Raw genomic sequence first — 244,746 nt, 5'->3', positions numbered from 1 at the left:
CAGCTTGCAGGAATCTTAGTTCCCCACCCAGGGATTGAACCTAGGCTACCGCAGTGAGAGTGCCAAGTCCTAACCACTGGACCATCAGGGAATTCCTGCTCCTTGTACTACTTTTGCAAGCCATTAGGTTTGATTATGCTAAAATTTAAAGGTACCAAAAAAATAACTATTAGGGATAATAGAGGCAGGGATATTGATGCCAAAATCTTGGCTCTCTCTGTTTTTTTTTTAATATTTTAATTTATTTATTAGCTGTGTCGGGTCTTAGTTGCAGCACTCCGAGTATTTCATTGCAGTGCAAGGGCTTGTCTCTAGTTGTGGCGCTCGGGCTCCAGAGAACGCGGGCTCAGTAGTTGCGGCGCTCTGGCTTAGTTGCCCCAAGTCATGTGGGATCTTAGTTCCCTGACCAGAAACCGAACCTGTGTCCCCTGCATTGGAAGGCAGATTCTTAACCCCTGGACCACCAGGGAAGTCCCCAAAATCTTGGCTGTTTGTGCACTGATGCCAAAAAGAAATATGGAGACAGAGTTTTGGAGGAACAAGAAAAAAGTAGCTTTATTCTTTGCCAGACAGAGAGAACACAGCAGGCTTCTGCCTCAAGAACTGTGCCCCTCTCCCTGGGGAATAGAGAGAGGCTTATAACCCAGGGCTTGTGGTCTGGGGTAGGTGATAAGGCTCAAAGTAATGAAGTCTTGCTTTTTTTTTCTTTTCTTCTGTAAATTCATGGCCAAAGCTGGCATCAGGTGGCTCAGCAATGGGGTCTGGTGTCCCTGAGGTTATCGGACTGTGACCTTTTTTCTGAAATGACGAGTGCTACAAGGGAGTGTAGGGGGAGAACATGCCAGGTATAGAGTGTAATTCATATGGAGTCAGAGAGTAATTAGCTTTGTGAAGGACAAGTCTAGCTACAAGTGTTTGTTAGTAGTAACAGCTAAAGAATAACCAAGATTGCTTAACTCTTTCAGGCCTGTTTATGCTGTTTCCAAGCCTGTTTATTGTTTCCTTATTTTCCTTGTTTATCAGAAAAGTCTCATTTCTATTTTTGCTGCAACAATATAAGAAAAAGTTTCATACCAGTTCTAAGGTCAGTAGGATAGATTCCTAACCAGAGGCAGGAAAATGAGTTAGGTAATAATACTTCTTCGCATTTGGATGATGCTTCTTTTCCAAATTATGTCATAACTATTGTCTTATTTGATCTTTGCAATAACCCTGTGGGGTTGGAAGAGCAGATATTTTTATTCTCATTGGACAAATGAAAAAACTGAGTTATTTAAGGGACTCACCTAATATCCCACACAAGCTTAGTAGCAGAGTTAAAGATTAGAAATTCTCTCCAGGGACTTCCCTGGTGGTCCGCTGGTTAAGACTCTGTGCTTCCAGTGCAGGGCACACGGGTTTGATCCCTGGTCAGGGAACTAGATCCCGCATGCCGCAACTAAAGACTCGGCACAGCCAAATAAATAAGTAAATAAATAAATATTTTTTAAAAAGAAAGAAAGAAAGAAATTCTCTGCAGATCCTTCTGTGCTAGTTGTAAGAAGGTGGTTAAGATTGGTTGAAGTCAGACAGACCTGCACAAAAATCTTGGCTACAACTCACCTAGCTGTTTTACTCAGTGTAGGTAAGTTATGCAGTAGTGACAAATAAACCCCTGAAACGTCAGCAGCTTAGCACAACCAAGGTTTATTTGTTATTGCAATTACAGTGTAATGTACACCAGTCCGCTCCCTTGAGACACTCTCCTCCAAGCAGTTACTCAGGGGTCTGGGCTCTGTCCTTGAGAGGGAGGAGGGGGGCGGTGAGTCCTTGGCTTCTAGCTGTGCAAATAAGAAAGAGAGAATGAAAGTCTGGGTGGACTGTTTTAAACCTGGAAATGGAGTATATCACATCTACACTCTGTTGACCAGAACTCAATCACATGGTCCCATCTAAATACGTAGAGATCTGGAAAATGCAGTCTTTCTGTGTGGTCAAAAGGAAAATAAAACAGGTCAGTGAACATCCAGCTCTGGCTCTGCCATACTAACTATTTCAACTTGAGCAGTTTATTTAAAATCCTCGGTTTTCTCATTCATCAAATGGAGACAATAATACCACACAGGGCTGTTGTAGTAATTGAAGCACATAATGTACATGATGTGTAGCAAAGTGCCTGGCACGTAGTAAACCGTAAACGCTTATTCTTAATGTCAGTTAACTTCCCATGTCTCTTATGGCACTAGTTCTATCAGTTCCCTGGCTAGTGGTGGGGACTATTCATTCCAAACCTTTCCATGTGCTGCCCATTTGTTCATTGCTCTCTGCCCACAATGTAATGTAGATTTGTTTCATCAGAAAGAAAGATCAAGGTCTTGGAGCAGGGCCCAGGTGGCAGCATGTAACGTGAAGAGCAATGGGTTACAAAGTGTCATTTTGCAAAATATACCTCAGTGCAGAGGTATATTGAGGTATATATATATATTGAGATATATATATATATACATATTGAGGCAGTGAAGGCACCCCTGAGCCCCCTGGGGTTGCAGAGATGGCCCCTCTCATAACAACAGGTGTTGGCACACTTACAACAAAGCTGGCTAAGAGGTCTATTCTCTACTCCGGAATTTAGAGGAAGATGAAGGAGTGGTGTCCAGGGGAGGTCAGATGTAACAGCTGTCCAGAGCTCACAACTTTCCCCATACTCTAGGCCACAGTACTTTGAGGTGGCCCAACTAAGGCCTGTCCAAAGAGGCCCAGCGGGGGACATCCTGGGCCTCCTGGTGACCTGAAAGACAGAACAGTGCGAGCTATGAACAGGAGTAGGGTGGACTCCTCCAAAGAGGCATGCATGATCATTTGTTTTCTGCTCGATAGAAACATCCCTTTCAGTCTGGAAGTGGACACCTGCTGCCAGAATTTGGGACCTGCCGCTTGCATAGACCTTACTCCACTTCCTACATACAATCAAACCATGATTTGTCCCACCAGCACAGAGGGTGGTTTAATCTTCCAGTTTGTGGCCAGAGTTGAGAAGTTTAGCAAATTTGGTAAGCAATGTAATTCATGATGGTGTAGCAAAATTATTCTTCTTTTAGATTAGTAGATGTCCAAATTCTCTTGGTTTTTACAAACTAGCAGATTTGGAACGCAGTAAAGTTAAAACTCAAGACTCCAGATCAAAGAAAAAAATTTTTGTGTTTATTTATTTATTGGCTGCATTGAGTCTTAGCTGTGGCACATGGGCACTTCGTTGCAGTGTGCAGGCTTCTCTCTAGTTGTAGCACAAAGGCTCAGTTGTGGCGCACAGACTTAGTTGCCCCAAGGCATGTGGTATCTTAGTTCCCTGAACAGAGATTGAACCTGTGTCCCCTGTATTGCAAGGAAGATTTTAAACCTCTGGGCCACCAGGGAAGTTCCTCCAGTTCAAAATTTGAATCCACTTGAAACAGATTGCAACTTTTACTGAAGCCTTCCCTCAAACTTGCAACTTTTGCTCATTCTTGTGAGATGCCCTCCCAGCATTTCTGGTGGTGATTTGTAGACCTTGGACTTCTATGTGGCTCAGGTCATCATGAGTGGGTTCAGAGCTCCTCTCTTCTCCATGCAAGACCAAAGTCCAATCAGCCTTCCCTCTGCCCAGGATCAATGTTAGACTCTGCTTAATTGTGCTATTTGCTGACTAACTCCCGGACTCTGGACCTTACCTGTCTCATCTTACAGTCCCGTTCCATTTCCCTGTTACATTAGTCATTTCTGTGACTTGAATCCTTTCTGCTGGTACCTGCCAGATCCTGGGAAGTCCTGTTTTCTTACCACTTATCATCACTGGCCCAGGAATTTCTGTAATGGGGGTTCTTAGGAGAGACAGTCTCTTTGGAAGGTGGTTAGGCATGTCTCCCTTCTTGTTCAATTCCAGGGGCATCCCTTACTCTACATTTTATATAAATGATACCCCTTGGAGGTATGAAACTCGGGGACTCTGATTTTTGGAAATTGTTATGAAGTTGCATTTCCCTAGCACTCTTTCTAGTTAAATTGTGTGTTTATTTGGAGAGGTTGATGGGTCGAGAGGCTAAAGTTCTCCCCAAGTCGCCTCTTGTTGCTGCCACTACCACCCATGATTGGACAGGAAAATAAATGTGGGAAGAAAATTTGAAATCAAAGGTTGTGGAAGTTTGCAGTTACCATCAGCACCTTCAGAAGGGTCAAGAAGTGAGACTAAATGAAAACTAGAAAAGGTAAGAAGGGAATTCCCTAGCAGTCCAGTGGTTAGGACTTGGAGCTCTCACTGACTAGGGCCCAAGTTCAATCCCTGGTCGGGGAACTGAGAACCCGCAAGCCACTTGGCACGGTCAAAAAACAAAAAAAACAGGGCTTCCCTGGTGGCGCAGTGATTGGGAGTCCGCCTGCCAATGCAGGGGACACGGGTTCGAGCCCTGGCCCTGGCAGATCCCACATGCTGTGGAGCAACTGAGCCCGTGCGCCACAACTGCTGAAGCCCGCGTGCCGTGCTCCGCAATAAGAGAAGCCACTGCAATGAGAAGCCCGCGCGCCGCAACGAATACCGAACGCAGCCAAAAATAAAAATTAAAAATTAAAAAAAAAGAAAAAGGTAAGAAGAAAAGAATTTTCCAGAAGCAAACCTAACTCTAATGGCTCTTAATCCCTCTCTATTGGTTAGGATGATGGCTCATGAAACCCTGTTGGTTAAAAGGCTTTTCTGGAAGAAGGTGTCATGGGGCCATAAGTTAGGTGACACAGCTGAACTTCTAAATTCCCCAACTTCCAGTTACTGAACCCTGAGGGAATTGCTTCCCTTTCCCAGGGAGTCTCCTGGTCTGGAGAAGAGGACTCAGCCCACCTCACAAGTTGTTGTGAAGCTCAAGGCTGAGGTAAAATAATGATGTGGGAGTGTAGTGAGGGGTTTGGTCTCAGTTTACCTAAAAGCTTCTAGGCTTCTTGGAATTTCCTATAGAAATTTTAAGGAACCTGAAGATCGTTTCAAATGCAACTTGCTTTTGTAAACTCCCCTTCTTCTTCCCAGATATATCTGTGTCCAGAGTGGCCTTCAAGTCCCCTTTTATAATGCTAATGACCCTGGGGAAAAAACACCACTGACACATTTCCAGGTAACACTTTAATTGTCCATAAATGCTTCAGCCCAGTGGGGGAATGAGATGAGGGATGGTTCCCTGTGAAGGAAGGGAGGACCAACTGGAGGTTCAGAGATCTGATAGCAGATGAGGTACAAAGCAAAAGTAGTTTGTTCCCAATTTTGCAGAGGGAAAAACCAGGCAGAGCAGGACGATCTTTCAACAGTTTCGTTATATGTGACAATAACTATCCAAAGGGGTGGAATCATTTGTTTTTCTCTCTGCGATATGTCTGTATTTGTAAATGTGTATGTATAAATTATATTTAATCCAGTCCCTTAACTGACACACCACAAATGGCTAGATTGGAGCTGGAATCTGAGGTTTGCCTGGGGGGTTTTAGTGCTTTGTCAGCCCCTAGTTCACCCATGAGAAATACTGAATAAAATACGAAAGGACAAGGAAAATATTGAACGTTCTCAGGAGAAAAGCTCAGAATGTCCTTTTCTACTGGGGAGGAAGCTTGGACATTTTTTAAAATTTATTTATTTATTATTTATTTTTGGCTGTGTTGGGTCTTCCTTGCTGCACGCGGGCTTTCTCTAGTTGCAACAAGCGGGGGCTACTCTTTGTTGCGGTGTGCGGGCTTCTCATTGCGGTGGCTTCTCTTGTTGCGGAGCACAGGCTCTAGGCATGAGGGCTCCAGTGGTTGTGGCATGCAGCCTCAGTAGTTGTGGCACATAGGCTTAGTTGCTCCACTGCATGTGGGATCTTCCCGGACCAGGGCTTGAACCGTGACCCCTGAATTGGCAGGTGGATTCTTAGCCACTGTGCCACCAGGGAAGTCCCCAATGACACTTTTTTTTTTTTCGGTACGTGGGCCTCTCACTGTTGTGGCCTCTCCCACTGCGGAGCACAGGCTCTGGATGCCCAGGCTCAGTGGCCATGGCTCACGGGCCCAGTCGCTCCACGGCATGTGGGATCTTACCACACTGGGGCACGAACCCGCGTCCCCTGCATCGGCAGGCGGACTCTCAACCACTGCGCCACCAGGGAAGCCCCCCCATGACACTTTTTAATCAAACTTAAAAAATTTAAACTATAACTGTATATAAAAAAAAGTGTGAAAATCTTAAGCTTGATGGCCTGCCTATACCCCAGTGTAACTCCAGATCAAGTTATATACAGGATATTTCCAGCACCCTAGAAGGCTTTCTCATGCTTCCACCTACAGTCAATAGCCATTGTCCCTTCCTCTCCATCTTCCCAGATAATCAACGTTCCAACTTCTATCAGCAGAGATTAGTTTTGCCAATCTTATACGTGGAATCATACACAACATGCTTTCCCGCATTATGTCTGTGCAATTAATCCATGTTGTTTCATATAGCAGGAGTTCATATCTGTATTCAGTATTCCACTGTGTGGATAGATCACAATTTATCCTTCCTACTGTTTGTTGGCATTGGAGTGTTTCCAGTTTTTGGCAATTATGAATAGCACTTCTCTGGACATCCTTATATACTTCTGTTGGTGGACATAAGCACTCAGTTCTCTTAGGTATACACCTAGGAAAGAAGTTGTTGGATCAGAGGGTAGGCATGGATTTGGCTTTACTAGAGCTGATAAGTTTTCCAAAGTAGCTGTACCATTTATTCCCACCAGAAATGTATGAATGTTCTACTTGCTCCATGATCTTGCCCACATTTGATAATGTGATTCTTTAAAAACTTTTGCCATTCTAATGAATATACACCTTGTTTGTGAATTTTAATTTGCAAAAAGCATCTTAAAAGGTACATAGGTTTATTGGAAATTTTGGATATGTCCTGTGAAGTGCTTGTTCAAGTCTCTTGCCCAATTAACTATTGGGGTGTCTGTCTTTTACTTAGTTATTTGTAGAAGGGTTCTTAAAATACATTTTGGATTTGAGTCCTTTATTGGATGCATGTATTGTGAATATATTCTGCCAGTCTATGGCTTACTTTTTCACTCTCTTAATGGTGTCTTTTGGTGAACTGCATTTCTTTTTTTTTTAATTTTATTTAATTTTTACACAGCATGTTCTTATTAGTTATCTATTTTACGCATATTAGTGTATATATGTCAATCCAAATCTCCTAATTCATCACGCCACCACCACCACCCCACCGCCACTCTCTCCGCTTGGTGTCCATATGTTTGTTCTCTACACCTGTGTCTCTATCTCTGTTTCTGCCCTGCAAACCGGTTCATCTGTACCATTTTTCTAGATTCCACATACATGCGTTAATATACGGTATTTGTTTTTCTCTTTCTGACTTACTTCACTCTGTATGACAGTCTCTAGATCCATCCACATCTCAACAAATGACCCAATTTCGTTCCTTTTTATGGCTGAGTAATATTCCGTTGCATATATGTACCACATTTTCTTTATCCATTTGTCTGTTGAGAGGCATTTAGGTTGCTTCCATGACCTGGCTATTGTAAATAGTGCTGCAATGAACACTGGCGTGTGTCTTTTTGAATTATGGTTTTCTCTGGGTATATGCCCAGTAGTGGGATTGCTGCATCATATGGTAATTCTATTTTTAGTTTTTTAAGGAACCTCCATACTGATCTCCATAGTGGCTGTATCAATTTACATTCCCATGAACAGTGCAAGAGGGTTCCCTTTCTCCACACCCTCTCCAGCATTTGTTGTTTGTAGATTTTCTGATGATGCCCATTCTAACCGGTGTGAGGTGATACCTCGTAGTTTTGATTTGCATTTCTCTAATAATTAGTGATGTTGAGCAGCTTTTCATGTGCTTCTTGGCCATCTGTATGTCTTCTTTGGAGAAATGTCTATTTAGGTCTTCTGCCCATTTTTTTTTTCTGCCCATTTCTGGATTGGGTTGTTTGTTTTTTTAATATTGAGGCTGCATGAGCTGTTTATATATTTTGGAGATTAATCCTTTGTCCGTTGATTCATTTGCAAATATTTTCTCCCATTCTGAGGGTTGTCTTTTCATCTTGTTTGTAGTTTCCTTTGCTGTGCAAAAGCTTTTAAGTTTCATTATGTCCCATTTGTTTATTTTTGCTTTTATTTCCATTACTCTAGGAGGTGGATCAAAAAAGCTCTTGCTGTGATTTATGTCAAAGAGTGTTCTTCCTATGTTCTCCTCTAAGAGTTTTATAGTGTCTGGTCTCACATTTAGGTCTCTAATCCATTTTGAGTTTATTTTTGTGTATGGTGTTAGGGAGTGTTCTAATTTCATTCTTTTACATGTAGTTGTCCAGTTTTCCCAGCACCACTTATTGAAGGGACTGTCTTTTCTTCATTGTATATCCTCTCCTCCTTTGTCATAGATTAGTTGACCATAGGTGTGTGGGTTTACCTCTGGGTTTTCTATCCAGTTCCATTTATCTATATTTCTGTTTTTCTGCCAGTACCATATTGTCTTGATTACTGTAGCTTTGTAGTATAGTCTGAAGTCAGGGAGTCTGATTCCTCCAGCTCCGTTTTTTTCCCTCAAGACTGCTTTGGCTATTCAGGGTCTTTTGTGTCTCTATACAAATTTTAAGATTTTTTTGTTCTAGTTCTGTAAAAAATGCCACTGGTAATTTGATAGGTATTGCACTGAATCTGTAGATTGCTTTGGGTAGTATAGTCATCTTCACAATATTGATTCTTCCGATCCAAGAACATGGTATATCTCACCAACTGTTTGTGTCATCTTTGATTACTTTCATCAGTGTCTTATAGTTTTCTGCATACAGGTCTTTTGTCTCCTTAGGTAGGTTTATTCCTAGGTATTTTATTCTTTTTGTTGCAATGGTGAATGGGATTGTTTCCTTAATTTCTCTTTCTGATCTTTCATTGTTAGTGTCTAGGAATGCAAGCTATTTCTGTGCATTGATTTTGTATCCTGCAGCTTTACCAAATTCATTGATTAGTTCTAGTAGCTTTCTGGTGGCATCTTTAGGATTCTCTATGTATAGCAACATGTCATCTGCAAACAGTGACAGTTTTACTTCTTCTTTTCCAATTTGTATTCCTTTTATTTCTTTTACTTCTCTGATTGCCGTGGCTAGGACTTCCAAAACTATGTTGAATAATAGTGGTGAGAGTGGACATCCTTGTCTTGTTCTTGATCTTAGAGGAAATGCTTTCAGTTTTTCACCATTGAGAATGAAGTTTGCTGTGGGTTTGTTGTATATGGCCTTTATTATGTTGAGGTAGGTTCCCTCTTTGCCCATTTTCTGGAGAGTTTTTATAATAAATGGGTGTTGAATTTTGTCAAAAGCTTTTTCTGCATCTATTGAGATGATCATATGGTTTTTCTTCTTCAAGTTGTTAATATGGTGTATCACATTGATTGATTTGCATATACTGAAGAATCCTTGCATCCTTGGGATAAATCCCACTTGATCATGGGGTATGATCCTTTTAACGTGTTGTTGGATTCTGTTTGCTAGTATTTTATTGAGGATTTTTGCATCTATATTCATCAGTGATATTGGTCTGTAATTTTCTTTTTTTGTAGTATCTTTGTCTGCTTTTGGTATCAGGGTGATGGTGGCCTCATAGAATGAGTTTGGGAGCATTCCTTCCTCTGCAATTTTTTGGAAGAGTCTGAGAAGGATAGGTGTTAGCTCTTCTCTAAATGTTTGATAGAATTCACCTGTGGAGCCATCTGGTCCTGGACTTTTGTTTGCTGGGAGATTTTTAATCACAGTTTCAATTTTATTACTTGTGATTGGTCTGTTCATGTTTTCTATTTCTTCCTGGTTCAGTCTTGGAAGGTTATATCTTTCTAAGAATTTGTCCGTTTCTTCTAGGTTGTCCATTTTATTGCCATAGAGTTGCTTGTAGTAGTCTCTTAGGATGCTTTGTATTTCTGCAGTGTCCATGGTAACTTCTCCTTTTTCATTTCTAATTTTATTGATTTGATTCCTCTCCCACTTTTTCTTAATGAGTTTGGCTAAAGGTTTATCAATTTTGTTTATCTTCTCAAAGAACAAGCTTTTAGTTTTATTGATCTTTGCTATTGTTTTCTTTGTTTCTGTTTCAGTTATTTCTGCTCTAATCTTTATGATTTCTTTCCTTTTGCTAACTTTGGGTTTTGTTTGTTCTTCTTTTTCTAGTTCCCTTAGGTGTAAGGTTAGATTGTTTATTTGAGATTTTTCCTGTTTCTTGAAGTAGGCTTGTATTGCTATAAACTTCCCTCTTAGAACTTCTTTTGCATCCCATAGTTTTTGGATCATCATGTTCTCATTGCCATTTGTCTCTAGGTATTCTTTGATTTCCTGTTTGGTTTCTTCATTGATCTCTTGGTCATTTAGTAACATATTCTTTAGCCTCCATGTGTTTGTGTTTTTTAGGGTTTTTTCCCCTGTAATTGATTGCTCATTTCATAGCGTTGTAGTCAGAAAAGATGCTTGATATGATTTCAGTTTTCTCAAATTTACCAAGGCTTAATTTGTGACGCAAGGTGTGATCTATCCTGGAGAATGTTCCATGAGCACTTGAGAAGAAAGTGTAATCTGCTGTTTTTGGATGTAATGTCCTATAAATACCAATTAAATCTATCTGGTCTATTGTGTCATTTAAAGATTCTGTTTCCTTATTTATTTTCGTTTTGGATGATCTGTCCTTTGGTGTAAATGAGGTGTTAAAGTCCCCCACTAGTATTGTGTTACTGTCGATTTCCTCTTTTATAGCTGTTAGCAGTGGCCTTATGTATTGAGGTGCTCCTATTTTGGGTGCATATATATTTATAATCGTTATATCTTCTTCTTGGATTGATGCCTTGATCATTATGTAGTGTCCTTCCTTGTGTCTTGTAACATTCTTTATTTTAAAGTCTATTTTATCTGATATGAGTATTGCTACTCCAGCTTTCTTTTGATTTCCATTTGCATGGAATATCTTTTTCCATCCCCTCACTTTCAGTCTGTATGTGTCCCTAGGTCTGAAGTGGGTCTTGTTTTTGTATCTATTCAGCGAGACTGTGTCTTTTGGTTGAAGCATTTAATCCATTCATGTTTAAGTTAATTCTTTATATGTATGTTCCTATTTCCATTTTCTTAATTGTTTTGGATTTGTTTTTGTAGGTCCTTTTCTTCTCTTGTGTTTCCCACTTAGAGAAGTTCCTTTGGCATTTGTTGTAGGGCTGGTTTGGTGGTGGTGAATTCTCTTAGCTTTTGCTTGTCTGTAAAGCTTTGTATTTCTCCATCGAATCTGAATGAGATCCTTGCCAGGTAGTGTAATCTTCATTATAGGTTCTTCCCTTTCATCACTTTAAATATATTGTTCCACACCCTTCTGGCTTGTAGAGTTTCTGCTGAGAAATCGGCTGTTAACCTTATGCGAGTTCCCTTGTATGTTATTTGTCATTTTTCCCTTGTTGCTTTCACTAATTTTTCTTTGTCTTTAATTTTTGCCAATTTGATTACTATGTGTCTCAGTGGGTTTCCCATTGGGTTTACCCTGTATGGGACTCTCTGTGCTTCCTGGACTTGGGTGGCTATTTCTTTTCCCATGTTAAGGAAGTTTTCGACTATAATCTCTTCAAATATTTTCTCGGGTCCTTTCTCTTTCTCTTCTCCTTCTGGGACCCCTATAATGTGAATGTTATTGTGTTTAATGTTGTCCCAAACATGAAAACAGCATGTGTTTAATGCTGTCTTCCTTTCATTTCATTCTTTTTTCTTTATTCTGTTCCACAGCAGTGAATTCCACCATTCTGTGTTCCAGGTCAGTTATCCGTTCTTCTGCCTCAGTTATTCTGCTATTGATTCCTTCTAGTGTATTTTTCACTTCAGTTATTGTATTGTTCATCTGTTTGTTTGTTCTTTAATTCTTCTAGGTCTTTGTTAAACATTTCTTGCATCTTCTTGATCTTTGCCTCCATTCTTTTTCCGAGGTCCTGGATCTTCTTCCCTATCATTATTCTGAATTGTTTTTCTGGAAGGTTGCTTATCTCCACTTCATTTAGTTGTTTTTCTGGGGTTTTATCTTGTTCCTTCATCTGGTACAAAGTCCTCTGCCTTTTCATTTTGTCTATCTTTCTGTGAATGTGGTTTTCCTTCCACAGGCTGCAGAATTGTAGTTCTTCTTGCTTCTGTCTGCCCTCTGGTTGGTGAACTGCATTTCTTAATTTTAATGTAGTCCAATTTATCAGTTGTTTATTTTATGCTTGATACTTTTTAGTGTCCTATGTAAGAAATTTTTGCCTACTCTCACTTTTTAAAAAACAGGAAATTATTCTTCAAAAGTCCATTGTAAAAAAATGAGTACATATAGATTATCTAAAAGGAGGAAAATAAGGAATTCCCTGGCCGCCCAGTGGTTAGGACTCTGTGCTTTCACTGCCCTGGGCCCAAGTTCAGTCCCTGGTTGAGGAACTAAGATCCTGCAAGCCGAGTGGCACTGTCAAAAACAAATAAATAGGGCTTCCCTGGTGGCGCAGTGGTTAAGAATCCACCTGCCAATGCAGGGGACACAGGTTCGAGCCCTGGTCCGGGAAGATCCCGCTTGCCGCAGAGCAACTAAGCCCTTGTGCCACAACTACTGAGCTTGCACTCTAGAGCCTGTGAGCCACAACTACTAAGCCCCCATGCTACAACTACTGAAGCTCACGTGCCTAGAGCCCATGCTCTACAACAAGAGAAGCCATTGCTGTGAGAAGCCCGCACTGCAAGAAAGAGTAGCCCCTACTCGCCGTAACTACAGAAAGCCTCACGCAGCAACGAAGACCCAATGCAGCCAAAAATAAATAATAAATTAATTTTAAAAATAAAAATAAAAATAAATAAATAAATAAAATAAAAGGAGAAAAATGATCACTTATGATGCTCCCATCCTGAGATATAACCTCTATTAACATTTTGGTACCTATTTTAGCACTTATAAATGTTTACATATATAGTTTTTTTCAAAAAAGTGGGATGATACTGTACTCATTTTTTAGTTAGACTTTTTAAACTTATATTTTATATAAATATCAATTTCTTTTGAATGAGACTCATTTGAGAAATCTACCATAGTGTTAGAATTTTAGGCTCAGGTGTGCTCCTAGCTCCAGGCCATAGCAAAGTCACTCCCAGTCTCTCCACCCTGGAATTCTGAATGTCTGAGGATTCACCCATAACAGAGATGGTTGCTATGTGTCTTTTCCTTCTCTAGTGTTTTGACTGACTCACTTGTCATCCAAATGACCTCTTAGGCCAGAGTAAACAAAAACCCTTGGGGAACTGTGTGGTAAGGTAATCATGTCCTTGAAGCAGAATGAGTGTAGTGGCTAGACATCACAGCTTTGCTTAAAATCATCTGTAGTTGTGTGACCCTAAGGGACTTCCCTGGAGCTAAGAAATGAAACTTCGCTTTTTATCAGAAGAAAGATGGTTTAAAGAGTTAAGGACTGGGCCTCCCTGGTGGCGCAGTGGTTGAGAGTCCGCCTGCCGATGCAGGGGATACGGGTTCGTGCCCCGGTCTGGGAGGATCCCATATGCCGCGGAGCGGCTGGGCCCGTGAGCCATGGCCGCTGGGCCTGCGCATCCGGAGCCTGTGCTCCGCAACGGGAGAGGCCACAACAGTGAGAGGCCCGCATACCGCAAAAAGAAAAAAAAAAAAAAAAAAAAAAGAGTTAAGGACTCTCAGGGGAAAGTCACTGCTATTTTTAACTCTCAAAAAGTCGGGAGGATGAACTGAAAATTTTAAAAAGGCACCATAGGAGGTAAAAGCAAAAAGCATTGCAAAGATCTTTTACTAAGACAGTAGAGCAGAGGAAATACTATCAGTTGAGTTACTTTCAGAAATATCTTCTTGAATTGCTGGGTGACAGTTAAAGGTCTGATTTGGAAAGTAAGGGTCAGAAATCTGAATTTTGGTTAGCTCTTATGTGTTTGCCACATCACTGTGGACCCATCATCTCTCTGAGCCTGTCTCCAGGAAATGATAGTATCTCATAAGCTTGTTGAGATGATTAGGAGAGATAAGTGGCCTGCAGCAAGTAAAGACTTTGGCCAGTATTAGCACGTGGTAAGCACTCAGTTTTTTCCTTTTGTAATTAAAAAAATCGAGATAAAATTCACATTCCATAAAGTTCACCATTTGAAAGTGTAAGGTTTTTCATGTATTCACAAGATTGTGCAACCATTGGCACTATCTAATTCCAGAACTTTTTCATCACTCCCAAAGGAACCCTGTACATATTAGCACTCACTCTCTATTACCCCTTTCTCCTAACCCATCGCAATTACTAATCTATTTGTTTTTTATTTTTTATTTTTGGCCACGTCACACGGCATGTGGGATCTTAGTTCCCCGACCAGGGATTGAACCCATGCCCCCTGGAGTCTTAACCACTGGACTGCCAGGGAATTCCCTAATCTACTTTAAGTCCTTATGGATTTGCCTATCCTGGACATTCCATATAAATGAAATCTGCAATGTGTGATCTTTTGTGACTGGGTTCTTTCATTCAGTAATATCAAATACTTGATATTATTGTTATTGTCATTATTCCTATGACTCAAATAGCATGAGAATCAAATGACGTAATGGATATGGAAACTTTTAGTGAAGAAGAAATTGCTCTGGAAACACAAAGACGGATTTATCCATTGGGGTATTCACTCTTCTGTGGGAATGGTGAGGTGCCCATAGGAACTTGCTAGAAGGAAAATAAAATTGTAGAATTCAGAAACATGATAGGACTGAAAACATCCTCTATTATTAAAAAATAAATTATCCATTCAAAAAATGTTCAGCAGACTTTTCTCCTAAAGCTTTTTGCTTGCTTGGGTAAGCAAAGCCTCCTACCGGTAGCCCAAGTCATCAGTTTCCCCAATCCTTTGAGCCAAGCTATGCCTGAATGTAGAACACGGAGGCAGGGCTTGGGAGGATCTTAAGAGGCAGCTGTCAGCCATCGCTCACAAGCCCAGCTATTACAATGGCCTTTGACCCACCCAAAAGGATTGGTGGAGGCCACCAACAGATTTGGAGGCAGATATTCTGTTTGATTTCTATCTAGTCTTAACATCGCTCTTGTGTAGTACGGGAGAAGCTTGGAGTCATTTTTTATTTCATTTGTGTGGATTATGACTCATTCAGGAATTTGCCCGTTCAAATGGTCCTGCTGAAATGCAGATAATTTAGCAACAATCAAAACTCTTGGGATTATTAGCTCAGACTCTAAATGACTCTTCACTCCTAGAACTAATTATTCTTCTTTGCATTGCCTTCCAGAAAATTTCTTGAAGACTTGAGGCCTCAGAAGAGTCTTTTCAGAGTTTACTATTTAATTTATCCTCCTCATTCCAAGTGACAGCTAACTTGGCCTAGTGTTACCACTGTGTGGTGATGGTGGATGGTCTCTAGGTCTGGGCAGGGCTCTCTGGATTTTGCCACGTGGTCTGGTGGGAAATTTAAGCATTTCCTCCCAATAGCAAAAGAAGCTTAGGAAAGAGCGTTGAACTGCTTTTTTTCACTGACCTCTGTGATGCTAGAGGATTTACCTTCCTGCTTGGTCCTGTCTCCCTTTTACTTAAAAAGAAGTTTGACATGTTTCAACAGGCAGCAGGGAGACTTCCCTGGTGGTACAGTGGTTAAGAATCCACCTGCCAATGCAGGGGAGACGGGTTCGATCCCTGGTCCAGGAAGATCCCACATGCCGCAGAGCAACTAAGCCCGTGCGCCACAACTACTGAGCCTGCGCTCTAGAGCCCGCGAGCCACAACTGCTGAGCCTGCGTGCCACAACTACTGAAGCCTGTGTGCCTAGAGCCCGTGCTCTGCAACAAGACAAGCCACCACAATGAGAAGCCCGCGCACCGCAACAAAATGTAGCCCCCGCTCACTGCAACTAGAGAAAGCCTGTGCTCAGCAACGAAGACCCAACGCAGCCAAGAAAGAGAAAAAAAAAGAGGCAGTAGGGTTTGGTTGTTAAGAGATGAGACTTGGAAACCAGACTGCCTTCAAATCCCAGGATCACCATATTGTCATCAAATATGTGGCGTTGGGCAAGTTTCTAATCTCTGTAAATTAGTTTTCTCAGTTGTAAAATGGGGGTAATCATTGTAATTACCTTATAGGGTTGTTGAAATGATTAAGTTAGTTAATACAGGTAAAGAACCTAATAGTACAAATGACATAGTAAGCACTATGTAAATGTTTTCCACTTATATACATATATGTATAAAGAATAATATAACAGGATTTCCCTGGTGGTGCAGTGGGTGGGAATCCGCCTGCCAATGCCGGGGACATGGGTTTGAGCCCCTATCTGGGAAGACTCCACATGCCGCGGAGCAACTAAGCCCGTGCACCACAACTACTGATCCTACGCTCTAGAGCCCACGAGCCACAACTACTGAGCCCACATGCCACAACTACTGAAGCCCGCATGCCTAGAGCCTGTGCTCTGCAACAAGAGAAGCCACTGCAATGAGAAGCCCGCGCACCGCAATGAACAGTGTGCCCCACTTGCCACAACTAGAGATAGCCCGTGCGCAGCAATGAAGACCCAATGCAGCCAAAAATAAAATAAATAAATAAATGTATGTTTTTTAAAAAGTTAAAAAAAGAATATAACAAACATCCAAGTCCTTACACACATCCTAACACTATGCCATATTTGTTTTTTATATTTTTAAAGAAGTCAAATATTACAGAAACAATTACACACACACACCCAGATATCCCTCCCTTATTATATTCCCTTCTTTTTCTTTCTTGAGATAACCATTATCCTGAATTTACTATTTATTATTTTTAAAGTTGATATATATAAATTCATAGAAAGGATATCCTATTGTTTCACATGTTTGTAAACCTTATAAAAATGGTATCATATTGTATGAATCTTTCTGCCTCTACTTTTTCCATTCAGCCTCGTGGTTTTGAGATTTACCCATGTTGCTTCATATGGATAGTTCAGTCAGTTTAATTGCTGTAGGTGTTTGACTTCATGACTATATCACAATTGATCTATCCATTTTCCTGTTAATGGACACTGAGATTGCTTCCAAGTTTTTGCTCTCAGAAGCATTGTTGCAATCAACATTCTTGTGTCTCCTTGCCACACATGTGAGAATTTTCTAGGGCACATACCTAGAAATGAACTTGCTGGAATGTAGGGAAAACCACCTCTTCAACTTCCCTAGACATAGCAAGTCGTGGCTATGCCAAGTGGTTGTCCCAAATTTCACTTTTCTGGGAGAGAATGAGAAGTCCTCTGCTTCCACACCCTCAGCAATACTCACGAAGCTTGTCAGTTTCTTCATCCATAAGAGAGAAAACCATATCTATGATAATGCATCCAAAAGGTCTTCTATAGGGAATTCCCTGGCCATCCAGTGTTTAGGACTCTGTACTTTCACTGCCATGGTCCCAGGTTCAATCCCTGGTTGGGGAACTAAGATCCAGCAAGCTGTGCAGTAAAACAAAACAAAAAACAAACAAAAAAACCAAAACGTCTTCTATAAATGAAGAAATATCTTGTGAGATGTTATTGCTAACCCACTACGTGTTGGCCACCATGCCAAGTGCTTTATTTACCTCGTCTTATTTAGGTCTCCTACTTACTATAGGAGGGAGATGCTAGTGTACAAGATTTAGAAGGAGTAATTAATTTGAATTTGTCTGATGTCTCATATCTGGTAGGTGACAGGCTGGGATTTGAACTCAAGTCTGTCAGACTTCAGGGCGCCTATGATTGCCCCAATGCTGAGCTGCATGCATAATCTTTAGGAATAACATTAAATCAACTTTTGGTTGTGGTGTTGAGTTTCTGGTAGAATACCTTCTTTTTTTTTTTTTTAAGCATTTATTTATTTATTTTGGCTGCTCTGGCTCTTAGTTGTGGCATGCATGCAGGATCTAGCTCCCAGACCAGGGATCAAACCTGGGCCCCCTGCATTGGGAGCACAGAGTCTTAACCCCTGGACTACCAGGAAAGTCCCTAGAATGCCTTCTGAGGGTGAACAATCTGGAGATATAATATGTCTGGATACTGGGGTTTTTTTGTTTGTTTGTTTAATTTTAAGTGGTATATATTATGAATCATAGAAGATTTTCATGTAAATTTTTTGTTTTTTGGCTGCGCCATGCAGCATGTGGGATCTTAGTTCCCCAACCAGGGGTTGAACCCTCACCTCCTGCACTGGAAGCACGGAGTGTTAACCACTGGACCACCAGGGAAGTCCCTCATGTAAAATTTTAATGTATAAAATCATGTAAAGTTTTCATGTAAATTGAGAGGAAAAATGTCACCCACATTCCAATGATTAAACTTTATATACTATTGTCACTGTTACCCCTGTAATTGTTTCCGAGTATTTTGTTTTAAGGAGAGTTTGTAGTCACCTTAGAGCTTGAAGTCATGGCAACACCACAGATGAGAATTTACCCATAATGAGCCATGTCTAAATGCCAGACATTTATGCTAAGTGCTGTACATATGTTAATTCCTGTCTTTTTTTTTCAATAGAAATGCAATTTGAATGTCATAAAATTCACCCTTTTAAAGTGTACAACTATTTCTTTTTAGATGAGGAATTAAGAATTGAAATATCTTTTTGTGTCTATAAAGATCACAAAGGCCCAATGCCAGTTTCGTGTCTGGTACTATGTTAACAGTAGGAGTGGGTAGGCAGGTATAACTAAAACAATTTGGCTGTTTAGTTGATAATATTGAATCTCCATTTATCACATGGCACTGTTATAACTTAATTAACAATCTCATGTTAGACATTTAGATGGTTTCAATTTTTCATTATTATGAACAATGGCAAAATAAACATTTTTATAACATAGTTCTTGGCTTACTCATTATTTCCTTTAGATACATGACTAGAAGTGGAAAATATGAATCAAATCATTTAGAAGGATTTTTTTACACATTGCTGACAGTTCCAGAAAGGTTATATGGATTTACATTCTCAACCATCCAGTGTTTTTGTTTGTTCGTTGGTTTCTTCACCAGTTCATAATTGCTTTTCTTGAGACAGACGTAATTCAAATATACCAGTGAAAATATAGAGTTAATTTGTTAACTTATAATCAAGTTAAACTATTGAGCAAACCATTAACAAACAACTCACTGTGTTTAAAGTAATGGTCTTCAATCTTTAGTGCATAAGAATCACCTGGGGATTCCTGGGCTCCATCCCAGACACAGTGACTTAAATTCCAGAGGTCTGGAGCCCAGGAACCAGCACTGTTAACAAGAGCACCCTTCCTTCAAGTGCCTCTGATGTAGGTACTCTAGGTAATTAGACTCAAAGACTGGTTTGGGACTTCCCTGGTGATCTAGCGGTTAAGAATTTGCCTTCCAATGCAGGGGGTGCAGGTTTGATCCCTTTTCAGGGAGCTAAGATCCCACTATGCCTTGTGACCAAAAAACCAAAACACAAAACAGAAGCAATGTTGTAACAAATTCAATAAAGACTTTTAAAATGGTCCACATCAAAAAAACAAAAAAAAAACACACTGGTTTAAGAATACACACAGGTGTAAGTTGAGAGTTTGCTGATTATGGACCTTATTACCTTTTGGTCGTGGGAAGTCTGGTAAGAAATGGAAAATTCACCCGCTCTCTCTTATCTTGGCCGCATTCATATCATTCTCTCAGCTTCTCTCTCTCTCTCTCTCTCTCTCTCTCACACACACACACACACACACACACACACATTTCTGTAGACAAAACAAACAGTTTGGTTTTGGAGATGCCTTTATTGCAGGCTGCCATGATCAGTTACAGACAAATATTTGATTTATAGAGATTCTTCCTTCTTTAGGGCTTTCAGTTTTGTTTTGTGTTGTTCTCTTTTGCAAGCAACCACCTCTGACTTTCCTAATCAGCTGAGCATCTGAAAGTCACTTGTCTGAAGAAACTGAGATGGTCTTTAAAGTGGTCTCGGAGGTTCTGTGATGGGAGGAGGTAGACCGAAGGCGAATGAGGCAGTTGAATTTTATTGGACCTCTGAGGCAGAGGGGGCCCTGGAATTGTTATCACCTGGAGTCCTTCTCAACCCTTCTAAATTTGAACTAGGTTTTCCAGCATTTACCTTTCCAGGAATTGCTCCCCTATGCCTAGCTTCAGGAAACAGCTTTTACTTTTCCCCTTGAAAGTCTATTTTTGACACAAAGTCTTCTTTCTCATGGAACCATTCAGCTTTTACACGTGTGGTGGCATGGTGAGGGCTTCAGACATGTGGTCCTCACAGGCAGGTCTGCCTTTGAGAAACGTGTGCAGAGGGGAGGACCTCACTGAGCACTTTCCAATAGTATAGCCTAGTTTGCCTGTTGAACTTCATATGAGCGGTATTATGCAGTCCGTATTCCTTTGTGTCTGGCTTCTTTTGCTCAATATATTATTTTTAAGACTCGTCCATGTTGTTGTATGTATCAATACTTCCTTCCTTTTGGTTGCTGAGTAGTATTCCATTGAATGGCTGCATCACAATTTGTTTACTCAGTTTCCTGTTGATGAACATTTAGGTTGTTTTTATTTGAATACTACAAATAAAGCTGCTATGAACATTCATGTACAAGTATTTGTATGGATGTATGTGTTCATTTCTTCTGGGTAAGTCACACAGGAGTGGAATGGTTAGTTTTATGGCAAGTATATGCTTAACTTTTTAAGAAATGGGGCAGTTAAAAAAAAAACTCTTTTTTAGTTGTCAAGTCCATATCTTATGTCAGTAATTCCAGCTTCCTGTTTCTGTGGTCTAGTTGGAAAGAATACTGTTTTGAGAGTCAGAAGTCTGGGGCTTGGCCTGAGCAGCATAGTTCTGGTCTTGGATATTGAAAAAAGGGGTCATTTAGCTTCTCAGAGCTTCAGTTCCCTAATCTTTAAGTTGGGGTTAATAATTTTTCTTTCTTTTTGTTTTTTTTGGCCTCACGGTGTAGCTTGTGGGAGTTTAGTTCTCTGACCAGGGATAGAACCCGGGCCCACGGCAATGAGAGCACAGAGTCCTAATTCCGTGGGAGCCAGGGAATTTCCAATAATTTCTATAACAATAAAAAATTGGGCCGGGCGCGGTGGCGCGCGCCTGTAGTCCCAGCTACTCCGGAGGCTGAGGCAGGAGGATCACTTGAGCCCAGGAGTTCTGGGCTGTAGTACGCTATGCCCATCGGGTGTCCGCACAGCGGGGGACCACCAGGTTGCCTAAGGAGGGGTGAACCGGCCCAGGTCGGAAATGGAGCAGGTCAAATGTCCCGTGCTGATCAGTAGTGGGATGGCACCTGTGAATTGCCACTGCACTCCAGCCTGGGCAACATAGCGAGACTCCGTCTCTAAAAAAAAAAGAAAAAAAAATTGGAAGTAGTCTCAGAGTCCATTAACTGGAGACTGGTCAAGTAAAATACATTCCTAAATTAGAAAACTATGTAGCCAGGGGGCTGGGGGAGGGATGGACTGGAGTTTGGGATTAGCAGATGCAAACTGGTCTATATAGAATGGATAAACAACAAAGTCCTACTGTATAGCACAGGGAACTACATTCAATATCCTATGATAAACCACAATGGAAAAGAATATTAAAAAAGAATGTATATATGTGTGAGTCACTTTGCTGCACAGCAGTAATTAATGCAACATTGTAATTCAACTATACTTTAATAAAAAATAAATTAAGAAAAGAATACTATGTAGCCCTTAAAAATGATGATGTAGGGCTTCCCTGGTGGTGCAGTGGTTGAGAGTCCGCCTGCCGATGCAGGGGACACGGGTTCATGCCCCGGTCCTGGAAGATCCCACATGCTGCAAAGCGGCTGGGCCCGTGAGCCATGGCCGCTGAGCCTGCACGTCCGGAGCCTGTGCTCTGCAGCAGGAGAGGCCACAACAGTGAGAGGCCCACGTACCGCAAAAAAAAAAAAATGATGATGTAAAATTATATTAATTGATGTGGAAAGCTCTTTTCAACATACTCTGAATGAAAAAAAGCAGGTTACAGAAGCAGGTACAGTATGATACCCCTTAGGCGAATTATACAAATGTAGAGATATATGAAATGCATATTTACTAAAATATTAATAGTGATTATCTATGGGTAGTGGGACTTAGGGTGTATTTTTTACTTCTTTATAATTTTCTATATTGCTTAATTTTACTTGCAACAAGCATGTATGAGTCCTTGCAAAATAATAAAGCTATTAAAAATATAAACTAATACATTGTGTTTTTCCTGAGAATAAGATGAAAGAAAGGATGGATATGTTGAAAAACTATAAGGTGTTATTACATAAATGTAAGATATTAGTATTAATATTAGTATTTATCAAATTATCAAAGTAAGAGAAGTAAGAGGAAGCAATGACAGTTCCATAGAAACACAATCAAGTTGAACATGGGGAAGAGGTAAACTCCTTAGAACTGAAAGAAATCTGGAGTAATGAGGAGGGCACAGGTTTCTTTCTGAGCTTTGGGCTTAAATCCTGGCTTTCTCAATATCTGTGTCTCCTTGGACACATTATTTAAACCCTCACTCTCCATTTCCTTATCTTCAAAATGGCAGTAATAATAATATTGATCTCATGTTGTTGTGAGGACTAAATGTGTCAAAGTTTTTAACAGTGATGGACATTTGGCACATTGTAAGGGTTCATTATATATTTGTTCCCCTTTTCCTCCTTTTCCTTCTTACCTCTACTTAGGATGCAGACAGCAAGATGCTTTACACATTGTGACCCAGTTGGAGAAAGACTGAAAAGAGTGATTATAATGAATAAGAGGATTTGTGAGTGTTTTTTTCTACATGAGGGAGAGGTAAGGAGTTGGTGTGTTCTTAGAAGATATTTTGGCTCAGGTAAACTAAAGGGACTAAGAAAAGAAGAAGAAAAAAAGAAGAAAAGAATGGACTATTTCTGGATGTATCTAGGTCAAGGGACCGAGGGACATGAGATAAAGACAGGTTTTCTTTTCCATTGTCCCATTCACCACAGTAGGAAAAAAGAGACCCAGGGCATCAGATGCTCTGTCCAGAAGAAAAAATAGTACAATAGTACAACAGGTTGGTGCCTTCGGTTTTTGTATTTCTTGAGTAGAATAATGGGGTAGAGGAACTGGAAAAACCCCAAAGATGAGGGATCTGGTCCTTTCCCATCATGCTCTGGATGGATGTTGAAAGTAGAGGTACTCCTCACTGCAGGAGGCTGCTCTTCAACCGTACCCATTCATTTCCCAGAGAGAATGCTCCCTCCAGTACACACAGAAATGCAAATCAAAACTGCAGTGAGGTATCACTCCACACCCATTAGATGGCTACTATCAAAAAACAGAAAATAGGGACTTCCCTGGCCTTCCAGGGTTTAAGACTCCATGCTCCCAATGCAGGGGCATGGGTTTGATCCCTGGTTGGGGAACCAAGATCCCGCATGGTGCATGGCACGGCCAAAAAAAACCCCCAAAACAAAACAAACAAACAAAAAACCAGAAAATAAACAGTGTTAGCAAGAATGTGGAGAAATTGGAACACCTGTGCACAGTTGGTGGAATTGAAATAGTTCAAGTACTATGGAAAAGAGTATGGAGCATCTTTAAAATGTTAAAAATAGAACTACCATATGATCCAGAAATCTCACTTCTGGGTATATACCCAAAAGAACTGAAAGGAGGGTCTCGAAGAGATATTTGCACATTCATGTTCACTGCAGCACTATTCACAGTAGCCAAGAGGTAGAAGCAACCCAAATGTCCATCAATGGATGAATGGATAAGTAAAAAGTGATATATACATAAAATGAAATATCATTCAGCCTTACAAAGGAAGGAAAGCCTGACATGCGCTACAGCATGAGTGAAACTTGAGGACATTATACTAAGTGAAATAAGCCAATCACAAATACTGTATGATTACTACAGGACTCACATTCATAGAAAGAGAAAGGAGAACGATGGTTGCCAGGAACTGGGTGGGGAGGGTAAAGCGGAATGGTTGTTTAATAGGTACAGAGTTGCAGTTTTGCAAGATGAAACAGCTCTGGAGATTGGTTGCACAATAATGTGGAAATGCTTAGCTACTGAACTGTACACTTAAAAATGATTAAGATGGTAAATTTTGTTATGTCTTTTATTAATTACACATATTAATTAAAACAACAAATGCCTAAGTGACTTTGTTATAATGTGTCCCTTCACCAGCCTGTTCCTCAAACCATGTGGAGAATCACCCATGGCCTGGGGAAGGTAGGCTTGAAGTCATCTCTGAGCATCCCAGCCCACCCGCCACTCCTCCCTCCTCCCAAGTCCTACCACGTCTTTGTCTACTGCTCATTTGGCACTTGAACATATGCTGCTTTGCACTGTTGGCTATTTTTATGTAGTTATTTACAGAAATGTATGTCTTTGTCTCTCCCATTGTCCTGTAATACCTTAACATGTAACATTTACAATCACTTATGCCCATCTCATTTAAACTTCCAATCTTAGGAAATAAGCACAACATGGAAGTTTTGGCTTGTGGTTAGGTTTATGTAATTGTACCTGTAGGTTCAATTCCAAGTATTTTTTTCTTTCTTATGTTTGATTTATTCTTTACTCCACTTTGGTGATTTTTTACAGCGGTCTCTATACAGAGATGAAGAAACTGAGGTCTAAAAGTAAGTATCGATAGTTTGTCTACATTCACACAGCACAAGGATGAAGGTTCTCTTTCTGAGCTAATGTCCCTAACTCAGCCTTGCTCATAGTAAGCCAGCAGGCATTTACTCGCTCAACTGAATAGGTCATTTGACTGTTATCTGCTTCTTAGGTTTTGTAGCTTACAAGGTTTAAGGCAGCTGACATGGGGAGTGAGAATGTGAAGAAGTAAAATAAACTCATATTGGGGCTTCCCTGGTGGCGCAGTGGTTAAGAATCCTCCTACCAATGCAGGGGACACGGGTTCGACCCTTGTCTGGGAAGATTCCACCTGCCGCCGAGCAACTAAGCCCGTATACCACAACTACCGAGCCTGCGCTCTAGAGCCCGTGATTCACAACTACTGAGCCCGTGTGCCACTACTGAAGCCCGTGCACCTAGAGCACGTGCTCTGCAACAAGCCACCATAATGAGAAGCCTGGGCACTGCAACAAAGAGTAGCCCCTGCTCGCTGCTACTAGAGAAAGCCCGTGTGCAGCAATGAAGATCCAAAGCAGCCAAAAATAAATAAATAAAACACATAAATTAAAAACTCATATTGAACTATATTAGTGAAAAAAAACAAAGTAAGGATTTTGCCCATCCCTGCCCACATTTTCTTTTTTTTTTTTTTTGGAACAGTTTTGCTACTGGTGGACATTGGTGCTATTCCCAGCTTTTTAACTTTTCATTATTATACATATTACAATACTTCTATGAAAAGCTTATTTATAAACCTGGGATTTTGGGGCTAGAGTATATGAATATATTAAAGGTTCTTCATACCAATTCATCTAAATTCACATCTACTCACCTTTAGGAAAAATTATATCAATTTACATTCCCAGAAGCAGTGGTGTTTGAGACTACCTGTTTCCCCACACTCTTGCCAACAAAAGCTGTTATACATTTTTCAAAGCTTTGCCACTCTGATTAGGTAAACATCATACTTTATGGTTGTTTTAATCCATTTCTTTATCTGTGAGTGGCATATATCTTTCAATATGTTTAATGGCTATTCGTATTTCTTCTTTTGTGAATTATGTCCTCATTTTTCTTTTTCTTTTCTTTTTTCCTATAGGGGTTTCCATTATATTTAAGAGTTGGATGTCCATTTCTATCTAGAAATCAAATAATCACTTTATTTTCTTCTTTTTTTTTAAACGCCTTGATTCTTTCTTTGACTTCATCCAGGAGATAATGTATTTTTTAAATTTACTATTATTATTATAATTTTTTATTTTGGTTGCAATGGGTCTTGGTTGTGGCACGTGAACTCTTAGTTGCGGCATGCACGTGGGATCTACTTTCCTGACCAAGGATCAAACCCAGGCCCCCTGCATTGGTAGCGCAGAGTCTTATCCACGCGCTACCAGGGAAGTCCTGATAATGTATTTTGAATGGAGCCTGGAGAATCCCATGGAATCTAGGGAAGCTGAACAACCAGGACTCAGGATGACAGGAACTTCTTTCTCCCACGCCTTCAGGTGTCTTGTCTTTGCTTCTGCCTTATGGCTCTCTTACTGCAGGTGGGCATTATCTCTTTTTCATGGGTGCCCCACAAAGATCATCTCATTTCGTGTATTTCTGTCATTCACTTTTAAGTAAACAGCCTAGGCCTTGTCCACTGAAAAAAAATGCACAACGTGAGAGTTGTGAATTAAGTTTTATTTGGGGCAAGATGAAGACAATAGCCCGAGAGACAGCATTTCGGACAGCTCTGAGAAACTGCTCCAAAGAGGTAGGCGGAAGGTCAGTGTTATATATGATTTTAGTGAAGGGGGCGTGTGCAAACTCAAGCACACATTTTGGCAGAGGCTTGCTGCTAGTCACGAGGAGCAGATGTCACTGTTAATGATCTTAGTGCTTTTCTAGATACTAGGAGATGCAAGAATTGGGCTCATAAAATCTCCTGAAAATATCTATCTGAAGATCTGTTCTGCCAGTTTTTTCCAGAGCACAGAGTGCCTCATTCCTGATCTCCACCCTGAACTCCTTTCAGGGGTTGTTGTAGGTCAGCAGCTGCAGTGGCTCATGATTTAATCCTTGTAGAGGTAGATGGCAAGTGCTAATTTGTAGTTGGCAGCCAATTCCACCAACCCATTGAGTTCCAATTCCAAATTCCTGAGAGAGAGAATCTGATTGGCTTATCCTGGGTCAGGTGTCTCCCTCTTGTCCAATCAATGAAGGCTAAGGGACATGGTTATGTGGGTCAGAGATGGCTGCTGAGGGCCAACTAGAGGGTTGTTAAAGGTCTGAAGAGAAAGGAGGTCATCATAGTTTGGATGAATACCCAAAAGTTTTCTACTACAAGTTGCTATTGTCATATAATGTATCCTAACATCAATTTGGACTCTGTTTATTCTCTGAATCAGTTATGCTGTGGCATAATCTTCGTACTAGCTGGCCTTGGCAAGTCTGAATCTTAAGGACTTGGAGATATGGAGGCAATCTAGGCTGCTCTGGTGAAATGAATCACTTTTCTCCTAGACTTTCAACTTGTGAATGACAGAATGCCTTAAATTCCTTAAGGAACCCTGAAATTGACCTGGTCTAGGGATCTGGGATTAGTCCAAATTTTTTACATAAGATCACCAGCTCAAGAAATTTGGAAAGAAGGTGGCAGGTCTTGGGCATATTCCAGGCAGTAGTATATTCGAGCATATTGCCTGACATGAGATGGTGCCTAGAAGCCCTTTTGGAATAGTGCTTGTCAGCTTTCCTTCCTTAGGGTGGTGCTCAGCAACTTGTCCTTTTGCCTCTCAACCAGTCCTTCTCCAGGCCCTGTCCCAACAAAACAAAACAAAGCTGCAGAGCCATCAGGGCAGGACCACAGGTGTTGCTATATAACCCTTCAGACTCAAGTGGAGATTCACATTTCTGAGACTCTCCTGACTGGGTATCACCTCGGTTTCCTCCATTTCATATCCCACCCCCACAAAAGAATTTTTCCATGGGGGAGTGGGGGTGGGCTGGTTCTTCATCTCTAATTGCCAGCCATCTTGGTCAGTGTATACAGTGGTTAGGGATGGGACAGTTTTTGTTTTTTTGGCTGCACTGTGCAACTTGCAGGATCCTAGTTCCCTCACCAGAGACCGAACCCATGTCCCCTGCAATGGAAGTGCAAAGTCCTAACCACTGGACCTCCAGGGAAGTCCCAAGGGATGGGACAGTTTTTTATTGGGCATGACTGTCCCAAGAATTGTAGATGATTAGCATTTCTGGTCCTCAGGGAATTAGTGGCCAGGAATTAATACCACCCCCAATCTCATGAGAATCAAAAATGTCCCCAGAAAGTTTCAGAATTCATTTGAGGAGTAGTTATACTCCTTTGAGATAACTCCCATCATGAACTGACATTCTGAGCCATTTGGGTCTCTTCTTTGCAAGAATCTTTTTGTATTATGTGGGCTGTTTAGGTGAGAGCTAAGACCCTAGTACTGCATGGGGTTGGCCAAGAGCTTTTAATTTCCTTTGGGTCAGCATTCTAATAGAATCATCAGATTCCAATAACATTTTTTTCTTTTAGACCCTTGGTCAACACAACTTTAATCCATGAATGTTGCAAGTTAAAACACTTCCAGAAAGTGTATAGTCTAGCATCAAATCAGATCTTGGATCTGCATTTCAAATTATTTTGTATGTAAGGCCACATTGAACTCAAAGTATAAAGGGAATTGTAGCAGGATATAGTGGATAGAGCACTAGACTGGGAGTTTCTGTGATTACTAGCTGTGTGATTTTGGGTTAATCAATTCTCCTCTCTTGGTTTCAATTCCTTCATCTGTAAAACGAGGAGGTTAGATTAGACAGTCTCAGTTCCTTTCAGCTCTAATGTTGGGATTTTTATAATCTTTCTGTGTTTCCATTCCATCATCCAAAAGATTGGGACAGTATGTGCTCACCTCTGAGGGAGACTAAATTTTTCTTAATAGTAGTGAAATATTCCAACATTATGGCCATCCAAAAATTAGGCCCTGGCAATGATCTAAGCTTCCACAGAGATCTTAGAGATCCAAGAACAGTTTCTTATAAAATGTTTATAACTAGTGTCTAATATGAGTTCGTAAGTATGCTGTTAAAGGTGTCTGTTTCCCATAAAATACTCCTGTTGGAGGAAAAAATTTATTGGAGAGAGAAAGGATGGTCCCTTATTAAGAAAAGAGAAAGGGCACATATTTCATATTTTAACAGAGGACCAGTAAGGGAAGTGAAGTAGAAGAGGGACCAGGTGAAGAAGTAATCCCTGCCTACTTGTGTCACTGTCTAACCCCACAGTCATCTCAAGTTTATGGCCAGAATACTAGTTACCATTTCTTAAGTACTTCTTATGGAGTAGGCAGGGTACTGAGCTTACATATTGTTACCTCATTTAATCCTCACAACAATCCTATCTGGGCAAGCACTATGATTACCAATAACTGGCAGAATGAGAATTTGAATCTCCAATATGTGTGACCCCAGAACCTAGGCTTTTAAAGCCATTGTTTTAGTCTTATTTAGTAGTGGGACAGAAGGAGGTAGAATGTTTTCCCTTTCCAAAATCTCATGGCACCCCGGATACTACTGGTCACTTATTCCAGTTGTCTGCTTGTTGAAATTGTTATGGAAAACATACTCCATTAGGAATGAAAGATGGGTTCTAGTTTTGCTGCTCTGTATTTTTGGACAAGGCAAACAAACTTTCTGGATCTCACTTTCCTTATTTGTAAGACAGACAAAGAGCCACTTGAAGGCAGGAGAACGTTTCTTTTTCGTCTTTTCCCCGTGTGGATGTGTTAGGCAAATCGTGGTGAAAGAAGGAATGGAGGTAGACAAGATGGTCCCTATGCGTCCTTTCTCATTCTTTGATCTTGAAAAGGGGCCCTGACCAGTTAGGTGTACTATATGTACCGTAACATTTTAAAAACTTAACAAGGCAATGTCAAATTCTCGGGACTTAACCTTTATTTTGAGAGGGTTGGTCTTGACGGAGTGGGTGTAAGATTATATGCGGTGTTCGTCTGGACCTGTGATTGACGTTTGTATCGAGGCCTCCCTTACTTTCCGGAAACTGGAGACTACCGTTGCATAACAGAAACAGCACGGGTAAACTGGAGTAATCATCACCGAGGGTGGTCGGGAGCCTAGGATTTTAGGGCATTATCCCTCTGGGAAAGCAGCTCTAGAAACTTATGCAAACAAGTCCTTCCAGAGCGAGGGGCAAAGCCCTGGCTGGGAGGACTGGGTCTTGTGTGCCATCTGGTACTTGACCTTGCCCTGGCTTCTGTTCTTCCCCGACTTCTGTTTCCTCACCTCCCAAACGCTGCCGTTGTACAAGAAGATCCCGGAGCTTTTCCCCGCCAACCCCGGGCTTTAACTCCTCCCCCTCAGCGTGGGGGCGGGGCGAGGAAAAGGTCAGGCCAGGAGTCACCTCCCCGCGCCGCCCGGCCGTCCCCTTCCTCCTTCCCACTGCCCGCCCCCTCGCTCCACCTTGGTGAGGTCACGCGGGGGACGTCACGGGGTTCTGACGCCACGGAGGGGCGGGACTCCGGGAGAGGAAGGGGCGGGGCTAGGCGGGCGACGCTTGCGCAGTGGGCGCGGCGCGGGAGGAGGCGGAGGCGGCATAGAAGCGAGAGGCGGCGGCGGCGGCGGCGGAGGCGGCGGCACTGGGGGGGGTGGGAGGGGGGGGAGCGCGAGAGTGAGTGAGTGGCTGAGTGAGTTTACCCCTATGAGGCGGTGAGAGGCCCGGGGCCTACCTCAGAGGAGCGGGGTCGCGGCGCCAGCTAGCAGCGGGCCCCCTCCCGGTCCCCGGGCCCGGCGGCGCGGCGGCGGCTCAGTTGTGAGGAGGCGGGGAAGCGAGTGTCCGGCCCCAGCCATGGAGGGCATGGACGTGGACCTGGACCCCGAGCTGATGCAGAAGTTCAGCTGCCTGGGCACCACCGACAAGGACGTGCTCATCTCCGAGTTCCAGCGGTTGCTCGGCTTCCAGCTCAACCCGGCCGGCTGCGCCTTCTTCCTGGACATGACCAACTGGTGAGCTGGCCCCGCCGCGCCAGCCCTGGCAGCGGCCTCGGGGCCCCGAGGGGAAGGGAAGGGACACCCAAGCTCGGCGGCCGGGCGGGACGGTCGGGCACTGAGGGGTGCCCGCTTTCTGGGGCGGGGAGGGGTTGTGGGGAACCCTAGGGGCCTGGAAGAAATTTGGGGGCCGAGCAGGGCTGGAGGGGGATGTATGAGGAGAGTTGGGGTCCGTGGAGGGCAGGAGAGGCGGAAGGGAGATGGGCGGGGGTTACTCCTGAGGTTCTGCGGAGTATTGGCGGCCGAGGAACGCGGGAAGAGGGGGAAAGACTTGAGGATCGAGGCGCGGGGTCGACCTGTGAGGAAGAGCGCTGTGGTGTTGGCTAAGAGTAAAAAGCACAGAAAATCTGAATTTGGGGAGTGGGCAAAAGCTTGGGGTATGGAGTTAGGGGCTGAGGATGACAGGGATGAGGGGAAACTGAGAGAGAGAATTAGGTACTATGCAAGAACCTGGCGCGCGGGTGAGACTTGGGAGTTAAGAGCTGAGAAGAACAGATTGTGTGTGTGTGTGTGTGTGTGTGTGTCTGTGTCTGTGTCTGTGTCTGTCCATGTCCATTCGAGGACAGATAAAGAAAAGGGAAAAACTTTATGGAGGAGGACAAGTGAGTACGGTAAGAAAGATGACTTTCCCAAGAGCTGTGCCGGGGAGCGGTGGGATCTACTAGTGGGATCCGCTAATGGAGGACTGGGAGTGCTAGACCTGGGGCACGGTGTGGGAAAAACCTTAGGAAAAGTGAAGGAGAGAGATTATATTGGGGGAGGGAACTTTCTGAGGGGATTGGAGCCCTGGGCTCCAGAATGCGGGAATGGAGAGGGGCTTATCCAGAGGGGCTTACCGGAAAGAAAGCTGGTTGGTAGATGTTTGGGAAAATGGAGAACTTGACTTAGGCTGGGAACCAAGTATTTTTGACTTGGAGTTTCCTTGTAGAAGACTGAATTGGGACAGAAGACCATGACAACTTAGACTAAAGGAGTATTTCTTGGCTTTGGGTGGAGCACTTGCTATTTTTGATAAGCAAGGCTTCCCTTTGTTCTTTGAGGGGTTGTTGAGTTCACTCAGGGTGAGTGATTAAGTGGAGACCATTAGACTTCCTTTGAAAGGATTTCAGGTGAAACAACTCATCTTTCTTTGGTCGGAAAGCCATGAGATGATTGCCCTTTGCTCCCTGTGTTGGGCATGTGGAATCTTGTTTCTCTTGGCATCACTTATACAACCAGCCTCCCCTTTATTCCCTGTCCACTGGATACCTCAAGCAATGCCAGAAAAAGAGGCTGTCAGCCTAGTCTTTATCCCGTTACTCATCGAGCCCTATCCTGAATGATGCCCATCTTATTAATGGGAGCCTTATAGCTGTGGTGACGTGTGAATTTTTTTCTGTGCAGCATCATTGGCAGGTCCTGTTGTTTATCTTTAAAGTTGATTGTTATAGTAAGAGTGGGATTGAGTTTCTAGATGTTTAGAAAACTCTTTGAATGCAGGAGATAGTCTTTATAATTAAAGAAGCATTTGTGATCCCCACTTTTATCTTTTATGTCCGGGATGATCTCAGACAAGGACTACAGCCTGCAGTAGTTTTCTGAACACCAGTCTATGTGTTTAATAGAGAGTGACAGGGGTTATTGAAAACACCAAGAAGAGGTATTACACTGGTGAGATTTAGAAGTAAAGCTATATCTTGAGGAGGGTTGTACCCTTGCCTGCCTGCTTCCTACTCCCAGCTCCTTTTCTTCATTGTTTACACTAGTTCAGCGTAAGAGACTTGGCATATAGTTGCTGCCAGTTTGGTAGGGAAGGATCATTATTTCTCCCCACCCTCTTGTGAGTTGTATCATTTAAATCCTGCCCTACTAAGTTTTTAGTTTTTTAGAGTCAGTATTTATTAGTACAATTATTAATGGCTACAGAAACAATGTAATGAATTTTATATGCTTGAGGTGTGTGTGTGTTTAACATCTAAGATTGTTTGTTTTTAAGTGTTGTGAAAGGTGAGGCCCAGTGTGGATGAGAAAAAAAAATAATTATGGTTGTATTATAAAAATTTTATTTGAATTTTATGTAAAAATTATTAAGCTCAATGACACTGAGTAGCATGTGTTCTGATGAGATGTTATCTCTGTATAAAACAAGGTGATATCAGCATTCCTGAACAAAGGAGTGAGCCATTAAAAAAGCCATTCTGGTTTTAAAACAGAAGTCAGTAGCTTCTTAGGAATCCAGGCAATTAAGTGATAACTCAGCTTTAAGTACGTTACCTTATTTTTTGACTGTAGAAGTCATGTTCTTTCTTTTCTTTGATTATAAAATGAAAAATTTGTGAACTGAAGGAAGTAAGGCTTGTTATGCTTTTCTTTCTAATGAAAGCAGTTAGTTTCATAATCCAATATTGTGTTTTGATTCCTATGTTGACCTGGCAAAATTTGTCTTTGTTTTAAACAAATACTCATCATAATTAATAAAATCTAGTTAAAATACATACATGAATGCATACCTGGTCAAAATATTTGTGTGTTAAATAAATATCTAAAGTCTAGAAATGTATTTTTTAACATGTTTATTGGAATATAATTGCTTTACAGTCGTGTGTTAGTTTCTGCTTTATAACAAGGTGAATCAGCTATACATATACATATATCCCCATATCTCTTCCCTCTTGGGTCTCCCTCCCACCCTCACTATCCCACCCCTCTAGGTGGTCACAAAGCACTGAGCTGATCTCCCTGTGCTATGCGGCTGCTTCCCACTAGCTATCTACTTTACATAGAAATGTATTGTTTTTAAGTGTCATTTAATGTCTCACTTCGGAAACTGTCGAGATAGTCCCGGTAGAGGTTGCCAAAATTTCTCTCAAGTTGCTGTGGTTAACCTGTTGAATTTGAGATGATTAACCCTCCTGTGACTTTGTAAGTGCCTGCTTTGGGTTGTAATAAATAACCACCATTCTAGTGATTGTTAAAAAATAATGTGGTAAAATAAAAATGATTATTTTAAAATGAAGGCCACGAGTCTTCTAAAATGAAACCCTACTTGGAAAGGTTTATTTTCAAAAGTAAGAATTTATTTTTGTTGTTGGTAACAACTTTTTAAGAAGCTGTTGAAAATTGGCTAAATTGAGTGTTTTGGCCTTATAAGTTACCTACCGTGTAAACATAGCTTTTTTTTTTTTTAGTCTTAGGTTGGATATGCATTATATAGATATTTCTATTTAATTTAGAACCCAGTATTATTTCAGTTTTGTACTGTTTATACCTGAGCTGGCAGGTATGCTGCTGGAGATTGGTGGAACTGACTCTTAACAAAAGTAGTTAATTTTTAGTTCCTAAGTAAGTACATAAAGCGCATAAATGGTGTGGTGAAGGAACCCAATATCTGAAGCTAAACTGAAATGACTCGTAGATTAGAATAACTTTCTATAGGTGGAATGTCTTGCAAAGACACTTTTGGGCTGTGAGTATAGAACTTGGAATTCTAAAACTGGAAGCTGGCTTAAGATTCTCTAGTTCATTCCAGTTTTTCCTGCAAAATTGCATATAACCCTTCCAAGATAGCTTATTCTTGCATCCCTGAGGGCAGAGATTTGCATGATACCTTATGGTAGTGTTTAATTACCTTTCTAGTTAGAATTATGTCAAAACTGAATCTTTCTTACTGTAATTAAGCTTTTTTCATTTGCTTGTGTCCTCCTTGGAGATGAAGAAGAATAAACACTTTCCTTAAGAGATCAGAAAGCTTCTATTAATACAAATTACTAGAAAATTTCAACCATTTGTCATTTTAACACATTCCGTTTAATGGTTTCTCACTCTTCAATGTAGTCTGATAGATTTATATATATTTTTAAGTGGAAACCAACAGAATTGAGAGGAGAGCTTAATAGTGGTGAAATATACATAACGTAAAATTTAACATTTTTAGTCAATTTTAAATGTACAGTTCAGTGTTACATGAGATTTTAAATTCAGTTGTGGCCCTCAAAGTCATTTGTCTCTGTTATGTTTTCAAAGTGAGTTATTCTTTAGTGTTTGTGACAAGAAGCAAATAACACTTGTAGATTTTTTAGAGAATGTTAACGTAGGAGTTATTTCTCATTATAGGGATAAGTAAATTATCTTTGACCAGCATATAGACAATGTTGGTTGTTTCTGTCCCTCCTATTCATTAAGCTAGTGCTTCACAGTTTTGGTGCAAAACTGAAAAAGTTTTGCAACATCCTAGGTTGCCTTCAGGTATCTTCAGGAAGCAGCGTGTATTTTTTGGAACACTACACACGCCCATCATGGATACAACAGATGTTTTCTAGAAAAATAACTCAGGAAAAACATTTTTGTAAAATAATGTCCTATTGACTTTCTCAGTATTGTCAGAAGCACCCTTCTGGATAAAATGAAGGTATAACCACTATGCAATGAAGTGAAATCAGAATCTCGATGTAAAAATTCATTGTACATCCTATCTGATCTCACAATGCCTCCCCTGCCTGATCTTAATCCATTTCTCAGTCACCTGCATGCTAAATGAGTTTCTGATCCACTCTCTAGTTTATATGTATGCATCTAGGAAAAGTCTCTTTATGACAGATAAAACATGATATTAATAATGGTCTCCTTTAAAAATGTGTGCCAAGCAGCAGCTTTAGGAAGAGAATAGGAGGGGTCGCGTAACAATGACAGAGTGTTGTGCACGCTATTGCATTTTTAAGAAGGTTGGGAGTTCTTGGTTTGGACCTTCTTCTTTCCCACTTTTTGGCCTTTTTTGAGTGGCACAGACAGGTTGGGACTCTGAGTATAATATAAAATAGTTTACAAATAGAGCATCAAGACTCATTTTAGTTTTAAAAGGAACATGGTAAAAAGTACATTGTTGTTCTGCAGGAGGTCTTTTTACTGTTCAAGTGCTGTGGGACTTGCATTTCTGATTATATATCAAGTCAGAACTAATCTCCATTATCGCCAGGGTGGGTGGAGGTGTTTCTTTACCATCTCTTGTCTTCCGACTCCCCCACCCCAATTTGTCTAGCACATAACAGCAAAAACTCAACCAAACAGTATTTATTTATTTATTGGTCACAAGGCTTACAGGATCTTACTTAGTTCCCCACCAGGGATTGAATCTGGGCCCCGGCCTTGAAAGCACCGAGTCCTAACCACTGGACCACCGGGGAATTCCCTCAACCAGACAGTATTTAAAGAAACGTATTTTGGATAGACCCCTGGCAGATAGTGTAATACAAAAGCAGAAGACAGCCTCTATCATAATTTGCTCTCTAACAGGAAAAGAACATGCCTGAAACTATGAGAGAAAAAGTTTGGGGATAAATAAGGAAGCAGCATTCATATGTTAATGCTGAATTAACTGAGTAAAATTTCAGAACAGGTAAGAATGGACTGAATCAAAGAGAACCAGTGATTCCCAAATATTGAGTGCTTGCTATGGGTAGGTTGCTTTCTTAGAAGGTTTGAAATGGTTGGGATTTGAATTGATGGAAAAGTTGTGTAATGTTAGGTGGAGGATATTTCCTGAGTGAAACCAGGAAGGAGCAGTTGGAGCAGAGCTGTCTGGAAGATTGGCTTGACAAGAATGTGGTTAATGGGATCAGAAGTGACGAGAGATGGAGCTTATTTGTATCTTTGCTTTGGAATATTGTTGGTTTTTCAAAAATTGGGGTGAAATTGACATAAAATTGAACCACAGTAAAGTTAACAATTCAGTGGTATTTAGTGTGTTCACAGTGTTGTGCAACCACACCTCTGTCTAGCTAAAACATTTTCTTCACTGCAAAAGGAAACCCAACACCCATCAAGCAGTTGCTCCCCATTCCCTTCTCCCCCCAGCCCCTGGCAACCACCAGTATGAATTCTTTCTCTATGGATGTATCTATCCTGGATATTTCATATAAATGGAATCATAAATATATTTCCTTTTGTGTGTGGCTTCTTTCAAGCTTCATCATGTTGTGTATAGCATGTATCAGTACTTCATTCCTCTTAATGGCTGTTTAATATTCCAGTGTATGTGTATACCACAGTTTGTCCATTCATCCATTGGTGGACATTTGAGCCATTTCTACCTTTTGGCTATTGTGAATAGCGCTGCTGTGAACATGCGTTTAGGTATACTTGTTTGAGTACCTGTTTTCATTTCTTTGGATATATATGTAGGAGTTGAATTGCTGGGTCATATGGTAATTCTATATTTAACTTTTTGAGGAGCCACCAAACTATTTTCCACAGTGGCTGAGTCATTTACATTCCCCTAGCAATGTTTGAGGGTCTGTACCAATTTTCCTACAAACTTGACAACACTTATTTTCCTTTTTTAAATTATAGTGAGTCTGCAGTGGTACCTCATTGTGAGATTGATTTGCATTTCTCTGATTACTAATCGTGTTGAATGTCTTTTCATATGCTTGTTGGCCATTTGTATATCTTTTTTGGAGAAATGTCTATGAAAGTCCTTTGCTGGTTTTTTAACTGGACTGTTCGTCTTTTTGTTGTTCAGTTATAAGGGTTCTTTATATATTTTGGATACTAGACCGTTATCATATATTTGATTTGCAAATATTTTCTCCAATTCTGTGGATTGTGTTTTTGAATAATTTAAAAAAATCTATTTATTTATTTATTTTTGGTTGCATTGGGTCTTCGTTGCTGTGTGTGGGCTTTCTCTAGTTGTGATGAGCAGGGGCTACTCTTCGTTGCGGTGCATGGGCTTCTCATTGCTGTGTCTTCACGTGTTGCAGAGCACGGGCTCTAGGCACGTGGGCTTCGGTAGTTGTGGCGCACGGGCTTCAGTAGTTATGGCGCACGGGCTTAGTTGCTCTGTGGCATGTGGGATCTTCCCGGACCAGGGCTCGAACCCATGTCCTCTGCATTGGCAGGCGGATTCTTAACCACTGTGCCACCAGGGAAGTCCCCTATGGATTGTTTCTAAAATTTTCTTGTTAATGTTCTTTGATGCATAAATGTTTTTAATTTCGGTGAGGTCCAATTTATTTAATTTTTTGTTGTTGCTTGTGCTTTTGGTGTTATAGGTAATAATTTATGCCAATCCAAGATCATGAAGATTTACCTTTGTTTTCTTCTAAGAGTTTTATGGTTTCAGTTCTTATATTTAGGTCACTGATCCATTTTGAGTTAACTTTTGCATATGGTTTAGGTGGGAGTCCATCTTCATTCTGTAGAGTTTAATTTTGATCATATTATATGCTCTGGAATTGGTTTCTCAGACTCTCCATTAAATATATCCTTTACTTGTATTAAATATGTACTGTACTTGCTTTGGCCACCACTGAAAATTGGGCCAGAAAAGTGTGCAAGGTTTTCTGATGGGAGAAAAAACTTATGCATGTTCTATGGGCACCAAAAACTAAATGTATGTTCAAAAGGTCAATCCTCCCCACCCCCAATCCTTCAGCTTTTCTTTCTGACTTTTTCCTGTTTCATTAATAGCTATAGTGGTCTTCCAGACATAAGGCTTGAACTGTGTTATTTCCAGTGCCCTCTCTTTCCTGGATACCCCAGATCATTTGCCAAACCCAGCTCATTTCCACTCTGCAGTGCACCTCCCAACTGTCTCTTTTTTCCATTCTCCTTGCCATCACCTTAGCTTATATAGATTATGTTACCACTTTAACAGGGTAACATAGGAATAGTCTCCAAATTGGTTTTCTGCACCAGGTTCTCCTCCTTCCAGTCCATTTTGCGGACATACCCCTACCAGGTCAGTCTTTCTGAATCACAGCTTTGATCAGGGCCCTTCTTTTCTCAGAAACCTTTGTGCCTTGTAGACCAGGTAAAGAGCAGAGAGCTTTAGCTTGACATTCAGGACCTTCCATAGATTGATCCAGCATATCTTTTGTGATGGGTATCCTGCTCCTCTCTGCCCCGTTCAAGCTGGCCGCTGCTCATTTCCCACACATACTTTTGCTTTCCCAATTCTTTTTTTTTTTTGCAGTATGCGGGCCTCTCACTGTTGTGGCCTCTCCCGTTGCAGAGCACAGGCTCCGGACGCGCAGGCTCAGTGGTCGTGGCTCACGGGCCCAGCCACTCCGCGGCATGTGGGGTCTTCCCGCACCGGGGCACAAACCTGTGTCCCCCGCATTGGCAGGCGGACTCAACCACTGCGTCACCAGGGAAGCCCTGCTTTCCCAATTTTTAACTTTTTTCTTCTACCTAGAATACTGTTATTTCCTTTCTTTATACCTCATGAAATCCTTTTTTTTTTTTTTTTTTTTGAAATTGGGACACGAATTCTTGGTAGTGCTGTCTTCTCTGAACTGCACTCTTGCCTTTTTAATAACGGTTATCATGTATGATGCACAGCCTGGAGAGGAAAATGTCCCCTAACAGCCTTTGTTTCTTCCTAAGCATCTGATGCAACACTTTGTATGTAGTAGGTGCTCAATAAATATTTGTTGAAGTAGTACCTGAAGATAGGTGGGAATAAAGATTTTGTTTTTATGGAAGTCTTGAAGTCTAGTGCTGTTAGAAGAAACAAGTTCTATAAACTAGGCTTCTTTTCAGGCTCTTTTGTTTGTAGGTTTAATTTGGGCATACATGACATGAAAGCAAATTAAAATTTAAGTGACAACAAGAATATTGTTTCTGGAAGCAATCTGAGCCCTCGGCAGGTTGGCCCCACCTTGTTATATACCTACCTTTCCAGGCATGTCTCCTTATACTAAATATTTTTTGTAATCAGTTTATGAGAGAATGTATTAATCAAAGTTAGGTAACAGTTATTTAGATATGAATGGAGAAGAATATTTTTTAAAATCTCTGAAGTTCTCCTGCATCTTTGCCAGTATTTTTTATTGAGGAAGAACTGTAAAAAGCAGCATAAGCACATAGTAAGTTCAAATAGTTTAGAAGGGTCTAAGCAGGAATTGCAAACTAAAATGCTTATAGATGCCAGGTGGGGGATATGAACAGTTGAAGTATGTGTGAGCTAGAAGGCACTTGCCTTTTTATAAAGAGGATGTCTGATACTTGCCTTAAGTCAAATATTGCCACGCTGGAATGGGGGCCCAGCGTCCTTAGATTTTTCCATTTTTTCAAGAGAAGCCAGAAATTCAGATTTTTATGGGAAATTTCCTGATTTTCAAACGTTGGCAACTATTTTAAATACTTTTAAAACATTGTGTGGGCCAAATAAACTACATCTGTAGGTGGGATGTGGTCCTTGGGCCGCTAATTTGCAACCTGTGGATGAATAGTGAAAAGCAAAAATCCCCTCTCCTTTCTAGATATAGCCACTACTATTTCTTCTGTACCTTTTAGAAAATGTTCATGTCTATAGACTTTTGTACATATACACAGGTAATTTTTTTGCATGTGTGTATATGTATATGTGTATATAAAAAATTAAATGTATATAAAAACTTTTAATAGCAGTGGTATTGCTATTTGAATAATTATTCTTCCTATCCAGACTAGTGGGTACCATATCTCTTGCACCTTCTTTGCTTCAGTGAGCAGTGAATTAGCTGTCAAGGTACTTGGATAGGATGATCAAATAGATAGGCTTTATTAATTGACAATGCAGTGGTGAAACTAATATATTGTAAATCAACTGTACTTCAATTAAAAAACACAATAAAAACCAACGAAAAGCAACGAAAAACCCGTGCAGTGGTGGATTTGGTCTCTTCAAATATAGTAAAATTTCTTCACTGTATTAACAGACTCTCATCTAGTGATTACATATACTTATTAAACCTTTGTTTTGCTGTGTTAAGAGCAAAATGTGTTAAGTAAACTATCTAGCAGTGAGCTCATCTGAATTTACTTATGAGGTACTGTCAGAGAACACATTTCATAATTTGAACTTTTTAGGGACCCAAAACACAAAACTGAAACTCACTTTAACTCTTTATTAAACCACCTTGTACAGATAACACTAATACATTTTTCACTCTATGGAAGGGTAATTGATTTTGTAAGTGATTTTCTAATGATTTGCCAAAGTTAATGTATGTCTTGGGAGGGGTAGCAGTTTATTCCAAATATGGAACTCAGCCTCATTGAATTTACTAGGTACTGCGTTTGAAAAGACTCACTTTTAAAAATGAATGGTTACGTTTTCTTAAAATGTTTGAGCCTCGGGTCTGTACAGTGTTTCCAGGAGTTTGAACTTGAATTATTGTGCTTGAGGTCAGTGATTCATAGCCTATTATGTAGCAACAGCTTACTAATGATTGATTGAATGATACACGATGTGCTTCTAAAATGCTTTGTGGTCAGCATTTATCTTCTAAAGTAAATTTCGCCTTTTAATTAAAAAATATTTTGATAACAGGCTTTGAGTAGTGGAAATCATTAGCCAAGGGATGGGGTTTGCATACACCTGTAACTGGGAACTACTGCCTTTAAAATATTTTTAAATTAAAAAATGGTAACAATTGTATTATGACATAGATCTTACTGCATATAAGCTAGAAAATACCAAAAAGAAAAAAGAAAAAAATAAGCCATACTCATGGGACCCAGAAATAAGCAATTTTAAACCTTTTGATCTGTATCCTTTTAATACTATTGTGTGTGTGTACCTGTGTTTGCTTTACAAAAGTGGAGTATTTACTATATTCTGGGTATTGTTTTAAGTGATTAAGTTTAATATATAATGTTCATAATAATTCTGGGAAATAAATACTGTTATCTTCATTTTACAGAAAAGGATTAGAGACTCAGTGAGGTTAAATAACTTACCTAAAGTTATGTGGGTAATACATGGTAGAAATAGGATTCAAGTATAAGCAGCTTGGGACCACAGTCTGTGCTCCTGATTGTTGTGTTTTACACGCTGTATGGGTTTCTAGGACTGCCATAACAAACTACCACAAGCTGGGTGGCTTAAAACAAATTTATTCTCTTACAGTTCTGGAGGTTGGAAGTCTGAATTCAGGGCCTGGGCAGGGCTATGCTCCCTCTGAAGATTCTTAGGGAAGAATTCTTCCTTACCTCTTCTTAGCTTCTGATAGCTCCTGGCATTTCTTGGTATTCCTTGGCTTGTAGATGCATCACTCCAGTTTGTCTCAGAAGTCACATGACCTTCTTCCGTGTGTGTGTGTGTGTGTGTGTGTGTGTGTGTGTGTGTGTGTGTGTTGGGGGGGTAGGGGGTGGGGGGGGTATGTGTCTCCTTAGAAGGAAACCAGCCAGTTGGATTTAGGACCCAACCTAATCTAGTAAGACCACATCTTAACTGATTATGTCTGCACAGACTCTGTTTCCAAATAAGATCATGGTTCTGAGGTTCTGGGAGGACATGAATTCAGGGGGATACCCTTCAACCAATATACACACTATTTGTAGTCTGTTTTCATTTAAAAATATGACCATTTCTCCATTCTTTTTTTTTTTAAGATTTATTTATTTACTTATTTTTGGCTGTGTCGGGTCTTAGTTTCGGCACGTGGGGTCTTCATTGAGGCATGCGGGATCTTTCATAGCGGTGCACGGGCTTCTCGCTAGTTGTGGCGGCATGTTTTCTCTCTCTATTTGTGGCCCGCAGGCTCCAGGGCGCGTGGGCTCTATAGTTGTGGCACGTGGGTTCCAGAGCATGTGGGCTCTGTAGTTTGTGGCACGCAGGCTCTCTAGTTGAGGCACATGAGTTCAGTAGTTGTGACACGTGGGCTTAGTTGTCCTGCAGCATGTGGGATCTTAGTTCCCTGACCAGGGATTAAACCCGCGTCCCCTGCATTGTAAGGCAGATTCTTTACCACTGGACAACCAGGGAAGTCCCCATTTCTCCATTCTTAATAAATATGATTCTGTACTTTTATTTTAAAGGCTTCACAATATTCCTTTACATGGATATAGAAATGTTCCCCGCCTCAATGCTTTAAAACAGACTTTGCGGGCTTCCCTGGTGGCGCAGTGGTTGAGAGTCCACTGCCGATGCAGGGGACACGGGTTCGTGCTCCGGTCCAGGAAGATCCCACATGCCGCGAAGCGGCTGGGCTCGTGAGCCATGGCCGCTGATCCTGCGCGTCTGGAGCCTGTGCTCTGCAATGGGAGAGGCCACAACAGTGAGAGGGCCGCGTACCGCAAAAAAAAAACAAAAAAAAAACTTTGATATGTTGTTGAGTATGGACTTTAGGCCAAGCCATTTCAGGTCAGTCATCCACCTCAGTTGTCAAGATTTTTTTAACTAGGAGAGCAGGATATGTAGGTGCACCATCTCACGTATAGAGGTCTTATCCCCTTCTTACTTTAAAACACACACACAAATGGAATCACACTATACATATTGTTCGTAGGTTAGCTTGTTTAACTTTACAATGTAGACATTATTTTTCTTTTTTTTTTTAATGGATACATGGTATTCCATTGTGGCTGACACATTTTGTTTAACCACTTCCTTACTGATGGACAGTTAGTTTCTAGGTATTTGCTTTTATAAAGCTGCTCTGGTATAGGTATCTTTATACAGACTTGTGGATACAGTCCTAGAAGTGGGATTGCTGGGGCTAGGTGTATGGCCAGTATAAATTTTGATAGGTAGTATCAAATTCACTTCAAATGTATTGTACCAATTTTCATTTTTACTGTCAGTATACAAGAGTGCTTGTTTTGCCACCCTCTTAGCCATGGAAGAATGGTCTTTACATTGTTGCTGGTCTGATAGGTCAAATATATATTCATTTTAATTTGTATTGCTTTAATTATGAGTGAGGTAGGACATCTTTCCTTATCCTTAATGGCCATTTGTATCCCCCCTCCCCCCATCTTTGTTGAGGCCATTTATATTTTTCTGTGACATTTTTGTGTGTTTTTCTCTCTACCTCTATTGGATTGTTCTTTTTTTCATTGATTTATGTGAACTCTTTGCATATTAAGGAAAATAGCTTATTAAATACTTACCTTTCCTCCAGTTTGTCTTTTAACATGGTTTATGATTTTTGTTTTAACTGTGTAGCAGTTTTTTGGTGAATTTTTGTGAAGTTGAATCCAGCAGTCTTTTCCATTTTGATTTCTGCTTTTGGTTTCATGCTTAGAATTCCTTCCCCCACCTAATCGTTATATAATTATTCACCTTTGTTTTCTTTATGATTGCATAATTTACATATAAATTTTTTATACAGATGAAACTTATTTGGCAGTGTGCTGGGGTTTATATCCAACATGTTCTTCAGACGATTAGTCAGTTTTCCCATTTATTGTGAAATTCACATTTCCCCCCAACGATTTGAAATGCTATCTTTATCATATATCAAATGCTTATGTATATATTTGGGCTTGGTTTTGAGATTCCTCCTCTGTTGTACTGGTGTGTATGTCCGGTTTTCTAAGGTTGAATAAGAATTTTAATGTTCACTTAAAAAATATTTTTAAAGGGAAGTACATTATTTTCTTCTTCTTCTTTTTTTTTTTTTTTTTGCTGTATGCTGGCCTCTCACTGCTGTGGCCTCTCCCGCTGCGGAGCACAGGTCCTGGACGCGCAGGCCCAGCGGCCACGGCTCACAGGCCCAGCCGCTCTGCGGCATGTGGGATCTTCCCAGACCGGGGCACGAACCCGTTTCCCCTGCATTGGCAGGGGGACTCTCAACCACTGCGCCACCAGGGAAGCCCCATTTTCTTCTTATAATTTTCATTTTATCTGCATTATAAAGGCACATAGTTTAAAGGGTAAGGTAGTTCTACAGGCTTGTTAAAAGGAACCAGGGATTCTAGAGTCCTTTTTTCATACTCATTTCCAAAGGCAGTCTTTTTAAATTCTTTCAGCTGATTTTTTGGGTTTTTACCTCCATTGATTTTTTTTTTTTTTCTGTTTTGACCATTATCTGTTGACTTCCCACAGGGAGATGAGGATGTTATTCTGTGAGAGCCAATGTGGTGGTAAAGAGCAAAGTTCAAAGCTTCTGCTATTTACTATCTGTTTGACCTTCGGCAAGTTATTTTACTCTCTCTGTGTCTTGGTTCCTTATATATAAGGACAATATCAGTTTTTACCTGAGGATTGGATAAATTAATATGTGTAAAGATTTAGAGCTGTACCCAGCACATGGTAATTTTCAGTTACACTCACCCTCTCTCTAATGCTCCCATTTTAATTATTTGTGACTTGGTTAAATCAGTTTTCAGTGTTTATGTTGTTTTAACTATTTAAATCCTTATAGACACTTGAGCCATTAATGTACTGGGATTCATTTTCCTTTTCTGCACAATCTTTTGCTGTCCTAGGGTGAATCATTGTCTTGATTTTTGGGTTTGCTCAGTTTCTTAGATAGTTTTAAAATGCTTTATTTATTAAGTTTCAGGTATACAGCATTATAGTTCAACATCTGTAGACAACATCTGTATACAGGATATACAGAAAATTCTGTTTTTTCTGTATAGGGATCAGATTTTTAAAAATTATTTATTTATTTATTTATTTATTTACTTACTTATTTATTTATTTATTTATTGTTGGGTCTTCGTTGCGTTGCGCGGGCTTCTCATTGCTGTGGCTTCTCTTGTGGAGCACGGGCTGTAGGTGCACGGGCTCAGTAGTTGTGGCATGCAGGCTCAGTAGCTGTGCTCACAGGCTCTAGAGCGTAGGGTCAGTAGTTGTGGCACGCGGGCTTAGTTGCTCCGTGGCAGGTAGGATCTTCCCGGACCAGGGCTCCAACCCGTGTCCCCTGCATTGGCAGGCAGATTCTTAACCACTGCTCCACCAGGGAAGTCTGGGATCAGATTTTTTTTTTTTTTTTTTTTTTTTTTTTTTGCGGTACGCGGGCCTCTCACTGCTGTGGCCTCCACCGTTGCGGAGCACAGGCTCCGGACGCGCAGGCCCAGCGGCCATGGCTCACGGGCCCAGCCGCTCTGCAGCATGTGGGATCTTCCTGGACCGGGGCACAAACGTGTGTCCCCTGCATCGGCAGGCGGACTCTCAACCACTGCGCCACCAGGGAAGCCCCTGGGATCAGATTTTTTAAACTACGTTATCGTCAAACTCCTTACTATCTATGAATCTCTTCTCAGTAGGTTTAGACACTTCAGGTGTTCTATTGGTTTTATCTTTGTGAAGAAGCCTTCCACAGTGTTTGACCCACTATGACTGGACTGGTAGAACTCTAGGTCTGCTGCACAGCTCCCCTGGTACCCCGGGGATTTCTTTCATACTTTCCCCACTTTGTTGGAACCCCTGTTTCCTGGACCCCATTTTTTTAAACTTCCTAAGAGTGCAGAGGAGATAAAATTTGAGACTGTCGTATTCTGAAACTGTATTTTACTCTGATATTTAGTTGATAATCCCAGGTTTGGTTAGGTAGCAATTTGAAGATTGGAAGTATTTTTCTCAGAATTTTGAAGGCACTGTTCCTTTGTTTTGTGTTTTTCAGTGGAAATGTTGAAATGTGATGCTGTTCTGATTCTTTGTTCTTTGAATGAATTCTGTTTTTTCCCTTTCTGGAAGCTTTTGGTAACTTTGCTGTGTCCCCAGTGTCCTGAAATTTGACAGTGATGCATTTCAGCCTGTGTTCTCATACATTGTGCTTAGCCTTGGGGAGCCCTTTTAGTCTGGAAACTGTCCTCTGTTCTTGGAATGTTTCTTTTTTTTTTCTTCCAGTTTTATTGAGATACTACACCACTGTATAACTTTAAGGTGTACAGCATAATGATTTGACTTACATATCTCATGAAATGATTATCACAGTAAGTTTAGTAAACATCCATCATGTCATAGAGATACAAAATTAAAGAAATAGAAAAGAATTTTTTCTTGTGAGCGAGCTCTTAGAATTTAGTCTCTTACTAACCTTCATATATAACATATAGCAATGATAATTATATTTATCATGTTGTACATTACATCCCTAGTGCTTATTTATCTTATATCTGGGATTTTGTACCTTTTGACTGCCTTCCTGCAGTTCCCCCCCTCCACCTCTGGTAACCACAAATCTGATCTCTTTTTCAATGAGTTTGTTTATTTTTGAAGTATAATTGACCTACAATAACACTATGTTAGTTCCTGTTACACAATATAGTGATTTGGTATTTTTATATACTTCAAAATGATCACCACAATAAGTCTGATAAGTCTAGTTATGATATGTCACCATAGAAAGATATTACATAGTTATTGATTATGTTCTCACACTGTACATTTCATAACTGTGGCTCATTTTTTTGCAGCTGGAAGTTTGTTCCTCTTATCTCCCTCACCTATTTCTTTCCTCCCCCTACCCCTCCCCCACCGCCCCTTGCCACCACCTGTTTGTTCTCTCTGTCGTACTGTACCTCTGTTTCTCTTTTGTCATGTTTGTTCGTTTTGTTTTTTTTAGGTCTTAGAAATTTTCTTGAATTAATTCTTTGATTTTCTCCTCTTCATTTTCTCTGTTCTCTTTTCTTAGATCTCCTATTTTTCAGACACTGGATTTTCTGTTCTGGTCCTCTGTCTTATCTTTTTTTACCCTCTTTTAATCTTTTGACAAAATTTTTGCTCTCTTTTCTGAGATCTCTGTGTTTTTTCTTCAGGTTGCCTTTTCTGTTTGCTTGCTTTAGTTTTTTTCTATCATATTAGATACTTTACCTTATGTACTTGCTGTCTATTAGCTATCTACTCGTATTTAAGAGTAAGACAGAAAAAGTGGTTTAAAAGTTGTGGGCCTGACTGTAGGGTTTGTTAAATGAGGGCTTAACAGCTCCACCCATTTCCTCCAGGGTGGGGCAGTCACCAGCTATGCAGTGTTTAGACTATATTGAGGATCTGAGGCCTGATGCATAGTTTAGGCAAATGCATAACTTCTGTTTTTATCCATGTCTTTACCTTCACTTGTAGGGTACCTGGTGCTCTTAATTTCTGAATCTTTTGGGGAATCCTCACTTTAAGTTGGATTGCTTCTCTACTTGTCCCCACTGCTGGCCGAGGAGGAGTCATCTTTCTCAGGTTGGCTAAGTCATTTACCACTTGTCTCTCTGCTTTCTAGCCGCCCAAATATTGCCTCCTCACTTGTTCATTTGGTCCTTGTGAATTTCTGACTTTTTCCCGCATTTTTCTTCATTCAGGCTGCTATAACAAAAATATCATAGATTGTGTGGCTTGATAAACAACAGAGATTTATTTCTCACATATCTGGAGGCTGGGAAGTCCAAGGTCAGGGTGCCAGCAGATTAAATGTCTGGTGAGGGTCCGATTCCTGGTTTACAGATGACTGACTTTTCACTGTAACCCCATGTGGTGGAAGGGGCAAGGGGGCTCTCTGGGATGGCTTTTATAAGGACACTAATTCCATTCGTGAGGGCTTTACCCTTGTGACCTAATTACCTCTGAAAGGCTCCACCTCCTCATACCATAAGGTTGGGAGTTAGGGTTTCACAATGAATTTTGGGGGGACACAAATGTACATTCAATATGTAGCACTATACCTATATTTTAGGAGGGTTTTGAGAGAGAGCTGAGGCTAGTGTGTGAAATTTTTTTTTAATTAGTTAATTAATTTAGTTTTGGCTGCATTGGGTCTTTGTTGCTGTGTGCGGGCTTTCTCTAGTTGTGGCGAGCACGGGCTACTCTTCATTGCAATGTGCAGGCTTCTTATTGCGGTGGCTTCTCTTGTTGCGCAGCACGGGCTCTAGGCGCGTGGGCTTCAGTAGTAGTTGTGGCTCATGGGCTCTAGAGCGAAGCTTCAGTAGTTGTGGCACACGGGCTTAGTTGCTCTGAGGCATGTGGGATCTTCCCGGACCAGGGCTCGAACCCGTGTCCCCTGCATTGGTAGGCGGATTCTTAACCACTGAGCCACAGGGAAGTCCCTGAAATTTTTAATTGGAAGCTGAAAGGAAGTATTGGATTTGCATCTAAAATTTTTTATTCTGCCTTTTTACTCTTAGGATTTATGTGATTGTTTGGATATGATGTAAAATTTTAGTATACCAATTGAATAATTGATCAAGTTGTGATGATGTTGTATTTAGATAGCTTTCCTTCACCAAAATGGATCTGCATTTACCTGAAGGATAAAAAACAAACTACAGGGGCCTCCCTGGTGGCGCAGTGGTTGAGAGTCCGCCTGCCGATGCAGGGGATACGGGTTCGTGCCCCGGTCCGGGAGGATCCCATATGCCGCGGAGCGGCTGGGCCCGTGGGCCGTGGCCGCTGGGCCTGCGCATCCGGAGCCTGTGCTCCGCAACAGGAGAGGCCACAACAGTGAGAGGCCCGCATACCGCAAAAAAAAAAAAAAAAACCACAAACTACAAATACTTATCTCTGGCTATGAGATAATGAAGTTTTTTATTTTCTTTTTTATACTTTCTTTTTCACTTTAATTCTCACATTTTCTATAATGAATATGTATTACTTGTGTAATTAGGAAAAAATAATACCTAAGTAGAGAAAACATTGTTAATCACATCCTTAGATAAAAATTTGCCCTAGGTTCCAATATGTTCTTCTTTTATTTAATCCTAAATCTATCAGAGTTGTGCTCTGTCCTTTACTTCTTTTAGGTAATCTACAGTTAGAAACACTAATTTTGGGGTGAGTGTATGTGCTTTGCAGATTTCATTCTGATCTGTCCCCCAACTTTTTATTTTGAAGACTTTCAAAAGTATAGAAGAGTTGAAAGATTAGCACAATGAATACCTGTATAGTTGCCATTTTACCGTATCTGCTTTATTTTTTAAGTACCTTTATTGAAGTATAATCTACATATAATAAATTAACCCATTTAAAATAGATAATTGAATGATTTTTAGTAAGTTTACAGAACTGAGCAACCATCACTACAATCCAGTTGTATAATATTTTCATCATTTCAAGAAGACTTTGCCTGCCTATTTATAGTTAATCACCATTCCTACTTCCAGCCTCAGGCAAACACTAATTTTTTTTCTGTCTCTAAATAATTGCCTTTTCTTTTACTTTTTATATCGATGGAATTGTATAATAAGGAGTCTTTTTAAAAAATTATTTATTTATTTAGGCTGCACCGGGTTTTAGTCATGGCACGCGGACTTTTAGTTGCAGCGTGTTTTAGTTGTGGCACGCAGACTCTTAGTTGCAGCATGTGGACTCTTAGTTGTGGCATGCAAACTCGTAGTTGCAGCATGCATGTGGGATCTAGTTCCCGGACCAGGGATTGAACCCGGGCCCCCTGCATTGGGAGCGTGGACTCTTAACCCACTGGACCACAAGGAAAGTCCCATAAGTGGTCTTTTGTATCTGGCTTCTTTCAGTTAGTGTTTTGTTTATGAGGTTTATCCATGTTTTAGCGTGTATCAGTATTTTTGTTGCTGAGTAATTTTCCGTTGCATGGATATACCACATTTTGTTTATCCGTTTACCAGTTGATGGACATTTGGATTTTTTTCTACTCGGCTATTATGAATAAAACTGCTATGAACATTCATTTGCAAGACTTTGGATGTGTGTTTTAATTTCTTCTGGGTAGATACCTAGGAATTGATTGCTATTTTGTATTGTAAAATTATGTCTTCTTAGGAAACTGCCAAACTCTTTTCCAAAGTAACTACCATTTTACATTCCCACCAGCAATGTGTGAAAGTTCTCTCTCTGGATTTGATTTTATTTTTCTGCCCTGAACCATTTGAGATAAATTGCAGACATCATGACATTCCACCTCTTAGTCCTTCAGCAGATACCTTCTAAGAACAAGGGCGTCATCCTACATATGTGCAATGTCATTGTCACTCCCAAGGAGTTTAGCCTGGAAATAATAGTGTTATCCAATATACAGTTCATATCTAGATTTTCCTATTTGTTCCCCAGATGCCCTTTATAACTTTAAAAAAAAAAAATCCAGAGTCTTCTCAAGCATCTCATGCTATATTAGGTTGTCATGTCTTTAATCTAGAACAGTCCCTCACCTTTGCCATTTGCTTGTTTTATGACATTGACATTTTTTAAAAGTCCAGGCCAGTTGTCCTCTGGAGTGTCCCATATTGTTGATTAGTCTGTTTCTTCACGGTTAAATTCAGGTTAAACGTTTTGTTGTTGTTAGAAATGTGTGTCTTCTGTTGCATCACATCAGGAGGCATCTGCTTTTGTCCCATTATTATGCTAAACTTGAGTATTTAGTTAAGACAGTGTCCACCTGTTATTCTCCTTTGTAATTAGTAAGTAATCTGTGATAGACTGTGAGAATATCCTTTTCCCCAGCAATCTTTCTCCTGTTTTAGTATCCACTGATGATCCTTGCTTGAGTTGTTTATTGCCTAATGGTTGCAAAAAGATAATTTTCTAATTCTGTTGTTCTTTCTGTGTTTATTAGTTAGCAGTCTTTTGTAAAGATATTGCTAATTTTTAAATGGAACTTGTCAGAGTCATGAAGGATTTTATGGAGAATGAAGCAGATTTTGGTTGCTTGTCTTAATAGTGTTGAGCTAAGCATATTTACCTTACCCTTAGCCACAGAGGATCCAAAGAAACGGTACTGGAGAGAGAGAGAGATCTCCTTGACGTTTGCGAAGCTTGAAATACATAAACTTTTTGACTGTGTTTACATTATTTGGGGATGTTTGCTGCTTTTCTCTCTTTGAGAGACCACTCTTTTTAAGGAATAAGAAAAAGATACAGAAATGGTTTTTCTTAAGCTTTTATTAGTTTTTCTTTGTAAACCAAATTAGTTTTTTTTTCCCCCATGTTTGTTTGGATGGACGTGATTTTTTTTTGATAGTAATTTAACTGGTGGTAATTATGCAGTATCATGCAAAGTAGCTATTTTTAAAAATCCTTTTCTTCTGTAATGTAAAAGAAATGCCATAGTTGGATGAGCTGTCCAAACCTGACTGCTTCTCATGTGCAGTTGGTTGCCCAGACATGAAAACATTAACAGAGTATGTGAGACTGTCTGCAAGTGTCATAGGACTCTTACAGGAAATATTCTTTACACGTTTTCTTCCTTGTTTGTTCTCAGGGATTAGTTACTACTAAAAATGGCATCTGACATCTTTTATACTGTCATTAGTTTGTAAAAGAAAAGGGGGGCTGGTCCTCTCAGGTTTATGAGCTGTGATAAAATCTGCCTTTATCCTAGTCTTTTTTCAAGTTCTATCCAATTTAATTTAGTCTTCCAGCTGTATGTAGCTTTTTAAGGTACCTATCTCACATGTACTAGAGAACAGCCAAATATAGCCACAGAGTATTTGGAGATGGGTTGGCTGCAGAATGAGCAGAGTAGGCATTAAGGCCATGTGACATTATTTGGTGGTGATGATAACGTTGCTTTGGCTTTGTTCATCATATTGCATAGAACTTGGCCAAGTTTTATTTACCTTTTTGTTTTTAGAGGACAGAATAAGATTCATAACATAGGGTCTTAGACACGTACCCTGGTATGCATTTTTGGAGGTGAAGTATGCTGAGGCTTACTGTTGTGTTCTCCAAAGGTGGTGTGATCAGCATGGTTCTTTAGGGGTGATGAAACTGAAGAGGCTTTGAAGCTGGCCCCTGTAGCACACCATCAGGAAATCTCTAGGCAAGACATATAAGACAGGTGTGGAGCATTTTAATCAAAAGTATATGTAAAAGGTGTGTGATTTCTTTTCGAAGCCCCTGCATTTTTTTCTCTGTATGCAGAAACAACAGCTAGATTTGAGAGTGGAACGCTGGCTTACAATTTAGCTTTTTGGCACTTTTCCCTTTTTTAAAAATAAAAAAAAAGTTCCTAGTATTTTTTAGAAAACAGATCTCTGACTAGGGTGTAGGATAAGACGCATTTTAACCATTGCTGGCTTATTCTAAGTTCCTTGTGAGGTAAACACACTTTTGAAAACCATACTTAATTATAGATTTACTTGATCATTTCGTAACTGCTACTTTAAATTATGTCCCAACGAAAGTTTCATGAACAACAGTAAACCACAAATGTTTTGTTTATGAACTTAGTTTTGTTTGAATCACGTTTTCTGTTTGTCATTCTGGGACTTTTTGGGTATTTTACATTTTCATGGCTACTCTGCGCATTTCTACTCTGTTCTAGTATCTTCAAAAATTTCAGTTAGCACTGAACCTAGTGATTATTTACCTTTTTAGGAAGTATCCATGGCAGTTACATGGCGGGGGTGGGGGTGGGGTGGCGGGAGGCAAGAAGAATAGGTGTTAACTTCTAAGTGTGCATCTTTAATGGATAATTGAGTTCTTGAGAGCCGAGTTATGATGAAGGAAATGACTCAGCAGAAAATAGCACCTTTTTATTTGTAACCTTTTAGTTTTTTATATTCATAGTTTTTTTGTATGATGAATGAACATTTTCAAACATATAGTAAAGTAGAAAGAATAAAATAATGAATAGCCATTGTATTTATTTTTTGCTGTTGTTAATAAATTACCACAAACTTAGTGGTTTATAAAAACACCAGTTTATGATTTTACAGTTACGGAGTTCAGAAATCCAAAATGAGTCTCACTGGGCTAAAATAAAGGTGTATCAGGGCTGTGTTCTTGCTGGAGAGTTCGTTTCTTTGCCTTTTCCCACTTCCAGGGGCCACATACCATACCTTGGCTTATGGCCTCTTTTCTCCATCTTCAAAGCCAGCATGTCGTGTGGGTCCTTCTCACACTGCTCTCTCCGTGATTCTGTCTTCCAATTCCCTCTTTCACACTTAAGGAAGTGATTACATTGAGTTCCCCTGGATAATCCAGGATAATGTTGCTATGTCCAGGTCACCTGATTAACATCCTTAATTCCCCTGTGCCATTAACATAACATATATACACATTGTGGGGATGATGAAAATGTTCTGAAACATGGTGATTGTGTTACAATTCAGTAACTTTACTAAAAATCATTGAATTGTGCAATTGAAATGGGTGAGTTTTATGCTGCGGAAGTCATACTTCAGTAGAGTTGTTTTTTTTTAACCTTTACATGCTCTCCTTTGCTTTTAGGAGTTAAGTCCAAATTCCTTATTGAAGCATATTGGTCTCATCCTAATTAAAATTTTTAAAAATTGTGGTTAAATACACATAACATAGAATTTATCATCTTAACCATTTTTAAATGTACAGTTCAGTAGTGTTAAGCATGTTGTGCACTTAATCTCCAGAACTTTTTCATCTTGCAAAACTGAAACTCTCTACCCATAAACAGTAACTCCTCATTTCCCCCTTAGCCCCTGTCAGTCATCATTCTACTTTCTGTTTCTATGAATTACTACTCTAGATACCTCATATAAGTGAATACAGTGTCTTTTTTGTGACAGCTTATTTCTCTTAGCATAATGTTCTCAAGGTTTATCCACGTTCCAGCATGTGACAGTTTTTCCTTTCTAAGTTTGAGTAATATTTCACTGTATGTGTATTTTAATCCATTTCATCCGTTGATAGACATGTGCTTTCATCTTTTGGCTATTGTGAATAATGCTGCTATGAACATGGATGTGCACATTTCTTTTTGTGTCTCTGCTTTCTGTTCTTTTGGATATATACCCAAAAGTAGATTGCTGGGTCTGAGTTAAGTTTTAATTTACCTTTCCAGTTCCTCTTCTGTCTCTTGTGACAGACTTTGCACCAGACTTGCAGACTCTATCTCTGGACCACACTCTACAATTTTGAATTAATCTGGGATTATTATGTAACAAACTTACTTCCAACTAGATAATGCTAAAGGGGTGGGGGTATTTTAAGGATGTTTCTATGTTACAGAGAACCCAAAGGCAGGAATAAGTTCGGGCTTCCAGGAACAACTGGAACCAGGGACTAAAAAGCCCTTCAGATTCCTTTCTATGTTTGTTGTATCTAGGTGTTTGCAGTGGTCTCCTATCTCTGCTGAAGAGAACCGTGACTGTCAAAAGCCCCCAAATGTGTAGTTTATAGCCCAGATACTATGAGAAAAACTCTTTCTAAATTTCAGTTCCAAATTTCTGAGTGCCCCCACCCCCACGTCAACTCTGGAATGACCTCACTCTGTATTAAGGAGTTCTACGAGCAAGTGGGGGCATTGCCAACAAGTAACAACTACAAATGCTCTCATCCCCCATCTCCCGTGGGAGATGACCCCTAGTCAGGTCCAGCTATCATAATTATGACTTTTGTCCCAGGTGCCCTATCCCACCAACTGAAAGTCTTTGGGTGATAGCTGTGCTTTCCCTAATTTGGTCTTGATTGGTCCAGGTATACATTTGCATGATCCCGTACTCTATAGGCTAAATGATACATTTTTTTGTTGTTGGCATTCCTCTGCCCTCTGTTATATTGATATATAGGCATACATTGGAGATACAGCTGGTTTGGTTCCAGACCACCGTAATAAACTGAATATTGCCATAAAGCGAGTCACACGAATTTTTTGGTTTCCCGGTGCATGTAAAAGTTATGTTTAGACTATACTGTAGTCTGTCAAGTGTGCAATAGCATTATGTCTAAGAAAACAGTGTATATATCTTAATTAAAAAATCCTTTATTGGCAAAAACCGCTAACCATCATCTGAGCCTTTAGCAAGTTGTAGTCTTTTTTTTGCTGGTGGAGGGTCTTGCCTCCATGTTGATGGCTACAGACTGATCAGCTTGGGAGTTGCTGAAGGCTGGGGCAGCTTAAAGTAAGAGAACAATGAAGTTTGCTGCATTGACTGACTCTTCCTTTTGCGAGCAGTTTCTCTGTAGCATGCAATGCTGTTTGATAGCATTTTTCCCACAGTAGAACTTCTTTCAAAATTGGGAGTCAGACCTTTCAAACCCTGCCATTGCTTTATCAACTAAGTTTACGTAATATTCTAAGTCCTTTGTTGTTATTTCAACAATCTTCACAGCATCTTCACCAGGAGTAGATACCATCTCAAGGAGCCACTTTCTTTGCTGGTCGTAAAAAGTAAACTCCTCATCAGTTAAAGTTTTATCCTGAGATTGCAGCCATTCAGTCACATCTTCAGGCTCCGCTTCTAGTCCTCCCGCTACATCCACCACATCTGCAGTTACTTCCTCCGCTGGAGTTTCGAACCCCTCCAAAGTCATCCACGAGAGTTGCAGTCAGCTTCTTCCAAACTCCTCTTAATGCTGGTATTTTGACCTCCTCCCATGAATCACAAATGTTCTTCATGGCATCTAGAGTGGTGAATCCTTTCCAGAAGGACTTACCTTGCCCAGATGCATCAGAGGATTCACTATAGCCTCACAAAATGTATTTCTTAAAGAACAAGACTTGAAAGTAGAAATGACTCTTTGATCTATGGCTACAGAACGGATGTTGTGTTGGCAGACATGAAAATCTCTTTGTATATCTCCATCAGAGCTCTTGGGTGACCGGGAGCACCGTCGATGAGTAGTAACATTTTGAAAGGAATCTTTTTTTCTGAGCAGTAAGTCTCAGCAGTGGGCTTGAAATGGTCAGTGAACCATGTTGCAAACAGATGTACAGTCATCCAGGCTTTGTTGTTTCATTTACAGAGCACAGGCAGAGCAGATTGAGCATAATTTTTAAGGGCCCTAGAGTTTTCAGAATGGTAAATGATCACTGGCTTCAACGTAAAGCCACCAGCTGCATTAGCCCCTAACAAGAAAGCCTGTCCTTTGAAGCCAGGCACTGACTTCTCCTCCTTAGCTATGAAAGTCCTAGATGGCATCTTCTCCCCATATAAGGCTGTCTTGTCTACATTGAAAATCTCTTGTTTAGTGTAGCCCACCTTCATGAATTATCTTAGCTGGATCTTCTGGATAACTTGCTGCAGCTTCTACATCAGCACTTGCTCCTTCACCTTGCACTTTTATGTTATGGAGAGGGCTTCTTTCCTTAAACTGCGAGAACCAACCTCTGCTAGCTTTAAACTTTTCTTCTGCAGCTTCTTCACCTCTCTCAGCCTTCACAGAGTTGAAGAGAGTCAGGGCCTTGCTCCGGATTAGGCTTTGGCTTAAGGGAATGTTGTGGCTGATTTGATCTTCTATCCAGACCACTCAAACTTTCTCCATATCAGCAATAAGGCTGTTTCACTTATCTTATGATTCGTGTGTTCATTGGAGTAGCACTTTTCATTTCCTTGAAGAACTTTTCCTTTGCTTTCACAACTTAGCTGTTTGGTACAAGCGACCTAGCTTCTGGCCTATCTTGTTTTTTGACATGTCTTTCTCACTAAGCTTAATCATTTCTAGTTTTTAAAGTGAGAGATGTGTGACTCTTCCTTTCACTTGAACACTTAGAGGCCACTGTAGGGTTACCAACCGACCTAATTTCAATACTGTTGTGTCTCGGGGAATAGGGAGGTCCAAGGAGAGGAAACGAGACGGAGGAATGGCTAATTGGTGGAATGGTCAGAACACACACATTTACCAATTAAGTTCACAGTCTTATGTGGGCACTGTTTGTGGCACCCCAAAACAATTACAATAGAAACATCACAGATTGCTGATCACAGGTCACCATAACAAGTATAATAATAATGAAAAATTTGAAATATTGTGAGATTTACCAAAATGTGACACAGAGACACAAAGTGAGCAAATGCTGTTGGAAAAATGCACTGATAGACTTGCCTGCAGCAGGATTGCCACAGACTTTGAATTTGTAAAAAAGCAATTATCTGTAAAGCACAATAAAGCCAAGTCCATTAAAACAAGGTATGCATGTAGTCCCAGTATAAAATTGTGAGGGGAAAATGCGATGAAAGGAAAAATATAGTTGATCTTTTAACAACTCGGGGTTAAGGGTGCAAACCCTCCATGCAGTGGAAAATCTGTGTATAATTTATAATTTGGCCCTCCATATCAGCAGTTCCCAATCCGTGGATTCGACCAATCTTGGATTGTGTAGTACTGTAGTATTTACCACTGAAAAAAATCTGAGTATAGTGGACCCGCCCAATTTACCTCATGTTGGTCAAGGGCAGCTGTACTATATTTTGGTCAGTAGCATATTCCAGTCAACAAATATATATTAAGCACCTTCTATATGCCAGGCACTGTTCTCAGCCTGGGGGATAGAAGCAGAAAGAATTACGAGTGTACACTGTCTTCTGTAGGGCAGGAGCAGAAAAATACAGTCAGCAAGTCTCCTGGTCACCTGTTAACTCATTTCATCAGCGGAGAACTGAAGGCCTTGGCCTAGCTTCCCCCAGAAAGATTTCCTGTGTCTGATATTCTTCATGACCATCCTTGAGAGGAGCCCAGGAGATGTAGGGGCAGGGTGGGAGAGTTCCTTTATAAGGACCATGCTGCTTTAGCTTTCCCTTCCAATACGATGGTACTTTTGGGACCTAGGGCTTGACCAGGGGTATAATAATTATAGGCTCCCAATGATAGAATTCCTTTAAAGCTTAAGTTCATTGCTTATCCACTTCATATTTGGACATTCCCTTTGATAAATAACCAACTCCAATAATATTATAATTAGATTTTAGTCTCCAAGATTGCTGAAGAGGATTGCTAGGACTGGGGTTAGGTCCCTTAGCTCTGCTTATCATTCCAGGTTAAAGGTCTCTACTCAGGGCATGGATGGGTAATTCTGGATTTAGAGTTTTCTCAAATATTCTGTGGAATGTCACCCTCTAAACTTCCCCTCTCCCAGCTATGTTTCTTTTAGATATGCTTTATAATGAAGGGGGGAGGAGATGGCAGTTTGGGAGATCCTGGGAGAAGTGTTTGAAAGGGGCTATCTACATTGTATTCATCAGTGTCTCACAGTTTAAGTGATGCAGAGAGTTCAGGTGCTGAAATTCAGCAAGTCTCTTAATTATCTAACCATGAGAGGTTTCAGATCTCTGGCTTTAGGCAGAAAGTTATATTCTTATCTTGTATGTCGTATCTTCTTTCTGGAAAGCTAGATTGGGTTGGGTTGTGTTTTGCAGATTGGATTGTCTTGAAAAACTTTACTGAAGTTTGCAGAGTGTTCTGTGGGCAATTTCCTTTTATGGTCCAAGCTCCAAAAGCTCCATCTAGCTTTGGAGTGCATATGGAGTGTAACCAGTTGCTTTGCTACATATAAGGACTGCTACCTTGCTAAGCTCAGGTGGAGGGGAGCCCATTTCCTCCAGCTCACCTTGACTTTTTGTTTGTTTGTTTGTTTTTTAAAATATTTATTTACTTACTTATTTTTGGCTGCGTTGGGTCTTCCTTGCTGCTTGCGGGCTTTCTCTAGTTCCGGCGAGTGGGGGCTACTCTTCGTTGCTGTGTGCGGACTTCTCATTGTGGTGGCTTCTCTTGTTGCAGAGCATGGGTTCTAGGCGCTCGGGATTCAGTAGTTGTGGCTCGCAGGCTCTAGAGCGCAGGCTCAGTAGTTGTGGCGCACGGGCTTAGTTGCTCTGCGGCATGTGGGATCTTCCCGGACCAGGGCTCAAACCCGTGTCCCTTGCATTGGCAGGCAGATTCTTAACCACTGCTCCACCAGGGAAGTCCCCTTGACTTTGTTATGCGTTGTGGATTTTTAACTTTAGCAATACTTTAGTCTTGTATCAGTTAGGACTGTACTGGAGGTGAACACCACCCTGTCTTAAACTAGCTTGAATAAAAATGAGAATTAATAAGGATACAGGAATATCTTAGAACTTAAGTTAACAATTCATTTGGGCTTCAGAAACAGCCAGAACCAGGGACCTGAATGTTGTCAGGCCTGTCTTTTTCTGGCTGTTGGTGAGTTTGTGGTGTTCTTGTGATTCTCATACGTCTGTGTGCCTTTGCATATAATCTCCCTCTATCTGAAATGCCCCTTCACCCCCTTCTCTAGGTGGTTAACCAGTTCATTAGGGTACAGTTTTGATGTTACCTGGTTGATGAAGCTTTCCCTGAATTCCTAAGTTTGAGTAAGGTATTTTCTTTTCTATACTTTTGTAGTCCTTGGTTATATTTCTTCCCTGAAATTTACCTCATTGAATTGTGGTTACTTGTTTCTAAATCTTTCTTTAATAGACTTTGTGTTCCTTGGTAGCAAAGACTTTGTCTTATTTATCTTTACGTTTCTATTACCTAGAGCATGAATGAGTGAAAACTTAAAGAAAAGAAATATAAAAGCTGTAAATATTATATACTTACTGATTGGCAGATAGGGAAAACGTTTTTGTGCTGATAATTTAGTTTGATTCTGAGCATAAATGTTGTTGGTTCTTTCAGTCCTAGAAACTGTGTTTGGGAATAAGAAATATATTTTTTAGGGTGATCAGAGCATAAGCATACCATACTTGAGAGTTATGGTGAGGTACAGTGCATGTCTCAATTTGTTCTCCCACTCAGTTTCCCATGTCTGAGCTTTGCCGTTTATTGCACTTGCCATGGAAGTGTCCCCAAAGGCTAGCTAGGATCACCCATGGGGCAGAATCCTACTCATACCCAAGAGTCTGTCCAACTTCTTTTTCTCTTAAAAATGTTTCATCTTCTTTAACACATGGTGCTGGTACAACTGGATAACCACGGGCAAAAGAATGAAGTCAGACCCCCTACCTCACTCTTTATACAAAAATTAACTGAAAATCAGTGACCTAAATAAAAGTAAAACAATAAAACTATTAGAAGAAACATAGGGATAAACCTTCATGATCTTGGATTGGGATACTGATTCTTAGATTTGATGTCAGAGTCAAAGCAACAACAAAAAAAACTAGATAAATTAGACTGCAACAAAATTAAAAACTTGTTATGCATCAAAAGACATTATCAAGGAAGTGAAAAGACAGTCCACATAATGAGAGAAAATATTTGTAAATCATATATCTGATAAGGGTCTAGTATCCAGAATATATAAAGAACTCTTACAGCTGCACAATAGGAAGACAAGCAACTCAGTCACAAAAATGAACAAAGGATTTGAATAGACGTATCTCCAAAGAGGATATACATATAGCCAAGTACATGAAAAGTTGTTTAAGATCATTAGTCATTAAGGAAATAGAAATCAAAACCACAGTCAGATATCACTTCACACCCACTAGGATGGCTATAATAAAAAAAAGAAAAGAAGTGTTGGTGAGGATGTCGAGAAATAGGAACACTTTACTTGTACATTGTTGGTAGAAATGTAAAATGGTTCAGCTGATGTGGAAAACAGTTTGTGGTTTTTCGAAAAGTTAGACATGGAATTACATGTGACCCAGAAGTTCTACTCCTAGGTATATATCTAAAGAAATGAACACATATGCCCACACAGACACTTGTATATGAATGTTTATAGCAGTATTACTCAGTAGTCAACAGGTAGAAACAATCCAAATGCCCATCAGCAGATGAATGGATAGTCAAAATGTGGTATGTACATATACTGGAATATTATTTAGCCATATAAAGGTATGAAATACTGACTGATCAGCATGCTACCATTTGGGATAAATCTCAAAAATATTCTGCTAAGTGGAAGAAACCAGACACAGAGGTTGCATATGGTGTCATTCCTTTTATATAAATTATCCAAAATAGACAAATTCATAGAGACAGAAAACAGATTTATAGTTGCCAGGGGATGGGGGGGAAGGAATAATGAGGAATGATTACTTAATGGATATGTGGTGTTCTTTTTTTTTTTTTTTTGCGGTACGCGGGCCTTTCACTACTGCGGCCTCTCCCGCTGCGGAGCACAGGCCCCGGACACGCAGGCTCAGCGGCCATGGCTCACGGGCCCAGCCGCTCCGCAGCACGTGGGATCCCCCCAGACCGGGGAACGAACCCGTGTGCCCTGCATCGGCAGGCGGACTCCCAACCACTGCGCCACGAGGGAAGCCCGATATGTAGTGTTCTTTTTTTTTTTTTTTTTTTTGGTGGTACGCGGGCCTCTCACTGTTGTGGCCTCTCCCAATGCGGAGCACAGGCTCCGGAAGCGCAGGCTCAGCGGCCATGGCTCATGGGCCTAGCCGCTCTGCGGCATGTGGGATCCTCCCGGACCGGGGCACGAACCCGTGTCCCCTGCATCGGCAGGCGGACTCCCAACCACTGCGCCACCAGGGAAGCCCATATGGTGTTCTTAATGGGTATGAGATGATTTAAAAGTTTTGAAAGTAGAGGTGGTGGTTGCACAACATTGTGAATGCAGTAAACACCATTGAATTGTATACTTTAAAGTATGTAGTTAATTGTATGTTATGTGACTTTCACCTCAGTTTTTTTAAAAGAGGAAAAATAGTTTGATTTTGACACAACCAAAGGCACTCAGAAATTAAACTCTATAATGCCAGTGTCAAATTGGTGTAGGCTCAAAATCTGCCCCTTCCCCTGCCCTTTTTTTTTTTTTCTTTTTTTTCTTGCGGTACGCGGGCCTCTCACTGCTGTGGCCTCTCCCATTGCGGAGCACAGGGTCCGGACGCGCAGGCTCAGCGGCCATGGCTCACGGGCCCAGCCACTCCGCGGCATGTGGGATCTTCCCGGACCGGGGCACGAACCTGTGCCCCCTGCATCGGCAGGCGGACTCTCAACCACTGCGCCACCAGGGAAGCCCCCCCTGCCCACTTTTTAAACAATGAGCCAATTGTATTTTCTCAGATGACAGCGATACCCAACGTAAGATGGCTCTGGGGTTGCCTAATTTAGTGGTTCAACTATATCATCAAGGACACAGCAATTTTATTTCTCTTTCTGATCTGTCATTGTCAGCATGTCAGCCTCATCCTCATTAGGTCTCCTGAGGTTCCCAATAGATTCCTTAATGTTCCCTAGATGGCTGAAGTAATTCTTTGCACCTAATTTTTTTTTTGTATCTTCCAGTGGTGGGAAAAAAGATACTTTTCTTTCTTCTGTTTTTGTTTTCATTTACCTTTTTTATAAACTATTCAAACCTACAGAAAATTTTAAAAGAATCAGACTATATACCCTTATACTTGCCACCTAATTCAACAACAGTGGTTAACATTTTTCCCATAATTTGTTTTCTCTATATAAAAATTTTTTGAATCATTTGAAAGTTATAGACATCACAACCCTTCATCCTTAAATATTTCAGCATGCTTCTAAAAAAAAAAGGACATTCCGGGCTTCCCTGGTGGCGCAGTGGTTGAGAGTCCGCCTGCCGATGCAGGGGACACGGGTTCGTGCCCCGGTCCGGGAGGATCCCACATGCTGCGGAGCGGCTGGGCCCGTGAGCCCTGGCCTCTGAGCCTGCGCGTCCGGAGCCTGTGCTCCACAACGGGAGAGGCCACAGCAGTGAGAGGCCCGCGTACCGAAAAAAAAAGGACATTCCTTTACATAACTACATAGTAAGACACTAAGATAATTTACAAAAATTCTTTAGTACTAAAAAAATATCCAGTACATATTGTAAGTTTGCTCAGTTGTTCCCAAATGTATCATTTATAACCTTTTTTTTTAATATATAGAATCAGAATCCATTCAAGGACCTCAGGAATCATATATTGCATTTGGTTGTTATGTCTCTTTGAATTTTTTTGTGTTTGGGGGTTGCTTAACAAGGCTTGAGGGATCTTAGTTCCCTGACCAGGGATTGAACCCGGGCCACAGCAGTGAAAGCACCTAACCCCTGGACCCTCTCTTTAAATCTAGAACAGTGCCACCACCTTGGGTTTTCATGGCAGAATGCTAGTTTTTTACTTTCTCTTTGGAAAAGGTATAACTGCTGATGTTAGTTAGAGGGACCAGTTCTAAAAAGTATTAAAATTACTGTATCAGTAAATAGCCAGGAAAAGAAGAGGAAGAAACAATCTTGGACTTGCTAGGGCTCTGAGAAGTGGGTAAATACTGGTGTGAACTCTGTTGCTCCTCTTAATGAAATCTTTCACAAGTTCTTTCTTTCTTCTTACTGTGTTCATGTATTAAGTAATATCATCTATTAGTTAATTTTTAGGTTTGAAAGTATTTTAAGTCTTCTTTAGCCCAACTTCTGTTCCCTACCTGCGTTCATGTTTGTTTTAATGAAATTCTCAGTTTCTTCTCAGGCCTTAAAATTCACAAATATCACAAGTACACGTTTTTTGGCCTCTTTTTTTGGTCTTCCGTGTTACATGCCTGCTGATGTTGGAAAGCCCGGGTGGAAGTTGGAAAGCCCGGCTAAGAACTGACGTCTGTTTTGCTGATCCTTTTTCTAATCAGGTATTTTCAGTCATTCAAAGATAGTGAGGTCTTTCTGATTCCCGATGAGCTTGTACCTTAGGAGCAGTATCATTGGTGCTCCACAGGTGAGGGAAACTTCTTGAAGTTCGGGATAGGTACTGCTTGAAGCCTGAAGATGCTACTGTTCATACTTAACTAGATTGATTCATTATTCTGATTTCCCATTTTAATTTATGTCCAAATTAGATGGATAGTTTTTTTTTTCTTATAAACAATTTGGATCCTTTTGAGTTTTTTACTTGTTCAGAGAGTGGAAAGAGAAGGTGTCTAATTTTATTTTGCTGAGAATCTGAGCTAATACTTAGACCTCCGGCATTCCCTCTTTATTCTGATTTCCTAGTTTTCTTAACTGTTTTCTTCTACCCCCGTATTTTTGGGATTATGTTCCTGACTGTATATTCAGTATATAGATGATTTTTCTTCATAAGACTGTCAATCTGACTTATGTTTGTGTAAATAGTACAAAAATAAATGTTTTGTGTTTGTGAATATATACAAGATTAGGCATTTGACCACTTTCAGGAATTCAGTTTAATGAGAAGTTACAATTAATTCATTTATAGAATTCATGATATGTTCTTAAGAAAATCAGATGTTCAGAGCATTAGTAGAAAACTGGAAAATTTTGGGTAAGGTAAAAGCTTTATGCCTTTGAGTAGATGTGGTTCTGAGTTGTACTAATAATTGACTGTCTAGCCTGGGGCAAGTTATTTACCTGTCAGTGCATCTGTGGCCTCATCTATAAAATGAAGGTTGGACAATATTGCTTCTTAGTTATAAAACTGCATTTCATCAGGAAACACATGTCAGCATCACCAGATTCTTCTACTCCAAATCAGGTTAACCTGATTATCAGTGCAGTTGAAACTGTATTGTACACCAAGCCCTTTTTTTTTTTTTTTACCCCAAGATAGAAAAGCTGCCTTGGACTGATAAGCCTCAGTGTGAGAGGTAGTTGCAGTTACGCTTCTTTGAGTGTCCCTGGTTTGTTGCAGTCTGCTAGGCTTTGTAATGGAGAGGGCCCTTTTCTGTTTTGCTGTCTGTTCTATCCCTAGACCCAGGCCGAGTGCCTAGCACATGGATTCATTAATTAAATATTTGTTGAATGAATGACTGCCAACCTAGGTCACTGGCATTTACACACATTGCCTCATGCAGTCTTCACAGCCAACTTTATAACACCCAACTTTGTAATAAAAAATATAAGCAACCTTACAATAAAAAAACTCAGTTTTGCACATGAGTAAACTGACACAGATGCTTAACCACTTGTTCAAAGCCCCACAGCCAGGGGTTAGGAGCTGCCTCCAAACAAAGCCATTTAAAATTTTACCATTTTATAATCAAATGGGACCTAATCAAAAACTTAAAAGCTTTTGCACAGCAAGAAAACCATAAGCAAAATGAAAAGACAGCCTATGGACTGGGAGAAAATATTTGCAAACAATGCAACTGACAGGGGCTTAATTTCCAAAATATACTAACAGCTCATACAACTCAATGACAAAGAAACAAACAACCCAATGAAAAAATGGGCAGATGACCTAAATAGACATTTCTTCAAAGAAGACATACAGATGGCACATGAAAAGATGCTCAATATCGCTAATTATTAGAGAAATGAAAATCAAAACTGCAATGAGTTATCACCTCACACTGGTCAGAATGGCCATCATTAAAAAGTCTACAAATAACAAATGCTGGATAGGGAGGGTGTGGAGAAAAGGGAACCCTCCTACACTGTTGGTGGGAATGTAAATTGGTGCAGCCACTATGGAAAACAGTTTGGAGGTTCCTTAAAAAACTAAAAATAGAGTTGCCATATGATCTAGCAATTCCACTTCTAATTTGAAAAGGTACATGCACCCCCATGTTCGTAGCAGCACTATTCACAATAGCCAAGACGTGGAAGTAACCTAAATGTCCATCGACAGATGAATGGATAACGAAGACGTGGTAAATATATACAATGGAATACTACTCAGCCATAAAAGAGTGAAATAATGCCATTTGCAGCAACATGCATGGACTTAGAGATTATCATACTAAGTGAATGAAGTAAGTCAGGAAGGCAAATACCATGTGGTATCACCGATATGTGGAATCTAACATATGATCCAAATGAATTTATTTACAAAACAGAAACAGACTCACAGACATAGAAAACAAACTTATGGTTACCAAAGGGGAAAGGGGGTGGGGGAGGGATAAATTAAGAGTTTGGGATTAGCAGATACAAACCACCTGATAAACAGCAAGGTCCTACTGTATAGCACAGGGAACTATATTCAGTATCCCATAATAAACCATAATGGAAAAGAATATGATAAATAATATATATATATCTGAATCACTTTGCTGTACATCAGAAACTAACATAACATTGTAAATCAACTATACGTCAGTAAAAAATAAAGTAAAATAAAATTTTATCATTTTAACCATTTTTAAGTGCACAGTTCTATGGCATAAAGTATATTCACAATGTTATATAACCATCACTATCATCCATCTTTGCCTGTGCCCTTTTTCCCCCTATTAACACTGCCTCCCTTTGTTCTTTAGGGCACTTTTAACTATTTAAAATCAGAGTAAAAACTTTTCTTGAGCAAAAACACTGAAGGAACGTGGAAGTTTAAACTTCCAGGCTGGGCTGAATACTGAGTCAATGTCCTCCCTTTCCCATCTCCTCAGCCAGCTCTGTTTCATGTAGAGTTTTTTATTGGCTAATAATAGTTGGGTATGTTGTTTGGAACAGGAATACATGCTATCATGTCTGCCTGTTCTCACACTGAATAGGAGCTGTTTAGTCTCTTCCTGCGGTTCCTTGGCCCTGGGAGGCAGTGATCTAAATGGTCCAAGTGCTGAGGGGCTGTGTACCTGCCTGGTGGGTTAGAGCACCACCGGGGTAATGTCTTCTCTCCGCCTTGTACTTGGGAAATGATTGTGCTTTGTCATCCTTCACTTCTTCTTGCTGCCAGGAGTCCAGCTCACTACTTTCAGTTTCACTTTGGGCTTTAAAAGTATTCCTTAATCTTTCTCTGGTTGAATTTTCTGTATAATACAGGTACAAGTAAGCAGTTTTGTTGGCTTCGCTGTGGGATGAGTTGGAATGTGTGAAAGGAGATTTGGGAGGGGGATGGATCTGCCTAAGTAGGGTAGCTGGACTTTTCCACTTGCTACTGTTTCTCCTGTGCTGGTCTCGAAGTCCTGTTTGATATCAGGCAGAGCCAAGTGGCGAAATATGACACAGGCTGAGGATGAGCATTGGCAATTGTCCTGAGTGCACAAATAGTCTCTTCCCTCCCAAGCATATTTTACAGCCAAGTGAACAGAAGACAATTCAGGCTGTTTGCCTGAGACCTTTGGCAGAAAAATTATCTTTATAAAAAAGTGGCCACTTGGTTTTTATAAAAAGTTTCAGAAGAACAAAATGCAACCTAGGCTTATTTCTCTCTCCCTTGTTTTATCTCTGATCCCTAAGTGTAAGGCTGATTTGAGATGTACTCCTAAGTCTGCTTGCGGGTGGTAGGGTCTGGGCATCCCCAAGTTCGACCAGTCACATATTCTTCACTTGAGATCAGTGTCAGCTAGATAAGGAAGTTGCCGGAAAAACTGAAGTCTAAGCCTTCCTATTGAATGGTCAAGTAAACAGGCACAGTTTGGACCCTGGCCCAGCTCTGCTCCATGTAAAGTAAATTTTATCTAGCACACACATGACGGGCCAGCAGTTGGTGGTGGTGTAATTCCAGTCATGACTCACTAATACTGCAGGCCGCCATTGCATGAGGCTTGACCTGAGGTAGCTGCTCTAAATATAGCCTTCCTTTCTGGCAGCTGCAAACACCTGGAAGAGCAGGCAGGCCCCCAGCAGAAAAGTATTTGCTGTTAATAGCATGTCTGTTGAACAGTTGTGTACTGTCAGAGCTTATGTCGTGCTATGTTTATACATAATTAAAAACAACCCACTGGATCCATTGGCTTATGGTTGGGTTATGTTTAGAAAAATGCTATTTATGTTGTTATTCTGTGGGGACTGGGGATGATGTCACTAGTTTGAGGAAGACCATAAGAGAAATGGTTAATGTAATTACCGACAATTTCTTTGATCTTTAATGAACACAGCTAACTTAAACCCCTTAGCGGCCTTTGGTCTCTGGCACTGAAGAACCAAGCTGTCAGTCGTGTGATTCTGTTCAGTTAGGGACTCTGGTTTGTGTGCTTGGTAGTTCCTTCTGACTTAAGGGGGTTTATAAGTAATTGAAAAGAACACCAGGGACTTCCCTGGTGGTCCAGTGGTAAAGAATTAACTTTACAATGCAGGGGACGTGGCTTCGATCCCTGATCAGGGAGCTAAGATCCGACATGCTGCGGGGCAACTAAGCCCGTGCGCCACAACTACGGCACTTGCACGCCTCAACTAGGGCCCACATGCTCTGGAACCCGCGCACCACAACTACAGAGCCCATGTGCCCTGGAGCCTGCGCACCACAACTAGAGAAGAGAAAACCCACATGCCACAACTAGAGAGAAGCCAGCGCACCACAACAAAGAGCCCACGCGCCACAGCGAAAGATCCCACGTGCCTCAGCGAAGATCCTGTGTACTGCAACTAAGACCTGATGCGCCAAAAATAAATAAATAAATAAATCTTAAAAAACAAAATAAAGAACACCACTATTTACAAAATGGTGTTAAGACCTCACCAAGATCTTATTTTTTACCTATCAGATCGACAAAATTCCAAAATGTTGGAGAAACACTGTTGATGAGCAAGTGGGGAAATAGACACTCTCATACTTTCTTGGTGGGAGCATTCATTAAGTATGTAACTTTTTTATTGAGGGACGTTTAGATATATTGATTAGAGCCACAAATATATGCCCTTTGACCCAACGGTATCACTTGTAGGACTTTATCCTACAGATGCACTTGTATGTTAAACTATGTGTGCTTAAGCTTATATATGGAAGAATTAAAGATTGGAAGCAAACTCAAAAGTGGATTGGTTACCTAAATAATGATATATCTATACAGTGGATACAGCCGTAAAAAACAATGAGGATATTCATTGTGTACTGACTTAGAAATGTCTTCATGATACAGTGTTAAGGGAATAAAGCAAAGGGCAGTGTGTAATATGTTACCAGTTGTGTAAGAAGGGGGGAAATAAGAATGTATATCATTTGCTTGTATGTGCATAAGGAAGTTCTGGAAGAGTATTTAAGAAAGTAATATGAATAAATGATTACCCGTGTGTGTGTATGTGTGTGTGTGTGTAGGAAGGAAGAGAAAAGATGGGTATTTTTCATTGTATGAAACTTTGAATCATGTGCATGTATTGCTTTTTAAAAAAAATAAATAATTAGGTTTTTTTTTTTTTAATGGAGCTTCTTTGGATTTTAGTCACAGATGCAGAGGAGCTCTCTTTTAATTGACTTCCTTACTCATACTTGCTGTCCTTGTGGGTAAGAGGGGGATTTCCTCACATTGTTGCTGATGGTGCTAATGATGTTTGTTACTTGCTATGTGGGTACCTTGGGAAGAAAGTGATGCACAAGTTTTTGGTCCTGGCGTTTTTCCTGTTGTTCCTCAGCCAGAATCAATGACTCTGAAGATTAACATACCAGGAGCCATCTATATACTGTCTATATATGGGTTCTATAGGTTCCTTTTGTTTGACAATTAGGATAATATGCTCTGGAGAGGACTGAAGTCTTTTGCCTTTTCTCTTTATTTGTAGGAACCTACAAGCAGCAATTGGCGCCTATTATGACTTTGAGAGCCCAAACATCAGTGTGCCCTCTATGTCCTTTGTTGAAGATGTCACCATAGGAGAAGGGGAGTCGATACCTCCTGATACTCAATTTATAAAAACATGGCGAATCCAAAATTCTGGTAAATGTATAAAAAGCAATCTTCCTTGCCCAGTTTTCTTTTTCTTAGTAGTTAAAAGAAATAAGGAAGTGTTTTAGCTTAAATTATGTGATTGTGTAACTCTGAGCTTTTCCTTATACATGATGTAGAATTTTCTTGTACTGGTATGATGACCCAAACACCAATAAAATACTCCCTAGATTAGGAAGAATTTAGGTCTTGATGACATTTAAACACAATTCAATATTCTTTTTTTTTTTTTTTTTTCTGTGGTACTTGGGCCTCTCACTGTTGTGGCCTCTCCTGTTGCAGAGCACAGGCTCCGGATGCACAGGCTCAGCGGCCATGGCTCACGGGCCCAGCCGCTGTGCGGCATGTGGGATCTTCCCGGACCGGGGCACAAACCCTTGTTCCTTACATCGGCAAGCGGACTCTCAACCACTGCGCCACCAGGGAAACCCCCCTCAATATTCTTTTGATACCAGGAACTAGGCCTGTGTGTGGTGGTGGTATTGTCTCCACCTGTACAGTTCTACTCCATCATTTTATTTCTGCTCTAATTAATCTTGCAGTTATTTCCAGCAAGCTAGAGGAGGTGCATCCTTGAATGGAACAAGGTAGAGTTGTGAGCATCTGCTCTTTTGAAAGCTCATTTCTTTGCAACGACAAGGATGATTGTATCTGAAATTTTCATTGAGCTATCTATTTGAGATGTTAATATCACTTTGAAAAATTGGGTAAGAAGTGTAGGGATTTGCTCAGAATAGAAAAGATGGAAAGATTGAGAAATTGCTTTTTTTAAAAAACATTGTTTTTTTTTGTTTGTTTTTGTTTGTTTTTTTTTTTTTTTTTTCAGTATGTGGGCCTCTCACTGTTGTGGCCTCTCCCATTGCGGAGCACAGGCTCCGGACGCGCAGGCTCAGCGGCCATGGCTCACGGGCCCAGCCGCTCCGCAGCATGTGGGATCCTCCCAGACCGGGGCACGAACCCGTGTCCCCTGCATTGGCAGGCGGACTCTCAACCACTGCGCCACCAGGGAAGCCCAAAAAACATTGTTTTGATATACTGCTGACTTAACATAAGTTGACCGTAGTTCTTTGAAAATAGTATCTGAATATGTATCTAGTAACTGTTTATTATCACCTTTTACTTGTTAAATTCTTTTCTAATGACTTTTTAAATTTTAGTGAGTTTAGTATTTCTTGTCTCATCCAGTAACAATTTATGCTGACTAGGTGAGGATGTTTTAACTTCCTTATTAATGAGGATTTACAAAAGAAATTCTAAGAGATGGAAAACTAGACAAAAGGAATATTTAGCTAAAAGTTTGTTGGTGTCGGGGAACCGTGTCTAGTAAGGTAATCTGATGTGAAATGATATAAAACTCTGGGGACTCAAACCTATGAAAGTGACCTTTTATTGGACCCTGTTTACTTTTCAGTTCTTTATACTTCAGTTCTTTTATGATGGGGAGAGACTGGCCAAGCTAGCCTTTTATATAATAATTGATGGACCAAATTATTATTCTTAGTTTTTCTGGCTAATTTGGAAGTAACTTTACCTTGGATGAAGGTTTGGTGTGTCACTGAGCAAAAGCACATAATCTGGATTGACCCAGTGTTGTAGATGACTGGGGACATCAGTGGCTTTGTAAAGTTTCATTAGCTTCTTTTCTCTTTTGGTTATAACAGTGTGGTGCATTGTTAGTTTGAGAGGCACATAGTAATACAGGAAAACAGCCATTTTTCTATTTTTCTTGAAATTCTTGTTCCAAGTTTGATTATCTTTACGTTGTCTAATTTCTTTCTCACCTTTCTTAGTGTTGTCTGCTTTTAAAGATATTAAAACAATCTCTTTAGGTCAGCTTTTATTCATCATATTCCTTATGTGAATTACTAAAATCTGTGTTACTGGTCAAAAATGCTTCTGAAACCTAGCCATGAATTTTTAAAATGAGTAACGTTTGTTTAGAAAGTATAGCTTATTAAAAGTTTTGTTTATTTAAAAGAATTAATCCAAGACCTTGTTTACTTAATGGTGAAAACACTGGAAATGGTCTGGCTTTCCATGGGTTCTTTATAGTGTTTTTAAATATTGAAAGTTGTTAGAGTACTGTTGAAATGTTTTAAATACCATCTTGCTGCAAAATAACCATTTTATATTTCAGAAAGCCTCTTGAAATATCTACCCACTCACTAGACAGTTCCTTGGGTTAATGGGAGATTGTAAGGGTTTGATATAAAATGGCGAGAATGTCAAATCAGAACCCCAAAGAGCCTGCCTTTCACCTTGACTTGGAGAAAATTTGTTTTAGTGGGGCTAGCTCTTTTTCCTCCTGCTTTTGCGTAGTAACTCCAGTTTAAAACAGTCTCTGGGTCTGCAGCCTTTCTTCCTGTAAAAGGACATTTTTGTTCCTGTACACCTCTTGAAAAACTGGGCAACAGTTGCTAGAGATTTTACCTTTCAAGGTACTTGGAACAGGTGGGTTTTTTATTCTTCTGGAAATCATTCCATCAGTTGTAAAATAGTTTTGTGTCTGTAAACTAAACGCTTTCCATTTGATTAAGAAGAAACTGGCCTCACATAATTAAGTGACAGGTATATGTTATTAAAGAGAGAGATAAGGAAAGCATGCACAGGCACTGGTTCTTTGGCGTCATCCTAATCTGGCCTGGGTTTTTTCTGGAAATAGAGTGGTAACACAAAGAAGTAGGGTAGGCTGGGACTTCCCTGGCAGTCCAGTGGTTAAGGCTCTGCGCTCCCAATGCAGGGGGCACGGGTTCAATCCCTGGTTGGGGAACTAAGATCCTGCATGCCGCATGGCGTGGCCAAAAAAAAAAGAAGTAGGGTAGGGCTTAGCTGTTTCTCCTCAGGCTCTCTTACTCTCATTCATAACCTTCCCTAAGAGATAAGTGCTCACTGAAAGAGTTTCATAAATAATTTTTCACGGTGCTTCTCTACTGTCATGTTTCAGGCATACCAGGAATTCAAATTTACAACAGATGAGATTGATAGGAACTGCATATAGCTGTCCCAGCACCTTCCCCAAAGAAGATAAATGTCACACATTGTTTAAAATTAAACACCTAATATTGTTTAAGTCCTGATATTCAGATCATAGAAAAACTGAAGTGAGGCATTTAATGACATAGATGCAGAATCCCAGGATCCAAACTTTTGGTACTGTGTAAGTTTTAGAAGTTTGGGAAACATGACCAGGAAACTTTACAGTTGGAGTTTAAAATGAAAATTTGAAACTGTCCCTCTGAAGATGAAAGGAGACAATTCTCTTTACCAGCACTTACAGCTTCTCAGTTATTACAGCCATGCTCTGCTGTCCAGCTGTGGTGAGTGTTAAACTAAGCATATTATAACTCTGGTGTTTCTCTGACGTTAATGAAGTAGTTATGATTGTTATATGAGAGTGTGACTTCAGAGTCTTCTTTATTTTCTAAACTACATAGAAGTGAATATGAAACAACAGTTGAGGGAAAAAAAGAAACTTGAGAAAGAACAACTGTTCCCTCCATTTTTCTTTTGACTCCTTAAAATAGTTAAGTTTCTTAAGTTCCAGTCACTCTATCAGGTACAGGAAGAAAATGGCAACAAGATCAGTGAAGGTCCCTGTTTGCATGTAGCTTAATTTGAAATGCAGTCTCTAAAGCTACAGGGGTTAAAAAAAGAGGGAGGGGGTCTTCACTGAGGTTTGTCTTCTGTCTTGCTCTTTTGATGTTCCTTGTCTCCAAACTATTTCTATAATCACTTATACCTAGTAAGTCTCAGGCTTTCTGGAACTGATGGACTTTTATTTTGTTTTTGCCATGCTCTCTATCATCTCAGAATTGCCACATGACAGGTTTCTTGTTTTGTTTTGACTTTTTATGTTTTTTAATAAAATTATATTCCATGATAACTGGAGAATCACAGCCTTAGTCATATGTGTGCTTGCAATACTTAACTTGGAAAGTCATAAAACACAGATTAGTCTTTCTTTTCTTATATATGTCTACCCCCCCCCACATTAAGCCAGTTGTAACAGACTTAATTTGAAGTGCTATTGTGTTATACTTCTCAAATCCAGATTTTTCCGGTATGCTTAGCCTGGTAGGCCAAGTAGCTCATCAGTATTTCCCTTCCTTCTGTATCAAGAGCCAGTATCAGTGACCTTTTCAGAACTCCCTGACCTGACAGTTGGGGGCTGTAAGAACTATATGTCATAATAAACTGTTGGTAACTCTCAGAAGGCAGATGATTGGTTCTTCATTTTATAGCAGATTAACACTTTAGAGTTGATGGTGTATAACTCTTCTAGTTTTTTCAAGAGGCTCTCCAAGTACCACATCAATAGGGTCTGACGTACTAAAAAGATCAGGACCATAGCCTCATAATTGTTAATCATTTAACATTTTACCAACTAACTCAGTATCCTGGGAATACAGCAGTACTCCCTCTTTTGCACAGATGAGAGATCCAACTGTCTCAGCTGCTTGTGCTTGTCTGCCTAGGACAGCCAAGTATTTTCCACACCCAGACAGTCTTGGTTTCCCTTGTTTTCTTTAAAGTTCGAAAACAGACACATTCTTGGATTTTCATATAAACATTGTTTTGTTATAGATGTGTGTGTCTGTGTGTGTGTGTGCATGTGTATGTGTGTCTTTTAAAGAATAATTGTGAATTCAGCCCTATAATAGTAGTTTAATTTTCCTCTTGGATCTTGGTCTTTGAAGAGACTGACATTTTCCAAGGTACTTCACGTCAACTGCTACTATTCTTGACTAAGACAAATATGCTTTTGCCAGGCCACAGACTGCAGAAATGAAAAAAAAAGAATTTTCATGTATTGCCAGTGTATCATCCACAACCTTTTCCACAGCAGCAGTTGCCCTTTATAGTGTTAACTTAAGAGGGCACTTTGCTGGCAGAACTTTTTTTAAAGAGGGTCTGACAGACATGGCGACCACTCCTCCATCTGCTACCCCTAAAAATCCAAGAGCCACAGCAGGTGCCATTCATTATGGGGCTGAGATCTCAGCAGTAGAGCATTGGTTGCTTTTCTCTCCAGTTCTCTTTTTCAGTAGTAAACCATCAAGTATATCAAAACCGGCCTGGCACTTCACGAACAAGGTACTGAGGAATCCTAGAGTGCTGTTAGGAGATGAGTTTCAAGCATGCTGAAAGTCCTTCCATGTCCAGCTTTTTATGGTGATTTGCTTTTATAATGAATGTATGTATCTCAATAAAAAGATATATAGAGCTTTCTGTATATAGTAAAAAGGAGTCTGTTGGAGAGACTTCACAGGAAAGATCACATCTAGTCACTGTGTGGCTACCTATGACTGGTCAGAAGTCAATATATTGATTTCTCATTTGAGTTAGTTTACGTGAAAATAGGTGTAGAGGAGTGGGAACCAAATAAGACTGTTGCCACTTCCAAAGGAGGGAAAGACATTCCTGCCAAAGCCATTTCTCTGTCTTGCCATTCCTATTCTTTCTACAAGCACCTCTTGCTGGTGTCATCACCCCTGAGACAACGGGTCATTGTACTGTTATCAGGGCCCACTGTTCATATTTTCCCCACTACTGTTTGAACCTGAAAATGAAACTTTCACTTGACTCCTTTGTCTTATTTTCAGTCTTTTGACCCTCAATCTTTTCATTGTTAGGGACTCCAGAAGAAAAGTCATACATCAGGGAAAAAGCAGTTCTAAAATGAAAATTATACAGAAACGATTCCTCTTTCCTCAATGGAAAGTTTCATCCTCTTTCCTCGATGGAAAAACTGGGGACAGTCAGACATATTTTTACTTTGAATGTCAGTTTAAAAGGTCAAGTGCAAATGGGCACGTGTTCTTAGTAGAGAAAGCAGTCTTCCAAAGATGTGGGCCTGAGCTTCATTTCCATGGCTCTTTTCCAACATCATTCTTAGGTTCTACAGATTCAGTGTGATGTGTGGCCTTCCCTGCATCACCCAAAACACATTTTCTTGAGGAACTGCCTTGCTTTTGCTGTGTGTGCTTTCTCTTAGGGATAGACTGCTGGTCAGAGGTTGCTGACTCTGATTCTTTCTGACCAGTGAGGTGTTATATAGCTCAAAAATATGTGGATGTTTACATATGTGTGAGAGACAAAGAGACCTCTTCTACAGTTTTGTAATGAACTGCACTCAGCATAGGACCATTGATTGCCTAACATTTTTTTCTTTTGCTTGAACTCAGGGGCAGAGGCCTGGCCTCCAGGGGTTTGTCTTAAATATGTCGGGGGAGACCAATTTGGACATGTGAACATGGTGATGGTGAGATCGCTAGAGCCCCAAGAGATTGCAGATGTCAGCGTCCAGATGTGCAGCCCCAGCAGAGCAGGAATGTATCAGGGACAGTGGCGGATGTGCACTGCTACAGGACTCTACTATGGAGGTGAGTATGTCCCTGTGCAGCCCAGGGTGAAGGAATTAAGGTAACATCTTACAGCATCCCCAGTTGCTCACAGAGCTTGTCAAATTATGTAGCAGGGTGTGCTCCCTTCTAAACAGCGACCCCATGCGGGTAAATGACTTGAATTTAATGACTAATTGGTTCAGTCTAGTGGTCTCCTTTTATACTAGGAATTTAGTTAAAGTTTAGTGAAGTGTAATGAGATATATATTGCATTCTAAACAATGATTTAGTAGTGCTGCTATTTTTATTATATAATCTAGTAGGTGCTGTAAGAATACTGAAGGCAGTCCTTGTTCTCCCAGTCTCTAGACAGAAGTTATATAAAAAAAGATAATGCACAAAATGTGCATACTTCTCTCCACCTGATGACCTGTCAAGATGCTAGTACCTCTCACTCCTTCTTTTTACTGCCATACTTTTTGGACAGAGTGATTTACACTCATTGTCTCTTCTTCCCATTTACTTTTATTTTTCAAACCAGTCAGTCCTTTACCCACTCCAGTGATGTTTATCAGCAACTACCGAGTTTCCAAATCCAGTAGCCACTTTCCAGTCTTCATACTAACTGACCCTGTATCATTTGGCACCAAACTCTAAATGTTTTTTGAAGTGTATACCTTCTTAGACTCACATGGTACCTCTCTTGTTTCTTCTCTGAATGTTCTTTGTCTAGTCTCATTTTTGCCCTGGGACTACAGACATACCTTGATTTATTGATGTTCACTTTATTGTGCTTTACAGATAATTTTGTTTTTTACAAATTGAAGATTCGTGACAACCTTTCATTGAGCAGGTCTGCTGGCACCGTTTTTCCAACAGCATTTGCTGTGTCACATTTTGGTAATTCTCACAATATTTCAGACTTTTTCATTATTATTATATTTTTTATGGTGACCTGTGATCAGCAATCTATGATGTTTCTATTGTAATTGTTTTGGGGTGCCACGAACAGTGCCCACGTAAGACTGTGAACTTAATTGGTAAATGTGTGTGTTCTGACCATTCCACCAATTAGCCATTCCTCCGTCTCGTTTCCTCTCCTTGGACCTCCCTATTCCCCGAGACACAACAGTATTGAAATTAGGTCGGTTGGTAACCCTACAGTGGCCTCTAAGTGTTCAAGTGAAAGGAAGAGTCACACATCTCTCACTTTAAAAACTAGAAATGATTAAGCTTAGTGAGAAAGACATGTCAAAAAACAAGATAGGCCAGAAGCTAGGTTGCTTGTACCAAACAGCTAAGTTGTGAAAGCAAAGGAAAAGTTCTTCAAGGAAATGAAAAGTGCTACTCCAATGAACACACGAATCATAAGATAAGTGAAACAGCCTTATTGCTGATATGGAGAAAGTTTGAGTGGTCTGGATAGAAGATCAAATCAGCCACAACATTCCCTTAAGCCAAAGCCTAATCCGGAGCAAGGCCCTGACTCTCTTCAACTCTGTGAAGGCTGAGAGAGGTGAAGAAGCTGCAGAAGAAAAGTTTAAAGCTAGCAGAGGTTGGTTCTCGCAGTTTAAGGAAAGAAGCCCTCTCCATAACATAAAAGTGCAAGGTGAAGGAGCAAGTGCTGATGTAGAAGCTGCAGCAAGTTATCCAGAAGATCCAGCTAAGATAATTCATGAAGGTGGGCTACACTAAACAAGAGATTTTCAATGTAGACAAGACAGCCTTATATGGGGAGAAGATGCCATCTAGGACTTTCATAGCTAAGGAGGAGAAGTCAGTGCCCGGCTTCAAAGGACAGGCTTTCTTGTTAGGGGCTAATGCAGCTGGTGGCTTTACGTTGAAGCCAGTGATCATTTACCATTCTGAAAACTCTAGGGCCCTTAAAAATTATGCTCAATCTGCTCTGCCTGTGCTCTGTAAATGAAACAACAAAGCCTGGATGACTGTACATCTGTTTGCAACATGGTTCACTGACCATTTCAAGCCCACTGCTGAGACTTACTGCTCAGAAAAAAAGATTCCTTTCAAAATGTTACTACTCATCGACGGTGCTCCCGGTCACCCAAGAGCTCTGATGGAGATATACAAAGAGATTTTCATGTCTGCCAACACAACATCCGTTCTGTAGCCATAGATCAAAGAGTCATTTCTACTTTCAAGTCTTGTTCTTTAAGAAATACATTTTGTGAGGCTATAGTGAATCCTCTGATGCATCTGGGCAAAGTAAGTCCTTCTGGAAAGGATTCACCACTCTAGATGCCATGAAGAACATTTGTGATTCATGGGAGGAGGTCAAAATACCAGCATTAAGAGGAGTTTGGAAGAAGCTGACTGCAACCCTCGTGGATGACTTTGGAGGGGTTCGAGACTCCAGCGGAGGAAGTAACTGCAGATGTGGTGGATGTAGCGGGAGGACTAGAAGCGGAGCCTGAAGATGTGACTGAATGGCTGCAATCTCAGGATAAAACTTTAACCGATGAGGAGTTAACTTTTTACGACCAGCAAAGAAAGTGGCTCCTTGAGATGGTATCTACTCCTGGTGAAGATGCTGTGAAGATTGTTGAAATAACAACAAAGGACTTAGAATATTACATAAACTTAGTTGATAAAGCAATGGCAGGGTTTGAAAGGTCTGACTCCCAATTTTGAAAGAAGTTCTACTGTGGGAAAAATGCTATCAAACAGCATTGCATGCTACAGAGAAATTGCTCGTAAAAGGAAGAGTCAGTCAATGCAGCAAACTTCATTGTTCTCTTACTTTAAGCTGCCCCAGCCTTCTGCAACTCCCAAGCTGATCAGTCTGTAGCCATCAACATGGAGGCAAGAACTTCCACCAGCAAAAAAAGATTACAACTTGCTAAAGGCTCAGATGATGGTTAGTGGGTTTTGCCAATAAAGGATTTTTAAATTAAGATATGTACATCGTTTTCTTAGACATAATGCTATTGCACACTTAGTACAGTGTACAGTAAACATAATGCACTGGGAAACCAAAAAATTCGTGTGACTCATGGCAGTATTCACTGTATTGCAATTGATCTGGAACCGAAGCAGCTATATCTCCAAGGTATGCCTGTCCTAGATTGTGAACTGGGCCCTGTTCATGCTCTGTGACCTCATCCACCCACCTGGCTTCATCTGTCATCAGTACGGCATACATGGTGGTACTCGAAGTCATATTTGTGGTGCAGACTTTTTGGAGTTTCAAACCTGTATTTAAGTGCTCGTGGACAGAACTCCTGGATATTCTGTAGAGTTTTGAATTTTAGTATCTCCTAGGCAAAACTTATATTCTTGTAATTGTCATCCCACTGAGATGATCAGGCCAGAAGGTAGAGTCATCTTTTGTTCTGTCTTATCATCCTTAATCACAGACCAATTCCTATTCTTTTCTCTATATCCTATGTCCTAGAGATCCAGAGAAAAATAAATAAAAAAGAGTTCCTGTCCTCAGGGAGCTCTTAACTGGACTCGTGGCCAGTGGGACCTTTGGAGTTATTTCAAGGAGTCCTGGAATTAATTTTCTCATATATGTTTTTGCAGCCAGTGGAAACTTGAAGCATTTCGCTGACTAAAAAAATTAGAATGTTAGTGTTATCCTTTGTAACATCATTCTTTGCCAAAAACCTTTGTGCCTCCTGTAATGGAGCCAAACTCCTTGGCACAGGGCTTAAAGCTCCTCATGGGGCTTCCCTGGTGGCGCAGTGGTTGAGAGTCCACCTGCCGATGCACGGGACATGGGTTCGTGCCCTGGTCTGGGAGGATCCCACATGCCGTGGAGCGGCTGGACCCGTGAGCCATGGCCACTGAGCCTGCGCGTCTGGTCCCTGTGGTCAGCAACAGGAGAGGCCACAACAGTGAGAGGCCTGCGTACTGCAAAAAAAAAAAAAAAAAAAAAAGCTGCTCATGATCTGGTCTGGCCTCATTTTCACTTTCATCCTTAGTCACCTCTTTACTCCCCACAGCCAGTCCCCAAAGACACCACATGATTTCACTTCTTCATGCCCTTGCTCATGTTGTTCCCATTGCCTGAAATACCTTTTTCTTTACAACAAACCCCTGCTCATCCTCAGCACCCTGGTGAAGTCACCTTTCCTCCTTCCCTCCTCCCCACTTCTTACTCTCCCCTCTACCCCAAGGAAATACCTACTTCCCTTTCACTTATGCACATGCTTGTTATTATAGTTAACACATTGTGTTTTAGGTGTTTGTTTACTTATCCTTTTCTCCTACTAGACAGCGAACTATTTGTTGAATAAAGCATCAACATCATGTAACAATCATCTATCAGAATGCAGAGATTATTTCTCCCCTCTTCTCAGGCCACCTCTCCTGAGAATCTTCTTACTTGCAAAGTTGGAAATAGTTTCTCCCATTGCTGAGCTCCATTTCATAATCTCTTTCCCTCTCCTTTGCCTCTCTTTGGCACTTTACCTCTTTCTGCCCAGTTAATTTGATGAATGTCTAATATTGCTTTTAAAACTTAAGGTGATACATGTCTCATTTATCTTTGTAACTCTTGAAAAAGCTGAGCCAAGTGCAGAGTGCAGAGTGGCTACTCAAATTTTTAAATGCATGTCAGTGTTTTTAAAGGAGGAGGAAGACAACATACATGACTTTAAAAAAAATTTCTTTGATGTGAAGATACTGCTTCATAGTGTTCTCCCATGCTTGAGAGCTCTAGTCTTATTTTGTGCGTGTGTGTTTTAGTGTTAAATTAAAAATAATTATCACTATATGTGACATTAAAATTTATACTTGTAACATCCCTCTCAAATTCTATAAGTAGGTAGAATATAAATATACTAGCTCTGAAGGCAGTAAAAACTTCAAAGCCTTTCTTGGTCATATAGTCTGTGAGTTGTTTTTCAGGACTTTGAAATCTAATACCTACAAGGGATCTTAATAGTTCATCTGATTCCATGGTTTTCAAGCATTTTTCTTAATCAGTGGAACCCTTTTCTTGATAAAAGTATATGTGAATGCCTCCTCCAAAAAAGAGAAAAGATAAAACTGAAACTGGCTTTGTTGAATTGGGAGCCTCCTTGGCCTGTGTTTACCTGCTTTCTGTCTGAGGTGACCTCCAGGGCTGTGTAGAATATAGTTTGCAAACCCTTCATCTACTCTAATAAAGAATTTAATTCCATTTACAAGCTACCGTATTCCATTGAATTCAGTTTAATATTGATTATAAAACATGTCATGATAGCAGAACTGTTAAATGACTGGCAGAAAGTGAAATATACATAATATACATAAAACCACAGCTGTGAACATGTGAAAAAAATAAGCTGCTATGTTAACCTTGGCATGAATGGCTCTTTCAGTTTTTCTGGTCACTCTTAGCTTGCTAGTGCATTGAGTATAGTGTAGTGGTAGGCATTGATGCCTTATCTTTATGGGGTTTTTTTTAAAAGGTTTTTTTTTTTGATGTGGACCTTTTTTTTTTTAAGTCTTTATTGAATCTGTTACAGTATTGCTTCTGTTTTATGTCTTGGTTTTTTGGCCGAGAGGCATATGGGATCTTAGCTCCCTGATCAGGGATTGAACCTGCATCCCCTGCATTGGAAGGCGACGTCTTAACCACTGGACTGCCAGGGAAGTCCCTCATCTTTCTGTTTTAACAACAAAGCTTGTTTTGTTTGTTTGTTTGTTTTGGGTTTTGGTTGGGTTGTCTCTTCTTTAGTCTTCAATGGTCTTTTCTAGAAAGAATCCATTCTCCTTAGTTTTATAATAATACTTATGTTGTTTGAGCTCATTTCTCTTCCTAAAAGGAATTTTTGCCATATTTAATAATTTACAAAGTGGGTCTCCTTCCCTCATTTTAGATTGGTTGTACTCTTTCAGTCTCTTCAACAGGAGTGTGCTATTGGCATGTTATGTGGACAGTTCTTCTTTATGTGGGGCATATTTATAAGACCCATGGCCCTCTCACTAAATACCATGTTCATCTTTAGAGCCAACCCTCCTCTTCCACCACACACATTTCTAACTCCCTTGGTTGAGTACCAGTAAGTATTTGATTCTTGGCAGAGTTATTTTCAAGCCCAAACATTTTATTTTATCTTCTTTCTACAGACTTTTGCTTCTTAGATAAAAACAACCTGTTATCTAGTGCCTACTTTATGTCAGGCATTGAACTGGGCTTTTTCATATAAATTATAAGGGAAGTATTAGCTGTACTTTATGGGTGGGGAAACTGAAGATCAGAGATAATGACTTGTCAAGTTTCAGTGAAAGTTATAAATTATAAATTAGCTATAAATTATAGTTATAAATTAACAAAAGTAGTTTTATGATCCTTGCCATTGGACACTACTATATTGGGTTCACAGGGAAACTTTGGCTCCAGGTTGTTGGTACTTGGCAGAGTTTAGGGAGACTGCGGTATATGGTCCACAAGTCTTCTCCATTTCTGGAGTGTGTGGGAATGAGGGTCAGGCTGAGATTGGCAAGGTGACTCTTAGGTAATTGAGTAAATATCGGTGCTCCCCAAGGAATTCCTGCTTTCCAGGAGATATACAGTTCATGTAGGGCACTTGACCCTTGGAAAGGAGTAAGCAGCATGAGTGCTTGTCACCATTTTAGCCTTGGTACAAACATGCCTCCCCTCTTCCTAGTAGAGTACCGTCTTTCAGAGTTCCACAGGAGACAGACTTCCCTAGCGGTCCAGTGGTTAAGACTCCATGCTCCCAAATGCAAGGGGTGCTGGTTCAGTCCCTGGTTGGGGAACTGAGGTCCCACATGCCGCACCACACAGCCAAAATAAAACCCACCAAAAAAAAACACACCAAAAAACCCAAAGTTCCACAGGAGAGCTGTACCCCTGCGCTTGATGGATCCTTCTAAAGCACAGGGGTTCTAGTTGTGAAGTAGGCACTGAGGTCACGTGATACTCTGGTTATCATATGCTGATGAGGGTTTCTTCCACTTGAAATAGCTCTTCTTGTTAAATGGCTTCACGTGGTTCCTTAGGGACAATTCACATGTAGATTAAATACTTATATTCATTTAGTTTTCTCAGAGGTTAGAAATGGAACTTCCCTTATTAAGCTCCCAAATCATAATATATAATATAGTCCCACAGGTTAGGAAACTTAATGGGTGCTCTATGTAAACCACACAGTTTATTTCTTTAAACCTTTGTAAGTTCTTCTTTCAGCTTCTCCAGTCTATGGAATGTCCACCTTAACCAGGTAGTGCGGGGCTGCTCCTCCTCATTCTTTTTTTTTTTTTTTTGTGGTACGCGGGCCTCTCACTGTTGTGGCCTCTCCTGTAGGGGAGCACAGGCTCCGGATGCGCAGGCTCAGCGGCCATGGCTCACGGGCCTAGCCGCTCCGCGGCATGTGGGATCTTCCCAGACCGGGGCACGAACCCGTGTCCCCTGCATCGGCAGGTGGACTCTCACCCACTGCACCACCAGGGAAGCCCTGCTCCTCCTCATTCTTCTCCAACGTTTTAACTGATGATGTTGTAAAAGAAGCTCTGGTTTCATAGATGTCCTCTAGACTCTACACAGGTGTCTTCTGTTTAGATGCTGTTCTACTTGGCATTTCTACCAGCTCTTTTGCCCTTTTGCCTATTGACCCCACCTTTAAATGTCTCTCTTTTATGTTGCACTCAAAAAACCTGCTTCATTTGCTTCTAGAAGATCCTCAATAAGATACTCTCTGAAAAAGGAAGGGAGGGAGGGAGGAAGGAAGGAAGGAAAACCACCAGCAGCATCAGCCGCAAGCAGGCTCTTGCCAGATTAGAGCTCCTGGAGCAGTCAGCCAACATGGTGCCATTCTAGCCCCCTAGACATGTGTATCATCTAGCAACAGCCTGTGGAACAAAAACCACATTCACAGAAAAATAGACAAGATGAAAAGGCAGAGGGCTATGTACCAGATGAAGTAACAAGATAAAACCCCAGAAAAACAACTAAATGAGGTGGAGATAGGCAACCTTCCAGAAAAAGAATTCAGAATAATGATAGTGAAGATGATCCAGGACCTTGGAAAAAGAATGGAGGCAAAGATCGAGAAGATGCAAGAAATGTTTAGCAACGACCTAGAAGAATTAAAGAACAAATAAACAGAAATGAACAATACAATAACTGAAATGAAAACTACACTAGTAGGAATCAATAGCAGAATAACTGAGGCAGAAGAACAGATAAATGACCTGGAAGGCAAAATGGTGGAATTCACTGCTGCAGAACAGAATAAAGAAAAAAGAATGAAAAGAAATGAAGACAGCCTAAGAGACCTCTGGGACAACATTAAACGCAACAACATTCACATTATACGGGTCCCAGAATGAGAAGAGAGAAAGACCTGAGAAAATATTTGAAGAGATTATAGTTGAAAACTTCCCTAACGTGGGAAAGAAAATAGCCACCCAAGTCCAGGAAGCACAGAAAGTCCCATACAGGATAAACCCAAGGGGAATCATGCCAAGACACATAGTAATCAAATTGGCAAAAATTAAAGACAAAGAAAAATTATTGAAAGCAGTAAGGGAAAAATGACTAACATACAAGGGAACTCCCATGAGGAAAACAGCTGATTTCTTAGCAGAAACTCTACAAGCCAGAAGGGAGTGGCAGGACATATTTAAAGTGATGAAAGGGAAGAAACTACAACCAAGATTACTCTACCTGGCAAGGATCTCATTCAGATTTGACGGAGAAGTCAGAAGCCTTACAGACAAGCAAAAGCTAAGAGAATTCACCACCACCAAACCAGTTCTACAACAAATGCTAAAGAAACTTCTCTAAGTGGGAAACACAAGAAAAGAAAAGGACCTACAAAAACAAACCCAAAACAATTAAGAAAATGGGAATAGGAACATACATATCGATAATTACCTTAAACGTGAATGGATTAATGCTCCAACCAAAAGACACAGGCTCGCTGAATGGATACAAAAAGAAGACCCATATATGTGCTGTCTACGAGAGACCCACTTCAGACCTAGGGACACATACAGACTGAAAGTGAGGGAATGGAAAAAGATGTTCCATGCAAATGGAAATCAAAAGAAAGCTGGAGTAGCAATACTCATATCAGGTAAAATAGACTTTAAAATAAAGAATGTTACAAGAGACAAGGAAGGACACTACATAATGATCAAGGCATCAATCCAAGAAGAAGATATAACAATTATATATGCACCCAACATAGGAGCACCTCAATACATAAGGCAACTGCTAACAGCTATAAAATAAGAAATGGACCGTAACACAATAATAGTGGGAGACTAACATCTCACATACACCATTGCACAGATCATCCAAACAGAAAATTAATAAGAAAACACAAGCTTTAAATGACACAGTAGACCAGATAGATTTAATTGATATTTATAGAACATTCCATCCAAAAACAGCAGATTACACTTTCTTCTCAAGTGCGCATGGAACATTCTCCAGGATAGATCACATCTTGGGTCACAGATCAAGCCTCAGTAAATTTAAGAAAATTGAAATCATAACAAACATGTTTTCTGACCACAATGCTATGAGATTAGAAATCAGTTACAGGGGAAAAAATGTAAAAAACACAAACACATGGAGGCTAAACAGTAAGTTACTAAATACCCAAGAGATCACTGAAGAAATCAAAGAGGAAATCAAAAAATACCTAGAGACAAACGACAATGAAAACACAACAATCCAAAACCTATGGGATGCAGCAAAAGCAGTTCTAAGAGGGAAGTTTATAGCAATACAAGCCTACCTGAAGAAACAAGAAAAATCTCAAACAATCTCACCTTACACCTAAAGGAACTAGAGAAAGAAAAACAAAACCCAAACTTAGCAGAAGGAAAGAAACCATACAGATCACAGCAGAAATAACTGAAATAGAAACAAAACAGTAGCAAAGATCAATAAAACTCAAAGCTGGTTCTTTGAGAAGATAAAGTTGATAATCCATTAGCCAGACTCATCAAGAAAAAGAGGGAGAGGACTCAAATCAATAAAATTAGAAATGAAAAAGGAGAAGTTACAACAGACACCACAGAAATACAAAGCATCCTAAGAGACAACTACAACAACTCTATGGCAATAAAATGGACAACCTGGAAGAAATGGACAAATTGTTAGAAAGATATAACCTTCCAAGACTGAACCAGGAAGAAATAGAAAATATGAACAGACCAGTCACAAGTAATGAAATTAAAACTGTGATTAAAAATCTTCCAACAAACAAAAGTCCAGGACCAGATGGCTTCACAGGTGAATTCTGTCAAATATTTAGAGGAGAGCTAACACCCATCCTTCCTCAAACGCTTCCAAAACGTTGCAGAGGAAGGAACACTCCCAAACTCATTCTATGAGGCCACCATCACCCTGATACCAAAACCAGACAAAGATACTACAAAAAAAGAAAATTACAGACCAATATCACTGATGAATATAGATGCAAAAATCCTCAACAAAATACTAGCAAACAGAATCCAACAACACATTAAAAGGATCATACCCCATGATCAAGTGGGATTTATCCCAGGGATGCAAGGATTCTTCAATATACACAAATCAATCAATGTGATACACCATATTAACAAACTGAAGAAGAAAAACCATATGATCATCTCAATAGATGCAGAAAAAGCTTTTGACAAAGTTCAACATCCATTTATTATAAAAACTCTCCAGAAAGTGGGCATAGAGGGAACCTACCTCAACATGATAAAGGCCATATACGACAAACCCACAGCGAACATCATTCTCAATGGTGAAAAACTGAAAGCATTTCCTCTAAGATCAGGAACGAGACAAGGATGTCCACTCTTACCGCTATTATTCAACATACTTTTCGAAGTCCTAGCCTCGGCAATCAGAGAAGAAAAAGAAATAAAAGGAATACAAATTGGAAAAGAAGAAGTAAAACTGTCACTGTTTGCAGATGACATGATACTATACATAGAGAATCCTAAAGATGCCACCAGAAAACTGCTAGAGCTAATCAATGAATTTGGTAAAGTAGCAGGATACAAAATTAATGCACAGAAACCTCTTGCATTCCTATACACTAGTGATGAAATATCTGAAAGAGAAATTAAGGAAACACTCTCATTTACCATTGCAACAAAAAGAATAAAATACCTAGGAATTGGGCTTCCCCGGTGGCGCAGTGGTTGAGAGTCCACCTGCCGATGCGGGGAGCACGGGTTCGTGCCCCGGTCCGGGAGGATCCCACATGCCGCGGAGCGGCTGGGCCCGTGAGCCATGGCTGCTGAGCCTGCGCGTCCGAAGCCTGTGCTCCGCAACGGGAGAGGCCACAACAGTGAGAGGCCCGCATACCGGAAAAAAAAAAAAAAAAAAAACCTAGGAATTAACCTACCTAAGGAGACAGAAGACCTGTATGCAGAAAACTATAAGACCCTGATGAAAGAAATTAAAGATGATACCAACAGATGGAGAGATATACCATGTTCTTGGATTGTAAGGATCAATGTTGTAAAAATGACTAAACTACCCAAAGCAATCTACACATTCAATGCAATCCCTGTCGAATTACCAATGGCATTTTTTACAGAACTAGAACAAAAAAATCTTAAAATTTGTGTGAAGACACAAAAGACCCCGAATAGCCAAAGCAATCTTGAGGGGAAAAAACGGAGCTGGAGGAATCAGACTCCCTGACTTCAGACTGTTCTACAAAGCTACAGTAATCAAGACAGTATGGTACTGGCACAGAAATATAGATTAATGGAACAGGATAGAAAGCCCAGAGATAAACCCACACACCTATGGTCAAGCAATCTATGACAAAGGAGGCAAGGATATACAATGGAGAAAAGACAGTCTCTTCAGTAAGCGGTGCTGGGGAAACTGAACAGCTACATATAAAATGAAGTTAGAACACTCCTTAACACCATACACAAAAGTAAACTCAAAATGGATTAGAGACCTAAATGTAAGACCTGACACTATAAAACTCTTAGAGGAAAACATAGGAAAAACACTCTGTGACATAAATCACAGCAAGATCTTTTTTGATCCACCTTCTAGGTTAATGGAAATAAAAACAAAAATAAACAAATGGAACCTAATGAAACTTAAAAGCATTTGCAAAGCAGAGGAAGCTACAAACAAGATGAAAAGACAACCCTGAGAATGGGAGAAAATATTTGCAAACGAATCAATGGACAAAGGATTAATCTCCAAAATATATAAACAGCTCGTGCAGCTCAATGTTAAAAAAACAAACCAGCGAATCCAAAAATGGGCAGAAGGGCTTCCCTGGTGGCGCAGTGGTTGAGAATCTGCCTGCCAATGCAGGGACATGGGTTTGAGCCCTGGTCTGGGAAGATCCCACATGCCCCGGAGCAACTAGGCCCGTGAGCCACAACTACTGAGCCTGCACTTCTGGAGCCTGTGCTCCACAACAAGAGAGGCCGCGACAGTGAGAGGCCCGTGCACCGCAATGAAGAGTGGCCCCCACTTGCTGCAACTAGAGAAAGCCCACGCACAGAAACGAAGACCCAACACAGCCCAAAATAAAGAATTAATTAATTAATTAATTAATTAATTTTTAAAAAGGGCAGAAGACCTAAATAGACATTTCTCCAAGAAGACATATAGATAGCCAAGAAGCACATGAAAAGCTGCTCAACATCACTAATTATTAGAGAAATGCAAATCAAAACTGCAGTGAAGTATCACCTCACACCAGTTAGAATAGGCATCATCAGAAAATCTACAAACAACAAATGCTGGAGAGGGAGTGGAGTAAAGGGAACCCTCTCGCACTGTTGGTGGGAATGTAAATTGATACAGCCACTATGGAGAACAGTATGGAGGTTTCTTAAAAAACTAAAACTAGAATTACCATATGACTCAGCAGTCCCACTACTGGGCATATACCCAGAGAAAACCATAATTCAAAAAGACACATATACCCCAATATTCATTGCAGCACTGTTTACAATAGCCAGGTAATGGAACCAACCTAAATGCCCCTCAACAGACAAATGGATAAAGAGGGTATAGTACATACATACAATGGAGTATTGCTTAGCCATAAAAGGGAACGAACTTGGGTCATTTGTAGAGATGTGGATGAATCTAGAGACTGTCATACAGAGTGAAGTCAGAAAAACAAATACCGTATATTAACGCATGTATGTGGTACCTAGAAAAATGGTACAGATGAACCGGTTTACCGGGCAGAAATTGAGACACATATGTAGAGAACAAACATATGGGCACCAAGGGGGGGAAAGTGGTGGTGGGGGTGGGATGAATTCGGAGATTGGGATTGATATGTATACACTGATATGTATAAAATGGATAACTAATAAGAACCTGCTGTGTAAAATGAAAATTAAAAAAAATTCTTAATCTCTTTAAAAAAAGAAAACCGATACTCTCTGTTTCAGTTCTGATCTCTACATTCCTCCAGTATCAGAAATAGGAGTACCCCTTGAAAATAACAGATTTCTTTTTTGGTGAAAGAAATGCTATCCTAAGCTGATTGTGATATGTATGGGAAGTGTTTTTAGAAGGGACATTTCAATATGTAAATGAGGTCCAAAATCCTTAAATATGTTTACATTACAAGGTGTACATTAAGTTTAAAAGGCGATGGGCTATTTTGGCTTCAGAGAAGGAAGCCTGCAGGTTTGTACAGTCTAGTTGGTTGTACTGACACCAAGTGGTCATTTGTTTGGTGGTTGTGTCCAGGTAGTTCCTCAGGAGTCACAGGCAGTGTGAAGTGGCTCTACTGTTCAGATTAATCTCTAAAATGCAGTCATGTGGTCCTGAACCTCTATGAAGTGTGGAAATCAAGAGATCAGGTGAAACAGTGATAGATCTTCAAAGTGTAGTAAATAAAATATTTGTATGTCTAGGTACGAAGCATCAAATGTTTTAACTACTTGGAAATTGTAATGTGAGTAGTTTTAATGTGAACTGTTTGTGCTAACACTGTTTCCTTTATAATTAGTTGTATTATTTCTCAGTAGACCAAATATATAAGGGTTTGGTAGAAGTGCAAAAATATAATTTCAAAGCAACATCTTTTTTCTTATGGTAGCCAGAGCCATTTTGATAACGGAGATGTCTTTGATCTGGAATATTAGGTTCCAAGGATTCTGAATTTAAGGATCGACAGTTCCTTAAAAATTTTTAACCAAATTTAATTCTTTATTAACATCCATATACTTATTGTTAAACAGAAAATAAATTGTAAAACCACTGACCATTTAAAAAGTAAATATTTAGGCATAATTGCTTTTTAAAAAATATAATTCTTTGAGGCAACTGCTCAGAGCTCTTGGGGGAGGTGCGGAGCAAGGGCTGGCGGGCAGCTTGCGGGGTTGGGAGCGTGAGCAGGAGTGGCTGAGGAGCCGGCAGCAGCCACACGGCGGGCTTGGACCAATGCGGCTGAAGCTCCCGCAAACTTGGGCGCGCTCTCGCGCTGCTGCGCCAGCGGCCTGAGCGATGAAGATAGTGGTCCCCTGGACGCGGTTCTACTCCAACAGCTTCTGCCTGTGCTGCCATGTCTGCACCGGCACCATCCTGCTTGGCGTCTGGTACCTGATCATCAATGCCGTGGTACTGCTGCTTCTGTTGAGCGCCCTGGCTGATCCAGATCAGTATCACTTTTCAAGTTTTGAACTCGGAGGTGACTTTGAGTTCATGGATGATGCCAGCATGTGCATTGCTATTGCAGTTTCTCTTCTCATGATCCTGATCTGTGCAGTGGCTACTTATGGAGCATACAAGCAACACGCGGCCTGGATCATCCCTTTCTTCTGTTACCAGATCTTTGATTTTGCCCTGAACACCTTGGTTGCAGTCACGGTGCTTGTTTATCCAAACTCCATCCAGGAATACATACGACAGCTGCCTCCTGATTTTCCTTACAAAGATGATATCATGTCAGTGAATCCTACCTTGTTTGGTCTTTACTATTATTCTGTTTATCAGCATTATCTTTACTTTTAAGGGTTACTTGATTAGCTGTGTTTGGAACTGCTACCGATTCATCAGCGGCAGGAACTCCTCCGATGTCCTGGCCTCTGTTACCAGCTATGACACTACGGTGCTGTGCACCCCCGTATGATGATGCCACTGTGAATGGTGCCGCCAAGGAGCCGCCACCACCTTACGTGTCTGCCGAAGCCTGGAAGTAGGGTGTAGCTGAGAGTGACAGCTTGACTTTCATACATCAGGGCAGTAGGTCTTTAATTGTACTTCTGAGATGAGCTTCTGAGCTTATTTGTTGCTGAAATGCTACAGTTTAAAATTTTAGATGTTAAGTTGAAACTGTAGTTTGAAATCTATACTTTAGCTAGAGCACCGTGATAGAGTAACTGTAGAATTCTTTCTGTAGGGGGTGCGGTGGGCTCCCCTAGTCTTCGCTCAGCATTGAAACTACCCAACAATCCGGATGAACCTTTTGTCTGAGGAGGCTGTTGTACGTGCTGAGCCCCAGAGTTGAAGAATTTATGACACTTTTCTCTCCGTTCCCTCCTTTCTCTTTTGAACACGTAAAATAAAATCAAAATTATATGATGCTTAGACCATTCCAGTTTGTAGAACAAACCTTAGGAGAAGAGGAATGTTAATCGTGTAAGGAGTCCATATATACATATACATAAAACAAGAATTTCCTTAGATCCTTTATGATTTAAATTCAGTGACAATTTGAGTTTGCTGGTCAAGGATTTTGTCCATGGGCCAAATTGAAACCCTTTGTCGATTCCTGGCAGTGAGGACAGTCAGTTGCCACCCCGGTGGCTGCTCTTGTACACCCATGTCTGGGGTCACGGCGTGGCGTGTTAGAGGGGAACTGGTTGGTACTGTGTGGTATCAGGTTCTCCCTTTCTCCCAGTTTCCCATCCCTGCTCAGAGCCCCCTTTCACTAAGTGTTCTGCCCTAGCCTGACTCAGGGAGGACATCCATCAGCCTTTGTCAAGTGGAATTGCTGAAATGTATTTACCCAACAATCTGAAAAAAGGTTTTCTTCTCTCCCTGCAAGGCACATCCTACTACTTTGAACTTCTGAGTATGTCTCATCATCTTTTAAAATGAGTGTAAAACAGTCTTCAGAAAAATCGGACGTGGTCGGGATGCTTTCCTTGTAAAATGCCCTTATCTTGACTACCTGAATTTCAAGGGACTTTTATATATTCATATGTTCAGAAGTCACACCTCTCCTGTTTGTTCATTATTGAATGTGCTGTAAATGAAGTCATTTGGAGTTAAAGTGAGATTTGCCCACATCCAAGAAAAAAATAGATATATATAATTCTTATGTGTGTGTGTGCATTGGTAAGGGCTATAGCTTAGGTAGAATCTAGTTAAAAAGTGTTTCGTTATGTAGAGAGTATATCCCTATCATAGTAAAACATAAACACATAAAACTTCCTGTACTGCTTTGATTTTTTTTAACATCTTTATTGGAGTATAATTGCTTTACAATGGTGTGTTAGTTTCTTCTTTATAGCAAAGTGAATCAGTTATACATATGTTCCCATATCTCTTCCCTCTTGCGTCTCCCTCCCTCCCACCCTCCCTATCCCACCCCTCTAGGTGGTCACAAAGCGCTGAGCTGATCTCCCTGTGCTATACAGCTGCTTCCCACTAGCTATCTATTTTACGTTTAGTGGTGTATATACGTCCATGCCACTCTCTCAGTTTATCACAGCTTACCCTTCCCCCTCCCCATATCCTCAAGTCCATTCTCCAGTAGGTCTGTGACTTTATTGCCGTCTTACCCCTAGGTTCTTCATGACATTATTTTTCTTAAATTCCATATATATGTGTTAGCATACAGTATTTGTCTTTTTCTTTCTGACTTACTTCACTCTGTATGACAGACTCTAGGTCCATCCACCTCACTACAGATAACTCAATTTCGTTTCTTTTTATGGCTAAGTAATACTCCATTGTATATATGTGCCACATCTTCTTTATCCATTCATCCGATGATGGACACTTAGGTTGCTTCCATCTCCTGGCTATTGTAAATAGAGCTACAATGAACATCTTGGTACATGACTCTTTTTGAATTACGGTTTTCTCTGGGTATATGCCCAGTAGTGGGATTGCTGGGTCATATGGTAGTTCTATTTGTAGTTTTTTAAGGAACCTCCATACTCTTGTCCATAGTGGCTGTACCAATTCACATTCCCACCAGCAGTGCAAGAGTGTTCCCTTTTCTCCACACCCTCTCCAGCATTTATTGTTTCTAGATTTTTTGATGATGGCCATTCTGACCGTTGTAGTTTTGATTTGCATTTCTCTAATGATTAATGATGTTGAGCATTCTTTCATGTGTTTGTTGGCAATCTGTATATCTTCTTTGGAGAAATGTCTATTTAGGTCTTCTGCCCATTTTTGGATTGGGTTGTTTGTTTTTTTTTATATTGAGCTGCATGAGCTGCTTGTATATTTTGAAGATTAACCCTCTGTGAGTTGCTTCGTTTACAAATATTTTCTCCCATTCTGAGGGTTGTCATTTCGTCTTGTTTATGGTTTCCTTTGCTGTGCAAAAGCTTTTAAGTTTCATTAGGTCCCATTTGTTTATTTTTGTTTTTATTTCCATTTCTCTAAGAGGTGGGTCAGAAAGGATCTTGCTGTGATTTATGTTGTAGAGTGTTCTGCCTCTGTTTTCCTCTAATAGTTTGATAGTTTCTGGCCTTACATTTAGGTCTTTAATCCATTTTGAGCTTATTTTGTGTATGGTGTTAGGGAGTGTTCTAATCTCATACTTTTACATGTCCCTGTCCAGTTTTCCCAGCACCACTTATTATAATAATAATTATTTTTTTTTTGCGGTACACGGGCCTCTCACTGTTGTGGCCTCTCCCGTTGCGGAGCCCAGGCTCCGGACGCGCAGGCTGAGCGGCCATGGCTCACGGGCCCAGCCGCTCTGCGGCATGTGGGATCTTCGTGGACCGGGGCACGAACCCGTGTCCCCTGCATCGGCAGGCGGACTCTCAACCACTGCGCCACCAGGGAAGCCCCCAGCACCACTCATTGAAGAGGCTGTCCTTTCTCCACTGTACATTCTTGCCTCCTTTATCAAAGATAAGGTGACCATATGTGCGTGGGTTTATCTCTGGTCTTTCTATCCTGTTCCATTGATCTATATTTCTGTTTTTGTGCCAGTACCATACTGTCTTGATTACTGTAGCTTTGTAGTATAGTCTGAAGTCAGGGAGCCTGATTCCTCCAGCTCCATTTTTCGTTCTCAAGATTGCTTTGGCTCTTTGGGGCCTTTTGTGTTTCCATACAAATTGTGAAATTTTTTGTTCTAGTTCTTTGAAAGATGCCATTGGTAGTTTGATAGGGATTGCATTGAATCTGTAGATTGCTTTGGGTAATAGAGTCATTTTCACAATATTGATTCTTCCAATCCAGGAACATGATATATCTCTCCATCTATTTGTATCATCTTTAATTTCTTTCATCAGTGTCTTATAATTTTCTACATACAGGTCTTTTGTCTCCTTAGGTAGCTGTATTCCTAGATATTTTATTCTTTTTGTTGCAGTGGTAAATGGGAGTGTTTTCTTGATGTCACTTTCAGATTTTTCATCCTTAGTGTATAGGAATGCCAGAGATTTCTGTGCATTAATTTTGTATCCTGCTGCTTTACCAAATTCATTGATTAGCTCTAGTGGTTTTCTGGTAGCATCTTTAGGATTCTCTATGTATAGTATCATGTCATCTGTAAACAGTGACAGCTTTAGTTCTTCTTTTCTGATTTGGATTCCTTTTATTTCCTTTCTTCTGATTGCTGTGGCTAAAACTTCCAAAACTATGTTGAATAAGAGTGGTGAGAGTGGGCAACCTTGTCTTGTTCCTGATCTTATGGAACTGAAATGGTTTCAGTTTTTCACCATTGAGCACAACGTTGGCTGTGGCTTTGTCATATATGGCCTTTATTATGTTGAGGAAAGTTCCCCCATGCCTACTTTCTGCAGGGTTTTTATCATAAATGGGTGTTGAATTTTGTCGAAAGCTTTCTCTGCATCTATTGAGATGATCATATGGTTTTTCTCCTTCAGTTTGTTAATATGGTGTATCACGTTGATTGATTTGCGTATATTGAAGAATCCTTGCATTCCTGGAATAAACCTCACTTGATCATGGTGTGTGATCCTTTTAATGTGCTGTTGGATTCTGTTTGCTAGTATTTTGTTGAGGATTTTTGCATGTATGTTCATCAGTGATATTGGCCTGTAGTTTTCTTTCTTTGTGACATCCTTGTCTGGTTTTGGCATCAGGGTGATGGTGGCCTCGTAGAATGAGTTTGAGAGTGTTCCTCCCTCTGCTGTATTTTGGAAGAGTTTTGAGAAGGATAGGTGTTAGCTCTTCTCTAAATGTTTGATAGAATTTGCCTGTGAAGCCATCTGGTCCTGGGCTTTTGTTTGTTGGAAGATTTTTAATCACAGTTTCAATTTCAGTGCTTGTGATTGGTCTGTTCATATTTTCTATTTCTTCCTGATTCAGTCTTGGCAGGTTGTGCATTTCTAAGAATTTGTCCATTTCTTCCAGGTTGTCCATTTTATTGGCATAGAGTTGCTTATAGTAATCTCTCATGATCCTTTGTATTTCTGCAGTGTCAGTTGTTACTTCTCCTTTTTCATTTCTAATTCTGTTGATTTGAGTCTTCTCCCTTTTTTTCTTGATAAGTCTGGCTAATGGTTTATCAATTTTATCTTCTCAAAGAACCAGCTTTTAGTTTTATTGATCTTTGCTATCCTTTCCTTCATTTCTTTTTCATTTATTTCTGATCTGATCTTTATGATTTCTTTCCTTCTGCTAACTTTGGGGGTTTTTTTGTTTTTCTTTCTCTGATTGCTTTAGGTGCAGGGTCAGGTTGTTTACTCGAGATGTTTCCTGTTTCTTAAGGTGGGATTGTATTGCTATAAACTTCCCTCTTAGTACTGCTTTTGCTGCATCCCATAGGTTTTGGGCCGTCGTGTCTCCACTGTCATTTGTTTCTAGATATTTTTTGATTTCCTCTTTGATTTCTTCAGTGATCACTTCGTTATTAAGTAGTGTATTGTTTAGCCTCCATGTGTTTGTACTTTTTACAGATCTTTTCCTGTAATTGATATCTAGTCTCATAGCATTGTGGTTGGAAAAGATACTTGATACGATTTCAATTATCTTAAATTTACCAAGGCTTGATTTGTGACCCAAGATATGATCTATCCTGGAGAATGTTCCATGGGCACTTGAGAACAATGTGTATTCTGTTGTTTTTGGATGGAATGTCCTATAAATATCAATTAAGTCCATCTTGTTCAATGTATCATTTGAAGCTTGTGTTTCCTTATTTATTTTCATTTTGGATGATCTGTCCATTGGTGAAAGTGGGGTGTTAAAGTCCCCTGCTATGAATGTGTTACTGTCGATTTCCCCTTTTATGGCTGTTAGTATTTGCCTTATGTATTGAGGCGCTCCTGTGTTGGGTGCATAAATATTTACAGTTGTAATATCTTCTTCTTGGATCGATCCCTTGATCATTATGTAGTGTCCTTCTTTGTCTCTCATAATAGTCTTTATTTTAAAGTCTATGTTTTCTGATATGAGAATTGCTATTCCAGCTTTCTTTTGGTTTCCATTTGCATGGAATATCTTTTTCCATCCCCTCACATTCAGTCTGTATGTGTCCCTAGGTCTGAAGTGGGTCTCTTGTGGACAGCATATATATGGGTCTTGTTTTTGTATCCATTCAACCAGTCTCTGTCTTTTGATGGGAGCATTTAATCCATTTACATTTAAGTTAATTATCGATATGTATGTTCCTATTCCCATTTTCTTAATTGTTTTGGGTTTGTTATTGTAGGTCTTTTCCTTCTCTTATGTTTCTTGCCTAGAGAAGTTCCTTCAGCATTTGTTGTAAAGCTGGTTTGGTGGTGCTGAACTCTCTCAGCTTTTCCTTGTCTGTAAATGTTTTAATTTCTCCATCAGATCTGAATGAGATCCTTGCTGGGTAGAGTAATCTTGGTTGTACGTTTTTCTCCTTCATCACTTTAAATATGTCCTGCCACTCCCTTCTGGCTTGCAGAGTTTCTGCTGAAAGATCAGCTGTTAACCTGATGGGGATTCCCTTGTGTGTTATTTGTTGTTTTTCCCTTGCTGCTCTTAATATGTTTTCTTTGTACTTAATTTTTGATAGTTTGATTAATATGTGTCTTGGCGTGTTTCTCCTTGGATTTATCCTGTATGGGACTCTCTGTTCTTCCTGGACTTGATTAACTATTTCCTTTCCCATATTAGGGAAGTTTTCAACTCTAATCTCTTCAAATATTTTCTCAGTCCCTTTCTTTTTCTCTTCTTTTTCTGGGACCCCTATAATTCGAATGTTGGTGTGTTTAGTGTTGTCCCAGATGTCTCTGAGAGTGTCCTCAGTTCTTTTCATTCTTTTTTCTTTATTCTCCTCTGCAGCAGTTATTTCCACTATTTTATCTTCCAGGTCACTTATCCGTTCTTCTGCCTCAGTTATTCTGCTATTGATCCCTTCTAGAGTATTTTTAATTTCATCTATTGTGTTGTTCATTGTTGCTTGTTTCCTCTTTAGTTCTTCTAGGTCCTTGTTAACTGTTTCTTGCATTTTGTCTATTCTATTTCCAAGATTTTGGATCATCTTTACTATCATTATTCTGAATTCTTTTTCAGGTAGACTGCCTGGTTCTCTTTATTTGTTAAGTCTGGTGGGTTTTTATCTTGCTCCTTCATCTGCTGTGTGTTTTTCTGTCTTCTCATTTTGCTTATCTTACTGTGTTTGGGGTCTCCTTTTTGCAGGCTGCATGTTTGTAGTTTCCGTTGTTTTTGGTGTCTGTCCCCAGTGGCTAAAGTTGGTTCAGTGTGTTGTGTAGGCTTCCTAGTGGAGGGGACTAGTGCCTGTGTTCTGGTGGATGAGGCTGGATCTTGTCTTTCTGGTGGGCAGGTCCACGTCTTCTGGTGGTGTGTTTTGGGGTGTCTGTGGCCTTATGATTTTAGGCAGCCTCTCTGCTAATGGGTGGCGTTGTGTTCCTGTCTTGCTAGTTGTTTGGCATAGGGTGTCCAGCACTGTAGCTTGCTGGTCGTTGAGTGAAGCTGGGTGTTGGTGTTGAGATGGAGATCTCTGGGAGATTTTCGCCATTTGGTATTACGTGGAGCTGGGAGGTCTCTTGTGGACCAGTGTCCTGAAGTTGGCTCTCCCACCTCAGAGGCAGAGCACTGACTCCTGGCTGCAGCACCAAGAGCCTTTCATCCACACGGCTCAGAATAAAAGGGAGAAAAAGTAGAAAGAAAGAAAGAGAGGGAGGGAGGAAGGAAAGAAGGAAGGAAGGAAGGGGATAAAATAAAACTAAGTTAAAATAAAGTTATTAAAATAAAAATTATTAAGAAAAAAAATTTTTTATAAAAACAAAAACGGACGGACAGAACCCTAGGACAAATGGTGAAAGCAAAGCTATACACAGAAAATCTCACAGAAGCATACACATACACACTCACAAAAAGAGGAAAAGGGGAAAAAATAATATATCTTGCTCTCAAAGTCCACCTCCTCAGTTTGGGATGATTCGTTGTCTTTTCAGGTATTCCACCGATGCAGGGTACATCAAGTTGATTGTGGAGATTTAATCCGCTGCTCCTGAGGCTGCTGGGAGAAATTTCCCTTTCTCTGCTTTGTTCGCACAGCTCCCGGGGTTCAGCTTTGGATTTGGCCCCGCCTCTGCATGTAGGTCGCCGGAGGGCGTCTGTTCTTCGCTCAGACAGGACGGGGTTAAAGGAGCAGCTGATTAGGGGGCTCTGGCTCACTCAAGCCAGTGGGGAGGGAGGGGCACAGATGCAGGGCGAGCCTGCAGCGGCAGAGGCCAGCGTGACGTTGCATCAGCCTGAGGCATGCCGTGCGTTCTCCCAGGGAAGCCGTCCCTGGATCACAGGACGCTGGCAGTGGCGGGCTGCACAGGCTCCCGGGAGGGGAGGTGTGGATAGTGACCTGTGCTCCCACACAGGCTTCTTGGTGACGGCATCATTGGCCTTAGCGTCTCATGCCCGTCTCTAGGGTCCGTGCTGATAGCCGTGGCTCGCGCCCGCCCATCTCTGAAGCTCCTTTAAGCAGCGCTCTTAATCCCCTCTCCTCGCGCACCAGGAAACAAAGAGGGAAGAAAAAGTCTCTTGCCTCTTCGGCAGGTCCAGACTTTTTCCCAGACTCCTTCCCGGCTAGCCGTGGTGCACTAACCCCTTCAGGCTGTGTTCACGCAGCCAACCCCAGTCCTCTCCCTGCATCCCACCGAAGACCGAGCCTCAGCTCCCAGCCCCGCCCGCCCCAGCGGGTGAGCAGACAAGCGTCTCGGGCTGGTGAGTGCTGGTCGGCACCAATACCCTGTGCAGGAATCTCTCTGCTTTGCCCTCCGCACCCCTATTGCTGTGCTCTCCTTCGTGGTTCCGAAGCTCCCACAGTCTCTGCCCGCAAAGGGCTTCCTAGTGTGTGGAAACCTTTCCTCCTTCACAGCTCCCTCCCACTGGTGTAGGTCCCATCCCTATTCTTTTGTCTCTATTTATTCTTTTTTCTTTTGCCCTACCCAGGTACTTGGGGAGTTTCTTGCCTTTTGGGAGGTCTGAGGTCTTCTGCCAGCGTTCAGTGGGTGTTCTGTAGGCGTTGTTCCACGTGTAGGTGTATTTCTGATGTATCTGTGGGGAGGAAGGTGATCTCCGCGTCTTACTCTTCCGCCATCTTGCCCCTCCTCACTTATGTGACAATAATTTTACTGTGCATCATTGGATTAATGACTTTTCTTGTGAGGAGAAGGGAAGAGCATTATCATATTAAATGAACATATTTGATCATATGATGCATTTTGATTTCAGAAATATTAAAAATGAGGTGAAAAGTAAGACTTACAGTGGAGGAGATATGTCCATTTCCCCGTCAGAAAAAATGTTTACATATATGCTGAAATTGTTTCAGATGAGTAATTCTTAAGGTTTTACTGAATTGTTATGTGATGGGAATTTTTAATAAGTGCTGTTGTGTACTCTTGCCACTGAAAGAGACCACAACATGTCTCTTATAAAATCAGGAAGCAAGCATAATTGCTTTCTATTCAAATCATGGTAAATATCTAAGTAATCAGTACAGCAGTCCCCCCCTTGTCCTTGGGGGAACATTTCAAGACCCCCAGTGGATGCCTGAAACCACGGATAGTGATGAACCCCATATATACTGTGGTTTTTCCTGCACATACATACCTATGATAAAGTTTAATTTATAAATTAGACACAATAAGAGATTAACAATAACTAATAATAAAATAGAGCAGTTATAACAATATGCTGTAATAAGAGTTATGTGAATGTGGTCTCTCCCTCCCTCTCTCCTTCTGTCTCTCTCTCTCAAAATATTTTATTGTTTATATTCACCCTTCTTGTGATGACGTGAGATGATAAAATACCTACAAGGAAGATCATTTGCTCTGGGTGATCCTGGATCATCAAGCCATGACAATGTGAATGGTTGGATATCAGGAGCAGATGATGTCGATGGTTGGGGGTTCTGGGTGGGATGGAGTGGGAAGGCATGAGATTTCATCACACCACTTAGAATGGTGTGCAGCTTAAAACTTATGAATTGTGTATTTCTGGAATTTTCCATTTAGTATTTTCAGATTGAGGTTGGCCTTGGGTAACTGAAACCACAGAAAACAAAACTGTGGGTGTGGGGGCTATATAACTACTGAAAAATATGTGGTTTTTTTTTTTTTAACAGAATGGTGATTAGTGTCTAAAGTAATTGAAGTATAGGGCTTTTAAGCTTTATCTGGTATCTTAAGTTTTATGATGCACTTTATATTCTTTAATTATTGCTCGAAATGTAGCTGTTATTTTATTTTTTAAAACCTCCTATTAGGGGCTTCCCTGGTGGCGCAGTGGTTGAGAATCTGCCTGCCAATGCAGGGGACACGGGTTCGAGCCCTGGTCTGGGAAGATCCCGCGTGCCGCAGAGCAACTAGGCCCGTGAGCCACAATTACTGAACCTGCGCATCTGGAGCCTGTGCTCCGCAACAAGAGAGGCCGTGATAGTGAGAGGCCCGCGCACTGCGATGAAGAGTGGCCCCCACTTGCCGCACCTAGAGAAAGCCCTCACACAGAAACGAAGACCCAACACAGCCATAAATAAATAAATAAATAAATAAATAAATAAATAAAAATTTTAAAAAAACACAAAAACCTCCTATTAGTCTTGCAGTTAACTGTAGGAATTTTTGAAGAGGGTATCTTTTTACTGAAAAGCAAATTCCATTCTCTTCCTGTAATGATGCTTTGACATTAGCCGCACAGTGCTCTAATGAGTTTTTCCTTGGAATGGCAAAGATATTTATCACTTAGAAATTAGTTCATTCTGTAATCTTTGTCTTGAAAAAAAAATCCCTTTTTAAAAAACCCTCTTGGGCTTCCCTGGTGGCGCAGTGGTTGAGAGTCCGCCTGCCGATGCAGGGGATACGGGTTCGTGCCCCGGTCTGGGAGGATCCCATATGCCGCGGAGCGGCTGGGCCCGTGAGCCGTGGCCGCTGGGCCTGCGCGTCCGGAGCCTGTGCTCCGCAAGGGGAGAGGCCACAACAGTGAGAGGCCCGCATACCACAAAAAGAAAAAAAAAAAAAAAAAAAAAAAAAAAAACCCTCTTAATTTTTGTCCTTTTAACTTTAAAGAGCTTATGGTTTCCTTTCTTTACAAAGAGAACGTCAATGTCAGACATTTGGCTCCAGGTAGGAATGCTTTGAGCCTCTGGATTTTACTTGGTTGTGATCAGTGTCCTTCCAGTTTCCTCTTATGACTTCTAAGAGTTTTGCTTGTACTTTGTTTTGAGATGGTCTTGAAAGTAATTGAATTCTACAGTGAGTCAGGCTTTGGCTTAGTAGCCACTTCAAAGTCATTTTTTCCTTTTTTAGTTTTACAATTGTCTTTTGTATTTAGAAATCAGAAGTGAATAGGAAAGCAGACCTTATCTGACCTAAGTCTTACTAAGACTTTAAAGAACATTTAATAATACATTTTATTTAACTTGGTATAGCCCAAATAGTATCATTTCAACGTGTGCCTGTAGTTCCACTTCAAGCACTCAGTAGCTACATGTGGCTAGTGGCCTGCAGCTCTGTAAACTCTGGTATGTTGTACCAATTTTTTTTGTTTTCTGTAACAAATTGTGTAGAATTAGTGGCCATCCTCTAAAGAATTTGCTACTGAAACCTTCTGGGCCTGGAGAGTTCTTTTTTTTTTTTTTTTTTGGCGGTACGCGGGCCTCTCGCTGCCGTGGCCTCTCCCACTGCGGAGCACAGGCTCCGGACCATGGCCCACGGGCCCAGCTGCTCTGCGGCATGTGGGATCCTCCCAGACTGGGGCACGAACCCATGTCCCCTGCATCAGCAGGCGGACTCTCAACCACTGCGCCACCAGGGAAGCCCTTTCTTTTTTTTAATTATTTATTTTTGGCTGCATTGGGTCTTCCTTGCTGCACGTGAGCTTTCTCTAGTTGCAGCGAGCGGGGGCTACTCTTCGTTGCAGTGCGTGGGCTTCTCATTGTGGTGGCTTCTCTTGTTGCGGAGCATGGGCTCTTGGTGCACGGGCTCAGTAGTTGTGGCTTGTGGGCTCAAGAGCCCAGGCTCTGTAGTTGTGGTGCACAGGTTAGTTGCTCTGCGGCATGTGGGATCTTCCCGGACCAGGGCTCGAACCCATGTCCCCTGCATTGGCAGGCGGATTCTTCACCACTGAAGCCCTTCAGTTTATTTTTATAGTTATAGATTTGTTCAGGTTATGTTTCATCTTGGGTGACTTCGCGTACTTTCAAGGAATTGATCCTTTTCATTAAATCATTGAATTTATGTGTGTAGAATTGTTTGTACTATCCTTTATTATCGTTCTAATGCTTTCTGTGTCTGTAGTGATAACCCTCTCTTATTCTTGATATTCTGTGTCTCCTTTCTTTTTTTGTTTAATAATCTTGATAGATTTCTTAATTTTAAGAAAACCAGCTTTTGGTTTCATTGATTTTCCTCTGTTTTTCTGTTTTCAGTTACATGGATTTTTGCTTTTTATTCATTATTATTTTTTTATTTTATTTTATTTTCTATTTTTTTGGCTGTGTTGGGTCTTCATTGCTGTGTGCGGGCTTTCTCTAGTTGCGGCGAGCGTGGCAACTCTTTGTTGCGGTGCGTGGGCTTCTCATTGTGGTGGCTTCTCTTGTTGCAGAGCACGGGCTCTAGAGCACAGTCTCAGTAGTTGTGGCGCACAGGCTTAGTTGCTCTGCGGCGTGTGGGATCTTCCCAGACCATGGCTCGAACCCGTGTCGCTGAATTGGCAGGCGGATTCTTAACCACTGCACCACCAGGGAAGTCCCTGGATTTCTGCTCTTAATTTTATTATTTCCCTCCTTCTGCTTGACTTGAGTTTATTTTTTTCTTTTTCTAGTGTCTTAAGATGGAAGCTTGGGGTCATTGATTTGAGACCTTTCTTTTATAATATAGGTATTTAATATTATTCTCTTAGTCTGTTTGGGCTGCCGTAATAAACTACTATAGACTGGGTGGCTTGTAAACAACAGAAATTTATTTCTTACATTTCTGGAGGCTGGGAAGTCTGAAATAGAGATGCTGGCAGATTCAGTGTCTATTGAGGGCTAGTCTCCTACTTCATAAGGTGGCCTTCTTGCTGTATCCTTTCTGGGATGTTTTTTAATAAGGATGCTAATGCCATTCATGAGGGCTCTACCCTCAGGACCTAATCATCTCTCAGAGGCCCAACTTCAAAATACACTCACATTGGGGATTAAGTTTCAAAATAAAAATTTGGTGGGGGGGGATACAAATGTTTAGTCTATAACAACTGTAAATTTCCCTCAGAATGCTGCTTTTAGCTGCCTACCATAAATTTTGAAATACTGTATTTTCATTTTCATTCAGTTCAAAGTATTTCCTAATTTCCCTTGAGACTTCCTCTTTGACGCATGGATTATATTGAAGTATGTAGTTCAGTTTCCAAATGTTTGGTAATTTTTCTGTTATCTCGTTTGATCATTTCTAGTTTAATTGTATTATGTTAAGAGAGCATACTTTGTATGATTTCAGTTCTTTTAAATTTGTTAAGGTGTTTATGACCCAGGAGATACACCCAAGAGATATTGTCTATCTTGGTGAGTATTTCATGTGTACCTCGAAAGGATGTGTATTTTGCTGTTGTTGGGTGGAGTGTTGTATAAATGTCAGATGTAGTTGGTTGATGCTGTTGTTCAATTTCTCTATATCTTTATAGATTTTTATTGGAGGGATCAACTGGTTCTATCCACTACTGAGAAAAGAGTGCTGAAGTCTCCAACTTCAGTCTTGGACTTGTCTGTTTCTCCTTTCAGTTCTGTCAGTTTTGGGTTCATGTATTTTGAAGCTTTGTCGTTAAGTGCATACACATTTAGGATTATGTCTTCAAGGTGCGTGACCCATTTATTATTATGTAATGTCCCTCATTGTCGCTGGTAATTTTCTTCACTCTGAAGTCTGATATTATTATAGCCACTCTGGCTTTCTTTGATTAGTGTTTGCATGCTGTATCTTTTCCTAGCCTTTTACTTTCAGCCTACCTATATTATTATATTTGGAGCTTCTTATAGACAGCATATAGTTAGGCTGGTTTTTTTTCCTTTCTGACAATCTCTTCTAATTGGTGTGTTTAGACTATTCACATTTACTATAGGTATTGATATATTTGAATTTAGTTCAACCATTTTATTATTTGAGGACTTTTAAATCAATTACATCACTAAACATATTTGTGATTAAGTTCTTTAAAAAATGTATTTGTCCTGATAATAAAAGAAATACATGACTTAGAAGATACAGAAAATATAAAGAAAAAAACATTTATTCTGAAATACAGATATAGACACTGTTAGTGTATGTATCCAAATATTAAAAGCATAAAAAATTTTGTTTTTCAAATTTGGTATTGTGCTACATATAATTGTGTAACCTAGTTTTTTCCTACTCACTAATATTTTAGAAACTTCCCCCTACTATTAACCAAAATGTTGTAGATTGTTCTTTCTTTTTCAGTTGAGATAAAGTTCACATAACAAGTTAACCACTTAAAGTGTACAATTCACTGGCATTTAGTACATTCACAGAATTGTGCAGCCATCATCTGTTTAGTTCCAACACATTTTTATTACCCCAAAAGGAAACTCCATACCCATTAAGCAGTCACTCCTCATTCATAGAGCCCCTGGTGACCACTAATGTACTTTTAGTCTCTATGGATTGATAATTCTTTTTGCTGTGTTGGGGCAAAGTATATAAATAGTGATCAAAAAATAAAATATATTAGACAGCCATCTCAAAAACAGAATCTGGGCTGCTTACTAAGAATGAACAAACCATAATTTACTTGGCTCACTTACAGTTAAATTCTTAAATATTCTTCTTTATTAAAGAAGGACAGTAGAGTAGCAGCGTGAACCTTGAAGTCATACCATCTGGGTTTGATTTCTACTTCAGCAGTGCAGTAGCAGTGTGACCTTTAGGAAATTATTTTATCTTTCAATGACTCAGTTTCTTCACCTATAAAATAAGGAAAACAGTCCTCACCTCATAGGGTTTTGAGGGAATTTGAGGAGTTAATGCATGTAAAAGCTTTTAGAACAGCACCTGGCCTGGTAAGCAATGAATAGGTGTTAGATGCTGCAGCTGCTACTGCTTCTTCTTCTTGTTGTTTTTCTTTTTATATATAAATTGATTTATTTTTGGCTGCGTTGGGTCTTCATTGCTGCACACGGGCTTTCTCTAGTTGCCATGAGCAGGGGCTACTATTCGTTGTGGTGTGTGGCTTCTCATTGCCGTGGCTTCTCTTGTTGCGGAGCATGGGCTCTAGGCGCGTGGGCATCAGTAGTTGTGGCATGTGGGTTCAGTAGTTGTGGCTCGCAGACTCAGTATTTGTGGCACACAGGCTTAGTTGCTCCACGGCATGTGGGAACTTTCTGGGCCAGGGCTTGAACCCACGTCCCCTGCATTGGCAGGTGGATTCTCAACCACTGCGCCACCAGGGAAGCCCCTTCTTCTTGCTATTAAAAGATATGACTATATTGTGAAACCTTACATGGTAATCCTTCCTCAACTGTTAACTTGTCTTATAAGAACTCTCTTAGTAAAGATTCCTTAAGGTTTTTCCATGTCAGATATTTCAGTGATCTCTTGACCTGGTGGCATCTTCAGGGTGGAGTCAAAGATTCCAGGTCATAAAACAAGAAAGATGTTAAACATGTGGATACCCAAGGCAGAAGAATATGCAGCTTAATGTGCACTGAAAATTATGCAGAGAATTAAAATTTACCAGAGCAGAAACCACCAGTGGAAACCTGTGGGAACCAGTACTGGGGTAGAAAAACCAGAACTGTCATTGACAAATTGCTGGAGGTTCAGTGTGGACAAGCCTGAGAGATGAAGACTCTAGGAGTGTCCCCACACTTTCGTGAGTTTTACCTCAAGAATCTCTACCAGGCTTTCCCAGTGAATATTGGAGGAAAAAAAAATCCCCTAATTCTTCTAGCAGGGAAGGGGGAAAGTAACTGTTTTAAAATTACCCAGAATATTGTCTGGGTAATATTTCCTGCCCTCAGGAGAAATTATTTTGCCAGGGCCTTACCTGCTGTGGGTTTATCAGAGCCTAACTGACCTAGAGGAAGGGAAATGCCCAACTCCAGTCCCCTTAGAAACTTTCAAAACTAAAAAGCAAAGAGAAAAAAGACTGGGAAAAGAAATGAAAAAGACTACCCAAGAACTGTGGGACAACTACAAAAGATGTAACATATGCATAATTGGAATATTAGAAGGAGAAGAAAGAAAGGAACAGAAGAAATATTTAAAGTAATAATGACTGAAAGTGTTCCTAAATTAACATCAGACACCAAACCACAGATCTAGGAAGCTAAGAGAACACCAAGGAAAATAAATGCCCAAAAAACTACACATAGGTAAATCATATTCGTAATGCAGAAAATCAACAATAAAGAAAAAATCTTGAAAGAAGCCAGAGGAGAAAATCTGTTTACTGATAGAGAAACAAAAATAAAAGTTATATATGACTTCTCCTCAGCAATCATGTAAGGAAGCAGAGAGTGAAGTGAAATATTTAAAATAGGGGGAAAAAAAAACCTCCCAGCCTAGGATTTGGTACTTTGCAAAGTTATCCTTCAAAAGTTGAGGAGAAATAATTTCTCAGACAAACCAAAATTAAGGGAATTTGTTGCCAGTAGTCTCCCCTTGCACAAAATGTGAAAGAAAGTTCTTCAGAGAGAAGGAAAACTGTAGGTCACAAACTCAGATCTATACAAAGAAAACACATTGGAGAATGAGTAAGTAAAGGTAGGATTTAAAGTCTTTTAAAAGTTTCTTATTCTTGTTTAAAAAGACTATTTATTTATTTAACATGGCTGCGCTGGGTCTTAGTTGCGGCACATGGGATCTTCGTTGCCGCATGCAAGATTTTCATTGCGTCATGTGGGATCTTTAGTTGCGTCGTGCAGGATCTAGTTCCCTGACCAGGGATGGAACCCGGGCCCCCTGCACTGGGAGTGTGGAGTCTTAACCACTGGACCACCAGGGAAGTCCCTATTTTTCTTATTCTTAATTGATCTAATATAACAATTTGTTCAAAATAATAACAGCAACAGTGTAATCAATTATGTATGCTTGTGTTCAATTATATGTGTTTGTGTGCATCTGTGTGTATACATACATATATATACGTATGTGTGTGTGTGTGTATATATATATATATGAATACGTGAAATGAATGACAGCAGTGATACAAGGGACAGGAGGGAGAGATTAGGAGTATTTTGCTATTATATGATACCTGCACTATCCATGAAGTGGGTAGTGTCATTTATGATTTCACTTGGATTAGTTGTAAATGTACATTGCAAACTGACAACCTCATTAAAAGAAAAAAACCTAATTGTTATGCTAAGAAAGGAGAGAAAATGGAATCATGTAAAATGCTCAATTAAAACCTAAAAGGCAGAAAAAGAGTAGAAGAGAAAAATCAGAACAAAGAACAAGAGCAACAAATAGAAAACAGTAACAAATATGGTAGATATTAATCCCGCTATATCAATAACCACTTTTAAACCTCAGTAGTCTAAATGTACAAATGAAAGAGATTGTCAGAATGGATCACAAAACAAGACCCAACTCTACATTGTTTTCAAGAAAATTCTAATATAAATGTACATATACATTAAGAATAAAGGGATGGAGAAAGATGTACTGTGCTAACACTAATCCAAAGAAAGCAGAAGTAGCTATATTCAGTCAGAGCAGACTTCAGACCAAAGAAAATTATCAGGGATAAAGAGGGATAGTATATAATGATAAAGGGGTTAGTACTCCAGGAAGACATAAGAATTCTTAATGTATATGTGCCTAACGACAGGATATCAAACTCTGTGAGGCAAAACTGATAGAACTGAAAGGAGAAATAGACGAAGTCTCCACTATTTTAGTTGGAGACTTCAATACTTTGTTATCAGAAATGGACAGACTCAGCAGGCAGAAAACCATAAGGACATAGTTGAGCTCAACAGCACCATCATTATGCTGGATATAATTGACATCTGCAGACTACTTCATCCAACAGCAGCAGAATACACATTCTTCTGAAGCTCACATGAAACTTTTCACCAAGGTAAACCAGATTCTGGGCCATAAAACACCTTAACAAACTTAAAAGAAGAGAAGTTATAGAATGTATCCTCTCACACCGCAATGGAATTAAACTAGAAAGCAACAACAGAAAGATAGTGGAAGAATCCCCACACTTCTGAATAACATATGGATCAAAGAAGAAATCTCGAGAAATCTAAAAATACTTTGAACTAAATGAAAATGAGAATAACACCTATCAGAATTGTGAAATGCAGCTAAAGCAGTTCTCAGAGGGGAATTTATAGCATTGAATACATATGTTAGAAAAAAAGACAAACCTAAAATCTATAAGCTTCCACTTTTGGAAACTAGAAAAATAAGAGCAAATTAAATCAGAAGAAAAATATAGATTAGAGCAGAAGGCAGTGAAATTGCAAATAGAAAACCAATAGAGAAAATCAATAAAACCTAAAACTGGTGTTTTGAAAAGATTGATTTAAGTCAGTAACCTCTGGCCAGGCTAAGAAAAAAAGGGATAAGATACAAATTACTAAAATCAGAAATGAAAGAGAGAACATCACTACAGATCCCATGCACATTCAATGGATAATAAAGGAATATTATGAGCAAGTCATGTTGGTAACAAACAGATGTAATGACCATAAATTTGATAACTTAGATGTAACGGACCGATTTCTTGAAAAGTGCAATCTGCCAGAGCTCACCCAAGAAGAAATAAACAATCTGTATAGGCCATATCTATTGAAGAAATTAAACCAACAATTAATAACCTTACAAAACAGAAAGTGCCAGGCTCAGATGAGTTCACTGGTGAATTCTACCGGACATTTAAGGAAGAAATTTTACCACTACTCTGGAATCTCTTCCAGAAGAGTGAAGCAGAAAGAATACTTTCTGACTCATTCTATGAGGCCAGCATTACCCTAATGCCAAAACCAGACAGACAGTACAAGGAAAGAAAATCATAGACCATTATCTCTCATGAACACAGATGCAAAAATCATCAACAAAATATTAGTAAATCAAATCCAACAATGTGTAAGAAGAATAACATATGCTATGACCAAATGAGATTTATCCCAGACATGCAAGGCTGGTTCAACATTCAAAAGTCAATTAATATAACCCATTATATCAACAGGCTAAGAAGAAAAGTCACATGTTCATATCAATAGATACAGAAAAACCATTTGTTAAAATCCAACACCTATTTGTGATTAAACTCTCAGGAAACTAGGAAGAAAGGAGGGGATCTGTCTCTACTTGATAAAGACTATTTACAAAAAATCTTCAGCCAATATCATACTTAATGATGAGAAATTAGAAGTTTTCAGCTCAGATCAGAAGTGAGGCAAAGGAAAGTCCACTGCTTTTCAACATCGTACTGGAAGTCCTAGCTAGTGCAATAAGACAATTAAAGGAAATAAAAAATATTCAGATTGGGAAGGAGGAAGTAAAACCGTCTTTTTTTTGCAGATGGCAAAATTGGAAAGAATCAACAATAAAATATCCTGGAACTAATAAGCAACAAGGTTGCAGGATACAAGATTGATTTACAAAAATTAAACGCTTTCCTATAAACCAGCATGAACACGTTGAATTTGAAATTAAAAACATTACCATTTATGTTTTTATCCCCCCAAAATAAAGTACTTAAATGTAAAGCTATCCAAGTGTGAACAAGATCTCTATGAGGAAAACAACAAAATTCTGATGAAAAGAATCTGAGAAGAACTAAGTAAGTGAAGAGATATTTCATGTTCATGGATAGGAAGACTCAGTATTTTCAAGATATTAGTTCTTCCCAGCTTGATGTGCAGATTGAACACAGTCCCAATCAAAATCCCAGCAAGTTATTTTGTGGAAATCAACAAACTGATTCTAAGTTATATACAGAAAGGCAAAAGACCCAGAGTAGCCAATTCAGCAATGGAGAAGAACAAAATTGGAGAATGGACACTCTCTGACTTCAAGACTTCCTGTAAAGTAACCAAGATATTGTGGTAGTGGTGAAAGAATAAACAGATAGATAATTGGAACAGAAGAGAGAACCCAGAAATGGACTGACACAAATATAGTCAATTGATCTTTGACAAAGGAGCAAAGACAATACACTGGAGAAAAGGTATTCTTTTCAACAAATGGTGCCAGATCAAGTAGACATCTACATGTAAAAAAATGAATCTACACACAGGTCTTACGTCCTTCACAAATATTAACTCAAAATGGATTATAAATCTAAACAAAATTCAAAACTGTAAAACTCCTAGAAGATAACATAGGCAGAAACCTAGATGATCTTGGGTATGGCAATAACTTTTTTTGGTTATGCCTCACAGCTCATCAAACCAGAGCCCTCGACAATGAAAGCATGGAGTCCTAACCATCGGATTGCCAGGGAATTTCCCATGACTTTTTTTTTTTAATTGAAGTATAGTTGATTTACAATATTGTGTTTCAGGTGTGCAGCAGAGTGAATTGATTATAGACAATGACTTTTTAAATGTAACACCAAAGGGGCATGATCTAAAGAAAGAATTGATAAGCTGGAGTTCATTAAAATTAAAAACTTATGTTCTGTGAAAGTTATTGTCAAGAGAACGAGAAGACTGGCCACAGACTGGGAGAAAACATTTGTAAAAGACACATCTGATAAAGGACTATTATCCAAAATATACAGAAAGCTCTTAAAACTCAATAAAAAACAAACAACTCAAAAAACAAGCAAAAAAGAGTTGAACTGACATCTCACCGAAGAAGATATACAGGTGCAAATAAGCATATAAAAAGATGTTCAACATTATGTCATTAGAGAGTTGCAAATTAAAATAAGTTACCACTACCTACCTGTTAGAATGGCTAAAATCTGGAACACTGACAATGCCAAATGCTGACAAGAATGTGGAGCAACAGAAACTCTCATTTATTGCTGGTGAGAATGCAAAGTGGTACAGTCACTTTGTTAGGCAGTTTGGCAGTTTCTTACAAAACTAAAATATTCTTACCATATTTATAGCAGTTATATTCATAACTGCCAAAACTTGGAAGCAATCAAAACATCCTTCAGTAGGTGAATGGATAAATAAACTTTGGTACATCTAGACAGGGGAATACTATCCAGCACAAAAAAGAAATGAGCTTTCACTTCATGAAAAGATACAGAACACCCTTAAGTGCGTATTTCTATGTGAAAGAAACCAATCTGAAAAGGCTACATACTGTATGATTCCAACTATATAATATTTTAGAAAATGCAAAACTGTGGAAACAGTGGTTACCAGGGGCTAGGGGAGGGAAGGATGAATAGGCAGAGCACAGAGGATTTTTAGGGCAGTGAAACTATTCTGTGATACTATAGTGATGGAAACATGTCATTATACATTTATTAAAACCCATAGAATGTGCAACACAAGAGTGAACTCTGACGTAAACTATGGACTTTGGATGATAATGATGTGTCTGTGTAGATTCATCAGTTGTAACAAATACAGCACTTTTATGTGGGATATTGATAGTAAAGGAGATTCTATGTATGTGGAGACAGAGAGTATATTCTCAGTTTTGCTGTGAACCTACATCTTCTTCTAAAAATAAAGTCTTAAAAATAATGAAGTCTATTAAAACTTATTTTCAATAATAAAAAATAGTAAACATTAGGAAATAATAACTTTCTAGGTCAAATGGTGTCTGAAGGGGCTTTCCCAGATACGCAGTATTTTAACTAAAAAGATTCAGATTGGTGACAGGGTATCACATTTCCAGATTGCAGTAAATAAGCATAAACTCTGGTTGAGCATGACTAATGCAGTTTAGCATGAGTTGAGGGTTCTGTTTGCAAAAGAGTGGGAGGTAGATTGAAGGTGATGGTACTCTGAAGAATATTTACACCCACAGGTCATCTGGAAGAGAGATGAGCAGCAGAATGTCATGGCCCAGACTAAAAGGCCCAATGCACTGTACCTCTGCTGTGAGAGGGTGGCGAGGGTGGCTCCCTTTGTAGGACTGGGAAGTCCCAATGGCCATGAGTGAGTCCCAAGACCCCCTGTGTGTGGATGCTGCTACTGTGTGTGGAACCAATAGTCATTGGTTCCTTCAAAGCTCTGTGCCCAGATTCAAGCCAGGGAAATTTTTGGCCTGTTAATAAGGGCCTGCAGTGGAAATGAAGAGGAAGGTATACTTAGGAAGATTGGGTAGGACCAAAGAGATGAAGAAAGTGAAAAATGAGAAAAATGAAAGGAGAATGAAGACGTTCTGCTTTGTCTCTGTCTGACTCTGACTTGTCAGTGAATGTGACGTCTGTAATGTAGTTCTCTTTGGAGAGAATGTTGAGGGGGAGGGGTATCTATTTTCTTTGTTGCTAGTTCTCACATTGTTCCAGCTAGGATGATGATGTTGACTGGGAGCAGTTTCCCTGAAGCCAGAAACAAAGCCCATCCTCTTTTAGGAGGAGGGGGAAGGGAGAGTTGATGTAGTACATTATCAGAGGTCTCACCAAGGATAACTAATTACCATCAGTAATGCTGTTCTACCCTTTTTGTCCATGATTATGTCAAAGATAGCGTTTGAGTTTCTTAAAAAAGACAGATGGGGCTATGTCTTGTTATTATGCTTTTTAGTATTCAAAACATACATAGTACCTCTGCAGAAAGATATCAGAGTCCTAAGTTAAACCTTACTTTAAAGCACATGTACCAAGAAGAACAGACCTTTTTCTCTCTTTTTTTAATGGAACTACTTAAGGTTGAATTAAGTAAATCAGTTGCTAGTCTAAAATTTGACTTTCTGGTTCTTGAACTAAATACTTGGAAGTACTTCTTCTGTTCAAATATTCTATTTTAAATTACCCTTTGGTAAAAATACTACAGATAAGAAGCAAGCACCAAGTGTGTCACAATCAGATTGGTTGAGAAATGCAGCAGAAGTAGTGAAGGAATGAGAATTCGAGCCATTTTTCTCCCTATTTGCATGTAAAATGGACAATATTTAAATGTTAAGCCCTTTTATCCAATGTTACATTTAAGTGCTTTTCAAAGTTAATGCAAAATGATTGTTAAAATGCCAGGTTTTTTTGTTTGTTTGTTTTTTGGGTTTTTTTGCGGTACGCGGGCCTCTCACTGTTGTGGCCTCTGCCGTTGTGGAACACAGGCTCGGGACACGCAGGCCCAGTGGCCATGGCTCACGGGCCCAGCTGCTCCGCGGCACGCGGGATCCTCCCGGACCAGGGCACGAACCTGTGTCCCCTGCACCGGCAGGCGGACTCCCAACCACTGCGCCACCAGGGAGACCCTAAAATGCCAGTTTTAATCTGTATATTTTTTGCCAGTTACATACGTTTGGCTCTTAATGTGCTATAGTTTTGATTCCCTGTGTTACCCTTAAAACATAATTATACTTTGAGATTTAAATTAGCAATTTAAGTTGCTTAAACATACTTTCATGCTATATTTTCTGCAATTGTGCTATCATCCACTCAGTTATACTTTATTAGTAGGCTATAAAATTTCAAATTATTAAGATGTTAATATTTCCATCTTTTCTGCCAGGAATATTTGTCTCCGTAAGTACTCTCTCTTTCCTGGTTGGCGGAACACTCAAAACTGACCAGGGGTGGGGGGAAAGTGCTGCCTGATGTTATAGATAAGTACTAGTCCAGGAGTTAATAGATCTGACCTCTGGTTTTGATTCTGACACATAATATATTAGTGATTGACCTTGAGCAACTAATTTAAAGTTACTGGGCCTCAGGGTTTTGTTTGTTTGAATTGTGGTGAAATACACATAACAATTTACCATCTTAACCATTTTTAAGTATACAGGTCAGTGGCATTAAGCTCATTCACGTTTGTTATACAGCCATCATCACCATCTATCTCCAGAACTCTTGCAAAACTGAAACTCTGTACCTATTAAATAATAACTCGTCTTCTCCCTGTCCCTCCAGGCCCTGACAGCCACCATTCTACTTCCTGTCTCTGAATTTGACTATCTGGGTACCTCATATAAGTGGTATCACACAGTTTTTGCCCTTTTGTGACTGGCTTTTATTTCAGTTCATGTTAAAAGTTCATCCAAGTTGTAACATGGTTGAGAATTTTCCAACTTTACAAGGCTGAATAATCCATTGTATGTATATCCCACAGTTTTAAAATCATTTATCTATCAATGTACACTTCGATTGCTTCTACCTTTTGGTATTACGAATAATGCTGTTATGAAAACGGGTATACAAATATCTCTTTGAAACTCTGCTTTTAGTTCTTTTGGGTATATACCTAGAAATGGGATTGCTGGACCATATGGCAACTCTATTTTTAATTTTTTAAGGAAATGCCATACTGGTTTCCATAGTGGCTGTACCATTTTACCTTCCCACCAGTGTGCAAGTGTTCCAGTTTCTCCACATCCTTGCCTAGACTTGTTAGTTTCTGTTTTTTTGACAGTAGCCATCCTAATGAGTGTGAGGTAGTATCTCATTATGGTTTTGATTTGTAGTTCCCTAATGATGAATGATATCGAGCATCTTTACCTGTGCTTTTAGGTCCTTCAGTTTATTCACGTCCTTTGCCCATTTTTCACTCCAGCGTGAATACTTTTATATAACGGAAGGAAAATAAGCCACATATCTTGAAGATGAATCCGTTGAGAAGATAATAGTAAATTTTTAAAAGGAGATTTCTATAGTCAGTTGACTATGCCATTCACATTAAAACTCTCACAATTGTAAAGGGTTTTTGTTTTTGTTTTTGTTTTTGTTTTAATGTACAAAGAGCTAGCATTCTTTCTGTGGTAAGGTAGATGTCCTGGATGACCCATTCAAGAAGTTGGCTTAGTCCAACTTAATGAAGCCTATATCCTTCGTGTACTGTTGGAAACACTGGTGGTACATATTGAGGCTGTACTTTTGGATCAGACTGTGCAGGTTTGAGCAGATGCAGCAAGAGCAAGAACCCTGGCCTGATTTTCTTGGATGGTTTCATTAGAGCTGCTGGTGACCCATCTTGCTTTCTCGTATGCAGCGAGGCAAAAGGCCCTTTGCCCATTTTAAAATCAGGTTATTAGTTTTATTTTGTAGGAGTTTTTATATATTTTGGATATTTGCCCATTATCAGATATTGATTTGTAAATATTTTCTCCATTTGGTGTTTGCCTTTGCACTCTGTTGATTGTGTCCTTTGATGCACAAAAGTTTTAATTTTGATGTAGTCCAGTTTATCTTTTTTCTTTGGTTGCCTGTGCTTTTGGAGTCAAATCCAAGAAATCACTTCCAAATCCAGTGTCATGAAGTTTTCCTTCTGTTTTCTCTCAGAGGTTTAGTTTGTACGTTTAGATCTTTGATCCATTTTGAGTTAATTTTTGTATATGGTGTAAGGTAAGGATCCAAATTCATTTTTTTGCATGTGGATATCCAGTTTTCTCAACACCATTTGTTGAAAAGACTTCCCTTCCCCATTGAATGCTCTTAGTATTCTTGTCAAAAATCATTTGACCATAAATGTGAGTGAATTTATTTTTGAGCTCTCCATTCTATTCCATGGTCTATATGTCTGTCTTTCTGCCAGTACCACACTATTTTGATTACTGTAGTTTTGTAGTAAGTTTTGAAATCAAGAAGTGTGAGACCTCTAACTTTGTACTTCTTTTTCAAAATTATTTGGCTCTTAGTGATGCTGAGATCAATCAAAGGGTTCAAGTGGTGACAGCCTGATCCCTCCAAAGGTCCTCCCCATCAACCAACCTTTTGTCTAATGGTTTTGTTCATTGTTTATTGCTTGAATCATTTCAATTAGGGATTACAAAGTGGCAATTTTTTCCCACATATACTAGCTAGAGTAGTTTTGGGCGGAGGAAACATTTATTTATCAACAATGACTTATTTTCCTGCAATTCAGTTTTACAAATAAGGCTAGATTAAATGCTTAATTCTTTACCTTTAATTGCCAGTTCTTTAGAGTAAGGGTTTGGTGCTTTATTTACTTTCAGTGAAACTAGTGAATGAAGAGGAGGATTAAAGATTATATTCCCTGTTTATAGGTATCATAAACTCTTAGATTTTATATAGGAAACCTGTTTTACTGTTATTGGTAGAGTCCTCCAGTGACAGTTAGACATAGGCAATCGTCAGACATTACTGTTAGCATTGAATCTAACTTCCAACAGTGCAACACAGTAAACATTTTTTTTAATGTCACACTGCTAAGTACTTCTGCATAAATAATTTCCTTTCTTTTTTTAAAAAATAATTTTCTATTGAGCACCTATCCTGTGCCAATCACCATCCTAGGAAAATTATTTTTAATCTCCAATTCTTACTCTTGTCCCCCTTTGACCTAGTGTGTTGGGTTTTTTTTTTTTTCTTGAATATGTAGAAATTTCTATTATCCTAAGTCTCAATTTAGGAATGATATATTTAGAAAGGTCTCCCTCCCGTTCTGTTCCCTTCAGATAGTCCCTTCTTCCTCCTATAGGTGCTCATTTTTATTTATTCATTTATAGATTATCCATTCAGTGTTGCCTTTTGTTTTGTTTTGCAGACACCAGCAAATGTATATAAATGTGTCCTTTTTCTTACAAAGAAGTGTCATAACTATAGATATTGATCTGCATCTTACTTTTTTTCACTTCATAATTATATTCTAGAGATCACTGTAGAAACATTCATTCCTTTTTATGGCTGTGGCATATCCCCTCAGGTAGATATGTCTTCATTTTTCTAGCTTAGTCCCCACTGATGGACATTTGAGTTATTTTAAACTTCTTCCAATATAAAATAAAAAATTTTAAAAAATCCTTTGGAGATGTAATATTGGCACACATTATTGTTTTACATGCCTTGAAACAACTATAGAGTGGATTGATTTAAAAAATTCTTGCTTTTACATATAATGTAATATTATTAATTTTCCTCCTCCAGCTTCTTCCCCATTTCTCTGCTCTCTTTCATAGCAGAAGTCCTTCGAACATTTAGTATCAGTAATGGCTATCTCCACCTCCTGTTTCCTAGTCTCACGAATTTTTTCCGCTCAGGCTTCTGTCCCTACCATACCACTAAAACTGCTGCTCTTTTCAAAATCACCAGTGACCTGCATGATACTACATCCAGTGCTTTGTTCTCAGTTTTCAACTTACTTGATTTATTAGCTGCATTGGACCCACTTAATAACTCTGTTTTCCTTGAAACACTTTTGTCATTAGGCTTCTAGAATACTATATACTCCTAGTTTTTCTTTATTCTTGGGGCTGCTCCTTCTTTCTTTTTTTAACCTCCTTATCCTTGAATTCACTCCTCTTTCCTTATGTTATCAGCTGGTGGGGAGGGCAGTTGTACAGGAAGGGAAGACTGGTAGGAAGGGGTGGAGTCTCTGCTTCTAGGAGTTGAGGCTGGGAGGGGGAAGAGAGGAAGGCGTCTGGGTTCAGAGATCACCTGAAACAAGGCTTCAGTCTGAAAAAGCCAGATAGACATATGTGGTGAGGGAAGGCACTCCAGGTGACCTGTGGGATGCCGTGCGGTAAGAGGGAGGAGGGAAGCAGCTTCTGTAAGGTTGGGTTCCTGCTGAACGATTCTGAGGAGGCTCTAGGGAAGTGGGATCAATTTTGGATTGGCTGCTGTTTCTGAGGCAGGACTAGAAGTGAGGATTAATTAGGGCTTGGGTGCTGTCGTGGGTGGCAGTTGGGTATCCTTAGTAATAGATGGCTGTAACAAAGCTGGTCTGGGGACATCGTTGGTAAGAAAGCAGTAGCCACTCAGAGAGGGTCATTATAGCATTTTACAGCTGCTGTATGACCTTGGGAGAAATAGTGTTTCCTATTATCTTTGTACCTGCCTTTATCTGTGTCTGTCCTCCCAGCCCGATTAATGGCAATTTTGGTTTTTTTCCCCATTCTGAGCTGATTTCATCTTTTGTCTCAGACATGTTTTCACTTTGTTTCATGGCACTGATTTTACTGGGTTTGGGAAGTAGGGATCCTTATTTCCTCAGACCTGAAGTAAATAACTAAGTGATTCAATGATCACGATTACCTGCCCCCCCACCCCCGCCACACACACAAGGCAAAAGCTCATGGGTTTTTTTTTTTTTTTTTTTTTTTGTCTTGTCTGCATTGGGTCTTCACTGTGGTGCAGGTGCTTCTCTTGTTGCAGAGCACGGGCTCTCGCTGCGCGGGCTCAGTAGTTATGACTCGCGGGCTCTAGAGCGCAGGCTCAGTAGTTTTGGTGCAAGGGCTTAGTTGCTCCGTGGCATGTGGGATCTTCCTGGACCAGGGCTTGAACCCGTGTCCCCTGCATTGGCAGGCGGATTCTTAGCCACTGTGCCACCAGGGAAGTCCCTCATGATTATTAAATAGGGCATGATTTGAAAAAATTGTGAAGAGTAGTAGTCTCTTTTTTGTTGCCATTTCTGCTTTTCTTTCTGAGCCCCTCTTCCTATTATGGGCACTGGGGACTCCTCACTGTCTTGTCTCATCCAGGCTTCCAGTGCTCTTTCCTGGGCTTCTCTTTATCTTCTCCCCTTTGTGAACATGTGCCCGTTGGTTGATCTGATAATGGAGTTAATGTAGCTTAATATGTTCCTTTAGGGGGCATTTGCATTTTAAAATGAAATTCCTGAGAATAATATGAAACTAAGGAATAAGTCTTTAATGCACACTGAGGCAAGATGGGGTGGGGAGTGAGAATGGGTAGGGAAGCAGAGCTGAGTAGAGGCAGCCCTTCAACAGTCACTCTGCTGTAGATGGGGCCTGGGCCCCAGAAATCAGGAGTTGTCCTCTGAGGAGCTAATGAACTGGAGTCTGGCTGTCCCATCTTCCCCCATAGATGCTGAGGTAGGTGTTGTGTTCATAGATAGTGAAAGTATCTGAGTACCTGGGCAGGTGTCATGAGAGCCAGGCATGTGTTGAGTAAACAGTGTAGAAAAACAGACTGGAAGTTGAGACTGGGAAGAGACAGACACAAAATGAGATACTCATAATGTTGACCTTTGCACTACTTACTGTTGGGGCATGTTTCAGGCCACTAGTTTACCAGTGCTCAGACTCCCTCCTTTCAAGCCTCTCTCACTGAAGCCAGGCAGCACATATCCAGCCTTCCTACTCTAGAAATGAAATGTGAGCCCGTAGCTTGTAGCCCAGCAGCTGACCAGAGCCTGTTTACCTCTACAGACCCAAGTTGTTTCTTAATTCTCAGGGGAAATGTGGGGTTCCTGTTGTGCTATGAAGATGAGCTTTAGGAAGGATTTGAATTTGCAACCTCCAAATCTGGAAGTGGCCTCCCTGGTAATCTTGTAGGTACATGCAGGCTAAAGCTAGCCTGTGTCTCCTGGTGCTCTTACAGCTCTTAGGGACGAGCCCAAGGTAGTTGCTCTAGACATCAGAAGCCTATAAGATTTCAGTCCTAACCACAGTTGGAATTACTTTGAGGTGTCCTTGTAAACTGGATTTTTGAAGGTGGTGCTTTCCCAAGTCCCCTACCTTTCCCCTTCAGAAACCCAGACCAAGTGGAACCTATTAATGTGGCAGTTTATTGCTTGCTTTTTGTGGCTTCCATTTGCATCTTCTGTAGGCCAGAGGCAGGCTCTGGAACTAGTCAGGCAGCTTCAGCCGAACATCCACATCAAGATGGTTCGTTTGTGCAGCCTGTTTGAAGACTGTTAATGTCCTTACTGCACTGCTGAGAAGGGGTTGCACTGGAAGGGCAAGATCTCCCTGCAGATGGGAATGACTTGTGTGTCCAGTTGATGTGGTCTTTTTGAGACCTCTGAAGAATTGAGCGTGTGACAGCCCCTCCTGCCCGCCCTGCTACAACCTTGTTCTACCCCCTGCTAGATCAAAGAACTCTCCTTTATAGTCACTTCACTACAGAGAGAATTGTTTGTGTTGGCTCCGTTACAACTTTACCTCTTAGTGTTTGAAAGTACACTTTTTTAATGCTATACTAATTTCTTTTAGTAAACTTTACTTTGGAACAATTTTAGATTTACAGTAAAGTTTCAGAGGTGATACAAAGTTCCCATATACCCAGTTTCCCCCATTGTTAGCATCTTACATAATCATGGCACACTTGCTAGAATGAAGACAACAACATTTGTACATTACTATGAACTCAACTGCAAACTTTATTTAGATTTCATCAGTTTTTCCACTCAGGACTCTTCTGTTCCAGAAACCAGTCTAGGGTCCCGTATTGCACTTAGTTGTCATGTCTCCCAGTCTCCTCTGGTCTGTAACAATTTCTCAGTCTTTTCTGTGTTTTTCATGACCCCTGATAGTTTTGAGGAATACTGGCAAGTATCCTTTATATAAAGTATCCTTTATAACAGCGGACCTCAACCTTTTTGGCACCAGGGACCAGTTTTGTGGAAGACAATTTTTCCACGGATGGGGGTGGCTGTGGTTTTGGGATGATTCAAGCACATTACATTTATTGTGCACTTTATTTCTGTTATTATTACATTGTAATATGTAATGAAATAATTATACAACTCGCCATAATGCAGAATCAGTGGGAGCCCTGAGCTCGTTTTCACTTGCCACTCACTGATAGGGTTTTGATATGAGTCTGCAAGCAGTTATTTATTATGGTCTCTGTGCAGTCCAACCTCTCTGCTAATGATAATCTGTATTTGCAGCCGCTCCCCAGCACTAGCATCACCGCCTCAGCTCCACCTCAGATCATCAGGCATTAGATTCTCACAAGGAGCGCGCAACCTAGATCCCTCGCATGTGCAGTTCACAGTAAGGTTCGCGCCCCTCTGAGAATCTAATGCCGCCACTGATCTGACAGGAGGCGGAGCTCAGGCTGTAATGCGAGCGATGGGGAGCGGCTGTAAATACAGATGAAGCTTCGCTTGCTCACCTGCCATTCACCTCCTGCTGTGCAGCCCAGTTCCTAATAGGCCATGGACAGGTACCGGTGTGTGGCCTGGGGGTTGGGGACCCCTGCTTTATAATGTCCCCCAATCTGAGCTTATCTGTTGTTTTCCACATGGTTAGACTGATATTATGGGTTTGGGGAAGAATACTGTGAAGGTGAAGTGCCCTGTGGGGGTGGAGGGTACTTGATATTTGCATAACATCGCTGGTGATATTAACCTTGGTCACTAGGTTGAATAGTTTGCCAGTTTCTCCACTGTAAAGTTACTCCTTTTCTCTTTCCCTACTCTATCACTAAGATAGAGTGGGTTGGAGGGTGTATAGAATTTTGTTATTTTTTTTAATATTTATTTATTTATGCCCTGCCGGGTCTTGCAACATGCGACCTCTTTTTAGTTGCAGCATGCAAAACTCTTAGTCTCGGCATGCATGTGGGATCTAGTTGCCCGACCAGGGATTGAACCCGGGCCCCCTGCATTGGGAGTGCAGAGTGTTACCCACTGAACCACCAGGGAAGTCCCTGGGGGGTGTATAGAATTAAGCTCCACCTCTTGGAAGGGAGAGTATCTTTATATATTATTTGGAATTCTTTGTAAGGAAGTTTGTCACTTCTTCTTCATTTATTTATATAACTATGGACTCATAGTTAATAAATATACTCATGTATATTTATTTTATAGTTGGAGTTACAGTCCAGTGCTACATTATTTATTTTGTTGCCCAGATTGTTCCAGCTCCAGAGGGAGCTCTTTCAGGTGGCTCCTGTATCCCTGTAACCTGCCCCTATCCTTTTGTGTTTTGACCACTTCCTTACTTTCTGGTACAACAAGATGTTCCAGGCTTTTCTTATATTTTCCACGCCCAGCCCTAGAATCAGCCATTTCTCCAAGAAGCCCTTGTTCTTTTTATTGGAGAGTAGTATTTAGAAACTACTGAGCACTAGGTATGTTCATTGCTATGGGGGTATCATTACTTCTAGGCCGTCTTAGCAGATAGAGCTAGATAGTATGTGTATACATACCAACCTTTGTATACAGACATATCTATAATTGTTTCTGTGTTTCGTTTATATTGATGTCTCTGGCTTCAATCCAGTACCACAGGGTTTATTTTAGAATTCCTTCTTTGCTTGCTTTCCTGTAATATCCTTCTTTGATAACGAAAAACCTTGCTCCCACCATCCATTTACTTATTTGTTCAACCCAGTATACCTGTACCCTTACTGTACATATATTGTAAGCTATATTCCCACAAGAAACAAATTTACCAGTTCTAATATTGTACTGTTTTTAACAATTCTATTTTAGTGGACAAATCATAGGTGCTTGTTTACATTTATTATGATGTGATTTGACCCATGATGCTAGCTTTTAGATATATGCAAATGTTTTTAATATTCTTACCATAATCTGAGATGTCTTTGTATGTCAGCATGATTGATTAAGATTATGGACTTGGGCTCGAAGTAAAATATTTTGCTTTTATTCTACACTTCTCATAGTCTAAACTTAAGAAATAAAAGGTTATGTTCTCTCTTCAGTAATTTATTACACATTTCTACAAAAGGAAATGTATACTTATTATTAATAAGGTTTGTACTTATTATTAAAGGTTTCATCATATGTAAAAAGGACAAGTTGAATGAAATAATATTTACAGTATCTTCTAGCTCCAAAGTTCTGGCTCAGGTGCTTTTAAAAAATTACTTTAAGGCAAGACATTCTAAAATTGGTTTCTCGGTTGGCTTACTAAGCCCTGATTGTGTAGGCTTGGCACTTGGTTTTACTTTCTTGGCTACTTTTCTAGGACACCATTCTTGTTTCATATGTCTGTCAGTAAATATACTAAAATGGGACTGACTTAACTATAGGTTTCGTTCCCTGGGCACTTGGCTTCCCAAATTCCTGTTGGGAAGAAACAAGTGTGGGTTTTAAAAGCTATACTAAGATCTGGAAGTTCTTGGTCATCATCATGGCCAACTTCTAACTTGAAGTCTGATCTTAGGCCCATCAATTCTACCTCCAGACCTCAGATCCTTCATCTAGAAAGTGAAGCAGTTACGTTAGATGACCCCTGAGATTCCTTACAGCTGTGATTTTATCATCAGCAATAGTGAAATATCTGGCTGGCAGTTTTAATCTTAGTAATTAAGGTGTTCTGACAAGAATTGGAAATGGTCAACCTCTGAAATAAACTTATTGGGCTCATCTTCATCCTTTTTATTGTTTGATTAAAAGAAACCCACACACACTATGTGTGGGATGATCATGTTCCGAAATGTGAGGTCTATAGGTAGTACCTGGAGGGCTCAGATAGTACCATGTAGAAGGCATGGTGTACTATTCATAATGACCCATCATGATAGTAACTTTGGAGGATCAGAACTGGAATTTTAACTATTGGTGTTTATAAATCAGTGACTTCTTTTTTTTTTTTTTTTTCTGTGGTACGCGGGCCTCTCACTGTTGTGGCCTCTCCCATTGCGGAGCACAGGATCCGGACGCGCAGGCTCAGTGGCCATGGCTCACGGGCCCAGCCGCTCCACAGCATGTGGGATCTTCCCGGACCGGGGCACGAACCCGTGTCCCCTGCATCGGCAGGCGGACTCTCAACCACTGCGCCACCAGGGAAGCCCAATCAGTGACTTCTTAAGTGACATTCCTTTTACAGCTACTATGTAGCATCTGTGAACAGTACAGAAAAATAGCCAAGGTGAAGAGGGTGTGGTGGCTTTAAGTATGATAAGGCCCAGTGAGTTATATTAAAGAAGCTTTAGTTCTCAAAGCCAGGGGGGAAATGTCATTAGTCTCGTACTGCTAACAGCCTTCAGAATAGTCTGTCCTTTCTCATAAGCATTTAGTTTCCTGAGCTAAGAGAACAAAGACTGTTACCTATAGCTGAGTATGCTAAACATACCATGTACTTACAAAAGGATTTTGGAAAACAGATGGGTGGAAGACAAAAGTAGGAATTAATGTACTGAAAGACAAGACATATCCGCTTGGAAGAAAAGAATAGTAGAGTGAAAGAATGTTGCCTTTGGTTAGAAAGCCTAGAATAAGAGAGCACAGAATGAATCTCCCTCAGGCTGCCTGCCATTGAATTGTTTTTTTTTTTCTTTTTTTTTTGCGGTATGTGGGCCTCTCACTGCTGTGGCCTCTCCCGTTGCGGAGCACAGGCTCCGGACGCGCAGGCCCAGCGGCCATGGCTCACGGGCCCAGCCGCTCCGCGGCATATGGGATCCTCCCAGACCGGGGCACGAACCCGTATCCCCTGCATCGGCAGGCGGACTCTCAACCACTGCGCCACCAGGGAGGCCCATTGAATTGTTTTTTAAGGCCCATATCATATTGGTTTATGAGATTGAGCAAGTCTTCAATGAAAGTCATCTGACCCACCATTACTGGCACTGTTACAGATTTCTAAGTGAAATGGTACTCTGCCTGTCTTTGTTTACAGTGTTAAATCAGCAGGTTGAACTTTCTTTTTTTTTCCTAATAAATTTTTTAATTTTTATTTATTTTTGGCTGCGTTGGGTTGCTGTGCGTGGACTTTCTCTAGTTGGGGCGAGCAGGGCTCCTCTTTGTTGCAGTGCGCGGGCTTCTCACTGCGGTGGCTTCTCTTGTTGTGGAGCATGGACTCTAGGTGCGCGGGCTTCAGTAGTTGTGGCCCACAGGCTGTAGAGCGCAGGCTCAGTAGTTGTGGCACACAGGGTTAGTTGCTCCATGGCATGTAGTATCTTCCTGGACCAGGGCTTGAACCCGTGTCCCCTGCCTTGGCAGGCGGATTCTTAACCACTGCACCACCAGGGAAGCCCAGGTTGAACTTTTATGATACTAGTTTACGTACTTTTATGATACTAGTTTGCTTTAATGGTAAGTGTGTCTGGGATGGATGCCCATTCCTGTGATCCATACTAGTGCTGCTAGTGGCTTTCTTCCTCTTCACAGGAGGTAAAAAGAGTTGCTCATTATAGAAGTGAACAGTAGATGTCACTGCATCTCTACTTACTAAGGTTTTGGCTCATAGCTGTTTGGATACAACCAAGTTCTTAATACTTCCAAATCACTAACCTTAAATCGAGTATTTATGGCTATCTGACACTTAAGATCCCCTTCCTCAGCTGTAGAACCCAGATTGAAAATTGAGAACAAACACAGCCCAAGAGAGTTTTCCTTAGTTTCCTTCAACTTCCTTTTTAGTGTATTTGTATTTTAGTGTATTTGTTCTAGGCTTACATATTATACAGTAGTCCCCCACTTATCTGTGGGGCATATGCTCTGACACCCCTAGTATGGAAGTTGAAACCACAGACAGTACTGAACTCTATATATACTGTGTTTTTTCCTATACATACCTACCTATGATAAAGCCTAATTTACAAATTAGGCACAGTAAGAGATTAACAACAATAACTAATAATTCAGTTGAACAGTTATAATAATATACTGTAATCAAAGTTATGAGAATGTGGTCTCTCTCAAAATATCTTATTGTCCAAATTTAATGCCTTTTCCATCTTAACTAAGCACTTATCACTCACTGTGGCTCTCACTTTTGCAGTTTGAAGTGCGACAGCAAAACTGGCTCAAGTTTCCTTTTTCCTTCTTCACAACTTGATGGATAGAAGATTTGTTACCATAGGTTTTAGCAGCCTTATTTAGCGTATGATTTTTTTCTTTCCTTATTCAGTTGAGAACTTTCACCTTTTCACTTGAAGCACTTTACGGCTTCTCTTTGGCGTATCTGAAGTACTCTTGCGCTTTGGGGCCATTGTTAAGTACCATAAGGGTTACTTGAATACAAGCAGTGCTGTACCCGATTGTGATTGTCGATCTGATAACCTAGATAGCTACTAAGTGACTAACGAGCAGATAGCGTATATAGCATGGATACGATGGACAAAGGGATGATTCACATCCAGATAGGATGGAGCAGGATAGTGAGAGATTTCATCACACTACTCAGAACAGTGCGCAATGTAGAACTTATGAATTGTTTACTTCTGGCACTTTCCATTTAATATTTTTGGACCACCATTGACATGGGTAACAGAAACCATGAAAAGTGAATCATGGGTAAAGGGGACTATTGTATTTCCATGTAGCTAACTGATGAAGTTTTATCTGCCTTTTCCTATCAACCTTATACCACTTATTTAGGAGCCTGAACAATTTTTCATATTTGTTTTCAACAAGGTTCACACTTAAAAGCTTCTTGGCCTTTCTATAGCTTGCTTTTTGAAAACCTTCCATCAGGAAAGTAGATGCCACTGTTCTCTGAATTGAGGTGCTGAACATCAAATTGAAGTGCCGCTTACTTTATTCATTTCTTTTTGAACCCGTGGCTTTGACAGTTGAGGAAATAAAGAACTGAATTATGACCAAAAGTCCTATGGTGCATCTTTTAAAACAAATCTCTTATGGTTTCAATGTAGATGGTAGGGTTTCCCTATCTGACAGAAAGGCAAAGTTGGTATTAAATTGGATTATTTTATCAATAGAAAGTCTCAGGCATACTAAATTTTGGTATCTTTTGAACACATAGATGGTGAAAATAGCCAGGGTGATATCTGTTCTAATATGTCAGGATTAGTGCTGGCTTACACCTGTGTCCTGGTGTAATAACTCCCTCTTTACTCTCAGTTGTCCTAGTTTGGGCAGGCACTCTAAATTGCCCCAAAGTGTGGGGGGCGGTTGATAAGTTGCAGTTTTAGTAATTATAAGCATTTTTTTTGACTCGAGTTATGCCTGCCCTGAGTTTTCTGAGTTAACCATGTACAAAATAAAGCAAAAACCACAAAGAGCTTGTAATTCTGGAAAAATAGCTTTTGGGTTTCTATATATTGATCATTGTTCTCTGGAGTAATGATTTCCAAAATATGGTTATGCATCAAAATTAACTAGTAACCTTTTTACAGATAGTTTCATGGGTCTCACCATAGACCTCTGCTGAATTTGTACCAGAGTATGAATTTGACGTTACCAAAAATGTAGAACTGCATGCAATGCAAATGTACTGGATAACTTTGTCAGTAAGCTTCTAAACTAGCATGCAGAGGAACATTTCTTATGGTTTGGGTGGTGTTTGGGGTTCTCTGTGGTGGCTGCTTTGAGCCTTGAGGGTATGCCTGGCATTGACATGAATTGCCTTTTTGTTTCAGATGTCATCTGGGTCATTCTCAGTGTGGAGGTGGGTGGACTTTTAGGAGTAACGCAGCAGCTGTCATCTTTTGAAACGGAGTTCAACACACAGCCACATCGCAAGGTAGAAGGAAACTTCAACCCGTTTGCCTCTCCCCAAAAGAACCGACAATCAGATGAAAACAACTTAAAAGACCCTGGGGGTTCCGAGTTCGACTCGATCAGCAAAAACACATGGGCTCCTGCTCCTGACCAAACCGAGCAAGATGAGAATAGACTCTCACAGAACTCTGTAAATCTGTCCCCCAGCAGTCACGCAAACAACTTATCAGTAGTGACTTACAGTAAGGTAGGTGCCCTCGGAGAAGAGGAGAAGGGGTAGGTGGTGGGCCTTGGGATTTGTGATACTCCTTCATGGCAAACCTAGAAGCCTAGAATGTTCTTTAAGACTGCTTAGCTCTCCTGCCAATGCAACAGCACAAAGACCTACCCCTTCTCCCCTCCCCCTCCCCCATCTCCACGTCCTGTGGGTGTTACTCCATCCACATTTATAACTTACTGCTGTCTCTCTGCTCTGGTTTGGGTGCTGAAAGAACAGAGTTCTTTACCTTTAGCATTAAAAAAAAAAAAAAAAAAAAAAAAAAGTCAAAATATCACCAGCCATTCTTCCAGTGTAAATGTATACCAAGTGTAGAGCAACAGCACACCTTTGGAATTTGTTCCTACTGTGTTTTTTTGGTTTTGGGTGGGGTGTTTTTCCTGAGGAAATAGACAAACTCAATTATTTATCCTAATGTTGTTGTATCCTATCCAAATGTTGTTGGGCTTCCACTTTATTTACCTAGTTTGCATGTCTTCTTGTTGATGTCTTTTCAGCCTCTTATGGCCCATCTACATCCTCACCTACAACCCAGAGTGGCCCAAGTGATATTTTGACTTTTCATATGTGAGGAATAAGTGAGAGAATTGTTTGTTGAGTTAATCATGATTTTAAATATTCTGATTGTTCTAAGACAGTCTTCTAGGTTTTTGATTTCTTGATCTGTTTCGCTATGCTTGCTGATTAAACAGCACCTTCCATACTCCGCCAAGGTGACTATGGTTCCTGGTTGTTGGTTTTGGTAGGTTGAATAAAGCCCTGATGCTAAGCACTAACCGGTGTAGGTGATTTGTGTGGCAGGGCCTGTGAACATTCCTGTTCATTCTTCTCTGATTAATAATGTGGTGTATTAGGCCCAGCCTCCCACCTATATAATCGTATAACTGTTAAGTCTTTCCTTGCTTCGTGTTGGCATTCACCCTCAAATTTTTAAAAATAATGTTTATTTGAGGGACAACTCGCTCTGTGTAAGAATGGCATTTTTCTGACCAGTGTTTTATATGTGGTCTTTATATGTGGTGGGGGTTGTCGGAATGGATTACCTACTAGCCTTAATTGAGGTCCTGCCATGCTGCTCTTTTTTGGAAGGGCTGGGCTATGGTGAGGCTATTGAGATATTTCTTGAAGTTGATGAACTCATGGTATGTTGCATAATTTTTTTCATGAACTCTATAGAATCATTTAGAAATAGCATTTGCAAGAACCACAGAGAAAAGGTTCTCACTGGAGACAATATACAAGACTGTTGCCTGTAATGCGTTGATAATGTGGCACTTGGACCCCAAAGAGAAATCGGAGCCTCCTTTTCTTCTTAAGTTAAGCAGTCCTCTTAAAGCAAGTCCTCTGAAAGCACTTCTGGCTAAAGTTGAGTCAGCTCCACCTCTTAGGGCTCCTTAGAAATGGGGTAGGGTATAGACAGTTATCAGTAAGAATTTGTTAACACATTTCTGCACTGATGTACAGAGCAGTGTAGATTATTGAGTAAGGAAACTTGAAGAATAAAAGAAGTTATCCCTACCAACCAGCAGCTCACAGTACAGTAGGGGAGATGAAACACGCATACAATTCAGTCAAGGTGAAGTATGAATTTGGTCAGTAGAGCACAGCACAGTCAAAATGTATAATTTGTGTGCATGGCTGGGGGTTAGAGTTACGGAAGACAGAGATGAAGTAGAGGTGGAGTTGATGGAAAGGGCTTTTCAAAGAATGGACAGATTTGGAAAGACAGGAAGGATGATGGTAGGAGAACAGTTGAAGTGCTGAGGGCAGAATACTGAGTAAGTGATGTGTGGTCAGGAGATACGGGTGATGGACAGTGGGAGATACATTCAGTTGGTTGCAGTGTGTTCCTCTGGATGAAGTAATTTGATGAAAAAATTTGGGTGAAATAGTTACAAATGGCTTCAAAAAGAATTGGAACTATACTTAAATGAATACCTTAAAGCAGAGATAATTCATGATTCTAAGCATTTGTGTTTGGCTTGAGAATATAGATTTATTTATTTTTAAAGGCAAGAATACTTGAGGTTCTGAAGGGCTATAAGTGGCGAGATCAGGTATATACTAGAGTTATTTTTTAACCGTTCCTATGTGCCAGGTAAGTGCCAAGTACTTTACATGTATCGTCTTCATATTTTGATAAGAAAATAAAAGCTCAGAGGGGCTAAGGAACTTACCTCAGTATTACACAGCTAGCAAGAGACAGAGCTGGGATTCACATCCAGGCACCACGTTACTAAAGGTATTAGTAGGTGAACCTGGGCTTTCCTTAGATCTTCCTGTTGGGATGGAGGCTGTGTTGAGTGAAAGCATTAACTGAGTTGATGCCTAGTGTCATCAAGGTGTGAAAGAAGCAGAGTTGAAATAAGATAAGTGGCTCTAATGTAAACTGAGGATTGCCTGTGGCATCTTTTTTTTTTTTAAGAGTTCCCCTGTTTGTTGAGTCTTTAAAGTAGTGATTTCTTTTTCTGGTTGATAAAAATAAAAACTTCTTAAACTCTCAGGGTGTACCAACCATGTGGGGTTACTAATAAATAGCCCTTTTTATTTATGAGTGAGTGGAAAGGATGAGAGCCCCCCAGAGTGCTAGAGTTGGGGCAAGTGTGTTCAGTTCACACCAGGTGCCATCTTTATTGGATGGGTTGGAGGAGTACCTGATGCCCTGGTATCAGGGATCACTGAGTTGGCAATAGATTTGATTTACTCTAAAGAAATTCCCTGCCTGCCCTGAAGGCTGGGAAAGAACATGACATTCTTGGAAGCCCATGACCACAGTTTTCGTAGGCAGATACAGTTTCCTGCTGCCTCCATAGTTACAGTTTAACTTGCTAAGGTTGGTAGGATGAAATGAAAAGATTGCTTCATGCACCTTATGTGAGGGCTGGGCAAATGTCAACATAATGGCCCATCTGTCAGTGCCAGGAACTGGACACCCCTGGAGCCCTTCCCCAGCTACCCTTGAATAACCCATAAGCTCTCCGGACCCAGTGCTCTGTCACAGGCAGGGGTGGTGGGGGGAGAATGGGGGAGCTCTGGGTGGGAACGCCTGTCCTAGCTCCATCCCACAACATCCAGAGGGCCTGGGCCCTCCCTGTGTGAGAGCTGTCAGAGGGAGTCAGAAAGGTGAGCAAGTATATGTTGACCTGCTCCAAGGATTCATAAATCTGACTCCATGCTTTTGTTAAAGATTGGCTGGCCTCATTGTCAGCTCAGTTGTGGCTGACCTGTCCCCGGTGAACAATCAGACCAAGTATTGGTGAAGGTTAGGTGCTGTTTTAATGAACGCTTTTTATGTGATTAGCCCAAGAGCCTCTGAGGACAAACAGTCACAGTAGGGTAGGTGTTCACTCTATGGACTAAAGGCTAGTCTTGCCATGAATTCTAACTGTGACTCATCTCTGGAGGCTGGGACAGCTTCTGTTTGGACAGTGGTACAGTAGCAAAAAACAATCCGTAGAGGTGTGGAAGGAGAAAATAAGTCATATTGAAATTAGGTACTTCTTTTTCCTACTTGCCAGTAATTTTCAAAATTTCTCAGTGTTTTCTAAGAAGGCCTTACAGAGGAATAAGACACCAACCAAATGGTCTTATTCAGGACAGCTGGGAATAAGAGTGTGACACCAGGGTGTTCTTCAGGACAACCCAAATGCTTTGCTTCCTTTCTCTAAAGAGTAATGATTTACACTGGGGGAGCTGAAAAGAATCCCAAATTCATTTATTTTGTTACTTGGACTATGTGTCTTATTTTGTGTTTGCTCTTATTTTTTTAAAAAAATGTTTGGAGCTGGTGTTTGTCATATACGCCTCCTTTAAACAGATTACAGCCTGAGCCACTGTTATTACTTCCGCCAAATGCTGTTTCAGAAGAAGAAACGTGTTATTATCTTTGGGAGAGGTTCCTCATGCTTGTCAAGCGTTAGCCACTGCCGAGTGCCATCTGCCCTGCCCGCCCACATTTGCACCTGCTCCTCCTCCTCTCTCTCTCTGACAGTCACCCTTTAGTGTGTTTTGGATCTGGAGCTAGAGAAGTTAGCCTGCTTTTATTATATCAGAAATCAACTCTCTTCTAACCTGCTGCTGTCTGTGTTGACTAAGGCACGGAAGAGTTAATTTCTCTCTGTTTAGGTGAGGGTTTAGAAATGTAGTAGAGGTTACAGGGAGAGGTTTGGAAAAGGCAAATATTTTGCTCTATGGGCCTGAGGATGTAATGGCTTGTGGATCTTATTATCTACTTTGAAGTAGCCAATCAGTTTAACATAATAATAAGGGATGAGTTTAATAAGGATGAGCTCAACATCTGCTCAGTTCAGAGCATGCTGAATTTGACCCAAAAGCAGGTGGTTGGTGTCCTTAGCTGAGCTAATGGCAATAGAGGGCAGTATAACCTTCCCACTGCCATGAAACCTGAGTCTTCGTTCTCAGGTGCAGACCCTTTCCCTGAAAGGTTTAAAGATGACTCAAAGAGAAGCTGGAAGGAAAACTCGTGTCACTTGATATTCTATCCAACTTGTGTTCTCCTCTGGCAAGGGACAGGTAGCAAATGCACATTACTCCCAGGTGGGGGCCATGGGAGTGCAGTAATCAGAGCTGTAAAGCTACCGTTCATTAAGCACTTACTCTGTGCTAAGGATTTTTTAAATTTAATTTTTATTGTTAAAATTATCAATGTACATAATTTAAGGAGTCAAGTAGATCTACAAAGTTTATTACAAAAAACGCTAGTCACCTCCCTGCCTCCCAGCCCCCAGTATTTGTTGCCCAGAGGCAGAGGCAGCAGTTTGACATGCATTACTTCATTTAGTCCACACAACAGGACCATGATACAGGCACTGTCATTATCCCTATTTACAGCTGCTGAGACTTGAGGTACACAGGTTCCATGACCTGCCCAAGGTCATGCAGCTAGAAAGTGGTAAAACGAGGATATGAACAAAACCAGTTGGTTTTGACTCCTGAGCCTGCTCTCTTACGATCCACTACATTGCTTCCTAGTTACAAATAGTGTTCAGGTACATATTTTTATCAGCTGAGCTGACAGCTGTGGGCTAGGGAGAGCATGCATGCTTTCTGTAGTACACTGCTACATTTCAAATGAGGATCAAGCCAATTATTGGCCAGCTATTACGTGACTTCTCTACTGCTAAACCCCTTCTCTCCACAAGCTGTTATCTATGGAAGATACAGAAATCAGCCTTTCTCTCCAGCCTCTATGAAGGGAAAAGATTCCCGAGAACCTCCATGGTCACTTGGGTTTAGATTTTTGGTGACATTGAAATTTCCATTAACTCAGTTTTGTGACAGCACCTATACCTCTTGAAGTCCCCTGTCTATTCCTGATTGTGGTCAAAACATACAGTCTCTGGAGTTTTTCAGTTTTCTGTAATGAATTTAACATCTCCCTTTGAACATACTTAGTATTTTGAAACTAGAACATACTTAGGGGCGATCTAACTCCCTTTAAAGCCAGAATTTCTGCAAAGGCCATCTGGAGAAAGAATATTTTACAGTCAGTACAAGTCCTGAGGTGGAAGTTCACCTGGTTTGCTCAAGACCACAGAGTGGGTAGGAACAAGGTAGAGGGAAATGAAGTCAGGGGATGAGTCTTCTTTTGCTGCAGGGGGCAGTGGGGTATGGATCTTATGCATTGTAAGATGTTCAGCAGCATCCCTGGCCTTTACCCACTGGATACCAGTAGTACCTCCCTAGCCCCAAGTGTAAGAGCCAAAAACACCTCCAGACATTGCCAAATGCCCCCTGGGGCAGGGGCAAAACTTCCCTGCTTGGAAACCACTGGTATAGATGGAGAAGAGGTCCAAGGACTGAGTTTAATGCTATCTGTCTAACATGTAAAACTGCTGTTACTCAAAGCACCTCTACTGCATTTATTCTTATTCTTAATTCACGACACTCTTGTGACTTTTGTAGTTAGTTATACTCTTCATTTGACAAAACAATAAGGAAGTTGTAAGTGACTTGCTCACGTTCACACAGCAAATTGGGGGTGGGCCATGGGCTGGAACCCAGGGAACCCAGTTGGAGTCTAGTGTTCTTCTACAACACACTATGCTGAGGCTTGCTGGCAGAGCCAAGTTTGTTTGCTGTTCTCTGAAGGTAGTTTATACACTTAGTGTCAGGTTGTAGAGACCTTCTTGTTCATCTTCAGGAGCTACAAAAGAATTTGTGACCAAGAAGGAAGCAGTGCCCGGCAACTGAGGAACCTGCCCCTGTTCTCTGGCAAATTAGCACATTCTGTTCAGAAGGGGTTTGCCAGGAGACTCTGGTTTAATGATATTAAGATGTCTCTTTTTTGAAAACCCTGAGGAACCAGCAAAGTCCTCCCAGCCTTGTTGGTGTTTGCATTGGCATGGGTCATGTGTGCATTTTAAAAATAAATTAAGCAAACACTGTGTGTGAGCCTTAGAAAATGTCTTTTGTTGTTTGTAACATTACTATCTGACTGAGAATAAAAAGTATCTCCAGGAACTCTCTCTTTTGTACCTCAACAGCTTCACAGTGGAACGTTCAGCTCCATCTTCTTTGCTTTGGGACTCTGAGCATTGTTATAGGCTGAGCTGATGCTGGGCAGTCTTGTAGCTAAAACAGAGCTAGTGTTCCCAAGATAGCATATTTTACTTCAGTTGTAAGGACGTATTCTTTTCCCTGTACTCTGAATTTAGCATTTTAATTTCTGATGAAAATTCTCAAAGTGGGACTGGTGAAATTCAAGCAGATAAGTATAATTCAAAAGTATGAGATTACATAGCCTTATCCACCAGAGGGCAGACAGCAGAAGCAAGAAGAACTACTAATCCTGCAGCCTGTGGAACAAAAACCACATTCACAGGAAGATAGACAAGATGAAAAGGCAGAGGGCTATGTACCAGATGAGGGAACAAGATAAAACCCCAGAAAAACAACTAAACGTAGTAGAGATAGGCAACCTTCCAGAAAAATAATTCAAAATAATGATAGTGAAGATGATCCAGGACCTCAGAAAAACAATGGAGGCAAAGAACGAGAAGATGCAAGAAGTGTTTAACAAAGACCTAGAAGAATTAAAGAACAAACAGAGATGGACAATATAGTAACTGAAATGAAAACTACACTAGAAGGAATCAATAGCAGAATAACGGAGGCAGAAGAACGGATAACTGACCTGGAAGACAGAATGGTGGAATTCACTGCTGCAGAACAGAATAAAGAAAAAAGAATGAAAAGAAATGGAGACAGCCTAAGAGACCTCTGGGACAACATTAAATGCAACAACATTCGCACTATAGGAGTCCCAGAGGAGAAGAGAGAGAGAGAAAGGACCCGAGAAAATATTTGAAGAGACTGTAGTCAAAAACTTCCCTAACATGGGAAAGAAAATAGCCACCTAAGTCCAGGAAACGCAGCTAGTCCCATACAGGATAAACCCAAGGAGAAACATGCTGAGACACATAGTAATCAAATTGGCAAAATTAAAGACAAAGAAAAATTATTGAAAGCAGTATAGGAAAAACGACAAATAACATACAAGGGAACTCCCATAAGGTTAACAGCTGATTTCTCAGCAGAAACTCTACAAGCCAGAAGGGAGTGGCATGATATACTTAAACTGATGAAAGGGAAGAAACTACAACTAATTTTACTCTACCTGGCAAGGATCTCATTCAGATTCGATTGAGAAATCAAAAGCTTTACAGACAAGTGAAAGCTAAGAGAATTCAGCTCCACAACAAATGCTAAAGGAACTTCTCTAAGTGGGAAACACAAGAGAAGAAAAGGACGTACAAAACAGTTAAGAAAATGGTCATAGGAACATACATATTGACAATTACCTTAAACATGAATGGATTAAATGCTCCAACCAAAAGACACAGGCTCGCTGAATGGATACAAAAACAAGACCCATATATATGCTGTCTAGAAGAGACCCACTTCAGACCTAGGGACACATACAGACTGAAAGTGAGGGGATGGAAAAAGATGTTCCATGCAAATGGAAATCAAAAGAAAGCTGGAGTAGCAATACTCATATCAGGTAAAATAGACTTTAAAATAAAGAATGTTACAAGAGACAAGGAAGGACACTACATAATGATCAAGGGATCAATCCAAGAAGAAGATATAACAATTATAAATATATATGCACCCAACATAGGAGCACCTCAATACATAAGGCAACTGCTAACAGCGGTAAAAAAGGAAATCCAAAGTAACACAGTAATAGTGGGGGACTTCTAACACTTCACTTACACAAAATGACAGATCAACCAAAATGAAAATAAATAAGGAAACAGAATCTTTAAATGACACAATAGACCAGATAGATTTAATTGATATTTATAGAACATTCCATCCAAAAACAGCAGATTACACTTTCTTCTCAAGAGAGCACGGAACATTCTCCAGGATAGATCACATCTTGGGTCACAAATCAAGCCTCAGTAAATTTAAGAAAATTGAAATCATATCAAGCATCTTTTCTGACCACAATGCTATGAGATTAGAAGTCAATTACAGGGAAAAAATGTAAAAAACACAAACACATGGAGGCTAAACAATACATTACTAAATAACCAAGAGATCACTGAAGAAATCAAAGAGGAAATCAAAAAATACCTAGAGACAAAGGACAATGAAAACACAACAATCCAAAACCTATGGGATGCAGCAAAAGCAGTTCTAAGAGGGAAGTGTATAGCTATACAAGCCTACCTGAAGACAAGAAAAATCTCAAATAAATAATCCAACCTTACACCTAAGGAAACTAGAGAAAGAAGAACAAACAAAACCCAAAGTTAGCAGAAGGAAAGAAATCATAAAGATCAGAGCAGAAATAAATGAAATAGAAACAAAGAAAACAATAGCAAAGATTAATAAAACTATAAGCTGGTTCTTTGAGAAGATAAACAAAATTGATAAACCATTAGCCAGACTCATCAAGAAAAAGAGGAGGAGGACTCAAATCAATAAAATTAGAAATGAAAAGAAAGTTACAACAGACACTGCAGAAATTCAAAGCATCCTAAGAGACTACTACAAGCAACTCTATGGCAATAAAATGGACAACCTGGAAGAAATGGACAAATTCTTAGAAAGATATAACCTTCCAAGACTGAACCAGGAAGAAATAGAAAATATGAACAGACTAATCACAAGTAATGAAATTGAAACTGTGATTAAAAATCTTCCAACAAACAAAAGTCCAGGACCGGATGGCTTCACAGGTGAATTCTATCAAACATTTAGAGGAGAGCTAACACCCATCCTTCTCGAACGCTTCCAAAACATTGCAGAGGAAGGAACACTCCCAAACTCATTCTATGAGGCCACCATCACCCTGATACCAAAACCAGACAAACATACTACAAAAAAAGAAAATTACAGACCAATATCACTGATGAATATAGATGCAAAAATCCTCAACAGGGGCTTCCCTGGTGGCGCAGTGGTTGAGAGTCCGCCTGCTGATGCAGGGTACATGGGTTCGTGCCCCGGTCAGGGAAGATCCCACATGCCACAGAGCGGCTGGGCCCGTGAGCCATGGCCGCCGAGCCTGTGCGTCTGGAGCCTGTGCTCCGTAACGGGAGAGGCCACAACAATGAGAGGCTCGCGTACTGCAAAAAAAAAAAAAAAAAAAAAATCCTCAGCAAAATACTAGCAAACAGAATCCAACAACACATTAAAGGGATCATACCCCATGATCAAGTGGGATTTATCCCAGGGATGCAAGGATTCTTCAATATACACAAATCAATCAATGTGATACACCATATTAACAAATTGAAGAAGAAAAACCATATGATCATCTCAATAGATGCAGAAATAGCTTTTGACAAAATTCAACACCAATTTATGATAAAAACTCTTCAGAAAGTGGGCATAGAGGGAACCTACCTCAACATAATAAAGGCCATATACGACAAACCCACAGCAAACATAATTCTCAATGGTGATAAACTGAAAGCATTTCCTCTAAGATCAGGAACAAGACAAGGATGTCCACTCTTACCGCTGTTATTCAACATACTTTTCAAAGTCCTAGCCTCGGCAATCAGAGAAGAAAAAGAAATAAAAGGAATACAAATTGGAAAAGAAGAAGTAAAACTGTCACTGTTTGCAGATGACATGATACTATACATAGAGAATCCTAAAGATGCCAACAGAAAACTACTAGAGCTAATCAATGAATTTGGTAAAGTAGCAGGATACAAAATCAATGCACAGAAACATCCTGCATTCCTATACACTAATGATGAAAAATCTGAAAGAGAAAGAAACACTCCCATTTACCATTGCAATAAAAAGAATAAAATACCTAGGAATAATCCTACCTAGGGAGACAGAAGACCTGTATGCAGAAAACTGTAAGACCCTGATGAAAGAAATTAAAGATGATACCAACAGATGGAGAGATATACCATGTTCTTGGATTGGAAGAATCAATATTGTGAAAATGACTGTACTACCCAAAGCAATCTACAGATTCAATGCAATCCCTATCAAATTACCAATGGCATTTTTTACAGAACTAGAACAAAAAATCTTAAAATTTGTATGGAGACACAAAAGACCCCGAATAGCCAAAGCAGTCCTGAGGGAAAAAAACAGAGCTGGAGGAATCAGACTCCCTGACTTCAGACTGTACTACAAAGCTACAGTAATCAAGACAATATGGTACTGGCACAAAAACAGAAACATAGATCAATGGAACAAGGTAGAAAGCCCAGAGGTAAACCCATGCACCTATGGCCAACTAATCTATGACAAAGGAGGCAAGGATATACAATGGAGAAAAGACAGTCTCTTTAATAAGTGGTGCTGGAAAAACTGGACAGCTACATGTAAAAGAATGAAATTGAACATTCCCTAACACCATAAACAAAAATAAACTCCAAATGGATTAGAGACCTAAATGTAAGACCGGACACTATAAAACTCTTAGAGGAAAACATTGGAAGAACACTCTTTGAAATAAATCACAGCAAGATCTTTTTTGATCCACCTCCTAGAGTAATGGAAATAAAAACAAAAATAAACAAACAAACTTAAAAGCTTTTGCACAGCAAAGGAAACCATAAACAAGATGAAAAGACAACCTCAGAATGGGAGAAAATATTTGCCTATGAATCAACGGACAAAGGATTAGTCTCCAAAATATATAAACAGCTCATGCAGCCTCAATATTAAAAAGACAACCCAATCCAAAAATGGGCAGAAGCCTAAATAGACATTTCTCCAAAGAAGACATACAGATGGCCAAGTAGCATATGAAAAGCTGCTCAACGTCACTAATTATTAGAATGCAACTCAAAACTACAATGAGGTATCACCTCACACTAGTTAGAATGGGCATCATCAGAAAATCTATGAACAGGGCTTCCCTGGTGACGCAGTGGTTGGGAGTCCACGTGCCGATGCAGGGGACATGGGTTCGTGCCCCGGTCCGGGAGGATCCCACATGCCGCGGAGTGGCTGGGCCCGTGGGCCATGGCTGCTGGGCCTGCACGTCCGGAGCCTGTGCTCCACAGCGGGAGAGGCCACAGCAGTGAGAGGCCCGCATACCGCAAAAAAAAAAAAAAAAAAAAAGAAAATCTATGAACAACAAATGCTGGAGAGGGTGTGGAGAAAAGGGAACCCTCTTGCACTGTTGGTGGGAATGTAAACTGATACAGCCACTATGGAGAACAGTATGGAAGTTCCTTAAAAAACTAAAAATAGAATTACCATATGACCCAGGAATCCCACTACTGGGCATATACCCAGAGAAATTCACAATTTAAAAAGACACATGCACCCCAATGTTCACTGGAGCAGTATTTACAATAGCCAGGTCATGGAAGCAACCTGAATGCCTATCGACAGACAAATGGATAAAGATGATGTGGCACATATATACGATGGAATATTAGCCATAAAAAGGAATGAAATTGGGTCATTTGTTGAGACGTGGATGGATCTAGAGACTGTCATACAGAATGAAGTAAGTCAGAAAGAGAAAAACAAATATCGTATATTAACGCATACATGTGGAACCTAGAAAAATGGTACAGATGAACGGGTTTGCAGGGCAGAAATTGAGACACAGATGTAGAGAGTAAACATATGGACACCAAGGTGGGAAAGCGGCAGGGGGGTGGGGGTGGGGGTGTGATGAATTGGGCAATTAGGATTGACATGTATACACTGAAGTGTATAAAATTGATTACTAATAGAAAAAAGAAGTGTGAGGATTTGTGTCTGGTGTAGATGCTCAGGTTTCAGTGACTTGTTCTTAGCTAAGTCTGCTTTGATTGTATTCCAGCAGGACCAGGTGCACAATGTAAGATTAAAGGCTGCTGTACATCCGGGGAAAGTATGGGCTTCCTTAGAGCTTGACTGAAAGCGAGACCCTTTTCAAAGCTGTGGACATTCATCAAAACTACTTTAACAGAGAGAGGTTTGATATTATTTAGTCAATAAGGGAGGCCTCCTAGGTTCCTCAGCCTGTGCTAATCCTTCCTTATCTTCAAAGAATTTACTGTCTGATTACTTAGATGTGACTAGCTCATAGGAAAGAATGAGACCAGTAAAGATGGAGTATATTGAGTTCCAGTTGAGTTTTAAGTGCTCCTGAGTTTGGAGGAAGGAGAAAACAATGAGGTTTGGAGTAGCCAGGAAAATGATACCTTGGTGAATGATAGGTTCAAACTGGGACTTCCCTGGCAGTCCAGTGGTTAGAACTCTGCACTTCCACTGCAGGGGGCACAGGTTCGATCCCTGGTCGGGGAACTAGGATCCCACATGCCACGTGCGTGGTACGGCCAAAAAAAGAAACAGGTTCCACTGTCGTAAAAGGGCAGCTTTCCCTTCTGATAGCACTGTACTCCCTACTGCTGAACATTGATGAGTAAACGTCTAAAAATATTCTAGCTGAGGGACTTCCCTGGTGGTCCAGTGGGTAAGACTCCATGCTCCCAGTGCAGGGGGCCCGGGTTCGATCCCTGGTCAGGGAACTAGATCCCACATGCATGCCACAACTAAAGAGTTTGCATGCCACAACTAAGAAATCCTCATGCTGCCACTAAAGATCCCTCATGCTGCAACTAAACATGCTGCAGTGAAGATCCCTTGTGCTGCAACTAAGACCCAGCGCAGCCTAAATAAATAAATAATTTTTTTAAAGTTCTTTAAAAAAAATACATTCTATCTGAAACAAAATAGTTTCCTGTTTTTTTAGTACTCCTTTTTGGAAAAGTTATTTTGATTTCTGTATAATTTTAGGAAGAACTTTTAAGTTATTGTAGGTACCCACTCACATAAGATCAGTGATAACCAAATCACTGGCTGGGAGTGACTCTACTATTCCACAGGGGCAACTATAAACTACTGTGAAAAACAAATAAAAAAGATAGTTTTTATTTTTACTTTGCTTTGAGGACAGGCCCGCAAGTACTGGATCTTAAATTGTCCTTTCAGGAGACTGTGATGAGTGAAACTGAGCTTGCTTGTCTTTTATGTCTATAAGTGTTCTCTTTTAAGTCTATAAGTGTTCTCTTTTAAAAATATTTTAGAAAATTAGCCAAATTATGACTCACAGTAGTTATTCCATTGCGGAAGTTCAGCTCAGGACCTGGCCCCACTACCGTAATCATTCAGCTGGCTTGAGGCCAAAGTCTCTTCCCAGACACCCACGAGTAGGGAGGCCCCTCTGTCTTAGCTGGCAGGTATGGAGCTGCCATGCTTTAAGAGGGCTCGCCTGCCCTGTAGCCAAGTAGAATTTAGGTCCCAGGGCTCACAGCCATGACAGCTGTTCAGTGAAAGCTTAGGGAAGACTGAGGCAAACAGGCAACACCTCAACCTCTGTGGACCTTAAAGGCTGTCTCTCCTTCGCCAGGAACACTTTCTTGTCCCCTAGCAGATGTGGGGCCACTCCCAAGAAATGTAGCCTTTGAAAAGCCATTTCTGTGCAAGTTGACCCTGGGGAGCTGCTCTTTAGACCTGGAGTCAGATAGAGGAGTTCTTTTCTTGGCTTGGTCATTTACACCCTCTATTAATATGCATAAATCCGACCTTGCTGCTAGTCCCTATGTGGTGAGAGGTGAATCCTCATAGAGAAGAGGGTGGTCTTCTGCATCAAACTGAGTTTTGTAATCATGCTGCGATGGCCTCCATTTCTGCTTGTCAGAGTTTAATTCAGGGCTTTGTGTGGTACCATCTGATGCATCCATCCCTTGATCTGTTTTCCTTATTAGTGGCACACCTGTTATAGGAGAGATATCAGGGATGCCACCAGGTTAATGAAAATGTTTGGCATTTGCTTTTCCTGTGGGTAAAAGTTGAAGAGTTGTTAGGCCCCAGAAGACAGTGAACACTATCTATCTGTATTGCCAAACCCTACTTTGGGGCTGGGGTTGGAGACATTAGCCACCAGGACCTGTTACACGGGGTCTTGGAACTCCAGTGGAACCTGAAATGTGGATGGGCGGCTCGTTTCAAATATACCTTCATCCCACTCTTAGGAAAGGCACTTCCTGCTAGGCCTCCTGCCATCAGATGCCCTGGACAAGCTGTTCTTGGAATCTCCGCCAGGCTTTTCCTCTGTAACTGGTGTTGCATTGCCTGTGTTCTGTGATCCACTTGTGACACCTGTAATCCTGCATGTGGGGAGTCTAGATGGTAAAGTAATTCTGAGATAGAATTGGCTCCCTCTCTCTTCCTTGAAGTGATAGTAATTTATCTGGGGGGGAAGGAAAATAGAGCTTGTTCCTCAAGCCATGTTTCTGCGCCAGTTAAACATCAACAACTCCAATATGCCATTCTCTGGCTGAAAGGGAATTAGATAGCATTTTTCTTTCCAAAAGGCACAGCACCTCAGTCAATAAATAGAGGATCAACATTAATTCTTAATCTAAGCTAGTTAAATGCTACACTGAATGGTCTAAGGGCCAGGGCATTCAGGTGGAAATCTGAAAATGCCCATGTCTGTATTGCTCTGTCTGCCAGTTGCATGGGATCCATGTATCTGTAAAATGGGAATGCACGACAGCTCCTTGGCAAAGTCATGAACTCCCTTCTCCAAGCATTCCAGACAAGTCACAAGGCTAGTGCTTGCTTTATAAAGGCCTATGTGAAGTGTGTGGAGCTTTGGTCTGGAAAGCAGTTAAATTTAGGGTAAAGGGGAACAAAATTCATAGAAAACAAATGCTGTTTGTTTTTCTGTTTTCTTTTCTCTGTGCGTGTTTTCCTGCACAAAGACTTTTGAGCATTGTACTGGTTCTAGATCGTATGGGAATCTGAGCCTTTGTTGCTCTCCTTGGATTGTTGGGATGAATGAATATTGGTTGGGAAGTACTGAGAGCAGCTTATTTTGTTTTGTTTTGTTTTGTTGCGATATGCGGGCCTCTCACTGTTGTGGCCTGTCCCGCTGCGGAGCACAGGCTCCGGACGCGCAGGCTCAGCGGCCATGGCTCACAGGCCCAGCCGCTCCGCGGCATGTGGGATCTTCCCGGACCGGGGCACGAACCCGTGTCCCCTGCATCGGCAGGCAGACTCTCAACCACTGCGCCACCAGGGAAGCCCAGCAGCTTGTTTTAAGCTTCTTTAATTTCCATCTCTGGGGCCTGTGACCGTTCAACCAGGCCCCACAAAATGGAGTCTGAGAGCCCTTAGCTGGTCCAGCCCACACTTGTTTGAGTGGGTGGGTCTGTGACTACTGACATGGTTACAGTCTCAGCTCGCCTGCTGGAGGCATGGTTGACTCGGGGCTGGAGACGTGACATTTTAACCACCACTGCTTTGCTTACCAGCTCTGTGCTCTTGATCAGGTTACCTCACCTCTCTGAGCTTGGAGAGCATACTTGTCTCAGTTCATCTTTGTGAGAATTAAAGAGAACATGTTCAAGTGCTCCAGCAGCACCCGGCGGCATGTAGTTGATGCTCTTTCAGTGTTAGCCTGCCTGTCTCCCATATTCACCTCTTCAGCGATACCACCAAGCAGCGTGAGGCCTATTTCTGGTCTCTTGAGGCTTTTTATGGAGGGAGAAAAAAAAAGACAAAAGCAATTTCAGTGCTTTCCACTGAAAAAAACTGGGAACTTTAATCTCATGTTCCCTATTTTTGGCAGCTTTGACCTCTGGTCTAAATAAGCATGACCAAAGGGCATTTTTTTCTTAGAACACTGTTTTTCAGCCTCCTGAGCTAGGTACTTTATGTCAACTCCTAGAACCTTAAATCTGGAAGTTTTAAGGAGGAATCTGAGATCCTATGAGGGGAAGGGACTTTATTCATGGTCATCTGATGTGCTAGTGCAAAGCGGGGATCAGAACCCAGATCTCCTGCTCCCACTTCTGCGTGACCCACGGCCCATTGCAGTGAAAACCGTGAAGGTTGTGCATCTCTAGCTAACCACTCCCAGGGAGCCCAGCCTCTCCTGGGACCTGGGAGGCTGTGACCAGATGGATGGCATGACGTAGACACTTGTGTCCCCCGGCCTAAGCAGCTGTTTAAAAACTTGGTTTGGGGGCTTCCCTGGTGGCGCAGTGGTTGAGAATCTGCCTGCTAATGCAGGGGACACGGGTTCGAGCCCTGGTCTGGGAGGATCCCACATGCCGCGGAGCAACTAGGCCCGTGAGCCACAACTACTGAGCCTGCGCGTCTGGAGCCTGTGCTCTGCAACAAGAGAGGCCGCGATAGTGAGAGGCCCGCGCACCGCGATGAAGAGTGGCCCCCGCTTGCCACAACTAGAGAAAGCCCTCGCACAGAAACGAAGACCCAACACAGCCAAAAATAAAGAATTAATTAATAAACTCCTACCCCCAACATCTTCAAAAAAAAAAAAAACTAACTAAAAACTTGGTTTGGAAGGGCCAGTATTCTAGTGACTACGAAGGGTCTGGCACTCCAGGTAGTAGTCTGAGAAATACCTGTTCTCTTTTAATTATTAATTCAACAATACTTACCGTGTGCTTGCTCAGGGACAGGTGCCATGCTAAGTGCTAGAGAGATGGCAGCAAACAAAGTCATACTGGAAAGGGATTCTAAGCATTGGCAACCCTGCAACCAAGCACTTACATTTCTTTTCAAAGACAAGTGTCATTTTTAAAAGATAATCAAATTCTGACTGTCCACATCTTACCAAGCTAATGGAAAATGTCATCCCAGTCATTCTTGTGCCTCCTCACCCCAGTTGTGCCTAGATTCAGGATTCTTACTTAACGTAGTTGTCAAGCATCGGGAAACCCCTCTGGTCACTTGTCATGATTATGGCTGTGCCACCTGCTCTCCGTACCCATTTGGTCCCCTTGGTCCAAGGTCCCTCTGCTTCTGGGCCAGTTTGGGGTGTAGGACTTCTAGTGAGGCTGGTTACCAGTTACCTTTGCCCTCCCAGGTCTTGGCAGTGACTGGGTCTTTTCAAGGAGCACACCCCACAGAGGCGTGAAGGTGGAGGGAGGCACGAGACACCCTCCAGCAAGTTTGTGTGGCCACTTTTGGTGTTGGCACATCTTGGTGTCTCATTCTTAACATAAGGGAAAAGTGAGACTATGATGCCTTCTCCACCAGCCAAGCAGCATAGAAAATGCCTTTGGGAATTTGGAGTAAACCTTATCATTATGTGGCAAGGGAGAGGCAATGTGAAGAGAGCAAAGATCAGACTTGGGTTTGAATCTTGGCTCTGCCTTTTACTACCCATGTGACTTTTTTTTTTTTTTTTTTTTTTTTGCATTACGCGGGCCTCCCAATGCCGTGGCCTCTCCCGTTGCAGAGCACAGGCTCCGAACGCGCAGGCTCAGCAGCCATGGCTCTCAGGCCCAGCCGCTCCGCGGCATGTGGGATCCTCCCAGACCGGGGCACGAACTTGTGTCGCCTGCATCGGCAGGCAGACTCTCAACCACTGCGCCACCAGGGAAGCCCTACCCATGTGACTTTGAACAAGTCTCCTAATGTCTGCAGTCAGATGGGCATCAGTCAAATGAGTGTAATAATACACCTAAAGACAGTGTATGCAAACCCCCTGCTGCCATGTCTGTACTAGGTGCCCGGTGGACAACAGTTGCTTTTTCTGCTCCAGTGTGTGTGTTGTTGATATAAGTGCCATCAGCCAGCAGTAGCCTGCACCTGAGGTTAAGGGTGCAGAAAGTGGTGTCCAAGGATCTTTAGCAGAGAGGTTAAGATGTTGTCAAGAAGGAGGGAAGGCTTTGTGACCTGGGTGGAGGAAAGTTGGCACCAGTTAATCTAGAATTTGAAAGATGAAGAATCTCTCCACCAGCCTCCCCTCTCTTGGATGGTGTGTTTGCAGGAGAACACTTAGCAAAAACTTGAAATGTGCTGATATGTGGCCTCTTGAAGATTTGCATGGCAAGGACAACCCTCAAGCCTTGTTTGTGCCTTGGAGCTTCCTTCTGGCTCACTGGGAACTGTAGATTCTTTTACTTGGTTTGGTTGTCACATTGTACCTGCTCTGTCTGCCACCACTGACTGTGTTCACTCTCTTCCAGGGGCTCCACGGGCCTTACCCCTTCGGCCAGTCTTAAACGGGTGTCAGCAAGAAGAAAAATTAACAAAAGACAGAAGGCTTGACTCTGGGGGGCAGGGCAAGGGGTTCCTCTGGATTGCAGACCACATCGCACGGACCCCTGGCTCTGACCCCCATCCTGGAAGAAGAGGAAGAATCAGAAAGACTAGTTTTGAGTAAACTCAGTGTGCTTGTGTGAATGCCGAATCGCAGGAGTGTTGTTGAGGCTACCAAGAAGAAATCCATGCAGCCAGTTTGGGTTTTGTTTATTAGACGTCAGTCTAACAAGTCATTAGGTCGCTCGGGAAGGAAAAAAATGTTTAAAATGGGGGAAAAAAGCCATCTTTTTAAACAAAAATTATTTTGCCTACAGACAGGTTGTAGTTTTGAGCACATGTTAATTTTTTCCCCTTTCCCCACTTTTTTTTTTTTTTTTTAGATAAGGGATAACATGCTGTTTATAGAATGCTTGCTCTGGAAGCAATTCAGGTTCAAAACTGGCATGGCCTGCTTGGGGACTCTGTGGGTCAGTGCTATAGGAGGACACCTGCTGTGCCACCTGACTCCACGAGTCTCCAACCCCATTTGCTTTTAATGGTATCAGCCCATGAATTATCACGCTTTTCCTCTTCTTTTCTCTTTAATCTTCTGTTGATTTACACCTTTGACATTTGTATTTGTCAGCCCTGTGGCTTGTTACCGTCAGAACCTCTCTGAAGACCAAACTTCCCTGTGTGGCCAGCAGAGGAAGCCTTGAGGACAGATCTCGGGTGATGTGGGAGTTTGTGAGGCTGAGAGGTGTCCTCCTGCACACACTTGTAACAATTCAAATTGCTTTCCTTCCATGTTTCTCTTGGCGGAGAGAAATGCCATCACGCTTACTGCTCTCTTGGATTCTTGGTACACAGCGGCTCCACATTCACTCTGGGAACGCTGCCTCTGTGCTGCGTATATGTGTGTGCTGTGTACACACACACACACAGGTGTTGGTGCAGCTCACCAGCGAGTGTGCAGCAGGCGAATGTGAAGGTGTCCCCTGCTTCTCTGTTGTCACACAACTCCCTTCCCTGTGTTTCTCTCCAGTTGTCCTTTGTGGTGTTTTTGCAGCCTGTTAGTGGAGGCTGAGCTGTTAAGGTATGAAAATGTAGCCCCAGATGGGGAATTTGCCATGGGGAAGGGCCACGCTTACTGACTGCGTGATCTTGGAGACCACATTTTGCTGGGAATGAAAGGACCCCCGCCCTGAGCAGGATGCTTAGTTATTGGGAGGTGGTGGGCAAGGGACAGCCCAGCCGGAGCACAGGTTGATTGGCTGGCTGCTCACTGGGACAGGTGGCCCCACTGGCATCCTGTGGATTCCGAGCAGATTGAGATGTGGATATCTCCATGGGAAGCTTAAACCAGGCCAGAACAGCTGTCTGCCAAAGATACAAGAATATGCAAAGTCCCTCTTCTCTTCTCACCCCCTCCTTCCCTCGAGTCTTGGTTCGTTTGATAGCCGGGGATATGGATCTAGGGTGCGGTTGCTGGGTCACCTGCCTATTACCACACCCCCACCCACCCCGGGGGTGTGAGACAGCAGGGAGTCCAGGTCGATGATTGGCTGCAAGGGGTCATATAGCCTGTGTGTGGGTGAGGGTCTGCCTGCCTGTCTGTCTCTGTCTGGGTGTCTGAGTTCCGAAAACATGTGTTGTTTGTTCCTCCTCATCCTCTTCTGAGACTGTCGTGTTTTCCAAGCTTGATTGTGAGAGAAAAGCTTGTATGAAATTCCCCCTTTGCCTCCCCACCTCCCCCCAAATAAAAGGGGGAGTAAACATTGGTCCACTGGAGAAGCCCCAGGGGAGGGTGGAGACTGCCTGCTGAAAGGGCAGTGCAGCTGGGTCTGGGGCTGGACTAGAGCTCACACTGGAGCACCTACTTTCTATGCACACAAAGAGCACCCCATTCCCAGCAGAGCAGAGGTGCCCAGGCCACCACAGGTCCAAGCCAGGGGCTCACGATGGCTTTTTGTTTGAGGGCCCTATTGGGCCCAGACTGCCACCACTGTTGGTGCCAACCTCCTGGGACACCGCCCCCCTGGAGTCCACACATGCCCAGCCGTTCTGCTCACTTGATAGCCCTCAAAGCATCACCTCTCCAGCTGCCCCTGCAGGGTCATGGGAGGCTTTATGTCCCCTGATTTCCTGGCTTCCTCATCTGCCCCACACTAGGTGCCCCTTCCCCTTTTCTCAGGAGGGGGTGCCTGCCGTTATTCAGCAGTGGCTTCATTGATCACCGTCAGTGGGTCTGGCCCTGCCAGAGGGATCCTGCTCCTCCTCTTGCTTTTAGGCAGTCTCACCTGGCAAGGTAGTTGTCCCAAGCACATTGGCTTCCCTCCCAAAAACAAACCATTTCTGTACACATCTTTGGAGAGGTGAGCTTCTTGCAGAGGCCAGAGCGAGCGCAAGCCATGTAGTAGGGGCGGAAGGAGTCCATGGTTCCCCCAAGACCTGGCGGCTGTTAGTACTATTCATCCTGCCTCTTCTCACTGGTTTGGGTTCTGAGCAAGTCCTTAGAGCCCCTCTTTTCCACTGCCTGGTGGGGCGGCAAAGGCTACCCTTTCAGCCCCAGTAGTCTCAGTTCCTCTTGGATTCTTTACCAAATGACAGGCTGCCTTTGGGCAGGACCACCAGTGTCTGGCACCCGCGAGGTGAGGCAGGCACCATCCTAAGGACCTGAGCCCAGCGGGGGAGGCATAGGGGCTCAGGCTTGGGAGGAACCTGTCTGTGTGCACGGAGTGAGGTGTGTGTGGATGTGTGTGCACGCGTGCATGCTTTTTTTCTTTTTTCCCATGAGGACAGTTGAATTTGGGGCATTTTTCTACAAGAAACATCCTTCTCTTCCCCCAGCAAGGACTGGCTGTTACCTAAAGTCCATCAAAGGCACTTCCAGCCAGGAGAGAACCTCACCAAGACAGCTGGTGTGGCCCAAGGGTGGCCAAGGTGGGAAGTGGGCATAAGAATAAACACCTCCCCAAATTCAGTGTGAGCCCCAGCGGGAGAGGGTGGTGGGGTTGCCAGGCCCCAGAACTGCAAGCTGATTCCCCACCCCACCCTGCCTCACCTTTTCTTTGTTTCCTCGTGTGAATGCTGGAGCAGCAGTAGCTGCCTCCTCCACCTGGACAGTGGTGTGCAGCAAGCAAGCTGGGTGGGTGTTTGTGGTGGGGCCTTATGGTGCCTGGGAGGAGATGAAGATGAGGAGGTTTTTCCTTACTGTATAAATGAATATTTGTATGATTAAATTAACACACACCAAAAAAAACCCCTGTTTTCATGTGTGTCAGTGAGTTTATTGCTCCCTGAAGCCCCTGTGTACCTGCTTGGCCCCCCAGTGGCTCTGTGATATGCGCTTTTTGGTCTCTGTGTCTCTCCTTCTTGCATATGGGAAAACTGAGACCCTGCGGTTCATTATATATTTATGAAATCAGTCCTGGGATTATCATTAAATCTGCTGCCGTTCCTGGTTTCCAGTGACCAGAAAGGTGAAACTCTTTCGAGTGGCCTCCCCAGGATACCTACCATGTGTCTGTTGAGCACTACTCTATCCCCAGCACATAAGACGTACTGGCCAACTTAGTGTGTGTCAGCCAGCAGGCATTGTGTGGGCACTTACTGTGTGTCAGGCATGGCGCACAGGTGTGAATGCAGGAATTGCACAGGAAGAATGCAGAGCACCATGGGCATCTTCCTACTGGGGAAACAGACAAGGCCGAGCTGGGGAGTCCTAGAGCCAGCTGGGACTAGATGTAGAAGAGGAAATGCATCTTTCTTTAGTGGTTCTGGTGGAGTACGGATTAGGTACCTTTTTGCAGATTGGTCTGGGAGCTCGAGAGCCAGATAGGGACCACACTCCAGACAGTTGACAAGCTAACTTGGATCCTACCCCCACGTACTTACGTGAGACAGGCCTATGACCTTGGCCTCCGGAGATGGGGAGGTGGGTTACACGGTGGTCCACAGCATGAAAGAAACTTAATTGACAAATAAATCAGCAAATTGTGGGTTCACTGTATTCATCCCTTCATGTCTGTAGGAACTCAGAACTCAACTGTGTCCTCAGTCACATCATCACCCTTTCTGTGTTGAAGGGAAAGTGAGATCACAGGGGGAAGGGAGTTGCTTGTCTTACAGGCTCGGACCCATGGCATCGGTTCCCAGATGCTGGTATTGTTTTCACGTAATTGCAGACTCCCAAATTTGGTCTTCACCCTGACTGACAGAGCTGTGTGTTCTAAATGGTGGTGGCCCTGGCACTGAGCCAGGGGGTCTAAGGTGCGGGAATTGGGGGGAGGGGATTCCCCGGCCATCTCTCTGCAGGCAGCTCCGTGAGGGAACCTGTGGCCACAGATTGCATAAGACAGACGGAAGCACCGCAGAAGAACAGGTCTCTGCCTCAAGGCCCCAGGGTCTCTATATAGCCTGACACAGAGCCCAGCGCAAGGGAGCCTGGGCGGCTGGCCCAGCGACCCCCGGGGTGAGCACCCTCACCTCTGCCCCCAGCGCTGTGACAGTGCACTTGCATCCTGCGTCCTTCCAGATGCCCACGGCTATTTGTTTTCTGCAGAAGAGGGGCCCCCACCCTGTCACCTGGGTCTCCTGGCAGCTCAGACCCGCTCCCAGGCCTTCCCCAGGGCCCCCACTGTTGGACAGTTATTTGCTTGGCAGAAAGTGTTTGTCTTTGGGGCTGTAACCTGTCAAGAAGTCACCAGGCCCTGGGAGAAAGGAGCAGATTTGATGGTAGCTCCTGGCCTGAGCCATTCCCACGGGGGCTAGGGGACAGGGAGGGGGCTCTCAGCTGAGCTTTTGTCTGGGGGTGGGGGTGGGGAGACAGTTGCAGTGGTCTGGGCCCAGCCCTCCAGGCAGAGCAAACAGGTCCTCTCGGCCACCTCCCTGCCCCAGCTCAGGTTGTACTGGGTGCCTCCCACCCTGTTCTTGGGAAGGCCTCTCCCTCACCTGCTTGCTGTGACCCGGCCACTTTCCCAGATGCCACCTGGTGCCCAGCCCAGTCTGGCAGCCAAGAGAACAGGCACCAAGGGCACTCGTGGCAGCCCTTTATTTAAAAAATGGAAATGGAGCAGGTGAGGCTGCTTGAGACATGAGAGGGTGTGTGAGTTTGGGAGTCAGGGTGTCCAGAGAATGGATTCTGACAGGCTAGCATGACTGCCTGATGGGTCTCAGATGCCTCCTCTATAAAATGGAGATGCACTGGTTTAGAAACCAGGACTTGGGTGGAACTCATAGATTTTTTTTTAAGTATCCTTTTTAGCCCTTTGTTCTAAGATGCTATCTGTGATCTGGGGCAGTGCTTTCTCAAACTTGAGTGTGTTAAAATGCAAATTCTGATTTAGTAGATCCTGGGAAATAGGGCAAGATTCTGCATTTCTAACAAACTCCCAAGTGAGTGGATGGCTGCTGGTCCTCAGACCACACTTTGCCTGAAGATAGTAGGGGGTGGTCTGAAGGGGTTCACTGCCCCTCCAGCCACCCGGTCTATGAGACTGAGCCATATCTAGCCAGGGCTGTGTTGGCCAGGCCCAGTAGAATTTGAGGGAGCTGAAGTCATTTAGAACAGTGATGTTCCAACTGGGCTATGGTTCCCCAGCATTTCCCAGGGTTTATCCAAGGCTGTGATTTCTGGCTTAAATATTATTTCTAGTGTGCTGCTTTTCCATCACAAACAACAAATGTCTGAGTGTCCACTATACTTGGCTGACCAACTCCTATTAAACTGTTTATATGAATGACTTTATTTAATCCTCACAACCATCCAAAGTTGAGAGCAGGCTGGCCTGGTGTTCAGTTTGTGAACAAGTAACTCTGAAGTGTCAGGACTCCCATGGAAATGGAGGTGCAGGCCGGGAATATGTAGTAAGCAACCTTGACTTAGTCCAGGGCTGTATGGGGGGCTGTATGGGGGGCTTCTCTGAGCAAGGTGAGACCTGAAGGATGGAGAGATGGCTGGTGGATACACAGTCTGCAGTTCAGTGGGGAGGTTGGGGCAGGAGACACGGTGTGGGAGTCATCAGAGATCAGATGGAATTTAAAGCCTCAGAACTAGATAAGATCATCAAAGGAGGGACAGCGGGCCTGACCCCACGTGTCACACGCTCCCTCAAATTCTGCTGGTTGCCCCAGCTCCCTCTGCGATGATCTGTGACCAAGAAGACCCCCGCCTCAGACTCAGCATTCTCATGGCTGCAGTGAACCTCTCTCAGCTCCCTCTGCGATGATCTGTGACCAAGAAGACCCCCGCCTCAGACTCAGCATTCTCATGGCTGCAGTGAACCTCTCTCCTGTCCAATCCCCATCCTGTCCCTGTACCCTTGTGTCCCAGCTCTCTCTCTGCAGGGCACTCCTGCAGATGGTTATAGAGTAGACGAGGGACTAGATGCACCCTGGGATGGCCCCCACCTAGGAACCAGGTGGCGGGGGCCTGGAGGAGTGAGGCTGGAGCCCCGGTAGCTTGTAGCTTAGTTCCTGTGGTCCTGTCCTCCCAAGGACAGTCCAGGCCCCTGGAGCCAAGTTCTAGGAGTTCCTCCTGCTGGGCTATGGGAAAGGGAGAAGTCTGAGGGAAGAGGGGGGGCTGTATCTGGTTGGGGGCCCAAGGAACAAGGTCCTGTGGCGCCATGCTTACCTGCACCTATCCCCCAGCCCTGGTCAGCAACCAAGACACCCCAGATCCCTGACAGGCTGGGCTATCATTGCTTGAGGCCTCTGAGCAACCAAGGCCCCCACACATAGAGGGCAGTGGGACAGCAAGGGCCAAGGGGGGACTGTGGCCAAGCTGTGAGGGATGACTTCTCAGGGTATGGCTGCCCTGAGCTGCGTTGTAGGTGGGAAGGGGGAAGTGTGGAGGGCAGGAGTAGTCCCTTAGAGGTGCTAGGAGTGTGGCCACCTCAGAGGTGGTGCAGGTGGGCCCGTGGCCAGCAGAGAGCACCATGTGGCCCGGGCCTTGTCTGGAAAGGATGGACACTGCCCTGGCTGGCTCCCCTGCCAGTATGTTTTCCAAATCCCCACGGCTCCAGGGCGAGTGTTGCCTCTGCTCTCCACTCCAGGTAGGCGTGCTTGGGTTTGAATCTAGGCCCTGCTGCTTGCAGTGTGACTGTTCAATTTATGTCAACCCTCAGAACCTCAGTGTCCCAATCTGTAAATGAGGACAGTTCTTTTTTCTGGAGATGGTCATGAGAATTAAAACCCTTCATAAAAGTTTAACATCGTATACCCGTCACAGGTAAGTGTCCAGTATTTGGTGACCATTGTTATATTTTTGTGACCCTCCAGATGTGGGACGTCTGCGCTCCCGAGGAGAGGGAACTGGGGCACTGGACATTTGTGAGGCGGAGTCCAAGAAATGCATAGCCTGCTCAGGAGTCTCTCCCTGGACCAAAGCCCTTATTTCCAGCAAATCCTTGCCCTGAGGGTATTTCTTGGTCTGGGGTGGGAGTTGGGGTGCAGGAAAGGACCATTCTGGAAGAGAGTCTAGTTTCCTCTAAGAGGCTCTAGGGGGAGGAGGCTGTCCTCAGTGACTGTGTGCAGTAGGCTCACAATACACATTTGTTGAGTGAAGAAATGAACAAATGTGTGAGAGACTGCCTTGTACTGGACTGGCCTGATTTCTGGAGGCAGACACCACCCAGCCCAGACCCCAGACAGTGCAGGGCCTCCTGGAGAGGGGTCGGTGAGTCACAGGTGTGCTGGAGGTTGAGAATGACAGCCCAGAAACCTATTCCTGGGAACTGGTTTGGCCACTGTGGTTTACCACTTCCGAAGGGCGGAGCACTGGGGCTGACACATTTGCTTCCAGGTGCCTGCAGGGACCCGTATCAGTACCAGAGCCAGGGACACAGGCCAGGCCCCAGGTGGGCACCAAGGTGGCATTTGCATCCCATCCTCACGGCATTTACTGGCGTCAACGGCACCCGGATCCTCTGAGCATCTCCAGCTCTTGCCTTCGTGCTATTGTCTTCATTTACCTCTCTCTTCCCCCACATCCTGGCTTCCTGGTAGTTGAGCACACTTTAACCAGGAGCCAAGAGGGTGTAGGCTTGGGGCTGGGGGTCCCACAGAGAGCTGGTGGGTTTGGGGCAGTTGTTACCAAGATGGGTCAGGAAGGCTATCTGTGTGTGTGCTGAGCCCCTGCCAAGCCCCCCAGTGTGGGTCATCCAGGGCTGATGAAAACACACATCCGTGTGTGGGAGATAGGACCTAGGAGACGGGAAAAGTGAGCACCAGTGGGGAACTGGGTAGGCTGAGCGTCCTGTGAGTGGGGCCCATGCAAGAGGGTCTGAGAAAGCCGGGCCTCCCTCCAGTGCCTTGGGTTGGGGACAATGACCATTCAGTGAATCCCCAAACATGAGACCAGAAAGGGCCTTAGAGCCCAGCCAGAAAGGGCACTGCCTTCCCCAGAGTCCCACAGCCAGTGTGGGCCGCACCCAGGCCAGGCTCTCTCCAGGACGCTGGAGCCAGCAGGGAGAGCCAAAGTACCCCAGAGAAGAGAAAGAATCAGTGGTTGGGAAACAAGAAACAACTCCAGCTGGCTCTGATCCCCAAGCCAGGCAGCCAGCCTTGCAGGGGTCCAGCGGGGTCCAATCATAGTGGTGATGGTTGGGCCCCAGGGGAGGCAGCTTGGCCCTGGGGACTCGTTTGCATGGAGTGAAGTGGAATTTGCATCTTTGAGAAGTTACAGCTATGGGAAGGGAATGGGCAGTGGGAGCTGTTAGGCAGGCCTTCCATCTCCTGCCTCCCTCTGGATGGGGTGGGTGTGGGGCATCAGGCCCTGTGCCAGCCAGCCCCCACCTTACCTGGTGTGAGGAGCACAGCTGAGTCCCAGTGCCCTTGGCTCAGCATTCAGGCTCTGTCCCGTTTAGAACACACGGCTTCAGAGAAACAGAGGCGTCTCCATAGCTGCATATGCATGCACACACAGCATGTGATCCAACATACATGTGCAGTACTGTGCACCACTCACATGCAGGAACATGTTCACAAAACACACGTGCATCCACATACTACACAAGTGCCCACTCATGACCCTAGTTCATACACAGACGCACCAGCCCACCCTGGGAGTCACGTAATCTCACACCAGCATGTGCCCACACAAAAGTTCACACCCATTTCCCACGTTCATACTCAATAATAGTTGGTATTTTTTTACTAGTTTTCCCTGTAAGTCAGGCATATTTGAAATTCTGTTCCATCCTCACAACAACTTTCTGAAGTAAGTACTGTTTTTTCTTTGTTATTAATGTATACTTTACACACAGGAACACAAAACTTATGGGTTCACTTTGATGAACTCTTTTTTTAAAATAAATTTATTTATGTATTTTTTTGTTTATTCATTTTTGGCTGCGTTGGGTCTTTGTTGCTGTACACGGGCTTTCTTTAGTTGCGTCGAGTGGGGGCTGCTCTTTGTTGCAGTGTGCAGGCTTCTCATTGCAGTGGCTTCTCGTTGCGGAGCACAGGCTCTAGGCACTCGGGCTTCAGTAGTTGTGGCACGCAGGCTCAGTAGTTGTGGCTCACAAGCCCTAGAGCGCAGGCTCAGTAGTTGTGGCGCACGGGCTTAGTTGCTCCGCGGCATGTGGTATCTTCCCGGACCAGGGCTTGAACCCATGTCCCGTGCACTGGCAGGTGGATTTTTAACCACTGCACCACCAGGGAAGCCTGATGAACATTTTCTTAAGCACATGATGCATAACCATCATCCAGGTCAAGATCTAGAACATGTCCACTGCCCCAGCAGGCCTTGTCCATCAACAGCCCACACAAGAGGAGCCAATGCCCTGTTAAGGCAAGCGCCATTATTATTCCCATTTAAGAGATGAGAAAACTGAGACTCAGACCCATGGTCACATACTAAGCAGTGGCCAGACTTCAGGCTCTCTGACTCTAGACTACCACACCACCACTTAGATAGTCGTTCTTATCCACATGCACACCCTCCACTAATAGAGGGCCATGATCACAAAAGGGGTGGAAGGGCCTGTCTTGTTTTTTCCATGTGGAAAGCAGCAGAGGCAACTTAAGCTTTGTTTTCGATCTGCCCTTAAAAGGGCATGACTTGGCTCACGAAGGATCGAAGGATCGATGAACTTGGTGAGCTCAAGGGCTGCAGCTCCTGCCCTGGGGCACAGTGTATCCATGGGGCAGGGAACACATTTGAGGACACTTCTGCACTAGAAGAAGCCATTCGAGGCATTTTCTTTGTGCCCTCCATCAGCAGAAGCACTCTTGGCAAAGCTTGATGTTCATTCTGTTAATAGATACATAGCACTTACCTACCTTGTGCCCAGCCCTGTCCTAGGTGCTGAGGATGCAGCAGCGAAACAGACACAAAATATCCCTGCATCATGGAGCTGACATACAGTGAAATATATGGTATTTTGGGTAACGAAAAGGGAGAAACACAAGAGGATAGGGCAGAGAAGGGGGAGTGCAGCTTTAAATAGGTCAGGGCAGTCCCCACTGAGAAGGATGTAAAGCAGCTGAGGGAGTGATCATTGTGGATATCTGGAAGAGCATTCCAGGCAAAGAGAATGGCTAAACAAAGCAAAAAGACAGCACCCATTGTGTTTAGATGCCAATTGTGGGTTATGTGAATTGCAGACTCTGGCATCTGTTCCCCTCCCCGACTCGTGCTGTGTGACTTTGGTGGATTCACTCTTCCTCTCTGGGAAGAGAGGAAGATAATGAGCTTTCCTGTCCACCTGAGCACTCTTGTCCTCAAGGACCAGCCCTAACCAGTGGAGAAGCATCTGTGGTCACCCAAGTTATGGTCACGGGGCCTGGCAGAGTTCCACAGCAGTGCCTCTGGCCTGGCCACCCTCACTCCAGGGCTGGCCATAGACTCAGTCCAGGGCCCTGACTCCTCTAGATGCAGTGGCCAGGGGTGGCAGTAGGGGAGGCCCTGGCATATAGTTCCTGGATATTAGAGCATTTTCAAATACTGACTATGTGTATTTTCGGAGAATGGGATGGCGTTACTGGGGATTTGTAGGTGCCTTGGGTGTCATATGTTTTCTGCATATTTACTGTTGAGGGGAACAGTGGATGAGTCTAGGGTCCCTTCAGAGTCCACCTTCCCTGGACACTCCAGGCCTGGCTTATCTCTGAAGGACCTCTCTCCTGGGGACCCCCTGACCTCCTCCCAGGGTTGGCTTCACATCTAGGCCCTGTTCCCCCTTCCCTTCAACCCCTTAGCTTCTCAAAGGCCTCCTTAAGGGAAATGGTTACCCAAGACCATCTAGACAAAGAAGGAGATATTAACAGGCCCTGTTGAGTCATTTAGGAATTGCAATCAGCTGTAAGTAACATAGTCCTGAAAGACAGTGGTTTAAACAAGATAGGGATTTATTTTCCTCTCCTTAGACGTAAAGTCCGAAGGTAATGACTGGGCTGACTTCCATCCTCAAGGCCTCCTTGTTGTCACCATGTACCCACCATAGCTCCAGCTATCACATCCCAGTTCCAGGCAGAAAGGAGGAAAGACTGAATCAGTCCCCTTTTAAAGGAACTGTCCTGGAATCCCTACCCAACAACTTAATTTATAGCCCACTGGCCAGAACTTGGTTAACTTCCTTCTGTCTCCAGGGAATGCTGGCATGACTTCATCCAAGGTAATTGGGATTCCATTAGTAAGAAAGAAGAGAATGGATATTGGGGAGGCAACTAGCACTCTCTTCCCTATATATACCCTGTATTTTTCCATCTCTGTGCCTTAAAAAAACTCACACCGTTCCCTCTACCTGCGAAGCCTTCTACCCTCACCCTCAGTCATCTATTCCCTGGTAAGGAGCACACAGCACATTTTCTGAACCTACTGGGGTTACCGTGACAGAAACCCCCCAGGGTTGCTCAAGTGAAAGAGGTAGGGTGGAGTTAATTGTAAGAACGCAGAATACCAGCCTATGGTGTCCGTTGTGGGGGAGGGGCAGGGCCTCCCCACTCCCCTGCTCAGCAGAGGTCAGAGCTGGAGACACAGCAGTGGACAAGCCAGGCCAGTCCCTGCCTCCAAGGAGCTGACATTCTGATGGGGAGAGACAGTCATCATACAGACCAAAACCTAAAGAAGATCGGTTCAGGCTGCCCTGAGTACCAAGAAGATAAATCAGGGAAAGATGGTAGATAGAGATTAACCAGGTGGTCAGGGAGCACCAGGCCCGCAGCCAGCACTTAATAAGTGTGTGTTGAATGTAGCCCTCAGGAAAGTGGCCCAGATTCCAAAGGCTGTAGACTCCTGAGGGGCAGGGGATGAACACACCTCCACATGGAACGCCCCAGGGCGATGTCAGGAGCTGGAGATCTCAGGCCAGGCGCTGGCCCAAGGCTGGAGAAGAGACCAAAAAAATCACAGGGGAGTGTGTGTCGGGGGTCCTGCATCAGTGCTGAAGCTGTTCAGAAAAGCTGCTGGATGCAGACACCTAGCAAATGCCAAAGGTCCAAGACTGTGGTTCCTGTGGGTCACCCTGAGTGGTCCTCCCTCGCAGACCGGGTCCCAGGTGTGTGGTTGAATGGACTCCCGGAGGCCTGATGAAGGAGGCAGGGCCTCCTTTCCCCCAGACCCTCACATGCCAGGCAGACCTCCTGGCAGCCCACTCAGCTTGGGCGGGAGCCAGCCCTACCCCTACTGGCCATGGGAGAGAAGTGGCTTTCACCACTGGGGGCAGAGACACTGTGCCCTGAGCACCCTTCTCCTTAGAGAAAGTGGCCTCAGGGTGCTGGGGGAGGAAAGAGAACTGGCTGGTTCCCCAAGTCATCCCTTCCTGCAAGTCCTGCTGTCCCAGACCTTGTCTCTCACCATAACATTTCTGAGGCCCTTAGGAAGATCAAGTGAACTTCTCAGTGAGGAGCTAAGGACTGAAACTGCTTAAGGGGTGATTCTGTTATTGAGTAACAATACCATATATGTATATGATGCCTTTTCTCCCACAGGGGCTCCCTGGGGCCTCCATGGACCCCCTACAGAGAATGTTGTCTGCCCCCACCCCCCGCCACCTAACACATGAGAACACTGAGGCTCAGAGAGGAGATGGACTTGCTCAAACTCCCCAGAGGAAAAGGGGCAGTGGCCAAGGGGGGAGGGCCAGAGCTGCACCCTGCGGTCAAGGGTCTTGGATGCTGGGGTAGGACTTTACCCTGTGGGGTCATTGACTACAAACACACATGGTAGAAACACCCCCACATCCCTCCCTGGGACTAATGTCCTTGTGCACAAATACTATCTCAGCTTCTGACAGCTTTCACAAATACTGTCTTACCTGTTTCTCCCATCAATTGGCCCAGAAGATGTACTGTATCCCCATTTAACAGTACAGAAAACGGAAAGCTAAGGAGGTGGAGACCCTTGCCCAAGGTTTCAGGCATCTGGGCCAGGTCCTCTGGTTCCAGGCCTGCCCTTGGTGCCCAGCGCCCCTGTGGCAGTGCTGAGAAACAGGTAGATGAGTAAGATATGGGCTCCATGTCACTTATACCTGGCCAGGTGTGATTTGGGTCAGTTCACTGATCTGCTGGGCCTTAGCGTCCCCACCCGTGAAATGGGGCTAGTTCTTGCTTCACAAGATCTTCGTCAGACTGTGCTTGACTCCTGCCCACCTGAGGCCCCTGCCCTCTTCTTGGGGCCAGGTAACAGCTGGGGGGCAGCTCTTCACTGTGCCCTGGTGTCCCCTTCCCCGCCCTGGCCCTGTGCCAGCTAGGCCCGCCCGTGCCACATCTTCCAGATGGTACCATAAATCCATACCCAAACCTGGGCTGCCCAGGAACAAACAGCCCTTCCCGGCCCCTCCCAGGAGGCCCCACCCCACTGGAGCCCTCACCAGCAGGATGCCTCATTCCTGGGGCCAGGGGTGAGGGGCAGCCACTCAGGGCCAGGGCTGTGGTCTGCCCTTTCTGACAAGGTGGAGGGGAAGCCAACCTGGAATACTGAGGCCAGGGCAGGGAGCTGTGAGAACAGGCCTCAGGACCCCTGAGACCGCCCCCTCCCCTTTCTCTTCCTAACCGTCCATCCTCTCTCCTCTCCTCTCTGTTCTCTGCTCTTCCTCCCCCTTCTCAAGAGAGATCCACTTCCAATCTGCTCTGTGACCTTGGGCAAGTCACTGATCCTCTCTGAGCTAGTTTCTCCATCTGTGAAGTGGCCCCTTTCCTGGGCTGGCTGTAGAGGCTGAAGAATGCTTCGGGAGGCCTCAGGTGAAGGGCAGCCTGCTGGCCTCTCATCTGCTACCCCCTACTGTTGGGGGGTGGAGGAGGGGTGATCCTTTCCTGGGTGAGCAGGGACTGGAAGTTTGGGGAGCTAAGGTCCCAGGCCAGGCAAGCAGGGTCCATGTCCCCTCCTCCTGGCCCCCCAGGAACGCCTCCCTTCAGCTCGAGAACCCCCACCCTTCTCAGAGGGCCCTGCTGGACAGAGCTCGGGCCTCATTTTTCCTATCTGTGCAATGGGATGGGCAGGGTTGGTGTGAGGGGAGGGAGGTGGGCTTGGTAAAGTGCCTGGCCCTATGGGGCTCAGCCCCAGTATCTCGAATGGATCAAATACCTCTACCGGGAGACCTGTGCCTCAAGCCTGATGCACCTCTCCCAACACCTTGGTCACCAAGACTCAGGCTTTCTTCTCTGAAACTTTGATCTCCTCCCTGCTCAGCTTCCCTCTGGCACAGAGAGTCTGTCTTGTACAGTGAAATTCTTAATTACAGATTGCCTGCTATTGTTTTCTTTTGTTTCATGTGTGTTGGGAGGGATAGAGCACAGTGGATCTCTGGCCAAGCTGCCAAGGTTCAGTCCTCACTCTGCTTGCTGGCTGTGTTACTGGGAGGTAATGTAGCCTCTCCTCTGCCTCAGTTTCCTTATCTGTAAAATGGGGTTGATAGTCGTAGTGCCCACCTCATAGGGTCAATATACAACGCTAATGTTAAAATGTGTAAAGTGCTGGGATCTGTGCCTGAACTCATCGTTACTCTTCTTGTCCACCTGGTCCCAGAGGGTTCGCCTTGATGCATGCCACCAGCCCCTGCATCTAGAAAGGCTGAACCACAGAAAGATGGCCCCAGGCGGTGCATGGCCACCAGGCAGACGAGTGAAGACACCTGTCCTGGAACCTCCTTCCACCGGTCTGGTGGCTGGAGGACAAGCCAGTGGTGGTCTTTGCTGGGCCAGGTGACTGCCCGCCCTGGGAGGAGAGACAGGGGCGTGGAGATCTGGGCTTCTGATTCTGCCTACTCACCTCCCCTCTGTGGGGTCTTGGCTGCCCACTTGCCTCCTGTGGGTCTCAGTTTCTTCATCTGTAAGCAGGAAACAAGAGCTTCCTCTCAAGGGTATGTGGAGATGAAATGAGACAGCATGTGTGAAGAGCCTGCCCGGTCAATGTGAGTGCCGTTGAGGACAGCAATGGCGAGTAAACTCAGCAAGGGGCAGGTGGGTCCCTCCCACAGTGAGGGGGCTTGTGGGCAGGTACTAGGAGGGCCCACAGGGACCTAGTGACTGACTGTCTAATCCAGCCTCTCGGCGTTCAGAAGACCAGGCTGAGGCCCAAAGAGGGTAAGGAACTTGTGGAGGTTGCACAGCAAGTCAGAGCTGGGGCTAGAGCCAGGTCTTGAGCCCCCTGGCCCAGGCCCTTGGCCTGCCCACCTTGAGGGGTACAAAGAGAGGGTCTCCAGCCTCTGCTCCCCTCCAGCCCCCAGGCTTCCTGCCCACTCCTGCCTCAAATGCTCTAGGATGCCTGGTTAGGCAGACCCTTGCTCTAAACAGCTCTGCTACTGCCCAGCTCTGGGCAGGTCACCTCAGTTTAGAATAGGACCCTGCATAGGATTGTCATGAGGACCCAGTGGGTGATCCACCCCCACATACACACGTACACACAGTACTTCCCACCCCACATGTGTCAGTGAGGCTAATCCTTACCTCAGCCTAAGAGGCCCAGGGAGGTGGGGTGACTCGCCTGAGGTCACGTATGTTGTCTGTCCCCCTGCCCACTCATGTATCTGCTCACGCGAGAGAGCCGAGCACAGGGCCGCCTCAGAAAGCTCAGTACATTCCTCCCCTCCTCACGCCTCTCCAAGTCCTAGCCGGTCCCTCGAGGCCCGGCTCCCGGCCGCCTCTGCCATGATGCCCTCCCAGCCCCCTCCTCCTGCCCTGGAGTCCTTCCTGTCTGCCCTGTCCTGTTCACACCGGGCAGCTGGCCTTGGCTCACCAGCCAGACCGTAAGCTACCTGAGGGCAGGGCGCTCGGCTGGGCTCACAGCTGAGGCTGAACAAGAAGTGGTGAATGAGCATGGGGGTGGGGGGGAGCATGTGAGGGAGGGGTTGAGCCCTGACGGCAGGGTGAAGGTTTATGAGTGATACCCGAGATGCTGGGTGGGTCCGCTTCCTGCAGCTGCTGCCAACTGCGTCCCAGACTGGGCGCGGGGATCCTGGCTTCCCCGGCATGACGCAGGAGCAGCGTCAGATGGCTGAAGGGGGCAAGGGTCATCATTTGTGGGTAAGGCAGCTTCTGGGGGCCACGGAGCTGCTGAGCCCAGCGAAAGGTGCACGTGGCAAGCTGTCTACTAAGGTGGAGGGAGGGGCTGGACAGAACGACCTTCCTGGGACCGACTGACTCTGTGACCCCTTGAATATCCCAGCCCATGTACAGGCCAGACGGAGCTGTGATCAGAGTCTGGGCTTGGCTGGCTTCGCATCCTAGATATGTGTCCCTGGGCAAGTTAATCAACCTCTCCAGGCCTCAGTTTTCTCATCTGCAAATGGAAGTATGATACCTACCCCATAGGGTTATTATGAGAATTAAATGACATTATGTAGAAAAGGCATTTGTTCACAGTGCCCATACCATAGAAAGGGTTCAACAAATGCAAAAAGTGATATTATTGTATTTATTAGCTATAGGAACAGAGACCATGAGAGACTGAATTGAAGCCCCACAGCAGGCAAAGCCAAGGAGGGACCGAGACTCCTACTTAGTAACTATAGCAAGAGGCAACAAAGCATGGGGCTGTGCATGAGACCCCGAAGCCAGGCTGCCTGGTCTTGCAGGTCAACTCTGTCACTCACAAGCTGTGTGACCTTGGGCAACTTCCTTAACCTCTCTGTGCCTCGTGCCCATCTGTGCCTCGGTTTCTCCATCTGTGAAATAGGGATTATAGTAGTGCACCTACCTCATAGAGTTGCTGGAAGGATTGAGTTAATTTGTGTAAAGTGCATGGAAGAGTTTCTTGTACTGAGGAAACACTCCATAAGCTCAGCAGTTATCGGGCTATGGGACCTTGAGCAAGTCCCTTCCCTCTCTGGGCCTCTGCTTCATCCCTGTAAAATGAATCATGAGACTAGTTCAGCTGGAGGCTCCTTCCTTCCAGCTTTGAGATCCGTAGTTCTGGGGAGTGGAGGCACACTCCCCAGAACCCTTGTCCCACACACCTGAGGGCAGGACCCGTCCTCAGCCTCTATCCCTCCCCCTCTCCTTTCTCCTCCTCCAGGAGAGCCAAAGGAGCCAAAGAAGAGGGGCAGCCTTGGTGGTGAGGAGGAGGGGAGGCAGTCACAGGGTTGGGACAGTGGGGAGGTGGTGCATCCCCCCTCCCACCAACCCTCTATCCTGTTCCCACTGCCCACTGGTGCCCCAGGGATGGGCAGCTGGGCCAGGCCGGTGCTCATCTCCGACCAGGATGGGACCCACAGAGGCAGAGCTGGCTTGCCCCCTCCATCAGGAGGGAGAATCCCCAGAGAAGCCCCCTCCTTGGCTAGGCAGAGCCAGGCAGGCCTTGCCCAAGAATGAAGACAGCAGAGGCCAGGAATCAAGCCCTGACAGCTGTGGGACCTCCGGCAGACCCCTGATTCTCTCTGAGCTTGTCCTGGGGTCTGAGCACAGGAGGGCAATGTCTTGGCCCCTGCTGGACCTGGTGACAGAGAGCTCATAACCCAGGGCGGTAAGAGCTCAGTGTCCCCCACCCCCAGGGGCCTGATGCAGGTGGTCTTATCGCACACCTCACCTGCAGCCCTCCCCACCTGGCTGGGCTTGAGTCACTTTAGGGAATGGTGCCACTGACTAGAGCCTCAGGGTGAGGTGGGAGCAACTGGAAACCCCACACCAGGAAACAAAGCCTACTCTCTGTCACCCCTCCCGTGACCCTCCTTCTTCCCACACCTGTGGCCATTGTTGTCCAAGGAAATCAGGCTTCACACGGGAACCAGGAGGAGGGAACCTGGCCCTGCATTCTCCCCACACCCTCTGCACTCCCCAGGGATATTCCCAGGCCTACCTCAGCCCCGTCCCCCATTTCCCTCCCACTTTCTGGTTGGTACCCCTAGCCCCAACAAATTCCATCTATCTATCCATCCATCCATCCATACCTTTATTCCATGCATAGCTAGCTATTTGCCAGGCACTGCACTAGAGTCCAAGGATGCCCAGCAAGTAAGACAAAGCTTCTGTCTCTATGGACTCCCAGCCCAGGGCAGGAGACAGACTAGGAGAAGGACTATTTGATAAGGTGGGATTTGTACCCTGATCCCAGGGCCCTGACACTGGCAGGATCAGGGAAGTCTTCTCAGAGGACATGATGCCCATGCTGGACTGTGCAGATTAAGAACAAGGGCATGTGGAGAAGTCTGGAAGCAAGAGCTACCGTCAGCCCCACAAGGGCAGGGCCCGTTTTGTTCATTGTTGTGTCACTAGTGTCTAGAACAGTGTGACATGCAATAGATGCTCAGTAGATGTTAGAATAAGTCAGTGTTTGGGGAGAGCTTCCTAGACCTGAAGCGGCAGCTGTGATTGTGAGCTGAAGTGGCGCAGGCAATGGGGGCAGGACCACGCCGGGCCCCACAGACCCTGTGCACTTGCTCTGAGGGCAGTGGGGAGCCATGGGGGCTGTAAGCAGCTGAGTGACGCTCCGCCTCACCCTCCGTTCCCTTCCCCTGGCTCTGACTCTCTGAGCCCCTGCATGGCCCAGCTGCAGCTGCCCCTTCCCTCATCCAAGTCCATATCTGTTGGTTTCTGGAAATAAGCACATTTTAAGCATCTACTGCATGCCAGATGTTTTGCTGTGAGCTGGAGATGAATTGGACAGTATTGCCCACACATTACCCACAATCCAGGACAGGGACTCTTTTTAAAAAAAATTTTTTTAATTGAAGTATGGTTGATTTACAGTGTTGTGTTTCTGGTGTACAGCAAAGTGATTCAGTTATACATATATATACATTATTTTTCATATTATTTTCCATTTTGGTTTATCACAGGATATTGAATGTAGTCCCCTGTGCTAGAGGACCTTGTTGTCTATTTTATACATAGAGTTTGTATCTACTAATCCCAAACTCCTAATTTGTCCCTCCCCCACCCCCTTTCCCCTTTGGTAATCATAAGCTTGTTTTCTGAGTCTGTTTCTGTTTTGTAAATAAATTCATTTGTGCCATATTTTAGATTCCACATATATGTGATATCGTATGGTATTTGTCTTTCTCTTTCTGACTTACTTCACTTAGTATGATAATCCTTAGGTCCATCCATGTTGCTGCAAATGGCATTATCTCACTCTTTTTTATGGCTGAGTGATATTCCACTGCATATATATATATGTATATATGTATATGTATATGTGTGTGTGTGTATATATATATATATATATATATATATATATATATACACACACACCACATTTTCTTTATCCATTCATCTATTGATGGACACTTAGGTTGTTTCCAGTGAACACTGGGGTGCATGTATCTTTTCTAGTTAGAGTTTTGTCTGGATATATGCTCAGGAGTGGGATTGCTGGATTATATGGCAACTCTCTTCTTAGGAGGACAGGGCCTCTTAATCTGGGGTTCATGGAGGGGCTGCAGGGGATCTGTGAGCCCCTGGAATTGTGTGTGTATTCTGAGGTGGGAGATCTACAGCTTTTAGTAGATTCTCAAGAGTGACCAGCTCCCCACACAGGTCAAGGCCCACATGTGTAGGGAAGAAAGTTGCTTTCCTGGCATTGCATCTGGATGCTGTTGAGAGACGCCAGGTCCCAGGACCTCCCAATCTTAGCTTAACCCTGACTCTGCCCTGGACCCCAAACCCTCCCAACCCTATGTCAGGAGCTGGCCATTCCTGGCAGCAGATGAGAGCCCCAAGCACTTCCTGCCTGGTGGTGCAGCTGCCCGGCAGGGGTGTGCCGCCCACAGCCCTGGCCCCTGGAGCAGCTTTAGCTGTGTCAGCTTAGGATGGTTCTGGGAACCTGTGGCTGCCACTGTATCTGGAAAGTCACCATGGGGGAGGGGCAGGACTCAGGGTCAGGTCATGGGCAGTAAGATCTGAGGGCCGGATGCACACAACCAAAGGGCACAGGGGCTCCCTGACTGCAGCAGCTGGCAAAGGGACGTCTTTCAACACTAACTCCCACCCCACCCTCCCCCAACCTCTCCCCACCAACCCTCAGAAATGCTTTGTATTTTTTTCTTTTCATATCCCTTTTCCCCTTTTAGCATCTTCATTCATTTCATTCACTTATTCATTTCTTTCATTTATTCTTGAGCACCTAGAAGGAGGATAAGAGACTGACTAGGAGCACCAGGCTCTTATGTCACCAAGCTGGGCTGGAGGAAGCACTTGATGATGGGTGGCGGGGAGAGGAGGCCAGAGGAGGCCAGGGGAGACCAGCAGGGAGCATGGGGCCAGCCAGGGTACTCCCCACGGCGTCCCCAGGTGTCCGAGCTGGGGCCCTTCAGGGAGGTGGGGGCTGAGCCCATGACTGTAACCCCCTGAGCTGAGCTACAGAACATGGCAGGGGTGGGGTGAGGCTCATGTGGGGACCTCATCACCTAGGGCTCTGGAGCAGAACAGGAGTCAACTGGAAGAATGTACCCAATGAATCTCCAGCATCATTCAGTGGAGAGGATGCCCTGAACCCTCAATTGTGCCTCAAGTTCCTCATCTGTAAAATGGGGACAAGTTGGGGGCAAAGTATAGGAGGATTAATGTGAGAAATAAGGGACCTCCCTGGTGGTCCAGTGGTAAAGAATCTGCCTTGCAATGCAGGGGACGCAGGTTTGATCCCTGGTTGGGGAACTAAGATCCTATGTGCTGCAGGGCAATTAAGCCTGCGTGCCACAACTACTGAGCTCGCACACCTCAACTAGAGAGCCCTCGTGCCACAACTACAGAGCCCACACGCCCTGGAGCCTGCACGCCACAACTGGAGAAGAGAAAACCCGCATGCCACAACTAGAGAGAAGCCCGTGCGCTGCAATGAAAGATCCTGCATGCCTCAACGAAGATCCTGCATGCTGCAACTAAGACCCAACACAGCCAAAAATAAATAAATAATAAATCTTTTTTAAAATGTGAGAAATAAGTGAATTAATTCACGTAGCATTGCTGATAATAACCTTGATTCTGGGTTGGCAGTGGGTTCCCTGTGTTCATTGTATGATTAATAATTGAGGGCTTTACTGGTGGCACAGTGGTTAAGAATCCACAGGGGACACGGGTTCGGTCCCTTGTCCGGGGCGATCCCATATCCCGTGGAGCAACTAAGCCCATGTGCCACAACTACTGAGCCTGCGCTCTAAGGCCCGCGAGCCACAACTACTGAACCCAAGCGTCCCAACTACTGAAGCCTGCGTACTCTAGGGCCTGTGTGCCGCAACTACTGAGCCCACATGCTGCAACTACTGAAGCCCGTGCGCCTAGAGCCCGTGCTCCGCAACAAGAGAAGCCACTGCAATGAGAAGCCCGTGCACCTCAACGAAGAGTAGCCCCCACTCGCCACAACTACAGAAAGCCCGCATGCAGCAATGAAGACCCCAACACAGCCAAAAATAAATAAATTAATTAAAAGTAATATCCCTTTAAAAAAATTTTTTTGAAAGGGCCATGCATGGACCCTTGGTGAGTGTGGGTCATAGACCCAGGATTATGGTTAATCCAATTAACATTGGTCCTAAAAAAAGCCTCTAAAGTGCTTGACACATGCTGAGTGCTCCTTAACCCCGGCCACATTCTAGATGACAGAGACAGAGGTCCCCACAGGGAGTACCTTCCAGTGTCGACAGGGCCTGGCTGTATGCCAGGCACTTGCACTTTCTCTCATTTGCTTCTTACAGCATCCCTTTGAAGAAGGAATCCTTGTTCCTCTTTCCCTGAGAAGAGAAACTGAGGCTGAGAGGGGAAGTGACTTCCCCAAGGTCACACTGTGGGACTGCAGCAGAGCTGGGATTTGAACTCGGTTTCCAGACTCAGTACTCTTCCCTAGCAGCCCAGATGCTTCGGGCTCCTCCAGCTCAATAGAAACAGTGCCCTAAGGGCCTCTGGACACCTTCCGCCACCACCCCAGGGCCCTGAGGGGATGGCCTACCCAGCAGCCCACTAGCTTGAGCCCCCTCAGCTCTGTTTTCTCATCTGTCTCCTTAGAGCCCATCTGGCCTGAGCCAGGCCCTGGGGTCTGCCCGTCCTGGCCCCGTGACTGCACAGGCCACCATGCCCGCGGCTGCCCCTTCTTCCCTCCAGGCCACTCATCCTTCAGGAGAGCAGGTGTGTGTCAGGAGGGAGGGGGTTGAGGGGTAGAAAGGGGCTTCTACTGGAAGAACGTGCTGTCAAGGTCAGGCCGTTGGAGGACCTGGACATCCAGAGGCAGATGGAGAACACAGAGGGTGGTAAGGGAGCTAGAGGACCATGACACTGGGCAGGGAGCACTGAGGGCAGACCCCCCAGCCCACAGCACCATCCACATGCACCCTGCAGTCCTCCATCCAGGGCCTGAGCCCAACCCTCAGCCTCAAACACGACCTGGTGGGCCCCTTGTCTACAAAAGACAGAGTCAAATGGCTGTGAGTGCTGCACTCCCAGGCTCAGCCCAGCCCCCAGACTGTCCAACAATGGCCACACTGTCCTGCCCAGGGCCCCAGCAGTGCCCCAGGCTGGGGGCAGCAAGCATGCGGAGAGAGATCCTGGCTATCTCTAACTCCTGCTCGGCTCTGCTGCCATTGTGCTGTGTGACCTTGGGCACTTCATTGCCCTCTCTGATCCTCAGTATAAAGGGATCTTGGAGGACTGGTTGATCTCTATCCTCCTGGCTCAGCCCTTCTGTGTCTGTGATTCCAACCCCATGGAGGAAGAGAGTTAGAATCCTTCAGGTCTTGATTCAAATATCACCTTCTCAGGCAGGCTTTCCCTGACCCCTCACCTGCCCACCCCGACACACACACTTAAAATTGCCCGACACTTCCTATCCTACACCCCTGCTTCATTTTTGCCCCATTGTACGGTCATCACCTTCGGACACCCTCTTAGCTTACTTATTCGTGTTTATTTGTTGTCTCTCCCCATGGGGGAGTGAGATTGGTCTGTCCCTCCACTGCTGTGCCCCAGCTCCTGGCGGGCAGCAGGTGCTCAGCAAATAAACGTTTGCTGAGGGTGTGACTTGGGGGTCGGCCATGTAACAGGCCTGGGTGGCCAAGGAGGGGGTGCTGGAGAGTGGGTGCTGTAGTCTGGGCGTGAGGTGCGGTGTCAGGGCAGGGTGGGAGGGGGCGCCTGGGCAGGGTGTCCCTCCGCCTGGGAGGCGCCCACAGGGCAGTGACCGGGTGGCCTGAGCCTGTGTGTGAGAGGGGCCCCTTCCCAGCTTGCGGCCCCCCTCATCATCTCCTGGGGCGGGCGAGCGGGCGGAAGGCAGCCTCCTGGTCTGGACATGAAGGCCCGCCTGCCCCCCACTCGGAAAGCACGCAGCCCTGATAAGGTGGGTAAATTTCAAAGGGGCTAATGGGGCAGGGCCGCTGATAGCAGGACCGGGGCGCTGCCAGCGGCCTCCCCTCACTTCCCACCACCCCGAGGCCCAGCCCCCCTGCTGGCCTGCGAGCAAAACAGGTTCAATTGTGCTCTTATCTGGGCCTGCGGTTTTGTCAGGCCTGCCAGCCCCGCACTAATGGGGAAAAGGCAGCAGCCAGCTCGCGGGCGTGGGTAGTGACGCGGCCCCTCTACCTCCACCCCCCACGAGGGGCCGGGCCAGGGGGTGTACCTGGCACCCGGGAGCGGGGTCGGGAGGGGCGACTGACGCACCGAGGTCGGGGGGTGCTGCCATGGCCGAGGGCCAGGCTTGGCTTCGGCTCCCGGCTCCACGGCTCGCCAGGCGAGCTGCCTCCCCCTCCCTGCCTCAATTTCCTCACTGATGTTTGAATAGGGACACTGATGAGAGGGGTGCTACCTCCAAGGGCTGTCGGGACACTGACATGAGTTACGCTCTGTAGAGCAACTGACGTGGCCCCGGGCTCACAGTGAGCCCTGGATAAGGGAGGTGCTTGGCAGGAGGACCCGGGAAATTGAGGGGCCAAGGCTTCCAGGCCCTGCCATCTGGCTCCATGCTGCCTCCCTGGCCTCATCGCTCTCCACTCCCCGCTCTCTGTGCCAGCCACACTGGCTTCCTGACGTTCCTCAAACACACTAGGCATGAGCCCACCTCAGGGCCTTTGCTCAAGCTTTGCCCCTACCTGGAATGCTTACAGGTAACTCAGGGCTTCCTGTTTTTGCTCACATCCCACCTTCTCAAGGAGGTCTGCCCTGACCACCATATTTCATGCTGCTCCCCATGCCCCACCCAGCACCCCTGACACCCTGTTTTTCATGGCACTCATCAGAGTCTAGGGTACTATATAATTTACTCATTTATTACTTTTCCTGTTGACTATCTTTCTCCTCTAGAATGTAAACCAACCAAAGTTCACTGCTGTGTCCCAGGGAACCATGCCTGGCCCACAATAGGCCTTCAGCACATATGTGTGGAGTGAATGGATTCAGAAGGCAGAGATCAGGCCAGGGTTGAGGTTGTATCTTGGGACAGCACCTTGCTGTTCCATCACAACGGCCTAAGGGAGAGGAGAGGATGTTCCGTGTGTGTGTGTGCATGTGTGTGTGCATGTATGTGTGTGTCTTCTCTGACCCCCAGATAGGCCTGCAGGGTTCCGCAGGCTTGGAGCCCATCTCTGGCAGGAGCTCTGCATGACTCAGTTCACAGGGAAGTCTGGGGACCCTGAGAGCTGTGCTGGGGCCCTGGGGTGGAGTGAGGCCTCCTTAGATGGCATCCCAGGTATGAATCAGTGATGGGGTGGATGGATGAGGCTATAAGCAAGAGTGTGTGTCGGGGCTGGAAGGGTGGGTACAACCAGGCCTTGGACACAGGAAAGACTGGCCCATCTACTCAGCCACAGTTGGGGGGAGTGTCTGAGGAGGAGGAGGAGGCGAAGGTGTTGGTGAGGAAGCCCAGGGCCTGGGGAGCCAGGCCCCGAGCTGGGAAGGCCTTTGGCATCTCCTACCTTTCGGTTTTTCCCAGAGTGGAGAGGGTCATGCACACAGTAAGGTGTTCCTGAAACCAGATGGCTAGCTTTGGGAGAGATGCTGGAGGTCATCTGTGCCCTCTGAGGCCACCAGGCCATGAACTCCTACAGGACAGATTGTGCCTGGCCACCCTGCCCCTAGTGCCTGTCCAGGGCCTGGCACAGAGTAGGTGCTCAGTAAATGCTTGCTGGCCTGCGCAGAGCACCATGTCATGGCCCAGGGGGCCCTGCGTGCTCCAGGTGATGGAAATGCATGGGTATGTGGGCCTGAGGACACAGTCCCCCGCCCGTTGGCTATTCCTGGTCTCCTCGTCCACCATCCAGCTGCAGCAGAGTGTCCTGGAAAGAAGACTCCAACAGACCCAGCCCGAATCCTGCCTCGGCCACTTTCCAGCCTTGACTTTGGAGCCTCTGTTCCTCATCTGCCGTGAGAAAGGTCAGTGAAGCCGCCAGTTGCTGGACTTGCTAGGATGAGATGAGATAGTGCATGCCCCCCTCCAGAAGCATGGTTGGGGTCTGGACTCAGATCACCACCCTACTGTGTGTCCTTCAAGTCTGTCCCCTAACCCCTCTGGTCTCAGGGGCTTCCTCTGGACTGCAAGGGCTGGGTGGTCTCTGGGTCCCACAAACCAGGCTTTCGGCCCACCCTGCCCCCACGGCCCCATCTGGGTGACCAGCCCCAGACTCTTCAGCAAGGGAGCCCTTTCCCAGGCTGTTCCCTTCTCATAGCTGGAGCCTGGGGCAGGGCAGGGTCTGGTGTCCACCAGGCAGGGGGAGGGCAAGAACCAACTGGAAGCCTTGTCTCTCTGTGGCTGACGCAGGTCCCAGCCTTGTCCTTGCCATCACTCCCAGGCTACAGCTCCTAGGAGGGTGGGGATCCAAGGAGACGGAGGCAGCAATCTCACTGACCGACTGACCAACAGACAAAGACAGACTGCCCTTTCCAAAGTACATCCACTTCCTTTGTCATTTGGCATTCACCCATCACAAGGCCCCACCAGGATCCCCCAAGGCAGGATCAGCAGGGCAAGTATTATTTTCATTTCACAGAGGAGGTGAGGGAGGCCCAGAGGGGGCTAGTAAATGGCAGCGCCAAACCAAGCCCTGGGCCCTGCCTCCCATCCAGCGCTCTTCACTCTCTGATGGACTAGTGCAAGAGAGGATGCACGCAGGGAGGGAAGCTCTGGAGCTGGCTGCTCCAGAAACCATAATCTGTGTTGGGTCTGAGGCTGCGGGCTGCTCGAGGGTCCCTGCCTTCGAGCAGTAGAATCCTGGGAAGAAAAGAAACACTGGGAAACAATTAGAGCACAAAGAATTGGGACATGTGAGGTCTGCAAGCACTAGAGGGGACATGGGAAAGCTTTCTGGAGGAGAAAGCTCTTGAGATGGGGCTCGAAGGATGAGGATGCTTTCAATCGAAGTAGAAGAAACTCAGCCCCATTTGAACAACAGAAAAAGAGCATTACTGGTTCATCCAGATATTCATGGAGTGATGGCTCTGCCAGGCTCCTTCTCTGGCTGTCGCAGCTCACACCCCCTGCAGGTGACAGCTCCCAATATTCACTCTCAAGGCTTAGAAACCCCAGTGACCAGAGGGAATGTTATCTCAGTAGGTCAGATCAAAGTTCCAGGATGGAGTGGGTGGTGTGTTGGACCCCAGGTCTGCAGCAGGTGATGTAGAGAAGGTATTGCCCATAACAGATGGGTGGGGTCTGGACGGGGGAGAACAGGAGGGGGCACATTTCACCCCCTGAGGGTTTGGCCAGAGGAGAATTGAAGAGGAGGACCAGCCTTGAGGAGCTGTGGGCAGGAGGCAGGAGGTCTAGTAGACCCAATGACCTGTGCGAGAGACCTGGGACTTGACCCCAGGGGGACAAGGCGGGTAGTAAGAGGGTCCTATCAGGCGCAAGGTGATTGAGGAAACTTCAGATTTGAGCTTATATCTGCTTCCCAGCTATGACCTTGGGCAAGGCATTTTAAACATTTGAGCCTCAGTTTCTTCACCTGAAAAATGGACACAGTAATAGTTACCTGGAAGGGCTGCCGTGGGGAGTAAGATGACGTGGCCTGTAGTTGGTGTTCAGCAAGCCCTGGAACTTGCTGGTTCACAGAGCACTTGCACAACATTATCTCACCCCTCACCACAGCTCTGAGGGTTCCCAGGGCATGGGCAGAGGGGAGTCCAGCAGGTTCCAGCCAAAGTCACAAAGCTGGAAGGTGACAGAACTAGGATGTGTATTTGGGTCAGATCCTGAGCTGGTGTCCCAACACCATACTGGATGGATCAAGGTGCTGAGGGGTGTGTGTCACCCAGAGTCCCCTAATTGGCCCTCCCTTCCCCTGGAGCCCACCGGAGTTGCCCCAGGTGGGCACCAAACCTGCCTTGAGCCCACCACTGACATCCACCCCAAGCAGCCTCTTAGCACCTTAGCCCATGTGAGCCCCAGCTGAGCAGATGGAGAGTCCTCTCCTTGCTACCTCTTGGATCTTTCCAGCTTCCAGAGGCACCCTTTGTTTCCTTACTCCAGGCCTGGGCTGGTAGAATCACAGTCCATGCTTAGCACAGCTTAGTCTGGTCCATCCACTCAGGCCCACCCATTCCTGAGGACACCTATGAAGTGCTCCTTTGATCCCAGAGCAAAGCTGTACCAACATTCAAGGGACAGCCTTCCCAAAGTCAGGGTTTTCTGTAGTATAATCAGTCCCCTTCCAAATGCCACCCAGCAGTGAAATATCCTCTCTGGCTGCAAGAGTATTCTATCTTCATCTATCTACCCATCTTCTGGTCTATCTCAAATAGAATCAGACTTGGCTTTGAATAATAAAGACCCCACTTAACAAAAGCCAAAAGTCTATTTTTCTCATAAAAGTCCTGAGACAGGCAGTCCAAAGCCAGTTTGAAGGTTTTATGCAGTCCTCAGAGACCTAAGCTCCTTCCAGCTCACTGCTCCTCCATCTTGTCTTCATGGTCCAAAATGGCAGCCAAGATTCCAGCCATCACAGCTGCATTCCAGGCAGTAAGACAGAGGAAGGATAAAGAAGAAGGAGGTGAATGGTACATGCTAGTTTACTTTTTTTTTCTTGGTAATTTACTTTTAAGAAAGATTCCTAGACAATGACACATGACACTACTACTTGGTCACACATCTAGCTGCAAGGGAGTCTGGGATAGTTTTAATTCCAGGTAGCCAAGTTCCCAGGTGAAAAGTAGGGCTTGTTTACAGAGGAAGAGAGGAAAATGGACATTGGGGGTAACTATCTCTGATACCCCACCCTTTCAATAAGCATTTATTGGATACTCCTTGTACTTACCCATGTTATAGTACTAATATGATTAATACCTTAGTATCTCATGAGCTATGAACAGTGCCTGGCATATAATAAGTGCTCAGTGGCCATTAGTATTACTGCATCAGAGTGCTGATATAAGCACAAGCTTCTGTGAGAGTGGAGAGGAGGTCCCGCCTGGGAATGTAGGAGGTCTTTCTTTTTGCTTGATCCTGGAGGGCTGGGATGGTCAACTGTAGCCACTTTAGGACCTTGTGTTACCTCCCTGAACTCCATCCCATCTCACCTCAACCTTCTCTGGGGAACGACTCTGATAACTCTGATAACACCTAAGCATAGGCTGTCCAGGGTGAAAAGTGCAACCATATGTTGGAGAAATTTGGCATCGGTTAAGGTGAGGGGGCTAGTTCTGAAGACCCTGGAATCTTCCTGAAGCCCTAGAATACTCATACTGTAGGCAGTCACACAATTACTTCTGAAATTGGAAATAACACTAAAACGCCTCCATCTGACAGCATGGGGGTTGCAGATGCTCTGCGCCCTTCTAAGGTGATCCAGAGGAAGGAAATGCCAGACTCTGCCCTCAGGGGACAGCCCTCAACCCACCTGGCAGGATGAGGAAGGAGCTGAGAGCTCAGCTACACGACCTTCCTCGGACTCGTGGAGGTGGAGGAGCCTGGGCAGTGGGTGCCTGGGCTTGGGTACCTCCTTGCCTCCCCCTACAGGGACTGTGGAGAGCAAGCTGCTGCTGGCTGACCGCCTCTCCGGGCCTGGGAAAGCGAGCTACCAGTCCTTCCTGAGCACCAGTGTATGACAAGCCTGTGCCAGGCCTGTGGGGCACAGAGAGCATGGGGTGGGTGAGCCCATGAGCCTCAGGTCCCTTTCCCCAGGGTTCTCCGAAAGCTCCCTCCATCCCTGACCTGGGGAGCCAGATAACACCTCCTCCAGGAAGCCCTCACTGATCTCCCTTGCCAGTTGTCCACCCTCATTGTTCTCCCACAGCCCTCCACTGGGCTTTTTCCAGTGCTGCTTGCTCAAATGTCCCCCACCCTTGGCTGATCCCTGTCAATATAGCCCCAGTGCCTTGCACATGAGATGAGCTCTGTAGCTATGCATCAACTAATGAACGAGTGAGTGAATGAATGAATGAGTGAGTGAGTGAGTTCCCTGGCTGCCAGGGTGTGGGTCCCCCAGCAAGGAGGCAGAGGCCTGCAAGGGTTAACCAGGAGCCCGCCTGTGGCCTGAGGTAAGCAGGGAGCGTATTTGTTCAGGTAAATAAGGAAGGATTACTTATAATGGGAAATCAGGCCCCGGCCAACTCTTCATCTCATGCTGCCTGACTTCCTCCCAGCACATTCCTGCACTCCGCCCGTGTCCACACTGCCCCGCAGACCCAGTCCCCTGAGCCCACCGTGGCCTCCCTCGTAAGCCCCTCTGGCTGGGTCTTGCTGTGGTGCCAGCAGGTGGCCCTGGGCTGGGGGCAGGGGGCTCCCTACAAGGGCACACAGCCCTGAGACCTCAGAGGGCCACACCTCGAGGGTGGCCAGGCCCCCAGCGGCCCACCCGATTGCCACCTCTGACCCCAGCCCTGCTGGCCCCTGGTACCACTGGCCCCCCAGATGCCTGGCTGAGACCCACCAGTGGCCCAAGCTGCCCACGCCTCCTCCTGGCCCCCGAGGTTGGCACTGCAGCAGACGACTCCTTGGGCACCAGGCAGCTAGCGGGTAAGTCTGGTGGGGGGCAGTGCCCTGCCATGGGGGCCTTCCCCTGCCAGCAGTGGGGAGGTGGGTGGTTGAGGGTTCTTTCAAAGCCAGAACTGGTCTCCTGGGCATCAGTGACCCTGATCTGGGTCCTTCACCTTCAGAAGCCCCTGATTCCTCTGCATTCTGCCCAGTCTGCCTCCCTGGGCTGACCCCAGGGCCCGGGTGAGCCCCCCTGGCCTGGAGAGGCCTGGGGTACCCCATGCCTGTGATGACCCCATCTGGGCTCCACATTGAGCCCAGCCTTGTCCAGCCTGAGGGGAGGCAGCTTTGTAGGTGCGGAGCCGCAGCCCTGAGACCGGGCCAGTTCTGCTTGGCTAACGAAACACAAGCAGCCTTTCTGCTACTGCCAGCCACAGCTGCTCTGCCAAGGGAAGGGTCTCTCTGGGGCCTAGTCACGAGTTGGCAGGGGTTTGCTGGAGCCTAGAGGCTCAAGGCCAGGGCCAGGGTCCAGGTTGCAGCAGGGGGTACAGTCCCAGAGCCCAGGGGCTGGGTGGGGCAGTGGTGGGCACAGGAGCCAGGGGATCTGGGAAGCTGGGGAGTAACCACCTGGGTGCTTGGGTTCCCAGGGAAGCGGAGTCTGGGCACGTGAGGAAAACAATGGGTTGGCGGGGGGGACAGGGGTGCTTGAAGGTGCTCATTTCTAGATTTGCCGGATGCCTCCTGTGGGGAGAGAGGGGAGTGGGTGGTGAGGATGACAGGCTAGAAAGCTGAAGGGTCTGGATGGCTGGGGGCTCCCCCTAGGCTGGACAAGGTGTGTGCATGCGTGCGTGCTTGTGCATGTTGGGGAGGGGGAAGCACCCTGAGCTAGCCCTGGGCCTCTCACCTCGCTGCCCTCTGGGCCCAGCCAGCAGCCCGCACCCAGGCCACAGGCGTCGAGTGGCCTGTCCCCTGTATGATGGTCATGGCCTTTCTGCTCTTTCTTGCTTAGGGCTGGGACTTGGCCTCATTTCCTGCCCCCACCTCCCCAATAAACGGCTTCACAGCAACCCCCAATAAAGCAACATCTCCCCGCACCAGCTGCTCGGCTGAGTAACAAAGCAAACAGGCATCCGAGCTGCCCCAGTCCCAAAGTGGCGGGCAGGGATGGGCAGGAGACCCCCCCACCAGATGGGGGTGCCCAGGCCACGGCTCAGCCTGGCTGGCCAGTCCCACTCGACCCCTGCCCACCTGGGGGAGGGGCTGGAGCCAGGAACCCCCAGCTTGGAGCCTCCCCACCCCCAACTCAGGGAACTTCGGGGAGAAGGAGCATCCTCAGAGCTCCCAGGGAGGTTGGGGTGGTCTCGTGGGGTGGCGGACCACCCTCCCCTTTGAGAGCCTGACAGGCGCTGTGAGGGTCCCAGAGCTGAAAACTCAGTCCCTGCCAGACTTGGTTATTGTATTACTGATTATAAAACATGTTGGCAGATGCGATGTCATTTGGTTGTCACAAGGACCCTCTGAATTAGATAGAACTTCTCTTGTCAACCGAGCCTGAGAAAACAGGGTGGCACTCAGTAGATGCTCAGTCAATGCAGAATGTGTGATGCTGGCAGTAAGTAGAAGAACCAGGAGAACCCACTGTCTGCCACTGAGGTTACTGCAGTTATAACATTAATAACCCTGAAACAACTAGAGCACAACTTTGTGCTAAACGACTTGGTGCAGCTTGAGTATAACCTGGGGACAAGGCCCTCTGGTGGAGGGCAAGAAGGGGCGGGTTAGGACCCACAGTGTGTGACCCTAGGCAAGTCACTTTTCCTCCCTGCACTTGCAGCTCCTTGTCTGTGAAATGAGAGGGTTGGACAAGGTGGCCTCCTTTGTTAAAGGAGGCTTCATGGAAGAGGCAACCTGGAGTGGGGTTTTGAAGGCTATGTAGGAGCTGGTGGAGGCAGGCTCTCCGTCTGGATTTGCCAGCTTTACAAGACTTGTGTGCTTTCCCAGCCTTGTCTCCCAGGCTGAGTGAGGTCAGGGGAGGTAGGGGACTCTGGCTCTTGCTCCTCCTAGAGGCCAGGGAGGAGTGAGTGAGGCCAGCAGCTGCCCTGGTCTGGGCTAGGGAGCAGGCTGACCTCGGAGCAATGTCCAGGCCTCTCCCACCACCGTTTTCAGCTCTCCCCCAGACTCCACCCTTTGGCCCTGCTCCTCCCTCCATCATCACCACCTGCTTCTTCCTTTATTCCCCTCACTCTTCACCTTGTTACCTTTCCCTCCCCTCTTCTCCAGCCCCATCCCCTCACCTGCTCCCAGGTGCCACCTTCATGCCTGCTCAGCCCATCATAATTCACAAGGAATTTCCATTTGCCCTCCCCCTCAATCACCACAAACCCTTTAAGACATGCTCTTGACACACCATTCAATAGATGGGACAACTGAGTCTCTTGCCCCTGTGCCAGACCTAGAGAGCAGGGAGTCAGGGCTCCAAACAGTGTGGGACCCTCCCCCTGCCCCCACCCACACCACATTTCATGCCCCACCCTGTGCCCCCAACCAGGTGAGTGACTTGTCAGGTGGAACAACTCTTCCCAAAGCAAACTTTGCATAAGCCGAGTTGCCCTGGGCTCTTCCTGACATTTAATGCCAAGCTCCTTCCCCTGCCTCGTTTGCATGTTCCCAGCCCAGGAGGTGCCCCCTGCCAGATTCTCCTCTCCCACTTCTCAGGGGCCTCCGGACTAGGGGAAGGTGAGCCTCCTCTTCCCTCTGGATCACTCCTTCCAGCCCAGGGCCTCTGGTGGGGGCCTAATGGACCAGAGCCCACCCCGGGCTGTAGAAAGGAGTAATGAGGTTTCTCTGGGCACCACCAGAATCGAAGGGGCCCTTCCTTTTCCCTCCAGCTCTGGGGTTGAGGAGAGGGGTCTGGGAGTGACAGTCTGGGTTAGGGTCCCAGCACCTGGGACTGGTGACAGGGGTGGGGCCCAGGTCTCTGCTCTTGGGGCAGCGAGTTGGTCTGAGGGTTGCTGAGATCCAGCTCTTCCTGCCTCTGACTTCCATTCCAAGTCAGGCTGACGGGTAAGATGGAGGTCATGGGGTCATAGACTCCAGACAGTGTCTGGGCCAGAAAAGCTCTGGGAGATGACTTAGCCAGTGGGAGAACAGAGGAGAACAGAGGAGGAGACTGAGGCCCAGAGGGGACCAGGGGCCACCCAGGGCCTTACATATGGTGGGAACAGGGCAGAATATGAATCCACGTCTCCAGATGCTGAGGCCTCGAGTTCTTTCCAGACCACACACCCTTTGGAGCAAACTCAAATACAGGGGTGAGCTTGGGGCTGAGGTGGGTCCCTGTACCTCCAGGCTTCAGGCATCGGTGCCACCCAGACCCCCGCAGTGCGACTTTTGTGGGGCTGGGGTTTTCTAGGGCTGGGCCCGCAGGTAGCCTGAGCGAGGCGACAGGGGTGGTCAGCAGGAGTGATCCTAGAGGTCGGAAAATGCCAAGTCATCAGCACCATCTGGAAAGAGGGCACCTTGAGTTCCAATCCCTGCCCGGTCACCATGGACACATGCCCTGAGGCAGCCACCGCCCCCTGCCTGTCAGGTGGGAATAATCCTGGCTGCACCACTGCCCCAGAAGACAGTGGGAGAGCCCGAGCAGTTTATTTAGTTGGACTTCACCTTGTCCCTGGAAGAGTTGGAGGCGATGTCAGTGGCGGGGTGTGGGGGGGGGGATTGGGAGGGTTGGATGCCCATGGTACCCACACCAAGGGAGCAAATGGGAGATAGTGCTGGTATAAACATGCCTTCAGCCTCCTGGCTGCCCCTGGGAACTGGGAGCAAACCAGACCTGACCATAATTCCTTGATGTTCCCCGACTCATTTGTTTCCTGTCCCCCATCCTCCTGCTACCTGGCCCTGTTCCCTAACTCCCTACTCCCAAGTCTCCCTGGGCCCGTGGGCTGGCTCCCCAAGTTAAATCTTCCCAGGTTGAAACTTTGCTCCTGCTAATTGGATCCAGCTAGTTTCTTTTCTTTTTTTTTTCTTTTTTCTTTTTTGCCTGTGCCACGCGGCATGTGGGATCTTAGTTCCCTGACCAGGGATCAAACCTGCGCCCTCAGCAATGAAAGTGTGGAGTCCTAACCACTGGACCGCCAGGGAATTCCCTGGATCCAGCTAGTATGAAGAGCAGTTTCAAAGGACAAGGGAGCTGAGTTTTCATGGGAGGGCAGGAGTTGTCCACGGAGCAGTGAGGGGGCTGGAGGGGGAGTAGCAGCGTGGGAAGGGAATGTCTAGGGGTGCAGGAAGGCTGAGGCCAGAGGCAGGGAGGGTTCAAGGAAGCTAAACAGGTGCAGGCAGGCCCAGGGCACTGGATTGGGCAGGCCCGGCTTCTCTCCAAGGTGCTGACCAGCTGACTGGGGGTTGGGGGGACAGGCCCATGTGGCCCCTGCCCACTCTGCATGGCTCCTGGCCAGGTCCTGATCGCACCCCCAAAGCCCCCTGATTCCGACCCATGAATGCAGGCCCAGAGGTTTGGAGGGAGGGAGGGAAGGGCTGACAGCAGTGGGGAAACTGGAGGGGGTCTGCCCCCAGTTGGTGGAGTAGGCGGCTCTGCGCAGAGTGGCAGGCTCTGTCTCACCCTGGCCCCAGCCTCTCGCCCTCAGCGCTCTTCTCACAGGGCCTGTGGCTGGGGTGCTGGGCTCTGGGCAGACTAAGGTTGTGTCTCAGGATTGAGGTGGAGGCTCAGGCATATTTACCCTACCCACCACCCCCTTGGGGGTAAGATCTGAGCCTGGATTGAGCAGGACGTGAGAGACAGGCTCCAACCCCAAGACAGCCCAGGGCCTTAGTAAAGACTCTGGCAACGCCATTTCCCTGGGGCTGTGGTTTCAGGAGATATCTGCGCATCTTTTGCATGTCAGGATGGGAGTGAGAACCGGGAGGCCGGGGAGTTGCCTCCCAAGGGGCAGGAAACAGCTGCCGTAAGTCTCTAACTTTGGGTCCCTCTGCCTTCTCTCCTTGCTCTGCCTTCCTGGGAGAATGCGAGGCACTGAAAAGAAGTGGCCCAGATGGCTAATCCCTCTGGCTGCTACCCTGCGAATCCGCCCCGTTTCTGGGCCTTGGCCTCCGCCAGCTGTTACCAAATTTCTTTATCTGGAGTCAGAGCCAGTGCCTCTGAGGCAGGAGGGAGGCAGGACATGCTGAGCCTTAATCCAGACACGTGGCTTAATCCAGAAAAGATCAGCTCGAGGTTTGGGAGCTGGAGCCATCGCTCAGGAGACGGGCAGCCCCTCGGGGCCAGAGGCTGTCAGGAGGGACCTGGACCTGGTAAAGCCTGGGCTTGTCCCAGGACCCTAGGCCTATGGTGCAGTGGTCCTGGCTCTGCTGTGTGACAGTGGACACATCCCTGCCACTCTCTGAGCCTTATTTTCCCAGGGCACATGTGTCCCCATGGGTAGACAATCACCCATGAATGTAATCATGGCTGAATTGCATGGCACAGATGGGGAGAGCTGGAAAGTCAGAGGAGAAAGCTGCTGGGGACGGCTCCCTGGGGGAGGAGGGCTTTGGGCTAAACTGTGATGAGAAGGAAGGGGCATCTTGGGCAGGGGGATGACAAAACAAGAGAAAATAGCCATGTCATTCCCACAGCACAGGGGCCAAGGGAGAAGCACCGTTCTCATCAGAGCCTGGATATGTGGTCACCATGTTGATCTCTGGTTCTGGTCCAGACCCTGCCCCTAACCACTGAATACATCTGTTTCCCGCTCTGGCCTTCATTGTTCCCATCTATAGGGATCACATAGTATACGGTCCCCTCCAGCTCTGATTATCTGGCTCAGAGGTAGGCGCCAGCCACTGGGATCAGGCAGGGCAGGCAGTGGGGAACCATGGGAGGTTCTAGAGCCCAGGGGTGCCTGATGAAAGGGTTTTGGAGGGAAATGAACTTGACAGTGCAGTGGAGTGAGCAGTTAGGAGGCGGGCATGAACTTTGGAGGATCAGGCTGCCTGATCAGGAGGGGGGCAGGAACCTGGGAAGATGGGACCGTCCGGAGCCTCAGAGGGAACGTGGTACAATGAGCAGAGCCCGCACATGGCCAGCTGGGGACCTCGGGCAGGCTGCACAACCTCTCTGAGCCTCACAGTCCACATCTATAAAACAGGGCTCTCGAGTCCCCTGTGGGTAGTAAAAGGGTAACATGTACCAATGCTCTGGGCCCAGGAGGTGCTCCCCGTGTGTTCTCTTCCCTCCCAAGTCCAGTCCTAGCAGCTGGAGGAGGTGCCAGGGATGCAGGCTGGGCACATCAGCCCCTGGCTCCCTGATCAGTAAACCCAGGTCCCCCACGCTGGGCGGCCAGAGTCCGAGCCTTCTGCACCACCTCCCCACCTGCGGACAATCGGCTCTTGCCTCCTGCCGCATGGTTAATCATTAACTTTTTTTTTCACTAGGTAGGTGTTGGGGCTGGGACCAAGCCTTGGTAGAGAGTAGGTTCCTTGGCATTTAGGAGCAAGGTGACGGGGAGCTGGAATGTGGGGTGTGGAGGAGGAGGTGGGAGTTTTCTGCTGGTGAAGGAGCCGCGGGCCAGGAGCCGTAAGTCGTTTAGTTCTCTGCACCATAACTTCCCCACCACATCGTAGGAATGAGCCTAAGGCCTGAGCTGCCACTCTCCCGGCAGGGAACGAAGTCAAGGGCTTCAAAGCTCACTTGACAAATGTGTCAGGGATGTGTCATCACGTGCCCACCTGGCAAATGCTGCCACCTGCCCTGCCCATTCATCCTCACTGACCCCTCACACCACTGTGCCCCGAAACACAGCAGCTGCCTCCCATCCTACCTGTGGCCGAGGCCAAGCAAACAGGAGGGCCACGAGGGAAGCAAGTTCCCCTGCTTCTTGGGAAAGGTTCCATCTCCCTGGCACCCGGCCCAAGGTGTTGGCAGGGACTGTCCTAACGTGGCAGGCCGGGGAGTTCTGGGGACGTGGATGGGGCGGGAAGCAGGAAGGGGGTGATGAGGGAAGGGTGGGGTTGAGAGGGGTTCTTCAGGGGTGGGGCCACCCAGGGGGTAGGGTGTGGGCACAGGCTGGGGCAGGGACCCAGGGATAGAGCAGGCTGTTGGCTCTGCCTGGGTAAATAACGTAGACCCACAGCACACACGTGTTTGCACAGAAGGACTTGAAATGATTCCAGGCCTGCCCTCTGTCCCCCATAAGCCCGGCTCCCCGGTCCCTGCCCACCTCACCCCACCCTGACCTCTCCTTCCTTGTCACTTAAAGGAGCCCTTGAAAGGGAGATGCAAAATGAAAGTGAACAAACACTCTTCTCTCTTTCTTGCGTTCTCTCCTCCACGGAAAAGCAGGGCCGCCGTGTACAGTTGGGAAGGTTGGGCACTGCACAAGATGGGGGCCAAGGGTGAGCTGAGGTTCCACTTGGGCTCCATTCACCGAGCCACGCCACCCAGAGAGAAAAGGGCATCATTTTCTGAGTTGTACGCAGTTGCACTAGCTGCAGCCCTAGAGAAGCCAGAGCCTTCCAAACGGGGTTCTCTCTCTGCCTCACCTGCACGTTGAGGCTGAGCAAGTCAGTCTCACGAGGTGACTGGAGAAGGGCCAGGGAGCCCCCGCCCCATGGTCCTGGTGCAGCGCAGCAAATGCCACCGTTAGAGAGTCTACCAGTCCTTCCAGTAAAGCCTACCCCTCTTACTGGCCAGATGCCTTCAAAGCAGCAATTTGAAAACTTGAACACTCATCAGAATCGCCCAACGGACCTGGAGAAACGCATTGCTAGGAATTCCCTGGCGGTACAGCGGTTAGGACTCTGTGCTTCCATGGCCGGGGGCCCAGGTTCAATGATCAGGGAACGAAGTTCCCACAAGCAGTGCAGCGCAGCCAAAAAGAAAGAAAGGAAGAAAGAAATGCATTGCTGGGCCGCCCCCTGCCCCACTTTCCCCACCCCGGAGCTTCTGATTCAGTAGCTCTGATGTGGGCCTGAGAATTCAAGTTCCTCAGAAGTTCCTAGGTGGTGCTGATGCGGCTGGTCCCGGCACCACATTTTGAGAAAACACTGTTTAAAATGTAAATACACCCAAGAAAGGACACACATTAACTTGCCCTTAACAGGTTTATCTGCTCCTTTCCTCCTTTTGGAATGATCCCCTGCATTATGGGGAACATATGTTGTTGGTAATCTTCCACCTCTGTCCTGGCTTATTCTTGAGTTTTGAGCCCACAACTCATGGAAGTTTCCCAGGGGCCCCAGTTCTTTGGTGTATGTACATCTCGCAAGTTCCCTGCCTCACCCAAACCACGGACTCCAATATGGGGCTCAGAGAAAAGGGTCCAGGGGAAGCAGAGCCTGGGGACCCATGGGGAGGGACACTGTAGTTCCTCATGTTGAGGCCAAATGGTGCCCCTTGGGAGGCATTGGGGCGGCAGGTAGGAGTGGGGTCTGACTTGCTGAGGGACTCATTTGTCCCCCAGGGCCTGGGCCTTCTGACCAGCCCCTGCAGCTGTGGGGAAAGTGGGCCTGTAGGTCTGCACCTGGCACCTCCCACCTTGGGAGCTGTGAGTTCTTCTGGGCGTGAGGGGAGAGAAGAGGGCCTGGGAGCTAGGAGGGGCTGGGGAAGCACCTTTCAGGAAAGGACAAGGAGGGTGGGTACCAGGAACCCAGCCCTGAGTAGGGGCGGGGCCAAGCACACCTGTACGTTGTTGTTCAGTGACCACCTCAGCGTTAGGCTGGGAATTTATTCGCACCCCCCAAGTGGCCCTGTGGGAGAGGAAGGGGGCCTGCCTCCCCAACCTGGGAGGAGATTCTACCCTGCCACACCCTCACTTGCTCCTTCCATTCTTCACCAGGCTGATGGAGATGATGGTGACCTTCTCCCTTCCCTACCCCCTCCAAGGGCAGAGTAAAAGAAAACAAGCTTTGCCACAGCAGAAAAGATTAGGTTAGCTCTTAGAAGGAGCTTCCTCGACAGGACAGGGGACTGGGATCTGGGTGGGGGCCGGCCCAAGGACAGAGGGCTGGATATTAAAGACTTCTTGTCCAGGCCTCAGTTTGCTCATCTGCCAAATGGGACTAATCGTGCCTTCCATTGTGAGGACTGAAAGAGGTCAAGAACCTCAGAAGATTGTTTTAAACAGGCTACACGTGTAAAGATTTGCTCCTCGCAGCCAACCTGGCTTCCCTGGGGAGTAAGGGAGCTGTCTGTTTACAGTCTTGCCCCCACTCCCACCCCACTGGCTTTCCAGCCACAAGACCTGTCTGCCCAGCCCTGTCCTAGCTGCCCAGTGACCCGGAAGCCCCAACTCTCTCCCAGGCCCAGCCACTGCCCGCTGGGCTCCTCATCTCTGTAACCAGCTTAGCAGCCCCCATGGGGATGGGGAAGCAGCCAGGACCTGACTCTCCTTCCTTTTTTATTTCTGTAGACGCAGCCGCCAGCCCAAGCAGCAGCGACATGGGCAGCGCCAGCCCGGGCCTGAGTGGCGTCCCCCCGAGCCGCCTCCTGCTGCCCCCCGACAATGTGCTACGGACTGGCCTGGAGAAGGTGGCAGTGGGGGCAGGGGCAATGGGGCCCGAGAGACAGGACTGGAGCCCCAGCCCACCTGCCACACCTGAGCAGGACCTGTCCACCTTCTACCTCTCCTACTTCGACATGCTGTACTCCGAGGACAGCAGCTGGGTGGCCAAGGGCCCCGGGGCCAGCACTCGGGAGGAGCCGCCCGACGAGCCTGAGCAGTGCCCTGTCATCGACAGCCAAGCCCCGGGGGGCAGCCTGGACCTGGTGCCAGGTGGGCTGACCCTGGAGGAGCATTCACTGGAGCAGGTGCAGTCCATGGTGGTGGGCGAGGTGCTCAAGGACATCGAGACGGCCTGCAAGCTGCTCAACATCACGGCAGGTGAGCCCCTACTCACGCCCCCCTCCGCCAGGGGGACACAGGCCAGCAGAGGTCACAGGGAGGTGTGGGGGCACCGCCTGGTGCACTGTGGTCACCCCCAGAGATGCTGGTGCTTCTACACGTACACTCAGCCCCTAACACACAGCAGCTGTGAGCCTGGGATCCAAGGTTCCCACTCTCTCTGTGCCCCAACTGCACCAGCCCAGTGTCCCCACTTGGTAGGTGCCGGGTAGAAGCAAATACGAGCTCTACACCATCTGGTCCACCTCCTCCTCTCATACTTAAATCCACTCTCCCCTTATTCACTCTGCTCCAGCCACTCCTGCCTCTTTGCTGTTACCTCAACACACACACCTCAGGACCTTTGCACTTGCTGGTCCCTCAACCCAGAGCACTCTTCCCCCACATACCTACCTGGCTCACCCCTCACCTCCTTCAGGTCTTGATTCAAATGGCACCATCTCGATGAGGCCTTTCCTGACCCCTCTATTGAAATTGCTCCCCATACCCCCACGTCTTATTCCTCCAACCTGCTTTATTTCTCTCACATTTCCTACCATCTGATATGCTGCATATTTATCTTGTTTACTGACTCTTTCCCCCACTGGAATGTACATGCCCCAAGGACAGGGATTTTCATTTGTTTTGTTCACTGTTACATCCCCAGTTCCTAGGATGTTACCTTGTACATAATCGATGCTCAATAAACAATAACTTAATATACCAGACCCTGTTCTAGCACTGGGGAATTCAGCGTGAACATAGCACAAAGTCTCCTTCGTTCACGAAGCTAATGTTACAGTGACGAAACAGATCATAAATAAATAGGATAATGTATCACTGGTCCAGTGGGGATGAGGGCTCTGATGAGGGGGGCACATTAGGAGACCAGGCACGTGTCTGCGAGGGCCTGGAAGGTGTGGTTACGGAGCTTATGCTACTGGTTGAGGGGCTGCTGGGTCTCCAGTCCCCTGTCCCTCCATCATCTCTCCAGCTTTGGGCAAGCCTGACCCATCTCCTTGGCCTTTGGGCCCTGGCATCTGAGGCTCCCACACAGGAAGGGTCTTCAGGCATCACTCAGGCCTGGCTCCTCCTCCTCAGTCACCCGGGCCCAGCCCCTGCCCCCCAGTAGTCCCAGCTGGGGTCCCGCCTTGAGGCAGCTCCTGCCCAGGCCCCATCCTCCAGTGGCCCAATGCCAGCCCCCAACCCGGGAGCTTTTCCCACGGTGCCTCCGCTCCCACCCCGAGTAGGGGAGGGCCCTGCCCTCTAAACAATAGGGACAGAAACAAATTGCTTTGACCCTGAGGAAGAAAATGGGTTTATTAAGTGGGGGCAGGCCAGTCTGCAGGTCACCCAGCTTAGACCACAGCATTCACTTGGAGGCCCCATTGTGTCTGTGCCCACAGCTTGGCCACCACCCACGTGCCCTGGTAGGCTCACCCCAGGGCAGCTCCCCAGGGAGACTTATAGGACCAAGCCAGCCACTCGCCTCCGGGCCTTGGCCCCATGGCCACCCTGTACCCTGCCACTGCTCCCCCACATTTGGTGCACGTGCACTGAGCAGCTCCCCAGCACCCAGCCCATTGTTAGGTGTTGGACGAGGGAGTGGAACTCTCTCTGTGCCTCGGTTTCCTCATCTGTAAAATACAGTGTGGGTGGAGAGTGGGGTTTGTAGAGCTAATTCTTGGTGGGTTTTTCTCTGGTTCTTTGAAGGGTTTGGGGAAGGCAAGAGGCATCTGGGAAAGAAAGAAGCTTGGGTGTTTCTGGTTTAATGTCACTGTCCCCTCCAGGGCTGTGGCTCCCCAAAAGGCCCTTTGGAGGGGCTGGAGGGGTCTGGCAGGATCTGAGGTCCAGGTGAGATGGGGATGCAGAGGCCCCAGGCTGCCCTGCCCTGAGCCATGTTTGCTTCAAGGGCCCTGGTTCCTTCCCGTCACTGCCCCCTTCTTCGGTACCCCCTCCACGGAGCCCCTCAAAGCCCCATGTGGCCTGGCCTGGCCCCATCCCAGGAGTGCATGGTCCCAGGCCACCGGTTCCCACGGGGGCTCCATCAGAGCAGAGGGGCCACCTTGGGGGTGGTGCCCTCAAGCAGCCTCTGGGGCTGAAGGAGTGTCTCTTGCTCAGACCCTGTGGACTGGAGCCCTGGCAACGTGCAGAAGTGGCTCCTGTGGACGGAGCACCAGTACCGGCTGCCCTCCGTGGGCAAGGCCTTCCAGGAGCTGGGGGGTAAGGAGCTGTGTGCCATGTCGGAGGAGCAGTTCCGCCAGCGCTCGCCCCTGGGCGGGGATGTGCTGCACGCCCACCTGGACATCTGGAAATCAGGTAGGACAGGCATGGGTAGAATGCCCCACCCCCTACCCCTCACTGCAGGCTCCAAGCCAGGGACACCAAGGGGAACAGTTAGGTCAGCGTGCCTGTCCAGAGGCTACACTCCACTGGGTAGGCATCCCCTTGTCCCAATCTGGGTTCTATTCTGAATCCCAACCCCAATGACAGCTGCCTCCCTGGATCCTGGGTGAACTCTCCAGCCCCGACCCACTGCCTACCCTGGTCAAGGCCACAGAACTTAGGACAGAGCACATGGGAAGTTAAAAATAGAAGTTAGACTGTGGGGACACAGGACGTCAGATACTCTAAGTCCTTCGTCTTTGTCCTTTTTAAAATTTTGTGTTTGTTTTGTGTTGTTTTCATTAAAGAAGAAATGAGGTAATAAATGTGCAGGATTTTTTAAAAGACCATCGTGAACAACAGTATACCATGAAGAATAATCCTCCCTCCCACCTACCCCGGCCCCCCAATCCCCCTCCCTAGAGGCAACCACCGTTGCCAGTTTCGTGAGTACCTTGCCAAGGAAAGTCTATGCATATACAAGCAAGAGTAAGTGTGACTTCTACCCCCTTCTAACATGAATAGTACGAGTATCACGCTGTTCTGTACTGAACAGCGTATCTTGGATCTTGTTTCCCATCACTGTCTGTACAGCTGCCCCAGTTTTGATGGCTGCATGCCAACCCCTTAATGTTTAATTGGTCTCAATCTTATCGGGCGCCGAGTGTGCCCTGCACAGAGCCGTGCACTTCAGAGGGGTCAGTCCTCGCTCCACGAGTCAAGGCCCCTGCCCCTCAGGGCCCAGGGTGAATAAGAGGACAGGTCCCACTCTCATGGCCCAGAAACCAGTGTCCTGCCCCAGCCCAGGCCCCTTGCCGGGGTCTGGCAAGAGCAGTGGACAGTGCCAGGCTATGAGCCGGGTGGTGCTCTGGGCAGAAGCTGGCAGCCTCCGCCTCTCACTGCTTGTCTGGGGAGGGGGTCAGGTGAAGAGCAGGAGGGGATGGTGGTGCTCCGGGAGCTTGGCAGCTGGAGGGCAGGGAGTGTTTTTATTATGCTGGGCACCGTGCAGGCTTCACCACCCTGCATCCTTGTGAGACCTGTGAGGGGGTGTCCCAGCCCCATTTCACAGGTGACAGAAGGGAGGCAAAGCAAGGCTTGACTTCCACTCCTCTCTGAACGAGGGGTTGCCTGCAGGGCCTCTAAGGCCCCTCCCAGCTCCGAAATCCTACATTTTCTTCCAGGAGGAGGCTCTGTAAACAGCTGGTCTTCACAGGTTGGCAGGAGGGAGGGAGCCACGGGGGGGCTTCTCTTGCCCCACAGTTCCACCCAAATGCCCTCCTCCTCCCTTGGGGGGTCTCTCTGGTCCCCAACTTCCTCTCTTTGTCCCGCAGCGGCCTGGATGAAAGAGAGGACGTCCCTGGGGGCGATTCACTACTGTGGTGAGTTGGGCAGGGCAGGGAGGCGGCCGGGGCTCTGGGGTCTGGAGGTGGGCTGGGGCAGCCATTGAAGAAGGGGGGTCCCCACTCACCGCCACCCTCCCTGGCTGCCCAGCGTCGACCAGCGAAGAGAGCTGGACGGACAGCGAGGTGGACTCGTCCTGTTCCGGGCAGCCCATCCACCTGTGGCAGTTTCTCAAGGAACTGCTGCTGAAGCCACACAGCTATGGCCGCTTCATCCGGTGGCTCAACAAGGAGAAGGGTGAGCAGTGCCAGGGGCAGGAGGGGAGGGGGCTGCTGGGGACCTGCGGTCCTGCCAGGCGCTGGGCAGGGAGGGTTGGGGGCGGGGCAGAGGGCTGGAGCTGCCCCCACCTTTGCCCTGAATGCCACACATGCACTCTCATTGGACTGGCCCAGGGTCTGTGTGCCATCTGTGTCCACGCGTGTTCCCCTGCTGGGCTCTACCTGTTGAGGGTCCCCAGTGACACACAGTGCCTGGGACATAGCAGGGCCTTAAAACTCTGCTGAGAACTGGACACGGTCTTTACCCTCAAAACATCAGAGCTTGACGGAGGAGACTGATGGTGTCCAATGAAAAATACAGTGTGGGCAACAGAGGTAATATTAGATTTTCAAGTAGCCACAATTTAAAAATCTTTTTAAACAGGTGAATTTAATTTTAATAATACATCTGTTTAATCCAATATTATAAATTCGTATAATTTCAACATATGATCGATATAAAAATTATTAATGAGATATTTCCTACGTCTTTGAAATCTGGTATACATTTTATGCTTACAGCACACCTTACTTCAAACCAGCCACATTTCAAGGGCTAAGAGCCACATGTGGCTAGTGGCGACCACATTGGACAGCAACAGGGCTGGATGGTGTGCGGGTGTGTGTTTTAGAAAAGGCTCGGAGCCAAGAAACCTGGGTTCTAGGCCCCCTCCTGCCATTAGTAGCTGTGGGCGCCTGGACCCCAGTCTTCATGTTTGTGAAATGGACTAGATTCATTCATCCAGCAGACCTTCCTTGAGCACCTCCTCTGGTTCCACACTTGCTCAGCCGACATTTATGGAGGGTTACAGTGTCCTGAGGGTGTGGGGAGAATTCAGCGGTACCCCATCCTCCAGGAACCTACAGTCTTGTAGGAGAACCAGCAGTGAAATGAGCTGGTGTGCAGAATGTGTTGGGCTGTGATGGGGTCAGCTGTGCCTGGGTCCAGGAGGGCCTCACAGAGGAGTGACTCTGGGGCTGAGTGTGGAGCACGGGAAGGGGTTAGGAGGGGTGGAAAAGTTCCTGCACAAGGTGTGGTGATTCCGTGTGTATATTTGAGACTGAGACAGAGCTGGTACTCCAGGGAGACTGTCCCATGAGGGCAGGGAGATCAGGGAGGGCGGGGTGGTCTGGGAAGCCTGCCTGGAGAGGGTGTGCTGACCTGGGCTTTGCCAGGTGGTTTAGAATGAGAACTGGGGGTATTAATGAGTAATAGTTCATCCTAAGGGGTACTTCCTTCGGGCTCTGCGCTTTCTGTACCCACTCAACGACATGGTGATCACTACAACCCCCCTTTACGGACAAGAAAACGGGGTCTCAGACAACTTCTAAAGGTAGAAAATGGCAGAGACAGGATTCCAGCCCAGGTCAGCCTGGCTCCAGATCCATTCTTTCCACCATCTCCTACCAATTAATCCTGCCAGAAAGGGCTGTGTGGGCTGAAGTGTCTGAGAATCGCAAAGAGGTCTTTCAGGCTCGGGAACTGCACGGGTGACCTTGCCAAATGAGCCGTGTCCGCAGCCCGGAGCCCCGCAGGGCTTCTGCGTAGGGTGTGCACACCCCACGCTTAGGAGCAGAGGCTGGCAAGGATCAGGCCCTCAGGGCCCCAAGTCGCCAACCAGCATACGCAGGTTCACCCTGCACCAGGAGGTCTGTGAGTCCGTGGTAGGATTTACCACTTCCTGGGCCCTGTGGAACACCCTTCCCACATGTTCCTTTAACCCTCACCACAACCATGGGAGAAGGTATTGTGGCCCACCGCCTGGCCCTACCCCAGAGGACTCTAGCTCCCCTGGCTGCGAGAGACTGACCGGCTGGTCTTGGTCTTTCTCCTTCCTGCCGCCCCGCCTGCACTGCTGGCTCTCTCTGGGCCCTCCTGCTGCCCCAGGCATCTTCAAAATCGAGGACTCCGCGCAGGTGGCCCGGCTGTGGGGCATCCGCAAGAACCGCCCCGCCATGAACTACGACAAGCTGAGCCGCTCCATCCGCCAGTATTACAAGAAGGGCATCATCCGCAAGCCGGACATCTCCCAGCGCCTGGTCTACCAGTTCGTGCACCCCATCTGAGTGCTGCGGCCAGGCCCCAGGCCCGAACCTTGCCCTCGCCAGACCTCCCTCCTGCCTTCCCTGCCTCAGCCAGACCCTGAGCTGGGGGACAGGGCAGTCTGCTGGCATCCGGAGTTCAAGGTCAGGGAGGGGATGGCCCCTCGCTCCACGGGTGTCAGTGAGCTCTCTGGGGCCCAAGGGACCCTGGGGTGGGTGTGCTTTCTCCTTGGGCCTGACTGCTCCTGTGCCCAGTCTAGTGGAGGACGGGGGAAGCCAGGGCTGTTCTCAGTGTTCATGGCACCCCAGGGAAGGCCCTCCTTCCACCCAGCCTCTGACCCCAGAAGTTCCAGAGCAGAGCCAACAGAACGGCAGTGACTTGGCCAAGGCCACTCGCAGTCCAGTGCCCTCTGCCACCCATTCTGTACCGTGCCTGGCATGGTGTGGGGACGTCTACACACCCAAGTTGGGAAGCCAGGGGTGCCCTGGGAACGGATAATAAAGATACTAGAGAATTGACATGGCCCCAGTGTCCTACGTACGGTGAGGGAGTGGCACAGCCTGGAGGCCATCAATGCTCAAAAGGTTGTGGTCACAGGGGCCTGGGGTGGTCAAGGGAGGCTTCCTGGGGGAGGTGGCATTGAGTTGAGCCTAAAAGGAAAGAGGCAGTTGATTGGTAGAAGCAGTGGGAGAGAGGCAGTGAGTCCTCAAGGCCAACGAGGGGCTGGACTGGCCCTCATCTCCCCTGACCTGGTGTCGGCTGGAAGGAGGGCGTGGGCTGGGGCTGAAAAGGGTCTACGGCAGGACCAGAGAGATGGTGGTGTCCTTCCCATCCTCCTGCTCTGCTGTAGATCAGGACTTTCCCCTGGGGTGGGCCAAGGGCTGCCCCTCTTGTGAGGGGGTCCACAGCCCTTGCCTCTGCTTGGCCAACTGAAGGGGCTCTGGGTTGGGCGGCAGGGCTGTGGGAGAGGATGGGGCCTTCAGTCTTCCTCATGGGACACTGGCTCTGCAGCAAACAAGAGTGGAAGAGAGGTTGGCTTGCTGGCAATTTCTCTCTTGAGAGAAGCCACAGACCTCCTCAGGGGCCCTGAAGCTGTGAGCCCTGCAAGCTGGGTGTGAGGGGCCAGGGCTCCTGATGGGAAAAAGGGGTGGGTCTGAGTGTTCATTTGTGTGCTGGGGGAGATGGAACCCACCACCTTCTTTCCTGGGCAAAGCAACTCGGTTTCCTCATGCTCCCCTCACGTTTGTTCATCCAGCTCAGCTGACCTGAGGGCCGACTAGGCAGCCAGGTGCTTACACTGCTTTTTGTCATTAACCTTCCCAACAAAACTGGGAGGTATGGGTCACCCCCCCACACACACGCTACTTTGCAGCTGATATAACTGAGGCTCAGAGCAGTTAAGTGCTCGCTCACAGTCACCCAGCCAATCAGCGGCAGAACCAAGAACTGAACCCACAAGGACAGGGCTCTCTCTGTCCCTCCATGCCTCCTGCTCTGTCAGCGCCCTCAGCCTCTGTAACGCTTAGCTTCTGATGACAGGCTTCCAGGAGACAGCCCAGCGCCACCCAGACCACTGAGGGTTAAATGCTGCCCTGTACTGCACCTTCTGCCCTCAGCAATTTTATTGTCTTCAGAAGAAAGTTTACTCCTGGCAGTGAGCAAACAGCACCTTGGCATCTGTCAGCTGGGATTACACTGGGAGGAGGAGGAGGCCCTGCCCCAGGCCAGTGCCTCGCTGGGCCCCTGCTGTCTGCCCACCCCCAGGGAGGGGGCAGACTGGGCCCTGGCCAGAACCCAGCTCTGCTCTGCTGAACTGGTTTTGTCTCCAGCCTGCCCACCCTGCCCCAAAGTCCCTGGAGCCACCCGCTTGCACGTCCCCAGCTGGGCCTGGGCCTGGAGAGGCCTCAGATCTCAGGCTGGGGCTGGGAGGGAGGGAGGAGGAGGATTAGGGGCGAAGAGTGGGGAGCTGGAGCTGCTCCAGAACGCGGAGCTGTGGGGGGCTTGGGTGGGGCAGCTCCCTGCTGTGTGGATCTGCATGAGGCACAGAGGCACACACCCATCCAGTGACACCTCGTGTGCTGGCAGCAAACTCTGGAATCCTTTTTCTCCTTCACACACCTGCCTGTCAGAACTCCATCTGGCCTAGGTAGTCCCTGACCTTTTGCAGGGGAGCCTGCCTCCAGGGCTCCCCATAACTGCATGGAACAGCCTGTCCAAATAAGGCAAACTTTTATCTTTACTTGAAGAGTCCTCTGGCTAAAACCAGGGGTTTGGCCCTGGAGGTGGATCTGGGGGATGAAGAATATGGGGGAGAGAACAGATCCAATCCCCAAAAGGACCTTTTCTCCCTGCCCTGAGCATGCCCCGAGGCTGGGGGAAAACAGTAAGGGTGAGGGGACTATAGTATATTTGCCTTGAAGGATGGGTTTGTGTCAGGACCCTGTCAGGCTGTCAAGGCCAGAAGGGCCTCAGAGAGACATCTAACCAGACGGGGGAGGCTGAGACCCGGGGTGGGGACACAGTGACCTGATGGCAGGACTGGGACAGGGACTCCTGCCCTGCCCCAAAGGGGATCTGGCCGGAGTGGGGAGGCTGGAGCAGGGGCTGGGACTGGAGGTGAAGCTGGGCTGGGGGCTGAGCCCCGGGCATAACAGAGTTAGGAGCCCAGAGCCCCTGTCCTGCCCCACAAGGGGCCCCACACAGAAGTGCTGTCAGAGGTCAGGCAGGACACAGGGAAGTGTGACATGGCCTGATGTCACACCACAGGGAGCCGGGACTGTGAACAGCCAGAAACCACAGGCCTCAGCGGCCACTTTTAGAATTTTGCTTTAAAAATGGAAACTTATTTAGGGGTCAAATTCACCCTTGAACCATGAGTTTGGGACCCCGGATGCCCCAGGTCTCCTGGTCAGTGCTCATCACCAGGCACCCGAGATTCTAAAGGCCACAGCCTTGGAGCCTTAAGAGAGCATCAGGTGTGACCTTCCCTGTACAGACAGGAACCGGGGCGGTCGCCAGGACAGTACCCAGCGTGCTCCCCAACAGACGTCCAACCGCAGGCAACTCTCAGAGCGCTCGCAAGACACACAAGACTCAGGATGACACCGTCCAGCCAGGTTGACACAGTTCTGGATTTTATCCACAGTCATACAGTCACAACTTGTATATATATATATTTGTATTTATATACCTTTAAATTACACAATCATGTACAAAACGGGTGCATTGCTGAGACCACAGCACTTCTCGGAGTTTCACAGGTGTTGGACTAATGGAGTCAGGAAGCCTAGGGTGGCAGGCGGCGGAGCAGCCCCGGCTCCTCGCAGAGCCAGGCCGCAGAAAGGGCGCTTAACTGGGGACAAAACACGGTACACGCCGAGCCCCGCAGGGCGCCCCGCGCAGCATCCAGGGGGCGGACGGGGGCTACAGGAGGCGGTGGGCACGGCCGCTCCGCTCGGTGTTGAGTGTCTGACACCAGCACTGACAGGTGGGGCTCAGGGGGACTTCCGGGTGGGAGACCCTCCTGCCCTGGGGTCCTGAGGAGCCTGGGGACTGAGAGGGAGTGGTCCCCAACAGGGCCGTGGAGGTGGTTGCTTAGAAGGAATGGGTTTCGAGTCCCTGCCCCGGCGTGGGCTGCTAGAGTGCTGAGGGGGACAGGCCTGGGGTCCAGCCAGGGCCACAGCCCCTCCCCAGGTACCGGGAAGCCGCGGGCACAGAGAGGGGGAGCCCAGGCCCAAGGTGCAGATGTGCTCGCTTCCTGCCTTCCAAGGGGCAGAGGCCTCCAACCCCAACTCCTGCCCCTGGGGAGAGGCTGAAGAGGCTTTTGTTCTGGAATCCGGAGGCCTGAGGCTTCTGAAATCTTACTTCAGGCTCTGAGGGGCCTAGGGCACATCTCAGGCTGCAGCAGAGGCCCAGAAAGCAGACAGTAACAAGAACAGGGGTGCTGAGAGGGGAGTCTGCCCGACCCTGGGGGTGCCATTGTCCCCAAACCCCCAACTCCCCTGGCCCCAAGGGAGGCCTGCACCAGCTCAGGCCCCCGTGGCTCTGCCCAGGTCCTCTGTGCCCGCATGACCAGGCTCAGGGCCTTGGGGCTGGGGCCTGCGACCTCCTGAGTGGGCTGCTGGGAGAAGCAGCACGGAGCAAAAGAGGACTGAGGCTGACGGAGGGGCTGGGGTATCACACTGTCTTTACCTGGAGGCCCGGGGTCCAGGTGCTGCTGGAGCTGAGCGGGTAGGGTGTCTGCAGGCCCGAAGTTCAGAAGTAGCATCAGCTGTGAGCAGTAACCTCACCTGGTGCTGCAGGAAGTCTCAAGGCCTCACCCCGGAGGTTCCCGAGAGACTCCTCTTCCCATCATTCCCCTGCCTCATTGGGTCTTGTCCTGCCCTGGTCGGCTTCTCAAGCACCCTCACCCCACTCCTATGGGCCAGGCTGGTTGGTACCTGGTACGAATACCTGGTAATCCAGCACCACTTCCTTTCACCAACCGCAGGAAACACTCCTGCTCTTGCAGGAGGCCCTTTGCCTCCTCCCACCCACCAAAGTCCTTTAACTGAGACCCAGGCTTGGAGAGATGGAGGGGCTGCCAGCAGGAGGGGCTGCCAGGGGCTGGGGTTGGGCGAGAGGGGACAAGGAAGAAAGACCTGGCGACTGTCCTGCTGCTGAGGCCGGGGCTCCTCCCTCCTGCAAACCCACGCCTCTCCCATTGGCCACAGGCACCGGGTCCCCAGTGCCTCCCCAGGCAGGCCAGAGCAGGGGAGAGAGGCATGGGAGGCCAGCTTAGCCCAGTGGTTCTACGGTTTTAGATGGACATGGAGGAAGTGAGGGCAAGAGGCCCTCCTCCCCAGGAAAAGGGAGGAGGCTGCTACTGTTGTTGGCTTTGCCCTAGGCTTTGGGGCCCCTCCCCACAGCCTGAGGCCTTACGAGAGAGCCGGGTGGGGTCTGAGGAAGAGCCTGTGCGGGAAGTACTGACAGCTGCAAAGAAGGGCCCCAGCAGGGTCCTGGTCCTTCCGCTGAGCCTGCTCCCCATTCACTCACCCTCCTACACCCCAGTCACACTGTCACCAACTCCAGCTCACCCCTCTTCATGTCCTGGGGAGTCTAGGGACCCCTGGAAAGCTCTGCGGGAGAACAGGGTGACTATCCCTCCTCCAGCCCCACCAGTCCTGAGGGGCGAGGCTAGGAGAACGGCACTCCCCAGGCAGAGTGGAAGACTAAAGAGGAGGCCCCCTTCTCGGGGGTCTGCAGGGGAGGTCTTTGAGAATAGGGAGGTGGTGGGAGGGGAGCAGGGTGGAGCTGGAGGCAGAGGTCATAAAACCAGGCCCAGAGAATGGGGGCAGGTGCTGGCAGCCTGGGGTGGGGAGGGGAAGGCTGGGGGGACTGAGGCAGGATGGAAGGGTCCAGGAGACACCGCTCTGGGCTCAGGAGACTCTCTGGTGGGATGTGAAGAGCGGATGTTGTGATGTCGCTGTTGGGCTAAGTCCTAAGACCCTCACCTACGCTGGGGCCATCACCCCGAGTCCCACCACCCTGGCCTCCAGGCAAATGCTTTGTCTCTTAGTATTTTTTTGTTTTGTTCTGTTTTGACTTTTAAAAAAATAAAAGCTTGATTGGAAAATATGTCTGGAACTCTATGGCGAGGGGAAGAGGACAAGAGTGGGCAGGGAGGGGAGGCGGTGGGTGAGGAGTGGGGGTGATGTGGAGGGGAGCAGGGTAGCTAGATGGCCTCCACGTAGTTGGCGGGATAGAGGCCCAGCTGCCCGCTGTCCAGCCGCCCGCGGCACCATCCCTGCTCGTCCTCCTCGCCAAGCTTGGTGAGCTCATCTCCTAGAGAGGGGACACAGGAGCTGGCTGACAGGAACTCAGAGAGGACTGACCCCACCCCCACCTGCCGGGTAAGCCCTCTGATTACACTGGACTGACCCCAGTGCCCCACCCATTACTGCCCGGATGTCAGCCGCCCCCCCCGCCCCGCCCCCCCCCCCGCGGAGACCAGCCCCACCCACACCTCAACACCCACGGGCGGCCCAGCCAACCACCTAATCTCGGCTCCACCCCGGAAAACCAGGCCCCGCCTCCAGCTTCATTGCCCTAGTCCTGGCCGTCCTCCTGGCAGCCCTGCCCTCAGGCTCCGCCCCCATTCCTTGTTCTGGCCCTACCCCCACCCTATTCTCAGGTCCAGATTCTGCCCCTGGCACCAAGTTGTCACTCTCAGGCCCTGCCCTTGCTCTCCAATTGAAGTCTTGCCCCCGAGGCACAGGTCGCCCTCCAGGTCTTGGCCACGCCCACGCGCCAGGTCCCGCCACAGGTTCGACCGGCCCCGCCCCCTTACCAGCCTTGAAGCTGAGCTCGTCCTGCTCCTGGCCGTCGTAGTCGTAGAGCGCCCGTACACGCACTCCCTTGGCGTCTTCATCGAAGGGGTTGGAGCCCCCGTTGGCCTCATTTGCCCCAAATGGATTCCCGCTCTCGTCGTCCGACCACTCAGTGGCGTAAGTCTGGCCCCTGTCGTAGCTGCTAACACTGAGACGCAGAGAGAGGACCCAGCATGAGTGGCCTCTCACCCTGTCCTTAGGGCTGCCCCCTCCTCCCAACCAGAGCCCTGACCCTAAAGTCCACCAAGGCTGGAGCAAGGATGGGCCTTGTAAGACGGGGTCCGGAGCCAGTGACCCTCACTGACAGCTCTTTAACCGGATGGGAAGCAGGACTATTAGCATTACTCAGCCCTTGAGTGAGGAGGTGCTGAAGGCGACCCCAGAGAACATCTGACCCCTCATCTGAAAGGGGTATTACAACCCAGTGGCTGAGAGTGAGGATTACTAGTCCTAGGGATGTAATGTACAACATGATAAAGATAACTAACACTGCTGTATGTTATCTATGAAAGTTACAGCAGTAAATCCTGAGAGTTCTCACCACCAGGAAAACAATTTTTTTCTATTCTTTAACTTTGTATCTATATGAGATGATGGATGCTCACTAAACTTATTGTGATAATCATTTCATGATGTATGTGAGTCAGATCATTATGCTGTACACCTTAACCCTATACAGTGCTATGTATCAATTATATCTCAATAAAACTGGAAGAAAAAAAAGACAAGAAAAGAAATAAAGAAGGCCAAGGCAAATATATGAGTGAGGATTCTGGAGCCAGACCTCTTGGGCATCATATCTTGGCTCTGAGGCTTACTAACCAGCTGTGTGACCTTGGGCAAGTCACTTAACCTATCTGGGTGCTGATTTCTCCATCTGTAAAATGGGAATATTTACACACTCCTCAGAGTGTTGAGAGACATCAAGGAACTAATTTATGGAAAATGCTTAGAACAGTGCTGGCACACAGTAGGTACTCTCACAGGGTTATCTATCACTACCTTTGAGAGGAGCCCAAGGTTGCCATGTTTTAGACCATTTCTTGTCTCCTGAGGTAAAACTCAGCTGTCCCAGTGTGTGGATCCCCCTGGCCCCCAGGAAGCTCCGTAGGAGGCACTTACCTGCCACGGTCCCCAGCCTGGGATGTGGACTCCACCATCCCAGCAGCATTGGTCAGCACTACCCCCTCTGCCTTCTTGGGCTGTTTCTCCTTCTTGGTGGTGGTGTGTGGGAGGTCTGGGTTCCACTCCTGGGGGGTGCCAGGGGAGCAGTCAGGCTGGGGGGCTGCCCCCCGAGGCTCCTTCCAGCTGTTTCAGATTCCCCTTCCCCATTCCCACACATCCTCACCTCAAACTGGGGCCAATTCATGGGCATGCCAGGGCCGCTGGTGCTGCGGAACCATCTGAGGTCGTCCTGGGCGTCGGCCCCCCGGATGGCCTGCTCCAGCTCCCGGTACACTTGAACATAGCTGTGCACGGGGGAGATGGAGAGGTGCAGGGCAAGATGCACCATGGCCCCGTCTCAGCCTCAGTGAGGGCCAGAGCCTGTTCAGGAGACCAGGGTGCTGGCGTGCCCCCCCAGCTGGGAATCAGGCTGCTTCCCAAGGAGCAGTCTCTGAGTGGGCAGCTCCATGTATGCCCAGTGGGCACCTTTCTCCATCCCCACCGTAGCCACTCACCCATCCATCCAAGCATGTTTCTTGAGTATCTGGTGTGCGTGAGCTTACACCCCGGCAGCCACTGGCCCCTGCAGCTCCGCCCTCCCCTTCCTGTCACTGTAACACAGGGCCCAGGAGGCCCTGCTGCCTCTGCCTGTGCCCACCGTGCCGCCACGCCCAGCTACCTGCTATTCTCAGCTAGGTTGAGGTGACGTTTGATGTCTAGCAGCACCTCCTTGAGGAAGACCAGCCTCCTTTCCTCAAATTGCTGGCACTGTTCAAACACCTGCTCCATGCCCTCCATGTACTGGGGTGTGGTCTTGCCCACGTCATCCAGCACCTTCTCATATTTCTCCTGCGTCTATAGGAACCAGGGCAAAGTGGTGGTGGTGGGGGGTGTGTGTGAGACCCAGGCCTGCAGCTCCCAGCTGCCACCCACTCCAAGGGGCCCTGAGACCCCAGCCCGACCAGCACCTTCTGCACATCCTGCTTGCACTTGTCCACTTTGTCCTGCAGCTTCTTCTGCTGCTCGGGTGTCACCGACTGCTCCGTCTTGCTATTCATCTCCCGGGTCATGGCCAGCTTCTCCTCTTTGCAGGCCAGATGGTAGGCCTTCTTGGCTGCCTCTAGCTGTGGGGAGGGGGGAGAGGGGGCAGGGTGTAAGCAGAAGCAAATGTGTTCACTCTCAACCCCTCCCACCTGCCCGCTCCACCGGGAGCTGTGAGCACACATTCTTAAAAGGCGGAAGGGACGCAGGCCCCAGCTCCAGGTATTCAGGAGCAGCGCCCACCCATCTGTGCATTTCCCTGCACTGCCTGCCCCTATGGACACCCTCCCGTCGGGCACTGCAGTGCCTGCCCCATCTGTGGATGTTTCTCTCTGGCAGGCAATGCCGCTCCCCTGAGGGCCCAATACCAGCGGGCAGTGCACTGCCTGCCACATCTGTAGAGACCCTCCCTCTGATCAGTCTGCCCCTCTGAGCCCAGCTGCCCAGCCCCGCCCCTTCCGTGGCAGCCGCCCACCAGGCACCTCCTTCATCTTCTTGGCCCAGGGCTTCTGGGCCTTGCGGAAGCCGTCTTCCGCCTCCTTGGTCTCCTTGAAGCCGCCCATGATCTGCTTGTGATAGGCATCCTTCTGCCAGTTCTTGACCTTCTCCAGGTCCTCGTTCAGCAGGCTGTTCTTCATCTCCTGGTGCAGTTCGCTCACCTTGTCCGCCTCCGTCATCATGGCACCCCAGGCCCGCTCCAGGCTGCCATACTGTGGGCCTGAGGAAATGGCCATGCGGTCACCGGGTCCTCATTACCCCCGGCCCAGAGGCCCGCCTCACGCCTCCTTTCTCTGAGGCTTTCCCCATACTTCCCATGGCAGCAGAAATGCCCTCCTGTGCTCTCCCTATAGTTTTATCCACCTTCCAGGGCCCAAGAACAGCCACCTCCTTCAGGAAGCCTTTTCTGAGTACTCTATCCTCACACACCTCGGCCTCCAGCCCTCATGAATTCTTCTTACAGCGTCCGTCTCTGGGCCTACTCCCTGTCTCCCCCATCAGCTTGTGAGCCCCATGGGCGGCAGCCTGGACCCCCATGAGCTCTCACAAGCCAGCACAGCACCAGGCACACAGTCGGTGCCCTGGGAATGTTGACTGAACGTAAAACTGAAGAACCAACTGGTGACAGATAATGGGAAGCCACCGGAACCAGACATCCCACAGGATCTGGACCAGCAAGAACAATTGCTATAATAAAATTTGCATATGGGCCACATTGAACGCCCTGAATTTGATAGCTGAACTATGGTTATGTAAACAAATGTTCTTATCCTTCGGTGATACATGAAGAATTTAGGGTGAAGGGGCATGTCTCTAACTTAAATGGTTCAGAAAAGATATGCCTATAAATAGAGAGGTAGTGAGAAAACAAACGTGGTAAAATGTGAGCTGGTGAGTCTGGGTGAAAGGTATGTAATTCTCTGTACTATTCCAGCAACTGTTCTCTAAGCTTAAATTATTTCAAAATAAAACGTTGTTTGTTTTTAATCCAACCTAAAATTGCAGAAGGTAGAGTTGACCGGGGAGAGGGAGGCCTGTGTGGTTTGGGAGGGGAAGTGTGCAGGGCAGGGCCCGGTGACTGGGGGGTGCAGGTGCATCCAGAGGCAGGGCGCTCCCGGGACCCAGACAGTGGGGGGCCGGTTAGCGCCTGGGGTGTGCGCAAGGGCTGGGCATGGGGCAGGAGGGGGCGGGGCACCTTTCTCGATGAGCTGGCGCCAGCGCTTGGCCCAGTCGGTGAGCTGCTGCGCATACGCCTTCTCGATCTTGGCGCGCTCTTGCACGCAGTTCATCAGGTCGTTGCACAGCCGGTGCCCGTCATCGATGCGCTTCACGGTCCGCTTGTAGTTCCCCACCTGGCGGCCGAGCAGCGAGCACGACTCCCGCGGGCTCCCCACCTCGCCCGCCTGGCCGCCCTGGCCACCCTGTCCTGCAGGGGGCGCCCACCGGGCCACCCCGTGCTCACACCCTGGGGGCTCTGGACCCTCTCGCTGATGGAGGCTTGGACACCCCCCTCACACCCCACCGTCTATACACTCCCTCATCCCACTTTAAACAGAATTTCTTCACTGCCACCAAGTGCAGAAGGATATTTATAATTTGGACTTGGACTCAAATGAATTATTCATTTTGTACTTGCCGTGCTAAATCTATTATATTTATATAGAGTCATATAAGCGTTGAGCTGAGCTGCAGCTTCTTGACATAATATTATGTTTTGTAGACATCTCATTAAACACTTATTAATTTAGGTTTGGCAGTCTTCACTTTGGGTTTTGGAAGCCGATGGAAAATTTCTTTCTGGGTCTCAAATATGTTGGGAGGCTCCTGCAATGCTGGCTCCACCTCTTTGTCGCTGCAGGGCTCCCTGAACTTGTAACACTTCTCTGTGACCAGTGCTCCCCCCCCTGCCCACTGCATAGGGTAGGAGGCGGGGCACAGCTGTGAAAGGCCACGTAAGCTGTAAAGTGCCGCACCTGCCTGCGTGAAGCACAAGGAGTCTGAGCCGGGGCCCCCAGAGCAGAGGGTCAGGAGGGCCCTGTTCCACATCAATTCCACAGGATCTCTCCAGGGGCAGCTGTGAGGTAGAGGGGCTCTGGGCTCAATGGTCTGTAGGAACCACTTGGTGGCAACAACTGCCTGCTGGACATGGAGGGCTTTGGAGGGGTCCGCGGGGCTGGGGAGCAAGATCTGAGGTCACGGGTGGGTGGGAGCCTGGGCCTCCACGCAGCCAGGCTGCCTGGTCCCCAGGACCTGGGGAGCATCTAAGCCTCACCTCCCAGAAGCTGTCGGTGGTCTCCTCCGGAGCGAGCGAGGCCTCGTCATAGGAGCCAGACATGGTGTGGCTGTTGCAGGGTGGACAGGTGTGGAGCGGCGGTCAGCAGGCTGGCTGCTCATGCGCTAGGAGGGCAGGAGAGATCCTGGAGATGAAGGCAGCTCCCCTCATGCCCCATTCCAGGCCTGGGGCCCCAACTTGCTGTGGGGGCTCTACAGGCATGAGCTCGCACTGGATGGGGGGCTTCCTGCCCGGAGACTGGCTCCCCATCCCTAGGGTAACCCCAAGAGCCACCCTGTAGCACCCCTCGTGCCCACCACCCGGTCTCTCCGCCATAAGCCCTTCACTCCACATCCTGTCCTTCCCCTCTCCCCTAAGTCCATCATCCAGCTCAAGCACGGGCACCTCTTCTCAGAAGCCCGCTGCAACCACCAGAACCATGGTGCCTGCAACTGTTTTTGTGCTCCTGGACTCTTAGAGCTAAAACCTAGGGCCACGTAATTACATACTTGCTTTATATAAATCCGCAGTTTGCTTCACAGACACACACAGCTCCTCAAAGCCAGCAATCAGGCTTCTCTCTGTGCATGTCCTGCACTCCCTCCCCAGGACCTGGCACCCTGGGGCTCAATGATGAACCCCAGAAGGCTTCTCAATCTGCCCACCTCGGTACTGCCCACCCTGACATAGCTGAATCCTTGCACCTGGTGCAAAAGACCCACCTCAGCTCCCCCCCAATCCCCAACTGATGCAGAACCCCTGGTCTAAGCCCCTAGAACCTCCCTGAATCCCCCCCAACCTAAAGCCTGGACCCGAGCCCCTCGGGAAGCTGGCAGCAGGCCCCCTCCTACCTCCCGCCCAGGCTCAGCGCCTCCTCGGGTCTCTGAGCTACTGGGCTCCTGTAAATGCCCTTCCGGCTGCCCTGGCGCCCAGCCTCAAAGCCTCCATTAGCCGCTTACGTATCTCCTGAGTCCCAGACATGTGGCTTCCTGGCCCACAGGTCAGAGCACCGCAATCTGCGTGAACATCGGGATGGCTGTGTGTGCCATGGATCTGTCAGCAGGCATCACGGCTGTCCAATCTAGGCCATGTGCTGCCCCCGGGCCAGGGCAGGCACTGCCCTACTCCCATCCCCCAGTCCTCATTGCCACCCTGGACAAGAATGGCTCAGTAGTTAGGAGACAGGACGCAGAGAGCTAGGGGCCTGGTCTTCAAAGGGGCAGTGAGTCCAGGCTGGGCCTGACCCTGAAATGGAGCAGGACCCTGTGATCCTTGCTGCCCATGTCCTCAGCCTGCCTTTCGTCTGTGGAAAAACTAGCCAAACAGTAAGTTTAATCAGATAAGTGAGAAAATGCAGAAACAAGACTAAAAGTCTGAGTCTAAACAAGTCCAACAAGAGAAAATAGTTTAGTTATTAAGCATAGTCAAGGACCTTTAGTTCCTCTTCAAGGGCTATAGATAATATTCTGAGCCATATCCTGTGAGCTGTCTTACAGATGCTAAAACCCCCACCAGGTGGAAGAAGTTAACTACATGATGACCAGGCTGTAGCCATGACATAAGCTGCCACAATTCCAAGAGCTGGCCTCAAAGAAATGGGAACAAACCGACCCTTGAACTGAAGACTAACTGTACGTAAACAATCAAGATGACACTCATCAGACCACCAATGACCAATTTCAAGATGACTGTCACAGCTGACTGTGCTGTTTCTGCAAGTAGCCCCTTCCCTTCACCTATAGAAGCTCTTGCCCACTGATTGTCAGTGGGGGGGGAATTGGCCTTTGGACAGGAATCCACCCTCCCCCCAGGTTGCTGGCCTCCAAAATAAAGCAAACTTTCCTTTCCACCAAACTTGCCTCTTAATTGGCTTTACAGCAGCGAGCAGCCGGATCCCCACTTTCCGTAACAGTTTTTGGCACCCGACGTAGGGCTGCTGCTCTCTCACTGCATCTGGCTCCCTGGGGTTTTCCCGAGCAGACTCGCTCACCATGACCTGTGCTGGGATGGCTGCGAGGAGCCCGCTGCTCATGGCTAGCTGGTCCTGAGAGAGGGATCTGGGGGGACGTTCCTAGCAGCTACCAAAACCATTTGTTTCGGGAATCCTCCGTTTCCCCCCTGCTCGGCACTGGCTGCCAATGTACGTTTTTCCTTGGTGGAACTGAAACATGCATCTAGATGAGCTGACAAGCTCCAAGACAGAGTAAGTCCACTGGTGTGTACCCAGGCAAACTTATATTTTGAGGACAAAGTGCTATTTGGGCATTTTGCCAATTGGTTCTGACATGTGTCTGACACTGAGGACCATTTGTGTTGGGAAAATATTTGTTTGGGACTCTGTATCAGTCATCCTCTTGGAGGATTTGTGACAGTTCTGTCTTCTGGTGTGTGAGTGTATATTCCATTTGTGTGATTGGAAAAATTTTAGCTATGAGATTATGACTAAAGAAAAAAGACAATTTTTTTTTTGGCCACACTGCTTAACATACAGGATCCTAGTTCCCTGACTGGGGATCGAACCTCTGTCCCCTGCAGTGGAAGCACAGAGTCTCAAGAACTGGACCACCAGGGAAGTCCCAAAGATAATTTTTTTTACCAATATAAGACAACAGTATTCTTTAGACTCTGGAGAAAATTGGTTAAGATGAAACTCTTTTGAAATTCCAAGAGTTCTGAAAGTCTTCTGGTTCTTTCTGCATCTGCAGTTAGAGAAAGCTAGCTTGATAAAATACTCTTTTCAGAATTCTGATCCTCAGAGAACAAAAATATGCCTAGGAGAAAACTTGAAGTTAACTCTTATCATGTCCTTGAAATACAAACACAGCCCACCTTGCCTGAGACTTCAGCCTTGGGTTAATTAGTAGAACTTCAAGAGATGTTTGGGTTTATTAAACATGCATCTTGTATCACAATAAAGAGAAGCTATGCTATGCGAAAAAATGTAAGTTTTTAGAGGTTATGGAATATGTTTGTTCGTTTTTTTTTTTGCGGTGCGCGGGCCTCCCACTCTTGTGGCCTCTCCCGTTGCGGAGCACAGGCTCCGGACGCTCAGGCTCAGCAGCCATGGCTCACGGGCCCAGCCGCTCCGCGGCATGTGGGATCCTCCCGGACCAGGGCACGAACCCGTGTCCCCTGCATCAGCAGGCGGACTCTCAACCACTGCGCCACCCGGGAAGCCCGGAATATGTTCTTTTTAAAATTAATTATTTTATTTTTGGCTGTGTTGGGTCTTCATTGCTGCGTGTGGGCTTTCTGTAGTTGCGGCGAGTGGGGGCTACTCTTTGTTGCAATGGACGGGCTTCTCATTGCGGTGGCTTCTTTTGTTGCAGAGCGTGGGCTCTAGTTGCACGGGCTTCAGTAGTTGTGGCAGGCGGGCTCAATCATTGTGGCTCACAGGCTCTAGAGCACAGGCTCAGTAGTTATGGCACATGGGCTTAGTTGCTCCACGGTATGTGGGAGCTTCCCGGACCAGGGATTGAACCCGTGTCCCCTGAATTGGCAGGTGGATTCTCAACCACTGCGCCACCAGGGAAGTCCCAGAATATGTTCTTAAGTTTGCCAATCAGTAAATGCCGGTGTAACAGTTCAATTACTTATTTCTTGGTTTTGTTAAGGCTTTTAAGTGTTAAAAACTGAAATATGTAATTAAAGCTACTCAAAATGATAAGGGAAGCATTTCAGTGTGTAAAGCAAGTAGGACATGCGTGGTCGGCAGAGAAGGTATAAAGAATGGAGATATTTTTGTTGAGGAAAAATGATGGTAATAATCTTGTCCTAGAGCTGGTTATTTCTGGATGGGGAAATCATATGGATACAAAAGTGATAAAAGGTTTGCAAAAAAAGGGAACTTTGAGAAAAGAATTTTGTACACTGTCAGGAGTGATTAAGATTAGATTGGATTTAATTAGGTAACTATCTATAGTAAGCTGGTAAAGACTGGAATTTGGTTTCTTTCTCCCTGTTAAGAGAACAAAATTTTCCTGGAATACTGAGCTGCTTTTAATAACAGATTGTAAGTTTCTTTCTTTTTTTTTTAAATAACACCAATATTTTTAAATTTTATTTTATTTATTTATTTTTTTGGCTGCATTGGGTCTTCACTGCAGTGCATGGGCTTTCTCTAGTAGCAGGGGCTACTCTTTGTTGCAGTGTGCAGGCTTCTCATCGCGGTGGCTTCTCTTGTTGCAGAGCACGGGCTCTAGGCGCGCAGGCTTCGGTAGTTGTGGCATGCAGGCTCTAGAGCACAGGCTCAGTAGTTGTGGTGCATGGGCTTAGTTGCTCCGCAGCATGTGGGATCTTCCCGGACCAGGGCTCGAACCTGTGTCCCCTGCATTGGCAGGCGGATTCTTAACCACTGCGCCACCGGGGAAGCCCATAAGTTTCTTTCTCTAGCCAACTTTGAGTATTCCAAAAGGCCCCTAGGCATCTCAGAAGAAATATTAAAGCAACTAGGATTTCATAAGTTAAATTATATGGACAACATTTGATAACTTTCAGATCATACTGCTGAACTGGGTAAGAAATTTAAAGAATTCTAATGAAAAGCTATTGTTTTGCTTCAAACCATATGTGTATATATATATATTTGGCTGTGCCGTGCAGCATGCAGGATCTTAGTCCCCTGACCAGGGATTGAACCTGTGTCCCCTGCATTAGGAGTGCAGAGTCTTAACCATTGGACTGCCAAGGAAGTCCCTCAAACCATATTTTTGACCGCAATGTTCAGGATGGAAAAAATTGGCTAGTTATCATAGAGTATAATTACTTATGATGTGTATCACTGCTGGCTTTAAGTTTACTACTAAAAGCACACGTACAGGGACTTCCCTGGTGGCACAGAGGTTAAGACTCTATGCTCACAATGCAGGGGGCCCAGGTTTGATGCCTGGTCTGGGAACTAGATCCCACATGCATGCCGCAACTAAGAGTTTGCATGCCACAACTAAGGAGCCCACAAGCCGCAACTAAGGAGCTGGCGAGCAACAACGAAGGGGCCCTCGAGCCGCAAGTAAGGAGCCCACCTGCCGCAACTAAGACACAATGCAACCAAATAAATAATATTTAAAAAAAATAAAAGCACATGTACAATGCTTGTGTGACAATTGGGTATTAGTGCTAAAATGTGTAGCCTATAAAATGTTTCCCCATCAGCATACCCCTGTATTAGTTTGCTATGTCTGATTAGTTTTCCCCCATCATGGATAACTAGGCCAATATATAACCAAAAAGTAGGTCTAGCACTGAGGGACATGAATGAACCCAGAGCAGGCAATGGAGCTACATCTGGCAGTGCTGGAAAAATATATTGATTATCAATGCTTTCTATGCAAATATTTGCAATTAAAGTGGGGGAGAAATGATGGAAGGAATTTTCACATATTGAGGTATGGGGAAGTCATTCTGGCTTACATATGATTTAACTTGAACTTTAGACTAACCAAAACAGCCTGTTTGTGGCCTAATAAACATACATTGTATATCTGCTTTAACCATTAAGGAAAAAAAAAACCCAAACATTCAGAGAATAATACAAAGATGCATTTTGATTGTTATCCTCACTGTAATATGTCTACTAGTTTTCAAATGTTTGTCCAGGTACTATCACAAGTAATCAAAGAGAGAGTTAATGTTTTCATAATATAAAATGTTGGGGACTTCCCCAGTGGCGCAGTGGTTAAGAATCTACCTGCCAATGCAGGGGACATGGATTCGATCCCTGGTGTGGGAAGGTCCCACATGCTGCAGAGCAACTAAGCCCGTGCGAGACAACTACTGAGCCTGCGCTCTAGAGCCCGCGAGCCACAACTACTGAGCCTGCATGCCACAACTACTGAAGCCCGCACACCTAGGGCCCGTGCTCTTCAATAAGAAGTCACCACAATGAGAAGCCCGCACACTGCAACAAAGAGTAGCCCCAACTCGTCACAACTAGAGAAAGCCCGCACGCAGCAACAAAGACCCAACGCAGCCAATAAATAAATTTTAAAAAAATGTTGATGCTAAGCTCTCAACTTGAGATTATTTCCAACTCTGTGTCCATTCCCAAAATGAGGCAGGATGACGCCCCACTTCAGCAGGAAGTAGCAAGAGCAGTTGTCGCCCCATTCACTCAAAGATTTGGGGAAAACTGGAACAGAAATGGAACTAAAACAGAATTCCTCTACCAAGCCTATGATTAACCTCTCTATCCAAAACTTTATTCCCTTTCTTGTTTTGTACCTGTCCCTCCTCAAGACTGAGGAGTATCAAAGAAAACGGGGTATTGAAATGGAGCAGGACCCTATGGTCCTTGCTCCGCATGTCCTCAGCCTGCCTTTTGAGTGTGGAAAAACTTTAGCCAAAGAGTAAGTTTAATCAGAGAAGTGAGAAAATAAAGAAACAAAGGAAAACAGTCGAATAAGACTAAATAATAATAGATTAGTCATTAAGCATAGTCAAGGACCATTAGTTCCTCCTCAAGGGCTATAGATAATACTCTGAGCCATATCCTGTGAGCTGTCTTATAGATACTAAAACGCCACCAGGTGGAAGAAGTTAACTACATGATGACCAGGCTGTAGCCATGACATAAGCTGCCACAATTCTGAGAGCAGGCCTCAAAGAAATGGGAATAAACCAACCCTGGAACTGAAGATTAACTGTACTTAAAATAATCAAGATGCTCTACGTCAAAAGAACAAACAAGCCAATCAAAAAATGGGCAGAAGATCTAAATAGACATTCTCCAAAGAAGACACAGAGATGGCCAAAAAGCACATGAAAAGATACTCAACATCACTAATTATCAGAGAAATGCAAATCAAAACTACGAGGTATCACCTCACACTTGTCAGAATGGCCATATCAAAAAGTCTACAAACAATAAATGCTGGGGAGGGTGTAGAGAAAAGGGAACCCTCCTACGCTATTGGTGGGAATGTAAATTGGTATAATAACTATGGAGAATAGTATGGAGGTTCCTTAAAAAAACAAAAATAGAGCTACCATATGGTCCAGCAATCGCACTCCTGGGCATATACCCGAAGAAAACCATATTTCAAAAAGACATGTGGGCTTCCCTGGTGACGCAGTGGTTAAGAGTCTGCCTGCCAATGCTGGGGACACAGGTTCAAGCCCTGGTCCGGGAAGATCCCATGTGCTGCGGAGCAACTAGGCCATGCACCACAGCTGCTAAGCCTGCACTCTGGAGCCCACGAGCCACAATTGCTGAGCCCATGTGCCACAACTACTGAAGCCCGCATGCCTGGAGCCTGTGCTCCACAACAAGAGAGGCCACTGCAATGAGAAGCCCACGCACCGCAACGAGGAGTGGCCCCTGCTCACCACAATTAGAGAAAGCCCATGCACAGCAACAAAGACCCAATGCTGCCAAAAATAAATAAATAAAGTAAATATATATAAAAAAAGACACATGCACCCCAATGTTCACTGCGGCACTATCTACAATAGCCAAGACGTGGAAGCAAACTAAATGTCCATCCACAGAGGAATGGATAAAGAAAATGTAGTACATATATAGAATAGAATATTACTCAGCCATAAAAAAGAACAAAATAATGCCATTTGCAGCAATATGGATGGACCTAGAGATTATCATACTAAGTGAAGTCAGACAGAGAAAGACAAATATCATATGATATCACTTATATGTGGAATCTAATTTTTTTAAATGATACAAATGAACTTATTTATAAAACAGAAACAGACTCACAGATTTCGAAAACAAACTTATGGTTACCAATGGGGAAACATGGTGGTGGGGGTGAGGACAGATTAGGAGTTTACGATTAACATACACACACTACTATATATAAAATAGATAACCAACAAGGACCTACAGCACAGGGAACTCTACTCAATATTCTGTAATAACCTATATGGGTAAAAAATTGGAAAAAGAACAAATATATTATATGTATAACTGAATGACTTTGCTGTACACCTGAAACTAGCACAACACTGTAAATCAACTATACATCAATAGAAATTTTTTTTTAAAAGAAGATGTTGGGGGTAGGAGTTTATTAATTAATTTATTTATTTTTGGCTGTGTTGGGTCTTCGTTTCTGTGCGAGGGCTATCTCTAGTTGTGGCAAGCGGGGGCCACTCTTTATCGCGGTGCGTGGGCCTCTCACTGTCTCGGCCTCTCTTGTTGCAGAGCACAGGCTCCAGACACGCAGGCTCAGTAGTTGTGGCTCACGGGCCTAGTTGCTCCGCGGCATGTGGGATCCTCCCAGACCTGGGCTCGAACCCGTGTCCCCTGCATTAGCAGGCAGATTCTCAACCACTGCGCCACCAGGGAAGCCCAATAGAAAATTTAAAAAATAAAAAACCAAGATGACACTGATTAAACCACTGCATGACCAATTTCAAGATGACTGTCAGAACTGAATGCTTCTGCATGTAGCCCCCTCCATCTGTCTATAAAAGCTCTTGCCCACTGATTGTCATTGGGGGAGGGGCGTTGGCCTTTGGACAGGAACCCACCCTCCCCCCACAGGTTGCCGGCCTCTGAAATGAAGCAAACTTTCCTTTCCACCAACCTTGCCTTTTAATTGGATTTAGAGTGGCGAGCAGCTGGACTCCACTTTCAGTAACAACACTACTAGGAGCTGTGAGCCTTGAGCAGGGAACAACTCACTACTTCTGCACAGCAGCCTTGGACACTATGAACCCTGACCAGTGAGGATGCTGGGCGAGGGCTAGTCTCTGCAAGATGCAGCCCAACCAGGGGATCCAGGCTGGCCCTCAGGCTCAGGGCAGACATGTGGCACCAACAACTAAGGATACTTGGTCAAGGGTGTCCTTCCCCTTCTCGGGCCTCAGCTTCCCCATCTGTTCAGAGGCTGGTGCTCTTTTTGCTCCTTGCTCCTCTCAGGCACTAAATATATTTTGTTCCTTTTGCCTTAGCAAAGCCTCAGACACACCTTCCCACACTCACGCACAGTGGTGGTAGGTGGGCAGGAAGGCAGCTGAGTTCATCAAGGGACAAAGAAATGAGTCTAAATTTTTTTTCTTCTTCATTTGGCACTTTTCACTTATAAAGCAGTACTTGCTTCATAAAGAACATTTTGAATTTAGGTTTGAAGAAGTAAAGGGCAGGGATATTTAATGAAAGACTTAAGTATCCCTGGGGCCAGAGACCATCTAGAACCCTTGGAGTCACAGAGCTCTGCTCTTTGGGATCTCCAGCACGTACAGCTGTTAGCAGCTGGCGGGGGTGGGGGGTGGGGGCGGGGGCGGTGGGGTGGGTGGGTAGGGACATTTGGTTATGGAAGCAACGAACCCATCCCTGGTAATGGGGAAGTGACTCCACACAACCTTGACAGAGGGCAACTTGGTGCTCTCTCCCACCCTTAGAGGTACACACCCTTCACCCAGCAGCACCACCCCTAGGAATTTACCTGGAAGGTAACACCACCCAATTTTATCTACTGCAGCACTGCTTGTAAAAACCAAAGGCTGGAAACAACCCAAATGCGCGGCCGCAGGGGACCAGTTAAGTAAATTACCATGCAGGCCTGCAACACAATGCTCCGGTCTTGAATGGAAGGAACTCTCCAAGCCATGTCACTAAAGCAAAATGAGCCAGGTTCAGCGCAGTGTGGCTGGATGCTTCCATTTTTATGGGGGGAAACATACGAACAGAGAATATTTTTGGAAAGCTGAGTAATGGTAGCTGCCTTCAGGGAACTAGGTGGCTGGGGAATGGGAACGGGGAGGGATTTTTCACCACGGGTCCTTTTGTGTCCTTTAGATTTTGCCTTGCATAAATTGTATATTTTTTAAAAAGCCTCCAGCCAGTGCTGGAGAAGAGCTGAGGGAGCTGGGAGCCAGGACCGAGGGTGCACTTGCGCCGTGGAGGGAGGGGACAGAGCAGTGCAGACCCGGCAAGTCAGGCAAGACGGCAGAGGCCACTCTCCACCTTGTCCAGATCCAGGGAGGGTGGGACTGGCTGCGGCCCCACTCTGGGTGTAGGCAGGGTTTCCCGGCCTCCCGGCTGAGGTAGCACATCTAGTAGAAATAGCTCTACCCTTGGGGTCCCTGCTCTGCCACCAAACTGCTGTGTGATGCTGGGTGACTCACATGGCCTTGCTGGGCCCTGCTGTGAATGTGGGTGATGCAACCGGACTTAAGGATTAGATGAGCTGGCGGTGAGGGTCCAGCCCACTTTAACCCTGCGAAAGACCCACACAGAGGTGGCCCAGGAAGACAGGCAGGCAGCGTCAGGGAAGGGACATGGGAGGGGGCGTGGGAGCACCCCATCACCCCGTGGCCAGATATGCCACCCCACCCCGCCCCTGCCTCCTCCAAATCGGCTGCACACCGCCACCCGGGGGCTTAAGTCTGGCAAATGCCAGGTCCTTCCTGAACGGCGGTCAAGGGCTGCCATCACGGAGAGTGTGGCATCTCTCAGGTCAGGAAGCTGGCGTGGCCGGAATCTGCTGCCCCCGGTGGACAAGCCCCATCCGCTCTCAGCTGTCCTCAGCCCATCAAACGGGCACAACGCCCATCTGACTTTTCTCACTGTGGTTGTAAAGCTGCTGTGGCCCTGGAAGCCCTGTATCGTTAATAATAACAGCTGGCATTTATGGAGCACGGACGTGGTGCCAGGGCCTGTCGGCATGTCTCAGTGCCTCTAATCCCCACCGCAGCCCTGTAAGGCGGGGGCCATTCTCACCCCCACATTGTAGATGAGCGCCCAGAGGCTGAGACCCGACTGAAAGAGCCTGTCAGCTTTCACTTCTGATTTGTCACCTCTGTTGCTGGAATAGGGGTGAGAGTCCCATTTCAGGATGGGCCCTCTCTGTCTGTGGAGCCAGGGAAGGTGCCAGGCCCTTCTCACCCCCAAGGATGCCGCAGCCCTTGGCACGCACGTGGTACGGGTGGTATTGGGCTCTGGCCCCAGCTTGACCTCTTTTACCAGTGAGATCTCGGCTGGGTCACGTCATGGGTGTCTCAGTTTTCTAACTCGTATGATGAGAAAACAATACTTGAGTCTTCAAAGAGCAAATGATAAAAGGGCGGTAAGTTCTTTGTGAAAAACACAGACCACTATGGAAAGTTGAAGTTTTAATGTAGGCCTTGAACTTGCCTTTAATAAGGAGAAAAGAGCCTGAAGGTGAAAGGTGTTCCCCCTCAGGCCTCAGGCCCACTGCCAGCTGCCTCTAAAAGACCTCGGGGGGCAGAGGCCTTGGTCATGTTCCCTCGACCCCTGGCTTGGAGAAGGGACAGAGGAATTAAAAGCATGAGCCCAGGGAGGGCAGGAGGGTGTGGACGGCACCGTGTAGATTCCTAGGCATTAGCCACTAACCGCCACAGGCCTCGGAGTCACTCAGCTCCTCTTTCTTCTCGCGCCCCACACCCAACCCATCAGCAGATCCTGAGCAGTGCCTGGCACATAGTAAGTGCATGATCCTTATTTGTAGAATGATGAATAAATGCTAAGGATCTTCTGGAACATTCCCTCATTAAATAGCAGAAACACTGAATTCTGTGCCCTAGAGTCAAACATAGTCACCCGCACACAGTCGGTGTTCAATAAATGTTGATAATGATGGTGACACAACCAAGAGCCGGAATCCCAGAGGAGGGGGTCCCAGATCCCTCCCGTCCTCTGTTTCCAAGCCCCCTTCCTCTCCTCTTGGTCAACCCACAGGGTCCAGTTCCGGGATCTCTTCCTCCTTGATCCCCCATGATGATTCTGCCCTCGGGACGGTGCCCTCCATCCCTAGGGATCCCGCAGCACAGACAGAATAGGTAGCAACTGGGCTGTGTCACGTCACCCTCTCTTCATATTAACCAAAACCATTTTTGAATACCTACTATGTGCCAACCTCTTGATGCACTTTATTTCTAATTCTCATAACAACCCACTGAGATGAGTGATGACTTCCCTGCCTTCTCTGAGACTCAGAGAGGTTAAATAACATGTCCAAGGTCACACAGCAGGGAGGAGGCAGAGTCGGACCCAGACCCAAGGGTGAGTCCTTCCCCTGCCCCTCCGTCCCAGAGCCCATACTCCATGGGTGTCACCCCAGCCCTCCTGGCCTAAGAGACTGGCTCAGCTCAAACCTGGGCAGGGCCATGAGAAGCCACAGCTGCCTCCCCCTCACCCAGGGTGGGTCTCAGATCCCACAAACATTCCCAGCAGCTCCCCCGCCCCTCACCTCACCCAGAGATGGACAGGCTCACTATGCCTGACGTGGAGCCACCCAAGGACCCTCACCAGCCTCTGCTGGGGCTTCAGATGCAGCGAGAAGGATCCAGGTCAGCTGGAATATGCTGTCCTTCCACCCGTCCCTGGGACACACACCCCAAGCTCATTCCGGCCTCTGCTCCTTTGCTCACGCCTTCTCTCCTGCCTGGGGCGCATGCTATCCTCCCTCCCATGGATCACCTCTCCCCAGAACAACCCTGCTTCCCTTCAAGGGCCAGCTCAGTCCCCCGCAAGAAGCCTACCTCAGCCCCACACCCGGGTGCGGTTCCTCATCACACCCTGCCATCAACCACGTCTTGCTGGCTTCAGGATGCAGCCTGCTCTCCTGACATGCACAGCAACTCCCACCAGATCAGCACTAGGAGCAAATTAAGGGCCCTGCCTTGGGGCCAGACAGAGCGACTGGGTTCACATCCCGGCTCTGCCACTTTACTGGCTGTGTGACTTTGGCAAATTGCTTAAACTCTCTGCGCCTCAGTTTCCTCATCTGCAAAATGGAGGTGACGATACCACCAACCCCATAGGGTTGGTGTGAGGGTGAAATGAGTAGCCACGGGAAGCACCACGTTAACTGTTATTATTACTGTGGGTATTATTACCCGCTCTTGCCACAGCTGCAGAGCTTTCAAAACAGGAGACTGTCTGGATGATCTCTCTGGATGACCTCACGTCTCCTTCTCCCCTCTTTGGACTAACACCCCCATAGACCTTTGCTAAGGACTGACTTGTGTTCCCCTCAAATTTATATTTTGATACTCTACCTCCACAAAGTGACTATATTTGGAGATAGGGCTTTTAGGAGGTAATTACGGTTAAATGAGTTCATAAGGGTGAGGTCCTAATCCAATAGGATTGGCGCCCTTATAAGAAGAGGAAGAGCTCGCCCCCTCTCCCCGGGCTCAAGCAGAGGGAAGGCTGTGTGGGGACACAGCGGGAAGGCTGTATCTACAAGCCTGGAGGAGAGGTCTCACCAGGGCCCTGATAGGCTGGCATCTTGATATTGGACTTCCAGCCTCCAGACTGTGAGAAGTAAGTGTCTGTTGTTTAAGCTGCCGAGACTGTGGTATTTTGTTACAGCAGCCCAAGCTGACTAATACCACCTTCCATGACGGTTGGGTCTCGTCTGGAACACCAGGTCTCCAGGTCCCCTGTGAAGAGAAGATCCCAGGCCTGGCTTTCTCTTGCCTTCTCTTCGGGTCTAAAAACCAGGCTCCCCAACCTCCATCTCCTGTGAGGTAGGTCCCCAGGGCAGTCCCCAAAGCGCCCTGCCTTCAGAAACAATAAACCCCAAGGCGGGGAGGCAGCAAGAGGATGGAGGCAAATGGGGAGACCGAGGGAGGCAGAGCCTGGGTCTCACTTGAGGCTGGAGGGCCCCAGAGGGGCGCAGAGCTGAGGGAACGGGTGGGCCGCGGGGTTTGTCCCTGCGGGAAAGGGTTGAAGGCACCACACCCCAGCGCCCCTGGCTGGCCTCCCCTCCCCTCCTCCCGGCCACTCCCCCAACTCCAACCTTCAGCCCTCACCACCCCTATCCTATCCCCTCTCCCTCCAGCCCCATCAGGCCCCAGGCCCTCTCTCTCCTCCAGAAAATCACCCCCAAAGGCAGCCCCCCACGCTCCCCTGCTCCTAGGCCACGGATGGGGCAACGTCTCATTAGGCCCACCTGTCTCTAGGGAGCCTCTAAGACCATTCTGGGTGCTGCAGGCTCAGGAGGGAAGGAGACCAGGCCTTCCCCCCATGGAGCGTACACTCCCACTCCAGTGCAGACAGGAAGCCAAGCAGTGGATAAACATCACCTCATTAGGTGATTAACATTAACAACAGTTGAAGAAAACCAGGCAGGGAAGAGGGTGGTCGGGGCAGTCTCAAGTAATGACCAGTGGAACAGGTGTACACACACCCCGGCTCCCCACCTTCCTGGCTACACTGACTCTCAGAGGTGCCCAGTGGGATCGAGCCCCAGCTGCCCACAGTGGGAACTGGCTTACTCAAGCTCCCTTCATGCCTCACCTCCACACTCTCTGTGTTTCCAGGGACCACCTCCCAATGAACCACTCTAATCATAGCCTTGTCTCAGCCTCCACAGATGGGGAGGCAGGAGTGGGAGCTGGTGGGAAGGCAGGCCCCCATCCTCCCTGTTCTGGATGCGTCTCCTCGAGACCAGTCATCCCACACATGGGCCCTCTGTCCTGACAGGGTGTGTCCTGTCCTGAGCCCTCTGCATCTGTGGTCTCCTGGAGGGCAGGAACCAGGTCTGCCCACCCTGTGGATGATGCTCCTGGTGGGTGCACAGCAGGCTTTCCCGAGGCACAGAACTCTGACCAGGAAGAAGGGGCCCTCCGTCTTGAGCAGCACTGGGGGTGGGATGCATGCAGCCCACTCTTCTCCACTTCCTGGCCGGGTAGAGCTGTCCTGGCCATGGCTGGGTCAGAAAAAGGCAAGAAGCGTGCATCCAGTCCATGCGGGACATCCTGTCCAACTCGATGCCCTGGGGCAACTGCCCAGCCAGGGGGGCATTGCATCCCTTCCCCTGTGAGGGCTGAAACCATTACAGCACGGATGCGGGGGGCCAGCCACTGAGGCAGAGACTCCTGGCTTTAACTGCAGCCCTGATCCTTATGGTGCAGCTCTGGGCTACAGCATGAGCAAACCAGAAACCCGCCTGCCTCATGGAGCTGACATTCTAGAGGGCTAGACAGACAAGAAACCAAATGAAAAAGTAAATGATCAAGTGTGGGAGAAGGTAACAAAAGCTCTGGAGAATAAGGCAGTGAAGGGGTCAGGGAGGGATGGTGGGGACTTAGGAGCGATGCTGTTTTACAGGCTGGTCAGAGAAGGCCATTCTCAGAAAGTGGTATTTGAGCAAAGACCTGAAGGAGGTGAGGGAGGGCACCATGCAGATATCTGGGGGAAGAGCATCCAGGCTGAGGGAACAGCCAGTGCAAAGGCCCTGAGGCACAAGCATGGCTGCCATGGTTGAGGAACAAGGGGGCCATGTGGCTGGAACAGAGGGAGTGAGGAGGAGAGGGGAAGGCTGAGGTCAGAGAGGTTGGTGGGGAAGGCGGGGAGAGAATGCAGACACGTGGTGCCTTGTAGGTCAGAGTGAGGCCTGTGACTTTTCCCCCATCAAGTGAGATGGGAGCCACTGCAGGGTGTGAGAAGAGGTGGGATGTGATCTGGCTTAGGGTTTTTGTTGTTGTTGTTGTTTTTAATATTTATTCATTTATTTATTTGGCTGCACCGGGTCTTAGTTGCCGCATGCGGGATCTTTTAGTTGCGGCACGCGGGATCATTTTTAGTTGCGGCACGTGGGATCTAGTTCTCTGACCAGGGATCGAACCCAGGCCCTCTGTATTGGCAGCGTGGCGTCTTAGCCACTGGACCACCAGGAAACTCCCTGGCTTAGGTTTTAAAGGATCCCTGGCTGCTGGGGGGCATAGGAATAGGGGACTACAGTGGGGCAAGAAGTATAGGGCACCTGCTGGCAGGTGGCTGTAGCCCTCCCATCAGGGAAGATGGGGGCTCAGACCAAGGTGGTAATGCCAGAAGCAGTGAGGGGTGGGTGGGGTGGGAAGTACTCTGACCTGGGGCCAACAGAATTTGCTGATGGTTTGGATGTGAGTGCGAGAGGGAGGAGGAGTCAAGCGTGGCATCAGGGTTTGGGCCTGAGCAGCTGGCAGGTGTGGTGCTGTTTCCTGAGCTGGAGAGCACCGCGGGAGGAACAATTTAAGGGAGATGGGAGCTCAGTTTTGGCGCCCTGAGAGCCAAGTAGAGATGTTCCTTCTTCTCCCCAGAGCTCCTGCACTGGGGAGGGGCCAGCCTGGGCCAAATTCTTCCTCTAGTCCTGGGGTCCCGGCCTCTGAGTGATCCTGGGGCTTCCCTTCAGCTCCCTCTGATGCTGGGAAGGCTTCTGGAGGTGGGGGGCATGTGCCCTGGGCTGTGAGCCCACTGGGGGTGATGGGGTGGGGCTGGGAAATGGGCCCCAGAAGGCCATTCTGTTGGCTAACTGCCCCAGAGCCTGGGGACAAAAAGGGTAGGAGAGAGAGCAAACAAAGACAGACCCCAGGGGGACATGGGACAGAAAAAAAATTGAAGAGAAGGGGCATGTGGCCTAGAGAAGGCCACACAGGAGTGGGGCGGGGGAGGGGGGGTCAGGGCCAGGCCTGAAGGGCCTGGGGAAGGGACAGACCCTTCCAGCTCTTGACCTCCAGGCCTCACCGGCCCTTGTTGTGGCCGGGATGGAGGCTGGCCCAGCTGTAGGAGGTGAAGCAGGATAGACGCCAGTGCCAGCCCAGGCCCTGATCTGTGCCAGGGCTCAGAGAAGCAGGAGGCAGATGGTGACGGTGCACACGGGTTACTGGGCTGCCAGCTGCTGGGCAGATCTGCAACCCTCACCCAAGCTCCTGCCACCTGAGACCCGCCCTCTCACCTCCTGGGCCCTTAACCCTGAAGTGGGAGGCCCTTGTGTCTATACTCAGCAGGTGCAACTAAGGTTTGCAGAAACGAATGGAGCCACGTCAGCCTCTCAGCACATATTCCCCGGCCCCGTCACAGTGGGCCCTGTCCCAGGTGCTCTCACTCCCCAAGTGCCCAGGAAAGGGGAAGCTCCACAGAGTGGCGCCAGGACCCAGCCAAGCTCTCAGGGGGTGCTGGGGACGGAAGGCAGGCAGGAGAAGGGGGCAGACCGTCCAAGGCCCAGGCACCCTAGGCACGCCTGAGGTTGCACACACCACTCCCTGCCCCCTCAGGCTGGGATCTCCTCCCCACGCTGGCCGAGGCCCTTTAGCTGTGGCCCAGGGCCCACCGGGACCAGGTGCACTCCACCCACTGCGCTGCTGCAGGCCCTCCTGCCCCCTCTGTGCCCAGAGCCAGGCAGTGAGGCCCAGCTCCTCCCCAGGCCCGGCCCCACCCCCTCCTGGGCAGCAGGCAGCGGCTCCTCTGCAGTGCCCGAGCTCCCCCAGCAGCAGTGGAGTCATCCCCAGAAGCAATGCAGCAGAGGCACAGAGAGAGGGGGAGGGAGGGCCACAGGCACCCCCCACCCAATCAGGGCCCGCTCTCCTATATCCCAGCATGGAGCCCCTGGGCTTGCTGGGGCGGTGGGACAGGGGTCCTTTGGGAGATCTGGGGGAACTGGGTCTGCAGGGAGAACAAGGAGGGCTAAGGGCCTCAGCTTGGGGGAGAAGAGAGATGCCTCCCGCCTGAGCCGGGGCTCTAAGCCCAGGGCCTGAGAGCAACGGGGCCAGCAGGGAGGCTGCTGCTGGTGGTGGTGGTGGGGTCTGCTGGTTCCAAATGGCCAGGGCCCAGCAGTGCCCTGAGCGGGGGCAGGGGGTATCCTCACCCACCCACCCCCCAGCCTCAGACTGGGGAGCAGGCACTTTGGGTTCCTGGGAGTTCCAGCCCCCTTGGCCTGCTCTGCCTGGGAAGAGGCATTTCTCCAGTCGGGACCTGTGGCAGGGGTGGAGAGAGGGACAGAAGTGCAGAGGAGGAGCGGTAGCAGGGGCACAGTCCTCCTGATGGGGAGGACCCACGTTCTGAAGAGGGCCTCTCAGGATGCAGGCTGCTCCCCACCAGTTCTACTGGCCCTGGCACCTCCGGCCCCTGTGCTTGCCACCAGGTACTGCCGGTAGGAGGGCAGGGCAGCCCCGGGGGCCCCACTCTCCGTGCAGTCTCTTCTGGCTGTCCCCACCGGAATGCCTACCTGGGCCCGTCTGGGCACCTAGCCAGGGGCACGTAAGAGTGCACTGTCCCCACTGGGCCAGGCCAGGGCCGGAGGGGCCGGCTGTCCTCCTCCTTCTCCGTAGTGGCGGGCGGGGAGGGGGCCTGGCGCCCGGGCCGGGAGCTCTGTCCTCTTGGGTTCCCTCCACCGCTCGCTGCTCGGGAAGGCAGCAGCGCCCGAACTGCAGAAGCCAGCTCCCCGCCCCCACGGCCGCCTCCTCCCCCTCCCGCCTCCCGACCCGCCTCCTTCTCCCGCCACCCACCTCCTTCTCGTTTCTATGGCAACCGGGCAATGCTCGCTCAGCCAGCCTCCTTCCCGCGTACACCGGGGGACGCCCGCCTACATTGCGGCTCCTGCATCCCCGGGCGGCTGGGCACGCGCACACTTCACCTTCCCAGGCTCTTGCAACCACGCCCCACGGGTGGGGGGTCCCCGCTCCGGCCCCGTCTTCTCTTTCTGCCTGAGACCCTGCTCCCCCAGCATCCCTTCTAGGCACTGTAAGCTGCACCTTTCCACATGCTTCCCTCAGGTCCTTAAAATCTTACCGCGTGCCTCTCTGTAAAACATTTCTACTTGCTTAATCATTTATTCTCATTCAGTCATTCCTCAATTCCAAACTTTTATTCTGAGATTTTTCTGTGTCAGGCCGAGTGTGAGATGCTCATCTACAATCTCATTCCATGAGATTCCATACCCATTTTACAGATTGGAAACTGAGGCCCACAGTAGTGAAACAACTCGTCTGGGCATCCAAGGCTCCTGGGCTTGTTATTGGCAGCAAGGCTTTGTGATCCAAATTCTGGTGCTGCTCCCACAGGCCACAGCTGTCACACACCCCTTACAGCAAACATCTAGGCTTGTACCACACATGTATGGCTCATTAGCACCAACATGTGTCCATGCACATGTGCACCCCAACGACACACTTATATATACAAACACCCATTACGTGTATTTGCACACGTGCATTTCCACAAATCTGTGGATCTGCCTATACACGCACAGGTAACACACACACATACTTACACATAACTCTAACACTAATATCAGTGTCCACACATCTACACGGATCCAGAACATGTATCACACAAACCCTTCCTACATAAAATCACAGCTATAGGGCTTCCCTGGTGGCGCAGTGGTTGAGAGTCTGCCGGCCGATGCAGGGGACACGGGTTCGTGTCCCACTCCGGGAAGATCCCACATGCCGTGGAGCGGCTGGGCCCGTGAGCCATGGCTGCTGAGCCTGCGCGTCCAGAGCCTGTGCTCTGCAACGGGAGAGAACGGGAGAGGCCACAACAGTGAGAGGCCTGCATACCGCAAAAAAAAAAAAAAAAAAAATCACAGCTATACATGCAAGCCCCCAACCCTAGCCTTATGGGACGGATTGGTGACACAAGCAAGTGTCCCAACCAGGAGAGGATCTGTCTGCTCTTCTAGATACTAATCTGCCCACCGTGTCTTAGCTTGGCTGCTCGAGGGACTGGAGGGGACTGGGGTTGGGAGGAGACGGGGTCCACCCTCCCCGACTCCCTCTCCCTCATTCTGAAAGTCCTCTGCCTGGTCCAGAGTAGATCCTACCTAGAGCCCCCTCAGCCTAGGAGGCTCAAAGATATTCCCCCCACCTTCCTAGCTGCTGTCCAGTCCTGGTACTTGGAATTATGACAGGATTGAGTAAAATGGGACCCTCCTCCCCAGAGGGAGTTTCAGGCTCAGACAGCCCTGCCACCCCCTCCTCCCCAGGAGGGATAGCATCCAGTGGGGCCCAGAGCGGGGTCTGTAGGTCAAGTGGAGAAAGGGGCCCGGGGCACACAGTGTTCCCACAGGATGTGCTGACCCCAGCCCAGCACCGCCTCAGAAACACCTCAGGCAGGATCACTGCAGCCCCTGTGCCCTAGGGTGATTCTCAGGGACCCCACACAGCCTAGAGAGGGCACACACACTCAGAAAGAACCAGAAGCCCACCAAAAATTAAGCCAAAAAGTGCCTTGTAATAATAATGACAGCCTCTTCCATAGTTCATCCCATCTAAGACCCCTCTCCATCATAAGACTGCTGCCAATTAAACCAAGACATGCTATAAATTGTATGAAGCATCCTAATATCAGTGATGTCAAATGTGAGGGGGAAATCATCTTAGAATAGATGAAATAGGGCATTTCACTCATTCAACGGATATTTACTAGGCACCCACGATGTGCCACGAACTGTTCTAGGTGCTGGGACACAGTCCGTGGGCAAAACAAAGTCCCTGCCCTTAGGAGAGACGAGCTAGTGGATTTACTGATTCCAGTTCTCCTGTAGCGTCTCCGGCTGTCACGGCAGCCCTGCAGATGAGGTCACAGGACTGATTAGGAAACAGGCTCTGAGAGATTGAGCAATTTGCCCAAGGGGACAAAGCCAGAAAATGCCTGGGCTGGGATTTGAACCCTATGCCTGCCAAGCTTTTCCCGATGCTCTATGTTGGTTCCATTAGGAAAGATCTGATTAGGAAACACAGTAACAGCCACCCATTTTCTAGGAGTTTCACAGCCAGGGTGCTTCTCATCCTTAGGTCAAAGGCAGGACAGGGTCATAAGTACTTGAAGTGCCAGTCACATAGTGGGCATGAGTGAGGACTCCTCCCCCAAACGACCTCAGAGGTGACTTCCAGCCTGGCCTACTTGGGCCAGAAGCCTGATGCTGGGTGTCTCCAGGCCTGGAGGTCCTCAGTAGTCGGTGAGGTCGACAACCAGGCCAAGAGGGTGGGGATGCCTGGTGCCTGAGAGCAGAGATTCCTGGGAGAGCTAGGGGGTGGGGAGGGATTGAGTTCCCAGGCCCTGTAAGCAGAGCCCCCTGCCCACCTGCCAGCCCCCAGCCCCGGATCATCTTTCTCCTAAAGAGCCGGCTCCATCCAGGGATACCAAAAACAGCTGCCCCTGACCCACCTCCATCAGCCTGATCCAGCCCCATCTGCTGCCTGGCAGACCCCTGAGTTCTGCCCTCCCACACTCAGGCAGGTTCTGTGCGAGAAGCTGACCCCTTCTGTCGCCCCCCACCTTCCCCAGGCCAGAAAGCATCCACCCCACCCCACCCTACTGTCAGCCTGATCAGCCCCATCTGCTGCTGGGAGGGCCCCCAGGACAGGTATCATAAGGGTAGAAGACAACAAGATTGGGATATCCTTAGTTTTTGTCAAAGTTGACATCGATAAGAGACCCCCCAAAACCAGCAAAAATACAGGTAATAGGTTACACCATGTCAGCTTGTGCCCTTTGAAACTACTCCGTCTTTAACCATCTCCTACCTCCCTGGTCTCCTTCTTCCCAAGTGAACCCCATTCAGGGGAAAATTGTCCTCTGCCACAGTTTTGTTGTAACTTTCCTCTGCATGTTAATTGGGCTAGAAAAATATCAAGGAGTTGCCATCTGCAGCCTCCACTCCCCTACTTGTAGGCCCAGGGACACCCCCCATGCCCCCCCGCCCCCGCACACACACACACGCCCGACCTCAGCCCCTATTCCTGGACCTTAATCGTGTCCCAGTGCCACAGGTGGGATCAGTCTACAAATGAGGAGGGGGCCTCACCCAGGCCACAGGGCAGCTGCTCTCGTGCCCCCCCAGGAGCAGCCAACCTGTTCTGTCACCACCTCCTTGTCCAACCCAAAGAGTATAATTGTCCCCCTCCCCAGCCCAGCAGTTATCCTCCGTGTTCCCCAGTGCTGGGCAAATGCAATCAGGGCTTATTAACTGCTGCTTTGTATCTCACTTGCATAATGCCCCCATGACAAATGGGGGCATTATGCCAGAGGCATTATGTCAAAATGCCAGAATCCTCCCAAAACCTCTGCCCATGACAGGAGAATGGAGCAGATTGCTGGCCAGCAATGGAGAAATAAACTGGACAAGGCTCTGCTGAGGGTCTGTGTAGGGGACTAAACACATGGGGATGGAAAGAATCAGAGGGAGAAAACCAACAACTACTTTGAGTTTCAGACCCTGAAAGGTCCCCAGAGGAGGGGCAGTCGAAACTTACTGAGTGTGTGCTAAGGCCATGCACCGTGCACAGTGCTTTACACACTTCACCCACTTGTTTTCCACAATGAGCCATTTTACAGGTGCAGAAACTGAGGCTCAGAGCAGTTATGGCCTCACTATTCAAAGCCTGGGTCCCAGGTCCCACAGCTTGGGCATCACCTGGGAGTTGGTAGGAAAGGCAGAATCTCAGGTCCCACCTGACCTCCTGATCAGAATCTGCTTTGTCACAAGATCCCAGGAGATTAGAGTCTAAGGGACTTGGCCCGTGATATAGCTTGAAGATGATGCTGGTGTCAGAACTGAGGCATCTGACCAAATCCCATGTCAGTGTCTTTAATACATTTAACAAACGTTTCCTGAGCACCTACTACATGCAGCGCTACTCTAGGCAGCAGGACACAGCACATAACCATGAGATAACCCCATGGATGTTTCATGCCAAAGTGGGAGACACTCAACAAATAAGGAGTAAAAAGTTCAAGTGATGATGGGAACCATCAAGAAAAATAATGTGGGTAAAGGGATAGAGAGGGTAAGTGGGGGCCATCTTAGAATCCCTCTTTGAAGAGATAACATTTGAACAAAGACTTATATAAAGGGGAAAAGGAAGTATGTGATAATTTGGGGGGAGACTGTTTCTGGCAGAGGGGACAGCAAGGGCACATGTCCTGAAGTGGGAGTGAGCTCAGCACACTGAAGGCACCCAAAACTGAATGGGTGGGTGGACAGGTGGGTGGGTAGGTGAAGGGACAGCAGAGAGGGGAGTAAACAAGGTAGGAACAAAGAACAGGCAGGGGCTAGATCCTGTAGGGCCTTGTGGACCATGGTGAGGATCTGGATTTTATTCTAAGCAAGAAAGGAAGGCACTGGTATTTTTGAGCAAGGGTGGAGAAGAGGTCCAGTTAATGTTTTTGAAAGATCACTGTGGCTTTGATATAGAAAAGTTACTAGAAGGAGGCAACAGGCTAAAACAAAGAGACCAGTTAAGAGGCTTTTGCAACATTTATTCCCAACAGAAATGAGTGTTTGTGGTCACTGAAACCCATGACCAAGAGCACCTGTAGCAACTTTACTCATAGTAGCTCCAAACTGGAAGCAACCCAAATGCCCATCCACAGAAGGACTGATCAAAAAATCGTGTGGTTATTGCATGCAGTTGAGGTAGTTTGCTTTTTCACTGCTGTCTAGGACTCCACTGTGCAAATGCTACCGTGTGGTTTGCTTACATAGTTGAATACTATACAGCAATGAAAAGCATCCAACTATACACAACCACATGGAAAAAATCTCAAGACATCATGATGAGCAAGAGAAGCACAAACTAAGAAGAACATACATACTGGATTCTATTTTTTTGTTGTCGTTGTTGACAGATTTTTAAATTTCTTTTTTAATTTTTTAATTTCTTTTCTGTTGACTTCAGGATCAAGTTTGGCCTTTCTTGTGGATTCTATTTATATGATGCTCAAGAACAGGCAAATCTGGATTTCTGGTTCCTGGGCAAAAGATGGAGTAAATGTACTTGTCCCTTTTCCTTCTGCAAAGTCCAGCTAAAAACCCTGGGCATTACATATAAAACAAACGTAAGAAGACTCTAAAGGGGTGAGAAGAAGGCAGACTGACTAGGGACCTCAGGACCCAAGGAACGACAGTGCAGTGGGTTCTCTGGGTTTTCTTTTTCCCTGCTATATCCCAGATGTGTTGCTGGAGAAGTCAGCAACTCAGAAAGACCAATAAACATGGACAAAAATAGCCCCAAGACAAGCCTCCTCTCTTTAGCCAAAGGACTAGGAAAGGTGCAGTTTAGCAAGACAAAAACTTTTAAAACAATAAATGCCCTACTCTAGCCAAACACCATGGAAAAAACTGCAGCCAGTCCCACCCCATCCTCATGAGCAGGGGTCAAGTGGGGAGCCTTGCCTGGCAGTACCCAGTGCCCCATCCCCTACCACCAGGGTGTGGGGTGGTGGGTTCGCTGGGTGCTGCTTTCCCACATGGCCTCAGCTGGAGCTAAAATGTCCAAGACAGCTTCTTCATTCACACAACTGACCCTGTCCCTCCCCCTCCCCCCATCCCTCTCTGCCTTCCCTCCCACGTGCTCTCTCCAACGGGGTACCTGGCCCTACTTAACATGATAGCTCAGGGCTCCAAGAGCACACATTCCAGAAGGACAAGTTCTAATGTGTGGGCACTTACCTATCAGGCAAGCCTCTGCTTCTATCACGCTGGCCAGTGTCTCACTGGCCAAAGCAAGTCAATATGGCCAAGCCCAGAGTCCATGTGGGAGGTGGACAGGGGTGGGGAAGTGGGGGGAATTGGGGGATGAGGCTTAACTAGGGTGTGAATAGCAGGAGCTGGGGTTCACAGGTGGGGGTAGGGAGCACCAGTGTACCAGACCACCACAGTAGGTCTATAACAGGGCCCAAGAATTGGCATTTTTTATGACCTTCTTTCCATGTAGCTCCCCACTGTGATACAGGCAGCCCAGTGAGCACACCTGCAGCACTGCTCCTATCCTATAACACCTATTCCATGACACTGACATCGAAGAGGCTTTTACACCTCCCCACCTGTCTGGGCACGGAGGAATGCCACAATCGCTGTCCTGGGGGGCAGACAACCCAGGACAGACACACACACACTGGGAAACAAGAAGCCTGTTCAGACACTGGCCTCTCCCACAAGCCTAGGGCCCTGGCTTTTAGTCCTGACTCAGCCCCATCCCAGTCCGAAGACCTGGCATAGGTCTCCCCTCTCTGCCGGTATCAGTTTCCTCCCTCAAAGTGAGGGGGTTGGACTAGATTAGCAATTTCCAACTTCTGCACCACTCAGGGACCCTTTGCATATTTTTTGACCCAAGGAACCCCACGTTTGGAAAGATTTTTGTCTACCAAACAAACTGCACATGCTAAGTAATTTTTTCAACTGGAAAATGAATGGACTTTTTTTTTTTTTTTGCCGCACCACACAGGATCTTAGTTCCCCCAACCAGGGATCGAACCCACACCCCCTGAAGTGGAACTTACTTACTTACTTACTTATTTATCTATCTATCTATCTATTTATTTATTTATTTATAGTTGTGTTGGGTGTTCGTTGCTGTGCGCGGGCTTTCTCTAGTTGCAGCGAGCAGGGGCTACTCTTCGTTGCAGTGCCAGGGGCTTCTCTTGCGGCAGAGCACAGGCTCCAGGCATGCGGGCTTCAGTAGTTGTGGCACAAGGGCTCAGCAGTTGTGGCATGCAGGCTCAGTATTTGTGGCTCATAGTCTCTAGAGCGCAGGCTCAGTAGTTGTGGTGCATGCGCTTAGTTGCTCCACGTCATGTGGGATCTTCCCAGACCAGGGATCGAACCTGTGTCCCCTGCATTGACAGGCGGATTCTTAACCACTGGACTGCCAGGGAAGTCCCTTGACTTTTTACTCAATTACCAGGTAGAGTTCTTGACTGGTATGGTATAATCAACATTTCTACGCTGAACTGAGAAAATTCTCACCAAAAGCAAAGAGCTCTGAGATATTGGGTGGACTGAGCTGCCTCAGCTGGGAAATGCTCAATGTGGGGGCAGCTTTTCACAACATTCAAAACAACCAAGCCTCAGGAATTCCCTAGCAGTCCAGTGGTTAGGACTCCGTGCTTTCACTGCCAAGGGCTCAGGTTCAATCCCTGGTCGGGGAACTAAGATCCCACAGGCCGCATGGCGTGGCCAAAAAAAGAAAAAAAAATGCAAAATAACCAAGCCTCTCTCTGGAATCTGGGGCCAGTGGGCAGGGGATGCCAGCTGAGATCGGCTGAACAGGGAATCCTCTAAGTACGAACCCATCCAGCTCTAAGTAGCCTGTATGCTGAGTGCTTCTCGGGGCCCACCACAAGCCAGCATGCTGCGGAGAACCATGGGGACAACTCAGGGCATCTAAGGTGACATGGTCCATTACAGTTGCCACTGGTGCCACTGACTATTCAAATTTCAGTTAAATAGATTTAAATAAATTTGAAAATTCAGTTCCTAAAAAAAAAAAATCAATTCCTCAGCTGCACTAGCCACATTTCATGTGTTCAACAGCCACATGTGGCTAGTGGCTACCATCTTAGTGCAGAAATAGAACATTTCTGGGCTTCCCTGGTGGCGCAGTGGTTATGAGTCTGCCTGCCAATGCAGGGAACATGGGTTCGAGCCCTGGTCCGGGAAGATCCCACATACCACGGAGCAACTAAGCCTGTGCTCCACAACGACTGAGCCTGCACTCTGGAGCCTGCAAGCCACAACTACTGAGCCTGCGTGCCACAACTACTGAGGCCCATGCGCCCTGGAGCCTGTGATCTGCAACAAAGAGTAGCCCCTGCTCACCGCAACTAAAGAAAGCCCGAGCGCAGCAACCAAGACCCAACGCAGCCAAAAAAAAAAAAAAGAGCCCATGTGCCACAACTACTGAGCCTATGCTCTAGAGCCCGCGAGCCACAACTACTGAAGCGTACGCACCTAGGGCCCATGCTCCGCAACAAGAGAAGCCACTGCAATGAGAAGCCCACGCACTGCAACGAAGAGTAGCCCCCACTCACCGCAGCTAGAGAAAGCCCACGTGCAGCAACGAAGACCCAATGCAGCCCAAAATAAAATTAATTATTTTAATTGCAGAAAATTCAAAGAGACAGTGCTAGAAGGCAGTCCATACAAATGCAGGCCTGTCCAGTGTCACACACTTGATGGGGCCCAAAAGACGAGTTCCCTATACATTACATTCTAGTTGTTCCCCTGCTCATATGACACGATGGGGCTGCATTTCTTAGACCAAGAAAAAAAAAAAAGAAAGAAAATGGTTCCAAAACACTGCAAAAGTCACATTTAGGGATATAGCCAACCTTTAAAATCATGTGTTATGTTTAGAGAGAGATGATTAATCTCACAAAACTGCATGACCAATAATATTTGGAGCAAGCCACCAAGTATGACCCCTGTCAACAACTCCCTCCCCCGGCCAGGATCCCCCCCTCCCCCAAAAAAGGAGAGAGCCAGGGGCTGTGTGTTTGCTCCTCCTGACAAACAGAAACCTCTTTGACCCTGCCAACCCCATTCTTTGTATTCTATAGTATTTCTCTATTTCTAAAGAAAGGGCTTCGCCACAAGGGGGCAGGGTGGGAAAGATGGTGGGGATGTCTGATTTATTGTGAAAGTAATTTCCAGGAGCAGACACTGTTGGTTCTGTAACCAACAGTCATTCCTCTCTGGCTCTTGCTGACCAGAGTCCTGACTACATAACAAGTGACTCAGAAGAATGCTGACTGGCCTAAGACAGGGTCTCTCAACTTCAGCACTACTGACATTTGGTGCTGGATAATTCTTTGTTGGGGGGTTGTCCTATGCATTGTAGGATGTTGGGCAGCATCCCTGGCCTCTACCCACTAGATGTCAGTAGCACCTACCCCCCAGTTATAACAAAGAAAAACTTTTGCAGACGCTGAATGTCCCCTGGTGGGGGGGGGGGCGAAATCAACCCAGATTGAGAACCACTGGTCCAAGATACAAACTCTAAGCCAGTGGTTCTCAAACTTGAACATTCATCAGAATCACCTGAAAGACTTGTTAAAACAGATTGCTGGTCCTCACCCCCAAAGTTTCTGACTCAATAGGTCTGTGGTGGGGCTCAAGAATTTGCCTTCCTATTGAGTGCTCAGGTGATGCTGATGATCCTGGTCCAGGGACCCCACTTTAAGAACCACTGCTCTCTAAGTGATTTGTGGCACACCTGTTCCCCTGGCCAGTTAGACCAGAGAGAAAGACCTTCCAGGAAAGGATTCCTTGTTGATGATAAGAGACATTTAAGAAGAAATAGTCTCATCTTCTTAGACATTGTGGAGTCTGCATGTGATGTCTGGAGCTGTGGCAGCCTACGAGGAGCTAGGAGGAGGGCCAGAAAGAAGCTGGTTTCTGGAGGTGATTGAATCACAGAACTAACCAATGCTGGAGCTGTCCTCGGGAGATCCTGGTAACCAAGATAATGAATCTCCCTTTTTGTTTAAGTAAGTAGTTCCCAAACTTTGCTGCCCATTAGAATAACTGGGAAGCTTTAAAAACTCACCCCATACTAATTAAGTCAGAATCTCTGAGTGAAGGACCCAACAATCAGCATTTTTTAAACCTCCCCCAGGTACTTCAATGTGCAGCCAAGTTTAAGAACCCTTGCTACTGCAAGTGTGGTTGCTAGACCATCAGCATTAGTATTACCCGACAGCTTATTAGAAATGGAGACTCTCAGGCCCCACCCAACACTCTGAGGCCTACTCACTCAGAGTTTGCATTTTAACAGGTAATATGTGATCTATTTACACAATAAAATTTGAGTCACAATGATTTAAGCCATTTTGAGTTGTTTTTTTCTGTTATTGGCATCCCAACTGTTACCATCTGCAAGGCTCACATGTCTGAACACAGGGTTCACATATTTTAAAATATCATGTTGAAATAATTCTTTCAAGAGACCCTAGTAGTTTCCCCAACACTGGAGAGCATTGTGATGGTGCGTACACATCACAATGGTGGGTCATAAAGTTGACCATGCCCATCCCAGCAACTTAGGATTCTACTTCTTGGCATACATTCTTGAGAAAATCTTATGTCCTCAAGAAAACAAATACAAAAATGTCCTTTGCAATTTTGTTAAATCAGAAAAGGGAGAAAACCTAAATGTCCATAGTTGGCGAAATTGATAAATAAATTATGGTATATTTATTACCATAATATTATCTAACATTTACTGAGCAGGCACTGTCCTAAACGCTTTACATGGATGGCCTTGTTTAACTTCATAGCTTCCCTATAAGGCCGCATTATTATTCTTCCCATTTTATAGATGAGGAAACTAAGGTACAGAGCAGTAACTTGCCTAAGTTACCGCACAGAACTCACTGAGCTAGGCAGGATTTGAGACCAAGCAGTCTGGCTCTAGAACTGACCGAATCATTACAGTAGCCTGCCTCATGGGGAAAAAAATCTTCCCTGACCCTCTGACCTTTTTACACAGATATGCCCACCCTTTCCACATACACACTCATGTCTATCCCAGCACCTGTAGTACTTAACTGCAACTATTATTTTCATACTGGTCTGCTGGCCCTTCTTAGAGTGCTCTCAACCCAGAGGCACATGAGAATCACCTGGAACACTTTTTTTTTTTAAACTGTGGTGAGGGAATTCCCTGGTGGTCCAATGGTTAGGACTCCACGCTCTCACTGGCAGGGACTAGGGTTACTCCCTGGTCAGGGAACTAAGATCCCGCAAGCCACGTGGTGCAGCCAAAAAAAAACCTGTGGTGAAATATATATAACATAAAATTTACCACTTTAACCATTTTTAATTGTACAATTAGGTATATTCACAGTTATGCAACCATTACCACAATCCATCTCTAGAGCTTTGCATCACCCCAAACTGAAAGTCTGTACCTATTAGTAACTCCCCATTCCCTGCCTTCCCTCCAGCCCCTGGCAACCACCATTCTACCTTCTGTGTCTATGAATTTGCCTAGTCTAGGCACCTCACATTAAGTGGAATCACACAATACTCGTCCTTTTGTGTCTGGCTTCTTTCACTGAGCATAATGTTTTCAGTGTTCATCCATGTTGCAGCATGTATCAGAATTTCATTCCTGTTTAAGGGTGAATAATCTTTCATTGTATGGATTTACCATATTTTGTTTATCCTTCATCCACCAATGGACATTTGGGCTGTTTTCACCTTTTGGCTATTGTTAATAACGCTGCTATGAACAATGGTGTTTCAGTATCTGAGTCCCTGCTTTCAATTCTTTTGGGTAGAGACCTAGAAGTGGGATTTTTGGATCATATTCTATGTTTAACTTTTTGATGAACCATCAAACTCTTTCCCACAGCAGCTGTACCCATTTACATTCCCATCAGCAATGCAGAAGAGTCCCAATTTCTCCACATCCTTACCAACACTTGTTATTTTCTGCTTTTTTTGATAATGGCCATCCTAATGGGTGTGAAGTGGTATCTCATTGTAGTTTTGATTTGCATTTCCCTAATGATTAATGATATTGAACATCTTTTCATGTGCTTATTAGCCATCTGTATATCTTCTTTGTAGAAATGTCTATTCAAGTCCTTTGCTTATTTTTTAAACCGGTTGTTTGGTTCTTTGCTGTTGAGTTGTAGGAGTTCTTTATACATTCTGAATATTAATCCCTAACCAGATATATCATTTGCAAATATTTTCTCTCATTCTGTATGTTGTCTTTTCACTCTCTTGATAGAATTTTAAATTTTGATGAAGTCCAATTTATTTATTTATTTTTTCTTTTGTTGCCTGTGCTTTTCGTGTCATATCCAAGAAATCATTGCCAAATCCAATATTATGAAGATTCCCCCTTCATTTTTTTTTACATCTTTATTGGAGTATAATTGCTTTACAATGGTGTGTTAGTTTCTGCTTTATAACAAAGTGAATCAGTTATACATATACATCTGTTCCCATATCTCTTCCCTCTTGTGTCTCCCTCCCTCCCACCCTCCCTATCCCACCTCTCTATGTGGTCACAAAGCACCGAGCTGATCTCCCTGTGCTATGCGGCTGCTTCCCACTAGCTATCTATTTTACGTTTGGTAGTGTATATATGTCCATGCCACTCTCTCGCTTTGTAGTTCTTACATTTAGGTCTTTGATCTATTTTTGTATATGGCGTCAGGTAAGGGTCCAACTTTATTCTTTTGCATGTGGATGTCCAATTTTCTTACCCACGACTCTTTATTTTTTTTTTTTAAATATCCTCAAGGGGTTTTTTTTGGTTTTTTTTTTTTTTTTTTTGGTTACGTTGGGTCTTCGTTGCTGCACATGGGCTTTTCTCTAGTTGCAGCGAGCGGGGGCTACTCTTCCTTGCGGTGCGCGGGCTTCTCATTGCAGTGGCTTCTCTTGTTATGGAGCACGGGCTCTAGGCACGCGGGCTTCAGTAGTTGTGGCTTGCAGGCTCAATAGTTGTGGCTTGCAGGCTCTAGAGCGCAGGCTCAGTACTTGTGGTGCATGGGTTTTGTTGCTCCGCAGCATGTGGGATCTTCCTGGACCAGGGCTGGAACCCATTTCCCCTGCATTGGTAGGTAGATTCTTAACCACTATACCACCATGGAAGTCCCTTACCCATGACTCTATTAAAACTCCTCAAGTACATGCTGCACCCCAGACTCTCTGTGGTGGGACCCAGGCATCAGCAATTCCAAGGTCTTCAGGTGGCTCCCAAGGGCATCCCAGGCTGAGAGCCACTGTCCTACTGCACTGAAGCCTTCTTAGTCCCAGGCCATCTCGTGTTGGTCTCTGTATTCCCACTTTCTAGCACAAGGCATGGTCCATGAGACATTCAATGGGGTTTATGCTGGGCCTGGGGTGATCATGGGAGACTCTAGCCCTGGAACTTCTCAAACACATGGGCTTCTCAAACACATGTCCAGGCCCAGGGCTGTGACAGGTGCATCTGAGGAGATGAGGCAGGATCAGCCAGAGGCTCAGCCCCAGCGGAGCATGGGTGGCCTCGAGAGAAGTCACAGAGTCCAATGGAAACAGGCTGCTGGACGGTGTGCGACAGGCTGGAATCAGAGAGGTCTGGCTGTTGGGGAGGGCTGCCAGGGGCAGGGCTGGGGTGCAGGCTTGGAGGGGCAGGGAGGAAGGGGAGCTCAGGGCAGGAGGAGCTTGAGTGGAGGTGTAGAAGTGAGCGCATGTGGAGCAAATGGGGAAGCCTCGCTGGAGAAGCCTCCCAAGGAGCACAGAAGGAGTAATCTTAGCAGCAGCCAACATCTACTGGAAACCTGTCTGCTTTCCACCATTATGTTTCCTCATCTTAAAATGGGGGTAATGGCAGCACTGACCTCACAGGGCAGCTGGGGGGACAGGAAAAGCCCCAGAACCGTGCCTGACACAGAGGAAGCGCTCAATTATGCCAGCTACAGAGTCCATTGTTATTATCCCCTTTAATCTAAAAAACAACACTAAGAGATGTCTACCATTATCTTTATTTATTTTATTTATTTATTTTTTTGCGGTACACGGGCCTCTCACTGTTGTGGCCTCTCCTGCTGCGGAGCACAGGCTCCGGACGCTCAGGCTCAGTGGCCATGGCTCACGGGCTCAGCCGCTCCGCGGCATGTGGGACTCCCCGGACTGGGGCACGAACCCGTGTCCCCTGCATCGGCAGGAGGACTCTCAACCACTGCACCACCAGGGAAGCCCCTATCTTTATTTTTTTAAAGAGGAAACTGGGGGTCAGGGAGGTGAAGTCAGCAGCCCAATGTCACACAGCAGGAATGAGCCATGATTCAAACTCTGTTCTGACTCCAAAGCCCATGCACGAATCTTCCACAAAACTGGGGCACCAAAGGCTGGATTCCTGGGATCCAGATCTGGAAGGGCCACTGTGTCTGGACCAACTCCTTCGTTTTGTAGAGAAAGACAACCAGAGAAGGGAGGTGAGCACAAGGCCCCACAGCATGTCAGGCTAGGGGGATCTGGGGCTGAAGCTTCTAGAAAGACCGATGAGCAGAACCAGTCACTGCCCCCCCCCCGTGGTCACTGCTCACCGGGTCAGCGAGCACCACCTGCCCTGCTTCCAGCCAGCTCAGCCCCGAGAGCGCTGGGGAGCTGGAGCGTCACCCAGGGGGAGGAGGCCGCCTCTGCGCTGAGAGCTCACCACCTGCCTCCCCAGTCAGACTGGCAGAGGTCACCCCGAGCGAGCGGGCTCCCAGCTCCCAACCCCCTCAGTCAGGGCCTGCAGCCCAGAAACCCCCTGACAGGCCCCCACTGCAGCCCTGTACTCGTCACAGGGAGAAAGCAGGGCAATTACAGATGACCTTTGCAGGGAGCAGAATGTAAACTGGAATCCCTTTTCCTGTGCAATCTTCATCGTTACCACAGCAATTATCTGCAATGAGCCATTGTGACCAAGGCTTCAGTGCAGGTGCTGGGCCCCCAACATGCTTTAGCCCCTGCCTTCCCCCTCACAGGCTGTCCTTTGTCCCACGGCATAATCTCCTGCATCTGCAAAACCTGCTGCCTCTCCACTCTCCAGCTACAACGGCAGGGTGGGCTGGGGGGCTCAGTCATCAACCCAGGTTTGGGAAATGTTAGGGGGCACAGGAAGGGATTCCTGAACATTTCCTATTCTTTCCCTCACTGTCAACTTTTCCAACAACTGAAAGCTCCTTTTTGTCCCACATCTAAATAACCATTGGAAGAGTTAAGGGACAAGATGTGAGTCATTCACACTTTAGTATAATAAGTTTACACAGCCAGATTTCTGCCTGATGCCTAGCTGGGATCCTGTCCATTTGGGGGTGGGGGTGGAAATTAGGAGTGTTGATAGAAGAGGAAAGAGAAGAGAGCAGGAAGTGGGAGAGGAAAGAGGTGCTCCTGAGAGCGGTGTCAAGAGTAAGGGACTTTGAACTGAGCCAAATGACTTGAATGGTACGTCCCATAATAGGAACTGGAGACAGGCTTGAACTTGTAGTAACTAACACTCATGCCAGAATCCAGACAGTAACTAACCAGTGTTTACCCGAGTTCCAGGAGGCATTCCAAGCACAGCATAAAGACCCGCCTATAGAGCCCTTGGCTGGGAAGTGGTCTGAATCCTCACCACCCAAAGTGTGGTCCGTGGACCAGCAGCACTGGCATCACATGGGAGTTTGTGAGAAATACAGAATCTTGGGCCCACAAGACCTCCTAACTCAAGATCTTCGAGCAAGGTCCCCAGGAGACTGCTGAGAACATCAAGGTTGGAGAAGTTAGGCCCAGAGAGCCCTTGGAATTACCTGCTTCTAAGAGGACCTTGATGGGCAACAGGCAGGGGTACACCATGAAACAAGGAAGGGGGTTGCTGTGGGGCTGCCCCTGAGTTGCTTTCTAAAGGAAGCGGGGAGCCAAAGGCCAATAAAACTAAGATGTAAATTTGGGGCCCTGGACTTGGAATTCACTGCTGGGTTCATGGTCACTTTGCCACTAACTTGCTGCATGACTTTGTACACGTGATTAGCCTCAGTTTCCCCTTCTGTCCTATGGAGCTGATCCTACGTTCTCTTGCTGCCTTTGGGGGCTGCTGTGAAGCCCAAAGGAGCTCAGATGAGAAAGCATTTTGGAAACCATGAAACACTGGACAGGGTGCGTCACCGTGGCTGCTTCTGGTTGTCCTCATGAGATCCACAGACATGTGGCCTCACGGGCAGCAAAATTTATCTGCTTCCTTCCACAACCCTTCAGAGCTGGAATCTCAGGCTGAAAGGAGATGGCCAAACCAAGTTACCTTGAGGGTGTTACTATCTGATAACCTTTTAATGTATCTGCCAGGATTTGGTTTTGAAGAAGACACTTGGAAATGAATATCAGGTACAGTCAAGTGGGGGTGGTCCTGGAATTCCCTGGCAGTCCAGTGGGTAGGACTCGTGCTTTCACTGCCAAGGGCCTGGGTTCGATTCCTGATCATGGAAATAAGATTCCACAAGCTGCATGGCACAGCCAAAAAAAAAAGTGGGGGTGGTCCCAGGGCTCCCCAAATCTCACACCCACCCACCTGCCAGGGAGCAGTGGTTTCCCACCCTGACTGCACATAAGAATCACTGATGTCTGGACCACCAGAATGGTTAAAATAAAGGGACAGACAATACCAAGTGTTGGTGAGGATGCAGAGCAACCAGAACTCTGGAACACTGCTGGTGAGAATATAAAATGGTGCAGCGGGCTTCCCTGGTGGCGCAGTGATTGAGGGTCTGCCTGCCGATGCAGGGGACGCGGGTTCATGCCCCGGTCCGGGAGGATCCCACATGTCGCAGAGCAGCTGGGCCCATGAGCCATGGCCGCTGAGCCTGCGCGTCCGGAGCCTGTGCTCCGCAACGGGAGAGGCCACAACAGTGAGAGGCCCACGTACCGCAAAAAAAAAAAAGGTGCAGCCACTTTGGAAAACCCTGGTGGCGCAGTAGTTAAGACTCCATGCTCCCAATGCAGGGGGCCTGGGTTCAATCCCTGGTCAGGGAACTAGATCCCACATGCATGCCACAACTAAGAGTTAACATGCCGCAACTAAGGAGCCAGTGAGCCGCAACTAAGGAACCCGTGAGTCACAACTAAGGAGCCCGCCTGCCACAACTAAGACCCCACACAACCAAATAAATAATTTTTTTTTTTTTTTTTTACGGTATGCGGGCCTCTCACTGCTGTGGCCTCTCCCACCGTGGAGCACAGGCTCCGGACGCGCAGGCCCAGCGGCCATGTCTCACGGGCCCAGCCGCTACGCGGCATGTGGGATCTTCCCCGACCGGGGCACGAACCCGTGTCCCCTGCATCGGCAGGCAGACTCCCAACCACTGCGCCACCAGGGAAGCCCCCAAATAAATAATTTTTTAAAAAATAAGAAAGAAAAAGAAAACTATTTGGCAATATCTACTAAAGTTCACCAACCCTGCCACTCTCGAGTAGACACCCAACAGCAACGAGTGCACGTGGCCACCGAAAGACATGTACATGAGGGACATCCCTGGCGGTCCAGTGATTAAGATTCCACACTTCCACTGCAGGGGGTGCGAGTTTGTTGGACCCCGGTCAGGGAACTAAGATCCCACATACCACGGGGCGTGGCCAAAAAAAAAAGGGCACGTACACAAATGCGCACAGCAGTAGGATTCACACTAGCCCCCAAACAACCCAAATGTCCACCAATACATGAAAAACTAAATATTGATAAATTGTGTGCTAGGCTGTGTGCTGCGCCGCCCAGAAGCCCTGTTTCAGGACAAAGGTATCCCCCAGCTGTGGGGAATATTTACTGCCGACAAGTCTCAGTCCCTCCCCAAGGACTGCCCTCCACCTTAAAGCCCTGTCGCAGGGGAAGCTCGCATCCAATAACTGGTTGACATGGGCCTGGATCCCTGGATCCTTAATTCAGGACAACTCTGAAGCACCATCCCAGCCTCAGCGCTCCCCAGGTGATCAAGTGAGGCCGGTGCACCGTCGGTCCAACCCCTCCCTCTCTCTGGCCTGTCCTGCTTCCCTCCCCTCTTACAACCAGAGCAAGATCCCATTACCCTCCCTCGCACAAATCATTTCAGAGTCTGTTTGCCCGGAACCCAACCTAGCCAGTAGCTCTAGGAAGCAGCCCCTGAGCAGTGGGATGGAGCTGGGTCACCCACTGATGGCAGGCAGTGAGGACCACAGCTGGGGCAGAACTGGCAGCCTGCAAGTAGCAGCAATGAAGCTGCGAACAGTTTTCCAGGTTGGGCTCGAAGGGAGCGCGCTGAGGGGGCGGGGAATTTCTCTGGAGTTTGAGAGGCTAGGGGAGTCATAATTAATTATAAAGCCCAAGGAATGTGCTGGCTCTTGCTGGGGCTCTTATGCACTGGAGAAAGACAATTCTAAAAGGCTGAGAGTGATTAATCACTAATTTAAGGCCAAATGTGGAAGCCAAGGGCCTCCTTAGCTGCATATAAATTCTCCTCTCCTGCAGGTGGAGGGGAGGGAAAAGCTGAGGGGCAGGCGCAGGGCTTAATTATAAGCAGAGCAGAATGTCAGAGAAGGTTGACGTCTCAACCAACAATGAGTCTGCAGCACCAAGGTCAGGCCCTGCTCCGCAAAGACTGGGACTTGGAAGTGACCCCTCAGAGCACAGAACACGCCCTGCTTGAGGGTGATGCTGAGGAGCCTCCCTTAGAACTGCCCCCCTCCTCTCCTGGCCACCAGAGCAATAGCTAAGGTAAGTCACACCTCAGCCGGCGGCTTGAAGGAGCCCTGCATTGGCAGAACCAGGAGAGCACAGGGGATGCGATCTAAGGGGCTGGATCAAGGCTGGGGGTGGGGATGTAGAGCCGGATAAGAGAGAGTTAATACCATAAACAAGCACTGACACCCTGACAAGGACCCCGAACGACGGTGTTAGCACATTGCTTGGAGAAACTGGTATCCCAGGGAGTTCCCTGGAGGTCCAGTGGTTAGGACTCCACGCTTCCACGGCCAAAGGCATGGGTTCGATCCCCGGTTGGAGAACTAAGATCCTGCATGCTGCGCAGCAGGGCCAAAAAAAAGTGGTATCACAGCACAAGAAGTAGAAATGCCGGGGCTGCCATGTCAGACGGTGGAAGAGGGGTCAAAAGGCTCAGAAAAGTGAGAGTGTCAGGTGAATATGGCATTGTCAGGCTGGAAAACCTACCAGACGTCCATCTTCTGCAGGACGGTCTGACCGACTCTCCATTTGCCAAAGCCATAGGAAAGTGCTGGTTGCGGGGCGGGGGGTGGGTGCCAGCAGCCTGACAAGCTCAGGGATGAGTGTCCTCTGAGGACCTGAGACTAGGAGCCGCTGTTACGGAACTGGGCACCCTGACAGCAATGGAGAGGACAGGATGCCCAAATAAGAAGCCAGGTGGCAACACTTACTGATCAGAAGCAAGGTGAGTGCAACTATCACAACTTTGGGCAAGGTCAGAGGGCAGCTGGGAGGGCCTGACATGCAGAGCTTCGGGAATGGTTACTAGAACCGGCATCCCTAGATGGGCAGCCAACCAGGACACTGCCCACTCTCTGTAATCAAAAGAAACCAAGGCCTGGGAATTCCCTGGTGGTCCAGTGGTTAGGACTCAGCGTTTTCACTGCAGAGGGTGCAGGTTCAATCCCTAGTGTGGGAACTAAGATCCTGCAAGCCTCGTGTTGTGGCCAAAAAAAAAAAAGAAAGAAAGAAAGAAAGAAACCAAGGCCTGATGATCTGGATCTGAGGGCTGCACCCCAATAAAAAGTCCTGATCCTTTGCCCAGTTTCCACACCTGAGCAAGGTGTCAGGTCCAACTGACTGAAAGAGAGCGAGGGCCCTGCGACCCCAGAACAAGTATATATGGTAATGATTCCACCAGGCCCTCCCCAGAGGGACTCACACAGCCATTCATTAGGGAAACCACCAGTGGAGAAAGAGGACTACCCAAATACCCAGGCATTTCAAGGATTATTAGACACAGGGTCCAAACGGACCTAGGTACCAGGGGCCCCGAAAGTCATCATGGGCCCTCATTAGGATGGGAGCATATGGGGACCAGGTGATAAGTGGATTTCTGGCCCAGGTCTGCCGCCCAGGGAGTCCATTGGGTCTACCCCGTGTCCCTCTGTATTATGTGGGGGCAGTCACCTCGCTGTCTGGGTCTGATGTCTGCCCTGCAGGTGAAGGGCTGCCCTAGGTGGAGAGGCTGGAAGAGTGGGATGTAGATTCACATCCTGAGATCCACGCTCCCCTGTGAACACCCAGCGGAGTGTCCTTGGAACCCACCAGACCCTGTTCAAAATCCCAGTCCTGCCCCTTCCTGGCAAGTGACCCTTGATTTCCTCATGTGCAAAGTGGGGTGAGGGCACCTGCTCCACACAGAGGCCGTGAGAACCACGGTGAAGACCAGTGTTTCCCACCACCTCCTCCTCCCGAGCTCTCAGCTGAGGCTGTGCCGATGATGCTGAGAAAACAGGAGCCTAAAGAGAACGGCCCACACTGGCTCCCCTGTCACGGCTCTCCACCCCCAGGCTCCGCCTTCCTCCCACTGGGCACCAGCCCCCGCCAGCTCCCCAACTGCATCACCCCAACAATTCTCTCCCCTCCCCTACATGATCGGTTTTTCCCTCACACAGGGAAACTTCCTCATCAAGGGAGAAACGGTGGTTTTTCTATCACTAAAAGAAAGTCTCTCCTCAGACTGCAAGCTGCCCTCAGCCCCTGCCCGGTGGGCCTGCTCCTTGGTTCCTAGAGGACACCCCTGGAAAGGCCGTCCACCCGCCCTGTCTCCACCCCTTCCCGAAGCCCCTCCAATAGGGCTCTGGCCCCCACCGTGCCAAAGCACCCCGTCCCTGTCTAATCCTCCTCCTGCCGTGCCCAGCGGCCACCCCATCGTTGGCCCTGAAACACGTGGCCCCTCAGCTTCTCTGACACCACGCCGCCACCTGGGTCACTCCTTGGTCTCTCCAACCTCTAAGCCTGCGCACCCAGCCCGGGCCTGGGGCCCCTCGTCTTCCCCGTCTACACCTGCTCTCAAGGGGAGCTCATCCGGCCTGTGGCTTTAATACCTCACTCATATTTCCAGCCCCAACTGTGCCGCTGAATTCCAGCCTGTAAACCCAACCACCTCCTTAATGCCCCATTTGGATGTTGAACAGGTAGACACGTCCCAACGGAACTCTCTATTGCTCTGGTCTTCACCATCTCAGAAAAGGACACCACTGTTCACCCACATGCTTAAACCAAAGACCTAGGTTCCTCTCCTTCCCTCACCCCCATAGCCCCCACTGACTCTCCCTTCACCAGACCCAGAATCCAGCCACCCCACAGCCCCCTGCCATGGATGGTGGGTCCGCACCACCATCGTCTCTCCCCTGGAGGATGTGTAGTTCCCTACTTCCACCCTTGCCCCTTCTGTCTGTTTGCGTGACAGTCATCTTTTTTAAATATAAGTATAATTTTGACGTGTCACACCCCTGCTGAACGCCACCCCCCCCACCAGTGACTCACCATTTCACTGAGAACAAGTTGCTCAGGATTGCCAGGCCTACAGGCCGATGTGGAACGTCCCAAGCTGTTTGTTTGTCTTCACCTCCGACCTCTCCCCTCACCCCCTCACTCCCCTCCTGGCAGTTTGTCCTTACTGTGTCCCTGACACAAATCAGGCTCTTCCCTGCCTCCGGGCCTCTGCATTTGCTGCTCCCTGTGCTGGGCTGCCCTTCCCCTGATATCCACAGGCTTATTTCCTGCCCTGTTTAGGTCTCTGATCAATGTCCCTGACCCCCCACCTCATCTAAAACAGCCAGCCCACCCCCATGGCTCCCTAGCCCCTTTCCCCTGTTCTATTTTTCCATTGTAACACTTATCACTCCCTGATGTTACTTTTTAAAACTAACAGACTTTATTTTTCAGAGCAGTTTCAGGTTCACAGCAGAATTGAGCAGAAAACAGAATTCCCACATAGCCCCCCGCCACACACACACATATACACCCCTGCCCTCAACATCCCTCATCAGTGTGGTTCATTTGGTACAATCCATGAACCAACACTGACACATTATTATCAACCAAAGTCCATCCTGTACATTAGGGTTCACTCTTGATGTTGTACAGTCTATGGATTTTGGCAAATGTATAATGGCATGTATCCACCACTATAGTATACAGAACAGTTTCATTGCCCTAAAAATCCCTTGTGCTCCATCTTTTCCTCCCTCTCTCCAAACCCCTGGGAACCATGGCCTTTTTATTGTCTCTGAAGTTTTGCCTTTTCCAGAATGTCATATAATTGGAATCATACTGTAGGTAGCCTTTGCAGATTGGCTTCTTTCATTTAGTAATACTTCTTTTAAGGTTCCTCCATGTCTTTCATGGCTTGATAGCTCATTTCTTTTTATCATGGAATAGCATTCCATTGTCTGGGTGTACCACAGTTTATTTATCCATTCACCTATTGCAGGACATCCTGGTTGCTTCTAAGTTTTGGCAATTAAATTCCTTAATGTTCACAATACACAATAGCAAGCTAAAGGCACTGATGAGTCCTGCAGTAAAGAAAATTCTTTACCTCGGTTGAATTTGCTTTTTCCCAAATTTGACCATTGACAATGTGTCCAAGTGCAGCTTCCCACCTCTTGGAGCTCATCCTCGGAGGACCCTTCTGGGCTGGGGCAGCCAAAGTAGGGTTTTCCTTGAAGGAGAGGAGCTGAGAGCAACTAAGCAGAGTGGGAGGCACCCAAGGAAAGGGAATGGTTGGGTTTGGGGGTTTGCAGGATGTGGGTTGGGCTG

At 46.0% G+C, this 244,746-nt stretch overlaps 3 protein-coding genes and 1 pseudogene across 6 annotated transcripts; 3 read left to right on the top strand and 1 right to left on the bottom strand.

The window, feature by feature from the left end:
- Window positions 1–30,338: 30,338 nt before the first annotated feature.
- On the top strand, window positions 30,339–149,774 carry ILRUN (inflammation and lipid regulator with UBA-like and NBR1-like domains). Of its 2 annotated transcripts, none has more exons than XM_081245342.1 (5): window positions 30,339–30,684; window positions 69,369–69,523; window positions 75,718–75,915; window positions 127,565–127,668; window positions 146,388–149,774. In XM_081245342.1, exons 1-5 carry the CDS (start codon window positions 30,527–30,529, stop codon window positions 146,421–146,423), a joined length of 651 nt encoding a protein of 216 aa, XP_081101468.1. In that variant the 5' UTR covers window positions 30,339–30,526; the 3' UTR covers window positions 146,424–149,774. The 2 variants fall into 2 exon arrangements, with proteins under 2 accessions (XP_081101468.1, XP_081101467.1); XM_081245341.1 differs by having other exon boundaries at window positions 127,565–127,893; window positions 146,388–149,772.
- Window positions 90,316–91,058, top strand: LOC308623234 (lysosomal-associated transmembrane protein 4B-like; annotated as a pseudogene). The gene has a single exon. The product of its transcript is annotated as a lysosomal-associated transmembrane protein 4B-like (transcript).
- A 26,870-nt stretch (window positions 149,775–176,644) lies between the features above and the next one.
- On the top strand, window positions 176,645–193,172 carry SPDEF (SAM pointed domain containing ETS transcription factor). Of its 2 annotated transcripts, none has more exons than XM_081246802.1 (5): window positions 176,645–176,740; window positions 186,109–186,579; window positions 188,701–188,898; window positions 190,456–190,602; window positions 192,511–193,172. In XM_081246802.1, the coding sequence occupies exons 2-5, from the start codon at window positions 186,138–186,140 to the stop codon at window positions 192,687–192,689; spliced, it is 966 nt and encodes a 321-aa protein (XP_081102928.1). In that variant the 5' UTR covers window positions 176,645–176,740; window positions 186,109–186,137; the 3' UTR covers window positions 192,690–193,172. The 2 variants fall into 2 exon arrangements, with proteins under 2 accessions (XP_081102928.1, XP_081102927.1); XM_081246801.1 differs by lacking the exon at window positions 176,645–176,740 and adding an exon at window positions 190,296–190,343 and having other exon boundaries at window positions 186,123–186,579.
- Window positions 193,173–198,379: 5,207 nt separating this feature from the next.
- PACSIN1 (protein kinase C and casein kinase substrate in neurons 1) lies at window positions 198,380–204,137 on the bottom strand (the record flags this gene model as incomplete). The annotated part of the gene is made up of 9 exons (XM_081247034.1): window positions 204,010–204,137; window positions 202,933–203,089; window positions 201,722–201,957; window positions 201,167–201,322; window positions 200,878–201,053; window positions 200,383–200,503; window positions 200,157–200,284; window positions 198,995–199,182; window positions 198,380–198,489 (listed from the first exon to the last, which is right to left on the bottom strand). Exons 1-9 carry the CDS (start codon window positions 204,070–204,072, stop codon window positions 198,380–198,382), a joined length of 1,335 nt encoding a protein of 444 aa, XP_081103160.1. The 5' UTR covers window positions 204,073–204,137.
- Window positions 204,138–244,746: the final 40,609 nt, after the last annotated feature.

The sequence above is a fragment of the Mesoplodon bidens genome, assembly GCF_964165515.1.
Source record: "Mesoplodon bidens genome assembly, chromosome: 10".
Lineage (NCBI taxonomy): Eukaryota > Metazoa > Chordata > Mammalia > Artiodactyla > Ziphiidae > Mesoplodon > Mesoplodon bidens.
Note: the sequence above shows the minus strand (reverse complement) of the source record. Positions and strands in the feature narration are given on the sequence as shown.

What these genes read in the sequence shown, in the direction of transcription:
- ILRUN (XM_081245341.1), top strand. Translation starts at nt 30,527, where the DNA reads ATGGAGGGCATGGACGTGGACCTGGACCCCGAGCTGATGCAGAAGTTC. An exon ending in TTCCTGGACATGACCAACTG is followed by an intron (nt 30,685 to 69,368) that starts GTGAGCTGGCCC and finishes CTTTATTTGTAG; the next exon opens with GAACCTACAAGCAGCAATTG. An exon ending in TACAGGACTCTACTATGGAG is followed by an intron (nt 75,916 to 127,564) that starts GTGAGTATGTCC and finishes TTTTTGTTTCAG; the next exon opens with ATGTCATCTGGGTCATTCTC.
- SPDEF (XM_081246801.1), top strand. Translation starts at nt 186,138, where the DNA reads ATGGGCAGCGCCAGCCCGGGCCTGAGTGGCGTCCCCCCGAGCCGCCTC. An exon ending in GCTGCTCAACATCACGGCAG is followed by an intron (nt 186,580 to 188,700) that starts GTGAGCCCCTAC and finishes TCTCTTGCTCAG; the next exon opens with ACCCTGTGGACTGGAGCCCT. An exon ending in GGGGGCGATTCACTACTGTG is followed by an intron (nt 190,344 to 190,455) that starts GTGAGTTGGGCA and finishes CTGGCTGCCCAG; the next exon opens with CGTCGACCAGCGAAGAGAGC.